Source organism: Sorex fumeus, unplaced genomic scaffold, assembly GCF_029834395.1.
Source record: "Sorex fumeus unplaced genomic scaffold, SorFum_2.1 ptg000020l, whole genome shotgun sequence".
NCBI classification, from domain to species: domain Eukaryota; kingdom Metazoa; phylum Chordata; class Mammalia; order Eulipotyphla; family Soricidae; genus Sorex; species Sorex fumeus.
Window position 1 is genome coordinate 4813310 of NW_026606077.1, and position 284906 is coordinate 5098215.

General features: G+C 50.0%; 6 protein-coding genes and 2 pseudogenes across 7 annotated transcripts in view; 6 read left to right on the top strand and 2 right to left on the bottom strand.

Annotated features, from left to right (window-relative positions):
* SRGN (serglycin) overlaps positions 1–401 on the top strand; it is a 14481-nt gene extending 14080 nt beyond the window's left edge. For both annotated transcript variants that reach the window (XM_056113525.1, XM_056113526.1), the window contains exon 3: positions 1–401. This exon is cut by the window's left edge. The gene's annotated coding sequence lies outside the window, so the exon portion shown is untranslated.
* A 10331-nt stretch (positions 402–10732) lies between these two features.
* On the top strand, positions 10733–38692 carry VPS26A (VPS26 retromer complex component A). The gene is made up of 9 exons (XM_056113357.1): positions 10733–10837; positions 17811–17960; positions 24139–24214; positions 25518–25674; positions 26899–27063; positions 28585–28691; positions 30616–30684; positions 34074–34216; positions 37047–38692. The coding sequence occupies exons 1-9, from the start codon at positions 10835–10837 to the stop codon at positions 37158–37160; spliced, it is 984 nt and encodes a 327-aa protein (XP_055969332.1). The 5' UTR covers positions 10733–10834; the 3' UTR covers positions 37161–38692.
* Positions 38693–42697: 4005 nt separating this feature from the next.
* SUPV3L1 (Suv3 like RNA helicase) lies at positions 42698–67848 on the top strand. Its single transcript, XM_056113426.1, has 15 exons — positions 42698–43021; positions 47945–48022; positions 49424–49531; positions 50473–50587; positions 52060–52228; positions 52717–52828; positions 56659–56736; positions 58117–58208; positions 59884–60064; positions 60881–60974; positions 62564–62783; positions 63928–64008; positions 64364–64540; positions 66750–66898; positions 67371–67848. Exons 1-15 carry the CDS (start codon positions 42748–42750, stop codon positions 67804–67806), a joined length of 2364 nt encoding a protein of 787 aa, XP_055969401.1. The 5' UTR covers positions 42698–42747; the 3' UTR covers positions 67807–67848.
* Positions 67849–76709: 8861 nt separating this feature from the next.
* On the top strand, positions 76710–78570 carry LOC130022608 (N-terminal Xaa-Pro-Lys N-methyltransferase 1-like; annotated as a pseudogene).
* Positions 78571–81448: 2878 nt separating this feature from the next.
* HKDC1 (hexokinase domain containing 1) lies at positions 81449–124978 on the top strand. Its single transcript, XM_056113511.1, has 18 exons — positions 81449–81511; positions 87123–87285; positions 90963–91111; positions 91214–91333; positions 94019–94114; positions 95527–95626; positions 96398–96581; positions 99307–99462; positions 100497–100730; positions 101301–101605; positions 104388–104533; positions 104625–104744; positions 112065–112160; positions 112329–112428; positions 116241–116424; positions 117096–117251; positions 120273–120506; positions 124740–124978. The coding sequence occupies exons 1-18, from the start codon at positions 81449–81451 to the stop codon at positions 124885–124887; spliced, it is 2754 nt and encodes a 917-aa protein (XP_055969486.1). The 3' UTR covers positions 124888–124978.
* Positions 124979–132191: 7213 nt separating this feature from the next.
* Positions 132192–132545, bottom strand: LOC130022741 (elongin-B-like; annotated as a pseudogene).
* A 60823-nt stretch (positions 132546–193368) lies between these two features.
* On the top strand, positions 193369–259652 carry HK1 (hexokinase 1). Its single transcript, XM_056113428.1, has 18 exons — positions 193369–193472; positions 213525–213687; positions 223594–223742; positions 226097–226216; positions 230234–230329; positions 231457–231556; positions 231654–231837; positions 237853–238008; positions 241000–241233; positions 242655–242959; positions 246017–246165; positions 246402–246521; positions 247974–248069; positions 248646–248745; positions 252896–253079; positions 254784–254939; positions 258399–258632; positions 258799–259652. The coding sequence occupies exons 1-18, from the start codon at positions 193410–193412 to the stop codon at positions 258941–258943; spliced, it is 2754 nt and encodes a 917-aa protein (XP_055969403.1). The 5' UTR covers positions 193369–193409; the 3' UTR covers positions 258944–259652.
* A 1811-nt stretch (positions 259653–261463) lies between these two features.
* TACR2 (tachykinin receptor 2) lies at positions 261464–272079 on the bottom strand. The gene is made up of 5 exons (XM_056113374.1): positions 271688–272079; positions 267557–267751; positions 264074–264227; positions 262542–262738; positions 261464–261659 (listed from the first exon to the last, which is right to left on the bottom strand). The coding sequence occupies exons 1-5, from the start codon at positions 272077–272079 to the stop codon at positions 261464–261466; spliced, it is 1134 nt and encodes a 377-aa protein (XP_055969349.1).
* Between the last annotated feature and the right edge of the window lie 12827 nt (positions 272080–284906).

Below are 284906 nucleotides of genomic sequence, written 5' to 3' on the forward strand. Positions count from 1 at the left end.
TTTCCTCACGTTGACACCAGACAACTTATTGAGTCTATTTTGTGTACCATGGTTAAATGATCAATTCTGGGCCGAAAATTTTTTATAGAATTAAAATATATCTGAAAAAGAAGCCTAAGTTATAGTACTTTCTCTCCCCTCTCCCCTTCATGAAATTCTTATAAGTTTTCTTTTCCCAGCCTAGTGTCCAACACAAACATGCATTTTCTTTGTATCAATGTCAGTAAAAGAAATAATATAAATTAACAAGTCACCCATGTCTCTATAGTCACATTATGGAACAAATCAGCCTGCTTGTAAAACTTCAGTTGGAAAAAAAATGGACAGGTAACAGTTTAACAACTAAACTTTTGGGCACCTGACACAGACTGTAAATTACAGGTCGGCGCCATCTCTTAGGTGAGACACGCAGTGAATTTATAGAGTGGGTATTCGACATGTTTCAGAGAGAAGCGTATTTTCCTCGATGTGTTTGTAGAGCTAAGGGACATCATAGAAGTAAGATCCCCGTCACAATGTGAAACTTCACCAAACTGAAGCCTGGATGCAGTTTCAAACCCTCCTACTGCTTTGCCTTTACCCCTGATGTCTGTATATTTTCAAATATTACCCTCTTAAAGCAGAAATATAATCAAAAGTTTAAGTGTGTGAGATCTCTTATTTCAAAACTCAGGAACGAACTGCTGTTGTTTAGATGTTTCTAGAGATCTTATCAACAAACTATCTGTAAAATTATTTTAAAGTGAGAACAGGTTTTGTAACTAGAATAAAAAATTAACTAGCGGGGGGGGGGGAGGGGAGGCAGCTTAGATAGAAAAGAAACCACCAAGTCAAAGATGCTTGAGGACCTGCTCAGGATGGGAGATGTGTGCTGAAAGTAGACTATAGACCAAACATTATTGCCTCTCAATGCCTCTTTTGCAAACCTCAGCACCCAAAAGGAGAGAGAGAACAAAAGGGAATGCCCTGCCACAGAGGCGGGATGGGATGGGGGGATGGGGGGTGGTAGGGATACTGGGATCATTGGTGGTGGAGAATGGGCACTGGTGGAGGGATGGGTACTCGATCATTGCATAACTGAAACGTAAGCACTGAAAGTTAGTAAGTCTGTAACTGTACCTCACGGTGATACATTACAAAATTAGAAAATAAAATAAAAAAATAACTAGCAAATAAAGAAAACAATTAGGTGGGGGCCAGAGGGTTACGTGGGTACTGTCAGAGCTCTTCTTGGAGGCAAGTCCCCTGGAAACCCTATCAGTACACCTTTGCTAACAGGGTGTTGTCCTGCAACATCCAAATTTCCTCCTCAGGATGGAGAACTTTTCCAAGCTCATCTCTGCTGAAGACAGAGACACAGCTGGTCTGAGGCCACACTTCCTTCAAGCCACATCCAATGACAAACGTTGAGGACAAAATGTTCTGGGGCAACTCAGAGCTATCACAGATCAGGAACTCTACTGGGGTCATCTGAGGCAGTGCTGGACTTTTTGGAAGGGGGCACACCCAACGGTGCTCATGGCTTACTCCTGGTTATGCTCAGGATCACTCCTGGAGGCACTCAGGAAACAACATGGGGTGCTGGGGACTAAACCCGGGTGGCCCTGAGCAAGGCAAGCACCCTACCCACTGTACTAGGTCTGGGCTTGTTGTTCCTTGCCAGCAGCTCAGTCTGTTACCTTCACCCACATCTATTCTGAGAGTCCTCCCTCGAACTTTCTCTTTTTGGGGGGGAAGGGGCCCACCCCCAGCTCTGCTCAGAACTTATTCTGGCTTGGTGCTCAAAGATCACTCCTGGCTGGGATTGGGGACCCTATGGGGTGTCTGCTGGGGATCAAACCTGGGTCAGTCACATACACAGCAAATGCACTACCCGCTGTGCTATTGCTCTAACCCTATCCCTTGACTTTTCTGCAATAGTTTTTTCACCTCTGAGATTGCTCTATGGAGAATCCAGCCTGTGACTGGTGCCCCCAGGTCATGTAGAAGGCAAATGCGGAGGCTGGTAGAATCATCAGACCTACTGTCCAGCTACTCCTGGAGGCCCCATTCTGGTTCAAAGGTGGAGCACAGGCACACACCACATGCGATCTCTTGAGGGATGACTCCTGAGCAAAGAGTCTAGAGTGACCCAAAAGACACAAAAATCGGAAAGGGAGATGTATGCTGAGAGTCGACTATAGACCAAACACGATGGCCACTTAATACCTGCATCGCAGACCACAACACCCTAAAGGAAAGAGAGAGTAAAAGGGGAACGCACCTGCAATAGAGGCGGGGCGGGGGATGGGGCGGGGGTGGTGGGAGGAATACTAGGAATATTGCTGGTGGAAAATGGGCTCTGATGGAGGGATGATCATTACATCATTGTATGACTGAAATGGAAAGCACGGAAGAAGTTTGTAAGTCTGTAACTGTGTCTCACGGTGATTCATTAAAAAAGACAAAACAAAAAAAGCACACACACACACACACACACACAAAGAGAAGCTCCCTTCTGGTATCAAAGGGCAGGGAAATATAAAGAGCATACCTTGACTACCAGATTATAACCACTGCAGAGTCAGAGTTATTTTGTCACATAAGCCCTCACTGGCAATAGCTGATTTCCTGTCTGATGGGGCCAAAAGTCAAATATGCTAGCAACACAGGCACCGAGCCACTGATGTGACTTCGTCTCTCAAGAAGTGGGGGAAAGCTGACTATACAGTGTTTGAGTGTGTGATGGGGGAGGCTGTGGGTGTGTGGGTGTGGGTGCTGACTGGGGAGTAGGCGAGTAACAGAGCATTTGTCTTGCGTGCTTGTAACTCTGGGTCTCATGCCTGGAGACTGAAACAACAGAACGCAAGCAGAGTTCAAGAATGCTGAACTGTCAGCCTGGCTGAGTCTCTGATGCAAGGTCAGGGCAATGGCGCCTGAGAGATGTGGCTGTGTGGTTGATATATTCACATCTTGGATCCCCTCAGCCCTTTAAGCCCTCTCAAGCAATTGAAGAGGCCCACTTCTCGGAAGTAGCGCTTTCCTCCTGCGGGTAGATGACTAAGAGGCCAGTGACCTTCAAGACCATCTGCAGTTTCCTCCCTCAAGGTCTGTCCCCACCTCCCAGCCCCCCAGATCAATAGCCAAAGTGACCATAGAAACCCACAGGGAAGTACTGGGCTACTACGGAGCAGAAAAGGTAATAAATAATGTCCACTAACAGTTCCTGAGTGACTCTAAGACATGAGAAGAGAAAGATGGCCCCTCCGGGGGGTGAAGCAGACGTGGAGAGCGCCATAGAGGGAGTGGAAGGGGTCCAGGTGGACAAGCATGAGAGAATGAACAGAGTTGGCAAGCCTCAGAAACCCACCAGCTGGCTTTGGGACTGGCTTTGCATGCAGTAAATCATGGATAAGGTACTGGCTTTGCATATAATCGATCATAGTTCCAATCCTGGCACTGCATACAGAATTCAGGGGATCATATGTGGTGCTGGGGATCGAACCTGGGTCAGCCATGAGCAAAGCAAGGGCCCTCCTCTGTACTCTCTCTCAGCCCCCAAAGTGTGAACATCTTTAAAGCAAATTACAGCCAAGGCCAGGGAAAACAGGCTGGGAGGACTGCCACAAGTGTGTGTGGTTGGAGGGTCGAGAAGATAGAGAAGGGACCAGTGGACAATAATAGCGGGGAACGATCATGCTGGACAAAAACTGAGTGTTAGAAGTAGGTAAAAGGATATACACGATAACCTTCCAGTATCTGTACTGCAAACCGCAATGCCCAAAAGGAGAGACAGACAGACAGAGAGACAGAAACAGAGAGACAGAGAGAGACAGAGACACAGAGACAGAGACAGAGAGCCTGCCATATTGGCAGGCTGGCGGGGGGAATGATGGGAGGGAAACTGGGGACACTGGTGCTGGGAAATGTCCACCGGTGGAGGCATGGGTGGGTGCTGGAACACTGTATGACTGAAACCTAATCGTGAACAGCTCTATCTCACAGCGAATCAATAAAAAAATCTTTAAAAAAATAAGAGGACTTACAACAATTTTTTTAAATAAAGCAACTAACAATATCCAGCAGAGAGTACCAGCCCCAGAGTAGGCACTAACTAAGCAGTGGACTTAGGCCAGCCCATTTCTCTCAAGGGACATGCTAATACCGTCATAATGAGCACATGATGGAGGAGTCACAGTAGCTAAGGGAGAGTCTACATGAGACAAAAATGACAAAAGTTGATTTCCTGATTGATGGGGCCAAAAGCCAAATATGCTAGCAACTAAGACACCGAGCCACGGAAGCAACTTCATCTCTCGAGATGTGGGAGCAAGCTGACTGTATGGTAGGCTGTTTCTGCTCTGGAGAACAGAGGTTTGTTCTGTTGGGGATAGGTATTTATTCTAGGTATAGACTTGGCTTTCCTCCCCACAGGGAATCCGGCAATATCTATGTTTAAGGACTTACTGAATGTTTAATATAACACTCTTTTTTTGTCTGTGTTTTGGGGCACACCTGGTGGTGCTCAGAGTATTCCCTCAAAGCTCAGGTATCGCTCCTAGTGGGCTCAGGGATGCCAGGGTTTGTACCCAGGCCAGCTATGTGCAAGTGACCTTGCCGCTGTACTACCTCTCTGGTTCACTAACACTCGCTTCCCGCACCCCCACCCCCATATTGTTGCACCAGTCCCAAGGCCTCACTTTCCAATAAAGTGGCTTCGCAGCGCACTGGCTGTGGGAATGCCCTGCTGCTGTCTCACCTCACACTGCTGAGTTGCTGCCCTCATGAGAGAGTGATGGGAAGCATGTGTGCATAGCTGAGAAATCAGCTTAGCTAGGAAATACTGGGGCAGGTATGCCAACCTCCAGGATGCAATACATGTGCTTGATCTTTAACTTTTATATTGTGTGGTATCTCTTCATACGTAGAACAGCCAGGAGTGATCCCTGAGCACCGTGACAGTGGTGCAACTGTCTCCAATTATACCTTTTTTTTTTTTTGCTTTTTGGGTCACACCTGGGAATGCACAGGGGTTACTCCTGGCTCTGCACTCAGGAATCACTCCTGGTGGTGCTCAGGGGACCATATGGGATGCTGGGAATCAAACCCGGGTGCAAGGCAAACTGCTGTGCTATCACTCCAACCCCCCCAATTATACTTTGAGCTTTCCATTAATCTATGATTATTTAACAGAAATATTAAGTTTTTATGCCAGTAAGGCATAAAAAACTACCCTAAGTCATGTTGGTTTTTTTTTTAAATTTGTCCCTATTGGGGCTGAAGTGATAGTATAGTGGACCTTGCCTTGCAGGACCTTGCCTTGCAAGCAGCCAACCTGGGTTCAATCCCCAGCATCCATATGATCCCCCGAGCCTGCCAGGAGTAATCTTTACCACAGAGCCTGGGGCCACATCTGTCAATGCTCGGGGGTTTACTCCTGGCTCTGCACTCAGGAATCACTCCTGGAAGTGCTTCAAGGACTATAGAGGATGCCAGGGATTGAACCACGGTCGGCAGTGTGCAAGGCAGGCACCCTACCTACTATACTGTCTCTCCAGTCTCACATAAATTTGCCAAATTTATGTAAGGAGGACAAGGCCATGAATTGCGTGAACTCTGGGGGTCAGAGTCACCTAAGCTCAAGGCTCTGTCACGTATTCATGAGATGGCTTTGGACTCAGATGAATCCCTTTGCTGCTCAACACCTCAGTTTTCTCTCCTTGAATAGTGAAGATTAAATAAATTAAATGTTTATAAGAAATAGCCTTGTTCCTGACGCTCCATTCGCTCTCAACAGAACCACCATCTCCGAATGCAACAGTTATATATACACAGGTCGAGAAATCAACATGATGAATGACCTGGCACCTGAGTTGCGCAGGAGGAAGAGAGCGGCTTGGAATGCCTTCAAGAGCATTGAAGAAATAACTAAAAGGACAAAGAACCTCCAGCTATGAGCACATCTCTTTGATTCCACTATTCTTCCTGCATTAACATATGCCTCAGAGACCTGGACCCTATGAAAACAGGATGAGAACACTATTCGGGTCTCTCAAAGAGGAATCGAAAGAGCTATGCTTGGAATATCACGATTCACTCAAATGAGAGATAGAATCCGGAGTTCTGATCTTCATCAATGCTCAAGAATCAGGGACGCTGTCTCATTTGCCAAGACATCAAAATCAGATGGGCTGGACACGTAATGAGGTTTACAGACAACCGCTGGACTAGAGCCATTACTGATTGGATTCCATGGGACATCAAAAGATCACGTGGACGCCCACCTACAAGATGGTCAGACTTCTTCGTCAAGACCCTGAATGATCGGTTTGAGGCTCTGCATGTTCCTAGAACGAACAGATGCCATTGGGCTACGCTAGCACGCAACAGGGATGAATGGAGATGTTACTGGCACCCGCTCGAGTAATTCGATGAATAACGGGGGATCAAGTGATCAAGTGATATATACATATATACACACATATATAGTGCATAGGTAAACTGAAATAGTGTCATTGAGCTAGGGATCAATAAACAAAAGTACTGTTTTATATTATAGATTAACAATGTGCCTATGAAAATTGAGTGAGATAATTCATAAAGAATAATTACTCAGTGCCTGGGACATACTGAGGCCCTTTAAAAACCATAAAAGTATGCTATAGCTATTTTGTAAAATTATTTTAAAGATTACGTCCATCTATACCAAACAGACACTCTACTAAGTGCTAGAGATACAGCAGAAAGGTAAGACACACCAGATGGTCTTTGTCTTTGAGTTCAGAGACTAACAAGGATTGAAAAGAGTGAATATAGTGCGTTAGACTTGCCTGGCAAAAAAGAAGATTATAGATGGGATACTCTTTGGTACACTGGGAGAAATAGCATGTGGTCCACATAGGTTCTTTCAAATTCTCATTCTTTGGAGCTGGAGCGATAGTACAGCGGGAAGGGCACTTGCTTGGCATGCGACTGACCAGGGTTTAATCCTCAGCACCCCATGAGGTCTCCAAACCTGCCAGGAGTGATTCCTGAGCACAGAGCCAGAAGTAATCCCTGAGCAACACCATATGTGACTAAGAAAATAAAAACAACAAACCACCTCATTCTTTTACCTTTTGGCTTCTATTTGTAAATGAATCGTTTATAATAATTATACAGAATTTGCCAGAGGGAGAGGAGTTGGGGATTCTTCTCATTTGTATTTTTGTGAAGTTTTCTAATCAACAGTCCCTTTTTCCTATATTCTCAGTCCTACCAGAGACTGAGACACAAGGAGAAAACAGCTGACACTACGACAGTGTAGTTGGCGGAAGATAACTGGAATACATCTTGAATTATAGATTTCCCCCCATTCCATAATCATGATAGACATAACTCTAGACTAGCAAAGAGAAGGGAGTGATTGATTCTGCAGAAGCCTCCTCTTTCCATTCTCTCAGCATATAGACTCTTTGATCGTTCAAGCCACTACTTAAAATATTAATACCATTGATCTTTCAGAAATCTATTAGCTGCTTGTGTTAATACTAATGCAGGCTTGCTCATTTTGCTGTGATCGACATTTTGGACAGGATATCTCCTCTGAGGTGAAGGTCTGTCCTGTGCATGAAGGTCATTTAGCAGCATTTCTGATCTCCGCTCACTAGATTTCCAACAACTTCCCTAGACTTCACAATCAAACCTGACCCCATATATCTGTGGGGGAGGACTAGATAGATAATACAGAGAATAGGGCATTTACCTTGTATAAAGTCAACCTGAGTACAATCTCCGGCACCCCATACGGTCTCCCAAACACCAACAGAAGTGATTCCTGGGCACAGAGCCAAGAGTAAGACCTGTGCACCTCTGGGTGTGCCCCCAAAACTAAACAAAAAAGCAAACAGCATTGCTGCATATGGTTCGCCCAAGCACACCACTAGGAGTGATCCCTGAGCACAGAGTCAGGAATAAGCTCTGGGCACCAGCGGGTACAATCCCCAAACCAAAACCAACACCCCCACAAAAAATGTTATTTTATAATTATACAAGAAGATGCTAAATATCCCACGTAAACATAACGTAGGATTCATCCACAGATCACCATTTTCACCAAAATGTTTGCTTTGTAAACTTTGTTTAGAATTTTTGCAATTAAGTTTCTGAAGAATCCTGGCATGTGATTTTCTTTCTTAATATGTTCTTGTCATCTTTTGTGTATGTGTGTGTGTGAGGGGAGACACACTCAGCAGTACTTAGAAGTTATTCCCAGTTTGGTGCTCAGGAAGTTACTCCCATCAGGAACCAAAACATGCTTTCACCTGCTCCTTTAGCTATATTCACAAGCCCTAGTTACATTTAGAATCAGGAGTCTATCTCAGGAAAGGTGTTGGTAAGTGTTCTTTTTTTCTCTAGTCTCTTAAGAAGTTTGGGGCAAAATTGTTCTATTGTCTTTTTTTTTTCTTTTTGAGTCACACCCAGCGATGCTCAGGGGTTACTCCTGGCTTTGCACTCAGGAATCACTCCTGGCAGCGCTCGGGGGACCATATGGGATGCTGGGAATCAAACCCGGGTCAGTGGCGTGCAAGGCAAACGCCCTACTCGCTGTGCTATTTCGCCAGTCCCCTCTTCTATTGTCTTATAGTTTGGTAGAATTTACCAGTGAATTCAATGACCCGAGGTGTCTTGGAATGGGGAAGTCTTTAATTTTGTATACAACTTATTCAAAATTATGTAGGATTGTTCAAATTTTGTTTCATCTTGTGTTTATTTACAAACGCCGTGTTGGGGCTGGAGAGATGGTACAGAAGATAGGGCATTTGCCTTGCACTTGGCAGATATGGGTTTGATTCCCGGCACCCCATATGGTCTCCCAGACAGTACCAGGAATGATTCCTGAGTTTAGAGCCGGAGTAACCCCTGAGTAACACCAGGTGTGGCCCAAAAAGCCAGAAAAAAAAAACCTTGGGTAATTTTGGGGGGGGGGGTGTCACACCCAGTGTTGCTCAGAGGCTATTCTTTACTCTGTGCTCAGTGGGACCATATGAGATGACAGGGATTCAAACTGCGGGTGGCAGGGTGCAAGTCACAGCGTATTCCCTGTATTATCTTTGCTGAGCCCTTCTTCACTTTGTGAATACTGAATGACATTCCATTCATCTATCCATGAACCTTTCTGTTTCTCCAACCTCTTGAATATCATAATTGAATGTGATTACTCATATGAGTTTTGACCATGGGTGTGAAAATCTCTTTGAGATCCATCTTTTGATTGGTTTATATAAGCCTCGAAGTAGAATTTCTAGATTTTGAAGTAGAATTTCTATACTTTTTTTTAGTGTTTCTCAAAGCAGGGTTCCTGTCATTGGGCTACATTACCAGCACCTTCTCAAGCTTTAGAAGAATCTCCATTCTACTGTCCATGATGACCACCATTTTGCAGTTCCACTAACATTCGGTTCCCGGGTCTCTTCCTTGTCTACTTAAATTTACGTGTTTGTTTGTTCTTAGTAATAAACATTCAAATGGGTGTGAAGCAATTTGCCATGGTTTTGATTTGCATCGCTCCTATGATTAGTGATGTTCCTTGTGCTTGTTGAACATCCTGCTTGTTGAACATCTTTTCACTGTGCTTGTCGAACATTCATATACAAATTAATTTGTAAACAGAGTCGTATTTGGGGAGATGTCTGTTGAAATCCTTTGCCTAATGTTTAATTAAGCAATTTAACGTTTGTTATTGAGTTGTAGTTTGGAACTTTGCCCAGGCGTCTTCTTTGACTTAAGTTTAGAATTACACTGCTTAGTTTCTGCTATCTTTGTTGAGAGTTTCTAATTGAATTCTACAGTGGCCGGAGATTCTTCTTAAGTCTCTTTTAAAATGTGAGCCTTGCTTCATGAGCCCTGCGGGAATCACCTCGACTACAGGCAGTCAAGTTCTAGGTACGTTTGAAATCCTAAAAGGGGATTTCATTCATCTGGTGATTTTCCTAGCGATCAAGGTGCGGTTAGTGCCAAACCTGCAGCCAGTTGTCACTGGGGACAGAACGGCAGGGCGGTGTCCGATGATCTGCGTCCCTTACAGCTCAGGAGGAGTCCCTGCACCTGGGGGAGGGACAGATCAGAGGCGGTAAGAGTTGCAAGTGCTCAAAACCACCAGCTCCAAGAGGGGGAGGGAGCTGGGTTGAGTCAAGAAACGTCCCATATCTGCCAATGCTAAATTACGTATCTGTCAATGCTAAATTAAAACGTCCCGTATCTGCCAATGCTAAATCACCCATAACCCTAAATGCACTCGGGCATCACTCCAGCCGGGGTCCAGGGTGGGGACCCCAAGGAAAGCCGCCGATCGGACCTGGACTCGCCGCTCTCCAAGGTAAGCGCCCTCTTCAGTGTCCTCCTAGCCCCGAGAAGACCTCATTGCTGAGTTCAGAGGACACATCGGGGCTCTGCAACGCGTCCGGAAAACGTTCCTGACGCGCACGCCGCCCCCAGACTCGCGCATCTCTACGGAAGTGGGAGGAAGCGGGCGTGGCCGAGCCACCGCGCACCGCCCGCCACGTGACCCGGGGCGGCCCGGCGGAGCCCCAGGCCCCGCCCCCCGCGGCGCCCGGTGGCCCCGCCCCCTGCGCCGGAGGAGGCGGGCGGAGGGCGAGGCCCCGCCTCCAAACGGCCTCTCCTCCCCCCGCCCCCCCCGCGCGGGGCGGGGCGAGCGGCGGAGGGAGGAAGGGAGGCGGGTCACGTGCGGCCGGCCGGCCGGGGTCACGTGACGGGGCGCTGGGCGCAGGAGGGAGTCGCGGCCGGGAGTTCCGCCGAGGGGAGCCGAGCGGAGTGGGGGGACGCCGCGGCGACGGCGGCGGCGGCGGCGCTGACCATGGTGAGTGCGCGGCGGTGGGCGCGCTCGCTGCCCGGCCCCGGCCCCGGCCCCGGCCCGGGGCGGACCACGGCGCTGGCGGGCGCGGCGGGCGGCGGCCGCGCGGGGAGCCGGGTAGGCCCGCGGGGCCGCGGCGCCGCCTCCGCCCGGTCTCCTCAGGTCTCCTCAGGTCTCCTCAGGTCTCCTCAGGTCTCCTCAGGTCCCCTCAGGTCCGGTCCGGTCTGGCCCGCGGGGAGGCCCGGGCGGCGTTGGCGGCGTCGCGCTCTGGCGTCCCGGCCCCGCGGCGCCTCTGCCCGGGGTCAGCCGCGCGTCCCCGCGGCGGGTCACGAGCTCCCGGGGCGTCGTGGCTGCCGCTGCCGCTGCTGCTGGCGGCCGGCGCGGGGTCTGGTCCCCCGGCCCGGGGCGGCGGCGGCGGCGGCGCGGTCTCGCGACCCTGCGTCCGCCTCGGCGCGGGCGTGGACACTTGTGGCGTGGACGGGCGGGACGGGGCCCGCGTTTCCCCCCCCCCCGAGCCCCGTGGTCGCGAGCGCCCGCCGGGGGTCCCGCCCGGCCCGGCTCGGCTGGTGCTCGCGGGCTCGTGGCGGGCGGGCGTGGCGCCGCCGCCTTCCCCGGACGCCCCCGGCCGGGTTTTCTCTCCGAAACTCGGAGTCAGTCGGACCTCGAGTCGGCGATCGCCGGCCTCTCTTTGCTCCGCTTCGCCAGGGCGGACTCGTCCTCCTCCGGCTCCGAGTTTCCTTCCCCCTTCGATGCCGCCGCTGCGCGCGCCTTCCCCCTCGTGCCCGGGACGGGGCGAAACGGGCTCCTCCTGCCGCTCCCAAGCCTGACGGAGCCCGACGCTGGAGCGATTCGTTTGATGTGGAAATGACGGCGGCCGTCGTCGAGTCGGAGAAGGAAGTGCGGGGGGGACTTGCCTCAAGGCTTCTTGAAATACAATTCGCAGGAAAGAAAAAAACAAAACCCACCTAAGTTCTCTCCGTTTTTTTTTTTTTGTTTTGTACTGACATTTCAGTTCTTGAAATTTGGAATTCAGAAGCAGTTTACTTTTGCTTGCGGGTTCCTCATCCTGCATAGACTGACCTGGAGAGCGTGGTACCGTTGAAGTGGGCACCGATGTGATCGAGGAATGGAAATTTGCTATTTCATAAGGGGCAAACAAGAGAATTCGAGCGCCTCTTTCGCACCCTTCCAAAGCTGCGTTGCTCTACGTCCACTGTGCCTTGAGAGATTTCTCCAGGGAGCGCTAAGAAGTTTGTCTTTCTACGTATCCACATGTTACTTTTCTAGAGAGACGGTGATTAGGACTGAGTCTGGGGTTTACAGATGATATGGAATCTCTGAAGTTGACCTGCAGCCACTGACCTGGTTCCAGGCCCCCATTGGAAAACTGAAAATAGTCGCAGTGTTTTACTAGTCATGACCTATGTAGCCTGGTCCTTTAGAAACTAGCAAAGACTTTAACCTTAGGGGCTGGAGAGATAGCATGTCCGGCAGGGCGCTTGAAAAATAAGAACAGTCTTACCTTGTGTCTTGTCTGGGATTGCTCCTGGAAAATACCATACACTAAATGCTCAAAGATACCTTTTCCCCCCGAAAAACTGAGTAGTTGTCTGATACCTAAAAGGTCTCAGATTGCCTCCTGTTATTTCAGTAAATATTTACATAGATGTATCCTAACTCCCTTTTCAATTTTTTTTGTTGTTTTGGGGCCGCACCATACATAGGTGATTGGTGCTTACTCCTGGCTCTGCCTCAGGGGTCCTTCAGGGCATACTCTGGGGACCATATGGGATGCCCAGGATAGAACCCCAGTCTTCATGCTAGGGGAAAAGGGAGCTCTGATAGAGAAGGGAGCACCAAATAAAGGTGTTGGGAGGATCCTCCCAGGATGGGAGAAGCATGCTGAAAGTAGACAATAGACCGAACAGGATTGTCACAACACCCAATAAGAGAGCGAGAGAACAAAAGGGAATGCCCTGCCACAGAGGCAGTGTCGGAGGGGAGGTGGGAAGGATACTGGGATCCGTGGTGGTGGTGGTGGGAATTGGGCAGTGGTGGAGGGATGGGTACTCGATCATTGTATAACTGAAACCCAAGCACAAAAATTTGTAAGTCTACAACTGTACCTCATGGTGTCTCACTCATAAAAATTAAAAAAAAAACCTAAGAATTGGAATTAAATAAATTTCTATACATTTGCCTTTCCAAAAAGAAAAAAAAAAAAGAACCCCAGTCTTCCAGTGTAAGGCAAGCACCTTATATGCTATACTGTCGCTCTGGCCCCCTTTCCGTTTTTATTCCTTTTCTTCCTCTTTGTCTTCCATACCAGCTTAAGTCTATTTTATTTCTTCTTTACGTCAGAAGTATCCTGATGTGATTGTTAATAACAAAAACTAAATAACTTCTTGCTTAGAATGACAGAAAATGCACATCTTGGGGCCAGAGAGAGAGCGCAGTGGCTAAAGCACTTAGCCTTGTGCAGCGGCTGACCTGGGTTCAATCCTGGACACAAATTCAGTCCCAGACACCACCTATGGTCCCTCTAGCACAAAGCACCACTGGGAGTACTCCTGGAGTGCAGAGCCAGGAGTAAGCAAGCCCTGAGCACAGCCAAGTGTGGCCCCCAAACAAGCAAAGACCAGAAAATCCATGTCTTGAAATAAAAACTTAAAAAGTCAAGCCTCTGAGTAGACAGTATTTTTGTAAACTTTCAGAAGGTAAACAAGGCAGGGTTTTTTTTTTCTGTATTTTTTTTTCCTGTTGTCTACTTGTTATGTGTAAGGCAGCCACAGTTTTCTGTAGGTGTTCGTAACACTGCATTGATTTTTGATGTATCTTAGTATAAATTGGTTTTAAGCAAGTGATAGCTTCTCATGGTGTGGTTAACCTAGTCTTGTTAAAGCACTTTCCTTTATTACTCAATCCATTATTGTTAGGCATGTTCTCTACTAGATAGATATTTTATAGCGAATGCCTTGGCACATAGTAAGCAATTTTTGTATGTGTTTACGTGTGTATGTCTGGGGGAGGTGGGTTTGCTGCCACACCTGCCTGTACTCGGGCTACTCCTGCCTCTGATCTAGGATCACTCCCGGTGGTGCTCTGCGTACTATATTTGATGCTGGGGATGGAGGGTGAGTTGCATGCAAGGCAAGTTCCTTAACCACAGTACTATTTCTAGGGCCACTGTTTTCATTAGTTTTTAATTACTTAAAAAAAAGACTCTTGGCTTTTCAATTCCAAGTTCAAGTATGTATTAATAGGAGAGTGTTGGGGGAGCGCGGGGATAGATAACAGTGTTTCCTTTTATCTAGTATTAAAAATAATTTTTATAGTTTGCAGTCCCATTTTTCCTGGAAGTAGCTCAGAAAAATATTAAGTAGAAATGAGAAAATAAATTTGTGTTTTCTGTTTCTGTTTTGTAATTCAAATGAGGGTATCATCTACCTGGCTTTCATGAAAGCTTCTCCCATAAAAGAGCCCCCTCTTTGCTGACTCAGTGCATTGCACATAGTGATAAACATCAGCTCATGAATTTTTTTGTTTTTTTGTTGGTAGTGCTTGAGGTTACTCCTTGCTTTGCACTTAGGAATCACTCCTGGTGAGTTTGGGGTACCTACCACATGGATTATCAGGGATAGGCTAGCACCCTTCCTGCTGTACTATTTCTCTGGCCCCCAGCTTCTGAATTTTGAATGGCTTTACATTTTCATATCTGTAGCCCTTTAGAAAAAATTTACCATTTGAACAAATTTTAAGTTTATAATTTGGAATATAAGAGCTTACTAGGAAGGGGCTGCATGTGAGACCTATCTGATGTTTTTCATTCTTATTTCAGAAGTTTTCTGATTAATGTTGTTTGTTATTCTAAGGTTGCCTGGAAAGCTGGAAATGTCAGAAAGAAAAGACTTCTTTTTGTATCTTTGGAGTAGTACATCAAAGTACTACTTATACAGTTCTATCAAGCAATTCCTTAAATTGGCTATATTAAATGAATAAAAAGCAAGCTCTGAATTTAGGAAAGCACCTCTGGTTTCCTAAAACCAGAGCTCGTTAGGTGTAGTTTCAAATCCTCCCCTCCCCCCCAACACACACACACACACACACACACACACACACACACACACACACACAGCGCTATGTCTCCTGGTCTTTCAGCCACTCAGTCACCTCAGTAGTCATAAGAGGGTTTTTACTTTCTGTTATTCTGCCTTCTGAGGGCAGACCAGACTTCATAAGCAAGTTCTCAGGTCTGCACTGGGATTTCATCTTTTCCCACTTGCCATTCCTTTCTGAGACATACAACATGGATGAGCACTCTGGGCCTGAGTGACATACAGTGGGAAGGGCATTTGCCTCATACGTGGCCGACCCAGGTTCAATCTCTGACATCCCATATGGTCCCCCAGCACTGCCAGGAGTGATCCCTGAGCATCGCCGTGTGTGACCCAAAAAGCCAAAAAAAAAAAAAAAACCCACATATGAGCACTGCCAGAAACACCTTGAATTAATTTCACAGTTGATTTCTAATCTGTGGTAGTCGTGTTCAGAAACCCTTCTTGCCAAATTTCTCAAGACCACTCCCCCATCCTCCAGTGTATTCAGTTAAATAGCCCCATATGGGGTCACCACCCACAGTTTGAAGAAGCTAGCTAGGTTCTAGACCACATATTGCATCAGTACTAGTTTTCTACTGGAGGGCTTATCATACGTTTGAGATATTAACTCATTTATATGTCTATTATTTCCTGACATATTTCTTTTATTAGGAAAATGTGAGACTTAGTGCAAATAAATGTTCAAGAGGTATTTGAAAACCTCTGCTAAATGCTGCACGCTGCCCCTAGCCACTGACTTTTCAGTGGTGAACAAAAGATTAGGTGTTTTCAGGGAGTTGATGGTTCTTCTGGGAAGTCATTCAAGTGAGCACTAAAATTACAATAAAAATGAAGTAAAACTTTGCTTAGTATTGTGGGACCTAATTTAGTGAATTTAGAGAAGTCCAGTTTTGATCAGGAAGTTGGAAAACAACTCTTTATGTAGATGAATCAAACTGAGGTGCAAAGATTAAGGTCTGGGCCAAGAAGAAATTTGCTGAACTTAAATGATTTGAGCTGGCATGGCTGGAGAGATGGCTGGAGTCAGATGTATGTGGTCTATACTGGGGGATAATGTGTGTGTGTTTTTAAAATAACATTTAAGTGAAATATACGTAGTTGTAGGAAAGCCTATAAATATACAGCTTAACTTTCTATAAATTGATTACACCTGTAAATAAGTATACAGCTTAACTTCATTTGTTTTGTTCTGTTTTGGGCCATACCCTTTGGTGCACAGGGCTTACTCCTGGCTCTGCATTCAGGGATCACTCTTAGTGGGCACAGGGGACCATATGGGGTGCCAGGAATCAAACTCAGGTTAACTTTGTGCAAGGCAAGTGCCCTACCTGCTATTCTATCTTTCTGGCCCCATTTTAACTTTCTGTAAAGTGATTATATCAAACACAGAGTTAAGCATTAGCATCCATAAACAGTAGCACCCAGAGAGCATCCTTTGTGCTTTCTCCCACCATTTCCCTGACTTACGATTCCTGTATTAACACTATATAATATTGTTGTTATAGGGCCACACCCAGTGATGCTCATTGGTTACACTGGCTCTGCACTCAGAAAGTACTCCTGGTGATGCTTGGGGTCAGCCACATGCAAGACCTACCCGCTGTATTATTGCTGTACTGCCCTACCTGCTGTACTGCTGCTCCAGCCCCTGTTTTTAATAAATGGACTCATACAGTGTATATGCCCGCTTTCACTTAACATTATATATGCAAAATCCACCTTGTAGGTAGTTGTGCCTTATTCCATTGGCCATTGTATAATCTAGAGTAAAATTCAAGTTTCTCTTCTTGGACACTTGGGTTTTGATTTTTTGTTTTCGGGCTATGCTCAAACCTTACTCCTGGGACTGTGCTTACAAATCATTCCTGGGAGGGGGACCACATGGGATCCTCCTGGTTGAACCCAGGCTAGCCACATGCAAGACAAAGTAGATTTCTAGGAAATGGTTGAAATGGTATGTTTAAATTTATATAGTTTTTTTGTTTGTTTGGTTGGTTTTTATTTTGTGGGGTGGTTGGGAGAGCTTTCCTTTTCCTTTCCCCTTCCCCTCTATTGTTGCTGTGACCGCAGTGACTTGGATCAGTCACCCACTTGGTCATAGTACTCCCTGGGGTCACACATCCCGACAGTGGAGCTTATGTTTAAGGTGCTCTTCAGGGGTGTCGAGCACTTTAGTTGTGCTCACACATATCTGGCTGAGGGCCCTCGCCTCTGCTAGGGCACCAGGAATCCCACATAGCAGATGCACCTTGGCCTCAGCTAGCACTTGTGGGTGGTACCAGGGATCAAACTTGTGGACTCAGACCTGTAAGCCAGGTGCTTTTTGCCTCCTTGGCGCCTCCCCCTCCCCACTTTTTTTTTTAAATCGTGAAATATATAACCTGAATTTATTTTCTTTAAAAAAAATGTTTAAAAAGTATTTTCACCCTTTCATTGTTGCTGCTGCAGTGTTTGGAACTCAAGCACTTCATTGCTGAGCTCAGGCACGTTGAATGTTACTCTTTCGGTGCTGGGGCCTGCCCCAGCAGCGTCTTGGTGTTCTCACTAGATAATGAAGGGCAGTGGTGATGCCCTTCATCATCTTCAGTGATGAAGGGGTAAAACTTCTGTCTTTGAATATGTATGGCAGGTGCTGTACCACTGATCTCACAGTGTGCTTCGGCTTAAATTTTTATGTGGTCAATAGAGTATCAACTGTATGTAGCTATAGTAAAACTATATGCATATTTTACTAAATTGGGTTTTGATAAGAGAATGTGTTGTAACTTCTTAGGACTTACAGATTTGCAGGTTGTTTAAAAAATAAATTTTAGGAAATGTAGTAACCAATGAGACATGATTGTGATCATTTTCCTTTTTAGAGTTTTCTTGGAGGTTTCTTTGGTCCCATTTGTGAGATTGATGTTGTCCTTAATGATGGGGAAACCAGGAAAATGGCAGAAATGAAAACTGAAGATGGAAAAGTGGAAAAACACTATCTTTTTTATGATGGGGAATCTGTTTCAGGAAAGGTAAGTGTTTTTGTTTATGGCGCGGGGAGGGTCATGGAGAATTAACTAGTTGTTGAATATTATAATTGGTCATCAAAATGATCTGTGCTGCTTCCATATTTAAATGATTTTACAAGATTGAACTGTTTTTTTAATTACAGCTAAAATTCTTGATTTATTAGAATATAATAGTGTTAATCTACAAAGGGTTTGAGGGCAGGGTACAAAATTGCAGGTAAACCTTTGTGAATTTGGACTGTGCATGTGTTTAGTTTCAGTCTCCATTGGCACTGTGAACCATTCAAAATTTCTTTTTTAACAATGAGAGTGCTTCTCAAGTATAACTTTGAAAGTTTCTTTCTATGTTGTTGTTGTTTTCTTAATTGGATGTATTGGAGGGGCTAAGGGATAAAACAAGTTAGAAGGCAAGTTTTATTTATTGTGGAGGATGGGGGTGTTGGGACACACCTGGTGGTGCTCAGAGACTATTCCTGATGCTCTGAGCTCCCGTCACACCATATAAAGTGCCGGGGATCAAACCACTGTTGGCCACATACAAGGCCAAGTGCCTTCACTTCTGTACTGTATCTCTGGACCAAAGTGTGTTTATTTCTACTCTCTTTGTATTAGTTTTATGTATGTATGTAGTTTATTAATTGAGCCCTTTCCCTGTTGAATATTTAGCTTCTGTTTCTCAGATGGCTTGTAGTGTTAACATTGTAATTTTATCAACATATACAATTTTCTCCATATTTCTATAGTATGAATAACACTGTTTCTTAGAATTTTTGGACCAAAAGATACAAATCCTTTTTTTTTTTTTTTTTGCTTTTTGGGTCACACCTGGCGATGCAGAGGGGTTACTCCTGGCTCAGGCACTCTGGAATTATTTCTGGTGGTGCTCAGGGGACCATATGGGATGCTGGGAATCGAACCTGGGTTGGTTGTGTGCAAGGCAAACGTCCTACCCGCTATGCTATTGCTCCAATCCCAAGATACAAATCTTTGATTTGAAGAATGTTAATATATGAGTCAAGAATTTTTTTATTTATGTAGCATTCAGTATTACAGGGTTTTTTTTTTTCTTCTTTTGGGGTCACACCCAGTGATCCTTAGGGGTTCCTCCTGGCTCTGCACTTGGGAATTTACTCCTGGGCACCAGAGTGATAATACAGTGGGTAGAGCATTTGCTTTGCACGCAGCCGACCAGGGTTTGATCTCTGGCATCCCATATGATCCCTCGACACGGCCAGAGTAATTCCTGAGTGCATTGTCTGTAGTAAGCCCTCAGCATCGCCGGGTTTCACAGAAAAAGACCAAAAAAAAAAAAAAAAGGAATTACTCCTGGCATTGCTCTAGGGACCATATGGGATGCCAGGGATTGAACCTGGATTGACCGCATACAAGGCAAACACCCTACCCATTGTACTATTGGTCTGACCCCTTATGATTATATTTTAATCTTTGCTATTTTGTTTAGCATAAAGGATGTTAACCTTTTGAGGTTGGTGTTAGACTATACTTGATGGTGCTCAGGGGCTATTCCTGGTGCTCAAGAAGACTGATGGCATTGAAGCATGCAAGGTGATAACCTTATCTCCTCCTGTACTCCCTAGCTGCAGGACGTTAATTCTTAAAATTAGCTTTTTGTTATTGTTACTAGATAAATTTATTAGCCATTTTGCTATGATAATTTAAATTTAGGTTTATCAGTCATTTTACTATGATGTCTACTATTGTCCTTTGCTAGAATAATATCTTTTCTGGTCCTTCTCTTGCCATCTTGGCATGTTGTGTAAGAAATCCTTTTTTGATTTTCAGCTGTCCTGGTACTTTTCATTTACAAGATGGGAAGCAAGGCCCAGTGACATAATGCAGTGGGTAGGGTGCTGGCCTTGCACGAGACCAACCTGGGTTCATTCCCTGGCATCCCATCTTGTCCCCCAAGCATTGCCAGGATTGATCCCTGACCACAGAGCCACAAGTAAACCCTGAGCTCCACCAGGTGCAGAACAAAACCAAAAACAAAAGTGGAAGAAGAGACTTAAGTGAGCAGACAATAAACAAAAGGATAAATATGTCAAGTGAGCTGAATAAATAGAAAGAAAATGTCAAGTGAAAGAAGAGTAAAGAAAGGAGTGTTTGGGGGCTGGAGCGGTAGCACAGTGGGTAGGGCGTTTGCCTTGCACGCGGCAGACCCGGGTTCGATTCCCAGCATACCATATGGGCCCCTGAGCACCGCCAGGAGTAATTCCTGAGTGCAGAGCCAGGAGTAATCCCTGAGCATCATCGGGTGAGACCCAAAAAGCCAAAAAAAAAAAAGAAAGGAGTGTTTGGAAGATTTGCTAATGTGGTGGGAGTATGGAGAGAGATTGAACTTGCTGATATCTTAGTTATTTATAGATCTGAGAAGAAAGCAAATATCTCTTTGCTAGATTATCAGCTTTTTCAGATCAGAGTTGTCAGAGCTGTTTTATACATTCATAAAATATATTCTAATGACAGATATATAATAGACCCGTATGAAATAATTATTTGATTTCTTTACTGTTCTTTTGTTATGTTTTGGGGGCCACAACTGTCGGTGCTCAGGGCTTACTCCTGGCTCTGTGCTCAGGGATCACTCCTAGGGGGGCTTAGGGGATCACGTGGGATATTGGGGATTGAACCTGGGCCTGCCACATGCAGAGCAAGTGCCCTGCCTGCTATACTACTGACTTTCAAGCTCATTTTCTCTAATTTTTAATGGAGTGGTTGTTGCTTTCTTTTTGTTGAGATTTGAGTTTTTTTGTATATTCTAAATAACAGTCCCTTAGTAGATGTGTTTTTTTTTTAAGGTACCATGGTTTACAAAGTTATTCATAGTTGAGTTTTATGCATGTGGTATTCCAGCATCAACCCCACCACCAATGTCAACTTGCCCCAGCCCCCCAGTGCGTGTGCTTACACACACGCACATACATAAACACAAGCATGCGCACACACACATACACACACACACACAAACATGCATGCATGCATACGCGCACACACACACACACATACACACACACTTGCCTCCTTGACAGGCACATTCTAAAGTTTGAATCTCCTGCTCTCTGTGTTTCCTCCTCCCCAATATCTTCCCTCTTTGTCCTTTTCCTTTCTGTATTCTATTGGATGTGTTTGTTGCAAGTAGTTTCTTCCTTCTTAGTTTCAAGTGTATTGCTTGGGAGCTACTCCCAGCTATGCTTAGGGGACCATGTGGTACTGTGGGTGGAACCTGGACCTCCTGCTGCAAATCATGCGCCTAACTCATTGAGCTGTTTCTCTGGTTCTTCGGAAGTTTTCAAAGTTAAAATTAATGGCTGCCTGTGAGATTTGGGGCAGGGTGAGTGTGGACTCTCCAGCAATTCTGAGAGCCATCAGGGCTACACTTCATGATGCCGGGAGGAGAAAACCTGGCCCTGTTCACGCCACACATGCACTCCAGTCCCTCCAGTTGTCTCCTGGGTCTTTTGGAGAGCTTTTCAAGTATACCATAAGACAACTGGAACTAGACCATCACAAAATACATAAGGAAATTCCTAAAATCTACTTGCCGCAGGAAAGGGAGATGACTCAGAGGTCTAGAGCACATGGTTTATATTCTATCCTTCGTACCACATGGTCCTCAAGTATTCCTGGAGTGTCTGCCCCTACCCCAAGGAAAAAGCTGCTTGATTTTATTTGGGGGGAGGGGGGAACTGTGGAGAGAGCCACAGCCAGTGGTACTCAGGGCTTGCAACTGGTTCTGCACTCAGGTATCACTCCTGTAGGCTCTTGGGACCACATGGGATACCAGGGATCAAACCTGAGTTGACCATGTGCAAGACAAGAGCCTTCCCACTGTACTATTGCTCTGGCCCCTCAGAAAAAAAAATTTTTTTAAAGAACTGTAAATTTGGGGCTGGGGCGATAGTATAGTGGTAGGGTGTTTGCCTGCATGCAGCCATCCCCGGAATCCCGTATGATCCCCTGAGCACCATCAGGAGTAATGCCTAAGTGCAGAGCCAGGAGTAATCCCTGAGTATCACTGGGTGTGACCCAAGAGATACGGCATGGGGTAAAACACTTGCCTTGTCTTGCACATAGCTGACCTAGGTTGAGTTTCTGACACCACATATGGTCCCCTGAGCACTACCAGAAGTGATCCTTGAGCACAGAGTAAAGAGTAATTTCTGAGCACTGTCAGGTGTGCCTGCCCTCCCTCCCCTCCACACACACACAAAGGACTAAAAAATTAAACTAACATACAGACTGTGATGTCTCTGGTGGTAGAAACCCTGAGAAAAATGTCAGCTTCACTCTCATGATTCAAAGGCATTTTGAAAATGGATACCAAATAGACATATTTTATTTTTATTTTTTTAAATGTAGGAGTATAATAGACATTTTTTAAAATATACTTTAAGTTGTGCTGGTTATGCAACTTTAAGTTAAGTTGGTATAAAGGATAACTCTTGACCCCTGCCTGGCTTATGAAACAGCTGCAGGTTGTTTTGTGTGATTCCAATCTAAAATTCACCATCTAACTTTAAAAGTATTATTTGCCCACTATAGAAAAGGAAAACAAAAACTTGACAACGGCAAAGGAATAAACAGAATCACCCCAAATCATACATTTCTAGAAGTAACTGCTGTTAAAGAGGTGTTTTCCCTCTGGGCATAGGGACATGACACAAAGGGCTTGAGTGCATTCTTTGCATCTGAGATGCCATGGTTTGAACCCCAGAACTACACGGTCCTCCAAGTACCTCCAGCATTGTGATTGCCCCTCCCCCCTGCAACTAGGCAGGAATAGTATAGTCCTTGAATACCATGGGGTATGACTTAAAAAAAAAAAAAAGTTTTCTTGTCTTTAGTTTTAGAAATATAGTTGATATTATACTTGCATATAATTTGATCATGTTTCTGTCATGTAACATCATTCACATCTTCCCACATCATTAAGAATTCTTTGACACTTATTTTTAAACTTTAATATTTCATCTTATGATGTACTACTATTTATTTACTTTTTTGAGGTTAATTTTGAAGACAAGTAACAAACTTATCCTAGTTAATGGATGTAGAAGAAGAATGAATATATAATTGCAAATATAAGTTAATAGTTTTTTTTTTAATCAGTTCTTGATTACTGTTATCTTTTGAGAAACGTTGTTTGGAAGAAAAGCTCTTAGTACATCATCAGTTATTTTTATAGTAAAAAATAAACCTGGAAATGTGTTATTTTAGGTAGCACTGTAGCATTGTCCTCCCGTTGTTCATCGATTTGCCCGAGCAGAGCCAGTAACGTTTCTGTTATAAGACTTGTTGTTTCTGTGTTTAGCATATCGAATATGTCACGAGTAGCTTGCCAGGCGTTGCTGTGCGGGCGAGATACTCTCGGTAGCTTGCCGGGCTCTCTGAGAGGGGTGGAGGAATTGAATTGACCGGGTCGGCTGCGTGCAAGGCAAACGCCCTACCGCTGTGCTATTGCTCCAGCCCTTATTTTAGCTAATTCTTAAACATTTTAGATTCTTATTTTATGTGCGTTTTATATTTTGTTAAATTTATAAAACTTAAGTCAAATCAGATTATAAATTACTATAAATTAAATCGGATTAGAGTTAAGGAATTTTGAGTTTGGGGTTTTTATTGAAAAGTATAATTAAAAAGATAACTCGTATTCAAAATGTAAATCTTTAGATATTCTCCTTTTAGGGGACTAGCAGTATGCCTCAGAGTAATACATGTTGATTTTAAGGTTAGGAATTAAAATAAATTTTTGGTTACAAAAAACTGAAAGTGACCTTTTAGGTTGTTTCTTGGAATTAATGATTACCTTACATTAACAGTAAAATTGTTTAAATATTTGACCAGAAAACACACTCAACTAGTTGAAAGGTTCCCCTCCACACACACACTTTTTTGATTCAGTCTTTACATTTCTCCAGTTCTAAAAGGATTCCTTCCTAAAAGTCAGTGTTTTAAGTATATATTTGAGTCACAGGGTCATTAAATGATTTTCTTTGAATAAGTTATACCCTCTGTGGTACTATAAAATTATCATCTAGGTATGTGGTTGCGTCTCAAACTTTTGTGTCTTAAAAATGAATATACTACATTCGTTTGGAAGGAATCTAGTAGACCCACTCAAAGAATTGTTAACATCTCTTACAATTTCATGTTTTGGCAGGTAAACCTAGCCTTTAAGCAACCTGGAAAGAGGCTAGAGCACCAAGGAATTAGAATTGAATTTGTAGGTCAAATTGGTGAGTTGCAAAATAGTATTACTTTTCTTCCTTCATAACTGAATTTGAAGAACTTTGGATTTGACAAATAATTGAATTAGAACTTAGCTTTGTGGCAAGAAAAGATCTGTATAAAAAGATTTTACAAACAATAAATCCTGTTTCTTTTAGTTATATTTTATTAACCTGCCTTTGTTACTAAACTTAATGACTAAAAATGAGAGGTGTTTGTATAAGCTACCAGCCTTGGAAAATAATTCAAGTGAAGTTTGAATTTAAGTTTTCACCTGCCTCCATTTTCATCGTTCTTTACTTTCTCACAATGACCAGTATCACCTTCATCCTTTGCTTTCTAATTACCTGTACCATTCGTCTTCCTGATCTATTGGGTGTCTATAACCAGATTTGCTAATCAACAGAAAATCCCATGTGAAAAGGAAAGGTAATTTCTTCTTGACTTAGATCAGCTGTGTCTTTTCTGTTTATTTATTTTAGACATGCTCTTGATTTAGCAAGAGTTTCTGTATAATTCTTTTGGTACTGCAGATTCAGAAAAGAGAATAGGTGTTTATCATATTGTTTGTGTAGCTAAGCTTTAATTCTGGCTTTCTCAATTTTACACTACATTTTTAAAGTATCAAAATGAAAACTATTGAATATTCACATATTGTAGATGAGATTATACTTGGGCAATTTATAGTAATTAACTGATGTTTGATTTTAACCTCATGTATTATATCTTTATGAGGGTTATTGCCTAACTACAGTATATAACATGATGCCTTTGTGTGTGTGTGTGTATGTCTGTGTGTGTGTCTGTGTGTGTGTGTGTGTCTGGAGATGTGCTGTGTGTACGTGTGGGTTTGGTGTATGTGTGTATAATGTGTGCCTTACACATTTGAGACACAGTGCTTTGCACTGAGCTGCATCTCTCACCCAGCAAAATGCTTTATTAAGGTGATATACTTGTCTAATCAAACTAAACAAGCCAACACAATGTTTTCTGTTTTAAGGGAAGGGATTTCAAAGAATTGCTGGAATTATATTTGTTGAGTTAGTGTCATATTGGGCAGACTACATAATTAAAGGAATGAATTAAATTTTTTACAGTAGAGCAGGTTTCATTGTACTTGGGTCATTGAAATTTTTTATGTATACGTATGAATCTTAATAAGAGAAGAAAAATGCCATTCAGATCATAGCTCTAATATATTAAAAAAGAAACAACTAATTATTTTGGTAAAGTTAACTTTGGAGATAAATGTTTTGGGTTTTAGTGAAATGGGTATTAAATATAAATTTTGCTTTAAATTTTTTTTTCTAGAGCTTTTCAATGACAAGAGTAATACTCATGAATTTGTAAACTTAGTAAAAGAGCTAGCCTTACCAGGAGAGCTGACTCAGAGCAGAAGTTATGATTTTGAATTTATGCAAGTTGAAAAGCCATATGAATCCTACATCGGCGCTAATGTCCGTTTGAGGTATGTGATTCTTAGAAACCTAAAGAGTGTCAAAACCAGAAAGCATTGACTACTGTGGAATCTCCTATAAACTATCTATTTCTAATTCTAACCTGGAAGACTTAAGGTTTTTCAAAATTGTCAAATATTTTGTCAGGCTAAATGCTGATCTGGGATAGTAAGAGATTTTTATCAGAGGCTTAGATCTGGTGAAGTGATCTGGTTAAGTATCTGGTTAAGTGATTTAGATTAGAGCAATTTCCTCACATAAGCTTGGGAGTCCACTCCAAACTCATCTAAAGTCTAGGTATATCTTTGTTCTCTGAGCCACACCTGGCTGGGCTCAGGTCTTACTCCTGACTCTGCTCGGGATCACTCCTGGTGAGGCTTATGGACAATCTGGGGTATCAGGAATTGAACTTGGGTTGGCCGCACGCAAGGCAAGTGCCCTACCCTCAGTACTTTCACTCCAGCCTCCAGACATAAATCTTAAATACTAGACTTTAACTTTTTTTTCTGGTTAGGATGTTTATTTAAAATTTCGAACTCCAGGGTCAGAGAAGTAGTGCAACGAGCTGAGGAGTAGATCAGAGCACTGCTAGGTGTGACCCCAGAACAAACAAGTCACAACTCCGGGGGGGCTGGAGATATTAGGACAGAAGGTACGGCTTGCATGCTGCTGACTTCAGTTTGATCCCTCACCATCCCCACATACAGAGCATTGTTAGGTAGGGTCCCTGAGCAGAATGAAGTGAGGAGTAAGCCCTGCGCATAGCTGGGTACGACCCCTAGACTTAACCAAACCGACAAGAACTTTGGGACCTTGTGTATGTCACTGTGATTCAATTCAAAAAACAACCACCACCACCACCACCCCCCTTTGGGACCAGAGATGGAGCTTTAACTCAGTGGTAGAGTGTGTGCCTTAGATCGGCGATGCCCTGGCTTTGATCCCTGGCACCACAAAACAAAACTAAAGGAACAACAATAACAAAATACACAAACTCCTTTCTCCTCCCTTCTCCAGCCAATGGTACCCCAGATAAGTAGATAAGAATTCCTTTATGAAGTACCCACGAAGAACTGAACTGAGCTGCAGTTAATGTTCCTTTGTTTATTTACTGTTCTGAGGACGATGTGGTGCCTTAACCCTTGTTCAGTATTTCTGCCCCAAGTGTTTGCTTTTTTTCAAATTCTGCAATTAATTATACAAGATTTAATTTGTCTTCTCCATTGACGTTGTAGGTATTTTCTTAAAGTGACAATAGTAAGAAGACTGACAGACTTGGTAAAAGAATATGATCTTATTGTTCACCAGCTTGCCACCTATCCTGATGTTAACAACTCTATTAAGATGGAAGTGGGCATTGAAGACTGTCTACACATAGAATTTGAATATAATAAATCAAAGTAAGTGCCTTTCAGAGTACTTCATAAGTCCAAGTAAGGATAATTGACATGAATGTCAACAGAACAACAGAATGTCTGAGCTGAAGAAACTAAGAGATGGTCCCACTTTCAGTGCCAGACATCTTTAATACTCATTTTCTGTTATGTCTCTGACTTTCGTAGAGGTTCTCATCATTTCAGGAGGCAGATTAGCCCTTAGTATATAGCAATTTTTCTTCCTTGCCTGCCGTTACTTTTGCTTATTTAGCCCTTAAATGAAAAGAAAATACATTTTGCTGATGACATAAGTTTACCATGATGTAGAAAAGTCACAGAAAGTAAAAGTAACCAGTTAATATCCTCTTGTGTTTCTTCCCAAGAGGGAGAGGAGAAGTGGGTGTGTAGTTTGCTTTGGTGCCACACCCAGCAGTGCTCAGGGGACCATATGGGATACCAGGGTTCAAACCCAGGGGTGACCCAAAAACAAGCAGAAAAGTCGTAATTCTTTAATAAAAAGTTTTCACGTAACTTGTGGTATTTTATTTCCCAAATTGATACATATCTTGGTTTCCTCACATGATTTTTTTTCAAATTAGTATCCAAACAAGATTTGTTCAAATTTGGGGCATCAAAACACAGTACAGGGGCTGGAGAGATAGCACAGCGGGTAGGGCGTTTGCCTTGCACGCGGCCGACCCGGGTTCGATTCCCAGCATCCCATTTGGTCCCCTGAGCACCGCCAGGAGTAACTCCTGAGTGCAGAGCCAGGAGTAACCCCTGTGCATCGCTGGGTGTGCCCCAAAAAAGCAAAAACAAAAAAACAAACCACAGTACATTGGTGGCTTGATTCTTCACTTTGGGCTTGGGGTTGTGGGTATTGGGCCACACCCAGCTGTGCTCAGGGTTTACTCCTGATAGTGCTCAAGGGGACCATATGTAGTGCCAGAATTTGAATTGGGGTTGGCTGTCTTCAAGGCAGCTGTCTTTAACCCCACTGCTCTTAGACTCTTTGGCTCTTAATAGGGCTTTATGCTTTGGGAGAAGAATTTTTTATTTATTGTGGTGGGGGTGGTGGTGCCCAGGATGCTCCTGGCAAGGTCTTTTGGGGCCGCTGCAGTGGTGCTCAGGGTATCCTGCAGTAGAGACCATCAACCCTGGTCTCCTAGCACATGCTTTAGCCCTTTAAACCATCGCCGCAACCCTCCACTATTTTTTAATTTTTTTGGCTTTTTGGGTCACATCTGGGCATTGCTCTGGAATTATTCCTGGCTCTACACCCTTGTAGTGCTCTGCGGACCGTATGGGATGCCAGGGATTGAACCTGGGTCGGCCATGTGCAAAGCAAACGCCTTACCGGCTGTGCTATTGTTGCAGCTCCATATTTCTTTAAAGTTTATTTGTTGGATGAGTTCTTTATCGTCCTTATTCAACCAAAATCTCTTTGGCCCAAAACAGATTCCTTGTTATGCTAAAGCCTTCAGGACATATTCCACATTTTTGTTTGTTTAAACTTTATAAATGAAGCATATGTTTCTTCCCAAGGTATCATTTAAAGGATGTGATTGTTGGAAAAATTTACTTCTTATTAGTAAGAATAAAGATTCAACATATGGAACTACAACTGATCAAAAAAGAGATCACAGGAATTGGTAAGTTAAAGAATGTTCAAAAGTTCCTATTTTAGTTGAAATTTTAAAACCGTATTTGGTAGGGCGTTTGCCTTACAAGCGGCCAACATGGCCGACCCGAGTTCGATTCCTCCACCCCTCTCGGAGAGCCCGGCAAGCTACCGAGAGTATCTCGCCCGCACGGCAGAGCCTGGCAAGCTACCCGTGACGTATTCGAGATGCCAAACACAGTAACAACAAAGTCTCATGATGGGGATGTTACTGGGCCCGCATCGAGAAAATCGATGAACAACGGGAGGACCGTGACCGTGACCATTTAAACAGAATAAATATTCAGGTTCGGTACTGGCTTTGATACTTGATGTTGCTGGTAGTAATTTATATATAATGAGATCATAAATACATATACATTTATACATGTCTTTTGATTTAACATGACACTTTGCTCATTTATATTATTATAAACAGTGAGATTTTATTTTTTCATTTTTGGCCCATCTCCAACTGTATTTACTCCTAGTTCTATCCTCAGATCACTCCTGGCAGGACTCTGGAGAGTGTATGTGGTGCTGGGGATTGAACCCAGGACAGTGTGTAAGGCCAGCGCTCTATCCACTGTACTATTGCTCCAGCCACTTTTATTCTTCTTGATGACTAATACTTCATTACAATGCATGTATACATGTACACATATATAAAAATTATATTTTGGCTGAAAAGATGATTCAAAGGGCTGGAGTACAAGCTTTGCACATGGGAACATCAGATTCTATCACTGGCACTACATGGTCTCCCAGGCATCACTGGGTAACCCCACCCTCCAAAATTATATTTAATTACAAAATTCAATTCATACTTATTAGTTGTAATGGGCTTTACCCTTGGCATTTTATATATATTTGTGTTGAGGTCATTAATGTATGTTTTGGTGTACTTTTTTTTTCTGCTAACTTAGCATCATCCCTGCCCTTTTTTGTTGTTGATTCTTTTGTTTTTGGGTGCTTAAGTTTCCTGACTCTGCATTCGGGGATCAATCCTTGCAGTACTTTGGTGGCCATGTGATGTACCAGGGGTTGAAACCCCTCTCCCCCTTCCCACTTCTATTGGCCTTGTGCAAGACAAGTACCCTACCCTCTGTACTATCTATCCAGTCCTGTCATTGACTTTTTTCAAGATTGATTATATTAAAAATTTTTTTTTTTTTGGCTTTTTGGGTCACACCTGGCGATGCACAGAGGTTACTCCTGGCTCTGCACTCAGGAATTACCCCTGGCGGTGCTCAGGAAACCATATGGGATGCTGGGAATCAAACCCGCGTTGGCAGCGTGCAAGGCAAACGCCCTACCCGCTGTGCTATTGCTCCAGCCCCTGTATTTAAACTTATTTAGCGGGCGAATCCCCCAGTTTTAAAGGACTGCATGTCAATCAAGTATTCCATGGATATTTTGTCTGTGTTAGAGTTAACTAAGTTTAGGAGAGGATTTTTTAAAATTTGATTGAATCACCGTGAGAAAGTTATGAGCTTTCATGTTTGGGTTACAATCACACAATGATCAAACACCCATCCCTCCACCAGTGCACATTCCCCACCACGAATCTTCCCAGTATACCCCCCTTCCCCTAGGAGAGGATTTTGCAGAGAAAACTTCATATCAGTGATCAGTTTTGAGGGATTTTGCTAATTTCTGTTTTGGCATATAATAGAAACAAAAGAAACTTTGTGAAGAAGAGTCTTTCTGATCTATTTATTTCCCTTGGGAAGAAAGGAGTTCAACATTTAGTTTATGGTAATCATAGAGCAATAAATAGAAAATAACAATATTTCCACAAAATGGAAAGATAAGTCAGTACTTAAATTTTGCATTCGGATAATTGGAATTAGTTATAAGGCTGAACATACATTCTAAGTGTATTTAATTCAATATATTTTACATTATTGCTTTAGGACCCAGTACTACAACAGAAACAGAAACAATTGCTAAATATGAAATAATGGATGGTGCACCAGTAAAAGGTAACAAGTTTTTTTCTGCTTCTTTTCTTTCTTTTTATAAGTAGTACAGGCAACAGTGTTCACAGCAGGGTTCATTTGGAAGTATTTATTCAGTGTAAAAATATTAATATTATTTTGGAGGAGCCTCCCAGGCAGTTCTTCGGGGGCCCCGAGGTCACTCCTTGCCTCTAAGGGCCTAATTGGTGCTCCTAGGGTGCACCTGGCCTGGATGGAACCAGGACATGTGCATTCCAAACCAGTCTTGGAGCTCTCTCTTGGCCCTATGTTTAACTTTTTTAATAACTACAATAGTTTTCAAATCATCTTTACACATATCCTTCAGAGTACCATAGTAGTATTTCCTAGCCTAAAATGGGTGGGTTTTTTTGTAGATGTGTATGTGTCTACAGGGGGCGGGTGGATGGGGGTTTGGGTCACTCTGGCCGTGCTCAGGCATTGACCATGTGTGATGTTGGCATTTGAACAAGGATTAGCTTCATGCAAAGCAAACACCTCAATCTCTGTGGTATTTCGTCAGTCCTAAAGTGAGATTGTTTAACTCAGTTTAAATTTAGAAAATTTAGAATCTGGAAAAGATGTTTTTTGCTCATCTCTCCTCTAGCCTGAATTTGAAGTATTTAATGGTATTTTGTTATTATAGCTCATCTCTGTAAATATTTTTTTGGGGGGTGAAATTAAATAGATTTCATTTGGAGGATTTTTAAGGTGTGGAGGGGGAGAGAGTGAGAGAGTAATGTACTCAAGGGAGAACACAGGCTTCTGTGCAGAGAGGGCCCCTACACACACCCTAACATTAGACACGAAAGCATGAAAGTACACATCTCAAGAGGGGAGATGCGGGTGACACATGTGCTCGGGCACCACACGTGCTCTGCCACGTGGGTGTAAGCAGCACATGGGCTCCGGCAGCATATGCGCCTGTAAATATTTTTTATTTATGCTGAACTTTGTGCAGTATAGCTGATCATCAGTTCCCGTGGGATTTTAAGAGTCCTGATAGCCTGTGGGAAAATAATAATCATTACTTGATACTCTCTCCTGGCTAAATGAAACCTGTATTTGTGATTTTAGGTTTGTCTTTGACTTTGTTAATAATTACCTTTATAAATAGGTACCACTTACTAAGTGGCAACTGTAGACGAGGAGATAATATCCCTATACGTTCTGAATTTCCCTTGGACCCTTGTCAGTTAGATAATTAGATGATAGTTTTCCTTCTCTAGATGGAACCGAGGAGCAGAGAGCTTAAAAAAAAAATCTTCTAATGGGGCCCCAGGACTTGGTAAAGAGGTTAAGGCTTTGCATGCAGTTGACCCTCACTCATTCCTCAGCACTGCATATGGTTTCTCTGAGCACCACCAGGTGTGATCTCTGAGCAGAGCACCAGAAGTAAACCAGGAGCACTGCCAGATGTGGCCCCAGCCTCCATCCTCCATTAAAAATTGAAATTAACTCGTGGGTCATACTATTTTAGGGAATTGCTAAGCACAAAATTACTATGTAAGAAAGATAGTAATTTGTTTCTATTATATGCCAAAACAGAAATTAGCAAAACTCCTTGCAAATAATTGCCCATAGGAAAGGGGACGTCAGGAATATCTGGATATAGTCATCAGGCTTGGTATTGAAGGAATATCATCATTCTGAACATGTTTACTTTGGGTGAATTAATTACAAGTAATCATTTGTACACAGGACTAAGAAGTTTGATGACTTTATGAAAGCAGATAATAACAAAATACTTATAAAACAAGTTATCTGTTGACTGTTCTAAGTTATTAACATACTAACCCACAGAGTCCTTACATATACTGTCCAAAATATGTGTTACAGTGAGGAGTTTGAAACGGTGCTTAAGTGACTTGACCAAGAAGACATAGTAATTTGTAGAGTTGGGATTTGAATTGAGCACTATGATTCAAGAGCAGGGTTTTCCTCTAGGATAATTTTGTTCCCCTAATATACTCTCAGAGAATATTTGGCAACACCTGGAGATGTTTTTGATTGTCACATTTGGGGAGCCAGGCACTGAGTTGTCAATTGTCATTGAGTGCCTGGCTTCTTAAATTGTGGGTCATAACCCTCTATGGGGTTGTATAACAAACGGTGTGAGGGGGCCGTGGAAATTTTGTTTTGGAACAGGAGCTGGAAGCAATCGCTGAACACTGCCAAGTGTGGCTCAGAAACAGCAACAATAAAAGTTTTCTTGGCAGAAAAGGATCGCAAGTGGAAAAATTTTAAGACACGATTTAGTGGGTCGAGTCCAGGAATATTGCTAAATCTTTTACAGTCCATAGAATCTTTTTCACAACCAAGATTTATCTGGTCTAAAATGTTTGTAATGCCCAAGGTGAGAAACCCTAAAGTTTTTGTGATGCTCTTTTCATGAGGAAGGAAGCATTATCTTCTCTATACTCTGCATATATCTATCTGTATATCTCATATATACTAATAGATAAACGTAGGTCTTTATACTCACGAGCACGACCGTCCTTTTGTTCGTCGATTGCCTCGAGCAGGCCCCAGTAACATCTCCTTCGTCCTGGCCCTGAAATTTTTAAAACTGTGCCATATTCAAGGCCCTTTCAGGGTTAGGAGAATGAGACCCATCATTGTTACTGGTATTTGGCATATTGGGTACGCCACGGGGAGTTTGCCAGACTCTGCCGTGTGGGCAGGTTACATTCGGTAGCCCGCCAGTTTGTCCAAAGTAAGAATGAGAAAATATGATTTGGGAGCTTCCGGGAGCTGGATTTTGTAGTCTCTGAGTCTTGGCCGTTGATGGGATTACACGGCTCCAGAGGGCCAGTTGGTGGATGTGACCCCTGCCTACTGGAAGATGGAGGATCTGGGTGGAGGATGCTTAGCCCCGATCCGAGCAGGCTTGGAGATCTCAGCCCCGGGACCCTCATGCCTTTGTTCCTCTGCCGGTACCTTCATGCGTGTGGGGAGTGGTCTCAGCATGGTGGTGGCTGGTTCTGGAGGTCTTCGGCTGCCGGAGCAGATCCTCCAAATTCCAGTAGGCAGGGGTCACACCCACCAACTGGCCCCCTGGCGCCGTGTAATCCCATCAACGGCCAAGACCCAGAGACTATAAAACCCAGCTCCCAGAAGAGAACAGCGCAGAGTCTCCTGCTCCCATGCCTGGCTGTCCTCGCTGGGGCCCCTTGGAGGGGAACGGGTTGAGTTTCCCTCTCCGCCCCGACCAGGGCTCCGGCAGCCGAAGACCCCCAGAACCAGCCACCACCATGCTGAGATCTTTATACTAAGTCCCATTAACTTCTCTATACTATTACTTCCTGTTAACGTCATATCTATATTAGCATCTTAATAGTTTATGCTCTAAACTAAAATATTACGTATGTGACATCAAATTGCTTTTCTTTCAGGTGAATCAATTCCAATAAGACTATTTTTAGCAGGATATGACCCAACTCCAACAATGAGAGATGTGAACAAAAAATTTTCAGTAAGGTACTTTTTGAATCTAGTCCTTGTTGATGAGGAAGACAGAAGGTACTTCAAACAGCAGGTACGGTACCACTCAGGCTCTTGTTTTGTTCCATACAATTCTAAAACCAGCAGGAAAGTGTTGAGTTTTCTAAGCTTTATTGTAGTGAGTTAGTGGGTGTTTCTTAGTGGAAACCCTGGGAGTACAATAAGGATGTAGGTGTAAATGGAATTGATAGATATTTTCTGTTACTCCGTAGAACTTCAGAATGGGCTATAATTTGGCAGAATTTTATTTTCTTTAAAGGTTTTAATCTTGTTTTCTTTAAAACTTTTTTCGTGTGTGTGCTAAGGATCAAACCGAGAACCTCATACTGCAAAGCAGGCACTTTCCTGCTAAGCTGCATTTCCAGTCTAAAGTCTTTGTACAGTGCTGAATTGAACTGGGGTTGGCCTCACGCATGCAAGCACCTTTACTCCTGTGCTCTCTTTCCAGTCTCTCCAGCCTAAAGTGTTTTGATTAAAAAAGAATTAACTATAGTTTAGGCAGTACGGTTGTAATAGTGTTTAAGTTTATAGTATCAGTGTACAAAGTCATTGCACATCACCAGCACCAAAGTGCCCTGGATTCTAGAACAACACTGTCGTGTCATCTCTAGGCCAGACCAGCCTAAAGTTTATTTGTAAACACCCACTGATTATTTAAAACCAAAATCCGACAATAAAGAACGGAGTAAAATTAAGGCCAATAAAAATTCTACCACTGTTGTATTAATTTTCCAAACTTTGTTTATACCAGATCGTGCATGTTCTTTAATTTGCTTTATCTGTGGTATCTTGAATATCCTACCTTGTAAATAAATATGTATCTGAGGGTTGGAGCAATAGTACAACAGCAAGGGCATTTGCCTTGCGTGTGTCCAACCTGGGTTCGATTCCCGGCATCCCCTATGTTCCCCAAGCACTGCTGGGAGTCATTACTGAGTGCAGAGTAGGAGCGACCCCTGAGAACCGCTGGGTGTCACCCAAAGCACAAAAATAAATAAAAATAAGGATCTCCTGTTGCCACTTTTTCTTTGGGCTCTTGGGCTGCACCTGGTGATGTTCAAGACTCACTCTTGGCTCTGCAGAACTCAGGCGTCATGCCTGGTGGGGCTCCTGGTACCACAGGGGGTACAGGGAATTGAACCTAGGTGGGTCACATGTAAGGCAAGAGGCCTACCCACTTAACTGTCTCTCTGCCCCCCATTTTCACTTTCAAAGACTTTGTTAACTTCTCAGACCTAGGAATTTTTATCTTAAGCTCACCCAAATCTACTATTTTTTTTTAAATGCAAACTGTTGATCATAAAACTTGTTCTCATTTGAAATTAAAAGCCTTTGACAAATTTCATTTTGGGGCCACAACCTAAAGATTGCCCAGAGACTATTCTTCTTTGCCCAGGAGTCCATATGCAGTGCTGGGATCCAGCTGGGCAGAGCTGGCTGCATGCAGGGCAAGAGTCTTAATCCCTATTAACCCCTGTAATACCTGTTCAGTCCCTCTGGTGAATTTTGAATGACGATTGTGGTTAGAGAGCTCTTTTTGTGTTCTGAATCAGATTATTTGCATGCCAGTGACATATTCAAAACTAAAAGCCTTGTGTGTTTGGAACCGTGGGTCAAATTTCTGGTATCACAACATAACGAAAATGAAATTAGACATTACTCTGAGCTGAGTACTGTGAAGAACACAAAAATTATCTTTCTGGGTTCTTTCTTTCCGGGGGGTGGGGGCACATCTGGAGGTGTTCAGGGCTTACTCCTAACTCTGTGCTCAGGTATCACTCTTGGCGGACCGGGGAAACCATATGGGATGCTGGGGCTAGAACCTGGATCAGCTGCCTGCAAAGCAGCACCCTACCTGCTGTACTATCTTTCCAGACCCTCTCTTTTGTCTTTTGTAAACGTGATTTATTCTCATGGCCCTCACGTTGCAGATATCCAAAGGAAAATTACAGAAGTCAGCAAAACTTAATAGCTTGACAGTAATTTGTAAAGAATGACTATTCCACTAGTGTTAGAATGCTAATAATAAACATAGATAATTTATAAATTCAGATAGATTGCATGAAAGTCACAATTTCTAAATATCTATCATGGCCTGATTAAATTGGTTGCTTCCCATTTAAATTCTGATGTGCTGGTGAAAAAAATTTTTTTTTAAGCCCCAAACTAAGCAGCCTGTCATGACTTTATGTAGAAAATAATTTTTGGAATTTAGAAGAGACTTTAGAATAGATTGGCTAGGATAAGATTTAGAGACAGGAGTGGAGATTTGGGAATATAGGGCAGTTTGGGCCAGGCTGTGTGTTGGAAGAATAGAGAAACTTCTTTTGGTTGATGTGGGATGGGGACCCAGGGAGAGAAACAAGTCATGTTGGTAAATTCGATGTTTGGGCGTGAGTGCTTGGTTTGAAATTTAATCTGGAAACACTGAGGACTATTAAAGAGCTTATCCAAGCAGTGTCTCAGATTAATTGTAGTGACGAAGAGGAAAAAGAGACAGCTGTCTCTCAAGATGCTATTTTGGTGCTTAAGGTAGAAGTTACAAGGACTTGAACTTGGATAAGGGCAGTGGAATAGCAAATCAAAGGGTAGGTTTTAGGAATTTCACCCAGTAGTAATTGCGGAAATGTTGTGCAAAATTGGACCACTGCTGGTGGTGTACATGGTGTTCGTGTACCATGGTGAAGCTGAAAAGACGATCCAGGATAAGAATTGTTAGAAAGTGGGTCAGGAAAGAGGACCGCCAAGTTGCAGGACGACTTTAATTTTATTTTAGTTAAAACTGAAGTCATATTCCTATGTGGAAAATTTAAGGCATGTGATGAGAATATTAAATTTTTTGATAACTTGAATTTTTCTATTAGGAGATCATTTTATGGAGAAAAGCTCCTGAAAAACTGAGGAAACAGAGAACAAACTTTCACCAGCGATTTGAATCACCAGAATCACAGGCATCTGCAGAACAGCCTGAAATGTGAACTGAATAGAAGAAATAAAGACAAAAACTCCTATATTCATTAAATTTGGCAGGCTAAAAGGTGGTTGCAGCATGTGGAGCGGGGAAAGGCCAAAACCAATTTAAGTCTTCCTTTATCTTACAGTGCTGCATTTATGATATAACTAAATGTTCCTCATGTATATATTTAAAAAAAAAAGTGCTTTCTTTGAAACATTGGACCTCTTAGGCTCCAGGGGTTTTTTGGGTTTTTTTTTTTCTGGTTGTTGTTTTTTTACTACACACTTCGATTGATGATAAGCACTCTGTTACACATCAGCATAAGAAAGATTTTCAAGTGAGTAGGCTATTTGTAATTTTGCTTTCTTTCTGCATAATATTGATTGTAAATTCTTTTCCCCTTCATGCTAATAATTATCTCTTATTCTTCATGCAAAAAAATAAAATATTTCGTTCAAATAAAATGAGAAGACCAGAGTAACGCTAAATGTCTTGCAAAGATTTTAAAACATGACACCTCAATATTTTTGAGAACTGTTTTTACAAATGTGTTTGAGAAATGCATATGGAGTGTTTTACTGTAGGTGCTTCTGCCATTCCCTGATTTCCTGAATTTCCCCTTTTTTGAAGTTCTCTGTGGTGTATTACATAAGTTCCCCAAGGGGTTATGTGACATGTCGTTCCCCCTCCCATTTTAAGTGATCATTTTGCTACTACTATTCAGTATATTATCCATTTATGTGGAGCTGTCTATTAGCATTTTAGAATTTGTTTAAAAATACAATTTTTCTATATATAATTTTTTTTATTCTAAGGAATCTTTTTAGCTACATGTATACACATATGATTTTCTTTACAAATATTCTCCTCCCTTCAAGGGAAAGTTTGGAGATGAAAGACTCAGGAGGACCCCATGTTGTTATCCAGATCTGAACAATTTCACATTTGTTAACCTGGAACTTTGCCCAGTTTAAACTAATTTAAACCCAGCCTACTCTGTTTTGCTATTTTTTTTAAAAACACTGAATTCAAGTCATTTCTTCAGAGTCTCTAAAAAGGCTGCGCTCAGTCTGTTCATATGCATGGGATCTGATATCAAATACACTAACCGTGGGGTGTAGGAACTAAAAGCCTGCTGTGTGAAGCTACTTATGGTTCACTGGTTTTTGTACCAATGTTTTTTTATACACTTCAGTGCAAGTCTTGTCAGTTAACCTTACTTTCTGAGTTAGCTGAGTAACTCAATATTACATTTCTTTAAATCTGTTTTACTACTTTGGCACTTTGATAAAATGGTCAGTACCAACATCTTTTCTGGCAAAAGGTTCCATATATTATGTGCTGGAGCATCTACTTTAAATGTGGATATCTGAATGATAATTTTTTTCTTCATGTAAGTGCCTGTTCAGAGTTTCAAAATTTAAAAATGCCAAATATTTTCATGATCACTTGCATGTAATAATCTAGAAGAGACTAAGAAATTTTGAAAACCAGTTGTATTTAACCAGCCTCCAATTGTGCAACCATAATGTATAATAAACAATTTGAATCCGATTGGCTTGCTGTTTGAATGACCGAAATAATGTTACTCTCAAATCTGTTTGTTGTGCGCAGGTTTACTGAGCACAATATTACACACTAGTTTAGGAAGCCAAAGCTACAATTATGACAAACTACAACTATTGTCAGTTTCTGTTTTAAACAGTCAGTACAAAACTTTTAACGGGTTGAGTTAAAATAGTCATAAATAGGACATGTTGGGGTGTGAGTTCACAAAGTAAACCGCGGGGTCTGCTGCTGTGACGGGCATGTGGGTTATGTGGCCTAGAGCCACCTCCCTGCCTCCCCACCTCCCCAGGCCTCTCCAACAGAGAGATGGGGAGGTGGGGACCACAGCCTGATGGTGAAAATGGCCTGTTGAATGCAGAGCTGCTAGCAAACATAGAACATCTGAAGCCGGGTTGAGGTAAGGACATGGGTGAGATTGGTAATTTACATAGCTAAACATTTGGCAGAGGAAATTCTTTTGGGGAGATCAACTCAAGAAGACACTCTCTCTCCCAAGGACATCTACATTGCTTTTATCCTTCCCTCTAGTTGTATAAGTTATCAATACTTGGAGTTGTTTGGATAAATACAGCAAGAGACAAAGATCCCAACACTTAGTTCTCTGGGGTGAGAGCAAGCAAGGCTTTTACTGTAAATCCCAGACTTAAGTCGTCAGGCCAGTTCAGCTGGTCCTGTCTCTTAAGTTGTAAGAGCTTGCATCAAGACCATGCATTTGTGCTTCCAGAATGTCCCATTTCGATGCCGGGTAGCTTTGCCACTCGCCCCAATCCATCCCAGTCCCGTGGGAGGACCTCCCTTTTTGGGGTATTAGGAACTATGGCAACTGAAGCCTGAGTCAAGTAATTGTGATATCCAGTAATTACGCCCAGGAGCAGATACGTTTCAGAGTCAATCAACTCCCAAATATTAAGAGCATAGCATTAATGGTCTTTCTGTGTTTAACCAAAGAACATTGCTCTGTAGTAATATATAAAAAGGCTATCCAGGAAATAGAAAAGCAGATACAAATATACAGCACTTCAAATATAAAGCAGTACAAACACAAAGTTCAGAATTACCAGAAAGTTTTGGCTTATAAGTAATCAAGACTGACTTGGGAAACTGACCATGAGAGGTAAAATACAAAGGAAAGGTTAAAGATAAACTTTAGCTAAATTAGGAATGTTAGCAAGGGCATGGTAAGCTCTGGGAGGGGGAAAGGGGCAATTCACTGGTGAAGCCTAAAACACTAAGGGTTGATACCCAACACTGGGGCACAGGGCAGAATTGCCCACCCTCTGGGTTCCTCTGAGGCTGGATCAAAGTGTTATGTAAGTTAGCAAAGGAAAACTCAACAACATACATACATGGAAAATTTACATGGTTATAAATCTACAGAAAAATAGGGCGAGTAGTGTGCATTCTTTGCCTGCATCACAATCTCCAATGTACATTCTCTTTCTCCTTACATTTTTCTAAATAAAACAATCTTGCTTAAAAAGGAAAACCAGGGGCTGGAGAACAGCACAGAGGGTAGGGGCGTTTGCCTTGCACGCGACCGACCCGGTTTGATTCCCAGCATCCTATATGGTCCCCCGAGCACCGCCAGGAGTAATTCCTGAGTGCATGAGCCAGGAGAAACCCCTGTGCAACGCCAGGTGGGACCCAAAAACCAAAAACCAAAAAAAAAAAAAAAAGGAAAACCAAATAGAACAGACCTGTGCTATCCTAAGACAGTAGGGACATGAAGTAGAGGGGGACACTGTACATAATGAGATTACTCTTGACTAAAGAGATGAGTTTCTCAGATAAATAAGACATTCATTATTAGATACACATAGGTGATTTACGTTTCTCTAGGTCAGTGTTCCAAAGTTGGCCTGCTTACTTCCTTTTTAGAAAAAGGTCACTCAGCACCCCTAGAAATTCTACCTTAAGTTAAAGTGTTTTGCCAACTGCACCAAGGTCTCCTAATTACCTCATCTTTCCAGTATGTGTTAGCCCATTCAAAATTTAAAGGAACAATTTTAATTGCTGCTCGTGGGAAAAGGACAACGCACTGAGATGAAGGAACAGCCTTTTGGCCTCTCAGTGTTCACTCATCAGATTTTTTTTTCTTTTCTGAGCCACACTTGGGTTTACTCCTGTCTCTGCACTCAGGGATCACTCCTGGGGGTGCTAGGGGACCAAACAGGGTGCTGGAGATTGGGCCCAGGTTATCCACCTGCAAGGCATGTGCCCTGCCTGTTGTATGATCTCTCTGGCCCCTGCTTAACCGATGTGAAAAATAAGCATTTGAATTAAGGATTTGGTGAATCGAGTAAAAAGTCGGCCAGTTATTTAAAAATGTCACAGATGTTGGATTATAATGTTGTATACCTTATATAGACATTAATGGATCAATATTCCTTCAATGCATTTTAAGTTAAAGTGCCAATCAGATTGGGGCTTGGATCATCACGATCACCATCATCCTGTTGTTCGTCGATTGCCTGGAGCAGGCACCAGTCACGTCTCTTTTGCCCTAGCCCTGAGATTTTAAAAAGTGCCATATTCAAAGCTCTTTCAGGGTTAAGAGAATGAGACCCATCATTGTTACTGGCATTTGGCATATGAGGTACATCACGGGGAGTTTGCCAGACTCAGCCATGTGGGCAGGTGACATTCGGTAGCCTGCCAGGGGCTTGGATGCCATACACAAAAAGGTAGCCTACGCTTTATTTAAACATTGAGAGTTCAGTAAAGGATTTGAAGCATTAGGAACTTAATCAGATTTGTGTTTTTCCAAAGACACCACAAAGTAAGAATGGAGGCTGCCGAGGGTTGGGACCTTGTCTTGGTCAAAATGTGTTTTTTCAGTCTGGGGCCAACTGAGGCCCTGCAAGCTTCCACGATACTTCTACCACCCCCTTAACTTCCTAAAGAAATGAAAGTGGGGGTGGGGGTGGGGGGTTTAACCCAGAATCTGGGTTATTACCAGAAATAACCTTTCTGTAGAAAGTCAACGCTTGGCAGCAGAGCCTCTGGTCTTCCTCGAGTCACCTCTTCTCCCTGTCCTCCCTTCCCTTGGTTGCTGTTGTCTCCTTGACGAGGGGTTGGGGTGCTCATGGGTCCACCTGTCCTGACCACACCTGGGGATGGCACACCCTGGCTGCAGCACTCAACAGGGTCTACTGTGGTGCCCACGTTTGCTGGGAATCTCGGGGCTGCAGCACTTGCTCTTTCGTTTCAGAGCTCGCTGGAGGCCACGCACTTTAGCCGATCTCAGCCAGCTGGGGATCGCAGCACCGCGGGTCCCAGGCGGCACAGCCACAGGGACCAGGGCCAGTGCACGAGGGCAGCAGAGATTCGAACGCATGGGTCTGAACTCCCTGAACCGGTCGCTCTCGTCCTTTGGACCCCCTCCCCTCCTCTTGGAACCTCTAGGCCTCTTTCGCCGGGCTCAGTTCAGGATATGCGCCTCCACTGTGCTCCCCACTGACCCATCTTCCTGGATCTCAGGCAAGCACATTTGCTTTGAAGCTCGAAAGACAGATCCAAGTATGTGATCTAATAGGTCCTCTATGGGGAAGCGAGAGTTCGCGGGGAAACTTTGGAGAAAACACGGTTCAGTGCTTCCGACTGCAGGCCACGCCGATGCGCTCAGCTCAGCCACGCGCGCCTCCGACACGGGCGAGCACGAGCGCTCCGCGACGAGCTCAAGAACCGGGACGCACGTGCCGACCCGCGGCCGTGACGTCACGGGGCGCCGCCCGCCAGGCCGCCTCCTCGCTGCGGCGTCTCCAAACATGCCTGATTATTTTTTCCTTCGGAGGAAGCCGGCCCAACGCTCCGGCGAGAGGGGAAGAGGTTTTCTTTGTCCTCTGCGTCATCTCCAAAAATCTTCTCTCCTGTTTTCGAGCAAACTCGCGGCAGCCTTTTCCCCTTTCTGGTCAGGCGTTACCCTGGACACCCCCCTCGGCCTGGGTCTTTCCGTACAGTCGGCGCGCGCATTGTGCGTCACCGCGCCACCCCCGTGCCCCGGGGCTGCCGCAGCCGCTGCTCTAGGGCCCGCGGCCTCCATGTCCTTACCCCGGTGCGCCCTGTGGTGGGCTCGGCTGCCGGCGGGGCGCCCCCCGGGCCACCGGGCGGCCGTCTGCTCGGCCCTCCGCGCTCCCCGGGGGCCCTTCCCCGCGGCTGCGGGCCGGGCGTGCGCCCTCGCCTCCGACTCCTCCTCTGCCTCGGGGGGCTCCAGAGCCCCCAACACGTCCCTCTTCGTGCCGCTGACCGTGAAGCCCCAGGGCCCCAGCGCCGACGGCGACGTCGGGGCCGAGCTGACCCGGCCCCTGGACAAGAGTGAGTGCGGGCGGCCCGGGGGGCGTCCCTGCCGCCGCCGGGGCCCCGCGTTCCGCCCGGCTGTCGCCACCGCGCCTGCGGGCCCCGCGCCCCCCGTCTTGCCAGCCCCCGGGACTGGCAGGGTCGCGAGCGTGCCCCCCCGGAGGTGACCTTCCCCCCGCCTCTCCCGCCACGGTGCTCGTGGGCCACGCGGTGCCGGGTTGGCGCGCGGGACTCGGGCTCGTGCCGGGCGCGCGCCCCCGGCCAGCGCCGCTGCCTGGTCCAGTTGCCCTGGTCCCTCCGGGCATGGCCCGAGCCCTCCCGCGGAGTCGCCTGTCTCGGGGGGGGGGGGTGGTCGGCTCTTGCGGCGTCCTTTGCACCTCGCTGGCCGGCCAGCGCCGCGGGGAAAGGCCAGGGCGGAGGTGCACGCTGGACTCGGGGGGCTCTTGCAGGGTCCTTTGCCCCCAACCCCGCACCTGGGCAGACTAGGCGCTGCATTCGGCTCGCGAGGAAGTCGTCAGTGGCGAGAGCCCCCCGGCTCACATTCCCGTCTCTTCCGATCTGGGAAACGCAGCGTTTGTGGGGGGGGGGGCGCACTGACCAGCTGCAGCACTGGGCAGCGCCTGCTCCCGCACTTACTGGGCCCGTTGGTCATCGCGCCCCCGGGGAGGGAGCAGCCCCTTCGTTTCTGCAGGTGGCCGCGGATACCGCCCTGAAACTAGCCACGGTGGGTTGGCGGGGAAGGGGTGATGTCGTGAACATTCCGAGACTGGCAGGACCAGGACCAAAGGGACTTGTGAATGATGTGGGAGTTGAGTGCTCCAGGCTTCTAACTCTGGACCAAGTGACTTTCCGTGTTCATGTCAGCCGGCAGCCTTGGTGCCTTCTAGCCAGTATTGTTCCTTTTGGCTTAGGGGCCACATCTGGCGGTGCTTGGCGCTTGCTTCTGGCAAGCCTGGGTGCCCGTATATAAAACAAACACTGTCCTCCAATTTGCTCGAGCGGGCCCAGTAACGTCTCCATTGTGAGACTTCTTGTTACTGTGTTTGGCATATTGAATACTCTCGGTAGCTTGCCAGGCTCTCCGAGAGGGGTGGAGGAATCGAACCCGGCTCGGCCGGGCTGGCTGTGCGCAAGGCAAACGCCCTACCACTGTGCTATTGAACCCTGGGTGTCCTTGTGCCAAACCAAGCCCCTTCCTATCTCAGGTTACTCTTGATGGTATTTAGGGCACAATGTGGGGGCCCAGGATGCATGAGCCTTTTGATCTCTCTCTCTCTCTCTCTTTCTCTCTTTCTCTCTCTCCTTTTGGAGAAATCTTTATTTTGTATAGCTGTTTCAGTCTAACTCGCCCACACGGCAGAGCCTGGCAAGCTACCCGTGACATATTCGATGTGCCAAGCACAGTAACAAGTCTCACGATGGAGACGTTACTGGGACCGCTCGAGCAAATCGATGAACAACGGGAGGACCGTGACCATGACCGTTTCAGTCTAACTGAAAACGTCAGCGTCTTTGTTAAGCTCCGAAAGAAGAGAGAAAGAAGACTGGATTTACTAGTAGGGGGCATTCTGGTGGAGGTTATTTAAATACCTCCTTGAGTCAGTGTGTGTTCATCGATTTTTCTTCTCCTTTGGTTGGAGTTTACCCAGATCTTGAACTTAGTAGAGTGACTTTTTGGCCTTGCAAGAGGGCCTGTCAGGGGCAGTGAATTATCACAGTCTTCCATGTCATGTGGATGACATCAGGTTTCCAGGTAGAGATAAATACAGAAGGCTCTCACTCACTTCTCAATGTCCTTTGCTTATTCTTCTCCCCTAAAGTTAGTGCAATTCCTCCTCTGCCTCTCTCCCTCGTTTGCTCTTCTTTCCCTTCAAGTTAGCATTTTCTTAAGCCTTTGCCTAGACCCCTGTCAGTCTCTGGCCCATCTGAATTTCTTCTGTGCCCTGCACTTGGACATGTCCTAGACATTTTTTTTTTTTTTTGAATCATGGGGTCTGCTTCTCCGGTGCTCAGAACAGGAACCTCAGGACAATGGTCTTGGTTTCCCATCCCTCACCTCCTACCTCTATCACTTGGAAAGTGACCTTGTTGATCTTGTTGATTCCACTTCATAAATATTGAATTAATTTCTGTCCCTTCTTCACTATAGCCAGTCTAGCCTAAATTATGGGACTCCCGAATGTCCCTTATATGTATCCTTGAACCTTTGATCACCCCAAGCCATTTTCTACCATTAGTTTAGAATTTTCCTTTCATTGGGTTTCTGCCCAGTGTTGGGAGGGGAATGGGATACACTCCCAGCGATACTCAGCCTGGCAGTGCTGGCATGGTGGTGGCATTTGTGGGCCACCAATGCCGGGGTAGAACCCAGGTCCTGGTTCATGCTGGCATGTTTTCTACCAGTTGCACCATCTCCCTGTCCTTATTCAAGTATTTGGAACTAAGACTCGATGCTAAAACGACTAATATTGGGCCAGAGCAATAGTTCACACAGGCAGGGCGCTTGCCTTGCATGTGGCCAACCCAAGTTCAATCCCCGGCCTCGCACCTGGTCCCCTAGCACTGCTAGGAGTGGTCCTTGGACAGTGAGCCCGGAGTAAGCCCTGAGTATTTCTGGATGTGCCCCCTCCCCACCCCCCACCCAAAAAAACCCCCACATTTTCGGCATTTTTAATTGAGTCAGGTATTGCGATTCTCATGTAATGGGTGCTACTAACAAACTAGGTTGGTTTTAAATACACGTGGTATCTTCACATTTTGACCTTTTGCATTAGTTTATAGTTAGGCAAAATTTCTCCCAAACAGTTGCATGTGCCTTTTTCCCAATCTGTTTATTTGTTGGGAGTTTTTCCATGATTGACCAAAGAAAAGTAGCAAAAATGCCGACATCCCAGCAGAGCTGTCTGTGACAGGGTCTCTGTGTATGGGTCTCATATTTTATTGTGGAGCTAAACTGGTCATTTTGAAATATTCTCAGTCTTCCAAACCAATTTCTGATCATTGGTCACTGTGTCCTGCGAGTGTTGTGGTTGTGTGACAGTGTAGTTGATGCTTTGGTGCGACCCTGTGGCTTTTCTGTGTTCCATGGGCCAGGAACGCAGCCTTAGTTAGGACCAGCCTTCCCAGAAGTGCAGAGTGTGGGTGGGACTGAGTTGGCCACTTTTCTGTCTTGACAGAATAATGTGGTAGTATTTTTTACATGTTGGGCCTTAATACAGTCTCCGCTTAATGAATTCAAAATATTTTGGGATGGAATGATAATGCAGCAGGTAGGGCACTTGTCTTGCGTGCTGCTGACCCGGGTTCGATTTCCTGCATCCCATCTAGTCCCCAGAGCACTGCCAGGAGTAATTCCATAGTTCAGAGCCAGGCGTAACCCCTGAGCATCGCAGGGTGTGGCCCCAAAACAAAACAGAAAAGCAAAATGTGTATGTATGTGTGCGTGCATATATGCGTGTGTGTGTGTGTGCGCGCGCACGTGCGAATATATGTGTGTGTTTGCGTGTGTGTGTGTGTGTGTGTGTGTGTGTGTATTCACTGCTATAGCGAAGACTGATCCTTGGTGGCATGTTTCTCCGACAGGCACTCAAACCACCCTCCCCGATTGCCGTGCTCTCTGCCATCGCTATGCAGTGCTTTGCCTGAGGTCTTCCAGCCGTGAGGGACTGGCAGCCATGTGAGGCAGGTCTTTTCCTTCTTCATGGACTTACCACTGGTTCACATCCTGAAGGAATTTCAGAGATACAATTTCAGGAGAGAGAGAGAAGAGAGATTGGGGCCATTCCTACTACTTCCGACCACCACAGAGACCCCTCTGCTCATTCTTGCATGCCACCCTCAGTCCGTTTCCTGCCAGTAACCATCATAGTTTGACTCAGTGGAGGAGTTAATGTTTCTTTTCTCAATTTGCTTTCTTAGGAGTTAGTTTCGTTGAGTTTTTCCAAGTTTGTTTTCTTAGTTCATATTCTATGTGCTTGAAACCATCTGATAATTGTCTTTATTTTCTTACTCAGCATAATCAAGCTCTATCCATTTTGCCCCCAAAGGGTACCGTTTCATATGTTTTAATGGTGGATAGTAGTAATCTGCTGAGTAACATATGCCACAACTGCTTTCTTCTTGGGGGGGATGAGAGGGGCAGGATTTTGGGTCACATCCAGCAGTGCTCAGGGGCTGCTCCTAGCACTGAGCTTGGGGGAACCACGAGGTGCCAGCGGTGGAACCCCAGCATCCATTATCAACACATGTGCTCTGGCCTTTTGAGCTCTCTCCCTGGCTCCCTACTATAGTGCTGTGGGATGGGCATTTGGGCTGTTGCCTTGTTTGGGCTGTTGCCTTTTTGCTGTTATAGTTGTTCAGGAAGTTCTTGCATGAATTCCACGGATGCGTGCTTCCGTTCTTTCCTCTGACTCCAGGTGTCCCATCTAGAACAGAGTTAATGTGCTGTATTCTCATCAGATCATTTTCAGACTGAAGATCATCCATTCATACAAAAACATGACAGTCTGATCCTTGTTGTGTTGGTTGACCTTTTAGCCTTTGAGAATGGTTATAAAATAAATGGAGAGCATGTTTACCTGAAACTGGCCTGGTGGAGGCTGGAGGTGACGTCTGCTACCACCTTGCGTATTCTTCTGCGATGTAATAGGGGTGTTGCAGTTTTTATGATTTTTGTAGACGCTTCACCAGAATACTAAGCCATAAAGAGCTGAGAACTGCCAAAACCTAAAAAAAAAACACTTCGTTTTAGAGTTGCACCTGATGGTGCTTGGTGGCGACTCCCAGCTTAGTGCTCAGACTCTGGCACTGTTTGGGGGGGCCATGTGGTGCTGGGAATGTGACCCAGGCCTCCTGCATGGAAAGCACGGTTCCTCATTTTGAATGTTCTGTCTCTGACCCTGAAAACAAATCTTAAAGGTTCACTTTTGGGTTTTTTTCCAGATGAAGTAAAGAAGATCTTAGACAAGTTTTATAAGAGGAAGGAAATTCAGAAACTCGGTGCTGATTATGGACTTGACGGTAAGACTAATGACAATTCCGTTAGAAGGATTTGGTCACTTCTTAGAGTCCAGCTTTGATAGTTCTGTGTGGCACCTGTGGCCTGAGCATAGTGTATGGTAGGAGGATGTCTCTGGCCTTCTGCCTGCTCGGAGACTGTGCGGCTCACTGGTGGCCCACGGGCGATGTGTGTTCCTTCAGGCTGTGCTGCCTACTTCAGTGGTGTTTTGCTTTTGAGGGGGCTTTGAGCAGTACCTGCAGTGCTGTTTTGGTCTCTGTGCTGTTCCTGGCTCTGTGCCCAGGAGGGTCTCCTGGCAGTGCCCAGGGGAACCTTATCCTGTGCTGGGAATTGAAGCAGGGTCTGCTGCGTGCAAGACCAGAGCGCCTGTACTATCTCTCTGGTCTGAGTTTGAGTTTACCCCGTATAATAATAAGCACGTTGAATGTAAACACACACAGAAGGACAGGAGGACTAGTGTAGGGGCGTAAAGCTCTAGCTTGACATGTATGATAATGGGTTCAAATGCTGCTGTTCACGTGCACCAGGCGTGATCCCAGCAACCCAGCTGTTTGAGCTTGGCACCTCTTGTCTGCAGTCGGTGGTACTGCATGGAATTTCTGACTGTGCCACAGCTGGGTGTATATAGACACACTAAAACGGGGTGTAGACCCAAGCAAGCACTGCAACTAAAATGCTACTCCCAGCTTTGTGCTCAGGGACTACTGACTCTGGCAGTGTGAGGGGGGGGGGGTTCCTCTGGGGTCCCCACATAACGAGAATTGTGACCCCTGAGTGTAAGCTCTGGTGAGCACCCGTGTGAGCACCACGACTGTGGGCCTTAACCCTGAGTGCAAGTGTTGCGTGCACATAGGCCAGCACTGCCGCCGAAGGAGGGCAGACCCCGGTGGGCACACGGCATGTGTCCAGACACTGCAGCCTGATGTCCGCCTCTGCTGAGCCCCATAGCTAAGAAATACATCAGCAGCACACACAGCTGGGCGCGTGCACAGCCCTGGTCACACTGCAGGAGTGTTAGCGGGGAAGGGAAAGTGGCCTGGGGAGGGGACACAGATGAGAGAGAGAGAGGAGAGGGGCGGGGACCCCTTTCTGGCCCTTTTCCCCTAGACGGCGGGCTGATCAGTCACCTCAGCACACGTGTGGCATTGAGGATTCGCTCATGGCCTGGTGCTGCCGGGCAAGTGCCTTAAGCCGCTGGATCAGTTTTTAGTGTTAACAAACAGCAGGACTGTCTTGATCACCACCAAGCCTGCGGCCGCACTGGAATTTGAACTCACAACCTAGGAACTTGACATGCGAGCACTTTCAGCCGTGGGCCCATCTTCCAGGCAGATGTGCTTTTCAGAGCAAGAAACAGGAACGAACGCTCAGCCCTTCCTTTGTTGATCTTGTGTCTCCCACAGCTCGTCTCTTCCATCAGGCTTTCATAAGCTTCAGGAATTACATCATGCAGTCCCAGAGCCTGGACGTGGACATCCACATTATCCTGAACGACATTTGCTTCAGTGCGGGCAAGTACCGAGAGGGGCAGACTCTCCTCAGCATGCCACTCTCACCTCTGTCCTTCACATTGTTTCTCTTGGTGCCGGGGTTGGGTGGGTTGGGAGTGGGGGCTTATTTCTCTTAGCCCTTACGTCACTTGGATCTTGGTAACATCTGCTAGAAATAATTCGGTGGTTTTGTGGGAGGCCTGCTGGTCCTTTTGCTTTGATACTGGGTGCCTGAGCTAGTTGTTAGGACCCTGTGTGTCTGCTAGAGGAAAGCTGGAGCCTTAAGTGTCAACTCTGCTCTCCATTGTGTGCTCTCAAGGGGCGTGGTGAAGTGAGCTCCTAGACAGGACAGAATTCATACATATTTTTTAAAAATTTTATTTATTTTTTGCTTTTTGGGTCACACTCGGCAATGCACAGGGGTTACTCCTGGCTCTGCACTCAGGAGTTACTCCTGGCGGTGCTCAGGGGACCATATGGGATGCTGGGAATCGAACCCGGGTCGGCTGCATGCAAGGCAAACGCCCTACCCGCTGTGCTATTGCTCCAGCCCCCAGAATTAATACATATTGCTGTTGCTGCAGACGCCCTCCTACCTCTCTCCTTGGATTTTTTCCCTCATAACAGGACAAAGCTCTTAAAAAAAAAAAAAAGACAAAAAGACCAAAAATAGAAAAAAATAAATAAAAGAACATCTTTCCCCAAAGCTGATCTTCATCTGTTTGCATGGTTGGCATCCGACAAGGTTGTTGAGACCCAATTTTATATTCCTAGAATATGTAAGTGAAATGAGGAGAAAATGTAAAACAAAGTCGCATCTCGGAAGAGCTCTTTGCTGCAGGACTTGACTTTTTTATCCTGGCAGTCCCACTAAATTATCTCACTAAGGAAAAAAGATTTGATTGAGTTCAGTTTTTGGTAAGTCATGGTTTACCTTTGTAATGTGTTGTTTTATTTTCCAGCTCACGTGGATGATTTATTTCCGTTTTTCTTGAGGCACGCAAAACAGATATTTCCTGTGTTGGAATGTAAGGACGATCTCCGTAAAATCAGTGATTTAAGAATACCACCTAACTGGTCAGTCCCCTCGTGGGTGGGTTGGAATTTTTCCTAATTAATCTTTGACAAATAGTAATCATTGTGGTTTTTTGTTTTTTCGTTTTTAAAGTGTGTGTGGCTGATCAATCACTACATTCTGTTGTTTTCCCTGGCTGGTGTTAGTGGTGTCTCCCCTGGTCTGGCCAAGGCTGGTCGCAGGTGTTCTCAGGCTGCGTGTAGAGCAGTTCGTCCTCTAGGGATGCTCCTGCCTCTGAGGGGTGGCTTATCTGAGCTCTCACTGGAGTGTCTCGGGGTGTTCATGGGCTATTTTCTACCAGGCTGTAATTCCATCTTTGCCATCTCTCTGAAATTTGCTTCTGAAATCCTTAGCAAGCTGCTCTCTGCTCAGCCCTGCCAAGTATTCCCTTGCCTGTGGCCAGACCTAACCTTGAGGAGTCCCCACCCAGATTTCAGGGTTCCCCCTCCCTGCACCCTTTCTTCTTTCACACCCTCCTCTGTCAATTCTAGCTGTTCAGCCGCCTTGAACTTGACCTCTGCCACGCAGCTCCACAGGGCTCACGTACTTTGCTTAGGCTCTTGCTTCCTGGGGTCCACTGGGACCCTTCTGTATTTTTTATTTTTGAGGAGGGAGATGTTTGGTACCATTCTGTTTGATACCATTCCTGGCAATTACTTCTCAGGGCGACAGTGCGAGCCTGACAGTTGGACATGGTGATGCAATACTGCGTGGACCCAGGGGTCCTGGAGGGCACCAGGGCTATCCCCCAGTGCTAGGGTGGGATTTGTGGTACCAGGGATGGAACTCGGGGCTTTGGGCATCCCGGGCCTGCACTCCAGCCCTCTCAGCTGTTTCCTAGACCTCACGCTTCCCTGTCTTTCAGTCCACATGGCCTGTGTGTCCAAGCAGATGCGTCTGTGTGTCCCAGTCTAGAGTGTTGGTATCAGAATCAACCAGCTATTTCATCCGTTATGGTGTAGATATTGAAATTCTGGCGCCTGGTAATATTTGTTCACAGGGTCATATATTTGGGACTGTAGAAATGAAGTGAACATATGTAAGGAGCGGTAGTCGCTGAAACCTATTTTAAGTAACTCATGAAAAAGTGACTACAGTTTTTCAGTCCTTGTGTTTATAATGCTGTGTCATTCGGGGAGGGCAGCTTCGTGCCTTATCGTATGGGTGTGCTTTCACGCACCTCTCCCTAAGTTCTAGTGACGTAACAGCAGCAAAATGACCCCCTCAGTCCATTCCTCCTCAGAAAAGGGATTTGTACAATGGCAAAAATATCCAAGAAATTGGTGTGCATTTGTCCTTTTGTTTCTCCTCTAGTTAGTAAAGGCTATTCTTGAAAAGCAGTCATTATTGTAGTGTGGCTACGTAATTGTTTAGTTTTTTAAAGATGTTAACTTATTTGACATTGATTCTCAAGGGATGTACTTGCCTATCGATAGCTTTGGAGATCAAGCTGTTTGACCTACTCATTTTTCAGGTATCCGGAAGCCAGAGCCATAAAGAGGAAGATCATTTTCCATTCGGGCCCTACCAACAGTGGAAAGACTTACCATGCCATCCAGAAATACTTGTCCGCTAAATCCGGAGTATATTGTGGCCCTTTAAAGTTACTGGCACATGAGATCTTCGAAAAGAGTAATGAAGCTGTCAGTATATTGCTGAATATGCGTTTTGTTTTGTTTTGTGGGGAGGCATACTAGTAATTTGCTATAAGAAACGGCCATGTTCCGTTATTCCCAAGAAGTCTTTAATTGTAAGATACACAAATAAGTACAGCGGGGAAGGAAAAAGATGCTGTTCACTGAACTCCCACATCCATTTTTGAGATGTTTCCTGGTTTCAGGGCCTGGAGAGGTAGTACAGCGGGTAGGTGCTCGGTTTGCATGCTGCTGACTTGGTTTTGATCCCCAGTACTCGGAGTCCTGCTCGGAGTGATCTCTGAGCACAGAGCCAGGAATTAGCCCTGAGTGTGGTCCCCAAAATAGCAACAAATGTTTAATCGATAGTATTTTAAGGTATTGTGGATATTTTGTTTCAACTATTAAATAATTTGATGGTGAGAATATTAAGCGTCTGGCACTCGTATGTACTGTACTCGGGGGGAAATAACTTCCGGATTCTTCTCCCATCCCAGGGTGTGCCGTGCGACTTGGTGACGGGTGAGGAGCGCGTGGTCGTGGAGCAGGACGGGAGACAGGCCGCCCATGTCGCTTGTACGGTGGAGATGTGCAGCGTCTCAACTCCGTGTATGTAAACATCGCCTCGATGTCCTTATGGTTTAGTCGCTTCATTCCAGAGTGCAGATGGGTGCTCCAGAGAGGCTTTGTGTCACGAAACGGAGTGTTGAAATCAGATAAGCCCGTGCAGCAGGACTGTTCTGCCACTGATGTCGAGCATTGCTGGGTTTGCGTTTGTATGGGTTTTGTTTCCTTTCTCAGAGTCACGTGGGGTGCTAGGAGCAGACACAGGCACGGGCTCCTGCTCTGGCCTGTCTAGAGCCTGCTCTCCCTGGGAGTGGAGATTCCCTTTGAGCTGCTCCGTGGTTCAAGTCCTCCCCACTTGGAAACATTTTTTGCCTCACAGAAATGCATGGTCTTATTGTATGTATTTCAGAGGGTTATTTCACTGTCCCATGAAGGGCTGGTCCCTCCCAGCTTTTCCTCGGTTGGCTGGGACGCCTGCCAGTCTCCTCGGGAGAAAGTCTCAGGCCTTGGCCACTGGCCCATCCCCTGGGTTCTGCTGGAGTCCTCCCTGCTCTTACGCCAACTCTTGTCCGCTGTTTGATGTTTGTTTCTCCAGTCTTGTTTTTGGTCACTGATATGTGATCCTTTCTGTTACTGTAAGTTGTGCCTTTTAAAACAATGAGTTTGATAACTTGGTCTTTGTCTCTTGGGCGGGAGCGCATCTGGTGGTGCTCGGATTACGTGGCTCTGTGCTTATTATTCACTGCCGGCAGCAGTTGGAAGACCATGTGCTGGGAATCGAGCTTGGACCTCTCACATGCAAAGGGCCAGCCCTTTGAGCTGTTTGGCCCTACCGTTTGTTCTTTTTCTGTACAAGATGGTTTTGGATCTAGTCTTAATGTATGTTTTATAGATTTGTTAGATGAGTTTCATTCAAACTGTCCTGTAGTACTCCATTCAACTATATTTTATTTTTATTCAATTTAATTTTATATATATATATAATTGTTAAATTCTCCTTTCCTTCTCTGTGCTGTTGTTTGTTCACCAATTGTGTTGCCACACTAGCTGGGGTGCTTGCCAGGTGTTGCATGGTACACTTTAGCGGCAGTGACCACACACACTTGGTTCTGGTGTACTAGAGCCCACACGTTTTGTGGTGGTACCAGGAATCCCAGACTTCAGTGTCACTGGCAGGGCTTGGGGGATCATAAGAGGTGCTGGCGGTTGATCCCGGGTTGACCTTGTGCAAGACAAGAGCTTTTCCTGCTCTACTGTCTCTCCAGCCCCACGGCATCTGCCTTATCCCTGTGCAGTCTCTCTGGTCCCTTAAAGACATTTTTTTTTGGTAGGAGTACTGCTATTTATTCAGCCACTGATTAGCTGATTGAATTGTGCATGAACTCTACCTTACTTTTTTTTTCCATTTTTTATAATTTTATTTATTGAATCACCGTGAGAGCAGTTACAAAGCTTTCGGGTCTAAGTCTCGGTCATACAATGAAACACCCGTACCTTCACCAGTGCCCATTCTCCACCCCCAACAACCCCAGTATACCACCGTCCCACACCCTCCCCCTACCTGTGGGGCAGATGATTTCCACATTACTCTCTCTCTACTTTGATCACATTCACTATTTCGACACCAGACCCACCATTATTTGAGATTTTACCCCAACACTCAGATCTGCTGAAAAGGCAACAATAGACAATTTGTGTTCTATTGCTGGTTATGAATAACATATGATGTCGTGTGGCTGCAGTAGGGCCATGTGGTTTTGAAATTCTGAAATTTTAACACTTAAATCTGGAGGGATTTCTGCCAAAAGCCACTGGGTTTAGAGATCTGCTCCTGAGTCTCTGGGATCATGGCCGTTGAGCAGCTTGATGAGGAGCCAGAGAGGTCGTTCGTGGGCGATGACTTGGGGTCTCGTTGGGGTGGGGAGGACAGGCCCAGCTCCACCTCCACCATCCCATGAGGCCCAACAAGTTTCGTCACTGCGGGCCCAAGCCTGACTGTCCAATGGCCTCTGGAGGATGACAAGCCACCAAGTCGCCAAGAGGGAGCAGGCAGAGGGACAACACCCTTCCCTCCCTGGGGTGGCCCGGTGACAGTAACGTGCTGTGGAGTCCGGGTGCGTTTCTTCCAAAAGCCACTGGGTTTCGAGATTTGTTTCTGAGTCTCTGGGATCATGGCCATTAAGCAGCTTGATCAGGAGCCAGAGAGGCCATTCGTGGGCAATGACTTGGGGTCTCGTTGGGGTGGGGAGGACAAGCCCGGCTCCACCCCCACCCCGTGAGGCCCTGTGTGTCTTGTCACTGGGGGCCCAAATGTGACTATCCAGTGGCCTCAGACGGATGGCGGCCACTGGGCTGCCAGGGGGAACAGGCCAAGGCACGAAACCTATTCCCACCTGGGTTGGCCCAGCACCGGTAGCCTACTGCAGGGACCAGACGCATTTCTACCTAAAGCCACTGGGTTCTGAGATTCGTTTCTGAGTCTCTGGGATCATGGCCGTTAAGCAGTTCAATCAGGAACCAGAGAGGCCATGCCTCCAATTATATAGCTGAGCCGGAGGTGGTTTGTGGTGGTTTGTTTCTCTATCACGTACCTAACTTTTGGCTGTTTACTTTCTTGGGTAAATTTTGCCCCGAGTTTTTGGGGTCTGGCCAAAGGCACAGCAGCAATTTTGGGGTATCTGGAAGTCTGAAGGCGCCATCAGGCTGCTGATGCACTCGCCTCACAGGTACAGATCGACCTGCTGACGGCATCATACCCTCCCCTTAAAAGACATTTTAAAGAAAAATGAGCTTTCCCTTTTATTACATAAGCAAACGTATCTATTACGGGAGATATGAAAATAAAGAGAAGAAAAAGACTTAATTCCCAGTCCTATTCATCCAGAACCAACAAGTGTTAGCCCAGTGGGGCACATTTTCCTTACTTGTTCATTTGTGTTTACATCGTATATAGATATATGCTAATGTGTGAATTGTGGGTGTGTATATGAAATAAAGTGGGGTTATGCATTTCATTCTCTATGGTGACTTAGACTTTTCACTTCAGTAATAGCAACTTTCTCAGTAAACGGATAGCTTTAAAATTTTTGTTCCAAGATGAATCCATTGTGAAATTCGTGTTGCACAGACCCTGATAAATCAGACAACGTCCTCTCCATATTGTTCATCTCAGTGTATACCCAGTGTTACAAGAACAGAGCTGGCACGCAAAGAGCCATGCTCTGCACTCCCACTGTGTGTGCCCGACGCCCTTCTGGGGTCCTGCGCCAGAGATGCTTCCGTTGCTCAGGCACCAAGAATCTCCTTGACTCCGGTGTCAGTGTGGTGGTTCTCAGGCAGATGCACCAGCTGCAGCTGCAGAACATAGTACAAATGAAGCTGCACAGATTGCAAGGTCGTGCAGATAGAGTACAGACTTCTAAGCTAGACATCATGGCTTTGAGTTTCATGTTTCTAGATACCTGGGGAGGTGAGTTTTGAGGGTGCTGAACTGGGTGGTTTTCAGGGCCATCCTTGGCAGTGCCAGGAATGGATGCAGGCCCTTGCACCTGTGAGCCTTGTGAACTGTGTCCCTGTCTACTCACTACTTTGTACTTACATGAACTGTGTCCCTGTCTGAGTAACTCCCCTTGATCTCAATTAGTGAGTAAAGAGGAGTGAGAATACTGACTTCATAGAGAGTACTCGTGAGTATTGCGAGGATTAGACGTACTGTTATTATGAAACATGTAGAACCCAGTGTGCCAATAAAGAAGTGATGATGATTTGCAGCGGTGATGATGGGTCGGGGCCCATGCAAGCTTGAATTTTGGTATTGAAATTTGTTTCGGATACTGTTATTGTCAGTCAGACTGCTCGTACCTTGTTTTCAGATGAAGTGGCCGTGATCGATGAAATCCAAATGATTAAAGATCCAGCCAGAGGATGGGCCTGGACCAGAGCACTTCTAGGTTGGTGGCTTTGATGTTATCAAACCTGTGTTTCATCACATCTGCCCTGAGAAGCATTTACCCACTGGACATTGCCAGGCAGAAACAACTACATCTTTCTCGAAACAAATAAGAGTTGTCAATTAAGTGTGATCTTTTAGTTTTTAAATATTGTAATGATTGGAAATGCATTTTTCTATGAGAAAGTTAGCATGACCTTGTGATGAGGGCAAAAAATATTTAAATCTCATAGTAGCTATAAAACTGTCAGTGCTATAATGTGTTTTGTGCACACCTTTTATCTCATGCATATGGTAGTTTACATCATTTGGTATCTTGCTTGTCTTGCTTTTTTTTCCAACTCAATTGTTTCATGGGCTTTTTTTTTCACATGGCATAGAGTAATATGGTAGCATATTCTCCATTGAAGAGCTATTCTCTAATTTTTTCCCATACAGCTAAACTTCTTTTCTATTATTAAAAATGCTGTAGTAAAAAAAAGAAATCTTAGTAGCCATAATTTTTTGTTATTTATTTTTTATCTAAGAGAGTCTCCTGAAAGAGAAAGTAGAAGAGAAAGGTGGGAGAGAGAGCGAGTGAGCGAGTGTGTGCAGTGCATGCACTATGCCGTGGTCAGACCCAGGGCCCTCCACCTTCTTGGGCCCTGAGGTGGGCTTCTTTAGGCCCATGGATGGAAATGAGTTTTCTACTTGCTTCAGTTTGATGTGGATTTTTGGTCAGTGTGTTGTGGAGCAAGTGTCTTCATATTTAAAAACAAATCGAACCTCTTTAGTAAAGATTAAGCATTGAGTCCTGTAGTGTCTGCAGATGAGAGCGGAGCGCCCGCGGGCTGAAGAGCCCGATGGTTGCTTTCCCCTTTGTCCGCCAAGCTCCGGGCTGCCTCAGGATTCGGTAGAGCTTCGTTTGAAAGCCGCACGTATGGTACAAGTATGGTTCAGGACTAAACTTTAGAAGGCCAGGTTTTCTTTCCAGCTGGCCGTACCCTCTAGTAGATTCAAAATCTTGGCCAGTCAGAGGCCCTTAGGTTTGTAAATATGTGAGTGATTTTTCCCAGTGCAGGGTTGTTGTTTTGAGATTTGAATCGAAGAGATTGTTTTGGAGAACATCTCCTAAAGCTGCAAGGCAGGGACCAGAGAGGCAGTACAGCAGGCAAGGCACTCGCCTCACATGCGGCTGACCCAGGTTCGAGTCTTGGCACCACTTTTGGTCCCCGGAGCACAGAGCGAGGAGTGAGCCCTGAGCACCGCTGGGCTGGTCCTCCCACCCTCTCAGGAAAAGCTGTAAAGCAATAGTTACGCAAATATTAAGTATTTTTTCCATGTAAAAGTATTGCTTAATTTTAAGATCTTCAGTAAGAATTCGACTTTTTGTGTTTGACAGGACTCTGTGCTGAAGAAGTCCATTTGTGTGGAGAATTTGCTGCGATAGACCTGGTTACTGAGCTTATGTATACGACTGGGGAGGAAGTGGAGGTAAAAGATTCCGTGCTTTGTTTTCAAGGTGGCAGTTGAATGACCCATAGTACTGGCCAGTAGCTGCATAGGGCCCAGAGAGTGGCAAAATCAGTACCTAACTTGTCACTTGTCATCCTTTTGATCATCGATTTGCTCAAGTGGGCGCCAGTAACGACTCCATCCCTGTCGCATGCTAGCGTAGCCCAATGGCGTACTGGAACTCATTCAGGGTAGGGGAATGAGGCCCGTTATTGTTACTGTTTTTGGCATATCAAATAAGCCACGGGTAGCTTGCCAGGCTCTGCCAAGTCCTCACTACCTAATTAACTAAAAATAAAGCTTCATTTCCTCATGGTTGACTAGATCTTAAACTTTTCTTCTTGTGACCCTTTTTCACCTGAGAAAATTTTATGCAACCCCAGGTTTATAGCTCTCTTAAATAGATATACAAATCCAAATCAAGCATTTACTGATTAAATGTACTTTAAAACTTTTTTTTAAGTTGCTTGTCCCCAGAGAATGCCTTATCTCACAGTTAAAGAACTAGGAACTAGATCATATGAGTTTGGTTCAATCTCATAATCTGACGTTCTGACAGAGTGATCGTAACGCCTCAAGTCCTTCAAAAGTACAGGAGATTCTTTTCTCTTCCTTCCTTCCTTCCTTCCTTCCTTCCTTCCTTCCTTCCTTCCTTCCTTCCTCCCTCCCTCCCTCCCTCCTTCCCTCTTCCCTCCCTTCCTCCCTTCCTCTTGTTTTGGGGCCACACCCAGCGATGCTCGGGCTCTTACTCCTGACGTTCAGGAATCACCCGATAGTTCTTGGGGGGCCATATGAGATGCCAGGGATCAAGCCTGGTTGGCCATACGCAAGGCCAGCACCCTAACTGCTGTACTATTGCTCCAGCCTCTCTTTATCTTTTCTTGACAAAATCTGTTTTTTTTTTAAATGTTGTGTCACACCCAGTAATGCTCAGGGGTTACTCCTGGCTCTGCACTTAGGAATTACTCCTGACGGTGCTGGGGGAACCATATGGCATGCCAGGCATTGAACCCAGGTTGGCCACGTGCAAGGCAAACGCCCTACCCACTGTACTATTGCACTGTTTCTAACAAAATCTGTTGGAGTCTGAGTAGATCTCCCTGGAATAAAAAAATCAGGAATGTTAGAAGTTTCAGACTCAGCAAATATATAGAACATTTATAGCTTTTAAAGTGTTCTAAATCAGATATTGGGGCCTTTGATATACACATCTACATATATATATAGGTATAATTTGGATCCCTCTTTAAAATTCTTATGTTTCGTCTACACTGGTGCTGCTCAGGACTTCTGACTCCACCCTGTGCTCAGGGATCACTCCTGGCAGTGCTCAAGGGAGCATGGGGATGTTGGGGATAAAACCCAGGACGGCTGCATACAAGGCAAGGGCCCTCCTGGCTATGCTATTGTTCTGGCCCCTTTCTCATATTCTTCGGTAAGAAATAACTTGCTTCCTTTTGTTTTATCAGCGCTCTTTGTGAATATATATCAAAGTCAGTGTTTTTCAGTATCATGCTTAAAGGGTATTTGTAATTATCCTATTTTTTAGCTATTCTTGATTGTTTTCAAATTGTTCGCCTAATCATTAATCACAGAAATTGGGTTATTTTATAATACCTGTGTTGCAGACACAGTGCTGATGCCTTCGTTTTAGGTTCGGAACTACAAGAGGCTCACTCCCATTTCCGTCCTGGATCACGCCCTGGAGTCCCTGGACAACCTCCGGCCCGGGGACTGCATCGTCTGTTTCAGCAAGAATGATATTTACTCTGTGAGCCGGCAGATTGAAATCCGGGGACTGGACTCAGCTGTCATCTATGGCAGCCTCCCACCTGGTAATTGTCGTTGGTTCTCAGGATGGAGAGGGGCTCTCTTATCGTGGCCGTTTATCTTGTGATGTGGATAGAAAACGGTAAAGATTCAGAACTAAGTTCTCTGAAGTAGGTCACATAAGTATCTTTTCTAGTGGTGCCTCCAGTTGATCTTGAGGGAGATACAGAGATTTTAGTTATATGGAGCTCTTGTTATTTTTTATCTTTTGACTACTTCTTTATAAGTCGGGCTTAGGATTTTCTTACAGAAATGTTATTAAAATATAGACTTTGGTAATATTCCTGAAGTTGTATTCCAGAATTCTGTAAACAAGTCCTCAGAAATGGTAAGGCCAGTGTGGGCAATTGTGTTACTGTGTGAGGGGCGTTTTTTTAAAGGAGTGCAGTTCTTTGAGGATATAAAGAAATAAGTTTGAAGCAGTGAGAGTTTGGTGTGTGGCTTTTTTTCTTTCTTTTTTACGGGGCCTCCCCAGAAATGCTCGAGATGGTGGTGGAGGCAGGCGCTCTAGGTTGTAATCTGGTGGTAAACACCTGTCATTTTGATGCTCAGGCCCAGAGGTTCTGGGGGCACCAAGATCACACACGCAGCAGTTCTTGGGGTCCTTAGTGGGGGGCGGGGGTTAGGGGTGAGAAGGACACAGTGCTTATGATGCAGTCGAACCTGGACTCTCAGCTTACCGGCATACCCTACCCTTTAGACTTATCTCCCTATCCCACAGTAAGAGGTGAGGATCTCCAGTTTATCTGGGTATTTAGTAAAAAGTGCGATTTAGCAAAAGATTGAGCGTGCTGATTTAACACGAATTCTTCTTGCTCTAGGGACCAAGCTTGCTCAAGCAAAGAAGTTCAATGATCCCGACGATCCATGCAAAATCTTGGTTGCCACAGATGCGATTGGAATGGGACTTAACTTGTACGTAATTCGCTTCTAGTAATCACGGGTATCTACATTTGCAGGTTAGATGGCAGCCTAAAAAATAAATTATTTATTTTGTCGTGGTGCTGGGCATCAAACCCTGGGTTTTATACATACAAGCAGGTGTTCTGTCATTGAGCTACATCTCTGATCGTTACCTTTGGTGGGGGATGGGATGGGGGAAATAGCTCAGAGAGCCAGCCTGTATGCTTTGCATATGGGAGGTCTGGGCTCAGTCCCTGTGTGGCCCCCGAAATGCACTGGGAGTGACCCCTGAGAACTGCTGGTCTGAGTCCAAAAATCTCTTTCTGTGTGCTTGGCACTGGAATGACTGCTCTGGCTAGATGGGGCTTATAGTGTAGGTGTAGGTGTTCTCTTGCGTCTGTTCCCTCTTGTCACGTGGACTTCTTTTGGATGTTGCTCTCTTCTGCTGCTCACCATTCGGTAGTTTCGGGGTTTTTTTTTTTTTTTAATTAAGTCATCGTGTATTACAAAGTCATTCATGATTGACTTTAAGTTCCGATACCATATAAAGCATATAAGTTCCAGTACCAGTATCTCCCATCCACCAGCTTCCCCAGCTGCCCTCCCACCCTCCAGCCAGCCTCCATGGCAGGCACTTCTCCCCCGTCCCCGCCTTTCTTCCTTCAGAGAGTGGTTCACAGTACTGTCACGAAGATGATTTCATGCACACCACTTGACCCGCTTCAGTGCCCACGCTTCCTCCAGTGTGACGGCTTCCTCCTGTCCAGTGCCCTGTTCGCCTCCCGTCCTATCCCTCTCCTCTGCCCTCCCCCCGCCACGGGCAACTTTCCTACCAAAGACCAGTTTTCACGGTCTTCATTTCTCTTGCTGTGGCTTTTGTTATTCCCCTCCTGTTTCTTGACATCCGCCTGGAAGAGGGATCACTGCGTCTGTTCTTCGCTCTGATTCACTTCGCTCTCCAGATCCGCCCATGTAGCAGCAAATTGCGTGACTTCATCTTTTATTGTTACTAACATCTTAGAGTTAACAGTATTAAGCTTAAACTATGAAATGAAACCAGCTGAGCCTACGTGGGCCAGAGAACTGTTCAGAGCCGTGAATAGCAAGCAGCTGATTTTGTTTCTATAGTTCGTACGTTAATTTTGCTTTACTGGTTTATCTTTGATAGCCATTTTTTAAAGACAGTATTAGAATACCCTGTGGATTATCTGTAAAAAGCGTCAGTTTTCTTTATTGTCATTGGTGTAGCTACAGTAACATCTAATTAGCTATGACTATCACATAGCTAGTTAACATATAATTGACCCACTGTCAAGGTATAGTTTGAGTTCTAGTAACTTTACATGGCTGTTAAAAAACTGCTATTTGAACTCAACTATGAATAACTCTGTGAATCATGGTGCCTTAATATTTAATAAAGAAATACTATTTAAGGGGAAGAAAAGAAAATTATCACCAACGCCTTTCTCTTATTTTGTAATAACAGTGGGCAAGATTGCAGTTGGTCTGCACTAGATTTGGAGTGAGCATTTCTGCAGTGACTGAACGCTGGAGGGTTTTTCAAATAGCAGTCTGTGAAGTCACTCTTATTTCTATTTCAGAAGCATACGAAGAATTATATTTTACTCCCTAATCAAGCCCAGTATCAATGAAAAGGGAGAAAAGGAACTCGAGCCCATCACTACCTCCCAGGCTTTGCAGATTGCTGGCAGAGCTGGTCGGTTCAGCTCGAAATACAAAGAAGGAGAGGTGACAACAATGAACCGCGAAGACCTCAGTTTGTTAAAGGAAATTATGAGTAGGCCAGTGGATCCCATAAAGGTAAGGGGGAAAGTGTTAACTGCATCTTCCCTGCGGAGAACAGTCACAACTCCCTTCCACGCTCTTGCCTTGGTACCTGGAAATAGAAAAACTCGTGCCCTGAAAATCATGTCAACACGATCACAGAGATTCTTGGTCAGAGAATGGTATGCAAGTCCATGATCCTTTCCTTCTTCCTGACACCCAGCTGCACGGAGGGCTAGATAACGGTTGTTTCAGGGGGGCCCTGAATTCTGTCAGCAGCCTGAAGAATTCCCAGGTACTCCAGTGAAAAAGAAATTCTTGAGTACCGGGTAGAAATTGCTCTAGCAACCAACTTTGAGCCTGTAAAGACAAGGTTAAATTTTGCTTAGTAGAGTTCATGAATGAGAAGTGTACCTGTTTTATCCAGATTAGCTGCTACAATTTAAAGTTGCCTGCACAGTTCATTTACCATGTTGTACTAATGCCAGGTAAAGGAGAATATCAGTGAGATCCTTTAAGGAAAACTTCCTGGAAGAAATTTGGCTGGAATCGTTTTGTTGCTTTTGCTTATACTCCAGTTGGTAGGCACACTCCCATTTCCTTCCTTCTGGAATCTGTGCCCCCAGACTCCTCCCCATCCCCCCCCCCGCCCTTTTCATTCCCCTTTTCTCTTTTTCTTGTTTATGCTTATTAGTGGGCATTTCATATAACTATAATATATAGTTAAAGAAATAATTGACCTCCAGTTTAAATGTTTTGGTTTTGGGGGCCATGGACAGCAGTGCGCAGGGCTTCCTCCTGGCTCTGTACTCACGGATCACTCCTGAGGGATCCGGGGATTGAACAGGGGATTGCAGCCAGCTAAACCGTTGCTCTGCTCCCAAACATTTTCTCACTGTTTTTCTCAGGAAAGCATTTCAGACACACTACAGATCATCACAGATTTTAAAGCTAAAATATAAGTGAAAATGGTTTTCAGTGAATATAATCTGATTTTGCCAAATCATCGATTTTCCTAATAAATGGCAAAATAATGTTTTTCTCTATTTGACTTTTTTTTTGTCATATGACTCATTTAATAAAGGGTTTGGCTTGAGCATGAGACTTTATTTTGAAATAATGCAGGAAAATTGACCTTATTAAAAATAAAAGTTCATGCTTGCTTTTCCTTTTACTGAAGGCAGCCGGTCTCCATCCAACTGCGGAACAGATCGAAATGTTCGCCTACCATCTCCCTGATACGACCCTTTCTAATCTCATTGTAAGTAGAAACTTGCCTTCAAATCTCTTTGCTAAGAAATATTGATGTATCAGTTATTGGTTACCCTTGTGGGCATAAGTGGATAGTGTGTTTTGTAAAATCTGTTTAGTAAACTTATCTGGAAAGGGGAAACTTTCAAAATTACCTGGGCCTTTAGTGCTAAAGAATTTTCCTTATTGGTATTTCAGGTTCAGAAGTCTTTGGGGAAAATCTCTTGGCTTGATGAAACTAAATAAATCCAGCCTTTTTAGAAGCCCGTTACGGAGTAGAGAGATTTCCATTTATTAGATTTTAAGTACTGTATTCGTGCTTCAGCGGGCAGCCCAGTAATTTTCATACATCTTTCTCTCCCCAGGATATTTTTGTAGACTTCTCCCAAGTTGATGGACAGTATTTTGTTTGCAACATGGATGATTTTAAATTTTCCGCAGAGCTGATCCAGCATATTCCGCTCAGCCTTCGCGTGAGGTATGTCTTCTGTACCGCCCCCATCAACAAGAAGCAGCCCTTCGTCTGCTCCTCCTTGTTACAGGTGAGTCTTTGCCTTTATGATATTTCCGGTTGTTCCCTGTCAGTGCACTGGCTCCTGGTGATATTTGGTGATTCAGAATCTGGCAACCTGAGAATACCCGTTAGCAAGAGACAAAATGTAAGAATGTTAACACAAAATGCTTCTTTTGTGCAAGTACTAAAACAAAAGAATCAAATGCATTTTTTCATTTTTGAGGGAAAGGGGGTCTTTGCCTGATGTTACGCTTTTTCCTTGTAATTATTTTGGAATAGAGAAGGTTAGTATTAGTGGTAATAGTACTTAGTTTTCTATGTTTGTCTTTGGGTCACACCCAAAGGTGCTCAGGGCTTACTCCTGACTCTGCACTCAGTGATCGCTCCTGGTTGGGCTTCGGGGACCTTGTGGAGTTTTGGGATTGAATCCAGAAGGGCCATGTATAAGGCAAGTGCCCTCCCTGCTGTACTCTTGCTCCGGCCCCAGCATTTTGTTTTCTCCAGTGAGCCACTAGGCCAGGGCCTGCTGTGTTGTGTGGGTCTGTGCCAGGGTTCCAGCCCCTTGTGTGGTTTTCTGTTTATTTTGGTTTGGGGGCCACACTTGCCTGTGCTCCTCAGGGCTTGTTCTCCTTGCTCAGGTCTCACTCCTGGTGGGGACTGGGGGACTGACCTTGTGTCGTGCCAGGGCTTGAACCCGGCTTGCCTGATGCAAGGTGAGCGACTTACCGTCTTACCAAATGACTCTCTCTGGCCCCAGCCCAGCCCCTTTTCTTGCATTCATTTGGGATATGTTACAAGTCTCTCCTTCCGAGGAACACTGGATTCGCAAATAAGGGCCAGAGAGGGGCAGTGGAGGGGAACTTACCAGCCCCCGGCGCCCCCCACACCACACCCAGCGGAAAGGCTGGCTTTGCCTGCTCATTGTTGTTCCCTTGCCTTCTCCTCACAGACGCAAGCATTCTGCGTGCTGCTTCTGTTCTTTTCAAATCTATTTCTAAATGCATCATACAGACTTTCTCTTTCTTTGCACAGAATTTTTAAATTTGTGTAAATGAGTTTATTGACTAAGACACAGAGTCAAGCTTCCCCCGACTCTTCTTCCCCTCACCCAGATCCCAACAACAAAAAAATAAGTATTCTCAGGGTGACACCCCCCTCCCCAATTCTCTCTAGAGAACCCAGCTTTACAGCACGGGTGCACAGAGCAGGCATGGGCAAAGACGAACTCAGGGACTCTCTGACCAGCAAGCGTTCTTGTGGGTGGGGTGGGGGGTTCCTGTGCCCATCATATAACACCCACTGCCATCAGAAAGACAGTCTGAGGCAGAGGGGGTGCGTGCAGGGCAATCTCCACTGTCCCCCAATTCGGCCAAGCTTGAAATGTGCCAGACAGGAAGCTGCCGTGGAGACGTCACTCTCTTCAGGAGAGTCCTTTTCTGTAGAGTGGATCCCTCCCTGACTGCAGGGGGCCACAACTGGAGGCAGACCCCTACGTGCAAGAGCTCCGGAACGGCTCCGTCAGAGCTCAGGGGAGCTTGGCACAGAATTGCAACATCACAGATAGCTTAAATTAGACTGTCACTTCCGGTCTCAGCCCACATCCCTTATGACTGTCGCGGGGTACGTGCCCTTGCACGTCTTTTCTTTCTGCGTTTGCCTGCTGACCTATCCATCTAGAAATTCTAATTTTGTTGCCGGCGTTTGTTTTCTTGTGTGAGTTAGAACGGGGGCCTGAGAGACTGTGCCGTGGGTAGGCAGCTTGCCTTGCACTGGTGACCCCTGCCACCCCGTTAACCTTCTGGGCCTGCCAGGAGTGATCCTTGAGTGCAGGGCCAGGAGTAGGCTCTCACACTGGTTTTGGGAAAAGAAGGAAGTCATTCCCTTCTTAAGTCACTCTATAAATTGTTGAATGTTCTTAAAAGTGTAGAAAAGTGTAAAGGAAGAGGGGCTGAGTGATAGCACAGGGGGAGGGCGTTTGCCCTGCACTCGGCTAACCCGGGGTTCAATCCCTGGTATCCCATATGCTCCCCCGAGCACTGCTAGGAGTAATACCTGAGTGTAGCGCCAGGAGTAACCCCTGAACCTTGCTGAGCGTGACCCAGAAAGCCACAAAAAACCAAATTCAAATAAAGGAAGGAGACTCCGCTGCCTGTTGAGATGCAGCCGCAGCTAATACTCTGCTGTGCTCCCCGCCCCCACCCCCGTTTCAACAATCGCGTTTCTTCTGTTCCTCGCAGTTTGCCAGGCAGTTTAGCAGGAACGAGCCCCTGACCTTTGCCTGGTTGCGCCGATATATCAAATGGCCGCTGCTCCCACCCAAGAATATCAAAGACCTCATGGACCTTGAAGCCATCCACGACGTGTTGGATCTTTACCTGTGGCTCAGGTACCAGGCAGGCTCCCTTTCTGTGCTCCTGTCTTTCTGAGTAAAAGGGTAAATCCAACGGTCTCTTTTTCTTCGTAGTAGACGCCTCTTCCCAGAGTGCGCTCTCTTTGTGTTTACTGTCTGTTTATACCCTTCCAAAAATGACCGCCCGGGAATTCCTTAGAAATACAGTAGCTGACTCTCCCAGACATAGCCACACCCCATGTTTTCACTAGCGCCCCGGGGTTTGTCCCATTGGGAGGTGCCACACGAGGCTGGTGACTCTCAGTGGAGGGCCGTGGCTCCCGCGGGCAGAGCTCCGGGTCGGCGGGGCAGCCACCCTTGCAGCTCCATGTTCCTTTGGTGAATTGGAGCAGAAAGAAAGGTTGGGCCAAGGCCCCATGTAGAGTCCGCCAAAGCCCACCCTGGAGTGAGTCGGGGTCTGGCTGTGGCCAGAGGTGTGACGAGAGCTGTCGCTGTATCTTCTTGCCAGCTACCGCTTTATCGACATGTTCCCGGATGCCAGCCTGATCCGGGAGCTGCAGAAGGAGCTTGACGGCATCATCCAAGAAGGCGTGCACAACATCACCAAACTGATCAAGATCTCAGAGTCCCGCAAGCTCTTGAACCTGCAGAACGTGCCGACAGAGAGCCAGTCCCGTCTGACAGGAGTACTGCGGGGCCAAGCGCGAAGGCTGCGGGTCCCCAAAACCGCAGGGAGGAAAGCTGCCGAGTCCCCGGGCCCGGAGGCCGGGGAGAAGTCACTGGCTTCCAGGCTGGTGCAGCAGGGCCTCCTCACGGCCGACATGCTGCGGCAGCTGGAGCGGGAGTGGCAGACGCAGCAGAGTGAGCACGGGAAGGACAGGACAGGGCCCGAGGCCCACCCCAAAGGCGTGCGGCGAAAGAAGAAGGAACCCGATTCGGATTAGTTTTATCTTATTTATTTTTGCAAATAAAACTGTTTAAAAATCCTTTTCTCCCCGCTGCACATGCATTTACTGCCTGCTTTACTAGGACACTCTCTCTCTCGCTTTCTCGCTCGTGGGTTGTTTTCTTTTTTCCCCAGACAGAAATCACTCTTAAAAGATAAAACATTTTAAACATACACAGTTGTAGAGGTTCAAGTTACAGCTTCCTTGAATGCCATGTGTCAAAGAGTGCAGAGACAGTGCCTCGAAAGGATCCGCGCCCAGGAGTCCCATCCGCCTGGTAAGTTGTTTTGCCATTTTCCTCCACCATTGCATGACCCGGAAGGAGTTTCTACGTCCATGTCTCCGCATGCCAGAATCTGTTCTGAGTGCTGGGAATACACAGCCAGTGAGGCAGGGAGTGTGTGTCCCCGCTCTCCTGGAGATTCTAGTTTACTATGGAGCAAATGGGAAGACGCAAACAGGGTCAGCCCCAGAGGGCAGTTTGTTGTCAACTTATTCCCAGAGAGAGTACCTGAAATCTGGTCGAAGCACAACCAGTTTTGTGAAATGAATGGATTTTATTTCAGCCATAAATGCTACGATCACGATCATCCTGTTGTTCGTCGATTGCCTCGAGCAGGCCCCAGTAACGTCTCCTTCGCCCTAGCCCTGAGATTTTAAGAAGTGCCATATTCAAGGCTCTTTCAGGGTTAGGAGAATGAGACCCATCGTTGTTACTGGTATTTGGCATCATATTGGGTATGCCATGGGGAGTTTGCCAGACTCTGCCGTGTGGGCAGGTAACATTTGGTAGCCTGCCAGTATGTCCAAAGTAGGAATGAGATAATAAGATGTCACGCGGCTGCAAATGCGGCCGCGCGCTTCCGGGAGCTATAAATGCTAAGAAGAAGTGAAGTAGGGAAAAGAGTAACAAGTAGTAGCACTGGGCTAGTCTCGATTTGTGTGAGTGGTCTTAGGTCCAAAGACCCGGTGACTGTAGAGTTGTCCCTGTTTGTCCAGCAAAGACATCAGTCCTGGATGGAAACAGCTGAAAGAAGCGTAAGGGTAGAACCTGCGGAGGTCTGCCATGACAGTGACCTTGCCCTCTCTGGAGTTTGGTCTCTGCACCTGAAGACGGACAGTAAGTTCTGTTTAAGATTATTCAGGAGGTTAAATTGATGAGGTCAAATGTAGCATAGGCTTGGTACACAGGAAGTGTTTTATAAATGAACCTGAAGAGGAATGTGATGAATTTTTTTGTTTGTGTGCTTTTCAGCCATACCCAGCAGTGCTCATGGCTTTGCATTTCCGGGGTCTGGGGGACCAGATGGGGTGCCAGGGATCGAACCGGGGTTGGTCACATGCAGGGCAAACACCCTCTGTGCTCTATTATCGCTCTGGCCCCGTGATTTCAACTCTTAGGGTGATTCTGAGAAATTGAACTGTTATTTTGAGCATTTATTAAATGGAACGATAGCACAGCGGTAGGACGTTCGCCTTACAAGCAGCCAACATGGCTGACCCGAGTTCGATTCCTCCGCCCCTCTCGGAGAGCCCGGCAAGCTACCGAGAGTATTCGATATGCCAGACACAGTAACAACAAAGTCTCCAATGGAGACGTTACTGGGCCCGCTCGAGCAAATCGACGATCAACGGGAGGGCCTTTACCTTTACCTTTTATTAAATGGAAGGTGATTTTAGACTGAGGATTAAACCTGAGTTGAGGTTTCCTAGCTCATCACTTTCTGGCATTTACTTTTGTAGTTCAGAGTTCAGGTGACACTTCACTTAATTGAGATGATAATCTTCATTCTCGTAACCTTTGCCTTCATGGGAGCAAAGGCGCACAGGTGGCGGTGACTCCCCTGGTCTCCTGCTTGTGCGTGAGCCAGTGAAGTGCCAGGAAGGGCGGGTGTCTCTTGGGACTCTGCATTTGGGTCTCTTCAGCTTCCTGAATGTGCTTTCCCCTTGTCAAACACCATTGCAAGCCTAGTCAGGTCTTTCCTGTATGGTCTCAAGAAATTTCCATTAGCTAAACTGGATCATGGACTTGTTCTCATTGTACTCAAGAGAGGAATTAGATATCTTCAAGGACTGTTAATTCATAGGTTTTCTCTAGTTTGGGCGCCCCTATTTGTAGAAGTCAGAGAAGAAAGACAAGACACCTCTTCAGGCAAGTGAGATGTCAGTAGGTGCCATAAGGGTGAGGCTCGGGGTGTTAAGAGGTGATTAATAGGTGATCACCCTTTCTTCTCTTACTAGGCAGAAGAGACCAAAAAGAGATCAGGTGAAGCAAAAAAAAAAAATGGGAAATTATATTTGAGTCACGGTCCTCCCGTTGTTCATTGATTTGCTCGAGCAGGCCCAGTAACGTCTCCATTGGAGACCTTGTTGTTACTGTGTCTGGCATATCGAATACATCATGGGGAGCTTACCAGGCTCTGCCGTGCGGGCAAGATACTCTCAGTAGCTTGCTGGACTCTCCGAGAGGGGCGGAAGAATCGAACTCAGGTCGGCCATATTGCCTGCGTGCAAGGCAAACGCCCTACCACTGTGCTATCGCTCCAGCCCAAGTCATGCATATGTCTGAAGAAAACATAAAGGGCTCAGGAGCCTGGTGGTTGCCAACTTCCTGAAAGAGGGGCCTTTGGAAAACCAGTTCCAGAAGTCACTGGAGCCTGCTCAGAACAGAACTCTGACCTTAATTCCCCACTCACATGAACTCCCAAATGCATCTTAGCTCGGATGTTAGTGATACATGGTCCTGGAGACACATGCACAACTTTAACACCATCCCCATCACTTTACGTATGCACAATCCTTCAGACGCATTCCTCCCTTCTTACCCCTCGAAAAGCCTTGCCCCAGATCCGGTGTACTGCCATCCCTTCGGCATATCCACGGCCACATCTCTGTGTACCCTCTCTTTCGTCCATCTCTCTGCTGTCATCTACAACTGTCTTGTTCTTGAACGCTCTCTTGGACAAAGGCAGAAGCCATCCTTTTTTCTGTCTTTGTTCGAGGGGAACCCGAGTGGTGGCATAACCAGCATGTCGCTTGCCTTGCATGTGTCCAACCTGGGTTCAGTCCCAGCCTTCCACTTGGCCCCCGAGCAACACCAGGAGTGATTCCTGAGCACAGAGCCAGGAATAAGTCCTGAGTGCCACCATGTGGCCCCCAAATCAAAACCCAGATAACAAAACAACCCAGGTGAAGGCTTTTTACCTCTTCTGTTAGATCTAGAGTCAGTCTCGGACCCAGGGCATCAGATTCAGGGTAGTAAAGTGAAAAGCCAGGCCCAGCAGAGCAGGCCAACACAGTGTGGTCAGACCACCCGTGGGACTGGCAGGGCAATACAATCGCCCGCATGAGGTCTGTCCTCCTGGGGTGCCCCCTTCTTTTCCTGGAGGTTTGTGCAGGTGAGCTCACGTGACTCTCCTTTCTGTGGTCTCTGAGTCCATTCTCCAGGAACAACACGACTTACGCATTAGAAGGATTTGAGATACTTTCTACATACGACCCAATTTCGTGGAAATTGGGTCGTATGTAGAAAGTATATTTGAGTAACCCAAAATAATTCTCTATAAATTGTTACCATGAAAACAACTTGGTTTTCTCTTCAACAATTTGACATGTCACTTACCTTCTTAGTGAGTTTTGATAGCATAGTTCCAAAATAGACTCCCTCCCCCCCCCCCCCCCCCCCGCAGTTTTTTACCAGGGTTTGACGTACTTGTTTAAAGCCCTCCTTGGATTATTGTGGCTTCTGTGTAATACTCAGCCCAGTTCAGTTCCATTGTCCCAGTCTGGGTATTTGGGTAAAGGGGAGAGTCTCATCCAGCAGTCTTCAGGGGTCATTCTTGCCTCTTCTCAGGCTACCAGGATCTCTCGTCTTGCAGCCACAAGTATGCAAGGCAAATGCCTTAATCTCTGTGCCCAAGATCTGGGTAATGTATTGATTTGTTTAGGCTTTCGGACCACACCTGACTGTGCTCAGGGCTTCCTCCTGGCTCTGTGCCCAGAGGTCATTCCTGGTAGTGCTCAGAGACTCTGAGGTCCTAGGGGTCAGAGCAGGGCCAGCCACGCGCGAAGCAAGTGCCTTACCCACTGTGCTATCTCTCCGGCCCCGGATCTGGATGTTTTCATAAAAGTGATTAGAAATCTGATTGTGAACGATAACTCGTGACGTATAATACTTTGTGCATTGTGTTTGTAAATCTACAAAATGGAATTGAATGTTTTGAGAAATGGCACATTGCGAAGCATGAACGTTTTAGGGGCTGTAGGGACTCAAAGCCAAGGCCTTGCACACGCAGGCAGTTACGCTGCCATGGAGCTACACTCCCAGCTCCTGAGTCACAGACGTACAAAACATTACAAGTCATCAGTAGCTTAGAACAAGGTGCAGACATTCTAGGTGTGTGCTCAACTCAGCGAGCCCGCTAATACTGTGGATAGTTGTGTTTGCTGAGAGCCATTGATAAACCAGGTCATTCTTCTCTGTTTCTAAACGTTCAAGTACATTGAACGGACAGCAGTGTGTACAGGCAGTCTTCTGCCTCCTGTTATCTAAGAGCCTGTCAACATTGTGGGACAATTCCACATAGTTCATAATAAAAACATCTTTAGATGCAAAAGAAAATGCCAGAGAAGAAAAAATACATTCTGAGATAGGATTGGGCTTTGAACATAATTGAAGAAAGAAATTTGGGCTAATCTGGGTAGCGGAATTGATCGGTGATTCAGAGCTTGGTTCTTGGAAGCGACATTCTTTTGACTTTTTTTGGTTTGTTTTTGGGCCACTCTCTGTTGTGATACTGGGGACAGACCCAAGGTTGGCTTCATGCAAGGCATGTGCCTTACTCCTGTATTGTCCAGCCTCAGACACCTCTTCATAATATGTTCCCAGGCGACATTGTTACCACCAAAGTACCAATATCCTCCCATCACACACAGTGCTAAAAAAAAAAAAGCAGAGATTCTTTAGGTCTTGCTTGAGGACTGTGTAGGTTAAAGACAGAGCTTGATGGAAATAGCTGTGCATAGAGGGTGCTCAGGGCTTACTCCCGGTTTGCGCTCGGGAATCACTTCTGATGGTGCTCAGGAGACCATGTGGGGTGCTGGGGATTGAATTGAACCTGGGTTAGCTGTGTGCAGGGAAAGCAGCCCACCTCCTATACGATCTCTCCAGCTCCTTGAGAGGAGTTTTCTTTATTAAAAGGAAAAATACGGCTATGGGAGTAATAACTACAATATATTAGTGGCACAGCGGTAGGGCGTTCGCCTTACAAGCGGCCAACATGGCCGACCCGAGTTCGATTCCTCCGCCCCTCTCAGAGAGCCCGGCAAGCTACCGAGAGTATTCGATATGCCAGACACAGTAACAACAAAGTCTCCAATGGAGACGTTACTGGGCCCGCTCGAGCAAATCGACGATCAACGGGAGGGCCTTTACCTTTTACCTTTTATTTCTGAGCAAAAATTAAAAGCCCCGTATCCTATAATAGAGTTTTTTAAGGGCGGGGGACGGGCAGGGGGGTTTGGGGGGCCAGGGCATGGGAGTTTGCGCCACATCTAGCAATGCTCAGGGGCTATTCAGCCAAAGCGGCTGCCTGCAAGGCAGGCGCCTCACTCCTTTACTCTCTTCTGGGTTACGTAGGGCTCTATCCAGTAAAACCATCACAAGGGTTAAACCGGAATGAGTAATTGCAAGAACGATAAACGATTACATTCTTTTGTCTTGATTTTCTAGAGGAAGGGTGTGGACTAGATGACTAAGTTGTGTGTCTTCATCATCGTTCAGCTTCTGGAATTGGTATCTGACTCAGATCTGGGATGTAGATGCTGATGTGTAGAGGTTAGAAAAGGGATGCAAGGGGACTGGCCCAGGTGGCGGAGCAAGACCCTGAGCCTGAGGCCGGCCCACATGCCCTCCGCTCCCTCTGCACGGTGAATGGAACCTCTAAAACCGCACGGAAGGATACAGCAGGTGAAAATGCTCTGGGGTCACTTGTCTGATTAGCTGCCTCACTGGTGTCCACGAGCAGGGGTCGCATTGCAGAGCCTATAGCTTTGCTGCTTTTGTCCACTGGCCCTTAGAATCTCCTATCGAGTGTATGTAAAACGAACACAAAATATACATTTACTCTTGGCAGGGCAGATGCCCAGCCTCACAGGTCACCTTGCCCTGCCTTATTAAAGCTACAAAGTGGTACTGCATCTCACCACTGAAAACAGCATACATCAAAAGCAATTCCAGGATCAGAGAGTCAAGTCATTGCCTGAGCACAGAGCTTGGATCCTCTGAGCAGAGCTTGGAATAAGCCCCGAACACAGCTTGGCCCAAAACCAAACAACCCACAAAACCCCCTCAAAAACTAACAAAGCAACCACACAAAAAATTAATCACAAATGTGACCACTCCTGTGGTTCAGAGAATGGCAATAACTCATTACACTCCGATCTTAGAGGCAGAACTGGAAATTGTACAAGGGTTAAGTCACTGGCCTTGCGTGCTGCCAACTCGGCATTAATCCCTGATACTGCATGGCCATAGCACAGCGGGTAGGGCCTTTGCCTTGCACGCAGCTGACCCAGATTCGATTCCTTCGTCCCTCTCAGAGAGCCCAGCAAGCTACCGAGAGTATCTCGCCTGCACGGCAAAGCCTGGCAAGCTACCTATGATGTATTTGATATGCGAAACACAGTAACAACAAGTCTTAACAATGGAGACATTACTGGGCCCGCTCGAGCAAATCAATGGACAACAGTGACAGTGACAGTGACCACTCCAGTTTATTTGATGTGCTAGAATACAGAAATAACAAGTCTCACTGACAAATCACTGGCTGAAGAAGCTTCTATTTGTACAACAGAACACTATTCAGCTGGGTAAACAAAATTGCACCGTTTACAGCAGAATGGAAAGAACTTCTAGAGATCAGATGGAGGAAGTCAGAAGAACAGATTTTTGTATGATTTGATATATGCATGCATGTAATATAAAGCTGTAAATGGAATAAACAAAGTGAAATAAAAATACAATCCAGGGAGTATTGGCTACTTACAGTGGAGGAGGAAAGGTGGAGGAGGTCAAATAAAAGTAGGTGGACTTCAAGAACTGGTTAAAGAAACTTTGGTACATTTACACAATGGAGTACTATTGTGTAGCTGTTAGAAAAGATGAAGTCATGAAATTTACATACAAGTGGTACTACATGGAAAGTATCATGTTAAGCGAAATGACTCAGAAAGAGCGGGATAGACACAGAAAGATTGCATTCATCTGGGGAACATAAAGCAACAAAAAGGGAGACTAACCCCCAGGAATGGCTGAGATTAGTACCAGGAATTTTGCTCCATGAATGGAAGGCCAGCCACAGGCTCTAGGTGAAAAGGAAGCTCAGATAGAGAAGAGAGTACCAAATGAAGGGTGTTGTGAGGACCCTCCCAGGGTGGGAGAAGCATGCTAAAAGTAGTCTATAGACCAAACATGATTGCCACTCAATGCCTCTCTTGCAAAACACAGTACCCAAAAGAAGAGAGAGAGAACAAGGGGGAATACCCTGCCACAGAGGCAGGATGGGACGGGGGGGGATGGGGGGGTGGGGGGGGGAATGCTGTGACCCGTGGTGATGGATGACGGGCACTGGTGGAGGGATGGGCACTTGATCATTGTATAACTGAAACCCAAGCACAAAATTTGTAAGCCTATAACTGTACCTCATGGTGTTTCACTAATAAAAAAAAAAGTAGGTGGGCTTAAGAGGAAGATCATCTGAACATAGTTTATTTGCAGTCATGGTTACAAGAAGAGGCCTGGGCATTACTGGCAGTATCAGAGCCCTGGAGAGAAGTAGGTCCATTGACACTGGGGCTCTTCACGGCTGGCATCGTGCAGCAAGGTGGCCCGGATGACTGAGGGTCTGTATACAAGGACCACTGAGGACAGGGACAGCTCAAACGGTTCAGGAGCTGCTGCAAAAGATTGGAGCCCATGGTTAGCAGGAGGGGGCCCTGGGACTGCATGGTTCCCGCCACTGCAGGGAGTGGCCCCAAAGTTCCCTGTCCCTCCACTCCTCACAAAAGCACTTGGGGACCTGAAGTCTGATGCATGGGTTCATCAAAAGGTATCCTGGAAGGGCAGGCAGTGACGGTTACTCTGTCATGCATTACTGAAGCAATTACTGTAATTTTGTCATGGAAGGCTGAGTCTAATGACAGAACCCTATGAACACTAAGGAAAGCCAGGTCTTACCTTTTTTTTTTTTTCTCACAACTCCCAGATCATCCAGATCCTCTTTCCATAAGCTTCTCCAGGGAAATACTGACCATTGAAGCATTTTGGACACAAACTATAAAGAGTAGTGTCCAGACACTAGGAAAATTGTATGTGCTTTCAAGATTATAGATGCACAGTGGCTGGGCGTGGCACTAAACCCTTGCAAAAGATCAAGTTTTTTGCTTTAACAGTTACATCTGCAATCATATAAAGTGATCACAGGTTTGAAGTGTGACCCTGTTTATGAAAAGCTTTAAGCGGTTGTTAGTTTTCCTGCCACACCTGGCCTTTTAATTAATTCATTAATTAAATGTAGGAGTAGCACTGTAGCACTGTCCTCCCATTGTTCATCGATTTTCTCGAGCGGACCCAGTAACGTCTCCATCGTGAGACTTGTTACTGTGTTTGGCATATCGAATACGTCACGGGGAGCTTGCCAGGCTTTGCCGTGTGGGTGAGATACTCTCGGTAGCTTGCCGGGCTCTCCGAGAGGGGTACGGGAATCGAACTCAGTAGGCAGTTGGCCTTGTGTAAGGCAAATGCTCAACCCGCTGTGCTATCGCTCCAGCCCCTCTGCTTCCTGCCAGTGCGGGGGGTGGGGGGCGGGGAGAGAGAGGCCCTGCCCGGGGTACCGCGCACTATGACCAGGGAGGTGATTGAGGATGAAAAGCGCTTCTACACCAAGGCCAAGACCTACTGGCAGGAAGTCCCGCCCATGGTAGACGGCATGCTTGGGGGGGTACAGCCACATCTCAGCCGTCGACATCAACAGCTCCTAGAAGTTCCTGCAGAGGTTCCTGAGGGAAGGCCCCAACAGGATGGGCACGTCGTGTGCCCTGGACTGCGGTGCGGGCATCGGCAGGATCACCAAGTGGCTGCTGCTGCCACTCTTCGAGGTGGTAGACATGGTGGACGTGACCCAGGACTTCCTGGTGAAATGTAGGAGTACTGCTATTTATTCAGTCATTGATTAAGCTGTTTGAATTGGGCATAAACTCCACATTACTTTTTTTTTTAATTGAATCACCATGAGATAAAGTTACAAAGCTCTCATGTTTGAGATTCAGCTGTACAATGACCAATCCCTCCACAGTGCACACTTTCCACCACCATGTCCCCAGAATACACCGCCCCCCCATCCTGGTCCTCACCCTGCCTCCATGGCAGGCAATTTTTCCAATACTCTACTTTTGGGCCATATGTATATATATATATATATATATATATATATATTGCTTTTTGGGTCACACCCAGCGTTGCTCAGGGGTTACTCCTGGCTCATGCACTCAGGAATTGCTCCTGGCGGTGCTCGGGGGACAATATGGGATGCTGGGAATCGAACCCGGGTCGGCCATGTTGGCTGCATGCAAGGCAAACGCCTTACCCGCTGTGCTATCGCTCCAGCCCCTGGGCCTTATATTTTGCTCGAATTTTCCCACCACCATTCAAGCCTGTCTGCCAGGGGCAGATGCTGTATCATTTATGGTCCATTGCGCATTATCTTGGGTGCTGCAGCTGTGCACTTCTGGAATCCTAGATGGTTGGGTTCCCGAGTCATTTCTGTAGTGCACAAATCCATTTTGGGATTCCATTGGGAATCTCTGGGACAGGGCTGTTGGTGCACTAAGATGGATCCCGGAGGCATATTGTGGGTGCGACATCCAGGCCACCGAGTGGGTGGGGAGCTGGACAGAGCAGCCTGGCACCTCTGCCGCCATGCGGCCTGGAGATTTAATCCTGGAACCTGCATACCTGGGCCTTGCTTGTGGAAGCTCTTGGTCGCCGGGATTCCATCTGGAATAGGCAGAGAGACTGCACCTGCTCCATCTGGGTGGCCCAGTGAAATTGGCTCGGTATGGGGCCCAGAGAGATCTCCAGCTCTGTGGTGTCTTCCGGGACTCGTTGCTGTGTCTCTGGCTTTTGATCTCTTTTGAGATTTATTTATGGGTCATGGGGGTGACTGCCAGTGCTTCCATGTGTATTGGGAAGTGGGGGGAGGTAGCCCACCCCAACTCCGTGAAAGCCTGGAGATTTCAGTCACAAAACCCTCATACCCGAATTTTCAGCAGATTATATCTTGGTGGGGTCTGTCCTGAGACGGTTGAGTCAGGCTGGGGGTGTGGCGGTGATTTTGGATTGTGGAAGCAAGTGGCTGCTGGGGGCTCTGCTTGGGCAGGCACAGGCTAACCTGCCCTCCCACCTCTGGTTCACCCCAGTCTGTTCAGCCACGTGCAAGACCGAGATTAACTGTGACTTTTGATCTCTCGTGATTTATCTCTGGGTCTCTGAGATAAGACCAATTAATAAGCTTACACAGCTGAGCCGGAGGTGGTTTGTGGACGTAGCTCCCACATACCTAACTTTTGGCTGTTTAAATTCTTGGTAAACTTGGTCCCAAGTTGTTGGGGTCTGGCCAAAAGCATAGCGGCAATTTTGGGGTGTCAGGAAGCCTGAAGTCACCATCAGGCTACTGATGCACTCACCCCACAGGTACAGGTTGACCTGTTGTTGCCTTTTATTTTTGAGGGATAACATTGACGTAGAATATTGCATATGTCCAGATTTATATTTCACCATTTGTCGTTATCAAAAAAACCTCGTTTCCGCTACTACAAAGCAATTCACTCTTCCGTTTTCCCTACTTACCTTCCACTTGCCCCTCTGGGAAACACTATTCCACAGTCAGAGTCTAATTGTTTTTGTTTTTGTTCATTTGCTTTGGTTTGTCTTTCGAATTTTAAAAAATTTTGGCTGGAGCGATAGCACAGCGGGTAGGGCGTTTGCCTTACAAGTGGCCAACATGGCCGACCCGAGTTCGATTCCTCCGCCCCTCTCGGAGAGCCCGGCAAGCTACCGAGAGTATCTGCCTGCACGGCAGAGCCTGGCAAGCTCCCCGTGGCATATTCGATATGCCAAACACAGTAACAACAAAGTCTCCAATGGAGACGTTACTGGGCCCGCTCGAGCAAATCGACGATCAACGGGAGGGCCTTTACCTTTACCTTTACCTTGTACCATACTCAGCAGTGCACAAGGTTCACTCCTGGCTCTGCACTCCGGGATCACTCCTGGTGGTGCAAGGACCTTCACCTCTGCTATTTCTCTGGCCCCAGATTCTGTCACACAATTCCTGATTTACCTGTTCCAGGCTCTTTAGGACCAAGACATAAAGATGTCTAGGTACTTACAAAGCACAGCCAGTGCATGAATCATTTTAGGTCATGGCTATCTGTGTTTCTCAAACTTTCATTTGAACGCCAAAGTTCTGGTATAAAGGTGCTTCCCTAACTAAAGTGTAGTCCACGGGTGGCACCATTAAGCAAGTTGTTGGGAATACAGAAACTCAGATCTACTAAGGCAGAATCTTTATTTTATTTATATACTCATTTGTTGGGCTGGAGCGATAGCACAGCGAATAGGGCATTTGCCTTGCACGCGGCCGACCTGGGTTCGATTCCTCCATCTCTCTCGAAGAGCCCAGGAAGCTACCGAGAGTATTCCGCCCACATGGCAGAGCCTGGCAAGCTCCCCGTGGCGTATTCGATATGCCAAAAACAGTAACAAGTCTCACAATGGAAATGTTACTGGTGCCCGCTCGAGCAAATTAATGAACAACAGGAGGACAGTGCTACAGTGGTACTCATTTGTTAATTTGGTTTTTTGGTACCAGATATTGAACCCAGGGCCTCTTGCATGCACAGCATGTGCTCTGCCACTGGACCAAATGCCAGCATCTGCATTTAACAGGTTCCAAAGATGATTTGTAGGACTATTAAAACTTGAGGAATTTCCGCTTTGGTTTTGATTTTGGGGTCACACTCAGTGATGCTCAGTAGCTACTCCTGGCTCCATGCTCAGGGATTACTTGGGACCCTGTGGTGTCAGATTGAACCCAGGCCTCCTGCTTGGAAAGCATGTGCTCAGCCCTTTGAGTTCTCTCTGCCCCAGCATGGCAGTATCCATGAGTTTTACAGTAACAAGTAGGAAACAGCTTACAAGAACCTTTCATCTTTTTTTTTTCTTTTTGGGTCACACCTGGCAACGCACAACAGGGGTTACTCCTGGCTCTGCACTCAGGAATTACCCCTGGCGGTGCTCGGGGGACCATATGGGATGCTGGGAATCGAACCCCGGTCAGCCGCGTGCAAGACAAACGCCCTATCCGCTGTGCTATTGTTCCAGCCCCGAGCCTTTCATCTTAAAGAGGTTTGTACATTAGTCTGATGCAGCAATTTACAATGTTGTTTCAGAGAGTATTGGAGATTTGATTATCCAAGATCCACTTTCCAAATGAAAACTCACTTTGAAGACAAGAGTTATAAGTTGTCCTGCTTTTGATAATGTGGGACATTAAAACCTACCTCATCCACAAATTCCTCCAACACAAGTTTTGATGAGGAAGACAATTGGCTGTGCAATGGTTCTAGTTGTTTTTAAATTGATATTTACTTATTTGTTTTCTGTCTTGAGGGCGCACCCATTGGTGCTCAGGGCTACTCTTGGCTCTGTGCTCAGGAGTCACTTCTGGGCAGTGCTCAGGGAACTGTCAGGGGTGCCAAGGTCAGAAGCATGCAAGGCAAGCACCTTAACCCCTGAAAATTCTCTGGACTTTCTAGCTGTCTCTTTCATAGATGAGGAAGTTTCACTGGTCAGCATCTGACACTTACACTAGGGGTTGACCCCAGTGGCAGCCCCTGACAGTGGGGAGACATGCAGGCCAGAAATAGAGGAAGAAGGGTTTGTTTTTTTTTTTACTGCAAGAGGCGCTCTTTGGTAAGACTCTACCGGAAAGAACAAGGAGGCATTACTTCAGGTGAAATCTGCGTAGGCTGAAGGATAGAACAGCATAAACAGGTCTGGTGGGGGAAAATATTTTGTCAGAGATAATCTACATTTAAGCTCCCTCTGCAGTGCTCATTAAGCCTCGACTGTGGAGCAGAAGAAATGACCATTTCTGAGGGGGCAAGGATCAGAGGAAAGTCTCGAGACTGAGCCTCACCGAGCAGTGCCACAGTCCTAAGTGGCTTCGTTTAATGCCCAGCCTCTCAGAAGGTTTTTCCTTGGCAGCATAAGCGTGTTGCTTAGCGATAGCAGTAAGATTTTGTGGCACCCTGGAAGGGTCTGTTCTGGAAGGGTCAAGCACCTCAAGTGGATTCCCTGCCTCTCTCTCTTATTATACGAAGCGTGCTGGAGGGAGGGACCAGAGAGCGGGGCAAAGTTTAATCATTGATCGCTGCAGCCTGCAAGTATTTAATCGGGAGCACCTAGTGCCCGTGGAGGTCTCCAGCCTGAGCAGGAAGTGGGCTGTTTGCCAGAGCCGAGGGAGCCGACCCTGAACAGAAATCCCTACCTGGCTCTGGAGAAACCGGACTCGGGGAAATGCTTGCAGTGCACCTGACGGCGTTTTTCTTCACCAAGCTGAAGGAGGATCAGATCAAGAAGGTAAAGACTCCCCAGACCAAGAGATGCCCCATAAATGCCGGGATCCAAGAGGGTGTCAGGCAGCTCGTCAGGAAAGCTGCAGGGAGCACAGGCCAGGAAAGGTTTTTAGAAGGAGAGAGCAAGCCAACCTCTCATCCTGCGCGTGGTGTGTTGTTCTGAACCCTGAATCTATTCAGAACTTCCTGATAGCAGCTGGGAAAGGGATGAGAAGGTCTTTCTAGAAAGGTAAAGATTTTAGGAAGCCCTACTAGAACTTCCTGCAAGGGGTGTTTGAGAGTAGGAGTAGAAGAGTCATTCTAAAAGATTTTCTTCCCTCCCTCCCTTCCTTCCTTCCTTCCTCCCTCCCTTCCTTCCTTCCTTCCTTCCTTCCTTCCTTCCTTCCTTTCTTCCCTCCTTCCTTCCCTCCCTCCCTCCCTCCCTCCTTCCCTCCCTCCCTCCCTCCCTCCTTCCTTCCTTCCCTCCCTCCTCCCTCCCTCCCTCCCTCCCTCCCTCCCCTCCCTCCCTCCTTCCTTCCTTCCTTCCTTCCTTCCTTCCTTCCTTCCTTCCTTCCTTCCTTCCCTCCCTCCCTCCTCCCTCCCTCCTTCCTTCCTTCCTTCCTTCCTTCCTTCCTTCCTTCCTTCCTTCCTCCTCCCTCCCTTCCTCCCTCCTTCCTTCCTTCCTTCCTTCCTTCCTTCCCTCCCTCCCTCCCTCCTTCCTTCCTTCCTTCCTTCCTTCCTTCCTTCCTTCCTTCCTTCCTTCTTCCCTCCCTCCCAATCGAACTCAAGGCTGACCTTGGCAGGGCAAGCACCTTACTGTACTAGCTCTCCAGTACCAAAGAGATTTTGAGAAACTTTAATTCACCTGATTTCTTTTGTTTGTTGCTTTGGTTTTAGGGCCACATCTGGGGATTCTCGGGGGTTATTCCTGGTCTGTAGTCAGGAATTACTCCTCATGGTGCTTGGGGGACCAAATAAGATGCCAGGGAATCGAACCCCTGTTGGCCACATGCAAGCAAGTGCCCTTTCCTCTGTACTATTGCTCCAGCCCCAAATTTGCCTGATTCTAAATATATTTGAAAGACTAGGGACTCAGGAACATGCTTTATTGAACAATAAGGAAAATATTTACATTAGCCTGTGCCAGCAATATACTATTTGTGCTGTGTGCTAGGTTGTCACTTTCCCTAAAAACTCACCAACAGAAGTCATTCCACATGGGCTGATGAAAAGTTGTCCCTCAACCAAAGGCCACCAGCAAGGAATAAGCCCAGCCTGCCCAGGTGACCACCTCAGTTGCCAGAGGTTGGGGGGGGGGGCGGATTGGAGGGAGTTTAGCTCACAGCTAACACTGGTGCTCCAGGCCAGCCTCTCCCAGTCACTTCCAAGATACTTAAGATAGAGGGAGGGGGAGCCCCAAGTCCCCAGGCTCTCCCTTGCAAGAACAGAGGAAGGACTCGGCTCCCCCCACTTAACTCCCACTGAATCCTGCTCATTTGAGAGAGCGCTGAGGATGTAGAATACGCCATTATTGTTTTGTCCTTTGGGCCGTCTTCTGTGCTAGTTGGGGCTTACTCATGGTTCTGTGCTCAGGAATCACTCCCGGCAGGCTTTGGGGACCAGATGGGGTGCGAGAGATCAAACCCTGGTCAACCCTATACAAGGCAAATGCCCTCCCCACTGTGCTATTGCTCCGGCTGGTCATAGAAAATCTCAACACATTGAAAGTCAGTCTGGCAATATATCTGAGTTTTCCTTTGGGGGTTACAGCCCAGCTTTCAGCACCTGCTTAGTGAGGCTGCAGCCTGGAGCATCTCCTCAGCCTCTGGGGCCGCTGCCTGGTCCCAGCACTGCCCGGCACCTTCTTTGTCTGTGTCTCTCCAGTCTCGCATCTGATTGTTACACTCTGAACTCGGACAGAACCCGTTTGCCTCCCCAGGGCTGCAAACAGGTCCTTTGGGGCAGTGGGGACCCTTCCCCAACCAGCCGGGGGAGGCCAGCAGGCTGAGAGGGAGCCGAGCAGAGGCTGGGGAAAACTTCATAGCCACCTGCAGGTCTGTGGGTGAGAGGTGATTTATGAGCTGCCCCAGATTCGGAGAACACTGGCTCATTCATGCATCCGTGGGGTGAAAGCGCCAAAGGCACGGCCCCTTCTCTGGCCCTGGACACGGCCGGGTTTCTCCCTTTCCTCTAGAGGCACTGGCTAGCCCAGCACAGCTACACACTAGACACCGACGCAGCTTCAACCCGCCTCCTCCTTCCGACTTAGCTCACAAACAAAACAGGGAGGAAGGAAACTCCTTTCACAGAGTCTCTCTCATTCGATATATTGATGTTATTTGACCTATTGATGACATTGAACCGGGCCTGGTCCCTGACCCGCAGATCAGAGAACGGGTGAGGTGTTCGCTGTGTACTTTTTACAGTTTGTTAAGTCAACATTATGAAAAGCGGAAATGTTTCCTCCAACCCCACCCTCCCACAAGCACCGTCAGATTTGCCATGTGAAAACCCCCGTCATGGTTTTTATGGCACGTGTTCTTACAATTACCATTTATACTAACACACAATTCTGAATCTTGTTTCATTCACAAATTCTTATAGTGAAACCATGTGAGGCTTGCTTCTCCATTATCTTTGGGATAACTCAATTTGGGGTTCTGAAATTATTTACAATGAAAAATATTAAAATTTTACTCGTTAATTTATCCATAATTATTTTTATTTCAAATATTTTTGTTTGTTTTTGAGTCACATGCATTTGGTCTTGCTCAGGGTTTACCTCTGGCTCTGGGTTCAAGGCTCACTCCTGGCACTGCTTAGGAGTCATGTGTAATGCCAGGGATTGAAATGGGATTGTCTGCATGCTAAGCAAGTGTCTTACTCGCTGTACTCTCTCCAGTTCCCCAGGATTATTGTTTGCGTGTCCTTCTAGTGTTCATTTGAATATGCCCAAACTTAAGATTTTTCTTGGATATTTCAGAAGCATTGTTTAACATCTGAGATATTGCTATGATAAGTACATATGTATGTATTCGGTATTCTCTAGCTTCGGAATTGTGTTCTAAGGACAGATTTGCAGAAGCAGAATCACTAGGTTTATGGCTTTCACCTCATAATCTGGCACCTTTGGACCAGGTGATGTCTAAAGTCACTTCCCGCCCACGTTTCATATCAGCAGCTCAGAGCTTATGTGTTTTTTTTTTTATTAACTTTGCTCTTCCTGTCCAATGTGTCGCTTATTGACTCCTTGCTGTAGAAGATAATCACATGCTGCTTTGTCACAAAATGGGCTGGGTTTTCCGTAACTCAGTCACCTGCCCAGTTGCACGTAGGTCCGGTTCACAGCCCAGTTCACCAGCTGGGATAAAAAGCTAGAGCTTCGTTTTGGTCTGAGTATGTGTTTGATTCTTCACATCTATGTACTCTACCAGGTGCTGTGGAAGATGAAAAATAAATAAATAAACAAACACATAAATAAATAAATAAATAACAAGAAACTCTTGCTAACTTTCACCCAGAGTTCTAAGTGACAGTTCAACTACTGTCATTCAGAATAATTTTTAATTGTTTGAAAGGTCCTCATAATGTGAGGCTGAGGGAAAGTGAATGCTAGACCCAGGGGCACAGTCTGAGGGGCCTTGTGCTGTGCGTCTCATCCTCTGCCAAGCCCTGCTCACTGGGAGCATTCTGCTTCCTGGTTTTCTCCAGTCCGAGTGTCTGGGTTACCCAACCAGTCTCTCTCTCTCTCTCTCTCTCTCTCTCTCTCTCTCTCTCTCTCTCTCTCTCTCTCTCTCTCTCACACACACACACACACACACACACACACACACGAGTGCACAAGAAGTTCTGAGTGAAGCTTAGCCTGGTGTCATCCACTCTCCTCAGCCCTGCTGAAAGTCCATGTACCCTTTTCATGTAAAGGTATTTTTGGCCTCACCCTGGTCCCCAGTTCCCAGAGCCTTGGGGCTATTTCACCATACGGGTAATGGAAATGGACTGACTAGAAATGCTGTCTCCAGTTCGACTGACGGTGGTCTGCCCTGTTTGATAAAAGTCATGTCCCTACCAACCCCAATATGAAGTGATATTTGTGTGTAGAATTTGCAGACATTGCTCCGAGCTGGGAACACAAATCCCACCTTGGTGCAAGGCATGTGGAGGCCTCTCTGGAGTCCTTCTGCTGCCAAGGGAAGTCTGCCCAGGCCACTATGTGGTTCTGAGTCTCCGAGACCCCCTCCTCTCACAGGGCTGCCTAAAGGGATGGCAGGGACGGGTGAAGTGACCACGTGAGGCACCATGTAGACATCCACACATGCTCTTGCCCTAGAGACACACAGGAGAGCTTCCTCCGGGGGCATGCCAGCTTGAACAGGATGGGTGTAAGCCTCTGGGAACTAGATGGGAGAGGCCACCAAGGGTGGCAGAAATAGGGCACCTTTGCCACCCACCCTATGCCCCATAGCAAATCCGACCCAGTGAGCTCTGGGAGTCCAGGCTGCCACCTCAACTGATCAGCATTCACACGAGAAAGGAAACTCCTCTCCCTTTGCTGATGGGGCAGCTTCCTTCCCATGGATGGAGGAGAGCCTCCAGAATTCCTACAGCTTCCTTCTGTGGGGGTAGTGAGGGGCTCTTGGTCCTGATTTCCTGTCTACTTAAGTGACATCAACTCATTTTTAAGCCATTTGAACTGGCTTTAAAAATTACACTGCATCTTGGGGTTCAAGAGATAGTCCAAGGGTTAAGGCATTTTTCTTGCACATGACCGACCCCCGTTCAATCCCCAGCACCTCATATGGTACTGCATGCACTACCAGGAGTGATCCCAGAGTGTGGAGCCAGAAGTCAGTCTTGAGTGACCCCTGGACCCTTGAGCATAATAAGCTCTGAGCACAGCCAGATGTGGACCTGATACAAAACAAGAATTTAAACCGTAATTTCATGAGAACGATTTCATTTTTCACAAAATGGAATTTGAAGTTTTAAAAAAGATTGCAATTGGAAACTCAATTTTATTATTATTATTATTGTTTTATTATTGAATCACCGTGAGATATACAGTTACAAAATTGTTCTTGATTGAATTTCAGGCATACAGTGTTCCTACACTGATCCTTTCACCAATGTGGAAACTCCATTTAGCTCTGAATGTCTTAGCAGCCAATAAATAAAGGGAAACATGTTTGGGTACATACTGTTTTTATTTGGAAAAAAAAAAAACAAAAACAAACTTCTATATTTGGGAGTTTAAAATTCCTGAATATTCTAAGTATTTTCCCCTCCATTGTCACCAGGTGTGACCCCCCCACCCAAAAAAAAACCACAGGAATTAAGGTGCTTCTCTGGCATGAGGCTGACCCCAGTTTATCCCAAGCACAGCATGGTACCATGAGCATTTACCGGGCGCCACCCCAGAGCACAGAGCCAGGTGTGCCACCAAATGTGGCCTCCAGCCCCAAATCCCCAAAGTAAAATGAAGGAACTCGATGCCCACCTTCCTGCCATCTCCTACAATCGGCTCAACCCCTGCCTTGCCCAAGGTGAGGAGGCAGAGCAAGAGACCCGGGTACTCCGCAGCCCCAGAAGCCAAAGCGGGGATGCAGGGCCAGCACCCACCTGGGCATGTGTCACAGGTCGACAGGTTCCTCTACCACATGAGACTGTCCGATGAGACGCTGCTGGACATCATGGCGCGGTTCCAGGCCGAGATGCGGAAGGGCCTGGGGAAGGACACCAACCCCACCGCCTCGGTGAAGATGCTCCCCACCTTTGTCAGGGCCATTCCAGACGGCACCGGTGAGTGACCCCCAACTTGTTCCTTCTTGGCTGGGATGTCCCTCAAGTTACCTCCTGTTCCCGGACTTCCCTCCCTACCGCGTTCCCCATCCTGCAACACTATCTGTGCTTTAGTGGCACTGGCCACTGGCCGTTTCTAGCCCGAATCCCATGGCAAATGCACCCTGTCATTTCCCTGTCTGCCTCCCAGACTTCGCTCCCTCTCCAGCTGGAACTCAACATTGTTCCCCGGGTGACCCACCCCTCCCACTGAGCTTTCCATCAGCGTGGACACGCTGCCTCCCTGTGGGAAGCAGCCCCGGACTGGGGTGGGTGCTGGTCAGGGTTAAGGGTGGCACTTCAGGGAACGTCTCTCCCAGGGTCTGTGCATTCTTCACCAAAGTATTCTGTGCCCCTGGCGCACACTAGACTGAGAAATATTTGTTGAATGAATGAAAAGAGGCATTTTCCTTCCAGGTATATAGATTTGAGAGTCTTGGTCATGAGAAATGGGAAGAAGCAGACAAAAGTCAGGCGATCACCATTCTAGATCTGACTGTGTCATTCTGCAGGGACTACCGGCAAAATAGCCTTTGGACCCGAGAGATAGTACAGTGACGGGGTGCTTGCCAGCCCTGGGTTCAATCCTCAGAACAATACCTAGTCTCCCAAGTCCCACCAGGAGTGATTCTTGAGTGCAGAGCCAAGAGTTTGCCCTGAGCACCTCTGGGTGTGACCAATTCCAACACACACACACACACACACACACACACACACACACACACACACTGCCCCTTACCCCCAATATTTGTCTTTAGTTTCTTCATCTGTAAAATAAGAGTGTTGTCCTAGGTGTTAGTTTCTTATGACTGTTGAAACAAAGTATGACTAATTTAACATCTTAAAACAACACGAGTTTGGCAGTGGTCAAGTGGTCAAGCACAATTCCTGGGTCTGGTCCCCACCTCTGTGTCACCCCTGAACACTACGAGGTGAGAGCTGAGGGTTGGGACTAGCAGCACAGCCTGCCTGCCCCCTCCCCTCCCTTATTCCCCCACCGTTCAGAGGCAGGCATTGGAGATGGTCTCTGTGCTGTGATCAGGGTGCTGGGGTCGGGGAGGTGGAGCTCTGATCCCACTGCAGACTCAGGGAGACCATTCCATCGCCTTCTCGAGCCTCTGGAGGCCCCCTACAGCTCTTGAGTTTTACCCTTTTCTGTCTTCAAATTCAGTCATGTGGCGCCTTCAAATGTCTCTATTCTGACTCCTCTGAGCCCCTCACCTGCATTTACAGAGTGAATACACGGAGCCAGGTAGGCAGCTGACGTGAGTTCAATCCTCAGGACTCCATATGGTCCCTCGTGCCCACCAGAAGTGACTCTGCCAAAACAAGTGTGGCCCCCAAAAATACACAAAAAGAGTGACTATTTTAGACCCACCCAGATAATCCAGAATAATCTCCCAAGTCAGGTCAACTGCTAATCGTTCCTGTTCCAGCTGAAGCCTTCACTTACCTCATTTCAGAACTCAGGGGTTACGGTGTGAAATCTCTGCTCTCTCTGAAGTTCTATTAGATGCCTCTACTCTCCACCTCTAGATAAAGCCACACAGGGAAGGGCCTGTGCTCTGCCAGGCCACTGCTGCACGACCTGCTGAGAATCCACAGATGCACACAGTGCTCATAAGACCTTCCGGCGTCACTGTTGTCTCCAGGTCACTTGAGAGCCAGGAGCAAAGGAATCCCCAGTCTCAGGGGCCCAGAGCTCCATCCAACTCCAGGAGGGCCTCTGGGGCTCTGCAAAGGGCAGGCACTGAAATTTGGGGAGCTCTGGAGGGAACCCTTTGCATTAGCTGGTTCTGGGTCTCCCTGGAACAATGACTGGGTCAAATAACTCAAAATGAGGAAAACTCGATTTTAAGGGGTGGGGTCCACTTGGCGGTGCTCAGGGCTTACTCCTGGCTCTGAGCTCAGGGATCACTGCTGGTGGGGCTTGGAAGAACATATCAGGTCAGCTGCATGCAAGGTAAGTGTCCTGCCCTCTGTCCTATCACTCTGGCCCAGAAAACTCAAATTGATTTGGAGATTCATTAATAGAATACTGAACAAACGCTGGGTCAAATTGGGTAGCACTGAAGAAATGATGAGATTCCTAAGGGAAAAGCAAAATGCAGATACAAGATATCAGAACCTATGAGACCTAGGGAAAGCTGTACAGAGAAGGACAAGAAAAAAGTTCCAATTAGGAACAGAAACTCACACAACCAGAAAAACAGTGAATGAGTCCCAAAGAAAGCAGAAGGAACAAAATAATAATTTAAAAAAAAAAGCTTGGCTCTGGCCCTGCTCTCTCGGTGCAGGCCCAGGAGCTTCTGCTCGTGCAGAGGGCTGGGCCCTGGCAGGTCTGTGGGCCATTTCCTAGGAAGTTATTGAGTCCACAGGTACGGGTGTACACTCATGAGGGCATGGGCCAAGTCCTGCTGGCTTCCTGGCAGACTTCCCCCCCATCCCGGCAATGATGCACCCCCAGAGAGGAAAGAAGGCGGACTTTGAAGTGTGGGATGTGCCTTCTGGCCTGCTCAAAGCAGCGGGTGTGGCTTGGTCGGAAGGAAACTGATCAAAGGTTTGGAAAAATCCTGCCTGCTCAGGTCACCCCACAATAACTCACCCACACCCCAGTGGGGTGCGTCCCTAGGAGAGGGCAGTCACTTGCTAAGTCCCAGGTCCTCGCACTTCTCTCTTAGTGACATGGGCAGGACCTAGGCCGGTTAGTCCTACTGTCTTGCCAGAGTTTTCTTTTCTTTTCTTTTTTTCTTTTTTCTTTTTGGCTAGTCTGGGCAGTGTCCGGAGGACCCTGGGTGCTGTGGATCAGTCAGGTTTGACTGAGTGCAGGGCAAGCACTGTAGCCCGGCACTGCCACTGGTTGGCCGGCCTAACGTGAGGATGGGGTGAGGGGGTTCAGGAGTGCTGTAAGATTCCCTGGTCCTTGTCCTCAACTCCTACGTGGGACTTCATGATAACCAATGAAACCAAACAGTGCTCTCTGACTCCGTCGGGCCTCCCACTCAGAAACTCTGTGTCTGGAGAAATCTTCCCCACCCCTACTCCCAAGGGTTGGAGCCTGAAGCGCAGCACTGAATGCCGCTGAGAGCACTGTTAGCATCCTGGGTTCGAGGAGGGATCCCATTTCTCTCCAGAGAGCCTGAGGAGGCAGGAGAACTTGGGGGTGCAGGGAGCCCTGACGTAATTTTCTGATGGGTGGGAGGTAGAGGGAGTTTCCCTGGGACTGGTCCCCAGGAACCTGCACTTTCATGGAGAGTGATTGTTCCTTTAGGAAGAACTTCACTAGAAATGGGGGCAATGCAAGGGACCAGCTCAGGAAAGGGGAAAACAGAGGGGCCCCTAAGATCCCGAGGGTCATCACAGCAGTGGTGGTCAAGGAAACCTCTGCCTCCCTCTGGGCCCAACAGCCCTTCTGGACTCAGAGTCGCTGCGGGAACCTGCCTCGTGATTTCCACGAGAGCTGGTGTCCCTGGCCATCTGGTTTCCCACGCCACCACAGGGCCCGCAGGTCACTGGTGGCACTTTGCCAACTTCGGCAACAGGCACCACGGATTCCAGCACGAGATTGGCGGTGCATCTGACACACACAGATCCTAATGCAGGGCTCAGCCACCAACACCTTTGTGCTTGTTTGACAGAAACTGGGGAGTTTCTTTCCCTGGATCTTGGAGGGTCCAAATTTCGAGTCTTGAAGGTACAAGTCTCTGAAGAGGGGAAACGCAACATCCATATGGAGAGTCAGTTCTACCCAACCCCCAATGAAATCATCCGAGGGAACGGCTCAGAGGTACTGGAGTGCAGGGGTCTGGGGAGGGGAGGAGAGACAAGGCACGCAGTTTGGGGGTGACTGGCCTTTAGCTCCTTGTCCTGTGCTTTCTCTCCGCTGCAGCTGTTTGAATACATAGCTGACTGTCTGGCAGATTTTATGAAGACCAAAGGGTTGGAGCATAAGAAACTGCCCCTGGGCCTGACTTTTTCTTTCCCCTGCAGACAGACTAAATTGGAAGAGGTAAGTTCCTCGGGGAGGAGGGAAGAAGCTACACAGGATTTGGGGTGAGGGCTGCGGGATGTGGGACCGCACCACAGAGGGGTCAGGCTGGGAATGAGAGAGCAGCAGAAGCTTCCCTGTTTTTTCCTTCTTCTTCTATTTTATTAATTTCTTTCAGGGGAAGCCCACAGTTCATGGGATTCCTTTGAAGGGCAGGCATTATTTTATGTTGTTCTTCTCTACCAGCATCTCTGGTATCATGTCTTGGATTTAGTAGGCGATGACTGCTCTCTGGTAGTGGAAAGGTTGAATCCGTTTTTTTTTTTTTTGTTATTGTTTTTGTTTTTGTTTTTTTGTCTTTGATTCCACCACCATGAGGGAACTTATCATCATCCCTAGGCCTGAGATAGACTGCACCGAGTTTTGTTTGTTTTTTCCTTATTTTATAAAGAAAGGATTGAGGAGGGGAAACGGTACGGAGGACGTTTCAGGACTTTGTCGAAGAGGTTGTGTGCAGTTTGCTATGAAATATCATTGTTTCTGCTTACCGGAAGGGTGAGACCCCAGGAAGCAGTGGAGAAAGAAGGAGTCAGGATTGAGTCCCCAATCAAGCCCTCATTCAAGTACAAGAACAGGGAGCGCAGGGAGAAGGAAGAAAACTCTTAAGCCCTGAAGGAGAGTTTGACTTTGAGAACCAAACTTGCACATCTTCTTGGTGTGTGTGTGTGTGTGTGTGTGTGTGTGTGTGTGTGTGTGTGTAATTTCTCCATCCAGGACTTTGGGGGAAAAATACATCACAAGCAGCCTCCTGCCCTAGTTCTCCTATTTTATCCAAGGGGACCCCACTCTTATCATAGCCTCTGAAGGTAGCTGTTAGGGGGAACTTTCACTAGGTGTAGGGAAGAAAACATCTGAACCATCTCATGGGAATGCCCATCCCCCACTGTGAGGCCACAGTCTCCTTCTTCTGTGAACACAGACTGTCAGGTGGGGCCAGGGAACCTGTATGTTTGGACTCCGCTGCTCTCTTGACTGTCGCCTCAGGTGTATTTAACTTTCAGGTTTTCCAATTGGAAAAAATCTGTTTGCTATGCCAGACACAAAAAATTGGGAAACACCTTTTTTTTGGGGGGGGGAACAAGGGGAAAAGATGTTGGGTCACACTTGGTGATACTCATTGGTCACTACTCCTGGCTCTGCACTCAGGGAATTGAGCCCAGGTTGGCGTATATAAGGCAAGCACCCTACCTGCTGTACTCTCCTGGCATTGCTCAGGGGGGATTATGTGGGTGTTGGGGATAAAAACCTGGGTCAGTCTCATGCAAGGCAAACATCCTGTGTACTATTTCTTCAATCCTGGAAATGGCATTTTGTTTTATCTTAATTTAAAAAACTTTTTTTGGGGCTGGTTGAGGTTCTGTGATATATAATACTTTTAATGATGTTTTTCTGTGTATATAATTCCAGCATCACACCTCTCACCCATCTCCCTCCCCAAGAACCCCAATGTCTCTACCCTTTCAGTCCCCTCCCCCCCCAAACTCAGTTGTGGAAACACTTTATCATTATTTATTTATTTTTGAAGTAAAAAAGGTTTTGTTTGGAAGTTTTGAGGAAAGAGGGAGAGAGAAAGAGAGAGAGAGAAAGAGAGAGAGAGAAAGAGAGAGAGAGAACACACTCAAGAGAGCAGAGAGTACCTCCCAGTTGTTTCTTATAACTTTTTTATTTTATAAAGTAGTTCACAATATTTGATTACACACCAATTGCACCCCCATTACACCTTCCCACCACCATATTTCAGATGTTTCCATCTGAACTCCCTCCCCCTACCCCAAAGAAGAACCAAAATAATTTATTTTGTGTTTTTTGTTATGAAAAATGGCTGAAAATGCACAAAAAAGTTTCATTAGAGGAAAGAGTATGAATATTGTTGTATTGTATTTCACCCAGGGCCCATTAAACCCTTCTATAAGGGATCACTAACATGTTGTTAAAGGTTGAGCCTTGTATGTATATATGTGTGTGTGTGTATGTGTATACATATATATATACATATATATATATATATATATACATGTGTGTATCTGTAAAAAAATTCCTCTAAGATTGGTTGCCTTCTACTTTAAACCCCATCAAATGTGGTGCAGTACTCTTGGAGTATGGGTGGTGTGACACCTCCCAGTTTTAAAGTATGAAAGCCCACATCTCAAGAGAGGAGAGCAGGGACACATGTGTGGGCAACACACGTGCTCGACAGCACTGTGAACACTCAGGCTGCACACGTGCCAAGGAAACATTAAGAATCGTTTTTCTCACTTGAAGTTCCCACGGGAGTCCCACCTGTTTCGGGAGGCTGATAAGTTGGGCCCCCTGCATGTGCATCACATGGCAGGTGATTTCTCCAGAACATCCTCGAGAGTGGCAGGAATCGAGCCCGCATGGGCTCAGAGCTTTCCAGTGACTGGCCAGCTGCCTGGGGAACCCAGATGTTGTCTGTAGCACTGCCTTTCCCCACCACCCCAAAGCATGGCTCACCGTGCTCCACGAGAGGAATGAAGATGATTTTCTGATTCAAGCCTAAGGAAGGGCTGGGAAGCATGGGGGCGATTCTGCTCTCAGAGGAGGCTGTGGGGCAGACCCTTGGAGCAGCCCGTTTTCAGAGAGGCGCGTCTCCTTCACGGCCGCCCTCTCTGCACTCATGCCCAGGGCATCCTGCTCTCCTGGACGAAGAAGTTTAAGGCACGGGGCGTTCAGGACACAGATGTTGTGCGCACGCTAAAAAAGGCCATGAAGAAGCACAAGGTAAGGAATTTCTGCTTGCCCAGTGGAGCCCTTTGACTTGGCGGGAGGAGATGTCTTGTGTTGTGTGCCTGGGTGGACAGGAGAACTAAAGGAGGAACTGACCTGAGGAAGGCCCTAACAATGTGGACAGATGTGGACAATTGAGCTACACCTTCTGGTGAGCATTCCTGAGTCTTGGTTCATGGGACTTGACCCAGTCCTTGTTGACCAGTCCTTGTTGAAAGAGGATCCAGCACTTCCCTGGGACCCCTCCAGCTGCCCTGGCCCTCTGGTGAAGAGACTGGCTAGACGCCATGCTGTGCACCATAGCCCAGCTCCCCACTTCTCTCTGAGGCTTAAAAGATTTTCATTTTCCATTCCCATTCAGGATTCTACATGAATGAATTCTACATTCTGTTCATGAAATCCCTTGATTGTGTGTGTGCGTGTGTGTGTGTGTGTGTGTTTATGTGTGTGTTGCCAGGATTCAAATCCAGGGCCTTGCCCATACAGAATATGCATCTACCATGAAGTTGCATGCCCATCTTTAAAATAATTCTGGCTCAGGGACAGGAGCGATAGTACAGCAGGTAGGGTACTTGTCTTGCACATGGCTGACCTGGGTTCAATCCCCAGCATCCCATGTGGTATCCTGAGCACTGCCAGAAGTGATTACTGAGTGCAGAGCCACAAATAACACTTGAATATCACCAGGTGTGACCCCAAAACCAAAAAATTAAAAACCCAGGGTCACACACACCTCAGTGCAGGCACTCTGCCCCCACCCCCTGCAGTCTCATGAATACGTTTCCTAATAATCTAAACCAAAGCCAGGCATGCTCCTTGCTAAGCTGAAGCAACACAAATGACCCCAAGCTTCTTGTGACCCTGGCAGTAAGGGGAAATCTTTGGATTTGTCTCTCCTTTAGGCTCTGGTTTACAATTGTTGCCTATATTTTTCTCTTATTAGTTTGACTTTGCTCTAAAATGCTCTGCCACCTCCAGCAGCCGTGATGGCTGGGGCTGAGTTGACCAGCAAAGTGGGACAGCAGGGCTGCTGCCCCTGGGGAGGCTGGGCTGAGGCTGATTGCACTGCCCACTGGGTAGTGGTGCCTTCTCCTGAAGGTGCCCTTGCTCCCAGGAGGAATCCACGTGCAGGGTCTATCCAAAAATGGCTGGAGTCCTGTGGCCCAGCCCTCATCTGTCCATGGCCCAGACGCCTTTACGCATGAAGCAGGCATGCGGGATTGAGGGGTCTCCTCTCCAGCTCCTCACTGAGTTGCTTCTCCCCCAGATTCTGCACCTCGCAGGCAGGATTTAGTGTTTGTCTCAACCAATCACCCATATCTTTGTTTCCTCTGTGGGGAATGAAGGGGAATCCTTCCTCCCCCACGGCGAGGTACTGACGTGTTCTGGGCCCTCCATTCCAGCAGAACCTAGATGTGGACATCCTGGCCTTGGTCAACGACACTGTAGGGACTATGATGACATGTGCCTTTGATGATCCACACTGTGAAGTCGGTGTCATCATTGGTAACTCAACCAGCTTGCTCTTGAGGGGGCTTGGGATGGGGCAGGATGGGAGCTTTGCTTCCATGGAGTTAATTCTGTGGTGTGAGTATTGGTTCTTTCAGGAGAAAAAAGTGGGGGAGATAGATTATTAAAACCCACAACCATCCATCCACCCACCCACCATCCATCCATCTATCCATCCATCCACCTACGCACCCATCCATCCATCTATCCATCCATCCACCTATGCACCCATCCATCCATCCACCCGCCCATCCATCTGTCCTTACTTCTTTCCCTCCTTCCCTTATTCCTTCCCTTCCTTCCTTCCTTCCTTCCTTCCTTCCTTCCTTCCTTCCTTCCTTCCCTTCATTCCTTCTCTTTTTCCCTCCCTCCCTCCTTCCCTTCTTTCTTCCTGTAAGTGCTAACCGAGCACCTATGCTCTGCTTTGGGGTTCTTGTAGTTCCCTTTACGCAGTTAATTCATGGACTTCTTTGTAAATGTGCTTTGTCAGTGCTCATCCATATTCGTCAGGGACTTTCTCCACAACCAATTGCATTGATTACAGCAAGCAATGAACTCCATGAGAAGTGTAGGCTTATTTGTCCACCTTATACCTCGTGAACCCCCGGGCTTGCTGAAGGTTCTTCCCTGGGAGAGACCTGACCCCTGGGAATGCACTAGAAGAACGCTGCAGTTTATTGAGCAGACTCTCAGGAAGCCGCGTGGTTTCTCAAGCTCGGCCCCACTGGGAGCTCATTTGTCTTTGCCCGTTCTCTCTGCTTCATTCAGGCACCGGCACCAATGCGTGCTACATGGAGGATCTGAGCAACATTGACCTTGTGGAGGGCGATGAAGGTCGGATGTGCATCAATACAGAATGGGGGGCCTTTGGGGATGACGGGGCCCTGGAAGACATTCGCACTGAATTCGACCGGGAACTGGACCTTGGCTCTCTCAATCCAGGGAAGCAACTGTGAGTCCCTCACACCATTCAGGGAACACAGGTTCCAGGAATGCTTGGGCATGCTGGCACTCAGATCACTGAGTTGGAATAATTTTTTGTCACCAGGATTTTAGGAGGCAAGACTTGTGCATCTGTTTCATTGGGCAGAGGAAGAAAGTGAAACCAAAGAGGTGGAGATTTCTTCCCAGATCGGAAGCCTCAGTTGGCTCTGTAGTTGGGAATGCATATGTGTGAAGCTTGAGTCTTGCTCTCGTAGAACATTTGTCTGTTGGCATCAGTAGTGCTCAAGGCTTACTGCTGGCTCTGTGCTCAGGGATCATTCCTGGCTGGGCTTGGAAGACTATATGAGGTGCCAGGGATTGAACCCAGATAAGCTGCGTGCAAGTCAAGTGCTTTACCCACGGTACTATTTCTCCAGTCCTGAATTATTTTTTTTATTTAAAAAGTTATTATCTTTTTTATTTAAAAAGTTATTACTATTATTATTTATTTTTACACTTTTGACACTCAACTGCTTTCAGCTTTTTACAAATGGAAACAAAAGTCCCTCCAGGGAAGGCTTACATCCTTTCAACATGTTCCCATTGCTCTTTTTGTTTGTTTTTGTTTTGTTTTGTTTTTTGCTTTTTGGGTCATACCTAGCGATGCCTCTGCACTTAGGAATTACTCCTGGTAGTGCTGGGGAGACCATATGGGACAATGCCTGGGATTGAACCCGGGTCAGCTGCATGCAAGGCAAACGCCCTACCCACTGTACTATCACTGCAGCCCCTCCAGCCCTATTTTCTGTGAGATGCTCCATATTCATTATACGCAGTTTCAAACCTATCCCTGGAATCAGCATTTTCCTCTGAAGGCCTCGTAGATAAATACTTGAAGTCTGTCCAACCATCCACTTAAGCATTAGCACTGCATTATCTTGATAGAAGAGTTCTGCTTTAGATATGCTTGTTCCCCAGCTCACACCCATATTTCTGATGGTGCAAACTGACATACTCCCAGGAAATGGTATCCATTTGCTTTTTTATTTTTACTTCATTACCCTCCCTGTCTATGTTACTTATAATAAGTTCCATTCCCTTAATATTCTAATCTTGATTTCTTATTTTGGTAACCACACTTAGCAGTGCTCAAGGGTTACCCCTGGGATGCCAGTGATTGAACTCAGATCAATCATGTGCAAGGCAAATGCTCTACCTGCTGTGCTATTGCTCTACCCCCTGAAATCTGGATTTCTTTTGATTGTCTTCTATTTATGCAGTCTTCTAAGACCTCTTTTTGTTTTATTTGGGGGCCATGCTTTATGGCGCTCCAGGTTTATGCATGACTCTGTGGTTCTTGGGGCATGCAGTACAGGGATTCAAACCAGGACCAGCAACATGCAAGGCAAATACTTTATCCCTGTACTGTCTCTATAGCACCCTAATACTTTAAAAAATTATTTTGGGTTGTTTGGGGCCATACTTGGCAGTGCTAAAAGGATTGTTTCTAACTCTGTGCTCAGGGTCACTCCTGGAGGTGCCCTGGGGGCTATATGCAATACTGGGATCAAATGAGGGCCAGCAGCATGCAAGAGGCTTATCCACTGTACAAGACAAGAGCCTTAACCCCTATATTACTCTCAGGCCCCTAAGATGTTTGCAACAAACTGAAATTGCTCATGAAACAGGTTGTCCCTTGTGTTGGTATCACTTGGTGTTTGGAGAATCAATATTATATTTAATAGTTTACTGGGAAACAGGAAGTGATGGTAATAGGCAACCTCCAAGCCAAGGTGTGTGCAGGTTCACTGTACTGTTTTGTTCACTGTTAGAGCTCTCTGGGGCTGCCAAAGCCCATTCCACGACCAGGGCATTTTTTTTCTGTCTTAGTCTGCAGCATAGCACAGCGGTAGGGCATTCGCCTTACAAGCGGCCAGCATGGCCGACCCAAGTTCGATTCCTCCGCCCCTCTCGGAGAGCCCGGCAAGCTACCGAGTGTATTCGATATGCCAGACACAGTAACAACAAAGTCTCCAATGGAGACGTTACTGGGCCCGCTCGAGCAAATCGATGATCAACGGGAGGGCCTTTACTTATCTGGGCTGGAGCAATAGCACAGCGGGTAGGGCGTTCGCCTTACAAGCGGCCAACATGGCCGACCCGAGTTCGATTCCTCCACCCCTCTCGGAGAGCCCGGCAAGCTACCGAGAGTATTCGATATGCCAGACACAGTAACAACAAAGTCTCCAATGGAGACGTTACTGGGCCCGCTCGAGCAAATCGACGATCAACGGGAGGGCCTTTACCTTTACCTTTACCTTTTTACCAGTCTGCAGCATGCTGCTGGAGTTGGACCCATCTGAGTCTGATGTGCACATTTATCATGCCAGGCTTGGGAGATCCAAGAAAATGGAAATCTCTGAAGCTGTGGTTCTCTGTGCTTAACCCAAGAGAACCCCCTTACCCCCTGAGATGGGGGTGACTTGAACTAATGCACCTTAAAAACCTGCTTTGTAAGCAGGAAGCCTAGCAGTTGTCCTTGAGTTTCACCTTCCCCTGTATTGGGGTGGCGGGAAGAATGATGCTCAGGAAGGATTTTTGGGCATCAAGATCCCCACAGGCTGAGGTGGGGGGGCTTCACAGGGAGTGACTCTTCCTCCACAGAGGCTCGGACTGTGGGCGTGGCCTGGGGGCTTTGGGAAAGGGCGCTGTGTCCACAGTGGCATTCCAATGATTTGTTCAACAACTTGTAGCTTCGAGAAGATGATCAGCAGCCTGTACCTGGGAGAACTCGTCAGGATCATCTTGCTAAAGATGGCTAAGACTGGCCTCCTGTTCAACGGCAAGATCTCCTCTGCTCTGCACACGAAGGGCAAGATCGAAACCCGCCATGTGGCTGCCATGGAGGAGTGAGTTCTTGGCCGGGTCCCTCCTGCCTCAACTCAGGAGGATAGAAGGCACATGTGCTCACGAAGGGGTGTGGCAGGAGGAGGAAGATCTCCTTCCTTAAGTCTGAGACCTTTAGTCCTGGGCATTGTCTGTGGTGGGCTCGCCATGCCTGCTGGGACTTGAATGAGGAACTATTGTTGGCTCTCTGAGCAGAGGTTGTTATTCTCAAGTGCCCACTTCCACCTCTCTTGTACTTTCCTCTTCCTTCCTAAAGCAGTAAGATTTTATTTTTAGGAATAAATAACCCCCTTGAGAGTATGATTCAAGTAATGGGCCTTGAACCTCCAAAACACATGCTTGGCAAAGCATTTTGCTTGGGAGATCAGTGCCTCCTTGGACCTTAAGTCAGTGCCTAGAATCCAGATCAAGAGCTTTTGCTGGAGCTGGTGTCTGCTCTGTCCGGTTCTGCAGGTACTGGCTGGAGCTCTGGTTGTTCAAGGCCACTCCTGAGGCTGCAGTGGGGAGCTAGCTGGTAAAGCCAGCTGGTCTGTGTCCACTCAGTCTTGCTCCTGGAAACCCAGGCATTGCCCTCAATTTTGCAGTTTCTCTCCTGAGCTCAGCAGACTCATGCCCGAGCCTGAGAATCTTGTGCAGAGCTTGACAGGGAGAGTAGGGGCCCAGGATAGGGAGGATACACACCATGTCAAATCACTGTCTGAGTTCCAATTCTGGCCCGGCGCTTATGTCCTGTATGCCTGTGGGTGAGTTATTTCCCTTCTCTGTGCTTCACATCACTCTTCCTTACAATAGAATAGATCCTTCCACCAGCATGGTTGTGAGAATGGGGTTAATACATGTCCAATCCTTGACAAGCACGAGGCACATAGCAGGAGTCCTTCAAACAGTGGCAGCTGTAAGCCAGTTGATACCACTGTTATATGACTATATACATCAGTCTCTTTTCCCAGAGTCCTGAGAGGTGAGACAGCAGGTCCCCCGGGGCTGCCCCCTGGGACGGAGAGGTGTGGTCCATTCGTTCCTGTTCCCTGGCCAGGTACAAGGAAGGCCTTGCCAATACCAGAGAGATCCTGACCGACCTGGGCCTGGAGCCCTCAGAGGCTGACTGTGTTGCTGTCCAGCACGTTTGCACCGTGGTCTCCTTCCGCTCAGCCAGCCTCTGTGCAGCTGCCCTGGCCGCCATCCTGGCGCGGCTCCAGGAGAACAAGAAGGTGGCACGGCTCCAGACCACAGTGGGCATGGACGGGACACTCTACAAGATCCACCCACAGTGAGTGCTCCCGCACTTCCCCCCACTCCCCACGCCCACCCTAGGCAGGGCCTGCCGTCACCCTCCTGTGGGCTGGAGGCTAGAAGGGAAAGGGCTGAGTTTAGAGCCACCTTCACTCACTAAGCCATGCGGCTGGAGGATTGTTTGTTTTTCTCTTTTGCAGGGAGTCTTGCCGCATGCTTGGGAGCCCAGGGGTGGGTTTGGCATTTGATGCCCAGCCTGGCAATTCTTGTGTGTGGCCCAGCAGTGCCAGGAGCCGCTGGGGCTGCACCTGGCCGTGCTCAGAGGCTCGGAATCAAACTTCGGGTCTCGTATGTGCAAAGTTTATGCACCACCCTCTCCTTGCCAGGGCTTATTCTTTTTTTATGTCTTGGGTCACTTCTTTGAGTCTTTCAAGTGCCCCTCTCCCCCAGCTCCTTAACCCCCTCAGTCACTGCCCCCTATGCCCCTGCCCCCCCCATCCAGTTACTAAAACAGATGAACTCTGGCCTGGTAGGGCTCCAGTCCACAGTGCCCTTGGCCAGGCTGGCCCTTAATGCTGCTGCTTGTTTGGCCCACCCCTGCTTTCAGGTACCCCAAGCGCCTGCACAAGATGGTGAGGAAGCTGGTCCCCAGCTGTGAAGTCCGCTTCCTCCTGTCCGAGAGTGGCAGCACCAAGGGGGCAGCCATGGTGACCGCGGTGGCCTGCCGCCTGCAGGCCCAGCGGAAGCAGATAGACCAGGTGCTGGCTCAGTTCCGGCTCACCCACCAGCAGCTTGCGGGCATCCGGGACAAGATGCGGGGAGAGCTCGAATATGGGCTGAAGCGAGACACACATGGGAAGGCCACTGTCAAGATGCTGCCCACCTACGTGTACGGGGTGCCCGATGGCACAGGTGAGCCAGCACGGTCCCTGGCCGGCAGGGTCCTCACGAACCCCGTCCCCCCCCCCCCCACACACACACCAAAAGCCCCTATGAGCCATTAGGGTCTTGTAGCCCCAGCACCTGATTTGGGTGTCACTGGGTGTTGGGGAGCTGGGAGAAGTCCTGAGCTCCTGCAAGTCAGTGTGTCTGGGTGGACCTGGGCACCTGAAGAGAAGAAACAGCTAAGTCAGCTGCCTTCTGTGTATGTGGAGCAGAGTGCAGGAATGCTGCTGAAGCCCCATTCTCTCCCTTGCCAGGCTGTGTATCTATGTGTCCATCTGTCCCTCCACCCACTCATAGTACCCTCCGGGCAGTATGTAGGATGCTCCACTGCCGTTTGTCATCACCTGCCCAGTGACTTGCCTGCTTCTGCGCTCTGGGATTCTTTTCTGGGCTGCGACATCACATGCTACTCCTGTTTGGGACCCGACTCTCCACCTTCCTCTTCAACACAGGCTGCTCCTGTCTTTTCTTTGTTGTTATCATTTTATTTATTTATTTTTTTTTCGGGTGGGGGGCAGCCCAGAGATTCTCAGACTTACTCCTGGCTCTGCACTCGGGAATTATTCCTGGGGGCTGGAGTAATAGCACAGTGGGTAGAGTGTTTGCCTTGCGCGCAGTCAACCCAGGTTCGATTCCCAGCATCCCGTATGGTCCCCCGAGCACCTCCAGGAGTAATTCCTGAGTGCATGAACCAAGAGTAAACCCTGAGCATTGCCAGGTGTGACCCAAAAAGCACACACACAAAAAGGAGGAATTATTCCTGGAGGTGCTCAAAGAACCATATGGGATGCTGGGGATCGAACCCAGGTCAGCTGCATGCTAGGCAAATACTTTATCTGCTGTATGATCTCCCGGCCCTGAACCCTAACTTTTCTGACCCTTGAAATGTCTGCTACATCTCAGGGCTGAGAGCAACCAATGAACAAAAAGGTCAATCCTTTTACTTTTTTTTTTAATTGGGGCTCCAGACCTGGCATGCCTCAGGGCACAGCTTGAGGAACCACGAAGTGCTGGGGTCATGCCCAGGCTTCCTGCTGGTAAAGCCCACACACCAGCCTCTGAACTTTTCCTCACCTTGAAGTCAGTCTTCTCATTCAAACTTTGAGGCACCGTGATTCACAACGCTGTTCACGACAGGGTTTCATACATACAGTGTTCCAGCCCCCAGCCGCTGCCACAGTCTCCTTCCCAACATCATTGTCTTAGGGCCCCTGCCCACCTGCCCCTTTCCTGGGCAGCTCGGCCCTGTGACCAGTTCTCAGATTCTGTTCCCTTTGGCCATTTGTTGCTCCCGTACTATGATTCTTTAGATCTCACCTGTGAAAGATCATTTGGTGTCAGTCCCTCCCCTCTGGCTAAGAGGTCGCTTCCTTAATCAGATTCTCTTTGAACCTCATACCCCTCTCCCAGAGGTGACATGTGTTCTGCGTTAAGTGCTTCACAGCTTGTTGTTCCCTTTGGAACCTTGAATGCCATCTGGTGTGCAGTCACTCCATAGGTGACACACAGGGGCCCCATTTCATTTGCTGCCAGAGTGAGCCTCGTCTTAGCAGCCACGGGCCAGCTCCTGCAGCCTGTCTGTGGGCCTCTGAGCAGCAAAGCTCTTTTCCAGAGTTCATAAGTAGCCTTCCTGCTGGACAGCAAGAGCTGGAAGACAGGTGCAGAGGTTTTCCCATCCTTTCTATCCTTCGGCCTTCATGCCATGGGATTGCACAGATTGGTCTGTTCTAGGTGGTGTGGGGGGAAGGGGAGGCTCTGTTCTAGGCACCTCCATGGTGGGGAAACACAGTCCCTGCCCCGTGGAGCTCACAGACTGCCCAGCAGGCAGACAGCGAACCAACATCAAACATGAGGCTTTGGCAGGACCAGTCAGGTGTGGTGAAGATGAACAAAAGAGAGAGGGGCAGGCAATGATGTTCAGCCAATCCAGGGCACAGAGGGACAGGAGGGAGGCAGGCTGCTGGGGCCAGTGGGAGGCGTGAGGGGCTCTGTGCTAGCAGCCCTGGTGGCAGTGTGGTACGGTTGGTACGGTTTCCTATCACGGGGGGGGGGGGGGGGCGGGTGGTGTAGGCAGCAGGAGAAGGAAGCCTCACAGCACACTTTGACTGAGCCATTGCTCTAGAATGTTGTGATTCTGGTGGTTGGGTTTTTTGTTTGTTTGTTTTTTGGTTTTGGCTTTTTTGGTGACATTCGATGATGCTCAGGAGTTACTCCTGACTCTGCATCCAGGAATTACTCCTGGCGGTGCTCAGGGGACCATATGGGATGCCAGGGATCGATCCTGGGTCAGCTGTGTACAAGGCAAACGTCCTACCCACTGTACTATCGCTCTGGCCCCTAGAATGTTGTGATTCTGGATCTGAATCCAAAGTCCTTCTGGAATCCGTTGCTGCCGGGGTACCTTGGCCCGGAAGGACCTTCAGAGGTACCTCGAGCATCAGTATTATGTTGTCTTCACTGGATACCACACTCTTAGAGTGGGTCCTTGGGGCAACCTAGAAGGCTGACTTAGACACATAAGAGCCGCAGACAACAGCCTTCCCATGGAGGTGCTAAATGGTGAGCGCAGACCAACCTGGGGCTCTACATGCCCCTCACGGGAGCTCATTCCAGAGAAGTGGGGGCCCTGGGAATCAGGGCCTTGCAGTCTCTGATTCCACTCTGTTCCAGCATCTCCTTCCACCCTGCTTTCACCCAACACCTATTCTGTGTGGGGGCCTAATGCAGCCCTCCACTTTCTCCATCCCAGAGCATGGAAAGTTCCTCGCTCTGGACCTGGGGGGAACCAACTTCCGGGTGCTGCTGGTGAAGATCAGAAGCGGGCGAAGGTCGGTGCGAATGTACCACAAGATCTTCGCCATCCCACTGGAAATCATGCAGGGCACAGGCGAGGAGGTAAATGCCCCGAGGGAGCCCCCAGGCTTCCAGCGCCAGCCTGCTCCCCAGGGACCCAGCCAGCCTGGGGTCACCACTTCTCTCCTTGCAGCTGTTCGACCACATCGTGCAATGCATCGCCGACTTCCTGGAGTATATGGGCCTCAAGGGGGCGCAGCTACCCCTGGGCTTCACCTTCTCCTTCCCCTGCAGCCAGACCAGCATCGACAAGGTAAGACCATACCTTCCACCTCTGTCCTGCCTGCCCACCTCTGCTTCCTGCACTAGTCCACCCAGGAACATGCCTGCGCCTTGAGCCAATGCTCATTTTATTGAGGGGTTTCAGGTTTGGGACAGCTGGGAAGACACAACGGAGACCTTGAACCCTTAATTTTTGTTGCTTTGTTATTACTTTTTATCTTATGTTGATATTTCAGGGTTGTATCTGGTGGTACTCAGGGATTATTCCTTGTTCTGTGCTCAGGGATCACTCCTGGCAGTGCTCTGGGAACCTTATGGGGTGCCAGAGGTCAAACCCAGGGTGGCTGTGTGCAGGGCAAGCACCTTATCCGCTGTACTCTTTCAAGCCTGTTATTATTTTTTTAAGTTGAAGTCACCGAAGACTTTACTAGTACACAACAAAGGAAACTGAGAAGTCAAATTATATTATGGGGAGAAAGAAGTAAATGCGACCAGAGAGTTAGTGCAGGAGTATGTGTTTGCCTACCACTGGTCTGATCCTGATTCAGTCTGGCACCACATATGGCCTTCTTTTTCCCCCCAGCATTCAATATGTTTGATTCATAGCGTTTATATATATATATATATATATATATATATATTAATTTATTTATTGAATCACCGTGAGAAAAGTTACAAAGCTTTCAGGTTTAAGTCTCGGTCATACAACGATCAAACACCCATCCCTTCACCGGTGCATATTTTTCACCACCAAGAACCCCAATATACCCCCCTTTTCATCCCTCCCGATGCCTGTGAGGCAGATGATTTCCACTTAACTCTCTCTCTACTTTGATTATATTCATTATTTCGACAAAAGGTGCACCATTATTATTTGGAATTTCCTCCCAACAATCAGAACTTCTGAAAAGGCAGTGTGAAATAATTTGTTTTCTATTGCTGGTTATGCACACCATATAAAGTCGCGCAGTTGCTATCACAGCCACGTGATTTTGGTTTTCTGATATTTTACTAAGTAAGTCTGGAGGGATTTCTGCCAAAAGATGGATAATTACGAGATTAGTTTGTGTGCCTCTGGGGCCATGGCCAAGCCAGAGAGCCGCTGGTGGGGGGCAACTTGTGACCTTGGTAGGGCGTAAAGGACGTGCTGGTTCTGCCCCCCATCCCATGAGGCTGCAGTTGCCCCATCACCACTGGCTCATACCTGGCTTTCCAATAAGCTCTGAGGCAATGGCCACTGTGCTGCTGGGAGAGTGGGGGAAGGCAGAAGAGACAGAAACCCTTTCCCTCCTGGGGGGCACGGCACCATAGTTTAACACATAGTCCATTCACATTTCTGCCACAAACTGCTGAGTTCTGAATTAGGTCCGTGTGCCTCTGGGGCCATGGCCGTGCTGGAGAGCTGCTTGTGAGGGGCAACTCGTGACCTGGTAGGGTGTGAAGCCACATATGGCCTTCTGAGCATCACCTGATCCCTGAGCACAAAGCCAGAACTAAGCCCTGAGCGCCACCAGGTGGTGGTTCCCCCACCTCAGCCTTCACCCTCCCTCCAGAAAAAAGCAGGGGTATAAAAGGTAATGACTAATTAATATCAACTATAACACAGAGGCAGTAATTTTATCTGTGATTTCCAGAGAAGCTAGGGCCAACAAAAATATAGTAGGTGCCAGAATTTTGATGGAGGGGACTCATTTTTTGGGTCACACCCAGTGATGCTCAGGGTTAACTCCTGGCTCTGCACTCAGGAATTACTCTTGGCAGTGTTTGGGGGACCATCAGGGGTGCCAGGGATGGTTGACCCATGCCCTACCTGCTGTACTATTGCTCTGGCCCCTTGTGGCAGGCTTTTGTCTGTTACTTGAAAGTGCATCTGAAGAAAGACTTTTCTTTCTGTACATTAGAGTATTAGGAAGAATTTACCAGGTGGACTCCTGTTGAGAGTGAAGTATATCCTGGCTAAAAAGCTTCACAGAATATTTGTAATAGGGTGGAACTTGTATCAATTCTTAAGTAAAAACACTATTTACTCCCCACTGGCAGCACGAGATACTCTTCTCTGACAGCCTGGCACCAGTCAGCCAGTGAGGGCACAGGGGGCACTACACAGGTGGACAGCCGTCTCCTGCCAGTAGCGAGAACCATACCATTTGCTAATGTTTTATCTACAGATAATGTTCCTACAACATAGATACTGTTCATGGTTTTGTTTTGTAATGTTTTGTACTGTCTAAAACATCTCTTGAACACAACATTCGCCTCTTTAACCATTTGTAAGTATTATGCAGCTCTGTGGCATAAGGCTATTATGTTGTGAAGATCTCCCCCACCTCACCAGCTTCTGACCTTATTCCTCTTCCTAAAGGAAGATTCTGCACCTGTGAACGAGACATCCTTTTGCCCCTCCCCCAGCAACCTGTGGCTTCTCCCTGCTCTCTAGAGGTCACGATGTGCTGAGCCTCCTTGAGGTAGATTCTTACAGGACTGGTCCTTTTGGAGGTTCATTTCACTTAATATAGTGTCCTCAAATCCAGTCATGCCTGGCCTTTTTATTTATTTTTTTTGGAGGTGGAGAAAAGAGTTGGAGTCACACCAGATGATGCTCAGAGCTTACTCCTGGTTCTATGCTCAGGGATCACTCTTGGCAGGCTCAGGGAACCATATTTGGTGCTGGGAATCAAACCTGGGTCAGCCACATGCCAGGCAAACAGCCTACCCACTGTACTATCTCTACAGCCTCACTTTAAGAAAGCTGAATAATAGTCTGTTGTATATATTCATATATTTATTTACCTATTATTTCTGCATACTATTTTTATTTTGTTTTTTGGCCACACCAAGCTATGCTAAGGGATTACTCCTGGCTCTGCACTCAGAAATCACTCCTGATGATGCTCAGGGGACCATAGAGGATACTGGGGATTGAACCCGAGTCGGCCAAGAGTAAGACAAGCACCTTACCAGCTGTGTTATCTCTCTAGCTACTACATACTAATTTAAATTGCCATTGTATAGTTAAGAAAATGGATGCATAGAGAGATTAAACAAATTATCCACACCTGTAAATGTCTTGGAGGGTTTCAACTCAGAGCTGACTTTTATTCTTTGCCCTTGTGGAGACCAAGAGCAGAAACCAGTGTGGCCTTGAACCATTTGGCTATACACAGTGTGTATATGTGTTAACATTACACAATAACAATGACATTAAGTAATAATTCACTTCTTGTTTGCATCATACTCTGTTTTTTTAAATCATATTTTATTTTTCATATGAGAAAATTGGGGCTTGCAGGGCTTATCTGAAGTTCAGATGCAAAGCTGTGGGTGAAATGGAGCTCAGCTGTCCACGGGCAATCATCCTACTCACTGTACTATCCCTACCTCCGGGGTCCCTGTGTCATTCCCCCACCATTCAGAGACCCACAGGTAGATGGTATTATCTGTCACTGGAACTATCGAGCTCAAAGTTTGAAAGGTCAGAATGTCAAGTGCCAGGAGAATCTTCTTTGCAAGACTGCACTTCTCAAGCCCATTCCCAAAGAGGATTGGACAAGGATGTCTACCACACCTCTGCTTTTCCATATAGAAACACCAAGAATAGACTGAAGGGCAATGGAGAATGATGGGAAATGGGAATGTTGCAATCTGTGGGCTGAGCAGCTCAAGAATATGGACCTAGAACGGAACCCCGACTCTGAATTCACTTTGAATTCTGGCTACTCCCCACTGTCTGTGTGCTCTCGGAAAATTATTTAACTTTTCTGTTTCTTTCCAGTGATTACTTCCTTTAAAGGGGGGATGGGTAGGAAATAAAAAACATAGCATTTATTGGAGCCAGAAAGATAGTACAGTATGGTAAGGCCCTTGCCTTGGAAGCAGCAGACATGGGTTCGATCCCCAGAATCCCTTATGGTCTCCTAAATTCTGCCAGGAGGACTCAACTAAATTCCCTGAATATACAACTAAGTGTGGTCCAAAAACCAAAATGTAAAAAAAAATTTATTTGTAGATACTTTAATATTTTTCTCATTGAAGGGACATGCATACTGACCTGAAAAGATATAGGAGGCACACCATGGAATAAGAGATATGAATTTATTTATTTGAAAATTACATGTAAACAGAGAAAAGGTCTGGAAGGACCCTCATCAAATAGATAATACAGGTTGCTGCTTAAATTGGGGGAGTGAGGAGTTGCAGGGGACTTTATCCTTAACAGAAATGCTTTAAGTTTTTACATCCTTAGGCACCCATGTTACCACTGTCACTAAAAATCATTTCCCCCCACAACTATCCCTTCCTCCCCACCCCGGGACCTTAGAGATAGTACAGAGGATAGAGTGCTTGCCTTGCATGTGGCCAACCCAGTTTGAACCCTGACATTCCTTATGGTCCTCTGAGCACTTCTAGGAGTGATCTCTGAGTGTAGAGCCAGGAGTAACCCTTGAGTATCGCCAGGAGTGGTCCCCAAACAATAGCATCAATGGCCAAGGAAGCTACCAGGTCACATGCAGCTCTCCGTGGTCCTGAATGATCAATGGGCACCCTGGAGCAATTTTTTTCTTCCTGTCCTGGGGATCGGGCTTTCCGGCTCTTGTTCACAGAAATGCTGGTGGGTCACAAAGAAGGAAGGACCACCCACTGATGGCTGAGAAATAAATAGAGAAGCTTAAATAAATGATTTGAAACTGTTTTTAGAAAAGCAACCACGGGGGTATGGTGCCACCAGCAGGTCAATCTGTACTTGTGAGGCGAGTGCATCAGCTTCCTGATGGCACCGTCAGAATTTCAGATCCCCCAAATTGCTGCTGTGCCTTTGGCCAGAACCCCAAAATTTGGGGCAAAGTTTACCAAGGAAGTAAACGGCCAAAAGTTAGGTATGTGGGAGAGACACCCACATACCACCTCCAGCTCAGCTATATAATTGGAGGCATGGCCTCTCTGGTTCCTGATCGAACTGCTTAACGGCCATGATCCCAGACACTCATAAACTAATGTCAGAACCCAAAGGCTTTTGGCAGAAATGCATCTGGACCACATACAAGGTGGCCACCGCCTCAGAGTTTATTGGAAATCCAGGTACCAGCCGGCGGTGATGGGGCAACTGCAGTCTCATGGGAAGGGGTGCGGTACCGGCTCATCCTTCACGCCCCACTGAGGTCACGAGTTGCCCCCCATGAGCGGCTCTCTGGCACAGCCATAACACCAGATGCACAGAAACCAATCTCGCAATAATCTGGCTCTTTGCAGAAATCCAAAATTGCAAGGTCACTATTGTGGCCATGTGACATTATGTGATTCTCATAACCAGCTATAGAAAACAAAGTATTTCACAATGCCTTTTCAGCAATTCTGATTGTTGGGGGGAGGAAATTCTAAACAATAATGGTGCACCTTTTGTCGAAATAATGAATGTAATCAGTGTAGAGAAGAGTTAAGTGGAAATCATCTGCCTCACATGCATTGGGAGGGGTGGGGGGTATATTGGGGTTCTTGGTGGTGAAAAATGAGTACTAGTGAGGGGAGAGGTGTTTGATCATTGTATGACCGAGACTTAAACCTGAAAGCTTAGTAACTTTTCCCACAGTGATTCAATAAATAAATATAAGAAGAAAAATAAATAAATAAAATTATGAAAAAAAAAGTAAGGTGGAGTTTATGCCCAATTCAATCAGCTAATCAGTGGCTGAATAAATAGCAGTACTCCTACATTAAAAAAAGCAACCAAATAAAGAAACTTTGGTACATCTACACAATGGAGTCCTATGTAGCAGTTAGAAAAAATGAAGTCATGAAATTTACTTACAAGTGGTACTACATGGAAAATATTATGCTAAGCGAATGATTCAGAAATAGAGGAACAGACATAGAAAGATTTCATTCATCTGGGTAACATAAAGTAACAAAATAAGAGACTAACACCCAAGAACAGCTGTGATAAATACCAGGTTGTTCACTCCATGGCTTAGAGGCCAGCCGTACACTCTAGGGATAAAGGCAGCTCAGATAGAGAAGGGAGCACCAAATAAAGGGTGCTGGGAAGATCCACCCAGGATGGGAGATGCATGCTGAAAGTAGTCTATAGAACGAACATGACTGCCACCCAATGTCTCTTCTGCAGACCACAGCACCCAAAAGGAGACATAGAACAAAAGGGAGTGCCCTGCCACAGAGGCAGGGCGGGATGGGGGATGGGGGGTGGGAGGCATACTGGAATTGGTAGGGGTGGAGAATGGGCACTGGTGGTGGGATGGGTAGTCAATCATTGTATAACTGAAACCCAAGCACAACTTGTAAGTCTACAACTGTACCTCATGGTGTTTCACTAATAAAACAAAACAAAACAAAACAAAAGCAACCAATAAGAAAGAAGTTCTTCTGAAGATCTAGGGAATGTTCTAGAAATATCTCCCAGGAAAGGAGCAGAGAGATCAGCTTCCCAGCCCCGTGGAAAGAAGAAAGGAGGCCCGGGCCTAAGAGTGAGGTGGCCAGTGGGCCGAGGGAGTTGGGGGCACTGCCAGCGGTCCCAGCAGACACTCTCCCAGCAGGGAACCCCTAACTCTGCCCACCTCACTCCACCCTCCCATCTAGACTGTAGTGCCAAGGCTTCACTCTTGATTCTGCTAATGATATCACCCTGGGCTACTTTTGAAAAATTAAAAATGCTTGTGGGGGTGGGGTGGGCAGAGAGATAGTACAGGGGCTAAAGCATTCCCCTTGCACCCCTTTGGCCCTGGTTTGAGTCCCTGGCACCCGCTGAGTGTGTGCCCCCATCATCTCATCGACAGAGGGGAGGGGGGCTAGTTAAAATATAATTTTTCTCATTCTTATAAGAATTGCAAGTGCAAATTTTAGGAAAACAATGAAATACAGACAAATAGAAGAGACACAGCTAGTGACTGCACTGTACCATCTCAATGGTCCAGCAGTTATTTTTTTTTTTATGGTTTATAACATTTTCTATGTTTGTGGGCAAGATGATCAATCCATATCATTGCAATGAATAAGATGCTTCTATTTTTTTAGTATTAAACAAAGCTTTGGCAAATATAATTTTATCTTTGATCACATCTTAATAGTCCCTGACTAACTTAGAGTTGGGGTCACCATAATCCAGGCCTTGTTCTGTCACATTAAAGCCAGAAAACGAGTTGCCGCTGAATGAACATGAATATCAATGGTAATTTCACCCAACAGAGCTTCTCGGGCCATGACAATACCTCCAGAGTCAGTGCTCAGGGTAAACGTACACAAAAAATGTGTGTTTGGTCAACAGTCAACTGTAATGTCTTGCCGTTCATCTTAGATGTCTATGTTGGGCAAGGTCCTAATGAACTACCCTCTTTTCTTTCAGGGAATCCTCATTGGCTGGACCAAAGGCTTTAAGGCCACCGACTGTGAGGGGGAGGATGTGGTGGACATGCTGAGAGAAGCCATTAAGAGGAGAAATGTAAGAATGGTGTCGAGACACTAGTTTAGCCTTGTCCCTTCCCCTGGCGGCATAGCTCTGCCATCCTATGCCCAGGCCCTGTCACTCTGATCCCTGCCCCTTTGTGCCGATATGCCATTCCTCAGCCATTTTGTGCCCACCTCGATTAGCAGAGCTATTTCTGTGCAGGAGTTTGACCTGGACATAGTTGCCATTGTGAATGACACTGTGGGGACCATGATGACCTGTGGCTACGAGGATCCTAACTGTGAGATCGGCCTGATTGCAGGTAAGATGGCATTGGGATGCTCCAGCTGATCCCTTGGAGGTTCTCTGTCCACCTAGAGGGGCAGTGGTCACCGTTGTGCCTTACACGGAAGCTCTGAAGCCAGTTTTGTCCAAGACAGAGGGGAAGTGGGGAAGGACGGATTCGAGATCCCTGAATTCCAAAGCCTTCACTTAATCTCTTCCCACATGAAGGAATAGTCTGGAGGCAGAGTTGGCCTTTCCACTGAGGAGAATGACATGGAAAGAGGAGTTGGCACCTGAGAGCATGGGCAGATTATCCTGGGTAGAAAGAGATCGCGTTGGCTTGGGGCTGGAAGAGTTTGATTTTCGCTCTGCTCCTGTCCTCAGATCTGCTCTCATTTTGCACAGGAGCTGGGAGAGCTCGAAGGAGGCAGGGAAGGGCATGGCCGTGGCTCGAGACATAACACACATTTTAGGGGTCTCCGTCAGAAGTCTGGCAGTGATTATGGGCGAGTGTGAATTCCATGGGGGAGGACTCCTCAGGAGGTGAGGAAACTGGTAAAAGGTCAAAATGGGGCAAAGATCGTTCCGAGCGACAGATTCAGGTGATATAATGACAGTCGTCATGGAAGGTTGATCCAGTTCGTACATGAAGTGAATGTGGAAGTGAAAATGGGGATCAAGAAGGTATGCTAGGGGCTGGAGTTACAGCACAGTGGGTAGGGCGTTTGCCTTGCACGTCGCCAACCTGAGTTCAATTCCCAGCATCCCATATGGTTCCGCAAGCACCATCAGGAGTAATTCCTGTGTGCAAAGAAGCCAGGAGTGACCCCTGAGCATTTCCGGGTGTGGCCCAAAAAGCAAAAAAAGAAAAAGAGGGTACACTGTATAGAATCAAGGGTGTGGGCTATATTGAGGTGTTTCCAATGCCAGGTGGGGGGTTTCATCTCCCGGCAAGACTTACCCACCATGTAATTTTCAGCGGGTTACTCATTCATCTTATTAGCCCTTGGCTGAATTGGACGCCTGGGGGTTGCAGGGTGGGGTGGGGTCCGGTTTAGGCGTAAGGTTTGAGTGCTAAGTACTGCTGTGTTCTAAGATAAAAGGGGAAGTGAAGTGTGGGGCAACTGTGAAATCCTGAAAGGGTTAGTCTCAGACTGGGGGAGGAGTTACATTTGTGGATGTTTTAGGTATTAGCTTTTTCTGTGTTAATTTTCAAAAATGATGCTAAAGTATAGAAAGATCATTAGATTTAGGAAATTTGGCAGTTTTGGGCATCAGTCAAGGTCAGGTTTACTATGAGTTAGGGGTAGAGTTAGGGATTGTGTATTGTTCAGTTGTTAAGTAATTTTGTGATCCTCAATATACAAAGGATGAAGTATTGGGCAATTGTCACCTTTGGGTTAATTGGTGGGTTTATACCTCTTCTTGGGTCTGGCTTGCTATATTGAGGGTTAGCCTCAGGCTAGGTTTAGTCCTCTGTTTGTGGAGGTTTTGGGTTTTTTTAAATTTGTTTGTTTTCTTTGTGATGAAAATTTTATTATTTTAAGAATTAAGTAAACAGTATCTTACATTTGTGGCATACACTTTAATCTACATGGTAATCTCAATTTTAAGATATGAAGTGCTGAAGGGTAGTATTTTTGGAGCCATGTGTATGGGGTTAACTCAAAGTCACTGTCACTGTCCTCCTGTTGTTCATCGATTTGCTCGAGCGGGCCCAGTAACGTCTCCATTGTGAGACTTTGTTGTTACTGTGCTTGGCATATCGAGTACGTCACGGGGAGCTTGCCAGGCTTTGCTGTGCAGGCGAGATACTCTCGGTAGCTTCCCAGGTTCTCCGAGAGGGGCGGAGGAATCGAACCTGGCTTGGCCGGGCTGGCTGCGTGCAAGGCAAACGCCTGACCTGCTGTGCTATTGCTCCAGCCCAAAGTAATGGATATAATAAGGATTTTAGATGTATGTGGTGGGTTCTGGCATTAGATTTTCCTGTGAATATTCTCGATCCTGAGAGTTAAATATAGGAAGATCATAAAATTTAGGAAAGCAGGTAATTTGGAGCATCAATAGGTCAGGTTTTCTATGGGCTAGGGTTAGTATTAGCATTAGGGCTAGAGTTAGGGTTAGAGAATGTGTAGGATTTAGGAATTGTGTAGTGTTAAGTATTGCTCGGTTCCAAAAATAAAAGGGTAGTGAAGTCTTGTGCACTTGTTAAATTTGAGCCAAATTGTGGGTTTGTTTCTCTGTTTGGGTCAGGCTCACTATATTTATAGAATTAGTCTCAGGTTAGGGGTAGGGTTACTATTCTGGAGGTTTTAGGTGTTGCTTATTTCTGTGTTCATTCTCAAAAACGATACTTAAATGTAGAAAGATCACTCAATTTGGGAAATTTGGTAGTTTTTGCATTATTAAAGGTCAGGCTTACTACGGGTTGGGGTAGGATTAGGGCAGGGTTAGGGTTAGGGATTGTTCAGGTTCAGGTGTTAAATATTGCTGTGTTCCAAAATAAACAGGGAAGTGAAGTATGGGGAATTGTTAAATTTGGTTTATGCCTCTGCTCAGCTCAGGTTTACCATATTAATAGTATTAGCCTCAGACTAGGATATGGATTACATTTTGGAGATTTTAGGCATTATCCTTTTTATGTGTTCATCATCCGCCCCTCTCGGAGAGCCCGGCAAGCTACCGAGAGTATTCGATATGCCAGACACAGTAACAACAAAGTCTCCAATGGAGACGTTACTGGGCCCGCTCGAGCAAATCGACGATCAACGGGAGGGCCTTCCTTCCTTCCTTCCATTCTCAAAAATGATGCTTACGTGTAGAAAGATCATTCGGTTTAGGAAATTTGGTAGTTTTAGCATCAGGTTTATTGTGGTTAGAGTGAGGATTAGGATTATGGCTGGGGTTAGGGTTAAGGATTGTGTAGGTTCTGGTGTTAAATATTGCTATGTTCCAGGATAAAAAGGGAAGTGAAATATTAGGTGATTGTAAAATTTAGGGCTAATGGGTCAGGATTAGTATAATCAAATGAGGATTTGATTCAGTCTAGGTGAAGGTTTACATTTGCTGGGGTTTTCGGTGTAGCTTTTTCTGTGATTTTTCATGATTCGGTTCCAGGTATACAATGTTCTGATACGAATCACTTTGTCACTGTCCCCTTCCCTCAGGCTCTGTGCTTGGCAGTGCTGTTGCTGATAGAGTATAATGCATATTGCTTCTACCTCTCCAGCTCTGTTGACTCCACGCCTGCTTGGGAGTTTGACCCGTGTGCTTATAGGCTGCCAAGAATGGCAGTGAGCTGGGGGTGAAGGTGTGTTATTGAAATTATTTATTGAATATTTGCTAGGGCTTCATAAGCTCTAAGTGGGGCTCCGTCTTCATACTGCAATTTACTATGATGAGCTTCTGGTGCATCCAGCTCAAAGCTCAGCACTTTCACTTTCCCAGAGTAGCTGACAGGTCACCGAGCCCTGCAGGTCTGCTCCTGGCCTCTCCAAAGACTCACCAGGTCGGCGATTTGCTGCCTGTGTTCATTCCCGCAGCTGTGGGGTTAAGTGTGGGGTAGGCCCTGATGCTTTCAGACAAATCCTGGAGGAACTTGAGAGACAGCTGTCATTTTTTTCCTTGATGACAACTCCGTAGGGCAGGAATACCTCACTTTTCCGTTGAAGAAAGGGAACATCTAAAGGCTGAGGCACTTACCTAAAACCTCCATGCTAAGTGTTTTAAGACGGAACCCGCACCAGTTGGCCTGATTCCGAGCCTGAGTTTCCTGTCCGCTGTCTCTCTCGAGTGCTAAGACGAGAGGCCGTCTTTCACAGACTAACATCCCTCATGATCGCCTCCTAGGAACGGGCAGCAACATGTGCTACATGGAGGAGATGCGGAACATTGAGGTGGTGGAAGGAGATGAAGGGAAGATGTGTATAAACTCCGAGTGGGGAGGATTTGGGGATAACGGCTGTCTGGATGACATCCGCACACAGTACGACAAGGAGGTGGACGAGGGCTCCTTGAATTCTGGCAGGCAGAGGTAAGGAGGAGGGACCCTCCCTTACGAGAGGTCACGGACTTGAGGGCTTCATCAGATCTAAGTGGGGCTCCGTCTTCACACTGCAAACCACACAGACCTTTATCCCAGTGGCTTGTGCTCCGTTAGCTGTCAGTGAATTAGATTTCAGAGCGTCTTCCTTGAACAAAAGCAAACTATGCCACAGGTCTCAGCAAGTAGATGGCACGCACACCTTTTCCTGATCGTCACACTGTGCCACTAAGACGAGTGGTGGCTGGAGGGGAGGTAGAGACTGGGGGTCATTCCCTGTGGTCCAGGAGTCACAGTGCAGAAGTCTGGTGATGGCCCTCTGGAGATGAGCTTCTGGTGCCTCCAGCTCAAAGCTCAGCACTTTCCACACTCCCAGAGTAGCTGACAGGTCACCAGGCCCTGCAGGTCTGCTCCTGCCCTCTCCAAAGTCTCACCAGGTCGGCGATTTGCTGCCTGTGTTCATTCCTGCAGCTGTGGGGTTAAGTGTGGGGTAGGCCCTGATGCTTTCCGACAAATCCTGGCTTCCCACCCTGGGGCTGTCCTCTCTGGGCTGCCACCCACCCTGGACCACACTGAGCTCAGCCCCAGCGGCTGCCCACTGCACCCATCGTGTGCAGATGCTGACTGTCCAACCATGCCAACCTGTTCCCTCTCCCACGCAGGTACGAGAAGATGACCAGTGGCATGTACCTGGGGGAGATCGTGCGGCAGATCCTCATTGACCTGACCAATCAGGGCCTTCTCTTCCGCGGGCAGATTTCAGAGCGTCTCCAGACCAGGGGCATCTTTGAGACCAAGTTCCTGTCCCAGATTGAAAGGTAAAATACACGGCCCAGCTCACTGGTCAGCGTGCAAGAGACTGGCAGGACTGTGCAGCTGTCGGGCTGGGCTCCTGCACATTTGAGATTGAAAAGCAAAAGGGTTGTGCGTGGGGACTGGGCTGCTCCCTGACTCCAGCTGCCCCGGGATAAAAGAGGGGCTAACAGCCTTCCAGGGCAGGGAGGGCCTAAATTATTATATGGGAGTTGACTGCTGCTTCAAATGATGCTCTCTTGCTTCTGAAAAGATAGGTGTCCATAACATAAAAACCTTCTCTTGCAAACCACCCAGGTGCTTCCTACTAAAGATAGAGTCGGAATTTCTGCATCATTCTAGTCCCTGCTAGAATTCTTTTTTTTTTTTTCCTTTTTGGATCACACCTGGTGATGCTCAGGGGTTACTCCTGGCACTTCACTCAGGAATTACCCTTGGTGGTGCTCAGGGGGCCATATGGGATGCTGGGAATTGAACCCGGGTTGGCCACGTGCAAGGCAAATGCCCTACCCGCTGTTCTATTGCTCCAGCCCCCCTGCCAGAATTCTTGAATGTGTGCAAACATATTTTTGTAATTGTGTTCATATTACACATAAAATTCTGTTGACTCAGTGTTGGTAAGTCATCAAAATTTCCATTTATAATTCTGATTGTTACTTAGAATTGAAACATACACAGTGATGGGGGGGTAGTAAAATAAAACCAAATGCTCCATCACCACCACAATCACCTGCTGGCCAGCCTGGATTCAGCTAAATGCTCTTGCTTCTCCCGTTGCATCTGAAGCAAATCCTACATCTTATGTCAGTTCATTGGGAAATATTTAAAAATATATTTCTGTGGCTGGAGCAATAGCACAGCGGGTAGGGCGTCTGCCTTGCATGCGGCCAACCCTGGTTCGATTCCCAGCATCCCATATGGTCCCCTTAGCACCACCAGGGGTGATTCCTGAGTGCAGAGCCAGGAGTAACCCCTGTGCATGGCCAGGTGTGACTCAAAAAGAAATATATATATATATATATATATATATATATATTTCTAGATCATGAGCTATTTGAAAATAATCACTAATCACTGGGGCTGGAGAGATCAGAAAGGAATGAAGGCAGAGCCCTTCCGGATGGCTATCCCCAGTTTGACCCCCGGCATCACATATGGTCCTCGAACCCTGCCAGAAGCAATCCCTGAGCACAGCTAGGAGTGGCCCAAAAACAAAACCATCACACTCCTGTCTTCAGCCTGAAATTGTTCATAATAAGCATTATGACCACACTCTCTGGTCAGGGTTTGTTTCCAAAATTGCTTAAAAATAATGGTTTTGACAATTCATTTGTCTGCATCAGTCTTAAAGCAAGAACCATACACTGCATTGGGATGACGTGCTTTAAATTTCTTGCCATATATTTGCTTCCAATCTGCTTTTTGTTTCTCCATCATGTATTTGATGCAGAATGCATTATTTCATTCTGGGTTTCCAGATTTTGCTGATTATAGTATTTAGCATTTTCTTCCATCCCTTGTATGTCCTGAAAACTCCTAGATAGACCCAGACCTGGGGCTAGTTTCAGGATTGAAATTTCTTTATTTTTTAAAGGCCTATAAGAATTTTATTTCGGGGGGCCTTCCGATGCACTCAGTGATCAATCCCGGTGGACTTGGGGGATAACATATCAGATATTGGGAATTGAGCCGGGTTGGCCCTGTGCCAAGCAAGTGCCCTACTCCCTGTGCATCTCTCCAAGCCCAGAGTTGAAATTCAGACATGAAAATTTCATAAGTAGCACTGAGTCTTCTTTCTTTTTATTTTTTGAGGTAGCAGGGACCAAGCCTGTGGACTCACACATGGGGTCGAGTCTTCAGATGCTGAGACACATACATGGCTCCTGTTTCTCTGTCTCCTTTCTCTTTCTCTTATGATGTTAGTCATCATTAATGCTCCCTGCAAAGATCAGTGATTTCACCACAAATTATAAATGATGATACTGGAATGTTATCGCTCCTCTGTGTTTATTAGCTGGGATACTAGAGAGGAAGAGAAATTTCTCCCCATTGATTCTCTGGAGGCAATTATCATTTAAATGGATGCATAATGTAACATTGTGATGCTATACTATAATTTACTAAAGTGTCTCTCTAGTATAGCTTGTAATTTATGAATTTTTGCAATTCTGAGCAACATTATAATTATCCTTTTTGTACAGTCTTTTGTATCTTGTGTTGCTTCCTTAGCAGTAGAGGCATTTTGTCAAAATAAGCCTTTCCCTGTTTTTAAGTGTGGGGGGGAGGGGATGGGCCACACTGGCACTGCTTAAGGGATCCTCTTGGCTCTGTGCTCAGAGGTCACTTCTATCAGTGCTCAGGGAGCTGTGTGCAATGCCAGGAATTGAACCCGGCAGGCTGCCTGCAAGGCAAAGCATTACCCCCTGTAGAAGCATCACCAAAATGTCTCTGGACATTTTGTTTGCTTGGGCCACATATGATGGTGCTCAGAGCTTACTCCTGGCTCTGCATTCAGACGGGCTCAAAGGACCATATGGGTTTCTGGGAATTGACCCCAGGTCGGGCATGTGTAAGACAAGCGCTTCGTCCACTGTGCTATCACTCCACCTCCTGGACACATCATTATTTAAAAGATAGTTCCGGTTTCCACAGTCAGCAGTTTGCGGTCACATTTGGTGATGCTTAAAGACTCTTCCTGGCTGTGTGCTCAGGAGTGAGCCCTCACGGTGCTTGGGGGGTGGCTCTGTGATGCTGCAGCCACACTCAGGAGAGACACCGTCTCTCCTGTACTAGCTCTCCAGCTCACGTCTTATAAACTGCTTGTTTCAAGAGATAGTATTGCCAGAGCAGGGTGGAACTGCCCGGGCATCAGCGTTCTAGTCCACTTCCCCCAGCCCTCGTTTTAGCTGTGTCTTCCTTGCCTCCTGTTGGCATGCAGGTTTGGGTGGAGGGAGCTGCCACGTGAGCCCGTGCCCAGTGCGAGTGTCCCAGGAAAGCGTTCCTGACATCTTGTCTGCTTCCCACAGTGACCGGCTGGCCCTCCTGCAGGTCCGGAGCATCCTGCAGCAGCTCGGCCTGGACAGCACCTGTGAGGACAGCATCGTGGTGAAGGAGGTGTGTGGGGCCGTGTCCCGGCGTGCGGCCCAGCTCTGTGGCGCTGGCCTGGCCGCTGTGGTTGAGAAGAGAAGACAGGACCAGGGGCTGGAGCACCTGCGAATCACCGTGGGCGTGGACGGCACCCTGTACAAGCTGCACCCACAGTGAGTCCCAGAGGGGCAGAGGGAGGGCACGGAGGCTGGATGTAGTCCCAGCCTCTGATGGACCCGATGGGGGTCCCCGAGGCTCTGTGGCCTAGCGGTGTGGCAGTGTGAGCAGTCTCTCGGAACCCCAACTTCCTCACGTGGAAGAGATAGGCAGTAATCATCGCTGCTTGCAGCACGCAGATCTAGAGCTTGTGCCTGGGAAGTGCTTTGCCCTGTGTGTTGTGTACAAACAATGACGAGGACCAAGTATCTTGCACAGCAGAGAGCTTTCGTCTGGTAGGAAATAGTTGTAACTTTCTTTTTTGTTGTTTGGTTTTGTTCTGGGGCCACTCCAGCAATGCTCAGGGGTTACTCCTGGCTCTACACTCAGGAATCACCTCCCCTGGAGGTATTCAGAGGATCAAACCCAGGTCAGCTGCATGCAAGGCCAGTGCCCTCCCTGCTATATTACCACTCTGGCCTCCAATTGTAACTTTCTTGGCTCAGAGCTAGTGCACAAAAAGTCTGAGAGCTTTTTTAGGCAATAGGAGTTTGAATCCCGGCTCTACCTTAGGAGCTGGGAAATGTAAGGACCAGTTCCTTTTCCTTCCTTCCTTCTTTCTTCCTTCCATTCTTTCTTGATTCCTTTCTTATTTCTTGATTCCTTTCTTTCTTTCTTTTTTTTTTTTTTTTGCTTTTTTGGGTCACACCCGGCGATGCTCAGGGGTTACTCCTGGCTCATGCACTCAGGAATCGCTCCTGACGGTGCTCGGGGGACCATATGGGGTGCTGGGAATCGAACTTGTGTTGGCCATGTTGGCTGCGTGCAAGGCAAACGCCCTACCCGCTGTGCTATCGCTCCAGCCCCGATTCCTTTCTTTCTTGCTTTTCTTTCTTTCTCTCTCTCCCTTCCTTCCTTCTTTTCCTTTTTTTTTTCTTTTTTTGCATGCTAGGCAATGCTCAGGGCTTACTTCTGGCTCTGTGCTCAGGGACCATTTGTAGTGCTGGGGATTGAACTTGGGTCAGCTGTGTGCAAGGCAAGTGCTCTACCTACACTGCTATCACTCTAGTCCACTCTTTTTTTTCTCCATTCCCCTCTTTCTTTTTTATCCTTTTTCATGTAGGGGGCCAGAGCCAGCAGTGGTCAGGGCCTACTCCTGGCTCTGGGCTCAAGAGTTACTCCTAGTCAAGAGTTACTCCTAGTGGTGCTCAGAGAACCACATATGGTACCCAGGATCACAGTAACGAAGCTGGGCAGGCTTCGTTAGCCCTGTACTGTCCCTCAGGCCCAAGATCAGTTTCTTACATTCTTTGAGTCCCATTTATAAGACAAGGACAGAAATCATAGTTAGGTTGTTGTAGAGGTTAAGGTAAATGGTCTAGAGGGCATGGAACATCACAAAACCTTCAACGATAAACATACTTCTGTTTAATCTTTTGTGTTTTGTTTTTCAGAAGAGAAAAAATATTAAAATAGTATTTAAAAAGTCCCAATCATGTTGGAATATACATATGAACATTATTATTGCAATGAATACGTAGCCCCTCTAATGATGCGGGGTATTCAGAATACCAGCTGTGGGAATCCTTTCTTGGTTTCTCCTTAGAGTTAAATATTTTTGATGTTTCCCTTGAATCAAGGTTTGGTCAACAAACAAAAATGGGTTTTTGAGGGGGTAAATCAAAGAAAATTTAACCAAAACACGGAAGAAAAAGAAATAAAATAAGTCCTCATAGAAAGGCAAAGGTTAAACTCTTTGTAGATAATATATTTTGTAGCTAAGTAAAGGATTCACATAAAAATTATTAGAACAAATAAGCAAATTCAGAAGTGTTTCAAAATATAAGATCAATATGCAAAATTCAATTGCATTTTTATGTATCATTTGTGAATTATCCAAAATGAAATTAAGAAAGCAATTCAGGGGCTGGAACAATAACAATGGGTAGGGCATTTGCCTTGCACGTGGCCGACCCCAGTTCGATTCCCAGCATCCCATATGGTCCCCAGAGCACTGCCAAAAGTAATTCCTGAGTGCAGAGCCAGGAGCAACCCCTGAGCACCGCGGGGTATGACCCAAAAAGCAAAAAAAAAAAAAAAGAGAGAGAGAGAGAGAAAATTTTTCTAAAAAAAGCAATTCAATTTGCAACATCAAAACTAAAAAGTACATGGGGCTGGAGCGAAAGTACAGCGGGTAGGGCATTTGCCTTTCATGCGGCCAACCTGGGTTCGATTCCCGGCATCCCATATGGTTCCCCAAGCACCGCCAGGAGTAATTCCTGAGTGCAAAGCCAGGAGTAACCCTTGAGTATTGCTGGGTGTGACCCACAAAGCAAAAAACAAACAAACAAACAAACAAAAAACATAAAAAATTTAACAAAAGAAGAAAAGTTTGTACATTAAAAACTATAAAACACCTTTGAATGAAATGAAATAAGACTTACGTAGATAAACACTATGTTAATGGATTTGAAGACTTAATGTTGTGAGGATAGCAATGCCAAGTTGATCACTGAATTCTACATGGTTGCTCTCAAAATTCCAGCAGAATTCTATGCAGAAATCAAAAATCAATACATTGATCATAAAGTTCATATGAAACACGAGGAATTCAGGATAGTCAGAACAGTCTTCACAGAAAAACAAAGCTGGAGAACTCACATTTCTCTACTTCAAAACTTACTATAAAGTTATAGTCATCAAGATAGGTTGGCACTCACACAGTATAAACATGTGTCTCTGAAAGAGAACTATAGGTCTAGAAAGGGGCTGGAGTGATAGCATAGTGGGTAGGGCATTTGCCTTGCATGTGGCTGACCCAGGTTCGATTCCCAGCACCCCATATGGTTCCCTGAGCACTGCCAGGAGTAATTCCTGAGTGCGGAGCCAGGAGTAACCCCTGAGCGTCGCTGGGTGTGACACACTGTCACTGTCACTGTCCTCCCGTTGATCATCGATTTGCTCTAGCGGGCCCAGTAACGTCTCCATTGGAGACTTTGTTGTTACTGTGTCTGGCATATCGAATACGTCACGGGGAGCTTGCCAGGCTCTGCCATGCGGGCAAGATCCTCTCGGTAGCTTGCCGGGCTCTCCGAGAGGGGCGGAGGAATCGAACTCGGGTCGGCCATATTGGCCGCATGCAAGGCAAACGCCCTATTGCTGTGCTATCGCTCTAGCCTGGGTGCGACACAAAAAGCAAAAAAAAAAATAAAAATAAAAAACTTTATGACCTTTTGCTAGGCAATAGTTTCTTTTCTTTTCTTTTCTCCCCCCCTTTTTTTTTATTTTTGGATTCACACCCAGCAATGCTTAGATTTTATTCCTGGCTCTACACTCAGAAATTACTCCTGGCATGGTTTGGGGGACCATGTGGGATGCCAGGGCTTAAACCTGGATTGGCCAAGTGCAAGGCAAACACACCCTACGTGCTCAACTATTACTCCCACCGCTGCACAACAGTTTGCCATCAAAATCATAAGAAACCATAAAAAAATAGATAAGTTGAACTTCATTAAAGTTTTTGTGGTTTAAAAAAATAATGAGCGTGAAAAGACAGATGAGGAGAAATATTTGCAAATCGTATTTGTGTGGATATATACTTATTTAGACTATACAAAGTGCAGTTACAGGTAAGCCATAAAAGGTTCCTATTAGGAGCTGAGTGAAATGACATAGAGATCTCACCAGAAATAACCCACCGACAGTCCACAGCGCAGGAAAAGATACTCAGTCATCAGGGAAAGGCAGATCAGAACTGAGCGTGACCATGTCACACCCATCGGGACGACGGCAACAAGAGAGTGATCAGAACAGGTTTTGAGGGGCCGGAGCGATAGCACAGCGGGTAAGGTGTTTGCCTTGCACGCAGCCCACCCGGGTTCGATCCCTGGCATCCCATATGGTCCCCCAAGAACTGCCAGGAGTAATTCCTGAGTGCAAAGCCAGGAGTAACCCCTGAGCATTGCTGGGTGTGACCCAAAAAGCAAAACAAACAAACAAACAAAAAACCCAACCCCCCCCCCCCAAAAAAAAGAACAGGTTTTGATGAGGATGATCTCTGGGCAAGACCCCCGGAGTAGCCTCTGTTTTTTGTTGTTGCCTCACAAGAGGTGACGTGAAAGCAGCTCTGTGAGAAGCTATTTGAGAAACCCTGCTGGAACCTTGAGACAGTGGAGAGAACAGGAGAGACTGGAACCGTGCTTGAGTGCTCTGATCCCACCTCCAACGCTCACTGTCTGTCTCTCTCGTAGCTTCTCTCGGATCCTGCAGGAAACCGTGAAGGAGCTGGCGCCGCAGTGCGACGTGACGTTCATGCTGTCGGAGGATGGCAGTGGGAAGGGAGCTGCTCTCATCACCGCCGTGGCCAAGAGGTTACAGCAGGCGCAGAAGGAGCACTAGGGGCCTGCAGGGCGGGGCAGGACGGCCCTTGGATACTGACCAGCGTTGCCTCTGGCCGATGAATCCATTAAGAAGCCACAAGCAAGCTTCTGGCTGATCTCAGCTCCCGGACGGCCAAAAGATGCTCCCACCCTCCACCCCCCCACTCCGCAGCCCTGGGTCTTTTGACCCTCAGTTTTTTTTTATTCATTTCCAAGGGGATTAAACACTCTTTTAACTTGGCACATTTGGGCCAAACATGGGCCAATTTGTCCAATTAACACGTGTCACCAGCGAGAGCCTCCTTTTGCACGTTTTCCGGTTGCCGCCTGAGCTGTCGGTTCTCTGGTTTACCTGGGAACGTCTGTAACTGTCTCTCGGAGGGCCTGGGCATCTGTCCGTAGATACACATTCGTGGTGGATCTGGGCTCCACGTCATGAACTGGACATGGAGGGACCTCCTGCATCCTCCATGTGTCATGTTGATTTCAAATGTGAAGAGAAAATAAGGACTTTGGAGTATTTGGTCCCAGAAGGAATCAGAGTTGACTCTGCGGAGTCCTTTTAATTTTAAGGGAGTCGTGGCAGCACCCGACAGCCTTTGTGTCTGAGTATCTGTGTATCATGGGAGGGAGGCTTTGGACTCGCCTGATCTCAACTTGCATACGGCTTATGTTTCCTACTGTTGATAGTTGTGGGTTTTTTGTTTAGCTTTTGTTTTATGGGTCACACCTGGTGCTCCTTGGGGATTATTCCTGGCAGTGCTCAGAGGGTCACATGGTGCTCCTCAGCTAACAGGGATGGGCATATGAAGAGTTCCCGCCACAACTCCTGCACTATCTCTCTGGCTCTGTTGTCAGTGGCTTGAAGGACTATTAGGTGTCCGTGATATCCAGTGAATTAATAAACATGTTGAATTTTCCAAAATTCTTTGTGTGAGATAAAGATATTGCTATTTCACCAAGAGGCTCACTTGGTAACTCCAGGCTCTGCAGTTGGAATAAGGAATGAGTCAGAAGCTGCTAAGAGCATTTCTTTAGTCCAAATCTCTCACCAACAGTGGGAGACAGATCAGTCAGCCTCAATAATTTTTCTTCCCTCTTGCCAAAGGACTCCTGACACAGGATCACCTTAGCCTGACATCCAAGATTATTACTATTATTATTATTATTATTTTGCTTTTTGGGTCACACCTGGCAATGCTCAGGGGTTACTCCTGGCTCTGCTCTCAGGAATCACTCCTGGTGGTGCTCGGACGACCATATGGGATGCTGGGAATCGAACTGGGGTTGGCCGCGTGCAAAGCAAATGCCCTACCCACTGTGCTATTGCTCCAGCCCAAAACTGTCACTGTCCACTGTCACTGTCCTTCCATTGTTCATCGATTTGTTCAAGCAGGCCCAGTAACGTCTCCATTGTGAGAGTTGTTGTTACTGTGTTTGGCATATCGAATACATCATGGGTAGCTTGCCAGCCGTGCAGGTGAGATACTCATGGTAGCTTGCCGGGCTCTCTGAGAGGGGCGGAGGGATTGAACTCGGGTCAGCCATGTGCAAGGCAAACGCCCTACCCGCTGTGCTATCACTCCAGCCCTCCATCCTGGGTTACGTTGATGATCTCATGCAGGCTCTTGGTGCTTTCTAAGCCACTAGCCCATCTTTAGTGCCCTTTATTACTGGGGGTTCCCTAACCACAGAACTGTCAGAATCATCTCAGCATATGTGGACACCACTGGGATTTGAACTTGGAGCCTTAGACTTGCCAAGCAAGCACCGTAAGCCATTGAGTCATCTTCCAAGCCAATCTTCTGCAATTCTTCAACAGGCTATTCACATTTCGTTTGCATGGATATTTTCAAAGATTTGGCACTAACCACATCATCAGAACTTATTTTTTTGGAGGGGGGGGGAACATCCAGCAATGCTTAGGGGACCCTGTAATACAGGAGATCAAACCCTGGACTGCAGGGTCTGGAGAGATAGTATAGGCATAAGGCTTTGCTTGCACACGATGGCTCCAGTTTGATCCTTGGCATCCCATATGGTTCCCCAGCAGCACCAGGAGTGATCCCTGAGCAGAGTCAGGAGTCAGCTCTGAGCACCACCAGGTGTGGCCTCTTCTCCATAAAAGAAATCCAGTGGCACTCTCCACCTTCGGAGAAGCCCACGTTCTCTCTCTCTCTCAAGCACATCACTCTTTCTTTCCTTCCCTCCCCTTCCTCAGATTTCTAAATAAAAACCTATTTTACTTTTATTTTTTTATTTATTTTTTAATAGTGAGGCACCATGAGGTACAGTTGTAGACTTACACATTTTTGTGCTTGGGTTTCGATTATCCAATGATCAAACACCCATCCCTCCACCAGTGCGCATTTCCCACCACCACGGATCCCAGCATCCCCTCCCCCCCCCCAGCCCCTATCCCACCCTGCCTCTGTGGCAGGGCATTTCCCTCTCTCTCCTTTTGAGTGCCATGGTCGGCAAAAGAGGCATTGAGTGGCAGTCATGCTTAAAAACCTATTTTACTTTAAAAGAAATCAACATGCACTGGGCACTCCAACCCTTTGAGCCATCTCCTAGCCCCAGTAACGATAGCTTTCAGCAGTGGGGTCAGCTAGCACTGCTTTCGACCTCTACAAGACCCCCTGGAACTCAGCTGGTGATTTGACCCTCTAAAACAGTGTTTCCCAAAGTCAGCCATACTGCTCTAACTGGGGGCACTGGAAGCGTCTGGGGGTGGGGGGAGGAATGGCAGGGCAGTAGTAGCCTTGGGTGGAAATGGGGAGCTTAGGGAAGGTAGATTTCTAGAAGGCTGCTGAAAAGGGCTACTGATTTTTTTTTTTTTTTGCTGGAAAGGGATACACCGATTACATTTAAGAACTCTGCAGAGCCAGCTGGAATTGGCCTTCTTTAGTCACTTCTCAAGATTCTCAAGTCCTCTCTCTCTCTCTCTCTCTCTCTCTCTCTCTCTCTCTCTCTCTCTCTCTCTCCATTCTATCTTGTCCCACAGTTTCTGTCTGCATTTCTCATCTGACTTTGTAGACTGTAAATCCTTTGCTGGATACATCTTTTTGTTTTGTTTTTGGGCTGCACCCAGAAACATTCAGGGGTTTACTCATGGCTCTGCACTCAGGAATTACTCCTGGCGGAGCCCTGGGGAATGTTTGAGATTCTGGGTATCAAACCTGCATAGGCATCGTGCGAGGCAAAAGAGCCCTACCCACTGTTCTACCTGTCCAGCCTCAGGATATGTTTCTGTACTGCCTGATGAAGCCAGCACTGCCGTTCTCATGGCGAATTATTGGATGCTGATATGGTTGAAAGTAGCACACCTGGAACACTTCTTTAGAAAAAGTGGAGACCATTGTCACAGGAAACAAACTGAAAAGAATGGTCTTCCGGACCCTGTAGGTAGCTGTTATTTGATCTGTGAACTTCATGCCTAAAGGTAATTGTCACTAATTATTAAAGCAGGATTTCAGACACACAAAATGGGTCAAAGAAGAAAAGAGAGGCCAGCCAGAGCTGGGGACAGAGGAGATTGGTTTCCTGAGAATGGTTTTTGTCATACATGAAACAGACATGGAAGAAGATACTGCTGTGGGCATGACCTGGATTTATAAAAATTACTCCTGTTTTTTTAATTTTTAAATTGTTTTTATTTTTATAAAGTCATTTATAGTTTATTATATTCAATATTCCAACATCAATAAATTTCCTTTTTTTTTTCTTTTTGGGTCACACCTGGCAATCCACAGGGGTTACTCCTGGCTCTGCACTCAGGAATTACTCCTGGCGGTGCTCAGGGGACCCTATGGGATGCTGGAAATTGAACCCGGGTCGGCCACGTGCAAAGCAAATGCCCTACCCGCTGTGCTATCACTCCAGCCCCCAATTTCCCTTTTTTAAAGGTTATATCTTTGTGTAGAATTTGTATGGCTTCTTTATTGCTTTGAATTTTAAGATTATGGATTTTGAGAAAAATTTTTGGGGTTTTTTGTTTGTTTGTTTTTGCTTTTTGGGGTCACACCCAGCGATGACAGGGATTACTCCTGGCTCATGCACTCAGGAATTACTCCTGGCCGTGCTCGGGGGACCATATGGGATGCTGGGAATTGAACTCAAGTCGGCCGCATGCAAGGCAAATGCCCTACCTGCTGTGCTATCACTCCAGCCCTTGGGGAAATGTTTTATTTGATCAAATTTTAATCAATCCCAAACCTTGTTGCCTTTGTTCTTTTCCCAGTTCTCTAGTCGTGGATAGTCAGGTGCAGCTTCTGGTCTTTTATTCCCACTAGTTCTCCTGACATTCTCTTTGACATTTGGCCTGGGGGTGACGGAGCCCAGAGGTTTGGCTTGCTGTACCCACACATTCTCTTCACACCTGCGTGGCAGGTTCCAGGAAGCTATCCATCATAACTGATCTCCTATAAGAAAAAGAATTTTAAGTATCCAGGCAACCTTGTACATTCTGACTAATTGATGGCATCATAGAATCCTTCGACCAGAGCAGAGCCCAGCAGACGTCTTAGCGACGTCCTAGGGAAGGTCAGTCCCTGAACACCGGGACAATGAAGGGCTTCCTCATCCTCACAGACTAGTCAGCAAGACCAGGATCCCCACAACCAGGTGAGCAGACTGTCCTCAGTCAAACTCCATAGACTGTCCCTTCCAGGAAGAGCATATTGTTTTGTGGGCAGGCGGAGGAGGGCCACACCCAGAGTCGGCCCTCCTCAGGGCTTACTCTGGCTCTGTGCTCAGGGATCACTCCTGGCAGGGCTCAGGGCATCATATAGGGTCATGAGGATCAGACCTGGCTAGCCATATACAAGGCCAGCAGGTGCCCTATCTGCTGCATGGTCACTCCAGCCCTAGGAAGAGCACTGTCATCTGCATGTCCCAGGCCTCTGGTTACCATTGTTCAATGTCCTACTAGCTAGAAAGAGCTGGCAACTACACATTTAAGAATTAGGTTTTCCCTATGACTGTATCAACGTAGTCAGACTTGACTATAATCTAGAATTCTTTATTTAAGAACAGAACCAAGATTGAGGTCTACAAGTAACAGGCCATGTCAGGGAATGATCTGATCATACAGGCAGGGGAAATTTAATGATCGAGCCATAGATTGACGTAACTAAACTCAGGCCATTCATTTGAAATTTTGGGTTGGTTGACAAAAGTCTTCAGAATAACTATTACAAATGTGGTCTAACGATTAGCAGATTGCATTCCTATTTCTTTTTCTTTTATTTTTTCGGGAGGTGGGGGTGCATACCTGACCGTGCTCAGGAACTATTCCTGGCCCTGTGTTCACGTATGATCTCTGAGGTACTTGGAGGACCATAGATGAAGCTGGGGGTTAGAACTGGCACCCACCCAGCATGGCAAGCCCACTCCTATTCTATTCTGTCTGAATTGGCTTTCCTATTTCCTTTCTAATTATTGATATTTCAATTCTATGCAAAAACAATGTCTACAAAACCATAAATCAAGAAAATAACCTCATTTAAAATCGTGGCCAAAAATACCAAACACCTAGGAATCAACAAAGGATGTGAAAGATTTACAAACTGAAAACTATAAGTCATTATTAAAAGAAATAGGACACAAGGAAGTATAAAACATTGTATGTACATGGATTGGAGGACTTAACGTTGTCAGAATGTCTCTCCTACCCAAAGCACTATACAGATTCAGTGTGATTCCTATGGAAACTCCAGTGACATTCCCAAGGACAAATGCTGCTTAAACAAATGCTGCTGGGTAGGGAAAAAAAATGCTCTTAAAACTTACAGGGACAGGGAGGGGCTGGGGAGATAGCACAGCAGGTAGGGCGTTTGCCTTGCACGCGGCCGACCCGGGTTCGATTCCCAGCATCTTATATGGTCCCCTGAGCACCATATGGTAACGCCTGAGTTCAGAGCCAGGAGTAACCCCTGTTCATCGCTGGGTGTGACCCCAAAAACAAACAAAAAAAAAACAAAAAAAGAAAACCTTACAGGGAACTATAACACCCCCCTGGAGAGCCAAAGAAATTCTGGGTGGGAGGGGGGGAGCCGATCATTTTCTAGTTTTAAACTCTACTGTAAAGCTACAGATATTGAACTCTTAAACTGGAATAAAAGCTGACACTCAGACCAGGAGCAGAGCAGAGAGTCCAGAGATAATCCCTCAAATGTATGGACGCTGAATTAACAACAAAGGGGCCATGTGTATGAGACCAAGAAGGAAAGTCTCTCTCACAAATGGCACTGTGAACCCCGGTAGCCACTCCCAGAAAGAGAAGTCTGGCTCCTGCCTCATACCATAAATGGAAACTAATCCAAAATGGATCAGAGATCTCCTATTTGTTTTAGCCCACACTTGGTTGTGCTCAGGGATCCTTCCTGGTAGTGCTCAGGGGAGCATATGCAGTGCCAGAAATTGAATCTGGGTCTGCCACGTGCAAGGAAAATGTCTTATACCCCTTTACACCCTGTCCTATCTTTCCAACCCCATTTTTGTGGGGGTGGGGAGAGTGTCTACCCAGCTTTGCCTAGGGCTTATTCCTGGCCCAGAAACATTGATATCAGACCTAATTAATAAAGGACATTGAAAAAAGCAAAAGCAGAACTTTTCAGGATATTGACCTCAGAGTGATTTTGTTTATTTATTCATCATCCCCCTCTCAGAGTCGTTTAAATGAATAAAATCCATTAGCAGAGAACACAAAGACAAAAATAAACAAATTAGATTACATCGAACCAAAAAGGTTTTGTATGGAGAAAGAAACCCAACTGAACGGGAGAAAATGTTCACACACTGCACATCTAACAAAAGGCGACTAGCCAAGAAACATGAAGTATCCTGATGACAAAGGAATGCCAATCAAAGTAGCAATAAGATATCACCTCAGATCAGTAGCAAATATAAGAAAGACCAAAATCAGCCAGTATTGGTGGGGATGTGATGAAAAAGGCGTCCTCATTCCCTGTTGATAGGAACGTGGTCTAGTGCAACCTCTATGCAAACATCATAGAGACTTCTCAAAATATTAAAAATAGAATTCTGGGGGGCTGGAGCAATAGCACAGCTGGTAGGGCGTTTGCCTTGCACATGGCCGACCTGAGTTCGATTCCCAGCATCCCATATGGTCCCCTGAGCACCGCCAGGAGTAATTCCTGAGTGCATGAGCCAGGAGTAACCCCTGTGTGTCGCTGGGTGTGACCCAAAAAGCAAAAAAAAAAAAAATAGAATTCCCATATGATCCAGCAATCCCATTTTTTTGGGAGACACCCAAGTCTTTTATTGGAGGGCACGGGGTGGGGGGGCGCAGGGCCCTCACTACACTGCTTGTTCGTTGGCGCTGCTTCCTGAGTCCTGGGGCTTCATTACACCTGGCAGCTCAGGTGGGCTGGAGAACGTTTCAATGCGCAGGACCTCAAAAGCTTCACCTACCCGGAGTGCGAGCCCCACTGTGGCTGGGGCCTGAGGCCGCGCTGTCTGGCTGGTGAAGCCACACTCCCCCAGCGTCTGGCCGTCGTCCAGGAGCTGGTTGTCCTTGTACAGCCGCTACTCGTCGGGCGGCCAGCTGAGGATGCCCTTGACGGTGGCGCTTCAGATGGAACACAGTGCTCGACTCCTTGGGTCCGTGAAGATAGTGGCCTTGTGGCGTCGGATCACGAGGAACATGTCCATCGCGGCGGCTGCCTGTCCCCCTCGACGCACCGGCGCCAACAATCCCATCCCAAGAACACAAAAACAAAAACTTGAATACACACTCTTGTCTGTCATCTACAAGTTGTTCACTCGAGTCATCCTGAATAGGATTGGCAGAACACTAGATGAAGGACAACCATGCGAGCAAGCCGGTTCCGCAAAGGATTCAGCACCATCGACCATATCCACACGATAACCAAGCTCATTGAGGTTTCTCGGGAGTTCAAGATGCCGCTCTGCTTAACGTTCATTGATTTAAAGAAGGCCTTTGATTCTGTTGAGACGGAAGCGGTCATTGAAGCCCTAGCCAATCAGGGCATTCAAGCCCAATACATCAGGATCCTCCGTGAGCTGTATTGCGGATTCACTACCAGGATCTCACCATTCTACAAAGAAGTGATCGTTGATGTCAAGAGAGGGGTGCGGCAGGGTGATACCATTTCACCGAAACTCTTCAGTGCCACCCTCGAGAACATCATGCGACGACTGGAATGGGAAGGAATGGGAGTGAAGATAGATGGTCGGCAACTACACCACCTCCGCTTTGCTGATGACATTGTTTTAATAACACCAAACATCAGCCAAGCGGCACAAATGCTGGCCGACTTTGACCATGAGTGTGGAAAGGTAGGACTACAGCTGAATCTCACGAAGACAATGTTTATGAGAAACAGCCTTGTTCCTGACGCCCCATTCGCTCTCAATGGAACGACCATCTCCGAATGCAACAGCTATGTGTACCTAGGTCGAGAGGTCAACATGAGAAATGACCTGGCACCCGAGCTGCGCAGGAGGAAGAGAGCGGCTTGGAACGCCTTCAAGAACGTCGAAGAAATAGCTAAGAGGACGAAGAACCTCCGGCTCCGGGCACATCTCTTTGATTCCACTGTTCTTCCTGCATTAACATATGCCTCAGAGACCTGGGCCCTACGCAAACAAGATGAGAACGCTATTCAGGTCTCCCAAAGAAGAATAGAAAGAGCTATGCTTGGAATATCACGTTTCACTCAAATGAGAGAACGAATCCAGAGTTCTGACATCCGTCAACGATCAAGGATCAGGGACGCTGTCTCATTTGCCAAGGTGTCGAGATGGGCTGGTCACGTAATGAGATTTAAAGACGACCGTTGGACTAGAGCTGTTACTGATTGGATTCCACGGAATGTCAAGAGACTGCGTGGCTGCCCACCTACCAGATGGTCAGACTTCTTCGTCAAGATCATGAACGATTGGTTTGAGGCCCTTCATGTTCCCGGAGCGAACAGATGCCATTGGGCTACACTAGCACGCGACAGGGACAAATGGAGACGTTACTGGCGCCCGCTCGAGCAAATCGACGACTAACGGGAAGTTAAGTGATTAAGTGATTAAGTGAATACACACACACATCTTATTGCATCACTGCAACAGCCCAAGCGTCTATTAAAAGTTGAATGGAGATACACACAGACACACACACACACACACACACACACAGTGGAATAGTCTGTGACTATAAGAAAAGTCAAATTCTTGGATGGAGCTAGAGGATGTCAACATTGATTATGTTAAGCAAAATAATGAATAAAGAGAGAACCTGGCAGACCGAGAGTATCCTGCCTACACGGCAGAGTCTGACTAGCCCCCCATGGCATATTCAATACGCCAAAACCCAGCAACAATGATGGGGTTCATTCCCCTGACCCTAAAAGAACCTCTAATATGGCACTTGCTAAAATCTCAGGGCTAGGACGAATGGAGATGTTACTGGTGCCTGCTCGAGGAAATCGATGAACAACGGGATGACAGTGACACAGTGAAGCAGATAAATTAGAGGGAGAAGAAATCCCGGATGATCTGACTCATATGTGGAATAAAAGAAGCAAAGAGAGGAATGAATGATATCTAGTCCCTTCGGCTTTGAATACAGAAGTGAGGTCGCCAGGTGTAAGTTGGTGGGGGGTAGGATGAGAGAGGACAGGAAGAGGTGAGCAGAAGTGACACAGGGGTGGAAAGTCTCATACATTTTAGTGGTGGTGAAGGGGGGGTGGGGCAGTAGCTATGTTCATCTCAGCATAAGTACAAACACGACTATAACAATGTTACCACAACTACAGGTACAGAAGAGGAGAGGTCTGCTCTAAAAAGCTCTAAATAGTGTCTTTGTGATAAGCTGGTGAGCCAAAATTATGACAAAATGACAAATACAAAAACAAACACTAAAACCAAAATCCTACATCATCTTAACCTGAACAATCTTTTAAAGCTAGGAACCAATGTTCTCAATTCAGCAACTTTATGCAGAGGCTCCATTTGTTTTGTTGGTCAGGGCCAGCGAGCATCTGGGCTGGTGCTTTCCACGTATGGTTCTAGTTTTCCTAAGGTAATTATCTAATTACAACAAGTAGTATCAGCTATCATGCAGTGTTTTCCTTGTTCCGCTAACAGATAATCTGGAATAATTTTGTTATGTTGTATAACCAAGCAAGGGAGTTTAATGACTTCTCCAGGGCCAGAATATTATTAGTTTCCCTAGGTCCACACATGGGGGTTCTTCCAGTTAAAGGAAATTAATTGTATGTGGAGAGAGGAGTGATAAAATGCCCTAGGAGACATTACCTTTCTAATTGTCTATGGTCGAACTTACCGAGATGGGTCACCATCTATGCCACAACTCATACCCCCTTGAGTAGTGTAAACAGTTCCACTTATAGGACCAAAGCAATAGAATAGCAGATGTGAAATTTGCCTGGCATGTGGCCTATCTAGGTTTGACCCCTGGGATCCCATATGCCCCCACACACACACCAAGCACAGCCAGGAGAAATCTCTGAGCACCGCCAGATAGGGCCCCAAAACTGAAAAATAAAAGTTTATTAATAGTTAACATTGAATCTGTATTGCAAACCTTAATGTCCCAAAGTATGAGGGAAATTAATAGTTTATTAAAAACTATTAATAGTTTATTAAATTAATAGTTTATTAAAATTAATAGTTTATTAATAGTTTATTAATAGTTTATTAAAAGTTAATAGTTTATTAGTAGTTTATTAATAGTTTATTAAAAATTAATGGTTTATTGATAGTTTATTGATAGTTTATTAAAAGTTTATTAATAGTTAATATTGAATCTGTATTGCAAACCCTAATGTCCCAAAGTATGAGGGAAATTAATAGTTTATTAAAAACTATTAATAGTTTATTAAATTAATAGTTTATTAAAAATTAATAGTTTATTAATAGTTTATTAAAGTTAATAGTTTATTAATAGTTTATTAATAGTTTATTAAAATTAATAGTTTATTAATAGTTTATTAAAAGTTTATTAATAGTTAATATTGAATCTGTATTGCAAACCCTAATGTCCCAAAGCATGAGGGAAATTGTCTGCCATAGAGGCAGGGGAAAATGTGGAATGGGGAGGATACTGGGGACATTGGTGATGGAAAATGTGCCCTGGTGAAGTGGCGGCTGTTCGATCATTGTATGATTAACACTCAAACGTGAAAGCTTTGTAACTGCATCTCACAGTGATTCAATAAAGAAAGTTTTTAAAAATCAGTTAATACTGAAAAAGATTAGCTCTTATATTTGAAGCTGTGGTTCTGAAAGGGGCTTGAGCGTTTTCCTTCCCGAGGCCGTTCACGTGGTATTTAATCCCTTTACATATTTGGCATAACTTGAACATCTCTCTACAGCGACCTGAATTCGGAACATAAGAAAGTGATTGTGGGGGACCTAGAGGCTGTTGCCCTGTAATCCAAACTATTTTTTAATAAACTAAAGCAGGGTATTAGCTCAAATGCTATACCTTTGTTACCCTGGATTAAAAAAATGAGTTAAAATTGCACACTAATTCCTAATTTTAAAGAAAAAGAGAGTTAACAATGTTTTAAGTAAATGTCATTATGACTATTCTCATTAGTCCATTCAGTCCCATATACTCAAGTTTTTGGGGTTTTGTTTGTTTGGGCTTTTTGAGGTCATACCCAGAGATGCTCAGGGGTTACTCCTGGCTCTGCACTCAGGAATTACTCCTGGCGGTACTTGAGGGATCATAAGGAATGCCAGGGATCGAACCCAGGTCAGCCAGTTGCAAAGCAAATGCCCTACCTGCTGTGCTATCACTCTGGCTCACGTTTTGCTCAGTTTCAATCCAGTTCCTCTGTAAGCCTTGGGAATCCTTACCCAGTTTAGGCTTTTTTGTTTTGGTTTTGGTGCCATATCAGCAGCTGCCCAGGGATACCCCCAATTCCGCGTTCCTGGGTTGCTCCCAGAGGTGCTGGGGGCGGGGCATGAGGTGCCAAGGAATTGAATGCTGGGCTCCTGCCTGCGCAGAATACACTCATCTTTTGAGGTAGTTCCCTGTCCCCTCAGTGTAGTTTTATGACAAGTTTGTATTCTAGAATTTTTGTCAAGATATTTTCTGTGTAGGGTCCAGAGTGACAGTCCAGTGGGTGGGGCACTTGCCTTGCATGCGGCCGACCCAGGTTCAATCCCTGGCACCGTTTATGGTGCCTGAGTTTTAAGTGTAGCCCCAAAAAACAAACAAAAAAAAACAAAAAATATTTTATGTGGGATAGCAGAGGGCAAGGCATATGGCTGTGGCCGGAACAAAGGTTTGAATCCGGCCACAAATGATCCCCTGAGCACAGAGCCAGGTGTGGCCCCTGAACACAGCCATATTTGACTCCTCCATTAGGAATGGCTCCCCACCAAAGACATATTTCCTATCATAGTTTTTGAACATGAGACATTGTTAAAGTCACCAGAGAGTTTAACAACATGTGAAGGGCGAAGACTTTAAATATAAAGATGGTTATAACATAACTAGCAAGTTAACTTCCTTAATGTCATACGATATTCTAAAATAACCAGATGATAAAGTACAATGTTAGAATATATATATTTTAAGTATTTTTATATAATTATATAACACCCATCAATATTACAGAGCCATACACGTACAAATTAAGAAGGTAGTATTACTATGTGGCAATTACAAATTTTTATGCTACCTGAAATACCAAGTAAGCCTAATATCTTCCTGATTATAAGGAGAGAGACTAAATCTTCTGAGGTGTTCCAGGGGTTCTCTTGAAAAAGAATCTTGAAGTACTTAAGTTTAAAACTTCATTTAGAGGCAGAGAAATAGTACAGTGCATAAGGCACTTACCTTGAATGTGACCACCCTAGGGTCCCTGAGCACAGGGCCAGGATTAATCCCTGATCACCACCAAGTATAGCCCCCAAGAACCCCACAAACCTCATTTAATGAAGAGACAGAGAGAGAGCCAGAGAGAGAGCAAGAGGGAGAACACACATGGGCTCAAACTCTGGCTTGGCATGAAGGGGCCCTGGATTTGATCCCTGGCACTGCAAGGTCCCCTGAGCACTGCCAGGAGTGACTTCCAAGCACCAAGCTGAGAATACCCCTGAATACAGTCAGGTGTGGCTCAAAAAAAAAAACGACCCCCCAAATATATGTGTACATATAATCAGAAGCATAAAACTTTATTTAAAACTCAATTCTGAAAAGTTTATAAAAAATTGAAACCAGGGGCTGGAGCAATAGCACAGCAGGGAGGGCGTTTGCCTTGCACGCGGCCGACCCAGGTTCGATTCCCAGCGTCCCATATGGTCCCCCGAGCACCGCCAGGAGTGAGTCCTGAGTGCATAGCCAGGAGTAACCCCTGAGCATCGCTGGGTGTGACCCAAAAAAAGCAAAAATAAATTAATTAATTAATTAAATAAAATAAAAGCTCCAGGGTTCAGGGGCTGGAGCTATATTTAAAAAAAAAAAATGGAACCAGACACTCATTGTCCTCTCTTGGAAGAGAGCATAAAACAACACACCCTGGCCATGAGGTGGGATCCTGCATCAGGCTGTTTCATTCAGGGCGCCCCAGAGTGGGGCGGGTGAAGCCCCTCCTCTCTCCAAGGGAACCAACCCTGATACTAAGGGGCCATCAGGTTTGGTCCTTGCTCTACTTTCAGCACACATCTCCCAAAAATCTCCAGAACTCAACCACCGCCATGCTCACAGCTGCTCTCCACACACTCGGGCCGAGCCTCACCCATGAGTGAAATCTATTCCTGGACCACGGCCACGACATCATACCTCACACCACTCGTATTCCAAGAGTAGCATTGGATGGAATTTAAAGTAGAAGGCAACCCCTCTTAGAGGGAAATATATATATATATATATATATATGTGTGGGGTGTGTGTGTGTGTGTGTGTGTGTGTGTGTGTGTGTATGCACACAAGGCTCAACCCTTAACAATATATTAGTAATCCCTTATGGAAGTGTCAATGGCCCCTGGGTGAAATACAACAATCTTCACACACTCTCCTCTAAGGAAAGTTATTTTCAGCAGTTTGTTCATAACAAACAATGCAAAATAAATTATTTCAGTTCTGCTTTGGGGCAGGGGTTGGGATTCAGGATGGAAACATCCAAAATAGTGAAGGGAAGGTGTGGTGGTGGTGGTGGTGGTGGTGGGATTGGTGTTCGAATATCAAATGCAATCACATATTGTGAACCGCTTTATAAAAGTAAAATAGAATTTTAAAGAATTGGGACTGGAACAATCGTACAGCGGGTTGAGCATTTGCCTTGCATGTGGCCAACCCAGGTTCAATCCCCAGCATTCCATATGATCCCCCGAGCACCACCAGGAGTAATTCTTTTTTTTATTTTTAATGAGTTTTATTGGATCACCGTGAGATGCAGTTACAAACTTGCATGATTACGTTTCAGTCATACAATGTTTGAGCACCTTCCCTCCACCAGTGCACATTTTCCACCCCCATTGTTCCCAGTGTCTTTCCAACCACCCCCACCCCATCCCACTCCCTGCCTCTGTGGCAGGTACAATCCTTCTTACTCTCTCTCTCTCTCTAATTTGGATCATTTGATTTGCAACACAGATACAAAGGGGCCATCGTGTTTGGTCCTTGTTCTACTTTCAGCACACATCTCCCATCCTAGGCCATCCCTCCAATCATCACTTACTTAGTCATTCCTTCTCCATCCCAACTGCTTTTTCCCCGGCACGTGGGGTCGGCTTCCAAACCATAGTGTGATTCTCCTGGCCCTTGTCTCTACTGTCCTTAGGTGGTAGTCTCATATTATGCTACTTTGACTTGATCACTTGACTTCCCGTTAATCGTCGATTTGCTCGAGCGGGCGCCAGTGACGTCTCCATTTGTCCCTGTCACGTGCTAGTGTAGCCCAATGGCGTCTGTTCGCTCTAGGAACATGAAGGGCCTCAAACCGATCGTTCATGATCTTGACGAAGAAGTCTGACCATCTGGTAGGTGGGCGGTCACGCAGTCTTTTGACATCCCGTGGAATCCAGTCCGTAACAGCTCTAGTCCAGCGGTCGTCTCTAAATCTCATTATGTGACCAGCCCATCTGATTTTCGACACCTTGGCAAATGAGACAGCGTCCCTGATCCTTGATCGTCGACGGATGTCAGAACTCCGGATTCTTTCTCTCATTTGAGTGAAACGTGATATTCCAAGCATAGCTCTTTCTATTCTTCTTTGGGAGACCTGAATGGCGTTCTCATCTTGTTTGCGTAGGGCCCAGGTCTCTGAGGCATATGTTAATGCAGGAAGAACAGTGGAATCAAAGAGATGTGCCCGGAGCCGGAGGTTCTTCGTCCTCTGAGCTATTTCTTCAACGTTCTTGAAGCGGCTTGAGAGCGGCTTTATATGCTACTTTATATTCCACAAATGAGTGCAGTCCTTCTATGTCTGTCCCTCTCTTTCAGACTAATTTCACTTGGCATGATACTCTCCATGTCCATTCACTTATATGCAAATTTCATGGTTTATTCTCTTCTAACAGCTGCGTAGTATTCCATTGTGTAGATGTACCAGAGTTTCTTTAACCAGTCATCTGTTCTCGGGCATTCGGGTTTTTTTCCAGATTCTGGCTATTGCGAACAGTGTTGCAATAAACATACAAGTGCAGATGTCATGTCTGTGTTTGTTTTGCATCTCCAGGATATATTCCCAGGAATGGTATTGCTGGGTCATATGGGAGCTCAATTTTTAGTTTTTGGAGGAATGACCATATTGCTTTCCAAAAAGGCTGGACCAATCGGCATTCCCACCAACACTGAATGAGAGCACTGGTTGTTCTTGTTCTTATTGATGTGTTCCAGTTTCTGTGGTGTAAAACGATACCTCCTTGTTGTTTTGATTGGCATAACCAGGAGTAATTCTTGAGGGTAGAGCCAGAAGTAATCCCTGAGCATTGCTAGGTGACCCGAAAAGCCAAAAACAAAAACCAAAACCCAAAAACAAAAGTATCAGAAGGTTTTTGAAGTACTCAAATAGGATTACAAATTATTATGAAGCATTTAATTCTTAATTTAACCCAAGTGACTAAGCAAAAATATATCTCTTTATATTGACAAAAGTAGATTTGTTTGGCTAATCAAAGATCTGAGAACATGAATCCATGAAAGTCAATTTTTTGCTTTCTAGACAGATTACTGAAAAGACAAAACAAAACAAAACAAAAAACTTGTATTTATTTATTTATTTTATTTTTGCTTTTTGGGTCACACCCGGCAATGCACAGGGGTTACTCCTGGCTCTGCACTCAGGAGTTACCCCTGGCGGTGCTCAGGGGACCATATGGGATGCTGGGAATCGAACCCGGGTCGGCCGCGTGCAAGGCAAACGTCCTACCCACTGTGCTATCTCTCCAGCCCCCTAAAAACTTTTTTATTTGTTAGCTAGGAGTAGCCAAGAGCACAATGCAGCTGTGTTCTTTTATTTATTTTCTTTTTTTATTGACTGGAGAGGAGAGTGGACACTGGGAAATCCTCAGGGGTTACTGTACTCAGGGCCTTATGGGATGCCAGGGATCAAACCTGGGCCAGCCCCGTTCAAGGCAAGTGTCCCATCTGCTGTACTATTCTTCTTTAAACAGTGATAAAACCAAATTAAGGAAATCCCTTCCGACTTCAGCTTAGTCACATGTCACATTTCTTTCTTGTAATTTATCTTTTTAAAAAATTTAAATTTATTTATTTATTTATTGCTTTTTGGGTCACACCCAAAGATGCTCAGAAGTTACTCCTGGCTCCGTACTCAGGAATTACTCCTGGCGGTACTTGGGGACCATATGGGATGCTGGGGATTGAACCCTGGTCAGCCATGTTCAAGGCAAGCGCCCTACCCAATGTACTATTGCTGCAGCGCCTCGTAATTTCTCTTTCATTAGTCTTTTGATTTTCATCGAGTGTCTACAATTTTCTGTGTTCTTCCAGCTTCATGTCCTCGCTCTTATTCTAGAACAATCATTTTATTTGAGATCATTTTACTTGAGGGGGAAAATTAGTTTTCTATTTGATTTTCCCCTTCCCTTTGTGATGGTTGTGGTTGTGATGGAGGACACACACACACACACACACACACACACACACACACACACGCCTGGGGGCTCACCCATTTGTAGCCATGGGGGCAGTTATCACAAGGCAGAGCTCACAGGGCAGCAACCACCAAGCGTTGCCCTTCTGTAACTGCAATGCGGTTTGGGATCGCCAGGGGGCGCACTCAGCGTTGGGGTTCATGCCCATTCTGGCAGTAGTGCTTGCTGGGACTCTGCAACACTCACACAGGGACTGGCCTTGGGGTTTAATTCGTGGCCCACTGCTGGACATTCTTTTAGTTTTGGTGCTCAGTGGAGACTGCACCCCATTAGTTGTGCTCCTGCAAAGCTGGACACAGTGCAGAAACTGCTTGCAGTGCAGGAATCACCTTGATAGCAGAGCAAGCCCAGGTTCATCCAGCAGAGCCCGGCTGCAGTGACAGAGCAGGGGTTACCATATCTCAGTGCCTTCCGCTGCCGTGGGTGAAATTCTGGATGTTACCTCCTGAGCACAGAGCCAGGAGTCGTCCCTGAGCCCCGCAAAAGCTGCCTCAGCTCCTAACTCTGGACCTGCCCTGCAGCTCAGTCTAACAGCTCTAGCCTGGGGCTGGAGCGATGGCACAGTGGATGCGGCGTTTGCCTTGCATGCGGCCGACCCCAGTTCAATTCCCAGCATCCCATGTGGTTCCCTGAGCACCGGCAGGAGTAACTCCTGAGTGCAGAGCCAGGAGTGACCCCTGTGCATTGCCGGGTGTGACCCAAAAAGAAAAAGAAAATCAGCTTTTGCCTTCAATGTGTGACCCCTTGCCTGGCACTGCAAAACAAAATCTCACCCACCCCCACTAAATCCCAAATAGTAGTCCTTGGCTTGGAGAGACTGCATTCTGTTCACACGGACACATGCGAGAGGAGGCTGGGTTGCTTCCATCTCAGAATACTATGAGTCACGCTGCCATGAATTCTTTCGTGTGAAAATGGAACTTCGATTATTTTGGACATATGATAGCACAGTGGTAGGGCGTTTGCCTGGCACGCAATCGACCCTGCTGACCCGGGTTCGATTCCTCTGCCCCTCTCGGAAAGCCCAGCAAGCTACCTAGAGTATCTTGCCCACACGGCAAAGCCTGGCAACTTACCCGTGATGTATTCGTTATGCCAAACACAGTAACAACAAGTCTCACAACGGTGACTTTACTGGGTCCACTCGAGCAAATCGATGAACAACGGGAAGACAGTGACAGTGACAGTTGTTCCAGGATGGAATTGTGGGTCCATATGTAAGCCTTTTGTTTTTAATTTTTTTTTCTTGTCTGGTTTTGTTTGGGGGCCAGTTGAACAGTGCTCAGCAGTGACCGCTGCCTTTGTGTTGGGGGATCACTCCTGGCCAGTGCTCAGGTGATCTTGTGGTGCCCGGACCTGCCCACACGCGGAACACATGCTCAGCCTAGAAGCCCTCTCTGGTCCGAATCTCAGAGGACCTGCCAAATTGTTTCACAAGGTGACAGCATCTCTTTCGCTTGCAGCAATGTGCAGGCCATTACTGCTGATTCCTGACACTTTTCCTGCTGTTTTTTTTTTTTTGCCCCCATTATAGCCAACCTCAAAGCTATTAAATGGTTTTGTTGGTTTGTTGGTTTATTCAGGGTACCCCAAGCGTTTTCAGGAGACCAGAGATCAGAAAACCAGGCATAGGGCCTGAGGATGTGGTACTGCCCAGGCCCTCAGTGCCAGCTTGGTAGCATTGGGGGCGAGCGAGCCCAGGTGGTACCTGGGCTCACATCAGGGTGGGTCGTGTACAAGGCATGGGCTTAATTCCCGTGTTATCTCTCTGGCTCCTATAAAATGATTTTCTTGGTTCCAGAGTGATGGTACAGTGGGCAGAGTGCTTAGCTTGCTCTCAGCTAACCCAGGTTCAATCCCCAGTTCCCCATGTAGTCCCCCGAGCATTGTCAGGAGTGAGCCCTGAGCACAGAATCAGGAGTCAACCCTGAGCACAGCCAGGTGTGGACCAAAACCCAAACCAAAACAGCAACAACATCAAAAAAGATTTTGACGGTCATTTCCTTTCCTTGTATGTGTGTATGTGTGTGTGCGTGTGCGTGTGTTTGTGAGTGCGTGTGTGAGCGTGTGTATGTGTGTGCGTGTATGCATGTGGGGGGGGGTCTATGCTGATGGGAGATCACGCTGCGTGTGCTCCGGCGTGCTAAGCCTGTGCTTGTGCCCTTTCCGCCGTCTCTCTGGCCCCTCTCTAGGATTCTGATTTGCTTTTCTCTGGGAATCAATGACACCGACGTCCAATAGGTGCTCATTAGCCATTTGGATGTGTTCTTTGGAGATGAGCTGGTTCATTTCAAAATCTAATGATTTTGCTATTGGTGATTTTGAAGTTAGAATGTTCTCTGTGAAATAATTTGTTTGTATTTTGGTCATCTCTGCATTGTTGTCGCTATTACGCTGACAGGAGGTCTCACACCCACCTCGCCTTGCACGATTTTATTTTACTAATTATGTTTGTTTCTGACCCGAGTTCAATTCCTCCGCCCCTCTCAGAGAGCCCGGCAAGCTACCGAGAGTATCTCGCCCGCACGGCGGAGCCTGGCAAGCTCCCCGTGACGTATTCGATATGCCAAACACAGTAACAACAAAGTCTCCAATGGAGACGTTACTGGGCCCGCTCGAGCAAATTGGTGGACAACGGGAGGACTGTGACCGTAAATTATGTTTATTTATTTGGGGGTCACACCTAACAGTGTGGCTTACTCCTGACTCTGTGCTCAGTAATCAGTCCTGGAGGACTCAGGGTAGGGAACCATGTGTCCACATGTCCCTGCCTACAAGGCAAGCTCCCTAACTACCATACCACCACTCTGGCCCACGCACTTTTAGCTGTTGTGTCCCCAGCAGGCTGTGGTACTGCACTAGTGTCACAGGTCATGTTCTTCTCTGAGACACACAAGATAGGCTTGAGGTGCTCGATGTGGGTCATTATGGTGCTTGCATGCGGATGTTTCAGAGACCATGCTCCTTGACCGTGGTGCTCGTGCATCTTCATTGTTGGGTGCTCATGGGGGATTGTACCCCCTTTTTTTGTGGTGCTCCTGGAAATCACATGGCACCAGGGATGACAGAATATTTCTATGTCCATACTCACGGTCACGGTCCTCCCGTTATTCATCGATTTGCTCGAGCGGGCCCAGTAACGTCTCCATCGTGAGACTTTGCTGTTACTGTGTTTGGCATATCGAGTACATCACGGGTAGCTTGCCAGTCTCTGCCGTGCGGGCAAGATACTCTCGGTAGCTTGCTGGGTTCTCCGAGAGGGGCGGAGGAATCGAACCCAGCTCTACCGGGCTGGCTGCGCGCAAGGCAAACGCCCTACCTCTGTGCTATCGCTCTAGCCCATGTCTATACTCAGATATGTGAAATTAGGGAATTTAAACTCACAGCCCCACACACTTGAGGCCGATGCTCCGAACCACAGTTGCTCCTCCTCTGGGCCCTCTCTGTGTTACTGAGTTCCAAGAGTTCTGTTCTGGAAACTAAGCTCTCTCTTGGGTGTCTGACTAGCAAATAATCTCTCCCATTTCGGTGGATTTTCTTTTCATTTTCATGATAGCATGAAGTTTTGAGGAAGCACAAAAATTCTGATTTGGGTAATTCCAATTAATCTAGCCTTTAGGCTTTCCTTTTTGTTTTTGGGACATACTCAGCTGTGATCAGAGCTTACTCCTGGCTCTGTGCTCAGGGATCATGCCTGGCGGGGGGACCATAAGGAACGCTGAGGGTCAAACTGAGGTCGGCTGGTGCCAACGCAAATGCCCTATCCACAGTACCATCCTTTTGGCTCCTTTCTTTGGTGCTTTTGATGACGGCATATTGAGGAAAGTGTTTCCTATACCAATTACTAACCAATGCCACAAAGTTTGGCCCCATTCTTTCTTCTGAAGATTGGATTGTTTTCGTCATCTCACTGAGTACTGGATGCAGGTTGAGTAGTTAATTTTTTGTGAACTAGAGGTTCACTTTCATTATTTTGCAGCTGATTAGCCATCATTAAATCCCAGTGATCATGTTGAAAAGATCATTTTTTTCCTTATTGAATTTATGACAGTGGTTATGACATTTGTAATAATTCATTAATGGGGGTTTTAAAACGTCATAATTTGCAAAGTTATAAATTGAGGTTCAGGCATACAAAGTTCCAACACCAATTCCATCACCAGTGTCAGCGTCCCTCTACCATGTCCCCAGTTTCTTTACCATTTCTCCCTGCCCTCCCGCCTGTCTACGACAGGCATTTAAAAAAAGAAAAAAGGCACTGTGGTTGACAATACGATTGCTGATAGGGTTTCATGCCTGACACATTCCAGCTTGACATTATCACCCAGAATGAGCCCCTTCCCTCCGCTGTTATCTCAACCTCCCTCTCCTCATCCTATCCCCCCTACCCTCCCCTGGGTCTGCATCCTTCTGAGAGGAAGTTTCCAGTTTCCATTGCCTTTGGGCAATTGTTATTTCTTGGCTCTGTTTCGGTTGCATCCCGTATGTGAGAAATCATTCTGTGTCTGTCCTCTCCCTCCGACGACCTTCACTCAGCGTGATGGGCTCCATATCCATTCACCTAGCAGAAAACTGCACCATCTCGTCTTTTCTCAGAGTCAAGTCGTTTTCTAAAATTCATGTACTAGGGTGTCTTTATCGAGTCATTTGTTGTTGCACACAGGTTGTTTCCAGATGTTGTGTATTGTGAATAGTGCTGCAGTGAACATGGACTTCAGATGTCTTCCACATTGTGTTTTGGGGCCCTTGGGGTATATTCTCAAGAGTGGAAATGCTGGGTCACATAAAAGCTCAATTCCTGGCTCTCTGTATTTCCTTCCAGAAAGGCCGAACCAGTTGGCATACCCACGGACAGTCTACGTGGATCCCTTTTCCACCATATCCACCCCAACACCGGTTGTTTTTATTCTTTTTGATGAGTGCCAGTCTTCTGTGGTGTGAGATGATATCTCATTGTTGTTTTGATTTGAATTTCCCTGATGATTAGTGACAGAGAATTTTTTCATATGCCTTTGGCCATTTCTTTGAGGAAGTTTCTGTTCATCTCATCTCCCTATTTTTTTATGTGTTTTTTTTTTTTTGTAAATTTCTATCGGTACTTTATAGGTGTTGAATATTAACATTTTATCAGAATAGTGGTGGGTAAATATTTTCTCTGAGCTTGTGGAGTGTCTTATTATTCTGGTCAAAATTTCTTATGAGGGCTGGAGAGAGAGCACAACGGGTAGGGTGTTTGCCTTGCACACGGCCGACCAGGGTTCGATTCTCAGCATCCCATATGGTCCCCTGGGCACCGCCAGGAGTAACTCCTGAGTGCAGAGCCAAGAGTAACCCCTGTGCATCGCTGGGTGTGACACAAAAAGCAAAAAAAAAATTCTTATGAAGTTCAGAAGCTTCTTAAGTTGATATAATTCCATTTGTTTATCTTTGCTTTCATTTGCTTGGCCAATGGCCTTGAACCCTTGAAAATACTTTTAGCATCAGTGTCATGGAGAGTTCTGCCTACATTTTCCTCAATTTAGTTGAGGAAATGATGGTATGGTATGCTGTTGAGATCTTTAATCCATTTTATTTTGACTTTTGTGCATGGTGTTAGAAAGAGGTCTGAATTCAGTTTTTCACATGTGACTGACCCATTTTTCCAGCATAACTTGTTGAAGAGGCTTTCCTGGATTCACTGCATACTTTTTGCTCCTTTATCAAGATGAACTGTCCACATACCCGCAGATCTATCTCTGAGCTCTGGATTCTATTCCATTGTCCTTATTCGAATGCCACACTGTTTTAATTACTGCAGCTTTCCAGTACAATTTGAAGTTGGGAAATTGAAGTCTCCCATCTTCTTTTTGTTTTGTTTTTGTTTGTTTTTTTCTTTTTGGGTCACACCTGGCGATGCACAGGGGTTCCTCCTGGTTCTGCACTCAGGAATTACTCCTGGCGGTGCTCAGGGGACCATATGGGATGCTGGGAAGCAAACCCTGGTTGGCCGCGTGCAAGGCAAATGCCCTACCTGCTGTGCTATTGCTCCAGCCCCTCCCGTCTTCTTTTTAACTAGCGTTGCTTTGGATAGTTAGGTGGGGGCCGGGGGGGGGGGGACACTTGTTACTGCATACACATTTCAAAAGGGTTTGGTCTATTTCTTTGGGCATTTTTAAAAATTGAATCACAATGAGATTCACAGTTACAAAGTTGTTCATTCTTGGGTTTCAGTCATACAGTTTTCCAACACTCTTCCCTTCAACAGTATACATTTTCCACACCAACGTCCCCAGTTTCCCTCCTGCCCTCCAGTAAAGGCCCTTTTCCCCCCTCTCTGTCTCTGTCTCTGTCTCTCTTTCTCTCTGTCTGTCTTTTGGGCATTATGGTTTGCAATACAGATACTGAAAGTCCATCATAGACATCCCTTTACCTACTTTCAACATTCAGTTCTTGTCCATTTCTAGCTGTTATTGTCACACTGGTCCCTTCCCTATCCTAACTATCCTCCACCTCCTACACACTGTGGCAAGCTTCCAACTATTGACAAGTCCTCCTAGCCCCTGTTTTTCCTGATCTTGGATATTAGTCTCATACTATTTTTTATATATCTCACAAATGAATGCAGTCATTCTATGTCTGTTTCTCTCTTTCTGACTCATTTCACTCAGATGATACTTTCCATGTCCGTACATTCTTAAGCAAATTTCATGACTTCATTTTTCCTAACAGCTGCATTGTATTCCATTGTATAGCTGTACCATAGTTTCTTTATGAAGTCATCTGTTCTCCGGCACTCAGGTTGTTTCCAGATTCTGGCTATTGTGAATTGTGCTACAACAAACGTAGTGCTGCAATGAGCATATGGCATTTCCGTTGTGTGTTATTAGGCCTCCGGGGTATAGTCCCAGAATATTGTCAAGTCAAATGCTCTGTTATGGGTAATTTTTTAAAATAGGGATTGCATTGTATCTGTGTAATGCTCTGGCAATATTGTCCTTTCGAAAATGTTAATCCTCCCGATCCATGAATAGAGGATGTGTTTCCATTTCCTTGTGTCCTTTTTTTGGTCAGCTTTTATTTAAGTTGTATGTAAGATTGTTATATTCCCCTAATTTTCTCAATTATTTCTTATATTCACCCTTTCCTCTCCTTCTTTGCAAGTCGGCTCTGCACTCAGGACCTTTTTGTGGCGTTTGTCCAGTTCTCGTCCAGTGATCGCCTTACAGAGGTGAATGTCTGTGTGGACAGTTGTGCTGTTGCTTTCTCTCTCTGGACTTCGTGTAGATGATGTATTTCTTCTCGTAAGCCTGGGCTGCTTTGCCAGTTTCCTTTCCTTTGTAGTGGCCTTGCACAACCCGAACCTCAACACCCTTTTGGATGGACCCGGATTACACGCTGTCCTTCTGTCTCGGCTCTTGGGAAGAGGGGAGGACATAGCCTTCCTGCAAGTGTGGGAAAGACCTGCCTTCTATGGTTCTTGCTATAGTTGAGAATTTCTATCATGGGTCTTGTCAAATGCTTTCCTCTACATCGAATTGATATGGTTTTTATTTTTTCTTGTGTGGATACATGGGATATTGCAAGGGCTGACTTCCAGATGTTACACCATGTACCTCTCTGGCACCTGATGACAATTTTGTTTTGTTTTGTTTTGTTTGGGGGCCATACACAGAAGTGCTCAGGGGTTACTCCAAGCTCTGCACTCAGGAGTCACTCCTGGTAGTATTCGGGGAACCACATGGGGTGCTGGGGGTTGACCCCAAGTTGGCCGCATGCAAGGCAAGTACCCTATTTGCTGTATTAACTGTCCAATTCCAGGATTGCAGGTTTGTTGCTTTTTTTTTTTCACTTTTTGGGTCACACCCAGCGATGCTCAGGGGTTATTCCTGGCTCTGTACTCAGGAATTACTCCTGGCGGTGCTTGGGGGACCATATGGGATGCCGGGGATGAGAACCCAGGTCGGCCGCGTGCAAGGCAAACGCCCTCCCCGCTGTGCTATCACTCCGGCCCATGTTGCTGTTTTTTGTTTGTTTGTTTTGAAGTTTGGTACTCTAGGATATGCTATGATCTTTTTACATATCATAACCTGCATTCAGTTTGTGTTTTACCATTTTATAAGCCATGTAAGAATCTTACTGTTTAATTCTACTCATCACCTTCTTGCCTTTGGGTGCTAATATTAACCTATAGCTCGTGTCTCTTGTGGTTTCAAACAGCTGCAAGAACATCACGGACATGGCTGAGTGGCTGCAGCAGGCAGCCCTGCCCTTGGAAGGACATGGCATGATAAAGGCATCACTCAGCTCTGGACACTTCACCAGCTCATGGAGTTTTGCCTGAAAGCCATCGGCACGATTGGGGGTGTGCAGGTGGGTGTGTGCAATGAGGGGAAGTGGGTACAGGGCAAAGGGGCCAGTTCCGACCTGTGGTGGCAGCTCTGGAGACTGACCAGAGTGCCGACAATAAACCCCAAGGCCTGGAAGGTGCTGCCCTGGAGGCCAACCAGGGCTTAGGACCGAACAGTGAGATCTGCAAAGTTCACAGGTGACAGTGCTGGTAGAACCCCTCCCCTCTTTGTCTTGTGATTTGAGGGATTCGAGGTTCAGACGATGGCCCAGTGGCAGAGAGCCTTTGGAGACGGTGGGGCGGGCGGGGAGGGTGGGCGGTGAGGGGTGGGAAAGGCAGTCCGGGTCGCAATAGGCAGGCAGAGCAACAGCAGCCAGGAACTCTGCGTCTGGGTTGGCACTTCCCCACAGAGCAAGGCTGGCATAGAGGCTGTTGATCTTCTTCTCTTCTCTATCCCCACCAGTCATGTAAACAAGAATTTCAACACTAAACCACAGTGCCACAGAAGAGAAGGTGGAACATGAAACTGTGACAGGAGGGCTGGAGCGATAGCACAGCGGGTAGGGCGTTTGCCTTGCACGCGGCCAACCCGGGTTCGATTCCCAGCATCCCATATGGTCCCCTGAGCACCGCCAGGAGTAATTCCTGAGTGCAGAGCCAGGAGTAACCTCTGTGCATTGCCAGGTGTGACCCAAAAAGAAAAAAAAAAAAAGAAACTGTGACAGGAAACCTTCTGCTTGCTGGTTAGTGTTTGGTTTTGTTTTGGAGGTAACACCTGGCCTGGTGGTGCTCAGGGACTACTCCTGGCTCTGTTCTTAAGGGGTCACTCCTGGCAGTGCCCAGGGGACTATCACTGCTGGGGATCACACCTAAATTTCCTGCATGCAAAGCTTGCCTGTTCAATCCTTTGAGTTACCTCTGCTGGCCAGGAAACCTTTAAATCTAACATACTGGGGACTGGACGAATAGTACAGTGGAGAAGGCATTTGCCTTGCACACGGTTAACCCGAGTTCAATCCCCAACATCCATATGGTCCCCTGAGCACTGCCAGGAGTAATTCCTGAGTGCAGAGTCAGGAGAAACTCCTGAGCATCACTGTGGTGGTTCCAAGACAAACAAAAATAACATGGGGATGGGGTGCTGAAGGGGTGAAATAGCTTGCCTTGCATCACCTACATGAGTTTAATCCTTGGTGCCCATTATGGTCTCCCAAGCACTGTGATTCCTGAGGACAGAGCCAGAAATAATCCTTGAGCACCGCCGGGTATGACTCCAGAAACAAAAGAACCCACGAGAGAAATTCTTACAATGAACAAGCAATCTTTATAGATCGAACTTAAAGGCACACAATTGAAAGCTATAACAAATTTCTAAACACAAAATGACCTACACCGGGTCATTTTGTCGTTAAGTTACCTAAAGTCAATGAGAAAGAAAAAATATTAAAGGCTATTGGGGTCAGGGGAAATGTAACATACAAAAACACGTCGCAACGTTTGGAAACCTTGGCCAGGCCTTCATCCCTGTCTAAGAGAGTTCTCTGGCCTACAGCCTCCTTCTTAAACTGTGGCTCGAGCCCCCAGGAGGCTGCATACCGAAATGTGGGGGTTGTGAGAAGTTTGGCAACAGTGAAACATTTCCGATCATGCAATGACTAACAATTAATCCAAAATCAAACATGTAATAAACCCATACATTACTGCATACTGCATACGTTACTGTTGACATCAGTCTTGTTAACCTGTATGTTCCCTCCATTTCAGTCCGTCTCCTTCTAGTCTATTCTCTCTTAACCTTCAGCTTTAATTACACCTAACAAAATTGTTTATCATTCCCTTAAAGCTTCAGTTTCTTTCCTACCCAGATTAAATTCCACATCCTATCATGATAAGAACATCATGACTTTGTATCCATAACCTTAGTTTAATTCATGTATCTATTTCAACTGAACTGGCACCTATTGATGAATTGCACTGAAGAAAAAAAATGCACAATCATTTCGAATTTTTATCACTAATTTTATATGGATAGCAGCTATAACTTCAACCTTATTTTGCTAGTTCACATCCCCTTTATCCTTAAATCACTAATACCTCACATCAAATTTTTATTTGAGAAATTTGTGTCCCATTTCATTGGTAAAACAGAAGTTATCTAAAGAACACTCTTATAAGCTCTTGATATCTGTTTACTCGAGGAACCCATATTCTTTTTTTTTTTTTTTTTTTTTTTTTTTTTGCTTTTTGGGTCACACCCGGCAATGCACAGGGGCTACTCCTGGCTCTGCACTCAAGCATGACTCCTGGCGGTGCTCAGGGGACCATATGGGATGCTGGGAATCGAACCCGGGTCGGCCACGTGCAAGGCAAACGCCCTCCCCGCTGTGCTATTGCTCCAGCCCCTGGAACTCATATTCTTTATTCATGTATTGTGTCTTCCCTTTTTTTAAACAAACAAACAAAAAAACCCGGCAATGCCATGTCTTATCGAATGTCATACTACCTACTTTCTCCTGCTTAATAACTCATGAACTTTTATGAGCAATTACCCTTCGTGCTGCTTTCTAGAAAAACATTTCCTTGTTCCCATATTCCTTTCTAGTTTGCACTTTATTTCTATGCTCATTTGGGAGAAGGGGGTCTTTGGACCCCTCATGATGATATTTGGAGTTCAGTTGTGGTGTTCACTGATGAGATGTTGCTTGGGTAGAGCAATATTGGGCGTCACCAGGATACCATAAGGCAGAACTCTAAGTACCAGGTGCCTGGGATCAAACCCAGTGCCTTACCTGGCACAGAATTCACTCCAATTGTTTGACCCCTGGCAACTCCCTTTTCATATCTGAAAGGTGGCATTTTTCTAATGGGTTGTTATCTTCTACAGTTTTCTAGTTTTTCTTTCCTAATCCTCTGTCAGATTTTTATCTTTACTATTGTGCTTAATTCTTTTACCAAAAATATTTACTATGTTTTGTTTATGCAGTTGTTAATACTGCCTCCCGAATTGCAGGGTTTTTTTAATATAAAGTAAAGTAAAGGCCCTCCCGTTGATCATCGATTTGCTCGAGCGGGCCCAGTAATGTCTCCATTGGAGACTTTGTTGTTACTGTGTTTGGCATATCGAATACATCACGGGTAGCTTGCCAGGCTCTGCCATGCGGGTGAGATACTCTCGGTAGCTTGCCGGGCTCTCCGAGAGGGGCGGAGGAATCGAACTTGGGTCGGCAGGGCTGGCTGCATGCAAGGCAAATGCCCTACCACTGTGCTATCGCTCTAGCCCTTTTTTTTATATAGGTAACACCTTTTACCGCTTTATTTGGCTCAATTAATTGAATTACTCTATTTTTTCTGCATAGCCTCAAAAAGGAAACATTAATTGAGAGGTCTAAATATGTAGGAGTCATCATTGACTGCTCTCTTTTGTTTAATTCTCACCTTCACTATAGCATTTTGTTTTGGTTTGGTTTGATTTCATTCGTATGGGTTCGTTTTGGTTTGGGACCATACCCAGTGGTGCTCAAGAACTACTTCCAGTTGGTGACAAGATTTATACCCAGACATGCAACTTCAGGTCTAACAGCCTTAAAAACCTACCCTAGGATACTTCAATATTATTGTTTGAGAGCATTGTTTGATGACAGTACTGTGTTCTGTGTTGCTTTAGGAAGTGCAACATAGAATCAACTTACCTGAATGGACATTTAGGGGGAAAAAGTTTTAATGTTACTATTAAAAGCATTTGCTTCTGATATAATTGCAAGGAACCAATTCTGCTGCAACAAAGAAATAAATTCAATTTCTAAAGGGTGCTTTCTTATTGTGCATTTTATTAATATTGATTAGTCTCTTCTAGATGGATAGATACTGCTATGCTAAGACCTTCTGCCCTGTTTGCCCAACTGCTCCTTAGAATAAGTCAATGTAATTTGTCTAACAAAAGCAATACAGTTATGTACACTTATCCCCTCTCATACCATGGGCTGGAGTGATAGCACAGCAGGTAGGGCATTTGCCTTGCACGCGGCCGACTGGGGTGACCCAGGTTCGATTCCTCCACCCCTCTCAGAGAGCCTGGCAAGCTACCAAGAGTATCTCACCCGCGGCAAAGCTTGGCAAGCTACCTGTGACGTATTCGATATGCCAAACACAGTAACAACCAGTCTCACAATGGAGACGTCGCGAGGCCCACTCAAGCAAATCAATGAACAACGAGAGAACAGTGCAGTGCTAGTGAACCCACGGTGCTTCTGGCAGCATTCACCTGTGTTTCCATGCTGAGCCTGTGTTTACTGCACTGATTCAAGCGTGTTTCCTGTAAGCAGCAGACGGTTGAGTTTTGTTTCCAGACCCGTCCAGCCACTCTGTGCCTTTTGATAGAAGAATTTGGTCCACCAACATTTAGAGAAATTCTTGATATTAAGGAATTTGTGGTCATTTTTCTATGAAGATCTTGGATGTTTTTGCCTTTTATTTTTTTAATAAAAGGCCATTTGGGGAGACAGAGCAATAATACAGCAGTTAGGGTATTTGCCTTGCACATGGCTGACCCTGATCCAATCCCCGGTATCCAATATGTTCCCCGTTGCACCTCCAGGAGTAAATGCTGAGTGCAGAGCCAGGAATAAGCCCTGAGCATCACTGGGTATGACCCTCCCCCATCGTGCCCCAAAAAAGGCTACTCAGTAATCCTAATGTCTTCAGCTCTTATTTGTCTATGAATGTCTTTGTTTTGTTTTGTTTTGTTTTGTTTTGTTTTGTTTTGGGGATTAGGTTCAGGTTGGTCTTGTGCAAGACAAACACCCTACCCACTGTACTCTCCGGTCTCAGGAACAGATTTTTTTTTTATTAAAAAATTTTTAATAGTGAGACATCATGAGGTACAGTTGCAGACTTACACATTTTTGTGCTTGGGTTTCAATTATACAATGATCAAATACCCATCCCTCCACCAGTGCCCACTTCCCACCACCACGGATCCCAGTATCCCTCCCACCCCCCATCCCCCCATCCCCCCCTTCCTCTGTGGCAGGGCATTCCCTTTTGTTCTCTCTCTCTTATTGGGTGTTGTGGTTTGCAAAAGAGGCAATGGGTGACAATCATGTTTAGTCTACAGTCTACTGTCCGCATGCTTCTCCCATCCTGGGAGGATCCTCCCAACACCTTTATTTGGTGTTCCCTTCTTTATCTGAGCTCCCTTTCCCCCTAGTCTGTGTGGTTGGCCTCCAAGCCATGGAGTAAAATTCAGGAACAGATTTAAAGGAACTTTAAACGTAATTGTTTTTACCTATGAAAATATGTGGTAATAAAAATTGGGTTCTACTTCACATATTACTCTACATCTTGCTTTTTTGTATTAATAGTATATCATGAATAACCATTATGATCTATGTCCTTTCTTTGATTATTTTTTTTATATTTGGGCCACACCTGGTGGTACTCAGGGCTTACTCCTGGCTCTGCACTCAGGGATCACTCCCGGCAATGCTAAGAAACCAAATGGGGTGCCGGAGATAGAATCCAGGTCAACTGCATGCAAGGCAAACACCCTACCTGCTGTACTATCTTGCTGGTCCTTTTTTTAAATATATAAGCACAAATAAAATACTCTTCACAAGGCACCCCAGTACTGTCACTGTCACTGTCACTGTCATCCCTTTGTTCATCGATTTACTTGGAAGGGTGCCAGTAACATCTCTATTCGTCCCAGCCTTGAGATTTTAAAATGCAAAAGAGAAGAACTTCAGTGACATCACTAGTCACCATACCCAATACCCAAGTACTGATAGAAAATATTTTTATTTTACCATGAACTGTGGAAAGTTAAAAAAATAAATCTGATGGTGAAATTGGGGCTGCAGAGGAGGAAAAGAAGAAAGGATGAAGGGGCTTGACATTTCCCAGGAAAACTGGCAGTGAATCAGTAGTCTGCTCTCTCACAGTGCCTAGGACATAGAAGGCGCCTGGATCAAACCAGAACACCATCTCCTTTCAGAAAAGCTGGAGGGCTTGGGAGGGGTGGGGGTGGTGGAGATACAGTGGTCAAGGCACTTGCCTTGCATGCAGCTGACCCAGGTTCGATCCCCAGCACCTCAGAGCGCCTCCTGAGCCCCGCAAAACTGGGAATAAATTCTGAGCCCAACCAGCTATAGCCCAAACAAATATATAACACAAATATATAACACAACCAAACAAAATTCTATGTGTATCATGAAGGCCAGGGGGAGGCATTGGTTTGGATTTCTGAACCTGCTTGAGAAAGGTCGAGGGATGCTTTGGGGAGGAGAACAGGACCCACTGCCTGGTGCGTGGAGCTTGGCTCGGGACTGTTGAACAGCATCTGGAGATTTTGCACAAGAGAACTGGGTGTTGTCCTGCTGGGGGTTGGGGCTACTGCGTGGCCAGTCGCCTGCGTCTCTGCCCCGTGGGAGCACATAGCTGGCATTTTTGACTTGAGCTGAGGAAGTCTTTTGCTTCCTTTCTGAAGAGGCTTGAATTCAAAGGACTGTTGTAGCAGGATAGGCTTCCTTTCTTTCTCTGGGGGAAAATGGAAACAGAGATTTGGCTCAATCTGACAGAGGCCGGGCAGATGCGCGTGCTCTCTGGTGTTCGATGGAAAGCCGGCTAAAAGAGCACGTGGCTAAGCTTTGCCCCACATCACTGAGTGTGGGGAGAAGTGTGAGTCCAGCCGCCGTGGTGTGAGCTTTGCTCCCAACCAGACTCTCCCGAGATCATCTTTAGGCAAGAAGTGTCAGAGAGTCCACGCTCATCGGGAGTTTGTTTTGACAAGTTTGGATTGATGACGTGTCCCCTGTTGTCACTCAAGGACTGAGAGTCATCTCTGGATACTAGTGTCCCCTGGAATACTGGAGTCTTTCCAGACTTGGGATTCACTGATGGCTGAGGGAAGACCAGGCTGAGAGGTAGGTCGCTGTTTCTTCCTGAATTATTGAACTCTCTCCTCTCTCTCTCTCTCTCTCTCTCTCTCTCTCTCTCTCTCTCTCTCTCTCTCTCCCCTCTCTCTCACACACTCTCTCTCCCTCCCCCCCCCCCAATGAATCATCTCTTTCCATGTTGCAAAGGATGCTGGGAAAGCATGAGACTACAGATTTGAGAGAAGTGCAACTGTGTCTTTTCTATTTGACCATGTGTTGCGTTCGTTCTTCAAGTTGGGTTTTTGTGAGCACTTTCTCTGCAGTAGAACGTTGGAATAGTCTAGAATTTGACTTTATTTCTTGATTTGAAGACGTTGAGTGGTGGCCAGTTGTAGTAAACTGAGGAGGATGGGTAGGGATTCTGTGCAGTGAGATCAAATGGGTGTGTGGACAATCATAACTGAGTAGATGTCTTGACAAACCTTAGAATGATACAAGAAACACTTTCTTCCAAACACTAAGTAAATGCTGGGCGAGGGAGATAGCTCAAATAATTGAGTGAATCCAGGTTCAATTGCCAGCAAAGTATATGAGATCTGCCAAGAGTGACCTATCAGCACAGACCTAGTGGTAGCCCCTGCCCCCCCACAAGTGACTCTAAAACCAACCAACCAAAACAAAGCTAGATCATGTCCTCTGAGGCAGTTGATGCCCATGAATGAAAAATGTTCACAATTAAATACATGGTTCCAGGTTCCAGAGAGCTTGTATGGCTGGTTAGGCGCTTGTCTTGTTGATGGTTGACTCAGTTTCGAACTCCAGCTCTGAATATGGTTCCTTGAGCACAACCAGGAGTGACCCCTGAGCGCAGAGCCATGAGTGAGCCCTGAGCACAGCCAGGTGTGACCCCAAAACAAGCAAATAAATAGCCCCGAATTATTTTCCAAACCAACGAATCATGGAGGTGGAACCTTAAACAGACCAGGTGAGAGAGGTTTCCATCGGTTCCGGGTGCCTTGGACAGTTGGGTCAGAATTGTAAATCAGATCTTTATGACCTTCATTTCACATTCTTTGGACCATGGGCCATTCACAAAGCCACCATAGGCTGCCAATTCAGCGGAAGGGCGTATGCACTTGCAGTTCTTATTATTCTCACTCTTGCTTTCATAGACGTGTTTCTGACCTCCTACCATCTGATGGGTCAACAACTTGCTTTTTTGCCAAGAACCACAGATACATTTGACGGTACCTGGCAGCTAAGGAGGGAGGAGAGTTGCTTTGTAGGTTCAGTGAAGGAAAGCAGAGGAAGGCTGACTTCCCCTCAGACCTACCAGCCAACCATGCAAAGATTGCTCTGAAGAGAGTGTGGGCAGATCCTGGGCTGAGGGACAGTTCAGCGGGTAAGGCTCATGCCTTGACCCAATTGATCTTGGTTGTTCTTTTAAAAAAAATTATTAATTTTCCCCCAATTTTCCCCTTACACTTTATATGAACACTGTGTTTTACAAAGTTGTTCATGATGATTTGTTCTAGGCATTCAGTATTCCAACACCAATCCCACCACCATTACACCTTCCCTCCACCATTGTCTCCAATTTTCCCAACCACCCCTTAAAGCTGCCCCCATTGCAAGCCTCAATAATTTATTTAAGGGGGCTGGAGAGATAGCACAGCAGGTAGGGCGTTTGCCTTGCACGCGGCCGACCCGGGTTCAATTCCCAGCATTCCATATGGTCCCCTGAGCACTGCCAGGAGTAACTCCTGAGTGCAGAGCCAGGAGTAACCCCTGTGCACCGCCAGGTGTGACCCAAAAAGCAAAAAATAATAGTAATAATAATAATAATAATTTATTTAATATTGTTTACTACCAATAATTTGCTAACAGAATGATAAATAATTTTTTCCTTAGAAGAAAATTAGTGAAGATTGTTGTATCTCGCGTTGAAGCTATTAAGTCCTTGTATAAGAGATTGCTAAGAAGCTGTTACAGGTCAAACTCTCTGTGTTTATATTTTGTTAATTGAAAGTGGTTGCCTTCTACATTACATCTCATCCAATCTGGTGTGCTACTCCTAGTTTATCAGTGTTGTAGAATTTGCATTCATGTACTCCGAGAAATCCAAACTTTTTAACGAGACCCAGGTTCTATCCCCAGCATCCAATAGGGTTTCCTGAGCACAGAACTAGGAGTAAGTCCTGAGCACTGCCATGTGTGACCAAACAAAACAAAAACAAAAAAAGAAGAGAGGGTCCCCTCCCCGAATCTTTCTGGGATGGGGAAGGAAGTGGGATGTAATACTCCAGGATCTCTCCACAAGTTAAAGTATTTCTTTAACCCGTGGAGTCTCATCCTCTCGACACTTAGTTTTGGAACGACTCAATTCTTTATTTTACTCCCTATCCTCACACCCCATCAAAAAGCTCATCAAGGGGGCTGGAGCGATAGCACAGCGGGCAGGGCATTTGCCTTGCACACGGCCGACCCGGGTTCGATTCCCAGCATCCCATATGGTCCCCTGAGCACCGCCAGGAGTGACTCCTGAGTGCATGAACCAGGAGTAACCCCTGTGCATCAATGGGTGTGACCCAAAAAGCAAAAAAAAAAAAAAAAAAAACCCACCTCATCAAACCCCTCAAACCCCCCATCAGACCTCTCAAATTCTCATCTATAAATTCTTTTCTACATGGAGAACTGGAGGGAATGGGAGGAACCAAACCAAAATCCCTTGGACATTCGTGGGAGCTGGGCGTGTGTCTGGGTAGGCTTGGGGCTACACTTGGCAGTGCTCAGAGACAGATTCTTGATTCTGTGCTCAGGAGTGCCCCCTGGCAGTGCTTGGAGAACTGCATGAGGTGCATGATCCTGGCGTATTCGATCTAACCAGATTGACCACGTGCCAGGCAAGTGCCTTGACCCCTGTCCTGTCCCTCCAGCAACACTTCCCTGTCTGTGAGAGAATCCACTGGACCGAAGGCCTCTAGCACACGGCCCTCATTGTTTACAGACGCAGAATGGACCAGAAGGGTTGGTTCAAAGTTTCTCATTTGATAGGTCTAGGAGGGGCTTGAGAATGTGTATTCCTTATAAGTTCCAGGGAAATGTTGCCGCCACTGGTCCAGGGGCCACACCTGGAGAACCCCTGTTTTACAGATATTATTGAGACCCGGGGCTGGAGCGATAGCACAGCAGGTAGGACATTTGCCTTGCACATGGCCAACCCAGGTTCAATTCCTTCGTCCCTCTCGGAGAGCCCGGCAAGCGACCGAGAGTATCTCGCCTGCACAGCAGAGCCTGGCAAGCTCCCCGTGGCGTATTCGATATGCCAAAAACAGTAACAAGTCTCACAATGGGGACATTACTGGCGCTCACTCGAGCAAATCGATGAACAACAAGAGGACAGTGCTGGAGTGCTACAGGGCTATTGAGAGCCAAGGCCACCCCCTCAAATCAGGAGAAAGCAGATCAATAGGGTTCCTGGCAAATCACCGATTCCACTGCTTTCCCTCCTTTTTTTTTTTGGTTTTATTAATAGTATTTGTTTTTTGCTACCTGGCTTTGCACTCAGGAATCACTTCATAGTGCTCGGGAGACCATAATGGATATTGGGGATCAAACCCGGGTCAGCTGCGTGCAAGACAAGCATCCTCCCACTGTACTACTGCTCCGGCTCCTCTTTTATCAGACTCATTTGTTCCTGCTTCATGGGCCTTCAGAGAAAACTCTAACCAGACAAATGTGTCCAGGTCTAAAGCTACTTCCTCTGGGACAGTGATTTTTTTTTTTTGTGAAGGGGGGTTGGGTCACATCCAGTGATGCTCAGGTATTACTCCTGGCTCTGCACTCAGGAATTACTCCTGGTGGTGCTAGGGGCACCATCTGGGATACTGGGGATGGAATCCAGGTCGGCCGCAAGCAAGTACCCCCTACCCTCTGTGCTATCGCTCCGGTCCCTAGAACAGTGATTTTTTAAGTGCCACCCATGGACCAAGGTTGGTGCATAGAAATTCCCTGCTAGTCCACAAAATCACACAAATCACACAAATCATCCTGTTAATCATCGATTGCCTCGAGCAGGCCCCAGTAACGTCTCCTTCATCCTAGCCCTGAGATTATATTCAAGGCTCTTTGGGAGAATGAGACCCATCATTGTTACTGGTCTTTGGCATATTGGGTACGCCACGGGGAGTTTGCCAGACTCTGCCGTGTGGGCAGGTTACATTCGGTAGCCTGCCAGTTTGTCCAAAGTAGGAATGAGATAATAAGATGTCATAATAGGATGTCCTGGTTCCAGGAGCTGATTTTTATAGTCTCTGAGTCTTGGCTGTTGATGGAATTACACGGCGCCAGGGGGCCAGCTGGTGGGTGTGACCCCCGCCTACTGGAATTTGGAGGATCTGGGTGGAGGATGCTCGGCCCAAATCCGAGTAGGCTTGGAGATCTCGGCCCCGGAACCTGCGTGACTTTGTCCCTCTGCCAGTACCTTCATGTGTGCGGAGAGTGGTCTCAGCATGGTGGTGGCTGCTCCTGGAGGTCTTTGGCTGCTGGAGCCCTGGTCGGGGTGGGGAGGAAAGCTCAACCCGCTCCCCTCCAAGGGGCCCCAGTGGTAGTCCACAAAAAAGTTTTTTCTACTTACACATGACATGCCTAGATTATGTAGTGGTACTATTATAAATACTGACATAAATATCCTTTTTTATTTTTATTTTATTTTATTTTATTTTTTGCTTTTTTTGGTCACACCCAGCGATGCACAGGGGTTACTCCTGGTTCATGCACTCAGGAATTACTCCTGGCCGTGCTTGGGGGACCATATGGGATGCTGGGAATCCAACCCGGGTCGGCTGCGTGCAAGGCAAACTCCCTACCCGCTGTGCTATCACTCCAGGCCCTAAATATCCTTTTTTAAATTATGTTTTTTACTTCTACGTTGGGCTGGAGTGATAGCACAGTGGGTAAGCATTTGCCTTGCAAGTGGCCAACATGGCCGACCCAAGTTCGATTCCTCCGCCCCTCTTGAGCCCAGCAAGCTACCGAGAGTATCTTGCCCGCACAGCAAAGCCTGGCAAGCTCCCCGTGACGTATTCAATATGCCAAACACAGTAACAACAAGTCTCACAATTTGTTGTGAGACGTTACTGGTGCCCGCAAGTCGATGAATAACGGGTGGACAGTGCTACAGTGCTACTTCTACATTAGTAGTCTGTGAGATATTTCTAGTTTCACCAGCCCACAGGTGTGGTGAGCGTTGTAAATCACCATCTCTATCAGATAGCGTGGCTTGCTGTACTGCCCCAGGATAACTCACGGACTCTGTGCTCAGGAGTGACCCATGGCAGTGCGTGGGGATGACTCATGTACTCTGCACATCCTCTAACTGTGATTTGTGTGATTTGTTGGGGAGAGGGTATTGAATCGGGAGCTTATATATGTGAGGGCGTCAGAGAGATAGTACAGGGGTCAAGGCACTACCTTGTACTAGTTAAGGTACTAGTTTGATCCTTGGCACTGTACATGGTCCCCTGAGCACCACCAGGAGTAATCCCCGAGCGAATCAGGAATAACACCCAGGCATCACTAGGTATGGTCCACCTCTCCTCCCTCTGCCAAATACACGGACTCTACAATGAGCCACGTCCACTCATGGAATTTTTGTGGGGGTGGAGGAGGACGATTGGGCTTTTCATAGCAGTGCTCAAGTCACCCCGGGCTCTGCTCAGGAGCCGCTCCCCTTGGTGATGGGGAGACCGTTTTAACACCAGGGATTGCACTGGCGTCAGCTGCCTGAGTCCCTGCACTATCTCTCTGGCCCTCGCGTGATTTCATCACATCTCCCAGAGACTGTTAAGTTCCACGAGGGCAAAAGAGTAACAGGAGGGGCTGGAGCGATAGCACAGAGGGTAGGGCATTTGCCTTGCAAGCGGGCCGACCCGAGTTCGATTCCCAGCATCCCATATGGTCCCCCGAGCACCGCCAGAGGTAATTCCTGGGTGCATGAGCCAGGAGTAACCCCTGTGCATCGCTGGGTGTGACCCAAAAAGCAAAATAATAAATAAATAAATAAATAATCTGTCTTCTAAAAAAAAAAAAGAGTAACAGGAGACGCATATGCTGCCTGAGCCCTTGTGCTGCTTGCACCCACATGACCGCGCACATGTGGGCTGAGCACATGTGTCGCCCACATCTCCCCTCTCGGGATGTGTACTTTCATGCTTTTCTGTCTAATGCTAGGATGTGTGTAGGGGCTCTCTCTCCCTCTGCCCTTGGAGAAGCCCGTGTTCTCTCTTGAGTACGTTACTCTCTCACTCTCTTCCTCTCCAAAACCTCCAAATAAAATCAATTTATTTCACTAAAAAACAAAAAAAAAAAAGAATAACAGGAAAAAGGTGATAACAGGAAAGAGGTGAGTTGGTTGGGTTGGGGAGATCCCTCCCCGCCCGAGAATTATAGGAAAGAGTGGGAAATAGAGAGTGTCCAGGCGGAAGGATGAAGGCAGCCAGTCACTGGTCCTTGGACTCAGATCAACCTCTGCTTGATTTTTTTTTTCACTTTTTGGGTCACACCCGGCGATGCTCAGGGGTTACTCCTGGCTCATGCACTCAGGAATTACTCCTGGCGGTGCTCGGGGGACCATCTGGGATGCTGGGAATCGAACCCGGATCAGCCGCGTGCAAGGCAAATGCCCTACCCGCTGTGCTATCGCTCCAGCCCCAACCTCTGCTTGATTTGGCACCAAACAGAGGCTTGTCTTTTATTTTTCAAAGGCAACTGGGCACGTCTTTTCTCCACAGATTGTAAAACCTCAGGTTTGACTAGCTTTGAACAACTAGTTTGCTGTCTCAGCTCTTGTTCCCATAAGCTAGAGAGTTAAAGGTCCCGGGGGAGCGGCCTGGCCCTCACACACTCCGGGCTCGGCCCAACAGCCTCCCCTGTGCATGGGATTCGGCGTCTCTCAATTTCAACATTCCCAGACCAAGGGATGGGGTTGCCTTCCCCCTGCTGTTGGGGACATTGCAGCATGGGCACGTGGCAGGCCTTTGCACAGCCTTCCTGTCACCTCTCCTGTCTCCACCTCCCAAGATGTGTGGGGGTTCTGTCAGTGTCCTCCCGTTGTTCATCGATTTGCTCGAGCGGGCGCAGTAACGTCTCCATTGGAGACTTTGTTGTTACTGTGTCTGGCATATGAATATGTCTCGGGTAGCTTGCCAGGCTTTGCCGTGCGGGTGAGATACTCTCGGTAGCTTGCCGGGCTCTCCGAGAGGGCCAGAGGACTCGAACCCGGATTGACTGGGCCGGCCACATAGAGGTTCTAATGCACCCAAACCCCCCAGAGCCATAAAGCAGCCTCTGGGCCCACCCACGAGGTTGCAGGAATGTTGTCTGTTGGCAGCAAGGTCTGTTCCTGTCCTTCCGTGGGTCTCATCAGCCCAGCCAGTTCTGGGGTGACTCTTAGTGTTCATGACAAACATCTCCTTTGTCCCCTTCTGTTTTCAGGACTTCAACTAAACAACAACAGGACTGGTACCCAGAGCCTTGTTCCTGAGAGAGAGAGAGAGAGAGAGAGAGAGAGAGAGAGAGAGAGAGAGAGAAGAGGAAAAGCCTAGGCACCACCCACACCTGCTTTGTGCCAAGATTCTCCAGCTGAGTTGCAAGAACAGTGGACATTGTGTTGGGAACATGGGGGCGAGAGCCCGTGAAGAGATGGCAGCAGTGTGCATCGGCCTCCCCAGGCAAGTGGGGCGGGACTCTCTCCTCCAAGGGCCAGACCCTCCTCTCTTGCGTAAATCATTTCCTGTCCTTCTTTGTGTAAGAAGATGATTGAATCTCCTATGCTCAAAGAAGAGCGCCTCAGAGAAAAGAGCGGTTTGCAGTCACTCACTGAGGGCTGAGAGACGGCAGAACAGGGCCTGAGGCTCCTGCCCTCTTGCCTCACATGCAGCCGACCCCTGGAACCTCCCTGGTACCACATGGCCCAGCACGCACCATCATGTGTGACCCAGAGGCCTCCCTGAGCCACATTTGTAACCCATGATTCTGCCAGGCCTGAGCAGTGCCGCCTAACTCAGGCCCTAATTATTGGGTGCTCTCCCCGAAAAAAATTCCCTGGCCCTTCTGAGAACTGCCTGGGAAACGCCCAGAACCAACCAGGCAACCTAAAAAACCTACTTACAGTCCTTAAGAGATCCAGAAAGGGACAAACTCCTTCCAAACACCACACAGTAATTTGTGATTGGTCCAAAACACACTATTTTAAAAAAAAAGAGAGAAAAAGAACACTCTAGGTTTCTTTGTCTGAAGTAATAGACCTATTGTTACCTATAGCGTGGTTTTTATTTTCCTTTTATTATTTGGGGATAGAGGGTGAGTGAAGAATTGGGCCACACCGGCTATGCTCAGGGCATACTCTGGCTCTGTGCTCAGGGGGACCATGGGTGGTGCTGGGGATCAAACCCAGGTCTGGTGCAGACAAGGCAAGCGACCTGTGCTACCTCTCTGACCCCCATAATCATTGGTAGCGTGACTTTTTAAAAGGCAGATGATGTGTTGGTGCTCGTTTTAGGTGATGAATTGTAAGTGGCCTCTCTCTCCTGACCACTCCCTGGCCCTTCTAACTGGGCTGTGATTAAGGCAGTGATGGGGGCCATCTGCCGAGGGGGAGGGCACAGAGCACTTGAGCCCAGTGCTGTCGTAGTCACACCTCAGCTCTGCTGCTGCCAATTCTAGGACTTTGGGAAATCATCGACCTCTTTGTACCTCATTTTCCTCTATAAATGGGAAAATGGTTGTTTTTCTCCTCTTTTCCTTTCTTTTTATCTCTTTTCCTTCCTCTTGCCATCTTCTCCTCTTCTTTCTTTTCCTCCTTGTCCTCCTCCTCCTCCTTTTCTTCACCCAGCGGTTCTCAGGGCTTTCTCCTGGCTCTGTGCTCAGGGATCACTTCTGGTGGGGCTCAGGGAACCCTTATGTGGTGCCAAGGATCGAACCTGGGTCGGGTCAGCTGCACTCAAGGCATGTGCTTTGCCCACTGTACTAACTCTCGCCTCAGGAAAGTGCTATTTCTCTCTCTCTCTCTCTCTCTCTCTCTCTCTCTCTCTCTCTCTCTCTCGGGCCCACCTGGTGATGCTCAGTGGTCACTCCTAGCTCTGCACTCAGGAATTACCTCTGGCAGTGCTCAGGGGATCACATGGGTTGCCGAGGATCGAACCCAGGTCACCCGCATGCAAAGAAAATGCCCTACCCGCTGTACTATCATTTCAGCCCCCAGGAAAGTGATTCTTAGTAGAATCACTTCTTAATAGAACATTGTACCTTGAGTTACGTGAGGCAGTGCCTGCTAGGATGGTTATAACTACTGGGAGGCCGGCTGGACAAGGGTGCAAATTCTCTGTAAGAGGCTAAAGTAAAGAAAACAGAGGTGGAAATTAGCAGGGAGCCCAGCCCTTAGTGGAGTGAATGAATCGGATGGGGGAGTGCAGGGGTGTACCCCACCCGAGATGGATCCCTGGCACCACACAGCCCCTCGGGCACAGTCGGATATGGTTTTGATGGCTCACAGCACTACTGGGTGGCCCTGGCCGTCCCCAGAGACTGAAGGACCCTCTTGAGCAGCACCAAATCCTCGGACCTGTCACTGACCCCTGCGCTGAATTACCAACAGTGGCTCACAGATCCCCAGGCCCACCCCCCTCTAAAGAATTGCATATATTGCTATTATTCCAAAGGCTAGATACTAGGACCTTTTAATAATTTGAGTATGACACAAGACACGAAGCATCTATTTAGAACTTTGTGTGATGATGGCGCCTGTGCCAGCTGTGGGTGATGGGGGGGTGGGGGGATGGGCAACACTCTTCACACAGAGTATTAGATTTGGATTCTGTGAAGGGGGTTCTAGAGACATCTAGGGGAACTCCTGCCAAGACAACCAATGGGCTTCTGGGGTATCACATATACAGAATAGATCCAAGGGAGGTCAGGGAAAATGCCTCCAATTCCTGCATTCGGGTGGGATACACCCCTGCACTCCCCCATCCGATTCATTCACTCCACTAAGGGCTGGGCTCCCTGCTAATTTCCACCTCTGTTTTCTTCACTTTAGCCTCTTCACTTTAGACCAAGCTGCCAACAAATGACAAAAGCAGTCTGCATTGAACAGGCTTCAGTGTGGTCCCCCGGGCCGGTCCCAAGGCTGCCTGTCTTCCCCGCACTCCCATCTCCTAGAAAACTGCAGTGAGGAAGCCAAGGAAGAAGAGGGTGATAACACCATCTTCTCTGTGGTATAACAGACCCATGGGAACTTTAAGGACTTAATACCAGAGGGAGAGAGTGACACTTGTTCTCCGTAAGGTTGTGCTGAGGGTTCAGAGCAGAACTAGACTTGGAAAGCTGCCCAGGTGGCAAAGCAAGAATGCATGAAGAGTTTGCTGATGAGCTGCTTTGCATACTAGTCAGTGGGCAGCTGGGCTCCTGCGGGCTTCCCTTGTGGGGGCCCTGGGGCTGGGGAGCCTATGATTCACCCCTCAGCCTAGCATTCTGGAGGCTGATGTTTGTGGGGGGCTGGGTGGGGAGGTGAATGACAGACTCTGTAGAGGCCACGCATTGAAAGGGAAGAAAGTGGCCTCCAGCCTCCAAAATAAGTGCCCGAGCTTGTCTCCTGTTCCTGCGTGTGACTTCAGACAACCCTCTGGCCGTCATCTACAAACGAGGGTCCAAGTATCCGCCTTCATCGTGGGGCAAGCAGGATCCAGTGAGAAAGTGTAAAAGAGAAGGGCCAGCCAGTGCTCTGTGGATGCAGATCTGGATCACATTTATGATCACTGGGCAACAGCATTTTTTCACTGCCAGCTCCCGTCCGGGCCACTCTAGTGGTTGCTTTGAGACATCCAAGTAGCTCTGTGATCTCATAAGCACCCTTTGAGGTCGACGAGAAAGCAGTAGTTACGACTCTTTGAACTGGAAGGCTTGGGCGTGCCTATTCAGGTGACAGGTGATGGACGTAGGGCCAGAGCCAAGCTTCTAGTCCCAGTCCCGAGGGCTCCTGGAGAGAGGGGTCAACTCCCTGGGGCTCAGTTACTACTGCTACATTAAAAACTACCCCAAAACATAGTGGCTTAAAGCAATAAACTCATATTTCTCTCAGGGCGATTTAGACTGGACTCAGCAGAAGTTGGAAAGGGAGAAACTCCCTTTGGGGGTCTTTTTTTCTTCCCTATTTTCTTTTTGCTTTTGGGACCATACCCAGTGGTGCTCAGGGCTTATTCCTGGTTCTGTGCTCAGGGATCATTCCTGGAGGTATTCAGGGGAATTGAACTGGGATCAGCTGTGTGCAAATGCCTTAACCCCCACTCTCACCCCAATAACCTGTCTCTGACTCACCAGTCTTATTTTTCACACTGAACCCTTCAGGTTGCCAAATGTGTGGCTTTCTACACCACACAAGCAATTTTGTGATAGCAGCCGGGTGCGCCATAATTTATTTCATTTCTAACACTACTTAGATATAGTATTGAAACCCACAGCTTGTCCTACAAGACACCCCACCCCCCATCCCAAACACAACTAGAGGTGCTGATTAAAAATTCTAGTGTCTACCTATGCTTCTGATCAAGCATGGGCCAGAGACTCCCATAGTGCTCTCCCTCCAAGGATGGCTCACGGAACTCAGGAGAAACAGACCCCTTACTAAATGACCAGTTCATCACAAACATGACTATGAAGATGAAATGCCACTCAAGTGTCAGTGAAGCAATGGACAGGGCCATGGGCTTGAGAAAGAGTTTTGTTGTCAAAAACCCTGCGGGTTGGAAGTCGGTGGGCACGTGGCCTCAAAGCAATCAAGTTCTCTTCAGTGCCACGAGAGGCAGTTTGTAGGAAAGGAGCACTAGAAAGACGGTCTTTCGGTGAGGGGCGCTGTAGACCAGTGGGCCACAGAGTGGTCAGTAAATTTACTCAGGACCTGACCCCTTGAGTGCCTGCTTCAGTCCCCACCGCCGCCTATGGTCTTCTGGGCCCTGCCACAGGTCACTCTGAGCACAGAACCAGGAAAAAGCCCTGGACAGCGCTGTTCCCAGGCTCTTTAGAAAAAAGATACGGGGGAAGGACCTTCTCAACATTTCAACTATCTCTAACCAGACAGGTTTTTGGCTTTCTAATATTGAATTCGGTTCTTAATTTCTTTGGACCAACTTCAGAAGACTAAAACTCAAGAACAACCAGGTATGAGAGAAGGGGGTCCCTTGCCCCCTCCAGGTTTTCACTCTCCAGGCACCTCCGTGTACCCACTAATTTGAAGGCCTCCAGTCCTCTCCCTTTGGGGTTTTATTATGTCTTTATTATGTAGGCATAAATCATTGGTCACAGGTGTCTTTGTTTTAGGGCCACGCCTAGCGGTGCTCAGGGCTGAGTCTTGACTGTGCTCAGAGATCACTCCTGGTGGGGCTCAGGGACCATGTGTGGTGCTGGGGATTAACCTGGGTGGGCCACCTCTAAGGCAAGTGCCCTACCTGCTGTACTGTTTGTCTAGCCTGGTGTCTGTTTTTTTGGTTATTTTAGGTAAAGGGAGAGAAAATGGAAAAAAACGCTTCCAGTGCTCTTATCACTTAGAGAATTACAAGGGTTTTAGGAGCTCTATGCTAGAAACTGGAAGAAGACCAAATATATCTATTTCTTAATATAAATCACAGTGGTTCTGCAGATCTGAGTCAGGCATGACAGGTCTTCGTTGGACTCATTCCTGCAACTCATCAGCTCCCTGGTTGGCTGCGGGGTGGCTGGCCTAAGATACCCAGCCGGGATGGCTATTTCTGTTCTCTCGTAGCATCCGGCTTGCTCAGTGAGCCTTCTTCCCATGGTAGCACTTGTTTCCACCAGGAAGAGAGAGGATGACCTCCACATTTAATCACTTTTCTAGTTTTTTCTTTTTTGTGACTTATATGCCATTCGCCAGTTGGCCAAAGTAAGTCGTTGATCAGAGTCCTGCCATTGTGGATTAAAATCCAAGGACATGATCAGAGAGACAGGGCCAAAGTTTCAATAATCTGCCTTGCATACAGTGTGCAATGGTGTTACAGAGGGGCTAACTGACTTCAGGTTCTTGTGGACAGTGTGTAAGAATAGCATGGCAACACCAGAGGTCTTCCTTATTACAGCTCTTTAGTTTAAAGCTCATGGAGGTACTAGAATTCCAACAGCAGTCATTTCCATGTCTGAGAGAGTATCGCCAAGAAATCTCCTGTGAGCACTGCAACCTGAGCTTGGGTACTTACAGATCCCTGCCCTTGCTTTAATTGCTGTATTGATTACACCCTATGTAAGCAAGGAATTGTGGGCCTGATCAATCAGAATGGCCATGTAAGTGTGGGATCAATCAGAAGTCTTGATGACCTGCCCTCTCCCCTCTTATTTTGTCTGTAACAGTCGACAAAGGTGACAGGGCTCCGGTATAAATCCAGCCTGGGAGTCTGTGTTCTACTCTGAGAGACACTTTCAGGTTCTCTGATATATGTAGTTCAGATATATCTTCCCACACTTCTTCCACGTACGCTCTATAATTTTTTTGTTGTATGACAAGGGCTGGAGCGATAGCACAGCGGTAGGGCGTTCGCCTTACACGCGGCCAACATGGCCGACCCAAGTTCAATTCCTCCGCCCCTCTCGGAGAGCCCGGCAAGCTACCGAGAGTATTCGATATGCCAGACACAGTAACAACAAAGTCTCCAATGGAGACGTTACTGGGCCCGCTCGAGCAAATCGACAATCAACGGGAGGGCCTTTACCTTTTACCTTTACCTTATGACAAGGGTAGGAACATGTCAACTTCTCTTCTTAATAGCTATTCCTGAGATTGCCATGTGGTTGGTGCCAAATAATTCTCATTGATCAGCCATTTATATACTTTCTTCTTTGAGAACAGAGAGATGTCTCTTATATGATGGGCTTATATCTGGTCACTTGATAGCCCCCACTGGGGCGTCTTCGAATTAGAATGATCTCTTTGGGGGCCTAACTGATTGTACATCAGGTGCTTGCTGCCAATGTGATAGACCTGGGTTCTATCCCTGGCATCCCATATGGTCATCTGAGCACCACCGGGAGTGATTTCTGAGCTCAGAGCCAGGGGTAACCTCAGAGCATCACCAGGTGTGGCCCAAAACAAACAAAAAAATCAAGAAGGATCTCTTACCATTTAATAAATGTAAATAAAACAGCTATACCACTACTACTGTTATGAGGGTGACACGCACTACATATAACAATGATACAGAAAGTCTTTGAACAACATTGTTTGGCTCTAATGATGAGAGAGAGAAGAAATCAGTTCTTGGTGGGGCCACTGTCTATGGAATTTGCATTGCCCCGTGTCAGCGAAGGGTTTCTCAGGCTGTCGCTTTCCTCCCGCGTGCCAGAGATGTGCATCTGAGGTTCACAGGTGTGTCAAAAAGGTTCGATGTGGGTGTGCATGGGTGGGGGAGAGGGGAGTGATGAGCTTCCACATGGAGATGGAGGATGACCTCTCCGTGCTGGGTACCCACTTTTGCCCTGATCTTCCAAGATAGGCAGCAGCCACCTATGACCCTGAACTGGAAGAAGAGGGTTGGAAAATGAATGAAGGAATAAAGGGACGCCAATGACTAATATTAGAAGTGTTTGAGGGGGAGGGCTTAGGTAGGAGTTTAGTAATGTTTTGTGACAAAAAATATGACCAAGAATATGTTTTTTGACAAAAAACACATTTTTTTTTAAAAAAAAAGAGTGTCCTCAATTATTTTTTGGGAGGGAGGGAGGTGTGATAGTTTGGGGGATATCCCCAGCAGTGCTGGGGTCACCAGAAAGGGCTCCACCTGGCAGAGCTTGGGAAGTCACGCGGTGCCAACGATCGAACCAGGCCTAGTGCTTGCCAGGCACGCCTCCAGCCCTCTGAGCTATCTCCCCGATCCAGGCCAGAGGGTCTGAACTTTTATCTGTTAAGCTGTGGTTAAACTGGTTTTGTAATATGCCATTTCCCTTCAAGTTAGGTTCTGACAACCTGGAAAGAAGTCAGCTTCTAAGAAATAAACTACTCTGAGTAGTTGCACTGACCGAGGACCTCGCTCAGTACTTACCTGCCAGATGTCACGCTCACGGTGCCACCATCTCCAAGACACCCACACGACTGTTCCCAGTTTCCTAAACCTTCCCATCCAAAGACCCCACAGGCCCCACCTGAACCAGTTGATCTACAAGGCAGGGGACCCGACTTGCAGGCAACATCGCCCAGTGCTGCTCCCTCATTTTTTGGGGGCACATGCACAGGGCATTCTCCTGGCTTGCTTTCAGGAATTACTCTTTGGGGTCTCAAGGGGCCTCAGGGATTGAACCTAGCGCAAAACAGGTGCCTTCCCCTCTGTACTATGGTGCCGGCCCTCTCGGCAGGGGTCCTGGCAGCTCTGGTGGGAGACAGCAATTCTCGCTCAGGTGACCCCTGATGGAGCTCAGGGGACCACTGTGTGTGGTGCTGGGGATGAGTCGGGGGTCTGCCGTCTGCACAGCCAACACCTTAGCCCCACTGCTGACTCTTTGGCGCTGTGTTGCTACTTTCATTGTTAGCCTATCTAACAGAATGAAGACACTGTATTTTTATGCCAACAAAATTAAATCACACATTACAAAGCAAAATGTGTATTAGACTTAGATCCCACTCTGTTTTGGACTCTGCCAGTTATTGGAATTTAATTGGCATCGAGAGTAGAGCTTGTCACTTCCTGTCTGTCTGAAGAGGAAGTGAATAGCAGAGCCAGGGTCCAAATCTAGACAATTCTACATATTCGGCCACAGCTCTCAAAAGCTTGTTGGCCAAGCACTCCATCACTAAAACGCTTTTGCAGGGCTGGAGAGACAGTATCAGAGGGAGGGTGCTTGCCTTGCACGTGGTCGACCTGGGTTCCAGCCCCGGAGACTCCTATACTGGCCTGAGCCCCACCAAGAGATCTCCCTGAGCACTGCCAGATGTGACCCCAACCCAAAGCAAACAAAGCCAAAATAATATTTTTCCAATGAATATATTCTAAATATTTTGAGATCCTATTATATTTATGATTCCATATATGTGAAATGTTTAGTATAGGCAAATCCCGTAGAGAAAGCAGAGAACAGAGAGCTAAGGCTGGAGAAAGAGTGGGTGATCAGGGTTTCTTTGGGGGTGATGAAGATATTCTGTTATTAGATAGTGCAGATAGTGCAACCTCATGAACAGACTATGAACAGATATGCATCAACAGATAAGCACCAAATCATATACGGATGTGCAAAGGTGAGTATTTGGGTGGAGAGATAACGCAGCAGGTAAGGCACTGGCCTTGCATGCAGCCCGCCCTGATTTCATCCAAGAGCAACTATCAGGAGTACCTTCCAAGCACTGCCAGGAGTCACCCCTGAGCACTCCTGGGTGTGGGGCTTACACCCTCAAATAAACAAATAATAAAAGGTGAATCTTATGTTATGTGAGTACTATGCAAAACTTCAGTATGACTTTCAAACTCAAACAATGTATGTATGATAAACACCCAAAAGAGCTATACACAGTGGTCAAGCGCATATCCGGCATGTGAGAGACCCTGGTTTTCATCACAGCTGAGTGTGGTCCCTTTAAAATAAACAGTCTGGGGCTAGAGTGAGAGTCCAGCAGAGAGGGCACTTGTCTTACACAGAGTCCACTCAGGTTTGATCTTTCAGCATCCCCTGAGTACCACCAGGAGCAACCTCTGACCACAGAACCAGGAGTAAGCCCTGAGTATCTGGTGGGGATGGCCCTAAAATTAAAAAATTAAATTTAAAATAAACAAACAATTTTCAGTAAGAGTTGAAGGTGTGTTTCTCCCCAAAACCCAAAATTAAAAAATTTGCTCTGAATTTTGACAAAGGATATTTAACATGTTTAGAATAAGAATTCTTGAGCTTGCTTTTTTTTCCTCCATGTGAATTATAAAATCTCTACCTAGTGTTCCAACAAAATGATAATGTCTATTGTTTGAAAAAATTGGACTTTAAGAGTACTATATAGCATTGTTTATTTCTTTTTAAAATTTATTCTTTAGCGATGGGTGGAACCCAGAGCCTCACACCTGCAAGACAAACGGTTTACTGCCGAGCACATCCCTGGCCTCCATCATCCCTTTGGGGGTTGTTATTGACCTGTAGTAGTAATCCAAGAGGAATTAGAAGGATGTATATCAAAAAAACTGCGAGAGGGGCTGGAGTGATAGCACAGCGGGTAGGGCGTTTGCCTTGCACGCGGCCGACCCAGGTTCGATTCCCAGCATCCCATATGGTCCCCCAGGCACCGCCAGGAGTCATTCCTGAGTACACAGCCAGGAGTAACCCCTGAGCATCACCAGGTGTGACCCAAAAAGAAAAAAAAAAAACAAGCAAAAACAAAAACAAAAACAAAAAAAAACGGGGAGAAATGTTTTCCATTAGAGTGGTGGTGATTTTAAATGATCTTGACTTGCCTCTATTTTCTTTATTTTTTTATGATGAGCTTATATTGTTTTTATAATCACAAAAGTTGTTTTTCTTTTTTGTTTTTTTGTATTTCGCCCTACCCTGTTGAAATTGTAGCATTGTAGCACTATCCTCCCATTGTTCATACTTGCTTGAGCGGGCACCAGTAACGTCTCCATCGTGAGACTAGTTGTTACTGTGTTTGGCATATAGAATACATCAGCGGGAGTTTCCCAGGCTCTGCCGTGTGGGCTACTCTTGGTAGCTTGCCGGGTTCTCCGAGAGGGATGGAGGAATTGAAGCTGGGTCAGCCGAGTGCAAGGCAAACGCCCTACCTGCCGTGCCATCGCTCCAGCCTGTGCTGTTGCTTCACCCTGTTGAAATTAGGAGAGAATATTTGCACCATGATGAAAAATACATTTCTCTGCTAGTGAGGACTTTTAAAAGAAAGGTATCTTGGCTAATTTGCAGGTTTATTTGATTTCTCTCCCCAAAGTGCATCTCCTTTTCCAGACCCAAAGAGGGAAGCAGTTCACTGGGGGCACAACAATTTTGGTTGTTGCCATTTTACTTGGGATAACAAAGCCCTCCCGGCCCAGCGGCCTGCTCCTTGCCATGGTCAGAGGATTCGGCTTCCCCGTGGGGAGGGGGAGGCCGCCAGCCCCCTGACGCCCACTCCCTCTCCTGGTTTTCTGCAGCCAGCCTAGTCCCTGAGCTAAGAAGAAAAGAAGAAAGGGCCACTGGGAGGCCATTCCTGCCATGGGTCAGATCTGCCAGCGGGAATTGGTAAGACCACCTCGGCTCTGTCCGCTGGGGTCCTTTGGGCACATTTTATGAGAGGGACCCTGAAATCAAGAGCACAGCAGGGGGTCCTCTGCAGGGCCTTCTCACCTGGGCAGGGTGGGGCCAGCCAAGCCAAGCAGAAGCTGGTGCCCCTGCTGAACTGGCATCTAAAAGTGGGTGTGGGGGTGCAAGCACTAGGACCAGGCATGGACCCCAGGACCGGCTGACACTTTCCCTCAGTCCTGCAGGATTGGCTGAAAAAGTCCCTTGGTGCCCACGGTAGAGCACGTCCGTGCCTGAGTTTGTTTCTTGGTGGTGTCACCTCGCGTGGCTCAGGTGAACCACCCCTCCCCGCCCAAACACACGCACTCCACACACACACACACACACACACACACACACACATACACCCCAAACCAACAAACACGGCATGCTGTTTGTCCAGAGGGGTCCCTGGGTCTTAGCATTGCTGGGTGTAGCCCCTATTTTTGAAAAAAGAAAAAAAGCTTCTTTCATCATCTTTTGATGGAGGCCTTGGCCCCGAGCATCCTTCCCACCCAGAGGGAAGGTAGGAAATTTGATCCAGTTTTAAGCCCCACATGGGCCCAGAATCAGAGGTGCCTGCTTGGGTAATAGCAGGGAGCCAAGTGACATGCAGGACCCTAAAGCCCCCTGGGTGCTGCTCCTCCTCCTCCTTCTCTTGCCCTCCTTCACTCCCAGCCCCGGGAGGAAGCAGCTTTGCCTGCTCTGGGGAAGGACACTTTGCCCCCAGCACTCTGGGTGGTTTGCTGGCGGTGCCATTGCCTCCTCTCCGGGTCCCCACAAGCCCCTTCCTGTGGCCCTGGGTGGCTTTGCCAGTCCAGGCATGATGCCACCGAGGGTTTAAAGCAGGTCAGGCCAGCCTTGGCACCGTGACACAAAGCTGCCAGTGTCCCAGGCGCCACGCGGCAGTCAGCAGGCTTGGGTACCCGCCCTCCAAGTTCAGGGTCAATCTGCGGCCCCAGGGCTGCTGCTTAGGGGTCCAGAGAGCGGAAGTCAGAGTTTCAGAGCCCAGACGAAAAACCAGATTTAGGACATTTGTTCGAGGCCTCAGGTAGTCAGGGATGGCTTCCGTTCTGACCGTGAGCACCTGTTAGTGGCCTGGGGCAGACACTTGCCTTTTCTGCCCTTAATGTTTCTTTCTTTTTTTTTTTTCTTTTTGCTTTTTGGGTCACACCCGGTGGTGCTCAGGGTTACTCCTGGCTCATGCACTCAGGAATTGCTCCTGGCGGTGCTCGGGGGACCATATGGGATGCTGGGAATCGAACCTGGGTCGGCCGCGTGCAAGGCAAACACCCTACCCGCTGTGCTATTGCTCCAGCCCCAATGTTTCTTATTTTTTACCAAGGACTAACAAAGGAGGTATTGCTCCCAAGTTACAAATGGGGAATCAGAGGCTCAGAGAGGTTCAGTGTCATGCTCAAGGCTGCACTGTGGGTCAGCGGCTGATCCAAGACACGGGGTATCCTTGATTCTTTGATTCTTGTTTGTGGGTTTCAGTGTCAGGGATGGAACTTAGGCCCCCTACATGCAAGGCATGTGTCTACCATTATGCCACAGTACTGGGCCCTGGGGCCCTGCTTCTTCCAGGGACTATCTGCATATCTGTGGGGAGGACCCCAGTATCCTTCCTTGGAAAATGGGATTTCAGGACGCTTGCTCAAAGCGCTGGAGTTCATGCTCTGCACAGGGAAAGCCCAGATGGATTTGATCCCCAGTGCCAAAAGCAACAACTGAAAGTAGGGTTGTTTCTGGGATTCCTGTGTGCCAGCCCTTCTCACGCTAATTAAGATTCCCAACCGAGAGGGCTGGAGCGATAGCACAGCAGGTAGGGCATTTGCCTTGCATGCGGCCAACCCGGGTTCCATACCCAGCATTCCATAAGGCCCCCTGAGCACCGCCAGGGATAATTCCTGAGTGCAGAGCCAGGAGTAACCCCTGTGCATCGCCAGGTATGACCCAAAAAAGCAAAACAAAACAAAATAAAACAAACAAACAAAAAAAGAATCCCAACTGAGGGACCAGAGAGATAGTCGGGTGCTTGCCTTGTGCACAGTGACCCGGGTTCAATCTGGCACCCCATATGAGGTCCCCAGGCACCTCCAGGAGTGATCCCTGAGTGCAGGAGTAAGCCCTACGCACCTCCGGGTGTGACCCAGAATTAAAACAAGAATCCCCACTGCAGCACGAGAGGGCGGGTTAGAAGCACAGCATTTTCTGAACCCATTTTCATTGAGTTGCTCTTAGGCTGTCTCAGCGTGAGGGAGGACAGACAGAGACGGAGGAGCAGGCAGGGAAGACGGGGTGGTGAAGACCCCAGGGCTGCCTTAGGAGTGAGCCACTGCCAAAGCCTCCGGGGAAGGAAGTCTCCAGAAGGCTGATGGAGGGTGGGATGTTAACCAGCCAGCTGACTCCCACCAAACTCACCTGCGGCCTGGGAGAGCAGCAGCCGATGCTGCAGGGACAGACCCCCCCACCCCACCCCCATCCCCATCCCCAGCTCCCTTGGCCCCTTACGAGCCTCTTGGCAAGTCTGCCTAGTGCTGTGCTTGCCTGACTGGAGGCCCATCTGCCTTCGCTGGAAGGGGGCTCCACAGCAGGACCTGGTGTCCTCTGGTCTCCGAGTTTGCACGCCCACATCTTGCCGGCCACTGTGAGCTCTAGTGCAGATTCATGTGAAGCCGCCAGTGAACTACCATCCGAGTGCTGCTGTATTCCATGCAGAAAACTGGGCTGTTGTTTTTGGATGTTGTTTGTTTTTTTTTTTTGAGGGGGAATGGGGGCGGGGGGGGTGGCACTCTACCCAGCAGTGCTCAGGGATGAGTCCTGGCAGGCTTGGGGGGACCATATGTGTCTGGATTCAACCCTTAACCTTTTGCACTCTCTCCTGCCTTGCTCCATCCAGAAAATTGGTAATCATTTTCAGCTTGCTTAATTAATCATGCTCAAGGTTGTGTCTATTACCTTTGCTTCTTTTTTCCCCCCTTTTCCCGCTCTATTTTTTAAAATATTTATTAATTTTGGTTTGGGGGCCATATCTAGGGGTTACTCTGGAGTTTCCCTGGCTCTGTGCTCAGCGGTTGTTCCCTGGCGGTACCCAGGGCACCAGGCGGTGTGTCTGGACTCAAACCTCAGACTCCTGCATGCAACTCCGCGTGCACCAGCCCTTTGTGCCATCGTTCCAAGCTGTGTTTGTTTTCTGAGCTTGACTGGTTTACTGGAGGGCTGGAGAGATAGTACAATGGGCACTTGCCTTGCTTGCAGCTGACTGGAGTTCGATCCCCAGCACCCTCTAAGTGTCTTCTGAGCCCGGCAGACATTCTGGACACAGGCAGATGTGGCCCCCAAACCAAAGAGAACAGAAAGAAAAAAAGGGGGTGGAGAGAGAGAATGACTAGTTGGTAAGCATTAAGATGTGATTAAGATGTGAATCGGGTCATTTTGATCTCTCTTGTAACAGCTTGTCTTTTTCTGTCTTTTTTTTTTTTAAGTATGTAGTAACCGATCATTTTATCCGACTCCCTCTTACTCCACAGAAGGTAAGAACGCAGAATGTTCTTTACATTTCCTTTGTTTTCTGTCTGGGAGAGCAGTGCTAAGATATTTCCCGTGATGGTGAGGGGATGTGTGCAGCCTCAGGAGGGATGCCCCGGAAGAAGGAAGGATTCTGGGGACCCCTTGAGGGAGGGGGCCACCTTCGCTCTCTGCGGGGGCCGTGCTCCCCAAGCTCCCTTCCTGGCACTTCCCTGAAAACTTCATGGGACCCTGGGAGAGGAAGAAGTGTTTCTATTCACCAGAGACTTGGAACCAGCCCCCGCTGTACTCCAGCAAGGCCCCATGGCTTCTCCAGGGAAAGCGCTAGTACAGTGGGTATGGCTCAATCCCTGGCACCCCATGTGGTCCCCTGAGACTCCCCAGAAGTCAGCCCTGAGCTCAGAGCCAAGAGTAAGCTCTAAATACAGCCAGGTTTGGCCTGAGCAAAACAAACAATAAAGATCTCTGCAGAGTTTTCCCCTGTATGGATCCCACCCCACCCAGAGACGGTTCTGTTCTGTTTGGGATGTCATCTCACACCCCCAACCCCATTCCTTGCCTTCCTCCTGCTCCCCCAAAAGGCACCTTCCTGTACCTTTAAAAGTGAGCCAATGGGGGCTGGAGTGATGGCACAGCGGGTAGGGCATTTGCCTTGCACGCGGTCAACCCGGGTTCGATTCCCAGCATCCCATGTGGTCCCCTGAACACCGCCAGGAGTGATTCCTGAGTACAGAGCCAGGAATAACCCCTCAGCATCACCAGGTGTGACCCAAAAAAATAAAAATAAAAAGAGGCCGGGGAGCCCTCCAGCCCACTTCTAAAAAAGGAGCTGGAGTGATAGCACAGCGGGTAGGGCGTTTGCCTTGCATGCGGCTGATCCGGGTTCGATTCCCAGCATCCCATATGGTCCCCTGAGCACCGCCAGGAGTAACCCCTGTGCATCGCCAGGTATGACCCAAAAAGCAAAAAAAAAAAAAAAAAAAAAGTGAGCCAATGGCCTGAGGGCCAGAGGACCTGGGGGGTGGGGTGGGGGTTTTGATTGCTGGAGACCTGGGTTCAGTCCTCTTCCTCCTCCTCCTCTGCACCATATGGAGCTCATCTGGGTGGAACCCCCACCATATAAGTAGGAGTAGCCCCAGAGCACTTCAGGAATGATTGCCCCCCAAACAAACACAAAACAAAAACAAAAGTTTGTAGAATCCATCAAAAGTTGGGATGCTTCCAGTGGCTGGGAGGTAGAGTCTGTTGTTTGCTTGTTTCTTTGTTTGTTGACATACCCAGCACTGCTCAGGACTTACACCTGGCCCTGCCCTCAGGGATCACTCCTGGAGGGGCTGTGTGGGCCGTTGGGAATAGGGGATGCCAGGGATCAAGCGCAGGTAAGGCGAGCGTGCTACCCGCTGTACTGTCTGTCTCTCTGGCCCCGGGAGGTAGAGCCTTGACAGCTGGGACAAGTCTAATGCCCAGTAAGTCTCCGTTTCTCCTGCTTCTGAGCCAACTGCCGGGTGCAGGCTGCAGTCCAAGCCCGAGTCACTTTAGCCCTGTTCCCCATTCCACCACTTGAGCAGCTAATACTCTTGTTCTTTTGAAAATGAAAACATGCCATCTCCAACCACTGAGGGCTTACGGCTGAGAAGTGATCAGCGTGTAGAAAAGAAACAAGGGTCAACAGAGGGGGACACAGATCTTAGAATGAAGGGGATGCACCTTCATAGGCAACCCAGGTTTGATCCAGGCACCCCAGAGTTCCTCAAGCCCTCTGGAGTGATCCCTGAGCTCAGAGCTGTAGTAAGCCCCGAGCACTGCCAGGTGTGGTCCAAAATCCAACCTAACGAAAGAAAAGAATGAGAGGGAGAGATCCACCCTGTCTGGGGGAAGTTAGTCGGGCTGGAGAGAGGTGGGGGGTGGTTTGCAGAAAGAAGGAATTTGCAAGTCCTGGAACGCCACTGGAACAGCTGCAGGTGCACGACCTGAGGCAGGGAGGGATGGCAAGAGGCTTGGAGAGGCTGACAGCTGGGGGTCGGTGGGGATCGCTCACAGCTGGAGAGAGAGGCCGACAGCTGGTCATGGTGTGGGGAAGACAGGAGGGGTGGGTGATGGAGGTGCCTGGGCTGGCACTGGAGACACTTGCAGAAACTCTGTGTAGGCAGAATGAGTTGTGAATTACACTGTGTTGTCAGGTAGCATCCAGGTGCACAGGCCTGGGGCATCCAGAAAACCAGCGGGGGCAGTGCAGATAAGGATACACAAAGCAGGGAGAAAGTGTGTACAGAGGAAAGGAAAGACGATAAGTTGTCATCACTGGGGGGGAGGGTCAGTGTTTGTGCCACACCCAGCAGTGCTCAGGGGATCATGTGTGAGGCCAGGAATTGAACCAGGGTGGGCTGCACCCTAGGCGCAGGCCCAACCTCCTGTATTTTTTCTCGACCATCAGTTTTCTCAAGGTCATTCCATTCAAGACCGTCTTCCAGTCACCAGCTTTGTCAAGACCATTGCATGAGATCACCTTGCTGCTTTTGTCTTTTGGAATGGTGTGTGTGTGTGTGTGTGTTCCTCACAGTTTATGAAGGGGCTGATGTGATGGTGCCCATCTTGTACCCTGGCCCATTCTCAGCATGCTATGAGGCACTGCTGCTTTGTAACTGCCTTTGTAACTGAGTGAAGTAGTTTCATGCATTGTGTTATCTGGACTGTAACTAGACTTTCACAAAACCAGCTATCAGCTTAGAAAGATATCTGCAGAGAAACTGCAAATTTAACCTAATGAGTAATAAGAAAACAAGGAAGACCGGCAGTTTCTCTGACCTGTGTACATGCTACTCCTCACCTCCATCTTGGATTGAAAGAAATGAAATAATTTGATCAGATGCAATAGACAGACAATTAAAAATGTGGGGGCTGGAGCGATCGCAGGGCGGGGAGGGCATTTGCCTTGCACGTGGCCGACCCGGGTTCGATTCCCAGCATCCCATATGGTCCCCGGAGCACCACCAGGGATAATTCCTGAGTGCAGAGCCAGGAGTAATCTCTGCGCATCGCGGGGTGTGACCCTAAAAGCAAAAAAAATAAAAAAATAAAAATGAGAAAAGAAGCTCTTTGAATTCTGACTTCACTTTTATATCACTAATGATGAGTGATATCTCTGCCTGTCTTTCTATACATCTGGTAAAATATACTATTAGGCCACCATGTTCTTTTTTTTTTTCTTTTTTGGATCATACCCGGTGATGCACAGGGGTTACTCCTGGCTCTGCGCTCAGGAATTACCCCTGGCGGTGCTCAGGGGACCACATGGGACGCTGGGAATCCAACCCGGGTTGGCCGCGTGCAAGGCAAACGCCCTACCCGCTGTGCTATCCCTCCAGCCCCCAGGCCACCATGTTCTTAAATCATTTATGTTACCTCTTTGTTTTTGGCCTATGCCTGGCAGTGTTCAAGGCTTACTCCTAGATCTGTGCCCAGGGATGACTCCTGGCAGGGCTTGAGGGAGCATATGGGATGCTGGGGGTCAAACCTGGGTCGGCCACGTGCAAGGTAGGTGCGCTACCCACTGTCCTATCCTTCTATTCTGGCCCTCTTTTGTTGTTGTTGTCGTCGTTGTTCCCCCACACCCCCCCAGTGCCAGGGAACAAACCCAGGGCCTCAAGCATGAGATACAAGCCCTCCACATCCAGTCGCATACACACCTGACCCAGGGCAGTGTTTTGTTTTTATGTTTTGTTTTGCTTTTGAAAATTGGACTTTGGGCCAGAGTGACAGTACAGTGGGTGGGGCGTTTGCCTTGCACACAGTCAACCCGGGTTCGATCCCCAGCATCCCATATGGTCCCCTGAGCACCACTAGGAGTAATTCCTGAGTGCAGAGCCAGGAGGAACCCCTGAGCATTGTCGGGTGTACCCCAAAAACAACAACAACAAAAAGTTGGATTTTGTTTCTTTATTCAGCCATTCTCTACCTTTGGTTTAATTTTTTAAAAATTATTAATTTTTTTAAATTGAATCACAGTGAGATACATACTTATAAAGTTGTTCGTGATTGGATTTCAGTCAAATCACGTTCCAACTTCTTTACCTTCCCCAGTGTACATTTCCCACCACCAGTGCCTGAAGTCTCCCTCCCTGCCACTACAGTGGCCACTTTTCTTCCTCTCTCCCCCTCTTCCTTGCTCTTTCCCTCCCTCTCTCTCTTCGGTTTAATTTTTGTTCCCTCCCTCACCTTTCCCCCTTGTTGTCTCTCTAAATGTCATTGCAATGACCAAGGTTTATCTTTCTGGTTGTGCTTGATGCGCACAGGTGTGGTGCTTCTGGGCTGGCACATCCGGTGGCCACCTACAAAGGTTTCTTAATGTGACACCTCTAGGGGGCGCTAATTGTGTCCCTCTGCACTCCTCGGTTTTGTTTAAATCTTGGCATGGAATCATATTTGGAGATGTGGTCTTGAAGGAGATAATAAGTTAACAAGGAGATTTGTGGGGTAGGTCTAATCCAACCTGGTGTTTATCAATGAAGGAACAAATCTGGACCCACTAAAATTATCAGGGATGTTGGGGCCGGAATGTACAGCAAGTAGGACACTTGCCTTACATGTTGCCAATGCAGGTTCGATTCCCAGCACCCCATGTGGTCCCCTGAAGTCCCCTCCCCCGACCCCCATAGTGATCCCTGAGCTCAGAGTCAGGAGTAAGCCCTGAGCACCATAGCCCCAAAAGCAAGCAAACAAAAAATACAATAAAAATTGTCAGGGATTTAAGTGTGCAAGGAGAAGACAGAGAAAATAGCATCTTCAAACCAAGGAGAGGCCCTAGAAGAGACAGACGACAGACCTGTCTGTGCCTGGGTCCTGGGCTTCTAAAATGCAGAATTACGACAAATAAAACTGTTGTTTGAGTGAGACAGTCTGTGGCATTTTGTTATGGTAACCTAGTAAATTAGCACAATACCTGAAGAACCCCAAATGTGAAACAAGCAAGAGGCCATTATGGCTGGATAAACAGATACTGATATATCCTGTCACTGTCACTGTCACTGTCATCCCATTGTTCCTCGATCTACTAGAGCGGGGTCCAATAACGTTTCTATTCGTCCCAGCCCTGAGATTTTAGCAGCCTCTCCTTACTCGTCTTTCCCAACGATTGGAGGCTCTTTCAGGGTCAGGGGAATGAGACCTGCTATAGTTACTGGTTTGGGCATATCGAATACACCACGGGGAGCCAGCCAGGCTCTGCCTGTGCAGGCAGGACACTTTCGGTCTCTGTGTGTGTGTGTGTGTGTGTGTGTGTGTGTGTGTGTGTGTGTATGCCGGGCTCTCCGAGAGGTATATATATATATATTTGTTGCCTACTGTCTGCACTCCATCAAACATGGTGTGTTAAATTATGGAAAATGGGTAGGAAGTGTCTTATGATGTGTGGTCCAGAAAGCGGCCTGGAGCGTGGCGGCGGTTGGGTCGTGGAGGTTGGCTGTCAGAGCTGGGTCCCTCGGGGCAGGAAGGTCTCTCACCCGCCCCCCTCTGGGTTGCCCGAGAGGAAACAGCCTGGCACGGAGTCCACACAATAAAATATTATGTAGAGAAAAAAGTCATCAAATGGGGTTGGAGAGATAGTACAGAGGTTAGGCACTTGCTATGCCTGTGACTGACTCTGAGTTGATTCCTGGCACCACATATAGTCCCCTAAGTACTGCCAGGAGTAATCCCTGAGCACAGAGCCAGGAGAAAGCCCTGAGCACCACTGGCGTGGCCCCCAAACAGTATCATGCGGAATAAAAGAACCCAGTCACCAAAAATCACGTAATGTGTAGTTCCATACAGGAAGTTTCCAAGAATAAGCAACACTCTTATCCTGGTGCTGGGTGAGTGTGTGTTCGTGGGAGGTGAAAATAACGGGCATGGGGTTTCTTTGCGGGGGTGATGACAAGTGATTGTGGTGGTGATTTATTTTTTCTTTTTGGTCCACACCCAGAGAGGCTCAGGGGTTACTCCTAACTTTGCACTCAGGAATTACTCCTGGCGGTGCTCGGGGGACCAGATGGGATGCCGGGGATTGAACCCAGATCAGCCGCATGCAAGGCAAAAGCCCTTCCCGCTGGACTATCACTCTGGCCCTGAGTGGTGATGATCTCTTAACTGCAATAATGTTGAAAATCATGGAATTGTACTTTGGGCTTTTTTTTGTTTTGGGCCACATTTTTTTTTTTTTATTAGTGAAGCACCATGGGGTACAGTTGTAGATTTACAAATCTTTGTGCTTGGGTTTCGGTCATACAATGATCAAATACCCATCCCTCCACCAGTGCCCATTTTCCACCACCATGGATAATATCCCCCCCACCCCACCCCCCACCCTGCCTCTGTGGCAGGGCATTCCCTTTTGTTCTCTCTCTCCTTTTGGGTGTTGTGAGCCACAATTTTTTGCTGTGGGTTTGCACAATGTTTGGGAGCTTCTCCTGGCTCATTGCTCAGAACTCTTTCCAGGCAGTGCGAAGGGGACCATGTGATTCTGGGAACCTAACCTGGGGCTCCTGCATGCAGGCGAATGTTCCGTCCAGGGAGCTACTCCCTGACCGGAATTGTCCATTGTTAAATAAGTGGTTATATGGCATGGGAATTATATTTCAGTGAAACTGTTACCAAAAAAGTATTCTCTCCTTTCAAAAAATAGTTGATAAGTATTCCCTTATAAATATACTTTAATTTACTCATAGCCACTTGGGTTGTTTCTGGTTTTGCCTATTGTATAATCTCTCGAGGGGCAGCCGGGGTGGGTGGGTGGGGGACCCCTGATGGCTCTTCCCCTAGCTGCCTGCATTCAGGGTGGGCCAGGGCCACTCTCCCAGCGGGGGCTGCCTGGGTCATGGGGCAGACGGTGGACGACGAAATGAGGGCCAAGCCGGTTGGTTGATCAGTGGCCGTTTATTCCATTCTCCCCACGTGGCTGCCCCAGTCTCTCAGAGACTCCCATTCTGGTCTCACACTCCCCTCAGTGCCGTCTCCTTCTGTCTCTCCCACTCAACTCTCCGCTCTGTCTCGCAGCCTGGGCTCTCTCTTTCTCTCCTGTATTCTTCTACATTCTTCTCTCTCTGTCCTCCTTGCTAGCCGCTCCACGGTCCATCATGCTGCCCCCCCCCCTCTCTCTCTCCCCCCCCCCCAGCTCTCTCGTCTCTTCAACTCCCCCCAGCACCCTGGGCCCACACTGCACCCAGTCCGGTGGCAAAATCGACATAAGAAAGTCCTTCTTGAGAACCCACCAAGTTCAAACGGAACACCACCTAAAAGGTAATTTGCCTGACTGCCACAGGCAAAATTCCTCCTAAGGTGTTTTTCTCTTTTCCTCAGTCCAATAACTAGCAACACCTTAATACTAATTATTTTTGTATGGACACAGTAAGAGATACCGGTGAGGCTTGTAGGGCAGCTCTCCTGGGAACATCTTGCCACAGACTCAGACTACAGTGCTCAGGCCAGATTAATCATTCTTTTTTTTTTCTTTTCGCTTTTTGGGTCACACCCGGCAATGCACAGGGGTCACTCCTGGCTCTGCGCTCAGGAATTACTCCTGGCGGCGCTCAGGGGACCATATGGGATGCTGGGAATCGAACTCAGGTCGGCCGCGTGCAAGGCAAACGCCCTACCCGCTGTGCTATTGCTCCAGCCCCAGATGAATCATTCTTAACCCTAGCAGGGTCCGAATCTAGTTATTACTTTTTGGTTCATGACAGCATTTGTCCATGACCAAGCTCTTAACTTACAGTTAAGCATTATGGCGTGTTGGCCCATCTCGATGCCAGGGTAGCACATAGCTTACTTACTGCTTGCCCTGGTTCCATCCAGTCCCTCGTCGGGACTCTGCTTTTGGAGGCGCTAGGAAGTAAAGGCAGCTGAGGCTTAGGTGAGAGAACAGATGCCCAGGAGGGAAATATCACTGAGAGTCACATTACAAAAGCATAGTATTTACTGTCTTCTTGTATCCATACAAAAAGGACATTGCTCTGAATAAACTATGCAAAGGACTTAGGGAGAAGAGAAAAATAATATTTACAAGTCAACAGAGCACAAAGAAAGAAGTTACAGATAAACACAGAGGAATAGGAGCACTGTGATGGGAGCAACCCAATAAACCTAAACTACCTGAAGCTATTCAGGAAAGAGAAAACAGTGTTATCCTACAGCCCATTACAGATAAAGCTGCAGACAACATTTGTGCATACCTCTTACTGTGCAAGTAGTGATAATTTCTATTGGGTTCATTTCTATCCATGACTAGAACAGCAAGGTTATGGGGTCAACGTATATTGTAGGCAGTTTGAACTAGAAACAGCCAAGCAAAGTTACTTGTTTTATTTAATACTCTCACACTCACATCAATGTTCATGCTTATGTTTTATAATATTTATTTTATTGTAAGGTAGATGTGGGCTGGAGCGATAGCACAGCGGGTTGGGCATTTGCCTTGCACGCAGCCGACCCGGGTTTGATTCCTCCGTCACTCTTGGAGAGCCCAGCAAGCTACCGAGAGTATCTCGCCCGCACGGCAAAGCCTGGCAAGCCACCCGTGACATATTCGATATGCCAAACACAGTGACAAGTCTCACAATTTGTGGTGAGACTTTACTGGTGCCCGCTCAAGCAAGTCTATGAACAGCGGGAGGACAGCGCTACAGTGCTAACGTAGATGTATTCATTCTTAATGACACGTGGCAAGGGCCTCTTCTATTTCATCGTTTCTGGGGTTAGGACAAATCTTTGGGTAACGCTATTCAATACGTTCTCAACCGATTCTCACAGAATGAAGAAGAGGATGGTTTCAAGGGAGTTTTACGTTTGGTTTGTTTCATTTTGTTTGTTCTTGAGATATGCTTTTTTTATTTTTTATTTTTTATTTTTTTTTTGCTTTTTGGGTCACACCTGGCGATGCACAGGGGTTACTCCTGGCTCTGCACTCAGGAATTACTCCTGGCGGTGCTCCGGGGACCATATGGGATGCTGGGAATCGAACCCGGATCAGCCGCGTGCAAGGCAAACGCCCTACCCGCTGTGCTATCTCTCCAGCCCTAAGATAGGCTTTAAGGTAGACTTGGGAGGGGCTGAGAAATGTGATATGGGGTCTAAGGGCGTGGAAGAGGCTCAGGGATAATGGCCAAGTTTCCAGTTCACATGATGGGGAGACGGTTTTGTTTGAAACATTTGCTTGACACTGGCCTGATCTACTCCATCTTCTGACTGGTTTCTCCTCAAATGTTATAGCCTCGGAGAGTTCCTTATCCATCTGGTATAAAATTATGCTCCCAAGAAAAACAGGAATAACAGAAGAAAGACAAACAAGACCCAATAAAAGCATACTCCTATTTGTCCAAGCTGTAGACCAGGATTAGATGTGACTGTGAAGAGCAGAAAACAGAAAAATGACAGTTGGGTAAAGCCACTGGAATTCAATTTTTCTAGGAGGAGAAAGTTCTAGAAATATGCAGATAGCCTGGGACTGATATGGGACACCTTGATAGAAACACAGAGATAGAAACTAATTTGGTTTTATTGCCTACGTTTATATGACTGCCATTGCTAGTGCTATGCAAAACTCCAGGATGACTTTTGGCTCTCCAGTCAGTCTGTCAGCTTTTCATTGGCTTTATTGTTTGTTTTTGTTTGGGTACTTCTTAGGGCTTCTCCTGGTTCTGTGCTCAGGGATCACTCCTGGTGGGTCTCCGGAGACCACCTGGGGTTCTGGGGATCAAACACAGGTCGGCTGTGCATAAGACAGATGCTCTACCTGTTGTGTTATCTCTCAGGCTCCTGGTCCATCTGCATTTCAGCCAGCAGGAAGGAAAAGGAGAAATGACCAGAGGGACGCTAGCAATATTGAAGTGTCTGGGTGGAGGGTGAGAGAAACAAGGGTGATACGGAAACGAATCTTCACCTGTTAGAAAGCCAGTGAAGTTCAGAGTCAATCTGCCTAAGACACCAGGAGCCGTGGGACCTGGGATATGTTACTGTGACTCAGTATTCTTCTCTGTAAAATGGAGATCTCAGGGGACCAGACAGTTAGTACAAGGGTAAGGTGCTTGCCTTGCTTAGGGCCAACCTCTGCTCCATCCCCAGCAGCACATAGGGTCCCCTGAGCACTGCCAGGGCTCATTTCTGGGCACAGAATAGTCCCTAGACATCTCTGGGTGTGGTCCTCAAATGGGAGGTGATACGGATGCTCCTGGGAAGCTCAGGGATGGTGTGGTTGGGGGATGAAACCCGAGGCCCTTATGTGAAGCTTGTCTTTTTTGGTTTTGGTTTTGGTTTTTGGGTCACACCTGGCGATGCACAGGGGAGGGGTTACTCCTGGCTCTGCACTCAGGAATTACCCCTGTCGGTGCTCAGGGGACCATATGGGACGCTGGGAATCGAACCCGGGTCGGCCGCGTGCAAGGCAAACGCCCTACCAACCGTGCTATGGTTCCAACCCCGTGAAGCATGTCTTTGACAGTCTTTTGAACTATCCCCCCACCCCATGCCCCAAATATGTTTAGTTAAAAAAAGCAGCTATTGTTGACATGTCTGTCTCTGGGTTAGAACATCTTTTCCCTTAGGAATTTATTGCGGTAGGTGATAGAAATAACTTCAAAACAAAAACAAAACAAGCCTTTTGTTAACCAAATAAAAGATGAGGGAAGTAGAAGCTTCATTTGGGAGGGTCTTGCCAAGGCGCACTCACTCCCCGTGTGGCATTTCTCTCCGCATTGGGTGTTTTTCTTTTCCTTTTCTTTTCTTGTTTTAAAAAATATTTTTGGCTGATTATTTCTGTGTTGGTTTCTGGGCCACACATGGCAGTGTTCAGGGGACCATATGGGACGCCAAGGATCGATGCTGGAGATCGAACCTGGGTTGGCTGCGTGCGAGGCCAGTGCCCTAGCGGGGCCTCTGCTTCTGGTGTTCCGAACAGCAGGAGTGAGCGGCTTTTGCTGTCTCCCTGCAGGTTGCTTTGGGGTGAGGCGTGGTGGGGGATCCCAGGGAACTCCTGGCGAGCATGGGGCAATTGTCTGTTCCCACAAGATAGGGGGAAGGAGCCTGCGGAGATAAGGAGCGGGTCTGAGGCAGGCAGCGTCCAGTTAACCCTTCCTGCTCCACCTCTGCCCTCTTGATGCCCGGGCCACTGGGCAGGTTCGGAAGCTGGGTGCTGGGTCTCCGCGTTCCTTCTCTCTCGTTCTCTTGCAAACCTTATACAAGCTCTATAATCTCCGTCCCCCTCATTGACTGATGAAGTGCAGCTAATAGTATTTGCTCTCCTCGGCTCATTCGCCTGTTATCAGTACTTCCATCGAGAGAAATCAGGCAATGATTGTGCAACCCACTGTAAACTGTCAACATTATCAAACATTGCTGTCACACGGGCACTCTGCAGAGAATTTCTGGAGGCACATTCCAGGGCTGTGTGTGCTGTGTGTGAGTCGCTGTCTTCCCACCTGGCTGCAGCCTGTTTGTCGCAGCAGGTGGGATTCGTGGCGGGGAGTGTGTGTGGGGAGGAGGGTCGGTCAGACCAGCAGGCCAGTGGGTCTGGCCGCCTCCCCCATTCCCCATCTGTGCAAGGGAAAGCCCGTGAGTGCACCAAGAGAACCCCAGCACCATGGAGGGAAGGGGCTGGTCCTGTGGGGAGCAGGAAGCAGGGCTGCGGGTCTGAGGGACTAAACAACAAGCGTGAGCCCTAACTGGCACTCGAGAGCAGGGAGCGAGGTCGAGCGTTGGGGTGAGGGGAGCAGGGCAACGCCGCCACGTGAGGTTTGACCTAGGGTGCTGTCTGATTGGGGCAGATAAGGCTGCCCCCCTTGAAGACAGTCTGCAGTATCAGGCCCATTGCCGTGACTCAGTGCTACTTATCTGTGGCCCAGGCTGTGTGAGCTGGTGGGGAAGGATGGACAGAGCACTGTCTGGGCAGCAGCGGCGGGTCTGAGTCCCGGGCTCCCGACGGCCGCGCACACGGGGCAAGATGGCCCACAGGCTGCCTCGCAGCGTCCTGGTCTGCAGAGAAGAGAGTCGGGCCGCTGCTAGATGGACTCCGAGCACTGTCAGAGCTTGTCCTGCGGAGGTGCTGAGGCCTGGGAGACGGGGGTGAGTTAGCCAGACCTGGGGTGGGGAGAGGGGCCCAGGGTGGCTGGGGCAGCTGGGCCGTGGTGAGAGGCGCGTGAGTGGAAAAGGTGGGGGAAGGCGGGAGCAGTGGGAGAGCACCCTGGATGGACTCGTGGGGCTTGGGATCGTGCGTCGTGGCCTTGCTGGGGCCCACGGGGCGATTGGAGGCAGCTGGCAGAGGCCTTAGGCCACAGGCAGAGATGTTTAAATTGGCTCCAGCAGGAAGGCGGAGGTCATGGAGGGCCAGGGGGCAGCGCTGTGATGTGATTAGGCTGCTTTTAGCAGGAATAATGTGGCCTGGACCAGGCTGGCGGGTGGCCAGGGACCCGCGTGGGCAGCTAGAGTCCTCTGGAAGAGGATGAGGAAAACGGATGGGGAGGAGGCAGCGCAGCAGGCCTGGGGGTGTTTTTCAGGACCTAGTCCTAGCTTTCGGGGCCTGCAGCTAGGAATATTTCCAGCGGTGAGGAGCGGTGAGTCATCGTGAGTTTCTCCAAGGCCAGAGAGGCGGCCTGGCTCACCTCTCTGCCTGCACACAGGTAGCTGGGCCAGCCCATGTCCAGTTTCTCCCTGGTTCCAGCTCAGATAAGCAACTTGGCTCATAGTGGGGGTGTGGAGTGTTGGCCTGGGCTTGGGGTCAGGGGAGTGTTTCCAGCCACCTATACAGGCTCCTTCCTCAGGACTTCCAGGGTCTGGTTCTGTGCAAATCGGGATGGTGGGCATGAGACTAGTGATGAGTCTGGCAGGACCACGTTTGCAGGATTCACGAGGCGCTAAAGAACCACCATCTTGTTCTCCTTTGCTTAGTTCTGCTTTTTTTTGTTTGGTTTGGGGTCATGCCTTGCATTGCTCAGGACTTGCTCCTGGCTCTGTGCTCAGGGGTAACTCCTGGCAGGGCTTAGGAGATCGTCTGAGATGCTGGGGATTGAACCCAGGTGAGCTATGTGCACGGCAAGAGCTGGACCTGCCTGTTACTTCTCCATCCACTCAGCCTTGCTTGATGGAGGTGCTAGATGGAGACCCCCGAATCCTTTCTGTTCCTGGTATGTGTATGTACAGGCGTGACATCCTGGGCTTATGGGGCTCTAAGTTTAAATAATGAACCGCTCTGGAAAATTGAAAATTACAAATAGAATCTTGCTAGGCCTTCTGAGGGCAAGGAATGTGTGTGTGTGTGTGTGTGGGGGGGGGGGGAATTTAAGTGGAAATCCTGAAATCTACCAGCTTCCCTTACTCCTCTGATTAAGAACTAAACAAAACAACAACCTTCCGATGATCAATTATTTAGAGGCAGGCATTTCAGAAAGGGTGGGCATGAGGGCCTCCAACTTGCAGGTGAGGAAACAGGATCAGAGCCCAGCTGACTAGGAGGGCGCAACCCTAAATAAAGCCAGGGGTGGGAGCAGTGCTCCGAACTGGGGGCCCCTAGGGCCACGGGATCCAGGGCTGTGTGTGAGTGTGAGTGTGAGTGTGTGTTTGTGTGTGTGTGCGCGCGCGCGCTTTGCAACACCCAGACACGATGCGCCCCGGCGGAGGCGACTTCCATTCTGGGATCCCAAAATACACGGCAAAGCTCCCGGTGGCGCCGGGCACACCCGGGCACCGACTCGAGGAATCCCAGGGTCGCTCTCAAGAGCGATCTAAGCACCAACGAGGCCGGGGCGATTTTCCAGGGATTCCCCCGAGGAGGAGGCAGAACGGTGGCACCGAGGCCGGCCTGCACGCTGCCCCCCGGGGCGGAGAGCAAGGCCGGGCCGGGCTGCGCGCGGGGGCCCTGGGGAGCCCTGGGGTGCCAGCCGCGCGCGCTCGGGCATCTCCGGGGCCGGGGCGGGGCTGCCCGCGGGCACTGGGTGGGGCACGGCCGCGGGGTGGCGGAGAGCCGGGGCGCGGGAGCGCGTCACCAGGCCCCGGGCGCAGCGCCCCGCGTCCCCGCACCCCGCACCCCGCACCCCGCGCGCGCTTCCCGGGCCGGGCACGCGTGCGCCGCCGCCCTACGTGGGGGACGTGCCGGGAGATGCCCGGCCCGGGGACCCCCGCGCCGCCCCCGCCCCGCGCCCGCCTCCCCGCGCTGCAGAGGCGCGCGGCAGCCAATGGGCGCCCGGGGGTGGGCCCGGCCGCCGGCTGTCACCCTGGGGCCGCCGCGGGAGCGCGCGGGCCGGGGGGAGGAGCCGCGGGAGGACGGCGCGGAGGAGGAGGAGGAGGAGGAGGGGGAGGAGCCCCGAGCAGCCGCCCGAGGAGGACCGCAGCCCGCCCGGCTCCGCGCCCGCCGCCAGCATGATCGCCGCGCAGCTCCTGGCCTATTACTTCACCGAGCTCAAGGATGACCAGGTCAAGAAGGTGAGCGGCCGGGGGCCGGGCGCACGGGGGGCGTCGGGGCGCACGGGTCGGGGGGCGCGGGAAAGCCCCCCCCGCCCCCGCCCCGAGCCCCGGAGGCGCGCTGCAGTGTCCTTGAAGCTGCCCCGAGGTCGCCGGGCCCGGGGACCGCGCCGGGAGGTGCCCGCGGAGCCCCCCTGCTGGCCAGGGTCCGAGCCCCGTGGGCTGCGCGCAGGAGCGGTCCCCGGGATGCAGGAGCCGCGCGCGCGCCGCCGGGCATCCCAGATCGGGGGTCCCCGCCCCGGGGGAGCCGGCTGCCCGCCCCCCAGCTGTCGCGCCTGCTCCCTCCTCCTCCCGGGTCGGGGTGACCCGCGGCGGGGCTTCCCGGAACGGGGAGGGGCGCCGGGGCCACCGGAAACTTTGCTCCTAGGCCTCGGGTCTGGAGCGGCGTGTGCGAATGGAATTTTTTTAGGTTTTTTTTTTTTTCTTTTTTCCCCCTTCCTCTTCTGCTCGTGCCCTCGCCGCGAAGCTGTAATTTCCGATCAGCTGTTGAGGCGGATGGAGGCCTAGGCGGGGAGGCTTGCAGATGGGGGTCCCCCACCCGGGATGCAGCTCCATGCACCCACACACCTCCCCCCTGTCCAGCCAGCGTGAAAAATGAAGATGCAGGCTCCCAGCAGGGCTGCAAAGTCCCTCTCCCCCAAAGGCTGCCTTTGCCAGTGTCTGTGTGTGTGTGTGTGTGTGTTTAAGACATAGTCTAGGCATTTTATCCGTGCCCGCCTGGCATAGAGAGAGAGAGACACCCGGCTCACCCACGCCCCGTGGGGCTGACCTGTCCTGCTTACGCAGTAGCCAGCCAGCCAGCGTAAACCCTGGTTTACCACCGGCCGAAGTCAGCCTGGCTGTGAGTTCAAACAAGGGGTGCCCCTCCAGGTGAGAGGCGGAGCGGCGGACCGACTGGCTCTGCAGCCCTGCCAGCCAAGGGATGCTCCCTCCGTTTTCTTCTCCTCCACAATGGGAAACAGGCCTGTCCAGGGCGTGGACCTCATCCTTGGCACCTCGGAGTGAGAGGCGGGCGGGGCTTGGGTGTGACTCAGGCCGGCCCACCAACCCTGGAGAACTCTCTCCTCCTAGAAGTCACCTGAGAGGCAGGAGCTGGGGCCTGGGGCTGCTGCTGGGATTGTGGGGTCCTGCAGAGGTGGGGCTCAGCGCGGGGTGGTTAGTTAGGATGCAGGCCCGGAGCCGTGGTGTCTCCCAGTTTGACATGACAGAGACAGGGAGATAAACTCGGAGGGCTGATGGGGGAGCCCTGGCTTCCATCTCCAGCACACCCAAAGCCTGGCCAGTAATGACCACCCAGCACCCTCCCCCCCCCCCCAACACTGCTGGGTGTGGCCCAGAAACCAGAAGGCAGTGACCGAGATGACTCTGAAGGTCAGCCACGGGAATGCTTGATTATTTCTGGGGGGCATCCTGGGCCTGGCGTCCAACCGGGAGCCGCCGTCTTTACACTGCAGGGGTCATTTCCATGCTCTCGTGTGTCATTGTGGCTGTTCCCTTTTCACACGGGGAAGGTGGGGCCACTTTGCCATGCTCTCCACGTGTCACCAGGTCCTAGGAATGGGGACCTGGACGATTTAAGCCTCGGGCAGCCACAACACCTGACCCCCAGCCCTGGTGGTTTCCCCTGAGTTGGACTGAAGTTTGGATTGCAGTCAAGGGACCTGTTTTACCAGGCCCACCATATCTAGTATGGCCCACGGTGGCCGGACTCACATCGACCCCCTCATGTTTGATCCACCAGGCTCCTGTAGTCCCCCTCCACCCCTTGGTGTGACATCTGTATTATTGGGTCCTTACTTCCCTCCTCCTCTGAGATTGGGATTCTGACATTCTCACCTTGCCCACGGAGGAGGATCATGAGATCAGAGTTCTCCCAGGTAACATTGTTGGTCAGGAGATGCTCAAAGCCACAATAGGCTGGGGGCCAGAGACATCGTACAGAAGAGGGGTCAGTCGCTTGCCTTGCATGTGGCTGACCTCAGTTAGAATCTCCAGCATGACATATCCCGAGCACCCCCAGGAGTGGTCCCTGAAAGCAGAGTCAGGAGTAGCCCCTGAGGTCCAGACCCCTCAAAACATCGGGATGGGACTGGGGAGATAGTTTAAGGTGTTTTTGCCTTGCATGTGGCTGATCTCGGCTTGATCCGCAGCACCCTGGCGCTCCCAGGGATGACCTCTGATCCCAGGACCTTGAGCACAGCAGGGGATGGCCCCTACACCAAAAAATCAAATGGAAAGTAGAACATGATGTTCGGGCGTGTCACCATTGGCTCTGTGTGCTGCTCCGGTTGGGCTGAGTGAGTGGCACAGCCATCGTGGGCGTGGCCCCTGGAAGCTTCCGGGTCTGGAGACCGAAAGGGTGCTTGTTCCCACGACCCTGTCATCAGCCTTCTCCCCACACCCTCTCCCCCCCACCTGTGTGGCTGCGGGGTGGCATCTGCTCTCCTGGAACGCAGCCCTTCCTGCCAGTCACTTGACCGTGTGCAGCTCTGGCGTGTGGGTGCAGGGTGCTAAGCCCTCTGGTTCCAGCGGGAGCCGGGTGCTGCCTTCTGCCTGGCAGAGGCCCAGTGAAGACTCGTACCCCAGACATTCCAGCCCGGGAGGCCGTGATGATTCAGCCTTTCAACCCCCGGCAGCCTGTGGGGCTCCCAAGATGGCATCCTTGGGGCTCCCCACTTTAATCTTCTTGCCTGTGGATGGGAAGAGGGTAGATGGACTGGGGCCAGGGAAGCTCTTCAGGATTGCTCGGGATGCAGAAACCCGCGAGAAGGCAGTCCTTTCTCTCCCCTCGGCCCAGGAGACACACGGGCAGTTCAGCACTAGAGTAGCGCTGCCCTCCCGTTGCTCATCGATTTGCTTGAGCGGGCACCAGTAGCGTCTCCGTCGTGAGACTTGTTACTGTTTTTGGCAGATCGAATACGTCATGGGGAGCTTGCCAAGCTTTGCAGTGTGGGCGATACTCTCGGTAGCTTGCCGGGCTCTCCAAGAGGGGCGGAGGAATTGAACCCGGGTCGGCCGCGTGCAAGGCAAATGCCTTACCCACTGTGCTATCGCTCTGGCCCATTACATACAGTAGATAGGAATAAATGCAGACGAGTCAGTCTGCCTGATAATAAATTTGTCCTGAGTTGAAATAGGTCAAGTGTCTAGCTTCCTGGATGGAGCCCCGTTCTCCAGACTGTGACTGTCATATTGATGGATGGGGGACTATGAGAGAGGTGTCGTGGCATTGAACACAGTATTGTGGTCTAAACACAGCACAACACATACGTTTTCTTTTTATTCGTTTGTTTGGGGGCCACACCTGGCAGTGCTCAAGGCTTACCCCAGCTCTGCACTCTTCTGGCAGGGCTTAGCGGACACTGTGGGGTGGCCAGGGCTTGAACCCCGATCAGCCCCGTGCAAGGCAACCGCCTTACCCCCGGGTACTCTCTCGCTGACTCTCTCCTGCTTTTTTAGGGGAAAGGAAGCACACAGGTGCTTCGGGAAAGATCCCTTCCATCGGAGTCCCAGACATGGGCTAATTCCTTTGAGCCCAGGTAACTGGCCTCTCGCCAGTTTCAGCAGGAGGGTTTGGAGGCCTGGGGGAGGGTGAGTGTGTTACGTGATTAGGATGGGAGAGGGAGAAGTTCTTCTCCGGAGAAGTCAGAACCGGGTCTCCGGTGGAAGTCGAGATGTCCTTCCTCCAGGTTGGTCCGAGTGTGGCGCTCCTTGACCCTCAGAGTGGGGACCCCTGGGGCCCCAAGGAGACGGCCTTTTACAGGTGAACCAAGTGGTGGTGGAGTTTTCTGCACATTCCCGGAGAGGCAGGCGGCTGCATTTGGTCTGATAATTTGGGACCGTCGTGAGGGAGTAAGCCGGGGAGTGGGTGGGTGTGAGGGACTTTCACATCTGGGCCTGCTTCGTGCCTTCCCACGCCCAAGCTCTCCCAAGCCTGCCGGGACTGCCTCCAGTTGGGCTTGAGTCAGGAATCTTGCTGATAGAAATACCACGGGGAGGCCGTGGCCCCTGGTCAGCGCACAGTGCGGAGTTACTGCTGGAAGTCTCTCGAATCACATCTGAGCGGGGGACATGGTTGTTTCTGATGAAAAACTGCATCCTTGGTTCTGTTCAGGGAACTGGAGACCGGGCAGAACCGGGCCCCCTTCTCAGGGAGGAGAAGTTAAGATTCACGGTATGATACGCACCGGGAGGGCTTAGAGGGCTCTGCAGCCACACCTCCGAGGGGAGTAGGGGGCGAAGGGTGGAAATCTCCAGTTTGGAAGCTGCTTTAAGACATGCGTTGGGAATGTTATAGACTCTGCCCGGCAGAGTCTAATGGGCGCTTGCTTAGGAAGTTGAAGTTGGACTTTCTTTTCTCCTTCCATTTTGTTTGTTTATTTACTTTAGTATTGTGACCTGGCAATGCTCAGGGCTCACTCCTGGTTCTGCACTTGGGAATGACTCCTGGCGGAGCCGGGCAGGGAAGGTGGGGTGGGACCATATGGGATGCTGGATATTGAACCCAGGTCTGCTGTGTGCAAGGCAAGTGCCCCACCCTCCTTTTTTTTCTTTTTTCTTTTTAAATAAAAAATAACACAGTCTTTATTTTTCTATGGTATAGTGCCTACCCTACTCTCCTTTTTTTTTTTCCTTTTTGGGTCACACCCCGTGATGCTCAGGGGTTACTCCTGGCTCATGCACTCAGGAATTGCTCCTGGCGGTGCTCGGGGGACCATATGGGATGCTGGGAATCGAACCCTGGTCAGCCGCGTGCAAGGCAAACGCCCTACCCGCTGTGCTATCGCTCCAGCCCCCCTACTCTCCTTTTAATGGTCAGATCTAAGCAGTTCCAAATACTGTACGGGTGTTGTGTGTGTGCACGCGTGTGCACGCGTGCCTGCCCCTCCCCTCAACAATAAGCATGACTACACTGACGGGGGCGCACCCACCTTTCACCTTGCAGAAACCTGGCCAGGTTGCCAGGACAAGAAGTCTTATTCCCAGGCTTCCTCCCCCCAGCTGCTGCTCCCTCGGGCGGGCGTCCTGCCGGCCTCGGCCTCGGCCTGGTGGGGAGAGACTTTAATTCCCCATTTGGAAACAAGGCTGGAGGCCCAGAGGAAATGTGACTTTCCTAAGGTCTTAGAACAGAGTCTGGAAGGGCTCCCGAGGGCCGCTCTGGCTCCCTCGGCTTCTCGTCTTGAGAGAAACCCGGCTTTGTTGGCGCGATGAATTTCTTCCTCAAGTTCTGTCATTTCATACCCCCGCCCCCCAGAGCCCCTCCCCCATCAGTCCTTTTGTTTGTAACTATTAGTTTTTATTTCTTTGGGTCACGGCTAGTTTTCGGGCCACACCCGGCAGAGCACTTTCCACGAGTCCCAGGGGACCACAGGTCAGGCCGCCGGCAGAGGCAAGTGCCTTGCGATTTGTACTCTCTCTCCACCCGGTTCATTTTCCAGTCCCCCGTTTCTTGTCATTTCTCTGACCGGCTTCCCCCCTTTTGTTGTGGGCGGTAACTGGGGTCACACACTTGATTGGTGTGGTTGTGGTGCTCGAACCCCTTGGTTGCTGTCCATTGGAACACACTCTTTGTTGCTGCATGGGGGTCCGAATGGCACTGATGTCCCGTGTCACTCAGCATGTGGCGTGGCACTGGTCATCCAACCCAGTGGCCTCACGCCTTCAGGACCCTCTCTTGCCAAGCTCTCCTGCCCCCATCATTATGCATGTTTTCATAGTCTTGGTTATTTTTTGGGGGGGAGAGCGATACACACTTGCTGTGCTCAGGGTTTATTTTTTCCTGGCTCTGTGCCCAGGCCTTGCTTCTGGCAGGGATTGGGGGACCATCTGGGGTCCAGGGTCTGCAGCATGCAAGGCGAGTGCCTTCCCTGCTGTCCTCTCTGGCCCCCTCTTGTTCATATACTTTCATTACACATGTATCTTTAAGGGGTATAAAATCTATAACCTTATATGTTTCTCACCTTTTGTAAATGTTGCTGTATTGTGTGTATCTGAAACTTTTATTATTATTATTTTTTTTAAGCTCAACGTTCCCTTTTTTTTTCCTGGTCCACACCCAGCCAGTACTCAGGTATTACCCCTGGCTCTTCACTCTGGAATTACTCCTGACAGTGCACAGGGGACCTTGTGGGATGCTGGGATCGAACCCAGGTCGGCTCCATGCAAGGCAAGCCACCTCCCCTCTGTACTATCACTCCAGCCCCTTAGGCTCAGTGGCAGTCTATATTTGGAATCTTTCCCCCACGTCGATCCATATGCCTGTTTCCTGTAGTTAAACCACTCTCTGGGCTAATGCTGTGTGAACACCCACTCTCTTCCCAGTACACAAAGCGACGTCTTAGTGGTGCTCTGCCGCCCCCTCCGTTTCTGGGCTCTCGGGTCTCGGACTGGCACTGGCTGCCGGGGCCTCTGTGATCTTCCCAGATCTTCAAGCATTGGCTACGTGTCCCCTCTCCAGGCTCAGGGAGGCTTCTATTCCCCGGGGGCCAGAGACATGGATGGTTCAGCAAGTAGGCAGTTGCCTTGCACGCCGCAGACCCGGGTTCGAGCCCCAGCACCCCATAGATCGCCAGAGCCAGGAGTAAGCCCTGAGCACTGCCGGGTGTGATCCCCAAACCACAGAAACTGGTCCTGGTTCTCCCTCCCACAGGCACCCCTAGTGCAGCCAGGCCTTTAACCGTGTGCTAATAGGTCGTTTGTAATAGTGTGTTTCTTTCTCAGTCACTTCCATTCACAGGGTGGCATTGGAGTTTGGGTCGAAAGGAGGCAGATCGTTTCCTGATTGACCTTACGAAGCAGAGCACCAGGGCTGCAGTTGCTGGAGAGCCCACAGTAACTTGACCTGCCACTGCTCACACATCCCTCCCCCTCCCCCGCGCTCAGGATGGGGAGTCAGAAGGGGGAGGCCCAGAAATGCTTCAGGAGGACTCTCTAGCGCCCCGATTCCTCTGGGGGATTCTGTGAAACGTCCCCGGGAAAGAAAACTCCCTCGCGTGCACACCGTCTCTTCCTGGGCAGGTCTGACCCTCCACCGGGCTGGCTTATCAGTCCCCTGAAACGTGCCCAGCGCGGGCCGGCAGCTGCGTCCGACTGTCTTCCCTAAAAGGAGAGGCCAGCCGGCCGGCGGGGAAGATGAAGCGTTCGGCCAGCAGCAGCCAGCCCGCCCCGGGCACCCAGCGGCCCGTCACATCCATCTGCTTCCGGGCTTTTTTGTGGCTGCCCCCTGCCCCGCCCCTGGGGACCCCAGCAGGGGCAGGAACTAATACAGGTCTCGGAATTGTTCCTAGAGAGAGCACTTTCCGGAAGCCAGCCTGCCCTGCTGGTCGTACTGACTGCCAGGCGGATGCTAAAGGCCTCCCATGGGGCCACGCCCTCAGAGTGCGGTGGGGGTGCGATTTCTGGCTCCTTGTGGCTGAGAACCCCGAGGCTCAGTGACTCCCCTGGCCTGGCGAAGTCACTGTTCAGACCCACGGGGTCAAAGAAGGCAGGGCTCCTGCTCCCCCACCTTTTTTTTTTTTTTTTTTTTTTGCTTTTTTGGGTTACTCCTGGCTCTGCACTCAGGAATTAATCCTGGCGGCGCTCAGGGGATGATGTGGGATGCTGGGAATCGAACCCAGGTCTGCCGCGTGCAAGGCAGACGCCCTACCCGCTGTGCTATCGCTCCAGCCCCTACCCCCACCGTTTTCCACATTCGTAAATAAAATTAATTATGTTGTAGGCCAGACCCGGTAAGTGCTGGAGCTGACTCCCCTCAGTCCTCAGGGTTTGGGAGACCACTCGCCACATCGGACCTCCAGCACGGCCAGTGTGGCCCAACCCTACCCATCATTACCCCCTCAGCCCCTGAGGGGGGAAAAAATACAGAAGGAAACGGAAGTGACTTGCCAAGGTTTCCAGATGGCCAGGACAGGGACATTGTCAGGTGTCTGCCTGGTTTTCCAAACCTGTTTGGGTAAACTGCCGAGGAGGCGAGGGGCCGAGCTGGGCTGGTGGGGGATGGGGGAGGGGGACGCTGAGCTGGCGGAGGGGTGGGAAGGAAATAGAGGGGAGGGGGGAGGGCTGGAGGAGGTGAGAGCTGGTGGGGAGGTTTCCCTCGGACCCGAACACACCAGGCCTTCCATCCCCAAGTTCTTCACCCCCAGATTGCCGGCTGACCAACCTTTTCTCCACTTGGGAAGAGAACGGGCCCAATTAAGTCCTTTGCTGTCAAATCCGAGGGACTTACCCCTGCTCTTTTAGTTCCTCCCGGGACCCCTGCCCTCCGCCCCACCCCACCCCCATCCTGGTTTGCATCTGAAAGAGCCCCTGGGGGCGGCTGGCGCTGCCCGGTGTCCACCCGTCCCTCCCCCGCTCCCTGGAGGCCGCTCGGCGCTTTCCCAGCCTCTGGAGTTCCCCGGACCCGCCGCAGTGGGCTGACACGTGGGGCTGGCCTTCAGCCCTGCTTCCCCGTCAGACCCCGTTTCCGAGAGGGGTGCGGGGCCTCACCGAGGTGGCCGAGTTTGGTTCCACTTCCAAAGTGCTTTCCTGTGCTGCATGTCGTGAGTCTTTCCAGCCAGGCTGCTTTCCCGCCAGTGTCCCTGTTGGAGGTGGTCCTGTGCCAGGACCCGGGTGGAGATGCACATCAGCCTGATGACCCTGGGGCGGGGTTTGTTTCGAAGAGCTCCAGCCTTCCCAGTGCACTGCAGTGACCTCCAGGGCCAGGCCCCCAGCTTGGGGACGTGACTGCAGCCTTGGGTGCCCACAGCAGTGGCCCCGGCTACCTGTGGCCCTCTTGCACTTGAAAGGTGGCAAGTCTGATATCTCGTTGACTTAAACAGACAGACAGGGCCAGAGCGATAGTACAGCAGGCCGGGCATTTGCCTGGCACGCGGTCGACCCAGGTTCAGTCTCCAGCATCCCAGAGAGTCCTCTCAGCACCTCCAGGAGTAATTCTTGAGTGCAGAACCAGGAAAAACTCACCTGAGTATCGCCGGGTGTGATTCCAAAAGCCAAAAAACAAACAAACAAATAAAACACATTAAAAAAAAATCAAGGCTGTATTGAAGAAAGGAACCAACTTTTTTTTTTTTTTTTTTGCTTTTTTGGGTCATATCTGGCAATGCACAGGAGTTACTCTTGGTTCTGCACTCAGGAATCACCCCTGGCGGTGCTCGGGGGACCATACGGGATGCTGGGAATAGAACCCAGGTGGGCCGCGTGCAAGGCAAACGCCCTACTCGCTGTGCTATCACTCCAGCCCCCCAACTTGATATTTTTAGAGTTTAAGTTCAGGGCAACCCAGGGTGCACAGAATCAAGAGCCCCTTAATCAGCGGCTTCCCTGACCCTCCCCGGTGGGGCCCAGGGTATTCTCAGTAGAGGACGTTTTTACATTAAAGTCATGTAAGGGGGCTGGAGAGAGCACAGGGGTTAAAGCCCCTTCCTTGCATGCAGCCGAACTGGACCCCTGGTACTGCCTCTGCGAGCACTTCTGGGTGCGCACCCCCCCCCATAATGGAAAGGGATGTGCGAGGAGGTGACCCCCATCCTCAGTGCTGCCCATATGTGTCAAAAAAGCGTGGTCCTGTGGCTCAGCTGCCGGGGCACTGGGTACCACAATCGAGTGGACAGTCTCTGGTACAGTCGCGTGTGTGAACGCAGCCAGGCAGGAGTGCAGCCCCCAGCAAGCACGTGTGTGAGCACCGCAGAGACCCCAGTGGGCACCACAGCCGGGGTGCACCTGAGCATCCCCGCTAGGTCAGAGCAGCCCCTCCCGACCAGCCTCCAGCACTGTGGTCCCTGTGGGCAGCACCACAACTGCAGGGAGGACCCACAGTCATTGCAACCAGCCAGGGAAGGGCAGGGAAGGGGAAAGGAAAAGGAAGTAACCCCTTAAGGGAACAAAGGATTTGTCTTTGACTTCTGGGCATGAGATAATCCCTAACTCCAGGGATGAGTAGAAAATGCCTATTTTAGTGTTTGTTTTCTTTTTTTTTGGGGGGGGGTCACCCGGTAACGCTCAGGGCTTACTCCTGGCTCTGCACTCAGGAATTACTCCTGGTGGTGCTCAGTGAACCATATGGGATGCTGGGAATCGAACCCGGGTTGGCCTTGTGCAAGGCAAACGCCCTACTCGCTGTGTTATCACTCCAGCCCCTCTTTCTTATTTTTGTCTGGGAGTCAACGCCCAGCAGTATGTAGGCCTTACTCCTGGCTCTGTGCTCAGGGTCACTCCTGGTATCGCCGGGTGTGATTCCAACTCCTGGCGGTGCTCGGAGGACTACATGTGGGGCCAGGGATCAGACCCGTGTCTGCTAAGTGCAAGGTTAGGACCCTACTTGCTGTGCTCTCTCTCAAGCCCCTTCCTTTTGTGTGTGTGTGTGTGTGTGTGTGTGTGTGTGTGTGTGTGTGTGTGTTTGGGGTCACAGTTGGCAGTGCTCTGTGTTTGGGGGTTGCTTCTGGCAGTGCTCTGGGAACCGTATGGTGCTGGGGATCGAGCCTGGGCCCCCTGCATGCACAACAGAGGCCCAGCCTGTTGAGCTGCCGCTCAGGCCCCGAGAAAAGTGCCTTTTTGACCTCGGGAGACCTCGGCTCTAAGGCAGAAACCGTTGCAGGTTCAGAGAATGCAAATTGGAAGTGTACGATTGTTGGGGTTGGGTCCCTGGCACAAGGTTGGGAGCAGAACCGGACAAGCTGAGGTGTTTGTCGGGCTGGCTGCTGGCCTGCTCCAACGTCTCTGCTCTTGGGGCAGCGCCTGGGCTATGGGTGGATTATTGATTGGGGTCTTGATGGCCTGGGAGCCACAAGTTCTTCAATCCAAGGGGAAGGAAAGAAGAATCCTTTTCTATTCCCTCTTCCACTGACTTCACACTCTCTCTCTCCTCCCGTTGTTCATCGATTTGCTCGAGCGGGCCCAGTAACGTCTCCATTTTTTTTTTTTTGAGACTTGTTGTTACTGTGTTTGGCATGCTAAATACATCACGGGTAGCTTGCCAGGCTCTGCTGTGCGGTGAGATACTCTCGGTAGCTTGCCAGGCTCTCCGAGAGGGGTGGAGGAATCGAACCTGGCTCGGCCAGGCTGGCTGCGTGCAAGGCAAACACCCTACCCACTGTGCTATCGCTCCAGCCCTCTACAAATCCTTCCTTGTGGCCCAGATTGTGGACTTTCTCCCACTTCGGGTTAAAAAAAAACAAGTATAGAATTGCTGAGACTTTGTACAACAGAAAGATCTACAGGATTGCTCAGTAGTGATTTTTGAAATACTGAATACACGGGATAAATATGTTGATATAAAGGGATGAGAAAATTATGAAAATGAGTGTCACGTGTTTCTTGTTTGGGGGTTTGTTCTCTTAACTGAGGTTACTAGAAAGAACCCCTAGATAGCGTCTTTGGGCTCACAGAGATAGTGTAGAAATTGCATGTGGCCGACCCCGGTTTGATCCCTGCCACTGATTAGGGGAGGCTGAGCCCCGGCTGGAGCGATCCCAGAGCCCAGAGGCAGAAGTAAGCCCTGAGCACCGCCGGCTCTGGCTTCAACCAACCCTCCGGACACTCCCAGTCCCCAGAAGAGTTTCTGGTTTGCATTCTGCTTGCGGGGAGGCCGTATTGCTGAGGTCAGTGAATTCCATGACTCTGGAGTTAGGCAGAGAGAGGCACTTAAGGTTTTGAGAAGCGGGTTCCTGTGGGATCCGGGGTTCACGCATCAAACAGCCCCCCACCCCACCCCCACCCTATCCCTAATCTCTGCAGGTCTCTGCAGCTTGAGCAGGTGCCCATCCAGGTCCCTAGGCTTCGGTTTCCTCATGTGTTAGACGGGATGGTGTTTGCCTGCGGTGCCTGGCGGGGCAGAGCCCTGAGCGTGGGTCCTGACCACACCCCTAGTGCCAGGCAGATCCATGTTCTGAGGAATCCACAGCACCGTGCAGCTCCGTGTGCTGGTCCCTGGGGAGGGCAGGGACCAGCTTGCTGGAGCTGGGGGTGGGGTGTGGCTCCGCAGTGTGCCTGAGACCGATTCCGATCCAGAGGGACCTGGCAAGAGAACCAGGAAGCAAACGCGGAAGTAGAAGCACCTTCCTTGGTGCTCCGGGGGTCCCAAGGTTCTGGGGTGTCTGTGCCTTCCGTCCTCCTGGGGACCTGGCCTCAGGGAGAATAGGAGTGCCCAGGGGAGCCTTCGTCCCGCCCTCCAGCCCCTGGGCCCGTGTCCGTGTCCGGAGGCTGGCCCCTGCCCAGGCCAGCACCACTGGGCAGAATGAGGCTGTGAATTAAGCCTGTTGTTCTGGCCCTGCCGCATTCCTGGGCCGTCCTGTTTCCCCTTGGGAGCCGGGGCCTCCTTTATTTTTAGTCCCTGCAGCGTGACAGCTTTGTTCCCATCCTTTCTGACCCACCACGGGGAGACGCCTCTGAGTGGGTGCCAAGGGCACCCAGAGGACCTCGGGGTCTTAGCCTGGGTCTGCAAGGGAGAGCCTTTTAGCCGGAGCCTCTCTGGTTGCCGAGGGCTGGTGGCCTTTGGGTGAATGCTGGGAGCCAGAGAGATGGCACAGCAGGTAGGGCGCTTGCCTTGCATGTGGCCAACCCGGGTTCGATCCCCAGCGCCACATCTGGTCCCCCAAGCACTGCCAGGAGTGTGTAAGCCCTGAGCTGTGTCCCCCAAACCAACCAACAACAACACATAAAACCAATAAAATGCTGACCTCTGGCCTGCGTGTGTGCAGACGGACCGGGGCTGGTGGAAGCGTCCTCCCCATCCACGCTGACCCTTCTGGGTAGCTTCTCACCTCAGTTTCATCACGAGCAGTGTGGGGGGCACCTGCCTTCCTCCTGATCTGTGGGAGCGAACGGAAGTCGGTGTTTCTGGGGTGGACGTTGTGCGGGCTGCTCCGGCGGCCCTGAGCTGCTTGCAGCGGGTGTCAAAGCAGAAATGAAATGACAGATAAGGTGCCAAGAGCTGTGTCCGAGGGCCGGGGAGAGAGATAGCTCAACGGGCCTGGAGCCCGGGTGTCACGGCTAGCCCTGTTGGTCCCCTGACACCTCTGGGAAGGACCCCTGAGCTGAGAACGGCCCCTGAGTTAGACACGCCACCAGGTGTGGCCCTAAAACCCAAACGCAGAAAGCTCCGGTGTTTGAGCTGGGACAAAGGGACCAGGGAAGGGGCTTTCCCTTCCGTGTTCTGTCACACCACTCATTCCTTCTCTCCTGCAAAGTGCGGTTTATCACTTCGCCCCACATTTCTCTGCAGTTTGGGGGCATTCTGTGGTCCCGGGAGGCTCGGCTGTCGCACTGAGGGTCCCAGTTCCTGGTTGGGCCCTGCTGTGACCGCACATGGGGGTGGGGTGGGGGGCCCCGATTGGCCAGTGCATCGCCTGGAACAGGCAGCTCAGGGGACAGCCAGCCACGCGCAGCCCCGGGAGAGGGAGCGAGGGGCTGGTGCTGAGAAGGGCTGGGCCCTTCGGGGAAGGAGCCCGGGAGCCTTATCTGAGCCAGCAGCCCCTCGGGAGACCTCCCAGCTAGAGGCGCTTCCCGCCCAGCAGAACCGTCACGGACCCTTGGGGATCCCAGGCGGCCCCGGAACATGGGCCCCACGCGCTGGGCACTGGCGGTCGGCGTCTAGCTGGAGGTACAGACCATGCCCGTGTGGCCGCAGCGCCCAGGAAATTCTCTCCCTGCACCACGCGTCTGCTGGGGCAAGTTCATGCCTACATAGCGCACAGCGACGGCCGAGGGGATGCTGAGGAGGGGGGCGGCCGGTGTGCGGCGGGGCACGTCATGGCATGTCCATCCGAGGAGGAGGTGAGTTCAGAGAAGGGCCCGGGGAGGAGGCAGCTTTGGGGGCGGGGGGTGGGTGGGTAGGGAGGGAAACATATGCAGCGGTGCTCAGGGGTCACTCCTGGCTCTGTGCTCAGGAATCGCTCCTGGTGGTGCTCAGGAAGTGCTCCTGGCTCTGTGCTCAGGGATTACTCCTGGCTCTGTGCTCAGCGATTACTCCTGGCTCTGTGCTCAGGGGACTGTATTCAGTGCCGGGGGTTAAAGCCAAGTTAACTGTGTGCAAGGGAGGTGCCCTCCCCACTGTCGGAGCCCTGCTACCCCTGGGAAGCACCCTGGAGGGGACAGGACCCCTGAGTGTGTCCCAGGTTGCCTGAGGGGGCCAGAGGAAAAGGTTTCCCTACTCAAAAATGTAACACCCCCTGCCTTCCCCTTCCCGCCCTCTCCCCCACCCCCCTGCCCGACTCCCTTCCTGCTCTGGACCAGCTGCCAGGGGCTGAGCAGGAGGGTGGATACCTGGGGTCACTGCCAGTAGCACTCTGGGGTCACCCAGGGGGCAGCCCGGGGCCCCGGGCAGGCAGGAAGAGGGATTGGGACAAGGGCTGGGGGCCGGAGTGGGTGGAGGTGGTGCCTGCCCGCCCTCATGGGCCCCGCCACTCCCCTCCCGCCTCCCCCACAGATGGGGGCCAGCCCTGGGCCTGGAACTTCCTTCCCTGGCTCTGGTGACCTGACAGTTTGTGGCGGGCACAGAGGAAACCGAGGCCCTGAGGCAGGACCCCAGAGCTGGGCGTTTCCTGCCTAGCTGCTGCTTGAGGGGAGGCGTGAATGTCCCCCCGGGTCTCTCCTCACTCCAGGAGGCTGAGGCCTGCTTCCTCCGGCTGAGCCAGGACCCGGCGTGGGGGCCAGACGTCCATCACTGCCCTCGGCCCCGAGGAGCCCTTCTGGCCTCTGACACCCCCTGTGCTCCCCTCCACCCCCCTGCGTTGGAGTTCCCACCTTTTATCCCAACAGGAAACTTTTTTTTCTTTTTCTTTTTGGCTTTTTGGGTCACACCAGGCGATAGTCCTGGCTCTGCACTCAGGAATTGCTCCTGGCAGTACTGGGGGACCATTTGGGATGCTGGGGATCGAACCCCAGTCAGCCAAGAGTCAGGCAAACGCCCTACCCGCTGTGCCATATGGCTCCGGCCCCCGGCAGGACACAGCAGCACCTCCAGGGCCCCTCCCGCACAGCAGGCCGGAAGAGGTGCCCTGTGGGGTGGCCAACCAGAGTCCACTTGGCGGCATGGGTCCCCTTCCACGCTCCCTCCTAGACCTAGCGTGGACTGAGCGAGTCTGAAGTGACCACTGGCTGTCCCCAGGGACAGGGTTTGGGAGCAGAAGGATGTGCGCGGTGGGTGGTTCTGTTCCTGTAACAGGGAAGAAACCAGCCTCAGTTGGCTGGGGTGTTGGTTGAGGTTGAGGTTGGAGGACCGTCTAGGACGTCAGGAATAGGGACCATCGCTGGGCAGACTGCGGAGAGAATGCCTTTTTTCTACTTTCATCTACTTAGGTGTTGTTAGATTATTTTCAATAAGTGTATTTCTTATCCATACTGTCACTTCCTGTCGCTTTAAAAAAAGTTCAGAAGCCAGTCTCAGAATTTTGCTGGAGATGTTGTATTCGCCGTCATTGCTACCTACCTTTAGTTCTTAGTTTTCTCTTCTGTAAAATGGGCTAATAATGGTTGCATTTCTCTTATTTTTTTAGGTAACTGTGTGCTTTATGCAGATCACATGTTTGGGGAATGTGATGATGAGATGAGAGGGTGGGACACTTTTTTTTTTCCTGCTTTTTGGGTCACACCCAGTGATGCTCAGGGGTTACTCCTGGCTCTGCACTCAGGAATCAATCCTGACGGTGCTCGGGGGACCTTACGGGATGCTGGGAATCGAGCCTGGGTCAGCCGCGTGCAAGGCAAATAAATGCCCTACCTGCTGTGCTAGGACTCCAGCCCCAGGGACACTGGTTTTTGTCAAGAAAATGTGCAGAAACAATTACCTTGTCCTTGCACATTATTTGAAAAATTCTCAATAGCTAGCTTTGAGGTGAGATGTTACTTTCCCATCTTAAAAATAAGGAAAAGAAGATTCAGAGGACCAGAGAGATCGGGGTAAGGCACTTGCCTTGTGCACAACTGACTGGGGTTCTGTCCTGGCACTTGGTATGGCCCCAGTTCCTGCCAGGATTGATCCCTGAGTGCAGGTTAAGCACATCTGCATATTGGAGCCTCTGGGTTCTGAGTAGTTAAGCCCCGTGGCGCAGGCCCTTAGCATCAAAGTGTCCCATCCAGGTGGCTGAGTATCCCAGGCAGCGACTCCTGATCCCCCTACCACTGCTTGGGAGCACCCCCCTAAAAAACGCAAAACCAAACCAAAAAACCTTCAGAAGCCCAGAAGGAGGGTCAGGGGACCTGGACTTCAGAGCTGGGCCCTCGTGTGGGCATCACGACTTTGCGAGACTCTCGGATCTCCATTTCTTTGGCGGTAAAATGGAGATAATGATCTTCTGCATCCTTGGCTGGGTCATGGCACTGCAAGAAAGGGAAGCCAGTGGGGGTTACTCGCCCGCTGCATCTCCGTTCTTGGTGTCCATGAGCGTGTTTTATCTCTTGATGCCATCCCAGTGGAAAAAGGTTTTTTTGTTGCTGTTGTTAGTTTATTTGGTGGTTCCTCATCGGCCGATACTCAGGCTTACTCCTGGCTCTGCACTGGTGATGCACAGGGGTTACTCCTGGCTGTGCACTCAGGAATTACTCCTGGCAGGGCTCAGGGGACCGACCATATGGGATGCTGGGGATCAAACCTGGGTCAGTTGTGTGCCAGGCAATTGCCTTCCCAGCTGTATTAGCTCCGGCCTTTCCTGGGAAAATCTATGTGAGGTTCCCCTGCCTTAAAGGCAAGAAGACCTCTGCAGGTAGGAGCTGTTATTAAAGCAATGCTAACAACCACCCCGTTCTCCCTCCTGTCCCTTACACTGAGGAAGACAAGTGAGGGCCAGAGAGATGGGGGACAGTGAGTGAACTGCTTGTTTGGCGCACAGGTGTGGTCCCCAATTCCCGAACACCAACAGTAGTGACCCCTGAGCACAGAGCCACGAGTAAGCCCTGAGCATCTGCACATAGGGGGTCTCACAAAAAAAAAAAGATTAGTGAGTCTACTGTTGAAATCTTTGTTCTGCCCTTAGCAAGAGGTCTTTCTTTTTCCTAAATTGAAATTAAATTATTTTGGGGGCTGGAGCGGTAGCACAGAGGGTAGGGCATTTGCCTTGCAAGCGGCCGACCCGGGTTCGATTCCCAGCATCCCATATGGTCCCCTGAGCACCGCCAGGAGTAATTCCTGAGTGCAGAGCCAGGTGTAACCCCTGTACATCACCAGGTGTGACCCAAAAAGCCAAAAAAAAAAAAAAAGAAATTTAATTATTTTTGGGCCAGAGCTATATAGTACAGTAGGTAGGGTGCTTGTCTTGAAGCCGGCTGACCTGGGTTTGATCCCCAGCATCCCATATGGTCTGTGGAGCCTGCCAGGATTGATCCCTGAGTGCAGAGGCAAAAGTGTTTGGGGCCACTGAAAAACAAACAAAGAATTTGGGTCTGGGGACCACATCGAGTAGTACTCAGAGGTCACTCCTGGCAGAGCTGAAGGGACCATACATGGTGCCAGGGGCTGAACTGGGGCCAGTCATGTGCCAGGAAATGGCTTTAGATGCTGTGCTGTCTGCCTGACCGCCTCTTTTCACTTTTGGGGTGCTGGGACGAATCCTAGGGGAATTGCTCCCTGCTGCGCCCAGCCCTGGTCAGCAGAGTCCTTCAGCCCTTTCTGTCCAGGATCTCAGTCTCCTTCGCCAGTAAAATATCCCTTTTGATAGGTGTGTTTCGAAGTCTGCCCTGCGAAGCTTTGATCACACTGCTGTCCTCTCTGTGGGTGGGCAGGAGGGGGCGGAAATTTTCCATCCTGTGTCCCCTTCCACAGGGGGTCGGGTCAGCCTGTGCGGGCAGTGTTTGTGCCATGGCCAGCCTGTTCCCTCGGGCATGCCCGGTCTTGAACGTGCCCGTGCCTTTGGGAGCAGGAGGTGGGGGGTGAGGTCCACGTGGACCCTGGCGTGGGCCGCGAGTTCTTTCCTCTGCTGGACGCTCTTTGGCGGGGGCTTGGCGAGCACGTGCCCTGTCCTGAGGTTCCTGTGCCACTGTGTGTCTCCAGAAGGGACAACCCAGGACAAGTCTCTGCAGAGTAATAGGACCCCGCTGCCCACTCTCTGCTGCCAGTTCTCCTCCCAGGGCTGGCGAGAGGCGCCCAGGAAGCTGGGTGGGGTCCTCAGTGGTCTGCGGGAGCCTCCTTGGTGGGTGGTGGGACCTTGTCACCTTGTCACCTTTGCCCCCACTTCCTTCCTGGCCCGGCCAGAGACCTGCCAACCAGCCCCATCAGCACTGGGGAGCCTGGGGTGGGGGCCGGGTTCTCTCCATCACCCGGGCGTGGGCAGCTCTCTGCCCTAAGGCTTGGAGCTGCTGGGAGTGCAGGTGGGGGGTGCCTGGAGGGGTCCCTGAGCTGCAGCACTGTGGGGTGCAGCGAGGCGCCTCCTTTCTGGCCGAACATGATCAGGTTTCGTGCTACCTGGGGCTCCCCAGGAAAGGAAAGGTGCCGAATTACTTACGCTGTCAGAGGTTCCCGGCTCCTCCAGGGGCCGGGCACAGGAGCGGTTTGATTCCCACTGGATGCCGTGTGCTGCTGTCACATCCGGTCTGCTGCTAACCTTCAGAAGGACCCTGTCAGAGACACTCCTATTTCCTTTTTTCCTTTGTAACCCACACCCAGCGGTACTTGGGGACTTCCAGCTCTGTGCTGGTGCCGGGGCACCATGTGGGGCTGGGGATCTAACCCAGGCCTCCTAGAAGTATGGAAAGCATGTGTTCAGCTCTGCCCACTGGACCGCCTCTCTGACCCCCAGGGAGATCCCCTGTATCCCCTGGGTATATACAGGGGTGGCAGCTAAAATCTGAAAAGCCGAGTGACTTGGCTGAAGCACCCAGCCAGGGAAGACAGGTCTCAGGTGAGGCTCCCCCCTCCAGGTCACGAGACATGCCCAAGTAAGGCTGCGGAGGTTTCTCCAGCCAGAAGTCTGCCGCCATCTGGCCGGAGTGGTAGGACAGCGGGGAGGGCGCTTGCCTTGCACGCGGCCGACCCAGGGTGGACTCTTCTTGGCAGCCCCTATGGTCTCCTAAGTCCCTCCAGAAGTGATCCCTGAGCACAGAGCCAGGAATAAGCCCTGAGCACCACTGGGTGTGCCCCCCCCCCCCGCCAAAAATAATAATAATAATAATAATAAAATAATAAAGGTGTAGCTCAGCTCAAGGGTCCTGAGATTTTTTTTTTAGTCAAACCCAAACCCAAATAGTGCCCAGAAGGATGAAGGTGACACAGGCGGGGACAGAAGACCATGGGGTTCTCAGCTTCGAGGGTGGGTGGGCTCAGGCTCCTTCCTGGTAGCTTCCCTCTCCAAGAGGCGAGGGGCGGTGGATAGGACCCAGGAGCATTTGGCGATGAACACAGACTGCGTGTACACAAGACCCAGCTCCATCCCCATTGTCTAGGGCCTCCCGGAACTTGCCAGAACAACGCTCACGCTGCATCTCCCTATCACTTCGGTCTTTGCGTGGGTGAGCCGAAGTCCTTTACAGGGCTGTCATGTGATGGGCCGTGGGGTTGCCCTCCCTGGCTCGCTCTGGAAGCTTCCTTTTGTGCCTCTGGCAGTGTTCTGGGTCCAAAGAAACATTCGCTGCCCCCAGTTTGTACTTGGGGGTCAAGGAGCAGCTTCTCCGTAACCTTCCAGGACCGGAAGGGGCTTTGGAGTTGCTTGGTACCTTCTTTTGCTATGTTTTGTTTTAGGGTTATACCCAGGTAAGGCTCGAGCTACTCCTGGCTCTGTGCTCAGGGGACCGTATGGGATGCTGGGATTTGAGCTGGGGTGGGCTGTGTGCAAGCAAGTGCTTTAAATCTCATACTACCTCTCGCCCTTGATGCTTCATTTTATAGCTGGGAAACGGGGACTCAGGAGCATGTGAGGGTCTGCTCTGGGTCACATGACTGTGTGATGTGTCAGTGTGGGTGTTCCAGTGCCCAAAGCGGGGGGGATTGTGACGGGCAGGTGGGCACTCCCGCCCTGCCTGCCTTAGACTTGAACTGAAGCCTCTGTGCTCTGTCACGGCCTCACACCCTTCTTTCTTCTCATCCTTCTCCAGATTGACAAGTATCTGTATTCCATGAGGCTCTCCGACGAAACTCTATTAGATATCATGACTCGTTTTAAGAGAGAGATGAAGAATGGCCTTTCCCGGGATTTTAATCCAACAGCTACAGTTAAGATGTTGCCAACTTTTGTAAGATCCATTCCTGATGGTTCAGGTGAGTCGCACCCAGAGATTGGGCCCCAGGACTGAATGCTCTGTGAAATCCGCCTTTTCACCTTCATTCATTCATTCTTTCATTCATCCATTTCTTCATCCTCCTTTCCAACGGTTACTTCATCCACTTATCCTTCCCTCCACCCACCCACCCCTCATCTATCCATCCATCGTCCATCCATCCCTCCCTCCCTCACCCATCCCTCTCTCCATCTGCCATGCATCCATCCCTCCATCCCTCTATACTTCCATCCACTCGTCCATCCTTCCCTTCCTCCCTCCCTCCACCCAGCTATCCTCCAACGTCTCCCAAGCGTCTGTTGCGTGTCAGGCACAAGGAGAATACCGTAGTTGGACAAGGCTGATTTGTTCTCATTGGCCTGAATGTCTAGTGACTTACAGTAAGAAAATACAGCATCTATGGAATCTGCAGATGCTTTGTGGGTTGCTCTCATGTCTCCAGAACGCAAAGCGCTCCAGAACAAACAGAAAGCTGATTTTTAGCAGAACTCTATTACGGCAACACATCCCTTTTTGCCTCCAGATAAGCATCCAATCCTAAGAACAGGTAGGTGACAGACTCAGGAGAGATTCAGACCCTCATTGGAGCAAATTTCTTATATGCTAACCGTAGAAAATCTCTAAAGCCGACCAATGGCAAAGGGGAGTTGAGATTGGAAAAAAGTCATCCGTCCCTGGGGTTGGAGCGATAGCACAGCGGGTAGGGAGTTTGCCTTGCACGCGGTAGATCCGGATTCAATTCCCAGCATCCCATATAGTCTCCCGAGCATCGCCAGGGTTAGTTCCCGTGTGCAGAGTCAGGAGTGACCCCTGTGCATTCCTGGGTGTGACCCAAAAAGCAAAATAAAAAAAGTCATTCATCCCTGCCTTCGCTGACTCATTCTTGGGAATCCTGCACTAGGCCGGGGTTCACCTGCTTCTTACATGCAGGAAGGTGAGAACTTATGAGGAAGTTTCTTGCTCAGGTGGGAACACACACCCTCTTGCTATTTCCTGTCTCTGGGGGCTCATTTAGGATGGTGAGTCAGGGGACAGGAGTGTGACTCAGCCGTGGAGCACATTCCTTGAGTTTGTGAGGCCCTGGGTTCCATTCCCGGCAACTCTGTGTGTCTCTCTCAATCTCTGTATCTCTGTCTGTCTGTCTGTCTGTCTGTCTGTCTGTCTCTCTCTCTCTCTCTCTCACACACACACACACACACACACACACACACACACACACACACACACAGGACATCAGGGCCGTAGCCTGCAAAATGAACATCATTTAGAACTGATCTGACACAGGAGGGCCTTTGGGACAGTGGTGGAGGGAAGGGCTCTGTCATCTCCCTGTTCCTGCTGTTTATTGGTGGGTTTAGATCTTGTGTCCAAGGTCCTCCCCTTCAGAGACCTCAGTCCAGTCCCTTTGTGCTGTGCAGTGGGCCCCTGCCCTGCCGTTGCCCTGCCTTTATCCATCAAGAGCCACCTGGAGTCATCAGAATGTGGGGCTCCTTCCTAGCAAACCAGGGAGCTCTTGGCCCTCGGAAACGCTCACCGCCGCTGTAGTTGTCATGGTGGAGGAGAGTCCATGGTGGCTCTGACCCCCGGTTTGCTGCAAGCCCAGCTGTGAAGTGGCCTCATGGCTTCCCCGAACCTTCCAAAAAACATCTTCCCTTTCTGGTGGCTTTGACGCCAGAGCACTAGGCTCAGAGTTGTTTGTTTTTTTCTTTTCTGTTTGGGGCCGTGATGCTCAGGCTTATTCCTGGCTCTGCGCTCAGGAATCACTCCTGGTGTTGCTTGGGGGACCATATGGGATGCTGGGGATTGAACCCAGGTCGGCCACGTGCAAGGCAAACACCCTACCCACTATTATATCATTCCTGTCCTAGGCTCAGGGCTTTGAACAGAATCTAATCAGAGTTTTGAACTCTTAAAAAATCTCAGGAATACATTGGCTCATTTTATTTTGTTTTATGTTATTTTTCTGTTTGTGTTTTGGGGGACACATCCAGCAGTGTTCCGGGCTTACTCCTGCCTCTGTGCTCAGGGGTCACTCCTGGGGGCGGAGGGGAGCGACACCACATATGGTGTCGGGAATTGCATCTGGGTCAGTTGTGTGCAAGGCAAGTGCCTCACCTGCTGTCCTGTGTCTCCCTCCCCCCGCCCCCATTTTGTATTTTTGATGTGGGCAATGGCTCTTCCGTTACCTTTTTTTTTTTTTTTTTAGCCCTGAAATGGATTTTAGCTGCTGCTTCTCCTTTTCAGAGTAGGAAAGGCATGAATAATGAAGGAAGGGAAATATTGATGCCTTTTTGCTCCGTGACTTGGCTTAGTTCAAATCCCTCTTCTAAGCCACCTTGTTTAAGGGAGGGCCGCCCTTTTTGCGGCTTTGGGGTGTCAATGCAGCTTTGGTGTGTCCAAGGGGCACTCCCTCATTCCTGTAAACCTCCCTTTTCTTCTTTCCTGTTTTGACAGTAAGGATATTACACATGCCAATTAGACTGTAAGCTTTTTGAGGGTGAACCGAGTTGGCTGTTTTCTTATTTCGGCTTCATGATTCCTAGAAGCATGCTGTCACTTGAAAGAATAAGTCAAACTATTTGGTCTGTGGTATGGTCACAGTTAATACCGGGAACCCCAAATCTTTTATGTAGCATGACTTTCTAAGAACAGAGATTACTTCTTTTCGGGGGGGGAGTCCCATAGCTGGTAATGTTTGGGGGTCACCTCTGTCAGTGCTTTGGAAACCGTGTGCTCCCAGAGGCTGTACCCAGGGCTCTTGCACGCACTGCAAGCCCTCTGGCCCATTGAGCCATCTCCCCAATACCTGTTTTGATGATTATTTTAGATTTTACTGGCTTTATTCAAGCAGTTTATGAATCAGGAAAACATCAAAATTAGCAGATGGAAGAGCTCAGCAAGGCAAAGGATTTTTAGACAGAAGAAGCAAGAGGAATGAAATCGTTCTGGGCAGCAATAGAGAATTGTTACTGCAGTTTTAATTTTTTAATTTTTTGCTTTTTGGGTCACACCAGTGATGCTCAGGGGCTACTCCTTGCTTTGCCCTCAGGAATTACTCCTGGTGGTGCTCAGGGAGCCTCATGGAATGCCAGGTTGAACCCTGGGCAGCCGTGTGCAAGGCAAATGCCCTTCCCACTGTACTGTCACATTGCAGTCTTAAGCCTTAGCAGGGATGGCGGAAGGAGGCTCAAGGTGACCTGCCCGTGCTGACCAGGTGATTCCTGATGACTGGATTAGGAGTCTGTGTCTGCAAGGGCAGAAACTACCCTTCACTTTGGTTTGGTGGCGTGGGGCTTAGCCCAGGCGATTCCATTTTATAGAGTAGATGGCGCCTCCCACTTCACAGTTTCTTCGCTGCAAACGTCCCATCTCACACAGGTTTTCATCCTGCACCAGCCTTCTCTGTGATTAGGAGACTATGAAGTTTGTCATTTCCATCTGTTCTCATCCACTTAAAATTTTTTTTTAAAAAGAGATTCCATCTTTTTAAAGTAGCTGAGTCATTTTCCACTGAGTATATGTACCAAGACTCTTTTTATTCTTGTTTGTTATTTACTTAACAGTAGTACCAATATTATTGTTTCTCTGGTTTTGGTTTTGGATTTGGGGCCTCGCCCAGGGGTGCTCAGGGCTTACTCTTGGCTCTGCACTCAATGATCACTTGTAACTGAGCTTGGGAGACATCTGGTGCGCTGGGGATAGAACTCAGGTTGGCTGCTTGCAAGGCTAGTGCCCTGCCCACTGTCCTATCACACGGACCCCTAATATTACTGTTTTATATTTGCAGGGATGCTACACTTTTTTTTTTTAAACTATTTTAAGGCAAAGCTATTTTTTGTACTGTTTTTTTAACCATGATGTGTGTATATGAATGTATGCCTAAAATCATCAGACAAATGTATTTGTCTGACAAGTTGAGTTTTTTAAAAGACAGTATGAAAATTGACCCAGGAATGGCAAAAACATTAAAAACAATTTTTGTACAGGCATCATTTTCAGGATTCTGGGGGTAGGGTGGGCCACGGAGCTGGTGATATTTGGCCTCATGTGGGTTTTTATTTTTTCTTTTTGGGTCACACCTGGCGACGCACAGGGGTCACTCCTGGCTCATGCACTCAGGAATTACTCCTGGCGGTGCTCGGGGGACCGTATGGGATGCTGGGAATCGAACCCGGGTCGGCCACATGCAAGGCAAACGCCCTCCCCGCTGTGCTATCGCTCCAGCCCTATGGCCTCGTGTGGTTTTAACTTAAGCTTCTGGCCTCAGGCTGGCAGTGCCCAGGGAACATGCGATGCCAGTTTAAACTCAGTGTCACACATGTACTTGGCATGTGCCGTATCAGTTGTGCCGGTCTTGAAAATAACTTCTTTTTCCCTAGTGTTTGGGCTGGTCACTTACTTTTTCCTGCCTGAGCCCCCTCTCTGGAAAACTGCCTGGGTTGTTCTGGAAGTTCTCTTTGTTTCTGAAACCTCCCAAACGTCCCGTGCGCTCCTTGCGTCTCGCATAGCGACACGGAACTCTGCGTGGCAGGGAGGGCGTGTCTCGTCCTGAGAGAGGCACAGCCACCACGCAGGTGGCCTTTCTCGTGCTCGAGTTCTGTTTGCCCTGTGTCCCGGCGCAGGCCTGAGCTCGAGAGGGACATCTGTGCTGGTGTTTGTTTTCCCCATTCGCCGGTAATAACGGCCTTCATTAGGGAGCGGAGAGCTGTCAGGGGCTCTTCAGCCCTGTGTTTAATGAGCCTCGGCTGGAGGTGCGGCCTCTGGCCTCATGGAGACAGCCATGTGGCATGAGACGGCATGAGCAGGCATGTGCTTCAAGAGGAAGCTGGAGGGCGGCCCACGGGGATGTTGCAGGGAGAAGAGCTCAGAACGCTGGATCCAGCCGGCCGTGCTGCCCGGCTGGGTGACCTTGGAGAAGGCTCTTGGCTTCCCTCGCTGGGCCCCTGTTTGCCCATCTGTAGAAGAGCTAGGGTGACCTCTCCCTGCTGCAGGGGCTTGAAGGGGACTCGGGGAAAAGAAAGCTCTGGAAAGGGAGCTGTGCTGTGGGACGCATGGCTCCATGCCACCCTCTGTGTCACACCTGAACGGTTGACGCTGAGCGTTTTGTGGGAGACTGCCCAGTCGCGGCCTGTCAGAGGCTCCCCACATCCCTCACCACACTCTCACCAGTTCGGCCTAAATATGTAGGTTCAGCCGTGGACAAAGGATCCAGGTTTGGAGTTTCTGTTAGTTTGGTTGGGTTGGGGGGTCCACACCCAGTGCTGCTTAGGACTAAGTCCTGGCTCTGCATTCAGGGATCACTCCTGGCAGTGCTTGGGGAACCCTGTGGGTTGCAGGGATTGAATCAGGCTTGGGTGGAGGCAGGCAAGTGAGTGTCTTTTAACTCCGCCGTCCTGTTCCTCTGGTCGTGGATCTGGAGTTTTTCTGAGTTCACCAGCATCCCTGTAATCTGACACAGGAGGACGCAGGGAAAAGGGAGAAACCAGTGCAGGCTAGCATGTCCTCATTCATACCCCAGAGAATGAGGGGGCCACCCCGCCTGGCCCTGCTCCATCACGATGGGTGGCCAGACCCTCAGCTCTGCTGCAGGGAGCCAGCCTGAGAGGGAAGGGGGTAATAGCAGAGCCCCTTCGTGATGGAAGACAAGTTCAAGCTCAGTTTTCAGCAAGCCGAAAAGGGGAATTTCTAGACTCTTGGAAGCAAGGTGTGTGGGCCGAAGGTGGCCTCTCTCCCTTATTCTTTCACTCTGAAGTTGACTTTGCAGAAACCGCTGCCCCCATTCATGAGTTCAGCTCGGAGCTGGCTCTCCTGCAGACGGTCTTGGACAGAGCACCAATTGGCTGCCCACTGGGGCCATGTGACCATCCTTAACCAATTGTGATGCCCAACATAGGTGACCCTGGATGCTCCTGAATCACAGAGCTAGAGCTGAGGGTTGGGCCCAGCACCAACCTCTTAGATAAAAGTAGAGCTGGGGGGGCGGAGGGGAGCGGGTGGTGGTGGTGACATGTTCTAAAGAGATGCTAGACCTGGGGCTGGAGCGATAGCACAGCGGGTAGGGCGTTGGCCTTGCACGCGGCCGACCCGGGTTCGATTCCCAGCATCCCATATGGTCCCCTGAGCACCGCCAGGAGTAACTCCTGAGTGCAGAGCCAGGAGTAACCCCTGTGCATTGCTGGGTGTGACCCCCCCCAAAAAAAGAAAAAATAAATAATAAAGAGATGCTAGACCATCAGTGGAATGTATGCCAGGAATTTTATGCCCTTACTGAAGATCCCGGAAGCGCGAGATCTTACTATCTCATCCTTACTTTGGACAAGCTGGCAGGCTACCGAATGTAACCGGCCCACACGGCAGAGTCTGGCAAACTCCCCGTGGCGTACCCCATATGCCAAATACCAGTAATAATGATGGGTCTCATTCTCCTAACTCTGAAAGAGCCTTGAATATGGCACGTTTTTAAAAATCTCAGGGCTAGGACGAAGGAGACGTTACCGGGGCCTGCTCGAGGCAATCGACGAACAACAGGATGGTCGTGGTCGTGATCATGACTGAAGATCGGTCATTGGTGCCCTGGTCCTGGCAGAGCCTAGAGCTAGAGGGCCTTGCCTTTGATACCCGCAGTTCTTGGTGAGCCAGCAGCAAGCACTGACCCATGGCCTGCTGTATGCACCACTCAGTCCAGGGGAAGGGAGGGAGCATGGTGGACAGCGCTGGCCTTCACCTTGCTAATCCTCCCAGTGAGGCCGATAAGACTCAGGCACGGAAGGTGTAACGAGCATCGCAATATTTGCAAGTAAGAGTGACTAAGTATTGGGAGAGGCACTGGCCTTGCCGTGAGCCAGTCATTTGACTGGTTTGGCCGGAGCTTCCTTATCCCTGAACCCAGAAGGTGAGTTAATGTTTGTCCCGTTTCCGGAGCCGTAGATGTGGTTTTCAGAAGAGGTGCCAACTTCCCTTTCCCGGAGCCAAGGTCGCCGCCCCGGGAAGGACCAGGAGTGGCCCCTAGCCTGACAGCACCCCGCTTCTACTCTGCATGCAGGGGCAGGACCCCTCAAATCAATCCATCAGGTCCCAGGGGCAGTCGTGTGCCAGTGAGTCTCATCCTGACGCCTCAAAGCCAGCTTTTCGGATCGTTTCTCCGACTCTTGACGCCCTCGGGCTTCCTCAGCTGGTGCTTGTTAAACGTAGGAGAACCCTCGAGCAGTGTGTGTAGAGTGCAGGGAGGCTGGGGAAGGGGCTTTGCAGAGCTATGAAAGTGCGTGTCACCACCGGGTCCCCCAGACCAGATTCCGGTCTGACCTACGAGCAGCTGAAGTCAGGCCACTGGTCTTCTTGGGGCTGGCTGTGTGGACACGCTGGCTGCCAGCCACGGGCAGTTGTGCCCTCCTGTCACCACCTGGCACTCAGACATAAGAACCCACTTTAACTTGCCCATCTTTGATGCAGCTGAAGGCGAGACCTCGGCCCAGACTGGTGACTGAAAAACGGGCCCCATCTATTTTTGTCAAGTTCTGCCGAGGAGTCAACTTCATGAAGTAAATTGGTGTCCACGTCTAAAACTCTGGGGCTGCTCAGAGGGCCCATGTGTGGGCGTGACACTTAGGAATCATGGTTCAGTCTCCAGCACCACCTAGTCCCCTGAACACCACTGGGTGTGGCCCCCCCACAAAGCAAATATCCTTGTTGGCCGGACTCGGTTCTCACTCTTTCCACTAAAGCCCAGAGCCTAAAAAAACTGCTCGGAGTTCCGAAGAGGACACCCCGCCAACCCCTCCAAGAAATGACCATCCTGGTGGGCTCAGGTCTCTCTTGAATGCCAACCCTGGGATGATCCTGGCCCCGAGGTCTACCTTGGAGGTAGTTTCCCTCCATGCCTAAGTTTCTAGGTTGAAATCCTGCCTCTGGTTGTATGTTTGGACAAGTTACTGACCCCACATGGCTTTTACTGTGGACTTGGGATGCTAATAGTTCTCCCCCCGTCCTGGGACTGGCCAGGGAGCAGAGTGAGGTTCAGTGCTTGCGAACTGACGGTGAAAGAAAACACTTTTGATGGAGTGACAGAAGGAGGTTGTCATACCAAATATTGAAGCAGGGATTTAACCTGGGGATCGCACATGTGCCCTAGAGGTTAGGATTCTGCTAGCAACTTTAAACTCTCAGCCAAACTCAGGGTTGGAATACGCCACCAATCCATGACATAGATACACTCCCATCTTGTTGATCCATTGACTTGTGGGGGGGACACTTGGGTTTTCATCTGGGGATGTTCCTAACCCAGGTCCCTCTTGGTCACACAGACTCTGTGGTGATTGTCGGGATGTGGTATGTGTGTGTGTGTATTTAGTGGGGTGGTGTTCGACGTAGAAGGGACCGAACACGGATGCACTGCAACAGGGATGAGCTTATTAGGGAAGTGAAGTAAGCCAGACACAAAAGTGCACGTATTCAGGGCTGGAGCAATTGCGCAGCGGGTAGGGCATTTGCCTGGCACGCGGCCAACCCAGGCTCGATTCCTGGAATCCCTTATGGTCCCCTGAGCACCGCCAGGAGTGATTCCTGAGTGCAGAGCCAGGAGGAACTCCTCTTGAGCATCGCCAAGTGTGACCCAGAAAACAACAATAAAAAGCGCATCCTTCTGTGATTCTGTTGGTCAATCTAGAATAGATGAACCCAGAGGGATAGAACGAATTTAGACAGACTCGTCTCTGGTTTCCAGGAACCAGGGCAAGGGAGAGGGGAGTTACTGGTCACTGGGTGTAGAGTTCCTGTGTGGGGCGATGCGAAGGGGTCAGGAAGAGTTCTGGAAATAGTGATGGTTGCGCAGCGCTGAAAATGGACCTCAGGCTGTAGTCTCATGACACTGACTCACGCCTCTGATTCCCACAATTGGCACTGGCAGTGTGTAGCCGTGACTGTCATTGTCACTGTCCTCCCGTTGTTCATCGATTTGCTCCAGCAGGCCCAGTAACGTCTCCGTTGCGAGACTTGTTGTGACTGTGTTTGGGATATCGAATACGTCGCGACGGAGCTCACTATGCATCAGGGGACCCACAGCTCTGGCACTGCACGGCCGTCTGGCCCCTGGCAGTGCCTGGTATGGCCCAACAAAACAGCAAGAGCAGCAAACATGGCAGCCCACAGTCCATTCATGTGAGGCATATTCCCCCCACCCCCAACTTCGTAGCCTCCATGGAAATAAGCTGACTGAGGACTAGCTGCACGAAACGAACCCAGGGCCTGAGAGGCAGGTTTTCTCTGGGCGGAAATGCTGTTATTTTGCTGTTGCTGTTTATATAGGGGCAACACCTGGCAGTGCTCAGGAAGATCATGTGGGTGCCTGTGAAACATCACTTCGGTGCTTTGAGCCATCGCCCCGGCCACCAAAATGCTATGTAAAGTGTGTGTGTGTGTGTGTGTGTGTGTGTGTGTGTGTGTGTGTGTAGGGGGTTCGAGAGCGGCGGGGATAGGGTGGGGGTTGGTTGGACCTTATCCAGAGGGGCTCATGGACTTCTGGCTCTGAGCTCAGGGCTCACCCCTAGTGGTGCTTGGGGGACCATATGCAGTACCAGGGATTAATCTGGGGTCAGCTGCATGAACACCATAGCCCCCACACTCTCTCTCCAGCCCCAGTAGCGCTGTCTTGGAAACGGGTTCAGAGCGAGCTGTGGGGGGGGACTTGGCACTTGCGTTGTCTGTCCATGCCCTGTAGTTGGGAAGGAGACCGGGACGGCTCGAGGTCTCTGCCTGGGGTCCTGGGGGGCTGGAAGCTTCCCCTCGTCGCCTCTTCCGGACGGCAGAGCGGGTGTGCATGCCGGTCTCCTGCTCGCTGTGGGTGCGGGGCCCTGAGCTCCTGGTCTCACGTGACCCTGCTCTCTCCCTGCAGAGAAGGGAGACTTCATCGCCCTGGACCTCGGCGGGTCTTCCTTCCGGATTCTGCGGGTGCAAGTCAGCCACGAGAAGAAGCAGAATGTTGTCATGGAGTCTCTGAGCTACCCCACCCCGGAGAACATCATGCACGGCAGTGGGAGCCAGGTGGGTGCCGGCCCCCTCCCCCGAGCCCTAGTGACCATCTGCGACCCCCCTGCAGCTCCCCCAGCCTCTCAGGCAGCAGGAATTGGGGGTCCTAGCCCGGCAGCTCACCGGGGGCCATCCTGTACCTGCGTTAAAAGCCTCGTGTGAGTCCTGGCACAGAAAGTGGAGGGCAGGCCTGGGCTTGGGATTCATTATTGCCTCGTCACCCAGCTCTGGAGACCAGGCGGGGTCCGGCTTCCCCCCCAGGACTCTTGCCTCGGCTGCGGGGTCTTGTGGTTCCCGCTCGCCGGCCGTGTGTTCCTGGTCCAGGGAGCTCCTGACTTGTGCCGTGGCGGCTTCGGCAGCCCCAGTGCCAACTGGCCGCTGCCCATATGTCTGTGCCAGCCTTGCCAAATGTTTGCTGCTGGGGAGTTGTGTTCTAAGGTCCGTGGCGCAGTTGCCCAGAAAACCCACTTGTTTGGTGTCCGGACTTTGAAACGAGACCCGGGGAGCTCCCTCCTCCCGATTCTCCTTCGTCCTGAGATGAGTGGTGGGAGCTGGAGCGGCTGGTGGCCCACCTGGCGGGACCCCTCAGTCCCCCTCCGTGACCTGCCATGGGGTCGCAGGCCTCCCACTCTACCTGGTTGTGGCCACCGTGGCTGCTCCCCGCCAGGTGGACAGAAGCCCCTTGAGGCCGCTTTCCACCCTGTCCATTGACACCCCCCCACCCCGCCCAGCTCTCAATGTTCTTTTTTTTTTTTCCTTTTTGGGTCACGCCTGGCGATGCACAAGGGTTACTCCTGGCTCTACATTCAGGAATTACTCCTGGCGGTGCTCGGGGGACCATATGGGATGCTGGGAATCGAACCGGGTCGGCCGCGTGCAAGGCAAACGCCCTACCCGCTGTGCTATCTCTCCAACCCCCTCTTGCTGTTCTTGTGGCTATGCTGATCCGCCCCTGCCTGTGACCTTCACCCGGGGGTCTCCCCTCCCCTCCGTGCAGCTGACATGGGCATATCCTGACGCACGAGGAACAGGGTTTAGGTGTCACTGGAACTGGTGGCAGGGAGCGCCCTGCCCTGCGATGCGTTCACGGCACAGCCCGGGTCTCCTCGCTCCAGCGAGTCCTCGCCTTTCTCTCGCTTTGTTTTGGGTCACACACAGCTGGTGCTCAGGGGTTCCTCCTGGCTCTGCACTCAAGAATTATTTCTGGCGGTGCTCAGGGAACCCTATGGGATGCCGGGGGTCGAACCTCGGTCAGCGGCCGGCGTACAAGGCAGGCACCTCCCCGCTGTGCCTCCCTCTTCTCCGTCCCAGCTTCCCGAAGCTTCTTGGTCTCTTGCTTCTGCCTCTGTCCCTGTCAGTTTGCATAGAAGAGATGATGATTCGTCCAGGATTATAGCAAAGGGGGTTTCCGGTGCTGATCTCTTGGCATGGGCAGCTATGGCTGGTGACTGTCCAGTGGACCAGTTAACACCACATGTAAGCGGTGTGTGTGTTGCCCAGCTCAGTTAGTACTGGGTCAAAAGTGAAAACAAGGAAGGCTGAAGAGGATTCGTTCACCAGGCAGCTCGAGGCTTGTGGCCTTTTCCAGAGCTTCTGGAATGTGCAGAGACAGAGGGTCCATCAGAAGCCTCTACCAGGGTGGCCAGCAGAGCCCGAGGCCTTGGCACGTGGCAGATGAGCTGATTTTCTGTTGTTCTAGAATTTTCTCTTGACTCTGGTGGTAACACATTGGTGACCACAGAGAGACCAGTTCTAGTTGAAGGGTTTGGCGTGTTTCTTCAATTTTCTCTGCCTACGGGGCAGACTCTTTTGTTTGACTCTTGGGATTTTCAGGCTACATTTGGTAGTGCTCAGGGCTTACTTAGTTACGCCTGGCCTGTGCTCAGGGGTGACTCCTGGCAGTGCTTCGAGGACCAATTGCATTGCCAGGTACTGAATCAGGGTTGGCCTTAACCCCACCACTGTCTCTTGGACTCCGTCTGGCTCTTTGTAATAGATTCTTCTCTGCTGGTTGCACTCAGCCCTGAGCCCAGGACACAGCTGTGGTCCTACAGCAGCTCCTTTCTGCTTGTGTGCATGCTTGCTTGTGTGTCTGTGTGTGTGTATGTGTGTGCGCGTGTGTGTTTATGTGCATGTGTGTACGTGTGTGTGTGCATGTGTGGTATGTGTGTATGTCTGTATGTGTGTGCATATATGCGTGTGTGTATGTGTGTGCATGAGTACTTGCGTGCGTGTGCGTGTGTGTGTGTGTGTCCGTGTGTGTGCGCATGTGTGTGTGTGCGCGTGTGTGTGTTGGGGAGGGGAGAACTCTGCACCCCTTCTCCTGACATGCTCACATCTCTCCCTGCTTCCCCCTGTGCTCCTTCCAGCTCTTCGACCACGTTGCTGAATGCCTGGGAGACTTCTTGGAGAAAAAGAACATTAAGGGCAAGAACTTACCTGTGGGATTCACATTTTCCTTCCCTTGCCGGCAGTCCAAGATAGACGAGGTAAGGATCTTTCCAGCTGGTGGGAAGCCCACGGGGTGGAAAAGCTTATGACCCCTTTTCTCATCCACACGTTCCTTTGGCTTTTCTGGAGGCCTCGTGTGGTGCGTTCACAGGCAGGACTGAGAGGCCCTGTGGCGCCTTTCATTTTCCGGTTACTGGCCAATGGTTTATGTGTTTCTGTTGGTGTGTTTGTTTCTCTTTTCATTTTGGGCCACGCCCGGCAGTGCTCAGTACTTACCCCTGGCTCTGTGCTCAGGGACCGCTCCTGGCCAGGCTCAGGAGAACATGTAGGGTGCCGGAGATGAAACCTGGGTCGGCCGCATGCGAGGCAAATGTCCTTTCCGCTCTTCTGTCGCCTCCGCCCAATTTATAAGAAAACATCTGGGTAGAGAGAACCATTTGTATTTCAAGGGGTGCCCCCCTGCAGGACTCACTGGGGACTCGGGGGCTGGTTCAGCCCCGCTCAGTGGCTGACAATGGCACTGTTCAGACACAGCAACGCGGGGGCCACGGTGGTCGTTTTGGCGGGGCTGGTGGGGCTCAGTGCAGGTGTGGGGGCACAGAAGAGGCCGCTGAGGGAACTGAAGGTTGTGGCGGTTAGGGGGAGGCGGGTGCCAGGACCTCCTGTCCCTGCCCGCAGCCCCAGAGAGTCCCTCGGCTCCTTTCTGCACTCAGGTGACCCCTTGTATCCCCCGGTCTGTCCTCTGTTCACTCACTCATCCGTTTAGCAGGAAGCAGTGCCCATGTGACACGTGACACCCACATCCCTTCGCGCACCCCAGGAATGCAGGTTGGCAGTGACCTTGATCCTTCTTTCCCTGCAGAGAGGGAGAAACCCGCTCGCCTGCATGCATGCACACAGGCTGCAGCCTAGCACGACGAGCCCAGTGGTTCCTTCACAGGGGACCCAGCTCTGTTGTCACAGGCACCTCATGGTTAACACGCATCCTTTTCCAGCGTCCAGTGGTCAGGTGGGCTGAGCACTCCCCATCCCCTCTTTACGAGGCTCCGGTTTCCCGGGACCCTGCCCTCGTGCTGCTTCTGCGGACAGGCTGGCCCCCGAGCCTGCCCCGGGAACCCGGACATTTCTGCGGGATCAGGACATTGGTGCACGCGGCACCCTCCATACTTCCGGACGGCACCTCTGTGCCCCTTTCTTAGTGGGACGAGTGCCCCTTCCTGGGCACGGCGTCATGCTGTGTCATGTGCCCTGACTCCAGGCCAATGGGTCCAGCCTCATACTGAGAGAAAAACGAGGCACTTGAGAGCTCAGCTGGCCAAATCCTCATCTCATGGATGAGAATGAGGTTCCCAAGGCCACATGGTTTGTTGAGTTTATTTATTTATTTATTTTTATTTTTAAAAAATTTTTTTGCTTATTGGGTCACACCCGGCAATGCACAGGGTTTACTCCTGGCTCTGCGCTCAGGAATGACCCCTGGCGGTGCTCAGGGGACCATATGGGATGCTGGGAATTGAACCCGGGTCGGCCGCGTGCAAAGCAAACGCCCTACCCGCTGTGCTATTGCTCCAGCCCCTTGTTGAGTTTATTCAGGGTCGTGATTTACCATAGTGCTGAGATTTGTGCTGAAGAAGACGGTGATGCTGCCCCACAACCATCCCAGGTCTGCCAGTGTCTCTCCACTGCTGTTTCGAGGTCCCCCGCAGTCTCCTCCCTCTGCCACTTAGCAAATTTGGTTTCGTTGGCAGGCACGTAGGCTGTGTTACTGTTGGCCATTGTCTAATCCCTCATTTTTGTTGTTCCCTTATTATCTTTGGAGGGGAGCCCAAACCAGCAGTGCTGAAGGGTGACTCCTGGCTCTGCACTCAGGGGTCACTCCTGGTGGGCTCGGGGGACCTTATGGGGTGCCGGGGATCGACCCGGGTCAGATATGTGCAGGACAGTCGCCCTATCCCTTGTACTGTCCCTCAGGTCCCAAGTCTCTTGCTCCTATTGATCTCACGTCTGGTTCCATCGGAGTTCCAGGGAGCGCTGCGGGATTTCGTCTTTCCTCTTAGCTGAGTTGTGTTCCGCTGTGTGTAGACACCACTTCTCTGTCTACTCCCTCTCTGCAGGCGCTGGGGTTGTTTCCAGATCTTGGCTGTCCTGGCTAGGGCTGCCGTGACTCGTTTTAATTTATCACTTTTGGGATGAATGCCCAGGAGTAGAGTCACTGGGCCCTATAGAAGCTCTTTTTTTTTTTTTTACTTTTTTGGGGGTCACACCTGTCGATGCACAGGGGTTACTCCTGCCTCTGCACTCAGGAATCACTCCTGGTGATGCTCAGGGGACCATATGGGATGCCGGGAATCGAACCCGGGTCAGCCGCGTGCAAGGCAAACGCCCTACCCGCTGTGCTATCGCTCCAGCCCCTCTATTCTTACATTTTGGAGGCATCTCTGTGCTGTTTTCCAGAGGCCAAGCTAGTAATCTTCCCACCAGCAGTGACCGAGGGATCCTTTTTCCCTTCCTCCACACCAATACAGGGTCTTCTGCCCTTTTGGACGTGTGCGGTTCTCACTGGTGCGGTAGCTCATCATTGCTTTCATTTGCATTTTCTTGATAGTGATGAAGAGCACTTTTTCATGTTTTATTTGAGGAAGAAGTGTGCTCAGCTCCTCACCCCCCTTTTGGGTAAGGTTGGGTGAATTTTGTTGTTGATGTTAATTTTCTGTTTTTGCCTTTGGACCACATCTGGCAGGGTTCAGGGCTTATTCTTAGCTCTGTGCTCAGAAATCATTCCCGGTGGGCTCAGGGAACCATCTGGGGTGTGCAGAATTGGAACCCAGGTCAGTTGCATTTAAGTCAAAAGCCTTATGCGTTATAGCGTCGCCCCAGCCCTTGATGTTAAGTTTTATGAAAGCTTTATAAATCTTGACTACTAGCTCCTTGTCAGATGTATGAAAGGTGAATATCTTCTCCCACGTAGCAGGGTGTCTTTACTTTGGTTGTTTCTTTCACAGTGCAGAAACTTTTGACCTTGATATAGTCCCATTTGTTTATCTTTTGATGCCAACAGTATCAAATTATGGAAAATGCTTCTGAGGTCCATAGTCTCGATCTGTCTTTGTTTTCCTGGATGGGGCTTATGGATTCAGGTCTACTAGCAAGGTCTTTAATTCCTTTTGAGTTAAATGTAGTGTCCTGTGGCCACTGGATTGATTGACGACAGATCCAGGACCAAATTCCTGTGCCCTCATCTCCCCCGCCACATCTAGAGGCGTCCAAGAGGCTGTTTTTGCATCTCTCCTCTGTTCAGTATGAACGAAAGCAGTATTCACCTGGCATCCGAGCGGCAAGGTGTAAAGATCGCTGGTCCCCAGGTCCTCTCAAACCCTTGGCAAAAGCCATTGTCTGAGGGGCTGGAGTGATAGCACAGCAGGTAGGGCGTTTGCCTTGCACACGGCTGACCCGGATTCGATCCCCAGCATCCCATATGGTTCCCGGAGCACCGCCAGGAGTAATTCCTGAGTGCAGAACCAGGTGTAACCCCTATGGATCGCCTGGTGTGACCCAAACAGCAAAAAAATAAAAAATAAATAAAAGTCGTCTGAGCTCAGTGTTCCTTAGTTTTTGAGAGCTGGGATGAGGTCACACTTCCAGTGCGGGGGCAGGAAGAGGTGGGAGACAGTCTAGAATGTGAGGTGGGTGTTCTCCTTTTTTTTTTTTTTTTTTTGCTTTTTTTGTATGGGATGCTGAGAATCGAACCCGGGTTGGCCGCGTGCAAGACAAATGCCCTACCCGCTGTGCTACTGCTCCAGCCCCCCTGTCAATAATGCCTTTCCATGTCTTAATGTACCTTCGCTGCTGGTTTCTGATGTAGCTCTGACATTCATTCGTGGGGCAGTGGCTTGGAAGTGGGCAAGCGTCACCTGGCCACTGTGGAATTTCCAGTTCTCCTGGTTTTGGCTTTGTTTCTCCCCTCAAGCAACCCTTTCGAGGGCTGGGGGCTCCCAGGAGGCCTCTCAGGCGTCCCCCCCACCACGTCCACTCCCACCTCTCTCCTTGCTTGGCAGGCCATCCTGATCACCTGGACCAAGAGATTCCGAGTGAGCGGAGTGGAGGGCATCGATGTGGTGAAGTTGCTGGACAAGGCCATCAAGAAGCGCGGGGTAAAGCACCTCTGCACCGCGGGGAGGGCGGGGAGGAGGCTGTTTCCCCGGCAGAGGCTCTTTGAGGGGGATGTGGGCGATAGTGTCTGGCCCAAGGCCTCCTACAGGAGGCCCCAAAGAGCCAGTAGGTGAGAGGTGGGGTCCGGAAGTTGGGTGGACTGGAAGCAGAGCTGTCTGCAGGCTGAGCCTTCTGACTTGGGGATCCCTGACTTTGAAAGGGCGCACGGGGTTGAGGCTCCCAGGTGGACAGCGGGCGGTCAGCGCAGGCAGGTAGGAGGGGGGTGTTGTGCCTGGCATAGCCAGGGGACTGCAGTGCAGGGCATCGAACCAGAGTTAGCTGCGTCCCAGGGAGCACCTTCCCCGCGGTGCTGTCTCTCCAGCCTGAAGATTTTGCACATGTACACTCAGGTGTCTCCTGCTTGTCATTGTCAGCTCAGAGCTGGTCAGCTTCTAACCGTTGGTATCTTCAGCATCTCTGACCATTTTTACCCGATACCATAGTAGGTATTTGCTACATCTCTGAAGATTGGAAAAAGCTTTCATTGATTTCTCCTGATAGACTGTCCAACAGGTTGGCCATTCTAGAAACTTTGTTTTGTTTTGTGGGCCACACCCAGTGCTCAGGGCTGATTGCTGGCTCTGTGCTCAGGGATCCCTCCTGGCAGGGGCTCGGGAAGCCTCAGGTGTTGCCGGGAATTGAGGCCAGGCAGTGTGTGAGGCAAGTGCTCTGCCAGCTGGACTATTGCTCCAGCCCTGGCAAGACTCCTGTTTTTTTTTTTTTTCCCTTGAGACGCACAGGGGTTACTCCTGGCTCTGCGCTCAGGAACTACTCCTGGCAGTGCTCAGGGGATCATATGGTTTGCTGGGAATCGAACCTGGGTCAGCTGCGTGCAAGGCAAACGCCCGCTGTGCTATCGCTCCAGCCCCTCTGGAAAGAAAGACTCTTAGAGCAGCCAGATAGTGAAGGGGACTGAGCTGTTTCTGTCGTGAGGTGACAGCAGCGCCATCCCCCCTGCCGCCGTGGCAGTCGTGAAAACGGGTGGGGGAGGGGGGCTTCTACCTTGCTCCTGAAGGTTGGGGGTCTCTGCTCCTGAGCGCGGAGAGTGATGCCCATTGTCGGTCCCCAGGACTATGACGCCAACATCGTGGCTGTGGTGAATGACACCGTGGGCACCATGATGACCTGTGGCTATGACGACCAGCAGTGTGAAGTCGGCCTCATCATCGGTGACGTCCCCTCGCGGCCTTGGCCCCCCTTCCCCGAGCCCTGCCCTCCCCCCACCCGACCCCCGTCTCTGATTTTCTTGTGTCGTCTCTCACTCAGGCACCGGCACCAACGCGTGCTACATGGAGGAACTGAGGCACATCGACCTGGTGGAGGGCGACGAGGGCCGCATGTGCATCAACACGGAGTGGGGGGCCTTCGGGGACGACGGGTCCCTGGAGGACATTCGCACCGAGTTCGACCGGGAGATCGACCGGGGATCGCTCAACCCTGGCAAGCAGCTGTGAGTCCAGCTCTGTCTTTGCTCACCCGAGGGGGGTCTGGCTGGGAGAGGGGAGGGGCTGGGAGCACGGGAGGGACACCCAGCACGGTCGCCTCCGTTGTCCCTCCTCCTCCTGGGGCTGCAGAAGCTGCACTCCGACAGGCCCAGCGGACGTGGAAGCTTCTGGGCCTTTCCTCCCGGCTTAGAGGCACTGGAGCTCTGGGTAGAAACACGCCTCTGCTCCGTTGTCAGTCACTGGCGCTGAACTGAGGCCGAGAGATAGCATAGCATGGGGCTCTTGGCTGCGGAAGGGAGTGTGAGAGTTGCTTCCTTCAGTGTGACGTTCTCGAGTTTTCTGGTGGAGCTGTGCGCAGCTAACAGGATGCAAAGTAGCTCCTTTCTCTCTCTCTCTCCCCTCCCACCCCCCCCATCTTGGGTCACACCTGGCGATGCACAGGGGTTCCTCCTGGCTCATGCACTCAGGAATTACTCCTGGTGTTGCTCGGGGGACCCTATGGGATGCTGGGAATCAACCGAGTTTGGCCACGTGCAAGGCAAACGCCCTACCCGCTGTGCTATCATTCCAGACCCTCTGTCTCTCTTTCACGTGTGCACGCGCATGTGTGTTGTTGTGTGTTTTGGGCCACGCCAGTGATGCTCAGCTTATTCTTGGCTCTGCATTCAGGGATCACTCTTGGCAGTGTTCAGGGGACAGGATGGGATGCCAGAGATGGGACCCAAGTCAGCCGCCTGCAAGATCATCGCCCTACCCACTGTACTGTCCAGCCCAGTAGCTCCTTCTCTTGCAGGGCTTCTAGGTGAGGTCAGTCCCCAAGGCTGACATCGGTCCTGTAAGGGACTGAGCCGTTGGGACAAGCAGGACAGCAGCTGGGGTGGTGAATAAACGGAGCTTCTCAGGGAGTGGAGCATGCGCAGACTTCCGAGTTCATAGCCATCGTCAGACTGGCCAGCCCAGAGGCGTGGGGCCCTAGAGAGCGCCCGGCTCAGCCCAGCACGGCGGCTACTGTCTCTGTTCCCCAAGCGCTGGCTGTGATCTTGCTCACGCTCTTGGATCCTGCCAGCCGGAGGCTCCCGCCTGCCGAGATCCATCCCCACATCCTGCTCTCTTTAGAGTGGTCCCCGCAGGAGGCGGCGTGCCCTGGTCATTTTGAAATCCGTTTCCCAAAAGATGACAAGACCCGGGCTGGGTGGCTTTCCGCTTGGTGAGAGGAGCGGCCCAGGTGACCCCAGTGCCCCGTGCACACACTGTCAGAGCTTGTCAGGAAGAGGGAAGAGAACCCAGGTTCTTTTTTTCTAATGCAGGAGTATTGCTAATTAGTCAGCCATTGATTAGGCTGATTGAATTGGGCATGAACTCCACCTTACTTTTTTTTTTTCATAAATTTATTTATTGAATCACCATGAGTACAGTTACAAAGCTTTCAGGTTTAAGTCTCAGTCATACAATGATGAAACACCCGTCCCTTCACCAGTGCCCATTTTCCACCCCCAAAAACCCCAGTATACCCCCATCCCACACCCTCCCCCTACCTGTGGGGCAGATGATTCCCACATTACTCTCTCTCTACTTAGATTACGTTCAGTATTTTGACACCAGACCCACCATTATTATTTGGGATTTTACCCCAACACTCAGATCTGCCGAAAAGGCAACGGTAGACAATTTGTTTTCTATTGCTGGTTATGAAGAACATATGATGTCGCGCGGCCACAGTAGTGGCTATGCAATTTTGGAATTCCGAAATTTTAACAATGAAATCTGGAGGGATTTCTGCCAAAAGCCACTGGGTTTCGAGATTTGCTCCAGAGTCTCTGGGATCATGGCCGTTGAGCAGCTTGATCAGGAGCCAGAGAGGCCGTTCGTGGGCGATGACTTGTGGTCTCGTTGGGGTGGGGAGGACAGGACCGGCTCCACCCCCATCCCGTGAGGCCCCTTGTGTCTCATTACTGCGGGCCTAAACCTGACTGTCCAGTGGCCTCTGGAGGATGGCGGCCACCGAACTGCCAAGGGGGAGCAGGCAGAGGGACAGCACCCTTTCCTCCTGGGGTGGCCTGGCTCCAGTAACCGACTGTGGGGAGCGGATGCATTTCTGCCAAAAGCCGCTGGGAGAACCCAGGGTCTTAGACTCAGAGTTGAACCCTCGCTTTGCATCCTGGGGCGGAGACGCCAGCATGGTGAGAACGCCCAGCTTCCGCTCTGACAGCCAGTGAGTTTTGTCTTCACCCTTATGTGCTGACTTGACCCTTCACCCCCAACCCTGCCGTGGAACTGTTGGGGGTGTCTCCCTGGAGATGCATGGGTGGGGATAAGCACCAGTGGCCCAGAGCATGCACACCATGCCCCCGTCCAAGGCCTCCCAAACCTGCCGTTTCCGCCTTCCCAGCACGGTGACCCCGGGGTTCGGAGGAGAATGCTGAGCCTCGTGGTCAGCATTTCCTCCCAGTGGTCAGCATTTCCTCCCAGGTTGCCTTCATAGCCCAGCGGCCAGGCCTTTACCTGCCGGAACAGAGCGATAAGGACCCGGGCCCCTCTCTTTGTCCTTTGCCCTGTGTCCCCAGGCCAAACTGTGAGTGAGCTGGGCTCACAGCTGTCGAATGGGGGGAGGGGGAGCCACACGGGTGGAGGGGGGAGGGTTGGGGGGTTGGCCAGGTGAGTGATGAAGGATGGGGAAGGCCAGGATCCGGGGAAGGCCGTCTTCCTGCCCGTCTCCCTGCTTGCAGGTTATCACAGGTCAGATCTCGGACTGCATGTGGGCTGTACTGCATATTCCTGAAAACAGGCGATGACTAGGAAAGGTTTTCAGTGTGGAGCGGGGGAGGGTGCATCTGGGCCACACCCAGCAGTGCTTCAGGCTCTGTGCTCAGCGATCACTCCTGGCAGTGCTCGGGGGACCATATGGGGTGTCAGGGATGGACTCTGAGTCAGCCACGTGCAAGGCAAGCACCCCCCCTGCCCTGCTCGCTCTCCAGCCCCTCCTGCTGTTTCGGTGCCACCTCCTTCCGGTTTTATTAATTTATTTTTGCTTTTTGGGTCACACCCGGCCATGCTCAGGGGTTACTCCTGGCTCTGCATCCAGGAATCACTCCTGGTGGTGCTGGGGGACCCTATGGGATGCTGGGAATTGAACCCGGGTCGGCCACATGCAAGGCAAACGCCCTACCCGCTGTGCTATCGGGCTCCAGCCCCTCGTTTTGGTTTTAACCGCCCTTCGCTTGTCCTTCCTGTTTCCTTTGTGCTGCCTGGTGTCTTGGCTCAGGCTGCCTGTGCTTGCTTATCCCATTCTTCAAACTTCAGAGATACTGACCCCCTCACCTGCAACCACCAAAAAAAAAAAAAAAAAAAGGAGAAAGAAACCCGGCCAAGCAGTGACCTCCTCCTCCAGGAAGGAACAGCGCAGTGCCACACGCCTTCCTGCCTGGCATTCTGCATAACACCTGGCACCTCCCAGCACCCGCAGCCCTGTTGGCGTGACAGGGCTCCTCCCGCCCCTTCCCTGCCTCGGGCTGCCTGGTGGAGCTGGCCCGGCTGCCAAGGGAGCTCTCGCCCTTGCACGCCACTGCCTCGATGCATGTGACCTCCACAGGTCTCAGCGATGCCCGCGGACCAACGCTGCTCGCTGTCCTGTGGCCAGGGTGGCCAGCTGCCTGCTCACTCAGGTCCCCAGGAGTAAAGGGGGCTCCGCCGCCCCCGGTCATCCTGGCTGGAACAGATCCCGGCTCCGAGAGGCCTGTTTGCTCGTCCCCTCCCTCCGGCCGGGGGTCAGGGCTGGGAAGGTCAGGGCTGTGGCCTCCTGCTTCCTTTATCTGCAGAAGGGCATCGAGGCGGGGTGGAGAAGGAGCGGAAGGACAGCAGACAGAGCGTTTGTCTTGCTCGCATCTGGCCCGGGTTCGATCCCCCGTATCCCGTATGGTCCCTGAGCACCGCCAGGAGTGATCCCTGAGTGCAGAGCCAGGACTCAGGCCTGAGCACTGCCCAGTGTGGAGTCTCTCCCGGGGCAGTGGGAAAAGCCAGTCTTAGCTCTCCTTAGGGAGAAACAGTCGGGGTGTCAGTCTGACAGGCTGCAGGCCCCTGGGAGGAAGTGAGCGAGCGAGAGGCTCACTCACGAGCCCTTGCACGTCACTGCCTCGATGCATGTGCGGAGCCCAGGCTGGGGGTGGGGCTGGTGGCTGCCGGTCCCAGGGAATAGCGATGTTGGCCAGCTCTGTCTCCTGGGCATCGAGCCCCTCGCACTGGACACTGAGCTGGGTCCCGGCTCCGCATCTGCCTCTCCTCATGGCTCTGTGACTCGGCACACAACACCAACCTTTCCTCTCCCTCAGTTTCCCCGTCTATGAAATGGGCAGACCGTGCCCACTCCCAGGATTATGAGGGGAAGATGATGTAACGGGGTGCAGTGCTGAATAAGAGGAAGCGGGGGGATGCCCAGGAAAGCCACGGTGCGCAGTAGCTGGGCTCTGAGGCACGCAGAGCCTTCGCCCCACACCGCCAGCGAGGAAGTCAAGGTCCCGAGCTGTGGGTCGACAGGACGTGCGAGAGAGAAGCTGGCAGGCGCCTGGGCAGGCCGACTCCGCGGCGCCTGCTGGGGGCTGTGCCAGGGCTCTCCCCAGCCGTGCCCGAGGCCGGGCCGGGCCGGGCAGGTCCCGCTCTGCAGGGCGCACTCCTGCCAAGGAGCCTGGGCTGTCTGGCCCTGTCGGGAGAGAGAACAATGAGAACCCGAGTACAGCGGGTGGGGCAGGTGCTCGGGTCCCAGCAGCCTCCCCGGCCTGCCCTGCCCCGTCCGGTCCTCCCGCTGGGTCGCTGCCAGCTCTGAAAGCTCACGTGGCTCCCTGACGTGGCTTAGTCTCTGGGATCCGTCCTGCGCCCGGCTTCCTCCCGGGCCCTGGTCAGCCTGGACAGGGTCAAGCTCAGACGGGCGCCTCGCCAGGCCTCACACATCCCCCAGGAACTCGCTTGGCTGAACATGGCCCAGCCCAGTGACTTCCGGCCACCCCGAGCCCTCCCTGGGGTTTAGGGTGGGCTCAGAGCGGGGAGTCAGTTCCCCAAAGTAAATTCGTAATACTTTTTTTGGAGTGCAGAAGGTGATATACACACGGGTGTGCTCAGGTACCGTATGGTGCCGGGGGTGAAACTCAGGACCCAGTAGGCCGCAGAGTGAGAGAAGGGACTCTGGGGGGACGCTTGGCTTGGGGGGATGGCGGAAGCAGAGAACCCCCGGACACAGCCCCTGCGTCCAGCCTCCCGGTCTCGGCTGCCCTCAGAGAAGTCATGAAATGGGGAGACTCTTTCCTCCCGGTAGGGCTGGGTGACCTGCCTGGTGGAGGGGGCAGACGAGAGCCCCCTGAGAAGCATTTGTTTTTTGGTTTTTCCCTTCTCTCTCTCTCTCCCCAGTTGAATCACAGTGAGATGCAGTTAAAAAGTTCATGATTAGGTTTCAGTCATAATTTTCCAACACCTTTACTTTCCCAAGTGCGCATTTCTCATCACCAATGTCCCCAGTTTTTCTCCTTCCTCCCCAGTCTGCCTCGATGGCAGGCACTTTCTCTCTGTCTCTCTGTCTCTCTGTCTCTGTCTCTGTCTCTTGCAATACAGGTACTGAAAGGCTGCCAGGGATATCGCTTTACCCACTTTTAGCACTCAGGTCTTGTCCAAAGGATTGAATCCAACTGTCATTGTCACACTGGTCCCTTCTCTATCCTAACTCACTCTCCCCTGTACTTGGGGCAGCTTCCAACCGTGGCCCAGTCCTCCTGGCCCTCGTTCCTACGTCCTTCAGTGCTCGTCTCATACTGTGTTTTTGTAAGCTGTTGTGTAAGTGGCAATCATATCCCTTCCCATCTGCCCAGAGACCTCCTTTTCTTCTCCACCCCACACCCTCCGGACCACCCCTGCCCCTCAGGCTGCCTCTCTGCAGGACCACCTCCTCCTGTTGCCCGCCCCCCCCCACCCCCGGGTCCTGGTGACCCGCCCTGTGTCTGTCCCTGGTGCTAACAGGTCCCTGCGCTTGGCTCCCACAGGTTCGAGAAGATGGTCAGCGGCATGTACCTGGGGGAGCTGGTCCGGCTGATCGTGGTCAAGATGGCCAAGGAGAGCCTCTTATTTGAGGGGCGCATCACCCCAGAGCTGCTCACCCGAGGGTCCTTTACCACCAGTGACGTGGCGGCCATTGAGAAGTAAGTGCCTCGCTCGGCTTTGAGGGGAGGGGACCGCGGGGCATCAGTGGGGGCCTGTGACCGCTCACGTCTGTCCCCGTGAACAATAGTACAGCGATGAGGGAGGGCATTTGCCCTGCATGCGGTGGACCTGGGTTCGATCGCCGGCATCCCATATGGTTCCCCCGAACACTGCCAGGAGTAATTCCTGAGTGCAGAGGCAGGAGTCAGCCCTGAGCATTGCTCAAAACCCATACAAAAAAATAAATTCTGACCCTGGCCTTTGGGGCTGGTGTGCCCACAGCTTGCAGGCGCGTGCAGGATGTCCAGCAAGACATCCGGCAGGCCAGCTGCGTGCTCTGCATGGGGACGCCCAGGTTCTGTTCCTGCACTGCCCCTGAGTCCAGCCGGGGCAACCTCCCGCACTCCGGGGTGTGGCCCTCCCTCCCCCCACACCAAAGCAAAACACCGAAGAATGTTGAGGGCGCAGATGCCTCCATCACCGCCCCTGCCACTTCCCTCCTCCCTGCCCACAGCCCCATGCACGGAGAAGAGCAGATTCCCAAGAACAGGTGATTTTCATCTGTGACCAGGCGCTGACCAGGCCAGACCCAGGGCCTTGGGATTTCTCTTGGGCTTTCAGGGCCGAGATAATTGGAGAAAAAAGCTCCTGTGAGCAGCTGGGTTGAGGAGTCCTGCAGGTCTGTGCCCTTTGTGGGTCTTTCTGTGGTTCACGTGGCCTAGCAAACCCAGGTCTCTGTGGGTCGCTTCTCATTTCCGAAAACGCTTTCGTGGCTGAGACTCCTCCCATAACACCCCAGCTCACGGGCCTCCCCCTGCCTCCTCCCTCTCTTGCCCCTTAACAGCCAGAAGGTGTGTGTGCCCCTGGCCCAAATCTGGGAAACGCTGGTCCACCAACACGTCGGGTACACAGTCGGAGGGCCGAGCCCTGCTGGTACCTGTCGCTCTCTGCCGCGTGTCAGAAACTCATGCTTAGTGAGAGCACAGTGGGGAGGGCGTTTGCCTGGCACTCGGCAGACCCCGGTTCGATTCCCAGCATCCCATATGGTCCCCTGAGCACCGCCAGGAGTAATTCCTGAGTGCACGAGCCAGGAGTAACCCCTGTGCATCTCCAGGTGTGACCCAAAAAGCAAAAAAAATAAAAGAAAAAGAAACTCGGGCTCCTCTGGTCCCCCCACCCCACCCAGGGGTGCAGAGAAACTTGGTCCTGAGACACTTTGCTAGAGTCAGCCAGGTCTGAGGGTTTCCTGTCTGCGGTGACCTCCGCGTCCCACTTCTATCGGGCACTGTCCACTCCAGGGAGCCCCATGGGCCACCTGTGCAAACGTCAGGCGAGCTCGGAGGGCAGAAATGCCCGTTCCAACTCTGCCTGAGGTGGGCTTTCCTGCTCGCTGCCTGGGGTCCTGGGCACTGAGGCCCAGCCAGCAGCTTCCTGTCCCGCTCCTGAGAGGAGGTGGGATGTGGACATTGTTCCTCTGTCCTACCTCTGCACTGGTCCTCAGATCTTGGTCCTGCATGACCACTGGACACCTCCGGTTAGTGGGGGGACAGTGGGGGTGCTGGGTGTCAGCTCTCTCTCTGCCCACGGCTCCCATCAGCTGCAGTCGGGCGAGCGGAGGCTCGTGGGTTCCTGAAAGTTGTTGACAATGTCAGGAAAAGCCTGCCTTCCTCTGGGCCTGCCGCTGGGGCCGGCGTTTCTGTTCAGCCGGAAGCAAGAGTCCACTTGAAGTCGCTTACACAAGTACGACAATTGGAACAAAGACTATCTCAATAAAACATGTCAAAAGAACCCTGCCATGGCACACGGTCAGAGCAGTCTCTTTAAAATTCAGAGTAAGAGGGCTGGACCAATAGCACAGCGGGGAGGGCGTTTGCCTTGCACGCAGCTGACCCAGGTTCGATTCCCAGCATCTCATAGGGTCCCCCAGGCACCGCCAGCAGTAATTCCTGAGTGCAGAACCAGGAGTAACCCCTGAGCATTGCTGGCTGTGATCCAAAAAATAAAAAACAAACATTTTCTTTGTTTTGTTTTTGAGCTGCACCCGGTTGTGGTCAGGGCTTACTCCTGGCTCTGCTCAGCGATGACTCTTGGAAGTATTCAGGAGACCTTAGTCAGTGCTGGGGATTTGAACTGCAGTCTGTAGAGTGTAAGAACCACAGCCTGGGATGCAAGGCAAGCCCCTTCACCCCCTTAATGGCTTCTTCGGCCCCTAAAGCTCTATATTTTTATTTTATTTCAGTTTACTTATTTTTGTTTCTGGGTCACACCCAGTGATGCTCAGGTCTTAGTCCTTGCTCTGCACTCAGGAATCATTCCTGGCAGTACTCGGGGAACCAGCTGGTGTGCTGGGGATCGAACCCAGGTTGGCTGCATGCAAGGCAAACGTCCTACTCGCTGTACTAACACTCTGGCCCCTCTGTATTTATTTATTTATTTATTTATTTATTTGGCTTTTTGGGTCACACCCGGCAATGCACATGGGTTATTCCTGGCTCTGCACTCAAGAATTACTCCTGATGGTGCTCAGGGGACCATATGGGATGTTGGGAATCGAACCCGGGTTGGCCGCATGCAAGGCAAACGCCCTACCCGCTGTGCTATTGCTCCAGCCCCTGGCCCCTCTGTATTTTTTAAAAGATACTACCGACAATAGTAACAGAACTGCAAAGTGACTTGCAGCAAATCCAACCAGATTGAAAGCATGTGTGCAGAAGAATTCCCTCTGAGGGAGACCCCGGGGGAGGCTGTCCCAGGACAGCTCAGACCCAGCTCGGGGGCGTCCAGGGCTTCCTGCGCCCTCACCCCCGGCAGAGCACCAGCTTGTCCTGCAGCGTATCCCCCCAGGGGCCTCTCCAGCCTTCCCTCCCGCTGGCATTTCTCAGGCCTCTGGCTTGGTCCCCAGGCCTCTCCGCATGGTCAGTGCGGCTCTGCCTCCCGTGGGCCTGGCCCCGCGGGTTCCCCGACTCACAGCGCCCACGTCTCGCTCGCAGGACCAAGGAAGGCCTTTGCCACGCCAAAGCCATCCTGTCGCGCTTGGGCGTGGAGCCGTCCGACGACGACTGTGTCTCGGTCCAGCACGTGTGTACCATCGTGTCCTTCCGCTCGGCCAACCTGGTGGCCGCGACGCTGGGCGCCATCCTGAACCGTCTCCGAGATAACAAGAGCACCACCCGGCTGCGGACCACGGTTGGTGTCGACGGGTCTCTTTACAAGATGCACCCACAGTGAGTCTGCCCTTTGCTACGCTCGGCACCCCGTTCCCCACTGGGCGCGGGGCCCCCCCGGAGGTCAGGCGCTGGCATGCAGCCTAGGGCTTGGGGTTCGGCAACACAGTTCCCGGTTCTGAGTGGCGAGGTGAGGGTTGCCCGTTTGGGACAGGTACCTCCTGCCCCCAGGTCTGGCTGCTGTTGCCCCTTCTCCATCCTCTTCCTTTCCTCCATCGGGAGAGCTTCTGCAGCTTCAGGAGCCCGGGATGGGGAGAATGTCTCTGTCTCTCACGTTCTCTTGCTGGGACCTCATTTCATCAGGGACCCTTGTTTGAAGGACTCTTCTGGGAACCCAGAGATGGTTCCAGAGAGGGCTGGAGCTCATTCATTGCGTGCAGGAGCCCTGAGTTGGATCGTTCCTGGCTTCCCTTGGTTCTCCAAGTGCCCCCACTCACCCCCAAAGCCCCAGCACCGAGCTAGGAGAAGTCACTGGCTGAGATTTTGCATCTGAGAGCTGGAGAGAGGCGTCCCTAGCTCCTGGGAGGGTGAGGGCTGTGTCGCCAGGCTGCCTCACTGTCCTGTTCAAAGTGGCAGCTCAAAAAGCCCTCTGTGACTCTAAGAACAGGACTTGTGCCTATTTTATTTACTGATTCATATTTGTGGCGCCGGGGACGGAACCCAGGTCGCATGCCTGCGAGGCATGGACTTCCTGGGCTTTCACCATTGAGCCACATCCCTGGCCTGGCTTGCACCTATTTAAAAGGCTAGTGGAAATTTTTAAGTTTTTACAGTACTAATCATACCTGCTAGTGACTTGTGTGGCCCCCAAACAAACAAACAAAAAAACCCCCCAAAATGTTAGCTCTTGGGCTGGGGACATAAGTTCTTGATCGAGCCCTTCCTTAATCTCAGTGACTAAATTGAGACTTTTAAGGAACCCAGTTCCCACCACATTCCTGTCGGCAAGGGCTTGTCATCTGCTTTCAAATAAGGCTCTCTTAGTTCCTCCCGGGGGGCGTGAGAGAGAGAGTGTGTGTGTGTGTGTGTGTGTGTGTGTGTGTGTGTGTGTGTGTGTGTGTTCCATTTAATTTTTCCTTTCTGCCTGCATCTGGTTTAAGCAACAACGAAAATAAAGCAAGTGAGAGGCCGGAATGATAGTACAGTGGGTTGGGTGCTTTTCTTTCTTGCATGCAGCCAACCCGGGTTCGATCCCCGGCACCCTCTATGGTCCCCTGTGCACCGCCAGGAGTGATTCCTGAGTGCAGAGCCAGGAGTAAGCCCTGAGCATCCGCTGGGTGTGGTCCCCACCCCGTCGTCTGCCCCTCAAAAAGCAAAAAAGTGTAGCAAGTGAAACTGAAGTGTGGAGGAGGGCAGAAAGGGGGTGCTGTGCTCAGTCCAGACCCCGGCACGACTCTCTCCCCTGCTTCCCGCCCGCACAGGTATTCCCGGCGTTTCCACAAGACGCTGAGGCGCCTGGTGCCCGACTCAGACGTGCGCTTCCTGCTCTCGGAGAGCGGCAGCGGCAAGGGGGCTGCCATGGTGACGGCGGTGGCCTACCGCCTGGCCGAGCAGCACCGGCAGATCGAGGAGATCCTGGCCCACTTCCACCTCTCCAAGGACATGCTCCTGGAGGTGAAGAAGCGGATGCGGGCCGAGATGGAGATGGGGCTCAGGAAGGCCACCCACGAGAAGGCCGTCGTCAAGATGCTGCCCTCCTTCGTCCGCAGCACCCCGGACGGGACCGGTGAGGCCTTGTCGGGGGTGGGGTGCCGACCTTGTCACACCTATTCAGTCATGGGCGAATCTCCCATGAAGGACGAGGTCACATGGGGGCTGTCGCCGCCCACAGTGGGCTCCTCCGGAGGGTGCGTGGACACTGGGCTGGCCGCAGGCTCTGGGCGGGAACCAGACACTCACTCAATCCTCTTCTCCGTTTCTCCCTCTGACTCCTGCTGGCAAGCCGTCTCGGGCAAGTGCCTTCTCGCAAACCATAGCCCTCTTCCAAATCAGAAAGTCACTGTCATCCTGTTGGTCATCGATCACCTCAAGCAGGCCCCAGTAACGTCTCCTTCATCCTAGCCCTGAGATTTTTTAAAAAGTGCCACATTCGAGACTCTTTCAGGGTCAGGAGAATGAGACCCATCATTGTTACTGGTTTTGGGCATACTGAATACGCCACGGGGAGTTTGCCAGACTCTGCCATGTGGGCAGGGTACATTCAGTAGCCTGCTAGATTGTCCAAAGTAAGACCTAGATAATAAGATGTTGCGCGGCCGCAAATGCGACCGCATGCTTCCGGGAACAGAGTTTTATAGTCTCTGGGTCTTGGCCGTTGATGGGATTACACGGCGCCAGGGGCAGTTGGTGGGTGTAACGCCTGGAAGATGGGGGATCTGGGTGGAGGAAGGAGGCCCCGGTCCCAATCCGAGCCGGCTTGGAGATCTACACCCTGGTCCCGCACACCTGGGTTCCTCGGCCGGTTCCTTCATGCGTGAGGCTTGTCTGAACGTGTGGAGAGCGGTCTTAAGCATGGCTGTGGCTGGAACCAGAGGTCTTCAGCTGCTGGGGCTCTGCTCAGGGTGGGGAGGGAAACTCAACCCACCCTTCTCCAAGGGGCCCCGGTGAGGACAGCCAGGCGCGGAGGCAGGAGACTCTGCACTGTTCTCTTCTGGGAGCAGGGTTTTATAGTCTCTGGGTCTTGGCTGTTGATGGGATTACACGGGGCCGGGGTCAGTTGGTAGGTGTCACTCAAAGTTTCAAAATTTGAAAGTTATTCAGTTTTTTTGGGGGGGGGGTTGGGTGCCATACCTGGCGGTGTCCAGGAGTTATTTTGGGCTCTGCACTCAGGAATCACTCCTGGTGGTGCTCAGGGGACCATGTGGAAGGGCAGGGATCGAACCCAGGTCAGCCACATGCAGGACAAGCACCTCCCCACTGGACTGTCTCCCCCGGCCCTGGAGAGTCATTCTTAAAAGAGTGAAGCAGGACAGATCTCCTGCCCCAAGACTTCTGTTAGGTTTGCCCGCAAAGTTGGTCAGCCAGAGGATGAGCCCCCGGGGCAGCCTGTCAGGTCCTAATGGGGTGCGTGGGAGCTGACAGGCTGGCGGGCAGGTGCTGGGAGGGAAGACTCAGTCCGACTGCAGAACAGAACCTGCCCTTCCGGTTGCCTTGGCGGGTCCTCGTGGAGCCAAGCATCCTGAGCTTTCCAGCTGGGAGGGGGCTTGAAGTTGTGAATGTCCCCAGGCAGACCCATCCTGTGTGTAAGGGACTTGTCACCACCTTGTCTTACGAGGTTAGAAGCCACTCTCCAACCTAATGGCTTGAAGGCGCCAGTCATGGGTCTGTGGGTCAGCCGCTTCCTCCTGCCAGGGTCTCTCCTTGCGGGCTGGCCTGGCCACTGCATCTGTAGTTGCATGGGTCCAAGGGATTGAACTCAGGTGGCCGCGCTCACATGCCCGGCACTTGGCTGTCTGTCCGCCGGGGTGCAGGAGAGTGGGCCCTGGGGATCTGGGCTGGCGCCTTGCTGGTGGCAGGGGTCTGTGAGACACAGGGAAGGCAGGTCGGAGGCCTAGGCTCGATTTACCCCTCCCCCACACCCCGAGCCTTCAGTCTGGAGGGGATCCAAGGGAAGGAGAAATGGGCTGCATCTTTGGATGGGGAGAATGTCACTTTGGGACAGGGGTTAAGGCGTGAAGGCACTTGCCCTGCATGTGGCTGACCTGGGATCCATTCCAGGTACCGCGTCACCAGATATATTCAAATACCCTCTATCCCCTCAGCCTAAAAAAATCACTTTGCAGAGAAATAAATACAGGGAGGGACAGATGATCATTTAAAAATACTGCGCTCGCCTGACCTGGGTTCGATCTGTATCCCATCCCATATGGTCCCCTAAGCATCACCAGGAGTAAATCCCTGAGCACAGAGCCAGGAGTCACCCCTGAAAATCACCAAGTATGACCCACAAAACCAAAGGGGAAAAAAAATTTAGGGCTGGAGCTACAGGACAGGGAGTAGGGCACTTGCCTTGCACCCAGATTCGGTCCCCTGCATCCCATATGGTCCTGAGCCCCGCCAGGAGTGAAAAGCTAAGAGTGTGCCCTGAGCATTGCCAGGCGTGGCCCCAAAATAAGCCCCCCAAATTTAATTTATTTACTTGCAGTGGTGCTGGCCAGGCCTGAGGGCTTCCTCCTGGCTCTGTGCTTAGGAATCAGTCACTCTTGGCAATCCTTGGGGGCCTCAGGCCTTTGGTTGAGAATCAGACCAATTCAGATATGTGCACATGGATGGTTTTTTATTTTTTTTTTTTGGCTTTTTGGGTCACACCTGGCAATGCACGGGGGTTACTCCTGGCACTGTGCTCAGGAATTACACCTGGCGGTGCTCAGGGGACCATATGGGATGCTGGGAATCGAACCTGGGTCGGCCACGTGCAAGGCAAACGCCCTACCCGCTGTGCTATTGCTCCAGCCGGATGGTCATCTTTTTACACTTTATTCTTTTATATTTTCCTCGGGAAAAAATCCATTAACAGATTCCCTAAAAGCCAGTTTCCATGCTTAGTAACCCTGGCTGGGTTTGCGGGCTTATTGGTGGTGACAGTGTTCCGGGACGGGGCCTTTCCCAGCGCGGGGGTTGTTGGATGTCTGCATGTCTGCCCGCGTCTCTCCGGGCTGAAGAGTTGGGGTTCCTCTCCTACATCTGTTAGAACCGTTCCCTGTGCTCGGTCTGCAGCCAGGGGCCAGGGACTGTCGGGGGCTGCTCGGCCCTCTCACGCTGTTCCTTCGTTCGTCCACCACAGAGCACGGAGACTTTCTGGCGCTGGATCTCGGGGGCACGAATTTCCGTGTGCTGCTGGTGAAAATCCGGAGTGGAAAGAAGAGAACTGTGGAAATGCACAACAAGATCTACGCCATCCCAATTGAAATCATGCAGGGCACAGGCGAAGAGGTGAGTGCGGCTGGCGGTAGGGGCGTGGGCAGGCTTCCAGGTAGGGGTGCGCCTGCGCCCCCCATCCTGCCGTGGGACGCCCGAATCTACACGCTCGTGTCCTGGTGGCCCGAAGCCCCGGCCGGCTGCTTCCACGCCGCAGCCACCCGCGAGGAGGGGGGCTTGCTCTGCACAGGGTGGGGTGGGTGCAGGGAGCATGGGCAGCGGGAACTGGACCGGGCGCCTCTCTCCTGCAGCTGTTCGACCACATCGTGTCCTGCATCTCCGACTTCCTGGACTACATGGGGATCAAAGGCCCCAGGATGCCTCTGGGCTTCACCTTCTCCTTCCCCGTCCAGCAGACAAGCTTGGACAAGGTGAGACTCTCCCCTAGGTGCCCGGTGCCCGGCGGCCAGGGTAGGCTGGAGCAGGGGGCTCCTCCAGCCTCCGCCTCATCCGTGCTCAGCAGTCACGCTCAGAGGTCACGGGGGTGGGTCGGACTTCATGCCCGGCTCTGTAGTGTGATGGGACAGACACAGTTACTTCGTGTGGGTCGCCCGGATCGCGTGTCCTGAGAATGATGTTATAAATATCCAAATGGCCCTTAGCAAAAAAAAAAAAAAAAGCCTCCACCCTGACTTTTTACCTTTATTTCTTCTTTTTATTTTATTTTACTTTGGGACCCACCTAGAGCTGTGCTCGGGGCTTAATTCTGGCTCTGTGCTCAGGGATCACTCCCGGCAGGATTTAGGGGGCCAGATGAGGTGCCCAGGAATAGACCTGATTTGGCTTTATGCAAGTCAAGCGCCTTGACCCTTGTACTCTTTCCTGCCCCCCCTGCTTTGGAGCAGACACCTCCTCTGGGAAGCCCTCTGGCCCAGCACAGAAGGCTTGCTGCTCCCTGGAGTGGGCTGGGTGTGAGCAGCCATCGCGGAGACTCAGCTTCTGGGAGTGGGAGGGGTGGGAAATGGGTTGGAGCCAGGAGCCCGGCCCAAAGCCACCGCTGCTACTGTGTGTCGGGGAGGTGTGGGCAGGGAGGGGGCCAGAGCTGGCCTCTCAGCTGCCCTGAGGCCAGGGGTTAAGGCCGGTCACTGCCATGGGAGGGACGCTGAGTGGCGCCTCTTCTGAAGCTGGTTTCTCCAGTTCTGGTACTGAGTTAGGCCTTTTCCGCCTCTCTTAGATATCAGCAGTTCTGTGGGTTTTTTAGGGGTTTTTTTGGTTTTTTTTTCCCCAGTTCTTGGAGGCACAGTGTTTGCAAGCTCTTGGCGCTTGCCTGTCTTCACCATGACATTTGCTCAGCCCTGGCCTCGCCCACTGCAAACTAAAGTTCCCTTTCGGTGGGAACTGTGCCTCGAGGAAGTGTTTTCTGGGTACCCATTCCTCAGGAGGAGGCCAGAACGGGGGGCGGCCTCCTTCACATCCTTTGCCTCAGTTTCTCCACCTGTGAAATGGAGACGACAGACTAGCCTGCTGTAAGGACGCTGAGGCCAGTGGCCGCTGTCCCTCTCCTGGTTTGAGCCTCAGCTGTCCCAGCCTCAGCGCCGGTGCCTTCAGTTTCAGCGCCTGTTTTCCTGCAAGAAGGCACAGAAATTGTTCTTTTTTTGTTTCTTTTTTTTTTGGTGGCCATACCCAGAAGAGCTCAGGGCTTACTCTTGGCTCTGCACTCCGGGCTCACCCCCAGGTGGGGCTGGGGGACCCTGTGGGATGCCGGGGATCTGATCCAGCGTGGCTGCATGCGAGGCCAAGTGTAGAGTCCCTTCCCACTGTGCTGTCCCTCCAGCCCTGGGTGTTCCTTAAACAGGTCTGTTCCCACCCCGTTCGTGTTTCAGGGCATCCTGGTCACCTGGACAAAGGGTTTTAAGGCGACAGACTGTGTGGGGCACGACGTGGCCACCCTCTTACGGGATGCAATCAAAAGGAGAGAGGTAACTTTGGAACAGTTTGCAAACGTTTTCCGGTTTATTCAATTGTTTGGGGGGCACTTGACTATAAAAATCATGGATGCGGGGCTGGAGCGATAGCACAGCGGGGAGGGCGTTTGCCTTGCACGCGGCTGACCCGGGTTCGATTCCCTGCATCCCATATGGTCCCCCGAGCACCGCCAGGGGTAATTCCTGAGTGCAGAGCCAGGAGTAACCCCTGTGCGTCGCCGGGTGTGACACAAAAAGAAAAAAAAATTATAGATGCTTAAATCTCCATAAAAAAGTTAAAATTAATTTTAGAAGACCAAGATCATAAAGGCTTGGAACAATGCAAGTCTTGTGCTCTGGGTAACAGAGTTTCCACAGCCAGCTCTGGGTGGAGGCCCGGCTGGTGGTGAAGGAGAGCTTGTTCCAGAAAGGGGGTCTCTCTGGCCAGTGGAGGAGCATTGAAAACGGGCTTGGTAAGAGAACGCCGGGTAACGCGCCTGGACTTTCAGCCCAGAGCATTAGGCTGAAGCAGTGGACGCAGGCCAGGCAAAGCCGTCCCTCCCCTAATGCCGGGTCACTTGCTTCCCGAAGGAATTTGACCTGGACGTGGTGGCCGTGGTCAATGACACGGTGGGGACCATGATGACCTGCGCTTACGAGGAGCCCACCTGTGAGGTCGGACTCATTGTAGGTGAGTGTCCGGGAAGGTCCCTCCCGTCTCCATGGGGACAGCCCCTGCCGTCGGAACTCGTCCAGCTTCTCTGTCCTCGGCGGGTGTGTGTATCCGTCCATTCCTAATGCCGCTTTGACACTCCCGGAGTCTGGTCCTGGATCAGGGCTGCGTCTGTCTCCAGACTCTCTCCCCACCCCAGGGCTTCACTTAGTGGCCAAATGGTCAAGAACGGGGCTCCCAAGGAATGTGGGTGCAGATGGCCCTCACGGCTGCTGGACAGGGTATGTGTGCGCGGGGCTGACCAGACGGCGGGGCAAGTCTCTGTGGCTTCTGTGGAGAGGTTCTGGGTGATGGTTGCAGGGCCCGGAGGCTGAGAAGGAGGCAGTGCCCAGCCCTCCTAGTCCTGCCCTGACCATGGACAGGTGCCATCTTGCCTGAGGCAACCACACTGTGGGGGGCCGCGGCCACTGAGGGGCTTCCCAGAGCGTTTCTCTGCTCCCTTGGCGGGTTTTCCCCTCACAGTATAGACTCCCTGGGGAGGGGTCTGTACCTGCAGACCATGTCCCCCAGGAAGCTTGCTGTGGTGTTTTTTTTTTTGGGGGGGGGGTAGCACTCGTTGCAGTGCTCAGGGCTCACTCCTGGTTCTGTGCTCAGGAATCACTCCTGGTAGGGCTCTGGGGGACCATATGGGCTGTGGGGGATTGAACCCTGGCCAGCTGCCTGCGAGGCAAAAACCGTCTTTCCTACACTATGCTCCAGCCCTGAGACATTGTTTCCAGGTAAACCATTTCTTTCTCCAGGGTAACATTGCACCTAGTGTCAGGGATGCTGGGGAAAAGCCCCCGTTTCTCAGCCGACATCTGCAGACCCTACCTGGGCCTGGAGCATATGGGGGTGCTGCCCCCCCCGCCATGAATCAGCCATCTGGGGTGTTGGGGTACAGCAGCCCCTAGGCTGCTGGAAGACCTTCTGTTTGGCTAAATCCCAGGGCACTCCTGAAGATTTGTTGGACACTAGTGAGCCACCCCGAAGTTGTTTGGGGCCTGGCCTGGGACTCTGTTGTCTCTTGTGCAAAGCTGCGTCTCCACCCAGCCCCGCCCTTGTGCTCCTGAATGGGCTTAGGTGTAAATGCTGCAGCACAGTGACACAGCACATTCTCCTCCCGCAGGGTCAGGCCCGCCCAGCCCGCTCAGCAGTTCCTGGGCACCAGCCCTGGGGTGGGGCCCCGGCCCCTTTCAGGCACCCGCTGCCTCCAAGGCCCCTCCGCTCTGTCCGAAACATCCGGCCCCGCCCCCACTACTGTTGGCTCAGAATTCCCACGGCCAGGAGGGTTCACAGGCTTTTGATTTCTTGCTCAGCACTCCCATCTCTGAGACCCTTCTCTCTCGATGTTACGCTTTGGATGAAAGGAAGTTAAGAAAATACAAACACTCCAGTCACACAGTCAGAAGGAACCACGGCGTCTTCTGGGTTTCTTTAAAAGGGAAGGAAGTGTCAGGGCTGGGGGTGTAACCGGTCTGGCATTTGCCTTGTACATGGTGGGCCCCGGGGGTACCGCGAAATAGAGAAAGAGAGTTGGAGAGGCAGGGAGGGGAGGAGAACATCAATCAGCCTCCATAGAATGACTGCACTCACTTGTAGAATATAAAATAACGTAGTTTGAGACTAACACAAAGTCTCCAGTGGAGACGTTACTGGGCCCGCTCGAGCAAATCGATGAACAACGGGAGGACAGGAGTAGCAGGACAGGAGACTAACGCCCAAGAACAGTAGAGACAAGGGCCAGGAGGATTGGTCCATGGTTGGAAGCCTGTGTCGTGCTGGGGAGGAGGCAGCTGGGATAGAGAAGGGACCACTGAGTCCGTGATGGTCGGAGGGATCACTCGGCATGGGCGATGGGGGCTGAGAGTCGACAGAGGACCAAACACGATGGCCTCCCAGTGTCTATATTGTAAGTCACAGTGCCCCAAAGCAGAGAGTGTTTAAGAAGGAAACTGCTTGCCATTGAGGCAGGGGGTGGGGTGACAAGAGGGATTTAAAAAAAAATTTTTTTTTTAAATGTCACACTCAGGGCCAGAGTGATAGTACAGCGGGAAGGGTGTTTGCCTTGCACGCAGCTGACCTGGGTTCCATTCCTGGCGTCCCATATGGCCCCCAAGCACCGCCAGGAGTGATTCCTGAGTGCAGACACAGGAGCAACCCCTGAACACTGCCAGGTGTGACCCAAAACGGAAAAAAAAAAGTCACATCCAAACAAGCAGTTAGTTAGCCATCAAAATGGGTTATTCAGGGGCTGGAGCAATAGCACAGCGGGTAGGGCGTTTGCCTTGCCCACCTGAGTTCGATTCCCAGCATCCCCTATGGTCCCCTGAGCGCCGCCAGGAGGAATTCCTGAGTGCATGAGCCAGGAGTATCCCCTGTGCATCGCCGGGTGTGACCCAAAAAGCAAAAAAAAGGGGGGGGGAGGGGTTATTCAGAAACAACAGAAAGGCAGTTTGGAAAGTGCTATCACAAGGCAGACACGTAGGGACTTCCGGATTGGTCTCAGTGGCCTCTAATTTCCTCTGCTCGCAGAAGCAGCACCACTTCCTGTGGAGAGGCAAGGCATGCTGGATCCTGTAGTTTGTGGGTCTGCATGCACAGAAATTCTTTCCAGCCTCCCAACCTTGCTTGAATAGGATTTGCATATGACTAATAGAGGGTGTAGATCTGGCCGGTGGGTGTGTTCCTTTGTGCCCTGATGCTGTGAGGCCCAGCACCGGCTCCATCCCATGCAGGGAGGCTTGTTGGTGCCTTAGGGCCTTGCTTCCGGGCATGTGGTCCCTGGGCAAGCTCTGTCTGTCGCAGCCTGCCAGCTCAGTCCCAGGCCCCGCCCCAGCCCTGCCTCCAAATCTGGTTCTTAATAGGCTCCCCGAGCTGATCCGCAGGCTTATTGGAAGACTCAGGGTTTTTTGCTCCACTTTAAAGAGTCAGGTCCCCAGGCTTGGATGTATTCGCTGTGAAAACTCCTCAGTTTCAGAAGGCTCTCTGGATGCCCACGTTCAGAGCTCTCAATTTCTGTGCCTGATCCCTGTCATGAGCAAGGAACAGACAGCCCCTCTCGGCACTTGGGGGCTGCAGTCAGAGCTGCCCTGGTCTGGGAAGATCCGGAAACGGGGGGGTGTGGGGGCTCCTGTCCCCTGGGATTCTCCCAGCACACTGTGCACCCAGGGAGACGCCCCCCCACCCCCACCCTTCTGCGCCCAGAGAATTGTCAGATTTTTTTTTTGAAAGTACTGGTATCAAAATGGAGATTAGGGCTGGAGAGATAGCACAGTGGGTAGGGCATTTGCCTTGCACACGGCCGACCTGGGTTCGATTCCCAGCATGCCATAGGGTCCCCTGAGCACCGCCAGGAGTAACTCCTGAGTGCAGAGCCAGGAGTAACTCCTGCGCATCACCGGGTGTGACCCAAAAAGCAAAAAAAAAAAAAAAAAAAAAGGAGATTAGAAGAAAGACACGTGGTTTTTTTACTTTGGGGTCACACCTGGCAGCACACAGAGGCTAAATGGATTGCTTGCTGGTGGCGTTGGGGGATCAGGTGGTGTTGGGGACCCAACCCAAGCCTCCCCGTGCAGGCCACGGACTCTGGCCCCTGGAGCCACCCCCCAGCCCTAGGAACACTTGAGATTTTGGGACCCTGGCCTCCCCAGCCTCGCCACCTCCGTTTTGGGTCACAGGAAAGGGGACAGTGCGGGCATTGTCCACCACCACGTTGATAAGTGGCCATCCACGACATGATGGTAGCCAGTCCCTCAGGCTAATACTTTCTGCCAACGTGTGTGTGTGTGTGTGTGTGTGTGTGTGCGCGCGCGTGTGTGTGCGCGTGTTTATCTGTGGAGAGAATGAGAGAATTCCTTCCTGAATGCTGCCTCTGACGAGATACTGCTCAGCTCAGTGTAAACATCCGAGTCTCATGACTGGTTTCTTCGTGGCACCGCAGAGTACACAGATGCTCGCAGGGAGGCTTAACCCGGACTTGCCTTTTATGTTTCTCTTCAGGGTTCCCTGGAAAACGTCGATTGGGCCTGGGAACTGGTGGCTTTGCTCTCGCCAGAAACATTCCCCATGTCTGTGGAGTCTCGGGCCTGGCCCGTCACCTCCCCTGCCCTCGTCTTGTGTCTTCCAGGGACGGGCAGCAATGCCTGCTACATGGAGGAGATGAAGAACATCGAGATGGTGGACGGCACCGAGGGGCGGATGTGCATCAACATGGAATGGGGCGCCTTTGGGGACAGCGGGAGCCTGGACGACATCAGGACAGACTTCGACAAGATGGTGGACGAGTACTCCCTGAACGCCGGGAAGCAGAGGTAGGTGACCCTCTGGGAAGAGAGGAGCGCAGGGCCTGCCTGGTACCCATTAGGATGGAGGAAGCTTCCAGAAGGATGGGGGTCTCAGAGGCACAAGCAAGACCTCACAACGTCCCCTCCCCCCAATCTGGGGCCACCTCTGTGCCCACAGGCGCCACTCCTCTCAGCCACCCAGGCTGGGACATTCCGACCTTCCTTTGCTCTGTCCCTTCCACCCCGGGCTGATGGGACCCTCTTGTTTTATTTAGTGGAAGGAGAGAATGGGACCAGCCTTTGTCCAAGGGCCAGTGGAACGGAGAGGGATGGGCAGGCTCAAGCCTTGGGCGCCATCTAGTGGCCCTGGGGCGTGCTGCAGCTCAGGTTTCGGGACGGCGGTCCTCGTCAGAGATGCTAGTGACCCCTTGTCTCAGCACCCGAGAATTCCATCATCCCACTCTAGGCTCACACTGCGCTTTCAAGGCAGTAGGAGGTCTGTCCTAGCCCCCCAGACATAAAGCTCTTTGCGCATCTCCATCGTGGCATTCTGCGAATTACCTCTCTTCTGTTTCCCACTCCAAGTCCTTCTTCGAATCAGCTTGTGTGTTTTTCTTGAAGTGTCATGAGGGAAGGGAAGAGAGGAGAAGCCAGGATTTCAAACCAGCACTGATCCGGGATGCCCAGAGTGAAGACTGGGGCTGTGTATTCCCGAGTTTCTGGTTCTGGCACCTCTATACCGCTCTAAACTCCTGTTGGAAGGATGATGGGCCTGTGCTCCCCAGAGGGAGAGTGAGGCATTGCCAGATCAGTTGAACCAACAGCTAGGTGGGAACTGGGTGTGTGGCCACTGCCATCCCTCTTGGTTTTCCTTTGGCCCACATGCCCTTCCAGAAGGACGCCTGCAGACTTCACCCCCACACGGGGACACCGGTTTGGTTTTTTTTTTTTTTTTTTTTTTTGCTTTTTGGGTCACACCCAGCAATGCACAGAGGTTACTCCTGGTTAGTGCACTCAGGAATTACTCCTGGCTCAGGGGACCATATGGGATGCTGGGGATCGAACCCGGGTCGGGCTGCGTGCAAGACAAACGCCCCACACGCTGTGTGATTGCTCCAGCCCCTCCGTGTCCTCTCTTGGCATCTTTGTGCATGGACAGGGCTGGGATGAAGCTGCCCTCAGGGGTGTGATGGCCTCCTGCATTCCCCAGCCTGGGGACCTTTCACTCGGCTGGCCTTTGGGCCAATGGTCCAGGAACTCTCCTGCTGTTTTCATCTGTCCCGTAAATGCTCGGTTGAGTAGCGTGCTGCTTACTCTGCAGACGTTTATGAAGCCCTTTTATGTTTGCGTTTATATATAGTTTATGGTTATGTTATGTTTATGGAGCGGGAACCCTGAACCTGTGGTATCATAGGCCCTGCATTGTCCGGAGGCGAAGGCAGGGGTGATGAGGGGGTGAAGCAGAGTGCAGGGTGACCAGCAGAGGAAGCTCTCTTGGGAGGGGGAGCCCAGCCTCCCAGGGAGACATCAGAGGGCTGAGAGCTGGAGGAGGCTGAGAACCGGGCGACGTGCCACCCGGCAAGCCAGCAGGCCCCGGTGGGTGGTTTTGCTTTCAACCCTGGGAAGGTTTGCTTGTGACATCTGTCGTGGGGCCGACTCCAAGGAGCAGTCAGATGCCCGGTGCCAGGGGTGCCAGATGCAGATGCTTTCAGCGCCCTCCTCCTGCTTCAGGTTTGAGAAGATGATCAGCGGGATGTACCTGGGCGAGATTGTGCGGAACATCTTGATCGATTTCACCAAGAAGGGCTTCCTCTTCCGGGGCCAGATCTCGGAGCCGCTGAAGACCTGGGGCATCTTTCAGACCAAGTTCCTCTCCCAGATTGAGAGGTGAGTCCCACACAGGGCCTCCTGTGCAGGAGCCCTGGGGGTGGAACGGGCGCCCCCAGTCACTGGGTCTCATTTCTGGGTCTTATCACCTCTGGAGCAGGCTCTGAGCACTTACGCGATGAACTCCTGTCTTTTTTTTTTTTGCTTTTTGGGTCACACCCGGCAATGCACAGGGGTTACTCCTGGCTTTGCACTCAGGAATTACTCCTGGCGGTGCTTGGGGGAGCATATGGGATGCTGGGAATCGAACCTAGGTCAGCCGCGTGCAAGGCAAACACCCTACCTGCTGTGCTGTCGCTCCAGCCCCCAGGACTCCTGTCATTTTATTGTACTTTGCTTGTGTTGTTTTTTGACTACACCCAGCAGTGTTCAGGCCTTACTCCTGACTCTGCACTTCGGAATTATTCCTGGCAGTGCTCTGGAGACCACATGAGGTGCTGGGGTTCAGACCTGGTCAGCCTTGTGAAGAACAAGCCACCTTTCCACTGTACTGTCACTCCAGCCCCCAAATATTTTTAATGTTAGATAGAGCATTACTAGGACTTGCAGGTCCACTGCTGTATTAAGGGCGTGTTGCAGGTATTTGAACTGAAAGGGCTTTCAGTCCCTCTGAGCCCAGAGCTGCTAGCCTCGGCCGCTGGCTCTCTCTCCACAGGCAGCCCCCAGACCTGCTCACTCTGTCACACTTCCCACAGAGCTTGCTGATTCTCCATCACAACCCCCCGTTTTCCTTGGGAGCAAACACTTCCCCTTATCTTTGCTGTGTCTTCCACGGGCGGGCAGCCGTGAGGGAAGGTGGAAGTGTGCTTGGCACGTGAACACGCTCTTGATGGGTGATGTCTATAATCCATGATGAGAGTGATTATTTCCACTGGGGGTGTGGGGGTGTGGGTCGCGCACTGCTGGCGTGCAGTACCTTGGCACAGCTTTTCAGAGTACACTTGGCAGTTGTGTATCCCAAGTCCCCTTGACCCGGAAATGTTTCCTGATGGTAAACTCAAGAGTTTGTTAAGGGAACTTCGTCTGTCCGTGTTACTTTATAGTAGCGGAAAACTGCAGACGACGTAGCTTTCTCCCATCACGTACCCCTGGCATGAACTCGGGGTTGTGACTTGCAGTGCTGAGCTCAGGAGTTGTTCAGAGGCTCGAAGGAGGGAAAAAAACAAAAAAATGAAGGACAAGCTCGTTTACTTACCCTAACGAAGATTTTTTAATGCTTATCTAGAGAAGATTGATTGGAAGAAAATAGCAAAATGCCAAATCTCCGGTGTCAGGATTCTGGACAGTGATTATTTTGCAGTTTAGATTTTTCCTGGATTTACCCTATTCAGAGGCAATCGATTTTGTATTTTTTTTTAACTTTTATAACTTTATATTGGCAAGCTACCTGTGATGTATTCGATATGCCAACACAGTAACAAGTCTCACAGTGTTACTGGGCCCGCTTGAGCAAATCGATGAACAACGGGAGGACAGTGACAGTGACAGTATATTATCATTAGTTTAGTTACAAACTTTCAATATTCCAGCGCCAATCACAGCACCATTGAACCTTCCCACCACCATTATTTCCAATTTTCCCAACCACCCCTTAAGCCTGCCCCCATAGCAGGCCCTCAGTAATTTATTTTATATTGCTGATGTTATAAATAATTTGCTGAAAGGATCATCAACAATGTTTCCTTAGAAGAATGTTAGTGAAGATTGTTGCATCTCACCATGAAGCCCTTAAGGCCTTGTATGAGAGATTCCTAAGATGTTCTTACATGCTAAGCCTTCTGTGTTTACATTTTGTTAATTGAGATTGGTGGCCTTCTATGTTACATCACTCCAATCCGCTGTGCTACTCCTGGGTTATCAGATCACAGATCACAGATCATCCTGTTATTCGTCGATTGCCTCGAGCAGGCCCCAGTAACGTCTCTTTCATCCTAACCCTGAGATTATATTCAAGGCTCTTTAGGAGAATGAGACCCATCGTTGTTACTGGTATTTGGCATATTGGGTACGCCACGGGGAGTTTGCCAGACTCTGCCGTTCTGGATTATCAGTGTTGAAGAATTTGAAGTGTTGTGCAGCCGCAAATGTGCTCCAGGGAGTCCAAAACAGGGTCATACAGCTGGAGTTGAATTTATTTTTAACACGGGATCTTTTTTTTTTTTCTTTTTGGGTCACACCCAGCAATGCACAGGGGTTATTCTTGGCTTGTGCACTCAGTAATTACTCCTGGCGGTGCTCGGGGGACCATATGGGATGCTGGGAATCGAACCCGGGTCGGCTGCATGCAAGGCAAACACCCTACCCGCTGTGCTATCGCTCCAGCCCCAACACGGGATCTTTTTAAAAAAATTATTTTATTTACTTTTGCTTTTTGGGTCACTCCAGTGATACTCAGGGGTTCTCCTGGCTCTGCACTCAGGAATTACTCCTATCAGAGCTTGGGGCACCATATGGGATGACGGGGATCGAACCCAGGTCAGCTGTATGCAAGGCAAATGCCCTACCTACTGGACTATCACTCTGACCCTGGAGTTAAATTTTTAACTGGGTGGCAGTTGGGGGCATGTGCGTGACTGCCAGAGCTTCTGAAAGCATAGGGACACGAGGGAAGGTAGCCCATCCCCAACTCCTTGAATACCTGGAAATCATAAAATCTGCACACCTGAGTATTTCAGCAGATTAATTTCTGGATGAGGCTCCTCTGAGCAGTGGAGTCTGGATGGAGCATGGTGGCGAGTGTGGAGGTTTTTGGCTGCGGGGACTCCGTTTGGGTGGGTGCTGGGCTCACCTGCCCCCGTCTGGGGTGCTCTGGACGACTCGGCCTTTCGTGGAGTCTAGGAGAAATTCTGTCCCTTGTCGATCTCTTTGAGATTTATGTATGAGATGGCTGGTGAATGAGCTTACTTGGCGCCAAGAGGTGATTCATGGGCGTGACTCTCAGCGGCAATTTACTATGTCATGCTATGGAATGATTTTTTTTTCAATATTTATTTTTTGGCTTGGGGGCACTCCCGGCAGTACTCAGATATCCCCCCCTCCTGGCGGAGCTTGGGTGACCCTATGGGACACCAGGGATTGAACTTGGATCAGCTGCTTGCAAGGCAACATCCTACCAGTTGCACAATCTTTCCGGCCCCAAGGGATGATTTTTTAAAAAATGTAAACTTATTTTGTGTTTTACTGTATCTTGAGGGAGCCACATCCCGCACCGCTTGGTGTCTCTCCTTGGCTCTGTACCCCGGAGCTCCCTTGCCCCGGGTCCGGGGGCATCCATTTGGTGCTTGGTTGGGACCCCGGCCTCCTGCAAGCCAAACTTGGCCCATTACACACTGTCCAGCCCCACGGATGTTTGGGGGAAGAAAGCAACCCCCTGGGTCAGTGCAGTGACTTGTTGGGGTGCTGTCCTCTCCGCGGGGCTGCTCTCCGTCCGCCGCCTCCTCACCCTGACTCTGCCCGCAGTGACCGGTTGGCGCTGCGCCAGGTCCGGGCCATCCTGCAGCAGCTGGGCCTCAACAGCACGTGTGACGACAGCATCCTGGTGAAGATGGTATGCGGGGTGGTGTCCAAGCGAGCCGCACAGCTCTGCGGCGCCGGCATGGCCGCCGTGGTGGACAAGATCCGGGAGAACCGGGGGCTGGACCGGCTCACTGTGACCGTCGGCGTGGACGGGACCCTCTACAAGCTTCACCCACAGTGAGTGTGGCTTCCCTGGGGGTGGGGGGTGGGCTGGCATGCTCCCTCAAGGCCCCCCACCCCCCAGGCAAGGCAGCTGCTCCCCCTGAGCCGGCTGCCCACCTGGGTCTCGGGTCTCTTCCCAGCTGCCTCCACTTACCCTCCGCCCGGCCCGCGTCTGTTTCAGCTTCTCCAGGATCATGCATCAGACGGTGAAGGAGCTGTCACCGCAGTGCAACGTGTCCTTCCTCCTGTCCGAGGACGGCAGCGGCAAGGGGGCCGCCCTCATCACGGCGGTGGGCGTGCGGCTCCGGGAGGAAGTGAGCATCTGAGAGCCCCGGGCGGGCCCCTGCCCGCTGCCCTGCCAGCACTTTGCTCTTCCAGCGGTGACCCCTCTGCTCCCGGAGCCGTGCTGGGGGGTGGTGGGGGCTGCCGGCGCCCGAGCCCACCCACGCCCCCGCCAAGGCAGGGGAAGAAAACCCAACACAACCCAACTCACTGGCGCCTAACCTTAGGGTACAAACACCGAGTGTGTGCTGTTGATCTCGCCTGCCCTGCCGCTCTGCATGGTTTGATTTCAGCCTGGTCGTCGGTCCCCCCCTTGCGTGTGAAGTGTAGTGGCCACCTCCCCCGTTTCTAATTTATGCATTTGTCCAGCAGTGATGGGTCAGCCCGCCAGGAAATGTCCCATCGGCCCGTCGCTGGGGACACATCCTCTGTGTGACATGTATTAATCACCAGCAGACACTGCCGGGACTCCTCCCAGGGACGATGCTGTCGGGCGTGCCCAGGTCCCCCTGGGGGACAGGTCAGCGCCCCCACCCCCCAATTGTGTGTCCATGGAGCTGGTTCGAGCCGCACCTGTACAGTGTCCCTCTTCCTTCCGTCTGTTCTGTGGGGGGAGGTGGGTGGTCCTTGGGGCAAGTGTCTTGTCTTTATTTGGATCAAAGGCACCAACCCACACACAGTGCCCTCATTGGAATTTCCCATCGCTTTTGTGAGCCCTGTTGTATGACCCAGTAAACTTTGTACCAAACCAAAGACCCGTGTGATGCTTGATGGGGGCGGGGCGGAACGTGGCACAGCCCAAACAGTGTTTGCGTGGCCTTTGGTGTGGGTGAGAGTTTGGGCCGTGTGTACTCCTGGTGCCTCCCTTCGAGAAAAGTCCCTTCTCCTGGCTGCCAGCACCTCCCTGCTAAAGGGGACGAGACCCCCTCGTTTGCAGTTCAGAACACAGAACCAGCCTGCTTTTCAGGGACTGTTGGGGTGCAGAGAGAGGAACGTTGCCCACCCGCCCCCAGGCACACCCTGCCGTGTGCCCTTGTTCCTCTCCTAGATGGACGAAGACCCCTGCCTGCACACGCGAGGAGCAGAAGGCCCCCGGATCTTAAACCCTCTCCGCCCCCTCGACCTCGAGGTTGCCGTTTTGTCTTCTCCCCGGTATCTGCCAGCTATGCCTGCAGTGCCCCCTGAGTCAGGCCCCTGTGTGTGTCCCAGCCGTGGCTCCCACAGGACTGGCGGCTCGCCCCCTTGGCCGGGTGAGATCAGTCTCTATTTGGCAGGGTGACCTGCGGGCAGCCCAGGAGACACAAAACCCTCATGACGTGTGCCGAGCATCCCGCGGTGGTTCTCAAGGCTTCGGCCTGTGGGGAGTGGGCAGCCCCGAGAGAGGCCATGTAGCGGATGTTTCTATCCTTAGCTGCAGAGTGTGCAGCGTACATACGTGTGTTTGTGTGTTTGCATGTGAGTGTGCGTGCAAGGGGCATGCGTGCGTGGGTGTGAATGCGGACGGGTGTGTGTGCGTTTGCAGGCTGGTGCGCATGTAAGTTGCGTGTGTGCCGGTGTGTGTGCCTGAGTGCAGGTGTGCATGCATACGGTGTGTGTCTGGCTCCCTCCGAGGGAGCGAGCCTGCAAGAAGGCTGATGTGGCGGCTGTAGCCACCACGGCATCTGCTGAGCGCGGGTACGTTTTGGGCAGGTGAGTGCCGATGTCGCTCCCAGCATCCTCTCCGCAGCCCCGTCAGGTGTGTTTCTGGGGGACCGGAAGAGGCTGAGGGTTCGGACAGCTGGCCCCAGGCCACACAGCTTGAGGCGCCTTGGAATTGTGACCTCCGGGGACGCTGCAGGATCTGGGCTCTCAGATGTCCACTCACAACCTGGGCGCTGCTGCGCAAACACCGAGAAGCCCCCACCTACCCCGCCCTGCTTTGTCGGTGTTCTGGCGCGAGGCGACCCATTGGTGCAGTTGGTTTTCTTCTCCCTGGTTTATAAACACTTAGCCAAAGCAAACAAGGCTGGCAAGCCTTACAGATTTCGGATTTTGGAGAGCTGGAGAGAGCACTGACGATAAAGCATTTGCCTTGCGTGCAGCCCCTGTGACTAGCCCCGGTTCCATCCTTGGCATCCCACATGGTCCTCTAGGCTCCCACTTCCTTGTGGTGACATTTCTTCAGAGCTGACCATCTGTCGTTCCTTCGGGAGGCCGCCCCACCCCCCCCCCCCACCACATTCCCCACTATTCCCCGTAGCCCCGAGTGGAAAGCAATGATCTATCACAACACCCCGAGTGCTGCTTTCCTACTATGCGCTCAGGAAGGCGTTGGCCAGGGGCTGGGCAAGGGGTGCTGTGGCTCCCTCTCCGTCTCCTGCTGGACCCCCTGAAGCCCCATCGGAGAATAAGTGGGCCACAGCTGCAGTTTTCCCGGCCCTCCCGTGCGTTTCTGTCCATCGCGTTTCCGACGTGTGGGAGGGGAGCTGAGGCCTGGATCGGGCTGTCAGACCGGGTCCTCCTGGCTGGCTGCTGATCAAAGGGCACCAAGCTTCAAAGCCTCACCCAGAAGAGCCGCCACGGTCTCAGGGCTCAGTCGGTCCCCTGTCCTGAGGACTCTCAGGCGAGGCCACGTCCCCAACCACAAACAAAATCTCTTTTGTGTTGCACCTGTTGACCCTCATGGACATGGACGGAGTGTGGGTCAACTCCATCTTGTCCTCTTCGCTGGGTGTGACCCACGGGCAGCAGCGGAAAGCGAGCCGGAATCCCGAGCGGAACCTGAGGGGGGTGTCAGCCGTATCAACACAATGATGGGGGGACTCTGACCAGTCCTGCGGTGGTGTGGCTGCCACCAAGAATGGGCCTCCCTTCTAGAAGGTCACTGCCTCCCTGCTCATTGCCCGCCAGTGCTCATTGTCTCTGCAGAGACAGACGCGTGAGGGGGGTTGACTCTCAGGAATGGCCAGGTGTAATCTGGAGCTAGTGGACACTTCAGCTCAACCAGACCCGGCTTGCCGCAGACACACAGGAAGAAACTAGGTACAGAGGCCCAGCAATAGTACAGCGGGGACGGCACTTGCCTTGTGTGTCTTCCCATACGGTTCTCTGCTCTGAGTCTACCAGGAGTGATCCCGGCGTGCAGCCTGACCAGCCTGAAACATTATCTGCTCCTCATTACAGGAAACTCATACATGTCAGCCCTCAGGGGACTGGAGCAATTGGACAGCAGGTAAGACAGGTAAGGAACTTGACTTGCATGTGGCTGACCTGGGTTTGATCCCCATACCGTCTATGGTTCCCCGAACTGGCCAGGAATGATCACGGAGCGCAGAGCCAAGAGTAAGCCCTGATCATTTCTGGGTGTGAGCCCCAAACAAACCCAAAAGGTTAGCACTTGGGCTGGATACATAACTAAGTGGGAGAGGGCATGGCTCGCACGCTTGATGCACACACAGACACACTCACACAGACACACTCACACACACAGACACGCACACCCCAAGACACTAAGGCCTGGGTGATGGAGCAAGGCCACAGAGAGGGAAGACCTCAAGCCCAGCCAAGATCAAAGGACAATGGTGTCAGGGGCTCCTTGTGGGAGGCCCAGGCGGAGGGGGTACCGGCTTAAGTGGTGGCGGGGGCAGGGCCGAGGAGCCTCACCTGTGGTTGAGACAGCAGTAGATGATGGGATTGTACATGGTGGAGCTCATGGCCAGCCAGAAGAGGGCCAGGTAGAGCTGCTGGATGAACTTGTGGTGGTAGATGTCCTCCTGGAAGCTGCCGAGGATGAAGTAGAGGTGATAGGGCAGCCAGCAGACGGCAAACGTCACCACCACCAGCACCATGGTCTTCACGAACTACCCGGAAGAGGCTCAGGTCATTCTTCAGCCGGGAAGCCCCAGTGCTCCCTGGGCACCCCACAAGCATGCCTGCCCGCCTCTATGGCCCAGTGCCACCGGCCAGTCCCTCTGGGACCCTCCTGCCCTCGACAGAACCCCTGCACAGGGTGCTGTGTTTCCTAGGAAGGTGGGCCAGGGGTGCACGTGGAGCCCAGCTCTCCGGGAGGCCGTGGTCTCTGCCCACGCCCTCCCAATAGCGGTGCCACACTGAAGCTTGCACGTGGTCTTGGTGTCACTGGCCCATCACCTCCCTGGTCACTATGCAGGAAGCAGGCATGACAGGGATGAGGTCTGACGCCTAGAAAATGTGCTGAGGACTGTGGGGGTCCGAGTGGTGTATGTGTGTGTGTGTGTGTGTGTGTGTGTGTGTGTGTGTTTGGGGGTGGAGGGAGGGCACATGTGCATTCTTTGGAATCTGAGACTGGGACAGAACTGGAAATCCCTGCACGGAGGCGCTCAGTGGGATGCTCGCCAGGACACTGTTGCCCTTCTGCCTGGCTTCTCAAAAACTCGATGGATTTTAGATCCCAGTACTCTCAGTTCCCTGGAGCTCTCTGAAACTCTGGGGCTTTCAGACCCCCTCTGATACCTTAACTTTCTGGAAAGTTCCCTTGACTTTGTATTGGGCCAGATCTCAAAAGGCATATCCACTGGCCTGGCACAGAAGAACCAGTTCAGGTTCTGGGCAGGGAGTGGAGCAGTTTAGACAAGCCCGACCCCCGCCCCGCCTGGCTCCGCCCCTCCCTGCCCCCACTGCAACCAGGCCCCTCCCCACCGTGGCCCGGCCCCGCCCCCACAGCATTCTGGCCCCGCCCCCACCAAAGCCAGGCCCCGCCCTGGTCCCACCCCCACTGTGGCCAGGCCCCGCCCCACCACAGCCAGGTCCCCCCTCAGCCCCGCCCCCACTGCTGCCAGGCCCCGCCCTGGTCCCACCCCCACTGTGGCCAGGCCCCGCCCCGGCCCCACCCCACCACAGCCAGGCCCCACCCCCAATGTGGCCAGGCCCCGCCCCGCCCCCGCCCACCAAGCCAGGCCCCGCCCTGGTCCCGCCCCACCACAGCCAGGCCCCGCCCCGCCCCGCCCACCACAGCCAGGCCCCGCCTCAGCCCCGCCCCACCACAGCCAGGCCCCGCCCAAGCCCCGCCCCACCACAGCCAGGCCCCGCCCTGCCCCGCCCACCGCAGCCAGGCCCCGCCCCACCACAGCCAGGCCCCGCCCAGGCCCCGCCCACCACAGCCAGGCCCCGCCCCGCCCCGCCCACCACAACCAGGCCCCGCCCCTTGCCCCGCCCACCTTCTTCTTGGCCTGCAGGTGGCGCAAACTGGCCCCGTGCACCTGCTGCCCAGGAACCGCGCGGCGCCACAGCGTGAAGCCGATGACACTGTAGGCGAGGAACATCACCAGCAGAGGCAGGAAGTAAATGAGAACGAGCACCACGAGGTGGTACCTGCAAGGAGAGCCAAGGCCTCAGGCACGGCAGAGGCCGGGGAGAGTGTCACGTCCCTCCCTTTCCGCGGCTCTCCTTCACCTGCCTTCCAAGGTCGAGGTTGATTCAAAATATTCAAAATATTCGGGAGCGGGAGAGATGGCTCCAGGGTTCAGGCACTTGCCCTGCACGCTCCTGGCTGGGGATGGGTCCCTGCAGCCGCTGTGGTGCCTGGTGCACGGCTGGGAGTCAGCTCTGAGCTCTCAAGGCCAGGAGTCCCAGCACCCACCCCTCTCCCCGGATCATAAAAATCCACGAAGACAGCCATTGGGTCGAGGGCGTAGCTCTGCTCCCTCCCAGGTGATAGCAAATGCCAGAAGGGGAACAAAAGGGAGTTCCCGCCAAACCCAAAAACTCATCCACGCGCTGCACTGATGACACTTGAAAACGCAACAGAGGCAGGAGAGGGCCTTAACCGTCCCTGCCCCAGCCTGGAGCGTGTCTTTCGTGGCGTATCCATGCACAGCCAGGAGAGCTGTGAGTTTGGTGTCTGCTGCCACATGTCCTAGAGCTGACCCGGCTCCTTCTCGCCCTGACCATCAGCCTCCCCCAGGACCTGCTGCTCCGTCCTTTGCGGGGAAGGCGGCTCCAGTTAGCAAAGGCCCATCGCACGGCCTCTGAGAGAACCGTGGGGAACCCAGCTGCCGCCTCCCGGCCTGTAACCGTGGAGGCCCCTCACGCCCGAGCTGTGCTGAGGCAGTTCTGGTTTTCCCTTTGGGAGGGTGTGCTGCCCGTTGGGTTTCTGCCGAGGAGGCCTGGAGACGGGTCTAAGGTGCCTGGATCCCCCAGGTGAACTCTGCCTTCCTCACTCAGGGGGCGAGAGGTCCCTAACACCCACCCCCGCCCCCATGTGCCAGCCTCATTGGGATCCTTTCAAGAAGCGCTACCCCAGAGAGGGAGGGGAGCAGACGGTCAGCTCCCACCACGTCCTTCCAGAGCCCGGGACTGGAGGTCTGTGTGTTGGAAGGCGTGCTCATCACTGGGGTTCCGGGGGCTCCCTGCTGGCCAGATCCTTCTGCTTCAGCCGTGAATGCCCCAATGGAACAGGTAAGGGGGGGAGGAGCAGCAAGGTCGCCGTCACCTGACCTTCAGTGATCTAGATAAACCTCAGGGATCAGCAGGGTCACCTGCCTCAGGGGTGGAGAGCAGAGAGGGAAACTGAGGCCCAGCAAGTCTGCGTAGGAAACAGCACTCCATACTCGATGGTGCACACAGGACCAGCTCCCGGTCACCAGGCTCCACCGAGGGGTCAGGAGAACTGCCCACACCTAATTTTAAGGAGGACCTTGGGGAAATCAGCGCTGGTCCTGCCTCAGGCTCCCCACTTGGTCGGTGAGGAAATGATGTCTGAGTCATTCTAAGATGGAGGAGCATTTCTCCCTGGGGTGGACTTCCTCCACAGAAGGGGGTGCCTAGGGTCCAAAGGTTGAGCATGCCCCTTCCTGCCGCCGCCCTCAGCCTGGACTGTTTGGGTTGTGTTTTTAGTTGGGGGCGTATTTCTGAAGGGGGCACCAACTTCCTGCATACGTGGGCATGCACACACACACATATCCCGTGGGGATGATGGAGCCCCCCACTCTAAATATCAGACACCCCCCCACCCAAGAACACTTAAATCCCAAGTCCTCTTCGAATTCTCTTTCCAGAGCTCAGCCGGCCATGTTTTCTGGTTGCTCCAGCCAGTTTGGCCAGTGCTCGGTCCCTGAAGTTCTGGTCACGCTCCCTGTTCAAGTGGAGACACACTGTCCCCCAGCAGCCGTCTCCAAGACGTTTCTCTCTCCCTGCCTCCGTGAGTCAGATCCGTGCTTTTCCCAAGGAGTCTTCAAGCAGCATCTCCCTGAGCAGGGGTGTGGGGACCTCCAGAGACCCCCCCGGGAGGGCTCTCCTCCGGGCTCCTCAGCCTCCGGGAGCAGACGACACAGGGAATCGTGCCTCCCCTTGCCTTGAGGCCGGGTGTCCCCTTTCAGCCCACGCTCAGGACAGACTAGGACCAGGGATACTACATGTGTGTGCTGGGGGAGTGGGGGTGGGTTGCCATGGTGACCTGCTGTGAACACTCACATCCCTTAGGGCAAAGGGGACTTGGCTGGCCTAAGTCTGCCCACCTCTGGACTGGTTTCCGGTCGCCCCTGGTTAAAGCCAACACACGCTTCCGTCTGCTCACCCACCCGCCGGTGGGTCACGGAGCCACCCAGTGAGAAGTGCAGGGGAGAGGACTGGGCAGGGCGGGGAGTCACAGGCCAGGCGGAGATCTTCAGCCCCTCCCCCCAAACCGTTCTCAGCCCCCTCAGCGCGAGGAAGGCATCAGGTGTGCGCCCGGCTCAGCCCAGGCTCACCTGCCCTTTCCTCCACCTCCGTACCCTGGGGCTCTGCTGTTGGGCATTTGCAGTGCTTGTGCCCAGTCCCTGCACCCCCTTCACCCCAAGCCCCAAACCTCACCTGTGTGTACAGACTTCACACAGATACACCACACACCCAAACCCTTACCTGTGTGCTCACACTCACAAACATACCCAGGTCTTACACACATCCCATAGCTATGTGCACAAACCGTCTCCCACATACCCCAAACCCATTCCTGTGAGCATGTGTACACACATCTCACAATACACCTGCAGACACACACTCACAGACACATTCGCATTCTCAAACACAGCCCCAAATCCGTACCTGCATGTACACACATCCACACACACCCACACACATATACTCTATGTGCACGCTTTCACAATACCACCCTACACACATCCTAAACCCGTGCCTACATGCACACACTTCCACATATACCCACACGCATCCTAAACCCATGCCTGTGTGCACACACTTCCACACCCCAAAACCCCCATCCTCGGTGAGCGGCTGCACATGCCCGTGCAGTAGCATGGCACACCCATGCACACAGCTGTGTACGCATCCTCAGCGACAGCCATCCCCCCGCGCCACTTGAGGGCCAGCGTGGTGAGGAGAGCGGGCAGCGAGGCAGGAGTGTCCACAGCGAAGCCCCCGCTTTCCCATGGACAGTATGGCCCATCATGTCACTTCATGGTTCGGCGCCTCCGTTTGTTTCAAAGTCCCCAAATTGGGCACGATCGCAGTGTCCCAGATTTTAGCGGAGTTGTAGATCCATATAGGTACAGAACTCGAAGCAAACCTGATGCTCAGTGTCAAGTGCTCTGTGCTGTGGGCTCATAGGATCCCAGAGACACTGGGACCGTGCAGCCCTACAGAAAATGTCTCTATACGCACGTGCAGCCCAGCTGCCCCCCCATGCCCCTCGGCCACTGCCTTACAAGAGGGGTGTCTTGCCCCCGCCGTCCTTGGGCCAGGCCACCAGGCACTTGGTGGCACCTTGGTCCTTGACGATGGTGGAGTAGAAGCACTGGGGGAAGGCGAGGGCCAGGGCCACCAGCCAGATGCCCGCGATCACCGCTCTGGTGGCCAGAGCTGACAGCCGGGGCTGGAAGGGGTGCACAATGGCCATGTACCTATGAGAGAGGGCAGAGTGAGGGGTGAGCGTCCTCGTGTCAGCCTGGGCCCCAGCCCTGCCCCCCCCAGCCCCTGACGACATGCAGGGCTGAGGATGCCCACAGGTGCAGCACAGAGACCCCAGGAGCCCCGTCCAGGCGCCCTCCACACCGACTCCCTCTCACCCGGCTTGTGTGTGCTCAGAGGCCGCAGTGGGCATCCCTCTGGGCTGGCGTGGAGCTCAGCCTTGCAGCTCCTCCACATGGGGCCAGTCCCAACGGGCAGGAGCCTCAGCAGAGCCCGTGGTGCTGCCCCAGCTCTCTGCCCTGGGGCCGTGCCCGCGCCCAGTCCCCTCAACAGCCGTGCACCTCAGACGCTGAGCCCCAGGGGTGCGGGCCACAGGACTCAGGAGCTCAAACTCCATTTTAAGGAATTTCTGGCGAGTTTTTGTTTTCAGGCCGCATTCAGCAGTGCTCAGGACTTCCTCCTGGCTCTAGTCAGGGATCACTCTTTGTGAGTTTTGGGGCACTATAGGGGGTTCCAGGGATTGAGCCCAGGCCGGCCACATGCAAGGCAAGTGCCTTAACCTCGACACTATCTCTCTGGCCCTGAATCTCAATTCATTGTTGCTTTTTGGGTGGAGCACTTCTGACAGTGCTCAGGGGTCCTGGGGTGCTCAGGAGACCCTGCGGTTCTGGGGATTGAACCCGGTATTCCTGCCTGCACTGCCTACAGCAGCTCACTGAGATCCTTCCGGGGCCAGTACACCAGGCACCTCCTGAATGTGTTCTGGGGCCCCTCCGCGCCCCTCCCACGAACTCCCCAGTCTCACAGGCTGTGGTCAGGGTTTAAGCACACTAGGACTAGATGATAACATCCCCTTATCCCCAGTGACAATTCCCCAGTGACCAACCCTGCCCTTTCCCAGTGACCAGGCCCTGGACAGTTAGGCCGAGTTCACCAGCGAGGTGGGAGGGCGGTACAATTTCCTCCCTGTTTTTGAGGCCTCTGTCCCCACAATCATGAAGCTGCCCCAAGGGTCAACTTGGAGGCACAGCTGCTGTCCAGGGGTGGGGAGCTCTTCCTGTAGCTGAGAGCGAGTCTGAACGTGGATTCACAAAGACCCAGATGCGGATCCGGGCTGCTCTGCTCTCTGCAGCCTGGAGCAGTTGGCCTGAGCTCCCTGGGCTCTGGCTCTGCTGGGAAGTGTGCTGGTTTGTTCTGAGACCGGGGCAGCAAAGGGGCAGGAGGGCGGAGTGGCACCCAAGCCCTCTGAACGTGTTTGGGAAGCCACCCAATCACCAAACCAAACCATCAGAGATGTCGGGGCTGGAGAGGCAGCGCAGGGGGCAGGGGGCTGGTCTTGCATGCAGCTGACCCAGGCTCCATCCCTGGCACCCCATATGGTCCCTCGAGCACCACCAGGAGTGATCCCTGAGTGCAGAGCCTGGAGTAAGCCCTGAGCATTGCCGGGCGAGGCCCCAAACCAAAGCAAAAATCATCAGAGATGCGTTTGGTCCTCTCCGAGACTAATCAATCCCAGGACAAGATCGGGACAGTGTCTGGCCTTGCCCTGCTGTGGGGTTGCGGGCATGCAAGGGTTACTGACTCTGTGACCGTGAGCATTTCTCATGTGTGTGCCTGTGTGCACGTGGGCTGCTGCATGGCCCCTGCCACTGTGCCCTCTGCCCAGAATGTTTCATTCCTGAGTCCACAAGGTGTGGCTCAGTCCCAGGCCCACATGGCCAGTGCTGGGGCTCTGTCTCACGCTCCCTTCCAGCATGCCCCTGGCGTGTGCACCATCTTCCTCTCCTGCTTTCCCTCACGCCCTCAGCGCGCTCCTGTCATTTGTTTCTTCATGTGTTTATTTAACTTCTCACCAGGGCAGGCATCGTGAATCTGCTTTTTATTTTAACACCCACTGTCTGTGCCCAGCAGACATATGAACGAGTGAAAGAGGGGTGAGTGGCTGATTACAGGTCCTTTTCTCTCACCAGGGGGATTATTCGGTGGCCTCTGGCTGGGGGTCCCGGCTCCCACCCCACTCAGTAGCGCCCTTGCCCCTTTGGCCCTTCTTAGCCCCTAAAAAGGAAGTTCCACGAGCCAGAGAGTTTGGGATAAACTTTGCCCACTGGTGTTTATATCAGAGGGAACATTCAAATATTTGTTGAATGAATTAAAGGAAATCTTCATGGAACTCTGAGCCATAAGTGGGGGTGGAATGGCTTTTGGGATTGGGGCACGGCATCGCATGGGGGAGAAGACCCTAGGCCGGGGTCCTGACGCCCTCCCTCTGACCTCTGCACCCCGGCGAGTGCATGGGAAGGGCAGCTTTCAAGCTTGGGCCCTTCACAGCAGTGCTCAGGGGAAACTCCTCACTTTGTGCTCACAGGTTGCTCCTGCCAGGGACCCTGGTGGGTGTCCGTGATGGAACTGGAGTCGTCCACGTGCAAAGCAAGCGCCCTAATCCCTGTCCCCTTTCTCCAGCCCTCATTTTAAAATTTGGAGTTAGTACAGGTCAATTGTCTTGGTGAGATTGTTAGAGCAGCTCTGTAGGCAAACAGCTGAGAGTTTTCTAGGGCAGGTTGAAGCAGGGTAGACTCAGGTGGGGTCAAGACGGACTGCGACTCCCATTTCCGGGACCCGGGTTCTTTCCTGAGTCCCCTTTCTGTCTGCTTTTTCCTAGACAAGAACAATCCTCCTTGTTCCAAACCTGGCCCCTCCCGCCAAACCAACGTTAACAGGGACTCTGGAGGGAGGGGGGTCCCTTGGTCGCCCCGTCTCAGCTCCCCTCAATGTGCAGCCCAGGAGAATCACTGAGGGCCCCATGGACTTATTAGGCAACTGCGTGTAAATGTATCTCATATATATCACAGAACCCCTTCTGCCCAAAGTATATTCGAGCTAGGAATCAGAAAACAGTAGAAACAGATTTCTTTTTGTTTCTGGGCCACACCTGTTGGTGCTCAGGGTTGACTCCCGAGCAGGGCTGCTGGGACCATATAAAATAAAACCTTGCTAGAGAAGGGAGCACCAAATAAAGGGTGTTTGGAGGATCCTCCCAGGAGGGGAGATGCATGTCGAAAGTGGACTATGGACTGAACATGTTTGCCACTCAATGCCTCTTTTGCAGACCACAACACCCCAAAGGAGAGAAAGAACAAAAGGGAATGCCCTGCCACAGAGGCAAGGTGGGATGGGGGGTGATGGGTGGTGGGAGGGATATTATCCATGGTGGTGGAAAGTGGGCACTGATGGAGGGATGGGTATCTGATCATTGTATAATCAAAACCCAAGCACAAAAAATTGTAAATCTACAACTGTACTTCATGGTGTTTCACTAACAAAAAGAAGAAAAAAATAAATAAATAAAACCTTGCAAAGCAAGCACCCGACACGCTATCGCTCCAGCCCTGCAAACAGCTTTCCTGTCCTGAGATAAATGCACTACAGGGAGCAGAGAACGGGTGAAGGCACTTGCCTTGCCCACAGCTGAGCCAGGCTTTATCCCCAGCACCCTGGGTGGTCCCTGAGTACTTCCAGGAGTGATTCCCAAGTGCAGAGTCAGGAGTGAGCCTTGAGCACCGCAGGATGTGGCCCCAACACCCATCTTCCAAGAAAAAAAGGGGGAAAAAAAAAGACTTTAACAAAGATCAGAGACTTCAGAAGATTCCAGAACACTGCCCGGTCTTTCTGTCCAGCCCGGAATCAGGTGGGTGCAGAGTTCTTCCTGTGCCTCCACCTCCCGTGTCCCCTCCGCCTCCCGTTTCTTGGTCCCTCGTTCCTGTCTCCCAGACATGCCCCGTGGGCTCAGAGTCTGGTGGGGGGTAATTCCCGGGACTCTGCTCTCGTGATTGTGACTGCAGGCAAGTCGCCAGCCCCATCTGAGCCCCAGCAAAGGGACTCAGGTGCCCGCCCCCCCACCCCACCCCAACCCACTGCACGCCCCGTCTTGCCTGTCCGCGGCGATGGCCGTCATGGAATAGATGCTGACAAATATGGCCATGATGGGGAAGAGGTTCTGGAAGTAGCAGAAGGCGCGGCCAAAGTACCAGATGTTGTGGCTGGCGTAGATGAAGTTGAAGGCGGTGTTGAAGGCGGCCATGCAGAGGTCGGCCAGGGCCAGGTTGACGATGAAGTAGTTGGTGACAGTGCGCATCCGCGGGTGGGCCAGGATGATCCACATGACCGTGGCGTTGCCGGTCACGGCCACCAGCACCAGAACCAGGTAGGCCGTGGCCCACAGAGCCAGCTGCCAGCCGGGCATGGAGAAGGCGGTGAGGCCCGTGGCGTTGCTCTCGAGGTCCCAGGAGAGGTGGGTGTCCGGGCCGGGGCCGTTGGCTCCCATGGCTGTGTCTGGGCCCGCGGGGTCCCCACTCCTCGGCTTCCCTGTGAGTCCTAGAGAGGAGCGATGTTCCAGGGCGTGTGGGCGCAGGGGCAGAGCCGGGCACGCCCCAGGGCTGGGCCACGCCCACGCTCACACGGGATGGGCAGGCTGAGGTGCATCCCAGCCTGGGCTGGCCTCTCGGACCCTCCGCAGCTGGATGCTCTGGGCCGTGGAAGTCTGGAGCCTGTTAGAGAACAGGGAGCATCCCTGTGGAGATGCAGCCCTCTCCACCGTGTTTGTGGACGAGCAGGGCCCCAGAGGGGGTGGGAGAGGGGTGCAAGCCAGGGCCCGCTCTCCTGGCCCCCAGTGCTCTCCGAGCCCCTCTGCATCGGGCCCCCCAAGTCCACAGCACCAGTCAGCTCTGCTGCCTCTCCAGCTTTGGGGGGAGGCAGTGCAGCCTATGGGCCCCTGGCTCCCCCTCCGCTCCCCACCCATCACAGGGCTGGCGGGGGCCTCGGCCGGGGGTGCCGTGGGCTCAGCCGGGGGCATTTGCCCCGCCCCTCGGCCCACCCCTCCACGCACAGCCAGCAGGTCTCTTGAACTATTTAGGTCTGGCTGCCGAGCTGAGCGCCATGCAGGGCATGTGGGGCCTCAGGGGGTGATTACATCCAGCCCAGGCGACAAAGCTCTGGAGGGGGCCAGACCGGGTGTAGTGGGTGCTGGCTGGGGAGAGCCCCCACCGTCCTGAGCTCCTCGTCTCCAGCCGTGGGGCTTTCGGTCCGTCTGTGGGTTACGGGGGAGATGAGGTGTTCAGGGACCGCCCGCGGGTCCCAGCCCCTCCCTTTCAGGGCCACTGTCTGATGATGACAGGGCTCATGGGTCCTTCTGTCGCCGAGGTTGGTGGGGGGAGCTATCACCACACCACAGCACCACAGGGAGGCTGCACTGCCGAGCCTGTCTGTGTGTACAAGGGCAGGTATGTGCACGCGTGCACATGTGTACACGCACACACGGGCATGTGTATATGTCTAAAGACACGCGACTGTGTATGCATGTGCAAGTGTGTGAGTGCCTGGGTGTGAAGACGTACAATTACATGCATATATGCATGTATCCACACATTCATGTACGTGTGCACATGTGTGTTTGTGTGCATTGTGTATGCATAGAATCACGTGTGTGCTTGTGTGTGAATATGTGTATGCATATGTGTGTGTGCTCGTGTGTGGCGATGAGGTACAGTGTGTGCACCTGTGGGTGTGCGGCCTGGGCAGCCAGGCAGGCCCAGGGAGCCTGGTGAGTCCCTGTGGGCAGGGAAGGGCTGTCCTGTCTCTCTGCCCGCCTGGGCCTGTGTCCGGCCTTCTGCTGTCCGTCAGAGGGGCTGCTTCCTGGGCCTGAGTCTTCCTATGGGGCTTCTGCCCAATCAGAGCCCTCCATGGACACAGCGGGCTGGTGCCAGGCTGTCTGCTCTCTGGAGAGGCCCCTTGGCTGCAGCCAACCAGGGGGTTGTTTGTCTCCTTTCCGGAGGAGGTGGAATATGTGGAAAGAGGGTGGAAGCACGAGGGGTTCCGTCTGTTCTGTGTCTCCCGCCGCAGTCGGGCTTGCTAAGCTCTGAGTCCACTGCCAACAGGGCAGAGCCTCCAGGGAATGCGTGTCCCCACACAGAAGCCCCAAACTGTCCCCGTCCTTCCTGTTCACACCATCCTGCCCTCTCCGTGCCCACAGGCATTGCACCTAACTACATTGTCATTCCCAGCCCCCTAACTCACAGGCACCTGCAGTTCTCCAGTCCATGGTCTTGAGGAACTGCACCTTCACCTCTCCCCCGTGTCACTGCTGGTCCTCCCTCGAGCCCTCTGCTTCCTCTGGGGCAGGATGCTGAGCAAGAAGCCACACGTGGGCAGGGGAGGGGAGACACAGGAGAAGGGGGAGAGGACGTTGTCCTGCCATCACGCACGGGGTCAGGCAGCTGCTTGGAAGGACCCAGATGGGCCCCAGAAGTTCAAACGTGGATTGTTCAAAGGTCTGTTTCTGGACATCCTTAGGGACAGAGAGGAGAGGGGTGGTGGTGCCTGGGGGCCTGGCATATGGCAGATGTGCCCCGAACGAAGGAATAAGGGGTCGCACAAGAAAGAGCATGCAGGGTGCTGTGTTCCCGCGGGGTCTGCAGCTCCAAGGGAGAGAGAGCGTCTGCACGCAGGGCGTCATGTCCTCTCGGGAGCTAGCTCTGCGCCCCTGCCCCTCTCGGCTGCACTTCTGCAGTTCTGCATGTGAGAGGTGGCGGAGGGAGCCCCTGTGAGACCGGCTGCGGCTGACACCTTCGTAAACGGTTTGCACGAGCCGGGCAATGCCTCACACTAAAATGAGCTGACGAGTGTTTACATGGGCCCCCCTCCTGCTGGACACAGAGCTCAGAGCTCGTGCCACGGAACGCTCATTTCTCAACAGCAGGCTGCAGCCCGATCTATGCCCATCTATGGCAGGCAGAGGAGGAGTGGGGGAGGGCTGGACCTCTGAGGGGGCACCCAGGCACCTGAGCACACACTGCCTGATTGGGCACACACTGCCTGATTGGGTAACTGGTGCAGGGTGGGGGGTGTCAGCCCGTAGGCAGCTTGGGCACTGCAGAGGGAGGCGATTTGGTGTTTGCTCAGACTCTGGGCCAACATGGCCCTAAGACTGCATGGAGGAAGGAGGAGAGAGGATTGGCAGGGGGTCGGAAGATCCCGAGAGAGGATTGGCAGGGAGTGGGAAGGTCCTCCTGCACTGGGCCCTGCGGTGGGGCTGTTGACCGGGCAGGAAGCTCAATGTCAGGAGAGAGACTCGGGTCTCAACCTCACGAGACTTCCAGCCAAGTTAGGCAGTGAAGTCTCGGTATCAGCACTGAAAACACGCAGCAGCATTCTTGCCTGGGCAGAGGGTACTGCCGGGAGTTTTAGCTTCTGAGGAGGGCACGAGATGCTCAGGGAATGGAGGAAGCAGCGGGGACTGCCCCCGAGAGCAGCCCAGAGATGGTAGAGACGGGGCTGCTGTGGGGACAGACCCCAAACAAACAGCCTGACATTGTTCTTGGCGGTTTCTGGAGAATGTCACATTTTTTTGGGGGGTGTGTGTGAGTTAGGTCACACTCCATGATGCTCAGGGGTTACCTTTGCACTCAGGAATTCCTCCAAACAGTGCACTGGGAACCATGTAAGATGCTGGGAATCGAACCCGGTTCAGCTGCGTACAAGGCAAGCGCCCTACCTGCTGTACTCTCACTCCGACCCCAGAATGTTACTTTTTCTCTCCTCAAGCACTCTCCTTGGCTGGGGCTCTGCCCTTGATCCTTGGCCTTGGTAGAATCCCGCGATCTTCACCGATGCAGCAGAGGGTCCTTGAATAGTCACATAACCTCTCTGGGCTTCAGCTTCTTGTCTGTAAAGAAAGGCAACTTGTACCGCCTCAGGATTGTAGTGAGGATTTAATTGGTAACTATACAAAGGGCTTAGACCAGTACCTGGAACATAGGGATTATCTGGCAGGGGCGTTAGAGGGAGCTGGGGTTTGGGGGCCACATTCAGCGATGCTTGGAACGATTTCTGTCTCTGTGCTCAAGGGCTGTTCCTGGAAGTACTCAGGAGATCATCGAATGTACCAGAGATTGAACCAGGGTCAGGCCATGAAAGGCAAGTGCATTTACACCTGTATCCTCTCTGTATGTCCCCTAAATCACTTGATCACTTGACATCCCATTACTCATCAATTTGCTCGAGCAGGCACCAGTAACGTCTCCATTCGTCCCTGTCGCATGCTAGTGTACCCAATGGCATCTGCTCGTTCTAGGAACATGAAGAGCCTCAAATCGATTGTTCAGGGTCTTGACAAAGAAGTCTGACCATCTCGTGGGTGGGCGGCCACGCGATCTTTTGATGTACCATGGAGTCTAGTCGGTAATCTCTCTAGTCCGGCGGTCATCTCCAAATCACATTACGTGTCCAGCCCATCTGATTTTCGACGCCATGGCAAACGAGACAGCTGATTCTTGATTGTCAACGGAGGTCGGAACTCCGGATTCTTTCTCTCATTTGAGTGAAACATGATACTCTAAGCATAGCTCTTTCCATTCCTCTTTGGGAGACCCAAATAGCGTTCTCATCCTGTTTGCGTAGGGCCCAGATCTCTGAGGCATATGTTAATGCAGGAAGAACAGTGGAATCGAAGAGATGTGCCCGGAGCCAGAGGTTCTTCATCCTCTTAGCTATTTCTTCGATGCTCTTGAAGGTGTTCCATGCCGCTGTCTTCCTCCTGTGCAGTGTTCCATGCCGCTGTCTTCCTCCTGTGCAACTCAGGTGCCAGGTCATTCGTCATGTTGACTTCTCGACCTAGGTACACATAACTGTAGCTTTCAGAGATGTTCGTTCCGTTGAGAGCGAATGGAACATCAGGAACGAGACCGTTCCTCATAAACATTGTCATCATGAGATTCGGCTGTAGTCTGACCTTTCCACACTCACAGTCGAAGTCAGCCAGCATTTGTGCCGCTTGGCTGATGTTTGGTGTTATAAGAATGATGTCATCAGCAAAGCGGAGGTGGTATAGTTGCCGACCGTCTATCTTCACTCCCATTCTTTCCCATTCCAGTCGTTGCATGACGTTCTCGAGGGTGGCACTGAAGAGTTTGAGTTTCGGTGAAATGGTATCACCCTGCCGAACCCCTCTCTTGATGTCAATGATCACCTCCCTGTAGAATGGTGAGATCCTGGTAGTGATTCCGTAATACAGCTCATGGATGATCTTGATGTATTGAGTTTGAACGTCCTGTTTGGCTAGGGCTTTGATGACCACTTCTGTCTCAAATCAAAGAATCAAAGGCCTTCTTTAAATCAATGAACAATTCCCCTAAATGTTTGCTATTAATAATTTATCACACCTCTGTTTCATAAAACACCTCCTCTGTAAAGTGCCTCTCAGTAGTTTTTGGTCCTTAGTGTACAACAAATGTATGTATTTCTTTTTTCAGAAATTGCTCTTTTTCAGGAATGTTTATTAAGGCTCCACGATTTACAAAGTTGCTCATAATAGCATTTCAGGCATAAAACACTCCAACACCAAGCCCACCACCAATATCCACAGATTCCCTCCATCCCCTGGCCCCAGACTTGCCCCTTTGGCAGGCATATTACAAGTTTCTTTCTTATTACTTGCTCCAGTAAAATAAAGAAATAACAAAAAGAATTATCAGAAAATAATAACAGTCAATTTGTGATGATGGACAGCTACGTATTTTTAACTTTTCTCAATCTAGGACAACCATATGCACCGTTGGTGAATACCATACTCTGCCACAATGGGAAATTTTCTCCTGACCTTTAAAGGGGCTCTTTTAATGCTTCTTGCAAAACTAGTTTCAAGGTTTTGAATTCCCTAAACTGTTGCCTGTTCATGAAGCTCTGTATAGTTCCTTCAAATCTGAATGATGATCCAACTGAATAGAGTACTCCTGGTGAGGTGTTCGCTTCCTTGAGTTTTTATACTATGTTCTTCCACGCTTAGGCAACAAATCATAGAGGGAAATATATATGTTTTGGGCTGGGACAAATGGAGACGTTACTGGCACCCCCTTGAGTAAATTGATGATCAACGGAATAACAGTGATACAGTGAGTGATACAGCTATTTCATCACTGTATCACTGTATCACTGTCATCCTGTTGGTCTTCAAATTACTCGAGCAGGCACCAGTAACGTCTCCGTTCCTCCCAGCCCAGAGATTTTAGCAGCCTCTTCTTACTCGTCTTTTCCCAGTGATTGGGGGCTCTTTCAGGGTCAGGGAAATGAGACCTATTGTCGTTACTGTATTTGTTGTATCGGATACGCCACCAGGAGCTTGCCAGGCTCTGCCCGTGAGGGCGGGATACTCTTGGTCGCTTGCCGGGCTCTCCGAGAGGCATAAATGGGTAGGAAGTGTCTTATAATGCAAAGCGGCCTGGAGCATGGCAGTGGTCGGGCAGTGGAGGTCGGCTGCTGGGCCTGGATCCCTTGGGGTGGGGAGGGCTCTCACCTGCCCCACAGCCTGGCGCGGAGTCCAGTGACACGGTTCTGGGAGCCTCCTTTTATACTCCCGTCTGGGAGGAGCATCCGTGCGTTCTGGAGGGTGGCCGATGAGGAGATTATCGGGTACAGGCAAGGTGTGGCTTATGGGTGTGATCCCTGAGTCACTGGAGACTGTGGGGGAAGCAGGCAGAGAGAGGATCCCGTTGAGTCCAGAGTCCAAGGTCACAAAGTTCCGCATTATCTGCATTCCGTGGGACTTCATTCTTGCATGAGGCTCGGGTTGAGCGTCTGGAAAGCGGCCGGGAGTGTGGCGGTGGTTGGGCAGTGGAGGTCGGCTGCCGGGGCTGGGTCCCTTGGGGTGGGGAGGGCTCTCACCCGCCCCACAACCTGGCGCAGAGTCCCAGCTATTTCATAGAAAGTTTAATTGCTTGTCTGCTATTAGTTGGAGGACGCCCGTGCATGTCATGCACAAAGAAGAACACTAGGGGGCAATCTCACAGCTTTAATCCTGACCACAGCGGCCTCAATGGGACAGTGAGTTGGGTGAAGCTGACCACTGACAGGAGCTGACGGGGGCTGCTGTTTGCTGAGCCAGACTCCCTCACTCCCAAGCACGCCTCCCCTCCAACCAGCAGGGCTTCCCACGTGTGTTCCTCTCTCTGCTTTGCATTTCAGAAAGACCTGGTCCCTGAGCTTCAAACCTGGCCATCACCATCAGTTCCTTCCTCCTCTCAGTGACTCCTCTGCATCTTTTTGGGGGGGGGGATCACACAGGATGCACAGGGATTACTCCTGGCTCTGCACTCAGGAATTACCCCTTGCGGTGCTCAGGGGGACCCTATGGGATGCTGGGAATCGAACCCAGGTCGGCCGCGTGCGAGGCAAACGCCCTACCTGCCCTATTGCTCCAGCTCCTCTCTAATCATATTTTTTTAAATTTAATGCCCTTTGCAGTTCTCCCCATCTCCTCTTTAATGGGCGTCAGAGGCTCTTGTCACCTGCTGTGTGCATCTGTTATTCATATTCTCCTCTCTGTCTCAGGATGGATTGACATTCTTAGATCTAATTTCCTTTTACCCTTAATTTTTTTTCTTTTCTTGGGGGGCGCATACCTGGCTGTGCTCTGGGCTTATTCCCGGCTTTATGCTCAGCGGTCACGCCAGAGATGATCCTCAAGAGTGCCAGGTATGCAGAACCAGATATCAAACCAGAGTTGACTGCATACAAAGCAAGTGCCTTACCCCTTGTACTTTCTCTCTAGCTTTGCCCTTTGAATTTTTTTTCAGTTTAATTTGTTTGGAGAGTTGTATCATTTAAGAAGTCAACTAAGACTATAAGCTTATAAGAATGAAAAGTGGGGGCTGGAGTGATAGCACAGCGGGTAGGGCGTTTGCCTTGCAAGCAGCCAACATGGCTGACACAGGTTCGATTCCCAGCATCCCATTTGGTCCCCCGACCACCGCCAGGAGCAATTCCTGAGTGCATGAGCCAGGAGTAACCCCTGAGCATCGCCGGGTGTGACCCAAAAAGCAAAAAAAAAAAAAAAGAAAAGTGACTCTTTGTAATATTTTTCTAATCTCAGTGCCTGTCCTCAGAAGCATCTGGTTTTAGTTCTTTCAGCTGTTTTTCCTGGGATGCATTACATATATCTTAATATAGTATCGCTTATTTCATTGGTTATTATTTTATACTTTTCTTTCAAGAAGCCCAATTTCACAGTCTGTATTTTATGGGTTGTTTTTTTTGTTTGTTTGTTTGTTTTTTTTTTAGCTTTTTGGGTCACACCTGGCAATGCACAGGGGTTACTCCTGGTTCTGCACTCAGGAATTACTCCTAGCGGTGCTCAGGGGACCATATGGGATGCTGGGAATCGAACTTGGGTCGGCCACGTGCAAGGCAAATGCCCTACCCACTGTGCTATTGCTCCAGCCCCTCACAGTCTGTATTTTATACTGAAAATCCAGATGAGCTTTTTCCCATCTGCAACATGGGAGGGTTTTGTGATACTATTTTTTTTTTTTTTTGCTTTTTGGGTCACACCTGGCAATGCTCAGGGGTTACTCCTGGTTCTGCACTCAGGAATTACTCCTGGCGATGCTCAGGGGACCATATGGGATGCTGGGATTCGAACCCAGGTTGGCCGTGTGCAAGGCCAACGTCCTACCCGCTGTGCTATCGCTCCAGTCCCTATAATACTATTTCTTAATTTGCAGGTTTAAGTGATTTCCCCTAACATTTTTTGAGTAGGAAATATATCTTTATTTTCAGGGAGAGACCACACTGAGCAATGCTCTGGGCCTCTCCTGGCAGTGCTCAGGAGACCATGTGGTGCCAGGAATCAAACCCAGACCTCCTGCATGCAAAGGCTGCATCCAGCATCTCTCTGGTCCCATTGTTCATCTTTTTTTTCTCATTGATCAACTTTAAGGAATTCATATACTTTCAGTCTCTCATTAAAAAAAAATTAGATGTGGCCGTAACTGTTGATTCTCGAGCCCCAGACATTCAAGGCATGTGCCCTCCCCACAACCACATTCATGCCTCAGGTCTCAATTAATTGACTAAATTGTTTTTGTTTTTCTGGCTACACCCAGCAGTGTTCAGGGCTTACTCCTGGTGGGTTCGGGGGACCATCTGGGGTTCCCAGAATTGAACTCGGGTCAGCCAGGTACAAGGCAAACACCCTACCTGCTGTGCTATCTCACCAGGCCGATGTTATCACCATGTGTTGGTTTGGTTTGGTTTTGGTGGGGTGGTATTTGGGCCATACTTGGCTCTGCAGACCACATGGGATGCCAGAGATGGAACCCTGTCGGCTGCATGTAAGGCAAATGCCCTGTCCATTGTACTGTCTCTCCAGGCCATTAAATTAATGACATAAATGACCCCTGGTAGTCCTCAGGGAACCATGTGGCACCAGGATTTGAACCAGGGTTGGCAGGATGCAAAGCAACATGGGAGGTTCCTGTAATACTATGTCTTAATTTGCAGGTTCAAGTGGTTTTCCTCTAATACTTTTTTGAGTAGGGAATATATATGACTCTTATTTTTAGAAAGGGTGCTCTCTATGGCCTCAGTCTCCTTTTAAAAAGAAAATAAAATATTAAGGTTCCATAATTCATTTGGCTATTCGTTTTTTTTTAAATTTTATTGAATCATCGTGGGATAGTTACAAGCTTTCATGTTTGGGTTACAATCACACAATGATCAAACACCCATCCCTCCACCAGTGCACATTCCCCATCACCAATATCCCCGGTATACCCCACCCCCCCTTTCCCACCCTCCCCCTGCCCCCATGGCAGACATTATTCCCCATACTCTCTCTCTACTTTGGGGCATTATGGTTTGCAATACAGACCCTGAGAGTTTATCATGTTTGGTCCATTATCTACTTTAAGTACACATCTCCCATCCCGACCGGTTCCTCAGGCCATCATTTTCTTAGTGATCCCTTCTCTATTCCAGCTGCCTTCGCCCCTTTGCTCATGAGGCAGGCTTCCAGCAATGGAGCAATCTGTCTGTCCCGTGAATCTACTGTCCTTAGGTGTCAGCCTCATGTTATGTTGTTTTACAGTCCAAAACTGAGTGCAGTCCTTCTATGTCTGTCCCTCTCTTTCTGACTCATTTCACTTAGCATGATACTCTCCATGTCTATCCATTTATAAGCAAAGTTGATGATTTCATCTCTCCTGACAGCTGCATAGTATTCCATTGTGTAGATGTACCAAAGTTTCTTTAACCAGTCATCTGTTCTAGGGCACTTGGGTTGTTTCCAGATTTTGGCTACTGTGAACAGGGCTGCAATGAACATATAGGTACAGATGTCATTTCTACTATGCTTTTTTGCGCCCTCGGGATATATTCCCAGAAGTGGTATTGTGGGGTCATTTGGAAGCTCAATGTCTAGTTTTTGAAGGACTGTCCATATTGTTTTCCAGAAAGGCTGGGCTAGTGGGCATTCCCACCAACAGTGAAAGAGTGTCCCTTTTACCCCACATCCACGCCAGCACTGGTTGCTTTTGTTCTTTTGAATGTGTGCCAGTCTCTGTGGTGTGAGATGATATCCCATTGTTGTTTTGATTTGCATCTCCCTGATGGCTAGTGATGTGGAGCATTTTTTCATGTGCCTTTTGGCCATTTGTATTTCTTTTTTGAGGAAACTTCTGTTCATTTCTTCTCCCCATTTTTTGATGGGATTGGAGGTTTTTTTTCTTGTACAATTCTACTAATGTCTTATATATCCTGGATGTTAATTCCTTTTCAGATGGTTATTGGGTAAATATTCTTTCCCATTCTGTGGGCTCTTTCTGTATTTTGGTCACTGTTTCTTTTGAAGTGCAGAAGCTTCTTAGTTTGATGTAGTTCCATTTGTTTATGTTTGCTTCCACTTGCATGGTCAGTGCTGTTTCATCCTTAAAGATGTTTTTAGCTTCAATGTCGTGGAGACTTCTGCCTACATTTTCCTCTGTGTACCTTATGGATTCATGTCTGATATTGAGGTCTTTAATCCACTTTGATCTGACTTTTGTGCCTGGCATTAAACAGAGGCCAGTGTTCATTTTTTTGCAGGTAGCTATCCAGTTTTCCCAGCACCACTTGTGGAAGAGGCTTTCCTTGTTCCACTTCACATTTCTTGCTCCTTTGCCAAAGATTTGCTCGAGCTGGAGCGATAGCACAGCGGTAGGGTGTTCGCCTTACAAGCGGCCAACATGGCCGACCCGAGTTCGATTCCTCCGCCCCTCTCGGAGAGCCCGGCAAGCTACCGAGAGTACTCGATATGCCAGACACAGTAACAACAAAGTCTCCAATGGAGACGTTACTGGGCCCGCTCGAGCAAATCGACGATCAACGGGAGGGCCTTTACCTTGCCAAAGATTAAGTGGTCATATATTTGGGGGTCTGTGACAGTATATTGAACTCTGTTCCATTGGTCTGCAGGTCTGTTTCTATTCCAATACCAAGCTGTCTTAATTACTACTGCTTGGTAGTACAGTTTGCAGTTGGGGAGAGTGATGCCACCCTTCTTTTTCCCAAGGATTGTTTTAGCTATTCGTGGGGGTTTATTGTTCCATATGAATTTCAGGAGTGTTTTGTCTATTTCTTTGAAAAATGTCATGGGTATCCTGATAAGGACCACATTAAATTTGTATAGTGCTTTGGGCAGTGTTGCCATTTTGACAATGTTAATCCTCCCTATCCATGAGCAGGGGATGTGTCTCCATTTCCTAGTGTCCTCTTTCATTTCTTGAAGTAGAGTTTTGTAATTTTCCTTGTATAGGTCTTTCACCTCTTTGGTTAAGCTGATTCCGAGGTACTTGATTTTCTGAGGTACTATTGTGAACGGGATTTTTTTTAAATGTCTTTCATTATTTGTATATAAAAAAAGCCATGGACTTTTGGGTGTTGATTTTGTAGCCTTCCACTTTACTAAACCGACCTATTGTTTCTAGGAGCTTTTCTGTCGAGTCTTTAGGGTTTTCTAAGTATAGTATCATATCATCTGCAAATAGTGATAGCTTGGCCTCTTCCTTTGCTCTCTGTAAGCCCTTGATACTTTCTCTTGCACCTGGCTATTCTTCACCGAGTTTCAGGAGTAACATGTTCCAACACTGACCCCACCATCAGTGTTAGCGTCCTTCCTCTAATATTCCCACCACCCCCTTGCCTGATGTCAGGGACGTTTTCAAGTTCGATTTTTACAGTTCAGATGTCATGCTTGCAGTGTTGTTGGCTCTGCAGTTAATTTATGTGTATCTATACATAGGCCACCAGTCCATGCCTCATCCCCATGCCTACCCCATCTATGCGCTCAAGGTCCTGATTCTGACCCCTGTTACCTTCCTCTGTCTCTTCTTTTGTATTTTGTTTTTGGGCCACACCCAGCAATGTTCAGGGGTTACTTCTGGCTCTGCACTCAGGAATGACTCCTGGAGGTTCTCAGGGGACTATATGGGATGCTGGGTATTGAGCCCTGGTCAGCCGCATGCAAGCCGCTATACTATCACTTCGGCCCCTCCTCTGTCTCTTCTTATCCTCCACTCTATATCTTTCCTTCCCTGAACTTTTCATTTCTGTGACTAAGTGCTTGGGGGTCTGCAGAGCTACAGCTTGTGGGATACAGGGCGCCATGAGGTGCCAGGGATTGAACTTGGGGCCTTTGGAATGCAGGGCAAGCACTCTGACCCTTTGAGCTAGCTTCTCAGCTCCTGTATTTTCTTTTATGAGTGAATAATATCCTTGGCAGTAGAAAGATTCTTATATTATGGTTCCTTCCTACCAGTAACCCATCGGTGTGTCTCCCTATCCCAGGTTCAAGACCTAAGACACTAATGGTTGGTTGTCTGATGTCCTTTAAAGAAAAATACTCTTTCCAGTGGAAGGTCTCTGGGTTCTTGTTTTCTTTGGAATGTATTTTTTAATTAATTTATTTATTTTTTGGCTTTTTGGGTCACACCCGGCACAGGGGTTACTCCTGGCTTTGCACTCAGGAATCACTCCTGGCAGTGCTCAGGGGACCATCTGGGATGCTGGAAATCGAACCCGGGTCGGCCGTGTGCAAGGAAAACACCCTACCCTCTGTGCTATTGCTCCAGCACCAGGTCTTGGATTTTAGACCTGAAGTTATACATGATTAAAGAAAACATAGGCAAAATATTCAATGATTTTTTGATTTGATGATATGCTGGGGAGTCCGCTCCTGGGGCAAAAATAAGAAAGTAAATGGGGCTGGAGTGATAGCCCCACAGCGGGTAGGGCATTTGCCTTGCACGAAGCCATCCCGGGTTCGATTCCCAGCATCCCATATGGTCC

Coding starts and splice junctions, on each gene's coding strand:
- TACR2 (XM_056113374.1), bottom strand. CDS start 272,079: ATGGGAGCCAACGGCCCCGGCCCGGACACCCACCTCTCCTGGGACCTC. Junction 262,739..264,073: donor ACCTGCAGGCCAAGAAGAAG/GTGGGCGGGGCA, acceptor TCTTCCGGGTAG/TTCGTGAAGACCATGGTGCT. Junction 261,660..262,541: donor TACTGCTGTCTCAACCACAG/GTGAGGCTCCTC, acceptor CACCCCCCTCAG/GTTCCGCTCGGGATTCCGGC.
- SUPV3L1 (XM_056113426.1), top strand. CDS start 42,748: ATGTCCTTACCCCGGTGCGCCCTGTGGTGGGCTCGGCTGCCGGCGGGG. Junction 48,023..49,423: donor TGCTGATTATGGACTTGACG/GTAAGACTAATG, acceptor TGTCTCCCACAG/CTCGTCTCTTCCATCAGGCT. Junction 60,975..62,563: donor ATTGGAATGGGACTTAACTT/GTACGTAATTCG, acceptor TTTCTATTTCAG/AAGCATACGAAGAATTATAT.
- VPS26A (XM_056113357.1), top strand. Junction 25,675..26,898: donor GGCGCTAATGTCCGTTTGAG/GTATGTGATTCT, acceptor TTGACGTTGTAG/GTATTTTCTTAAAGTGACAA. Junction 27,064..28,584: donor TTTGAATATAATAAATCAAA/GTAAGTGCCTTT, acceptor TTTCTTCCCAAG/GTATCATTTAAAGGATGTGA.
- HK1 (XM_056113428.1), top strand. CDS start 193,410: ATGATCGCCGCGCAGCTCCTGGCCTATTACTTCACCGAGCTCAAGGAT. Junction 226,217..230,233: donor GGCAGTCCAAGATAGACGAG/GTAAGGATCTTT, acceptor CTTGCTTGGCAG/GCCATCCTGATCACCTGGAC. Junction 238,009..240,999: donor GACGTGGCGGCCATTGAGAA/GTAAGTGCCTCG, acceptor TCTCGCTCGCAG/GACCAAGGAAGGCCTTTGCC.
- HKDC1 (XM_056113511.1), top strand. CDS start 81,449: ATGCTTGCAGTGCACCTGACGGCGTTTTTCTTCACCAAGCTGAAGGAG. Junction 91,112..91,213: donor TCCGAGGGAACGGCTCAGAG/GTACTGGAGTGC, acceptor TCTCCGCTGCAG/CTGTTTGAATACATAGCTGA. Junction 112,429..116,240: donor TGAGATCGGCCTGATTGCAG/GTAAGATGGCAT, acceptor ATCGCCTCCTAG/GAACGGGCAGCAACATGTGC.